The sequence below is a fragment of the Xenopus laevis genome, chromosome 1L (assembly GCF_017654675.1).
Source record: "Xenopus laevis strain J_2021 chromosome 1L, Xenopus_laevis_v10.1, whole genome shotgun sequence".
NCBI lineage: Eukaryota > Metazoa > Chordata > Amphibia > Anura > Pipidae > Xenopus > Xenopus laevis.
The window spans coordinates 176,029,693-176,318,050 of NC_054371.1; the positions used below are offsets into that span (position 1 = coordinate 176,029,693).

A 288,358-nucleotide genomic window follows, 5' to 3' on the forward strand; every position below is an offset into this window, starting at 1 on the left:
GATAAACTTCAGTCACTTTTTACTGCTGTACTGCAAGTTCAAGTGATATCAACCCCTTCCTTCTCCCCCCCACCAGCAGCCTAACAACAGAACAATGGGAAGGTAACCAGATAGCAGCTACCTGACACAAGATCAACAACAGCTGCCTGGTAGATCCAAGTAAAGCACTCAATAGTAAAATCCAAGTCCCACTGAAACACATTCAGTGGCATTAAGTAGGAGAAACAACAGCCTGCCAGAAAGTAGTTCCATCCTAAAGAGCTGAAAGCACATGAACAGGCAAAATTGTTATAATCAGTCAGACATGAACCCACTATATGTGCTTGTTTTTGCATGATTCACACAGCAATATTACAACTAAAAAAATACACTTGCTGGATCAGAAATTAAATTTTATATTTTGGAGTGAATTATTTGTAGTGTTAACAGCATAATGTAGAAATAAAAAATACATCCTAAAAATCATGACAGAATCCCTTTAAAAGAAACTACAAGTTGATAAAAGGAAGTGTTTATATTCAGTTATTTATTCACTTTTATTTTGATTATATTTATGTGTATGAACTGACATTCTCTTTCCATATACATATATATATATATATATATATATATATATATATATATATATATATATATATATATATATATATATATATATATATTAGGGATACACTGGGTGCTCAGTAGTGATCACTATCCATTGGTGTGTGCAGTTGCTGGGCTAGAAATGTACATCATTTATTGACAAATGTACTTTGCTGTACAACTGGTAGGTTACTGACATACTGGCCAGTTACATCTTCAACTTCTGGTCTCACTGCCATAGAACATTCCCCATGTGGTTGTGTGGGGTAATTGAAACTCATGCCCTGTCTTGGGATGTTAAACCCCTTAATTAATGGGAGTATAACATTCCAGTGTATATTTAATACATGCATACTTCCAGGTTAATTTAACTTGCTGCTGTGAGACCCATAAAAGAAAGTTGTATGGACACTCCTGCTGAGGATGGCAATATTAAATGGGGTAGGATGGTTTTCCATGCCATTATCCAGTGCTTTTAACCTGCCCTGTGTGGGTGGATTGCCACAACTAACGCTGCTTGTTATAATCAGTCAGACATGAACCCACTATATGTGCTTGTTTTTGCATGATTCACAGTAAACACATGCATATGGTCCCTGTCATCTAAAATAATTATTACATGTGTTATTGCAGTGAAGCTGGCCTGCTGCAGGAATGTTATATTACCAGTCATATCATAGATAACAGACCTAGGGGCAAACCTGCAAAAAAAAAAGAAAGCTTAAAACTTGTTTTTATTTTGTTTCTTTCTCTAGTAAAATGTTGAGATGAATGCATTTCTGGATACCTTTTTGTATATCTGCACGTAACTGCTTTGTCTTCAGTGCTGTATCAAGGGCATACCATTTCAAGTAATTAGAAACAAACACTTTTAGACTTGTATGAAAATGATAAATGTGTTTTGTTGAAAATATTTAACAACTATTTTTAACTTAGCTTCACAAAATAATAATCTGTGCAGGTAGGAAGCTTCTATTCTTCATTTAAAGAGGTTGGCCAAGGCTGGTCCCAATAGAATAGCACTGATCATCATAAACGGGCAGGCAGGCTCTGGTCTCTATGGACGCCTATACATGTCTTTAAAGTGCTGCATATTTACATCTTCAGTTCCTGAGAACAGAGGGTTCATTATGTAAATCCAGATATAAAGTGTGAATAAGGGAAGCAATTTTAGCACCACACTATCAAAACAAGTCAGACTGTATCTAATCAGTCCGTTTTACAGATGGCCATAGACGCACAGATATCATCGTAAGAAACTAATATTCGTACGATATTTGGTGCATGTATGGTGGGAGACGAGCCAACCGCTACCGGCAGAAGGCTTGGATATCAGTCGGCTCCTTGTGGAGAATTTCCGGCCCAGGTGGAAAATTTTGTTAGTGCTGAATCATCAGATGCAGGTAGAATTCTATTGTTTCTACCTGTATATCTGAAGATTTAGCTCTAAACGTGTGTATTGAAACTAGCGATCTTTCTTGGAAACATATTTTCCAAGAAAGAGCGTAATTGTTACATCTATGGCCACCGTTACTCTTTAAAATTAGACCAGGAGCCTTCTCTTTTATTAAAGGAAGTGTTTTCAGGCATGCACATTGCATGTATTACATTTCATGAATATTAGCAGTCTTTTATTTAAAAAAACTAAAGCTTTTTCAGCTTCATTTCACCTATTAGATTAGACAGCACAGCTAATGGGAACACATTTGTTTGAGGGCCCATTCTGATCACTGATCATTATATAATACACAAAAGCCATGAATATCTTGTAAATGATATCCTTATAAACGATGACTAGTGATGTCATCAGTTATAAAGCTGAGTAGTGATGTCATTTTTGTCACATAACTCACTAAAACATGTGTATTATAATAAATAAAGTACCCCTTGTTGGAAAATATGAGGATATCAGAAGTAACCTCGGAGTTCCATGACCTGCATAAAAGCACAAGGCCTCAGTGACTTATAATATCCTTATATATTACAATAGGGGTTACTTTATTCACTATATAAATGTTTTATTTTTCATTGTTGCCCAGTCATTTGCTCTAAAGCCTATGGCACACAGGGTGTTGACAAGTGAATTCCATTAAACTGAATGCCAATGTGAACAACCAGGACTAATAATTTCCACTAGCAGAGGATATGCCCCATGTGCCATATACCTCAAAACAAATTAGTTGCACGTGCCTTTTCAGTGTACACTTGTATAGCAGGATACTTACTCCTTTATTATTATTGGCACAGAAAGCTAACCTTTCTACATACACTCCAATGTCATCTGATTTTTTGTTTGCCCTTGTAGCACAGATGACGTCCATATACATCTTTTCTGAGCTCTAGAAACTAGTAAAAACAAAACAATAAGCATAATTTGTTGTTCCATCCAGTGTAACTGGGCCATATGATGTGTTGTCCCCATGTGCTTTAATATTGGGTTGCCACTTGCTTCTCTGGGGAACCTGAACCAGTTGCATTGCTTGTTCACCTTTAAATTAACTTTTAGTTTGATGTAGAGAGTGATATTCTGAGACAATTTGCAATTGTTTTTCAATGTGGTTTCTGAGATATTTAGCTTTTTTTCAGCAGCTCTCCAGTTTGCAATCTGGTTGCTAGGGTCAAAACTGCCCTAGAAAACCATGCATTGATTTGAATATGAGACTGGAATATGAATAGGGGAGGCCTGCTCAGAAAGATGAATAATAAAAAAAGTAGCAATAACAATACATTTGTAGCCTTACAGAGCATTTGTTTTTTTAGATGGGGTGTAATGATACACCCGCCCGTCGCGTGCTGCCTGCTCCCTTCAGTTCTGCTATAGCGCGTGGCCGCGTGCTTCCAGGTTTATGCGCCGGCATGATGACGTTGTCGTGCAACGGCGCGAAATTCAAACTATTTAAAGGGGCTTTGTGATTTAACACATTGCCCATTGTTAGGTTCAATTAGTTTGTTCCTGGTGATTTTGCTACATGTGTTCTATTGATCTTCTGTTTATGACCCTTGCCTCACTATTCTGAACTCTGTATCCTGACCCTTGCCTGCCTGTTTATTCTGACCTCTCCAAGCTGATCCTTGCCTGTTTGACTATTCTGTGCTCTCCAATCCTGATTCCGGCTTGTCTGACTATTCTAACTCTGCTTGTGCTGGCCCAGCCTACCTGTTCTACAGTGTGTTGTCTGTTCTGCCTTCCTAGTTGTGTTCTTCCATTCAGTATCCTTGGTGAGACAATCGTGCCCCTTTGCTGGTCCAGAACCTGTAGCTTTGCTCCTCTCTTAATAAGACCTGGCGGCATCCAATTACCCAAGGGCTCCTCCCGAGGTGAAAGGCGGCTGTTATAGGCGGAAGCAAGAGCCGAGACCAAGGAGCCTAGCACTGCTTCTAAATTTAGGGTGCCGTTCGTGACATGGGGTCAGTGAAAGTGTCAGAGGAAGAAGGCAAATAATAAAAATAAATAAATAATTGAAGATCAATTGAAAATTTGCTTATAATTGGCCATTCTATAACATACTAAAAGTTAACTTAAAGGTGTACCACCCTTTAAGCTACAGACTGTCTGTTTACTACAACATACATGGGCTTGCAGGAAGCAGACTTTGATTATGGTTATAAATTCTTAAGGATTATTTTCAGGGAAACATACATTCCAGTAAAATAAAAAAACTCTACCCTGTTATTACATGAGGATTGGCAGGAACTTCAGTTATGTAGACCTGTGATAAATACTGTAAAGTATGCTATTGACTTTTTACAATTCTGTGAAAGTACTTAGACATTCGTAGGTGTTCGAAGCAGGCGACTCCTCATCGTTTATTACCCTAATGATTTATCGATCAATTGTGTTGTCTGTTTTATGTGCCTTTATGTACCAGAGCCACAGAAATGATACCTACTGTTAAATTTCCAAGTTTTCCTTTTAACATTTCCATAATAGAAACATTAGTATGAAATATATTTGGAGAACCACATTAAATAAGATGCTGCATTGTATTGTATAGTTGTAATAATAAATAAAAACCAGTGTTAATATAATATTACTATTATACCAAAAAGGCATACTGTATTTTGGGGGAATGTTTATTGAAAACCCCCCTTTATGTGTCTATACAAATCGAGGGAGGAGCCCATGACTAAGCACCCTGAAGGGTGTGAAACGCGTAGGGTGGATGGAGATGGAGCTATAATTTTAATTTTCCAACCAATACATTTATTTTTTAACTGAATATCTCTGGTCTTGTGGATCCGTTTGAGTGCCGGTCAGCCCTGCTTCTTTATATTCTTCTGTACCGCTCCCTGAAGCTGGGGGTCTGGGGCTGGTGCACCCGGACCACTTTAACTGTTTGGTGAGTTACTTTAGAACTAATTCTGGAGCACCTAACCATTTGTATACAAATCGAGGGAACATGTTAACATCATCACAGGTTAACGCTCTATTTTTCTTATGTTATGTTAGCCTGGAATGTATGACTAAATGATAAGGCATAGTGGGTCTTATTTATTAACACTGGGCAAATTAGCACCTGGACGGTAACCTAAAGCAACCAATGAAATGTTAGATTTCAGTTTTCAACCTGCAGCTGGATGAAAAAAGCCAGTCACCCATTAGTTGCCATAGATTAATCTTATTAATAGGTGTGGGGGGGCTCCCCACTGTCATTTCACAGTATGATTGTTTCCCTGCAAAGCAGTTAGGGACCGTCTGAAGTTTCCTATCCACAGCAGTCAGAGCAAGTATAACAAAGGGGGAATTTCACTGCATACAGTTAGGTTTCTTATAAAGATGGTACACATGTTTTAAATAAAGTATATTGGAGATTGATTTCTTTTTCATTAAAGAAAGTAAAAATGGGATTACATTTTTGTTGCCTTTACATCCCCTTTAACTCAAGAAACTGAATTCTGGATGGCACTAGCCAGCAGCTCTTATACCGCAGTGTTCAGCAACAAGGCTTCCTGCCATTTCACAGAACACGAGAAACCTGTGGTATAAGTGATGAGAGCGGAAACGCTTTGCAAACTGTTGCCTGCATTGCATCAAGTGACTTATGTATGCACTTAACCCCTTTGTGGAATGAAAAAAGAAGAATACAAAGAGATTCCTGTTTGTCCCTTCCCTGCCTGCCAAGCTCATCTAGGAGCAGTGCAGACACTCTTCCTCAAGCCCTAAGTAGAATAAAAAAAAATGTTGTTGGGTTTTTGTAGGCAAGACAAGGTCTGTCCAGCTGAAGGTGGCCTTCCAAGATATTTATTACAGCCCCACGACTGCCTCCGTGATACACAAGCTACTGTGTATGTTATTATTGTTTTATCTGACAGACCATAGGAAGTAGAAAGTAATGGCATGTTTGGTACTGCTGCCCCAAATCATAAAATTTGATATCTATACTATACCTATACTCATGTTTCATGGCCAACAAATCTACACATCCAAACACATGGTTGTACGTAACTATCTGCTACTTGGCATTCTAACATGAGTATTTTATAAAAGTTTGTCCCTTAAACAAGGTTACATCTTGTAGGACTGCACTGTTTTGGGCTATGTGTGACACCTACTTTGTCTGCAACCTCAACATCTAGGGGCAGATTTATCAAGGGTCGATTCCAAGTTTTTTTTTATGGTTTTATGGACTAGGGAGTTGTTCCAATTCAATTTGAGTTTTTTAAAAAAAATTTGATTTTTGAGATTTATCATACTCTGGCCCTTTAACAACTCAAATTCAACTACTCGCCACCTAAAACCTGCCGAATTGCTATTTAAGTCAATGGGAGACGTCCTGGGATCAGTTTGCAGTTGTTTGCAGCCTTCCTGACATTCAAGTTTTTTCAATTCAAATTCGAGTCGAGCCTATTCACCCGAGTTAAAATAAAAAATCTATTTTTGTAATGAATATCAACTGGTCGAATTTTGAGTTCATGGGAGATTATGGGAGTTTAAAAAAAAAAAACAAAAAACCTCACATGAATTCAAAATTCGACCCCGGTCAATTTTATTTATGGGTGCAGACATTGCAGCCGTCGGTTATGTGTGTGAAGGTTTTCATTCACCCAGGTCACGAGGTACAGTATCTACAGTAATAAATCCAAAGCAACTGGTACTTGCTGACTAGTTTATAGTGATGGCAGAATGGGCAATTTATTACCCACAGGAAATATTCTCTGCCATGGGCGATAAAGCATCTGAATATACCTTTGTCTCCAGATTACATTGCTACGTGTAAAATATCTTACATGCAAACACAATTGCATAATTATGGGAAAATGTAGAAAGGGGCATTTTTGCATGATGATCACCCTCATTAACCAATAAATAATAGTTAAAATGTGCTGCAAGGATCCATTCTGTTCTTGCTAAGCTCCAGGATGTGAGGCTCACAGGAAATAAATAGGTGCTACTTGCAGCAGGCGATAACCAATATCTTTCTCACACAAAATATAAAGCTGTAAAATGATTTAGTCAGTCCGGTAGGATGATGACAAATGCGTCTCAAAACGTTCTAAAATGGGTGGTCTTAATTTTGCCACTTTTGTTTGTTGTCACAGGTCAAGAGGATTATGACAGGCTACGTCCCCTGTCGTATCAAGATGTCAATTTGGTTTTAATATGTTACGATGTTACAAACCCCACCAGTTTTGATAATGTGCTAATAAAGGTAAGAGAACAGATATACATTTCAACTTTCCCGTCTTCTGTAATGTTAAACATAGGTAGTGAGCCTAAGCTGGAGTTTCAGGAGTAGCACAGGATAGTCAGGCTTATAGATTTGGGTAGCCTGAGCTACAGCAAAGAGTAATAGGGAACCTATGTGCTGTAGATATACTGTTGGAGGTTATTGACAGGGCAGAAAAAACAAGTGCAAGCCAACACTTTTTTTTTGGTATGGTAAGAATAGCAGTGCATTCCACATACAGTACAACTTGCACTGGATTCAGAACAAGGTTCCATGAGCAGGCTGTGCATATATTCCCTGCTGCAAGTGATCTGTGGACACTTTTCTACCCCTTTAGTGCCCTGTCACCTGCAGGAGGTGATTTTGTAAATTACCTTAGCCATTTTTCTAAAATTAAAGCTTAAAGTTTGCTGTGCCTCTTTCTGGTGTTTTTGAGTCCAGCAGCTCTGTAATCCAGATGCCATCAGGCCCAGATTTGTGGTGAGGCCACAAAGGCCCGGGCAGGCCCGGACTGGCAATCTGTGGGTTCTGGCAAATGCCAGAGGGTCCCATAGAAAGTCAATATTTAGTGGGCTGTTTGGGCCTCTGTGGGGGCTGATTGGACCTCTGTGTACCTGAAATGCCAGGGCCTATTTTAATTCTCAGTCCGGACCTGGGCCTAGGATGGCAAAGTATTAGGAGCTGCATGCCACTCAGGCCGCTTTTTCTGCAGAACTGGGGACGCGCAGCTCCTCCTCTGCGCGCGGGTCGAGGTAGGGCGCTAGGACACCTAGGGGCACCCGCCCGTGAAATCTGGCCCTGAAAGCCATCTTGAACTGTTACAATTTGCTATATTAGTTGATACATTTCTCAGCTGCATCTGTGGAATATTAGCAACTATTGTATAAGACGTGAAAAGGTAAAAAAAATGCAACATTACACTTCAATATTAGGAAAAATATATAGCAATAAAAAATTTGAAAATGCATATTGAAAAGTTGCTTAGAACTAAATTGTATTACATTATGCAAAAAAAAAAAAAAACCTCATTTAAACTCCAGAGCACTGAAAAGAAATGCAGTGATTATAGAGGGTAATCGAATTGTGCAGTTACTTCCCTGAAAACATGGCATAGATGTATATAAGCAATGAGAAAACCAGGTCATGTTCCAGGTATTTTCATCATCCAGATAAGACTGTTAAAAATAGAGCAGATGACCAGGGGTTGAATGGGGTATTTGTCATACTAAGCAAATGAGTGTGTCTGTGAGTCACATAGTTCTTATCTGTCCTTCAACATGTTCATAATTCAGTCATTCAGTGTATATACTTTGTTTATACTTTGTTTATCAGTGGTATCCAGAGGTTAATCACTTTTGTCGAGGGGTTCCCATAGTGCTTATTGGGTGTAAAACAGACCTCCGAAAAGACAGAGAACGACTACGCAAGCTTAGGACCTTACAGCAGGAACCAGTTACTTATTTTCAGGTAAATATATTTCCATTTTTTCCTCCCCTTTAGAAATGCAGATTTTGTATCTTATTTAGAGGGGAACGATGGCAAAAATTCTAATTAAACATAAGCCTCGGCATACTGAAATAACTAACTTTGTAAATACAATCAATTAAATATTGTGCATCGTTTCTGAAATCAAGTATATGTTCTTTATGCCCCTCTCAGCATCTGTTTCTCTTCTTTCTGTCTTCATGCAGCAGTTGGGTGTCAGATATTCATTGACCTTTAGATCCAATATATCTTATAGGGGGATTTTCTTTCCTAGCAGATGAATAACTCAATCAAATAACTGATTACAATACAAGCCTTTTGCACAAATCCTGCATGTAGAGAGACATGATGTCTAGTGATTTTAATAGAGTGAGCTCTAATATACTGTATCTTCTAGGCAAAAGAAGCCCCCTATAAGATGTTGTATCTCCCACCCTTTCTGCTATAGTCAGGTGATCCCACTGGTGGCCAATAAAAGGGCAACCACGTTTGGGAGTTTTACTTTGAAAGCAGCTAGTAAGTTGAGGGTAAAACTTAGTCCCGTTATAAAATGTATAATGAAGCAATTGAATTCTTAATGAATCGGATGCAAGTTGAGTGTAGGAACTGGCCACACCGGGGATGACTTTGATGTATTTGGCCATCTTAAATATATTGCAATCGCAATCCCTGTTTTGTTTAAAGGGTAAGGCATTTTAAGTAGCTTAAGGCACAAAATGATTTAATGTCCTTAATATATTGATAATGGGTTGAGTGCAGAGGACCTCTTGTATTTGTCTATAAGTTATATTGGATCTAACTGTCCATGAATATCTGACACCCAACTGCTGCATGAAGAGAGAATGAAGAACAGATGCTGAGAGAGGGATAGTGAAAGATCAACTTGATTATTTCAGAACAATACAGAATTTTTAATTGATTGTATTTAGAAAACATATTTTAATACGCTGAAGCTTATATTAATTTTTCATATTTTCAATATTTTCCCTTTAAGAGATCATGCCATACAGTCAGAAGAGCTGTTGGTGATTATTAAGGGGCATGAAAAATCCATGCCCCCTTATTCTGAACAGACCTTTATGGTGGAGGGGGGCTCTTTAGCATGTATGACTGTTGGCATCCCAATCAGTGGCCTTGCAATTCTCTTTGGAAGGAGGGCCACTATTTAGTCATCTGGGTTATTAAGAATCTAAAAATGGATTCTAACTCATGAATAAAAATCCCATAATGTTTATGTTTCATGTTACCTAAATAATTGAAATAGAATGAAGAAAAGCTACATATCTACATTTTTTTTTTTTGTCCACAACATGGGAACTGTATTGTTTGAACACTGCATGGCTTTTCTCATGGTAACCGGTTCTTTTGCTACAGGGTGAAGACACGTGTAAAAGTATACAGGCTGTAGAATATCTAGAATGCTCTGCCAAGTACCAGGAGAACATAGACAATGTTTTTAAAGAGGCCACTTTAATTGCATTAAATGGTATGAAAAAAGAACAGAAGCTGAAGAGGAAACAGAAGAATTGCTCGGTTCTCTGAGTCAGACTCTTTGTACCAGCTCAGTTCCACACCATCTCCCATCACTGGCACTTCAATTTAACGGTCAGGACTGTCTCGGCTGTAAATATATCTTATCATTTTAATATGAACATTTTCCAATATTTTATTCACAACGACATGTTTTTCATTTAAGATGGGACTGTTACAACTCTGCTTGGCCATTCATGCCTTTTACGGGATTGCAAGTGTGGTGGATGCACGTCGAATTCCATAAGGATTTTTATTTTAGTACTTAAAGGAATAGTAACATCAAAAAATTAAAGTGTTTTAAAGTAATAAAAATATAAAACAGTGTTGCCCTGCACTGGTAAAACTGCTGTGTTTGCTTAAAAAACACTACTATTGTTTATATAAATGAGCTGCTGTGTAGCAATGGGGGCAGCCAATCAAAGGAGAAAAGGCTCAGGTTACACAGCAGATAAGCTCTGTAGAACATAATGTTATCAGTTATCCACTATTTAACTTGTGCCATTTAGCCTTTTTTCAATTTCCACCATTGCTACACAGCAGCTTGTTTATATGAACTATAGTAGTAGTGTTTCTGAAGCAAACAGGTCAGTTTTACCAGTACAGGGCAACACTACATTACATTTTCATTATCTTAAAACAATTACATTTTTAGGTGTTACCGTTCCTTTAAGTGCCTAGCAGCAAACTGCCTGTATTTATGTTTTAAATACCAGAAAAAAAGATAATGAAGAGTCTTTTTAGTTCTTCAGCCTGAGAAGAATGAGCTATTGGGAGTGTCATACCTGGAGACAGCAATCTGTTTAGCTACAGATGTTCCAGAGACGTTGACAGACATAAGCTTTGATGTGGTTTAAGACTGAGATAGGCTGCAACGGACTACTTGGTCTGGCCCTGTCAAAAATTCCACAACACATCTAGAATTACTGATGTTTTTTTTTCATTTAAAAATTATGTGTAGTTTTTCTTGTAGTGAACCATTCATAAATATGTAATATGTATGTGAAGTCCTAGTCACTATAAGAGACCGGGTGGGGCTTCAGTTAGACAGATAAAAGATGAAACATCAGAAGCGTTAAATACAAATAATAACTAAAAAAAAAAAAAAAGCTAGATGGGTCTTTTGTGTATCCAGGTGTTTCTGTGACCCTGACTCGGGTCAAATAAAAAAAGACTGAGAGTGTCCGTCATTAATCCACCCCTGCCTGCCTGCACTATAAAAGGGGTTTCAAAGGCTGTAAAGGTCCACCCCATATTTAACTTAAACCTCCAGACCAGGATAGCACCTTGCTGGGCGGAGCTTGTGAAAAATGTAGCCTAGGGGCTCACGCTCATTAATCTGCCACTAACCCCACTGGCCAAATGACCCAAGAATATAGCTCAATGCAAGCCTGAATTTCCCAATAATACCTTCTGATTTCAGAAGGCTTCACTTTACATGTCATTGCTTGTGAAGTCCTTCTCACCGTAACCAGGTTCAGTTTCCCATTTTGCTACTCTCCAAGTCCTACCCCTCAGAAGCCATGTTCCAATATCTTGCACTGATGAGATCTAACAAGATTGAAACTGGCTGTCCGCAAGTTTGAATATATGGTTTTGAACTATTAGGCTGTATCTTTGCTATAAACCAGTGGTTCTGGATAGGGATGCACTGAATCCAGGATTTGGTTTGGGAATCGGCCAGGATTCTGCCTTTTTCAGCTGGATTCCGTTTCGGCCGAATCCTTCTGCCCGGCCGAAAAGTTGCTTAGAATTGGCCATTCTATAACATACTAAATGTAAAAATGTAAATGTGAACCACCCCTTTAAAAGTGAACTACTCTTTTAAAGACAAGGGCTTATAAACAGCCCCTGCAACCCTCTGGCACAGACAAGGTAAGCATTGGGGGGGGGCATTGTAAAAGCAGCCTCAGGGCAGCACAGGGGCTAGAAATTGCATTCAATTGGCTCATATCAGACTGTAATAATTTACATTCATGTGAAGTGGATCTAAAGTCACTGACTGGTTTATGGCAGGTCAGACTATACAAGTCAGCTCATACTTATGCAGTTTACAGTATAATGCACAGTCAGGATTAGGGGAGTGCTAATAAGAGAGGCTGGTAAGTCAACTTTACTCTGTAGTATGGCAGTTTAGATGTCTGGTTTGGCCTGATTGTAAATAAAACTTTTATACAAGTTACATATTAATATGGAATCTTGTTTTAACCCTTAGCTTGCTATTTAGTACTAAATGCATAAATGTGGATAATATGCACCTTCCTGGTAAACAGAGCCCTGTACATAGGGTAAGTGTGGGAGCTGCATTACATATAAGGCAAGGGGAAGTCCTACTGTGACAATGTAGGTGAGGGAGCAAGAGACTGGTTGGGGAACATTATGGACACACTGGTAATTTACATTCCATCAAATCTGCCTTCTGTCCTGTGAAGGGACGACAAATGCATTAACTCCCAGAATCCTTCACCATATTATCAAGGCAAAAGAAACTGGGAGTCTTATTCCCAAATGTATTTTATACTAATCTCTCAATGTGATCCAATGATGTGGGCAGAAAATAATAACTGATGCAGATGAGCAGGTCTAGACAGGATGTGTTTTAGTACATAAGCAATAATTATTAGCTCCTGTGTGTAGAATCACTCACAACTCAACCACTTATTTTCCTGCCTACCTTCTCTCTGCGAGACACAAACTAGATGGGGGGAGGTGGACAGTTTAGAAGTGGCCTAGATACTCATCTATATGCGGCTCAATGCTGCTACAGTGCCTCTTCAGGATCACTCTCACATCAATTGGCTGTAGGTAGTAATACGGTTGTAGGTGTTGTTACCAAGCCCGGATTTGTGGAAAGGCCACCTAGGCCCGGGCCTAGGGCGGCAGGATTTTAGGGGGGCGGCATGCTGCCCAACCACAACTTTAAACTCATTTTTAACCTTCCCATGCACCAATCCCCATTGATGAAAATTTGCACGAATAAAGGGAAGGCGACAGGGGCGACAAACGGCAGTGGGCCTAGGGGCTCCCATTATGTAAATCCGGCCCCGGTTGTTACATAGACTTGTGATTAAAATAAAGGGCTGATGGGAGTTGGCTTGTGCCCACTGGGAGATGCTCTAGGATTCTGGCAGGCAAGTCCAACAATGATTATCTTTCTGTAGCCCAATTCCCCATTGTTAAACAGTATGGCTGCCATGTCATGTACAATTCTATGTTTCTGTGTTCCATTGCTGCCTAGCAGGAAACAAATGATTGTCACACACAGGCCAGTAAGTGCTGGGGCACAACTTGCAGTTCTAATGAGTCTCTCTGCTGGACTTTCCCACAGACTTTAAACAAAGGGAAACATTAGCATTAAATGAGGTTCTTTTTTTTTGGGGGGGGGGTGGATTTTTATGATTACTTTAGATGCTAACTCTCTCTTACATGGAAATTAAAATGCAAGGTTTGGCAAACTAAAAAGTGATTTATTCTGAGCTAAGCTTTTGTTGTTATTATTTGCTATTCTGTTCAGGCCTGCCAGAGTACTGGTGGGCCCCTGCCAAGAACAATTCCAATCAAACCTGTTTATTATTTTTGCTATAAAACATCTGGAACAGTTAACACCATGCAATTGTTGTGAAAGTGGGTCCATGATAAATGCAGCAAAGAATAAAGACCGATTGCAGTTTACTATTGCCTAAATGATATTAGTTGCATGTAAGGGAAATGTCCCTTTAAGAAGGTTGGCGAGAGTTTGAAAAGAGGAAGTGGGTTCCACTGCTGACATGTAGCCCAAGATAAATACTACATTTATATTTTCTCATTTATCTGTACCAGGGCTTAATGGGAAAAAAAACAATAATTAAAATTAAATTTTTCTACTGTCATTTCCAGCAGTCATTTCTATTGATTGATATGCAGTGTGGTCTGCTTGGTACAACAGAGACTACAGGCCTGAAGGATTAATCAGAGGGATACATAGTAACATAGTAAGTAAGGTTGAAAAAAAACAAACGTCCATCAAGTTCAACCTCTTTTTTTTTTTTAATTATTATTTCTGCCTAACTGCCAGTTGATCCAGATACAGGAACCTCATGGCATTTGTGCTAAGCTTAACATCCACTTGCTGCAGTCAGGGCTGCCATTAGAAATCACGGGGCCCACCCCTGCCCCGAAGCCACCCAGATCCCACCCCACAGTTAAAAGACCACATAGACATCAGCGATAGAAACAGTAAACCCCCCACACAAGCTATAAAAAGCCATTGATGGTCAGGTACAAGTTAAATGTAAAAAATTGTGGCGCCAGGGCCCCTATAAAAGTTTTTTGAAAAAACATTGGTGGTCAGGGTAACCCCTACAAGTTAAAAGGACAATTGGTGACCAGGTCCCCCCTATAGGTGAAAAAAACACATTGGTGCCAGCCCCCCCCCCTTACAAGTTAAAAAGAAACATTGGGGCCCCAGAGAATAAAAAAAAAAACCACTGGTGGCAGGGGTCTATAAAGTATTACAATAATACATTGGTGGCCAGAGGTTTGATGAAATTAAAAAAACAAACAAAAAGCATTGGTGTTAAGTAGAACTGAACTCGTGGCTTCAGGTCTTCAACTTTGGCTCCATTCGTGGCTTCAGCAATTCAACTTCGGCTCCTTTCATGGCTTTGGGTCATTTCGTAGCTTCAGGACTTCAACTTAGGCTCCTTTCATGGCTTCAGGTCTTTTTGTGGCTTCTTTGGGTTCGGCATGGATTTGGCACTGTCAAGAAGGGCCCGGCTATTTAGAAAAGTGCAGCACAGCCAGGCCCCCCTTTAGGCCCGGTACAACAGTACCCCCTGTGCCCCCTGATGGTTGCTCTACTTGCAGTGTGGTCAGTACTATAACCTCAGTGCTTGGTGGAAGCGACCAGTTATGTAAAGATTCTCCTTTACATTAAATGTTAGTATGATATAGAGAGTGATATGCCAAGACAGTTTGCAATTGGTTTTGATTTTATTATTATTTGTGATTATTTAGTTTATATTCAGCTGCAATTTCAGCAGTCTGGTTGCTATGGTCCAAAGTACCCTAGCAACCAGGCACTGATTTTAATGGGACATTGGAATATGAATAGGAGAGGGTCTGAATGGAAACATGAGTAATAAAAAGTAGCAATAACAGTTAATATGTAGCCTTGCAAAGCATCTGTTTTTATATGGGGTCAGTGACCCCCCATTTGAAAGCTGGAAATAATTTGAAATAATTCAAAAACTTAAAAATGAAGACCAGTTGCTTAGAATTGGCCATTCTATAACATACTAAAAGTTAACTTTGAGATGAGCCTCCCCTTTAAGCTGTGTTTTGGGGGTTTCCTTTTAGATATGAAACCCTGGACTTTCTTTTTGGGTAAGATGTCTGAACCAAACGTGGAACTATTGTGGTCCTGGGCATATAACATTTGCGATCATATAACATTTGAGATCATATAACATTGAGATCCCCAGCAACTTGCAAGGGGGGTTAATGACTTTTTCTCCAGCCGCCATAGGTCCTATGTTGTGTCCTATCTTATTGGCGAGGAACACTAACATTGCCCAGTGACTCTTGTAGAGACTGTCAGTCACACAGGATTCCAGCAACAACATAAAAAATACTATAATGCTTTCTACACTGGCCATAGGCAAATATATATACAGTATTGAATACTGTTGAGTATTTGAAAAGTTATGTTTTCAGGTCCAATTGATTTGCATGTCAGGGAATGTGAAGGCCATCAACCTATTCATCCTACTCTTAATTCCATGTTGGGCTAATGTTACTATGGTAACTGCCCTGTAGTTTGCCACTGACACAATGGATCACGTTTATGCACACTGATAAGCTTATATAGACGGTGCTGGCACACTTCTCAATTAAAACATACATACAGTAGACAAAAAAATAATGAACTGATGGGTGCACCACGCCTAATTCACAGGCCCGGATTTGTGGAAAGGCCACCAAGGCCCAGACCTAGGGCAGCAGGATTTTAGGGGGCGGCATGAAGCCCAACCACACTCACATTAGTTCAAAAACACTGGGGATGCGCAGGAGATACGATTTTTTACATTTTCTGTGCACCAATCCCCATTGCTCCAATCCCGATGATGAAAATTTGATTGAATAAAAGGGAGGGGACTGGGGTGATGAACAACGGAGGGCCTAGGGGCACCTGCTAAGTAAATCCGGCCCTGCTAATTCAACACAATGACTAATTGGTGAGTTATCACTGCTATAGGCGCCTGCATGTTAACATTGTCCAACTTAGTCATGGTGGAAAACACATTTGCTTGCTGTGATTTGTATTCACTTCCCCTTCAGAGAAATACACACTTCTCACGGCAGAATGCTTCCCATTTCAAGGGACCGTGCTGCCTGTTATTATGTAAGTATTTGTGTGGGAATTTCCACATGGGCAGATTTGTATCTAATTGTACATCAAGTAGCAGTTCTAATCTAATGGCACTTCCAGTGTCAGGCGATTTATTTGTAACTGCTGATAAGAAGCCAGAGAATGATAAATCTCGAAATTAAACTTAAAACTCGAATCGAGTTTGAATAATCCACAATTCCAATATGAGAGTTTGACTTGGGCTTTGAGCAGCTTTGGAGCATAATAAATATAGAAAAATTCGACTTTATATTTCCCCCCGAAAAATTTGAGTTTTTTAGAAAACACAACTCGACCTTTAAAGGAACAGTTCAGTGTAAAAATAAAAACTGTGTAAATAGATAGGCTGTGCAAAATAAAAAAATGATTCTAATATAGTTAGTTAGCCAAAAATGTAATCTATAAAGGCTGGAGTGACTGGATGTGTAACATAATAGCCAGAATCCCTCTTACTGCTTTTCAGCTCTCTAACTCTGAGTTAATCAGCAACTTGAAGGGGGTTATGGCCCATGTGCCCCCCCCCTCAAGTCTCTGATTGGTTACTGCCTGGTAACCAATCAAGAGAGCTGCAGGAAGTAGTGTTCTGGCTATTATGTTACACATCCAGTCACTCCAGCCTTTATACATTAAATTGTTGACTAACTATATTAGAAACATTTTTTATTTTGCACAGCCAATTTACCCAGTTTTTATTTTTATACTGAACATTTCCTTTAATAAATAACCCCCTTAATGAATTTTGCTAACATTAAGATGCTGAATAATCCAAATTTAGTGCAAGATGTTCATGTTGGGTGGGTTTCTGCTCTTTGAAATGAATTTGCTTTATGAATGTGCATTTATCTCACAGTAGTGCAGGCGGACTCACAGGGAAGGGAAGGTTTGGTTTTTTAGAATGCTGTTGATTCTGGCTTTTTTTATACTTTTCAAACAAAGTAGCCCTTCAACAAGCCTCAAGCAAACAATCAACACTCATTAAATCCACGGGACAGCCTTTAGCATCATTTAGGGGCAAATGGGGCCGCACCTTGTATAGAGGAGTAAGGCTTAAGGCCAGGGATGGGTGATTAAATGTGCTATAGTTGCTGATCAAACAACTTGCTTAAGGCTGGACACAGGACCAGTCTATGGAGCTAATGGGGTAACTCACATTCTTGCATAAATACACATCTATTACAGTTAGCTCACACAGGCCCAGTATGTGCTACAGACTTTCCTCATGCCTCAAGAGAAATAAAGGAAGTTGAGCCAGTTTTTGCCTTTATCAATAAAAAATGAAGGTTTTATCAGTCCATATGTTTTGGTCGAATTTGAGCTGAAGCCAAATCCTAATTTGCATATTTAAATTTCAGTTAAATCCAAGCCTTGTCATCTTCAACTGTCCAGAGATTAAGTGATTCTGATTCAGTAAAGTATCCAGTAAAAGCACCGCTATTTGGTCAAACTGTAACCCAAAGCCTGGATGCAGTGCATTGTTACTGCCGATATTCCCGGTATCAACCGTGAGCAGCATGGTGTACCAGACCCCAGTGTATAGGAAGAAAAGAAGCCTGCCTAAACAAACGAGTCAACCATTTACAAACAAAGATGAGTTAGTGTTGGGTGCCTGAACACTGAAGAAACTTTTCTTGTTGCACAATAGTATTATTGCATGTAAACCTTGCACCACCATTACGTACTAGTAGCAGCTCTCTAATCTAAGTGATATGTGGGACAGAATCCCTCCAGTTGAAGTGGGGAATCTAGACTCTGCTCTGTGCAACATCCCATTATGAAATCAAGAATAATATGAAGTCAGTCCTCACTTTGCTGCTACAGCAGCCTCTGCTCTTCTGTGAAGACTTTTCACTTGATGTTTGAACATGAATTGCTTCCCTTCAGCCAAAGCAGGATCAGCAAGGTTGGGCAATCAGGCCTGGCTTGTCAGTCAAGTTCTTTCCCTCCCAGCTTTGTGCAAGAATCTCAGTGTATGCGGTGCTTTCCTGGGCTTTGCTTGCTCTGGTCCATAGCCCAAATCATGGAAAACATCACAAGACCATTATTCTTACTCCATTCCAGTTGGAATTATCTATGTAGACAAGTAGTGTTTTATTTGCACCTGACAAATCCAACCTCTTGCCAACATTCCAGACACAATTTGGTACCAAGTGACAAGTGTTCCAGCGGAGAATTAGATTTTAGAAGGGTTGTTTGGACTCTCATGTGAATATTGTTTTACCTTACAGGCCATTTGCCAACACAGCAAGTTGTCGCTGATACAATGAGTTGCATTTAGCACCCAGTTTGGCAGACCAAGCACCAAAATGAATTAGATCCCACTTTGTACCACTACACCATAGTGACCTATAGTATGGGAGATTATAACACAATAAGAGGCTATGGAATTGATAACACAGGTACACATAACATAATCAGAACAGAGTTTTAAAGGGATTAGGTCATACTTTTTATATCACTCCAACTTGCAGTAAAGAATGACTGAAGTTTATCAGAACACAAGTCACATGACTTGGGGCACCTGGGAAACGGACAATGTGTGTAGCCCCATGTCAGATTTCAAAAATAAATATTAAAAAATCTGTTTGCTCTTTTGAAAAATGGATGGAGCAGCACTATTAACTGATGTATTTTGAAAAAAAAAAAAACATGTTTCCCCATGGTTGTATCCCTTTAAGGATTCCATTGACATCGGGAATCTGATACTAATGTGCCCAGAAGTATCCAAGGGCACTACATGGGCAGATATTGGCTTGTAATGGCTTTATGTAAGGTTTAATGATACTTTTAAAGGGATCCTGTCATCGGAAAACATGTTTTTTTCAAAACACATCAGTTAATAGTGCTACTCCAGCAGAATTCTGCACTGAAATCCATTTCTCAAAAGAGCAAACAGATTTTTTTATATTAAATTTTGAAATCTGACATGGGGCTAGACATATTGTCATTTTCCCAGCTGCCCCTGGTCATGTGACTTGTGCCTGCACTTTAGGAGAGAAATGCTTTCTGGCAGGCTGCTGTTTTTCCTTCTCAATGTAACTGAATGTGTCTCAGTGGGACATGGGTTTTTACTATTGAGTGCTGTTCTTAGATCTACCAGGCAGCTGTTATCTTGTGTTAGGGAGCTGCTATCTGGTTACCTTCCCATTGTTCTTTTGTTTGGCTGCTGGGGGGAAAAGGGAGGGGGTGATATCTCTCCAACTGGCAGTACAGCAGTAAAGAGTGATTGAAGTTTATCAGAGCACAAGTCACATGACTTTGGGCAGCTGGGAAATTGACAAAATGTCTAGCCCCATGTCAGATTTCAAAACTGAATATAAAAAAATCTGTTTGCTCTTTTGAGAAATGAATTTCAGTGCAGAATTCTGCTGGAGCAGCACTATTAACTGATTCATTTTGAAAATTCTTTTTTTTCCCATGACAGTATCCCTTTAATATTATGACTAAGGTGTAATGACATAGCTGTGTGTATATTATGATATAGGTTAGGTCTGACACTGGTTATGCAGAGTTCATATTTTGATATTTTACATTTTTTTGGCCTCATATTTGGAGTTCCCTCTGTCAATAAGGTATTACTTCAGACTGTATGGAGCCGGTACAGGGCCCTTACAAGTATTTCTCATCATTTATTAACACAGTGCTGACATTTTTTGCACTGCTTTACAAAGAGTGTTCATCAGTTGTATCAGTTCCTGCCCAAATGACGCTTACAAGGTCCTTATCCCATATGTGAAACATACACATTTGTCAAAATGATCAGGAGCCAGTTAGCCAATAAGATTTCCATGCTTTGGAGTAGGGATGCACTGAATCCATGTGTCTGGCCGACCCGAATCCAAAAGATTACATGACTTTTCGACACACAAACAAGGAAGTAATACATTTCTTTAGCTCTTTCCCCATCGTTTCTCTAATTTAAATATGCAAATTAGGGTTCCGATTCGGCTTGAATCTTTCACAAAGGCTTCGGGATTTGGCTGAATCCTACAATAGTGGATTTGGTACATCCCTTCCTCCCATACCTGTCAGAGAATGCTACTATATAAATGTAACTTAGACAAAGGACCACAGAACACTCAGTGTGCCATTACCAGTGCAGTGCCATACTGCTCAATCCATTTCCATCGGTGGGAAATACCATTCTAAAGCAGGAAATTCACAGTAGTAAACATTTATTTTTAATTCCCTTCTAACATATAAAGTGAGCTCATCCTGTGCCGTTATTGTATTCCCATGTAAACATTGTACCAACCATAACATACTCTTTTAGGTTACCACTCTTTGCATGTGTGATTCTGAATGCAATGTGGCAGAAATCAATTAACAGAGATTAGTACTAGAGTCAGAAATTCCATCAGCAGCCACAGAACACAGTGGTCTGAAACACAGGCCTGACGTTTCCTTTCCACTGTGGGGAGAATAAAGCAGCTTAAAATGGCAAGTACAAAAGTCTCTCCCAGAGGGAAACTGGACGGCGTCTTTACATCCATCTTCCAATCTATCATACCAACTCCATTGTAATAGCCCAGGCAGGGTTCCAAAGTGTGGCCCTGCACTTTACAGTACACCCTCATGCTGCAGTCCATGATGGGGTGATGGAGGGGGACAAATGTTCCATTCAGTATAAATCTGCCCCCAGTTTAAACCAGGTTCAAGGCTTCTTTAGCTTATTCTTCTGAAATTTTGTGTGAACCACTTTTAGCGTTGTCAGGAAGTTTCCCAGGAAGAGCAGGAGAAATGTGAGAGCCAACACAAACACCTGCAACAGATCCATCAAGAATTAGTAGAAAAAGAACATTTTAAAATTTAAAAAGTTGAAATTAGTTTGGCTGATTTCGACCATATTTTACAAAAGTTTAGTTCCTGATGTTTCTATAAACTGTGGGTTTATTTCCATCCCATTCTATTGCCTCTGTTTTAGCTGCAGAGTGCTTAGCAGATAGGTTAGATGTCTGAGGAGTCACGTCTCCTCTTCCTACTGTGATAACCTGGCCCACCACACCCACATGCTTTGTTGATACAATAACATAACAGTTCAATGACAAAATGTGAGATTATTGTCGGTTTATATCGCAATAAACTATTTTACAATTTTTTTGTAATTGTACTCAGTCTGTGATATCATTGAGTCCCCAATGGGTAGCGCTCCACGAGCGTTTTTTGCTGGATCAACGCCCACACCAAGATATAATTGGACTGAAGGAAAAGTTGGAGGTAACAACTACATTACATTTGACAGTCTTTTCGCGCTGGGACGCAGAAAGCAGCACTTTTCATTCAGTCCAACTATATCTTAACGCGTGCGACTCCATCAGACTTGTTGCAGGTGTTTTTTCGGTGGGCAACAATCCAACAAAAAACGCTTGTGGAGCTCTACCCCAATTACTGTTCTCCTTTAATCTAAGGCTAAAGCCACACACAGCCTGCATATAAATGCAAGTGCAGACACAGGAGCGGGTGGAGGCCAGCGGATTGGCTGATTCTTGGCCTGTGCATATATCAGCCCAGTGTGCCACTAGACAAAATAGGAAAGTTGATTTCATTAAATGTTGCAATTTCAAGAAGTACAATACAAGTAATGAATACTTTGCTTCCCTATTTCCTACTGCTATTAAAATTCAAATCGTATTTTCCTTCCCCTCGTTTGACACATAGCTCAGGAGTATCAGAGAAATGAGAGCAACTAAAAAAAGCGAGTCTTAACCCATGAGCTGTGTCCCAATTAACCCTCACTGTGCCACTTTATTTTTAATCATGTTGCCTGTGAGAGAGGTGAACACCTTGTTACCAAAGCACCATCAGTATAAGTTTCTTTTAAGAGTTGATCCTCAATCCACAGTGCCATTGAATCATTCCACCACCTCCATGTTTGCCTGAGAACAGCTGGCATCCCTTCACCCGCCAAACTGTGGGGCTGGCCCCAGCAAGAAGGCTCATGGTAGTGGTTGGGGGGCTAGGCTGAAGGCCAGTTAAGGAATATGTAGAATATAGGTGTTTGCTCCCAAGATACTCCCGAGCATAAAGACTTATTTCCTGATAAGATATGACAAAAATACATTACCTGCCATTCTTTGCATGCGTCATGTCTTGACAGCCCGAAGAGAGTAATTGCATTGTACAGCTGCCAAAACTAAAAATATAATTGCGGTCAGAATTTTAGAGAATGAAGAAAATAGAAAGGACTTCAGTAGTGTTATTAAGCAATTATGTGGTGCCCTCTACTGTTCAACTGATAGTAATGACACAACAACCAAATGGAAACAACTATATATGACACTAAGATATATAATACACAAAAGCTATGAATATCTTGTACATTATACTCTTATAAACTGTGAGATCTGATGTCATTTCTGTCACATGACACACTAAATTTGTGTATTATAATAAATAAAGTACCCCCAGTTGCAAAATATGAGGATATATGAGTTCCATGGCCTTCGGCCTCGTGTTTTTATATGGTCATGGAACTCCTCGGTAACTTATAATATCCTTATATTTTACAAGAGGGGGTACTTTATTCACTATATAATACACAAGAGCGATGGATATCCTGTAAATGATATCCTTATAAACGGTGCTTAATGATGTCATCGGTTATAATCGGGGGTTAGTGATGTCATTTCTGTCACATGATGGAGATACAGGCAGTCAGAATTATAACCACATCATCAAACATACGTGGTCCTCGCTCTGACGGGATTTATAAACCTGACTATTGGGCAGATATCAGTTGGGGAAAGCCAGTCAGAGGGCTCCATACATGGACAGTCTATCAGCAGCTTTTATCGGCCTGTGCATGACCACCTTTAGTCTTCAGGGACTTCAGACTTTAGAAAGGTAACTCTTGCTGATAGAAACGGGTGAATTTCAATTAAATATAGATTATTTGAAGAGTGCAGCACTTTGTACTCCGTAAATATCAATATTATTTACTGGCAGCCAGGCACCTGATCAGAAAGAAGGTCAGAAAACATTTTGGGACTTCTAACCTCCCTTTCATCAGGTTCAGTGAAATGTACCACATTTCCTGTTGAATTATTACAAGACAAAGAGACAAAATATTTGTGTGAAACAAATGCTGTTGACCATGAAACATGCAATGTTTTGATCACGCTGCTTCTTGTGGTGGCCTTAGGGATGAGCAAAATACTTCACCTCGTTTTGCTGAGAAAAACACCCATAGACTCAAATATTTGTTAAATAAAATATTGCATGGTTTGAAAAATGTTGCACAAAAACTCCCATTGACTTAAATGTGTTTGGAAAATATTTAGCGGTTTTGCCCACTAGTAAACTGTGGCAGGTCACTCAATGATCTTTATAGGGACACAGGAAGGTAATAGTTAGTGGCTCAGTAGTATCTTATAAGATGTAACATTGCAAGACATAAGTTATAGGCATAACCCCTAAAAAAGGCTCAACTGCAAATATAAGTAGGTATGAAATAAATTCAGCAACAAATATCCTGTGCTACATATGAAGGGCGATATATATGGTTAGTGTGGGACAACAATAAGACATGCAGCTGTAAAAAAACTTGTAAAACAGTTTACAGCTGAAGAAAAAGCAAACTGTAAAAGCATAAAATTCATTTTATACATTTAAATACATTACTTTGTCACAAAATACACAAATCACAAATGTACACACTTACATGGCCAAAAAAGAGGAAAGGAAGAAGAAAAGTGAGGCCTCTCCACATCCATGATTGGAATCCCTCTAGAAATGAAATGAGAACATCTTACAAAGAGTAACAAAATAAGTCAATGAAAAAAAAAAAATGCTGAACGCATATATTAGATATTGGAGCTCTACTTCACAGTAGAGGCTATAGAAAACAACAATAGAAATGCATTTCTGGTTTTATTCGCTTGTCATCTTCCACTTTGGTTAAATCTCTAAGGAAAAAAGGGGAACGAGTTACCTACCAACAGTGAGGTCTAAATGATTTCTCTCTCCTAAAGCACGCAATCTGTATAAACAGCCGCTCTGATAATAATATTGAAGAAACTGTACACAACCTAGAACAAAAGAAAAACTAAATCTGTTACAAATATAAAAACTGAACAAGATCTGTAGCAAAAGTTAAAACAAACATCAAGTACTGCAGCTGTATTCTTTACTGACCACATCCCCATGGTGGCTTACAGTGGATGCAACACACTATTGCACAACAAGGGAAGCAGCAAGTTATTGAACCTTGGGACATTTTATGTCATGTTATTGTACATTGGCTACTAGGTCTAAGGAGCAGCAGGTATTTATACATTTATAATATATTATTTTACACTAGGCATAAAGTTAGGGAAGCCCTGTGATTACTAAATACATCCCTGTGTTACTGTACAGTGGAGTCACCATGGTATTGTACAGCATGGGCTGAGGGAGCAACATGGCTTTGTACAGCAGATGTCACTTTAGGGTGCCCCATGTTATTGTAAAGCAGAAGCCTGTACTACTACTAAGGGCACCAAGTTACTTTGTATGAAAAAAAAACAGGTCAGGGGAGCACAATGCTATTGTACATGGAGTACGGGTATAGAAGAGCAGCATGTTGTAGTTTATTGAGAGGCAGTTCACAGGCTTATTATATTGTACATTAGGAGCCTGGTATGGGTAGCACAGTGTTTATGCAAGTCTAAAAGTGAGTAAAGGACAATGTCATTGCAAGAGACCCGAGACAAAGAAGCACTTTGCTAATGTACATTAAGAGCTAGCTAGGGAGATTCATGCTTCTTCAAAACTGACCAGCACTAAGGCACACCCTTAATAAATAATTTATTGCGATGCAGAGGTGTCCTGGATGCAAATAAGAAGTGCAAGCACAAGTGTGTCTGCACAGTTCCTATTTACACCACTGTAGAGCATATTTCCCAAGCACATTAATTTTGAACATTGGCTACCAGGAAAGTGACATACTACTCGTACAACAGTAGGCAACCTAGGCGAATACTACACAGGGTTGAAAATCAGCCTGCTGAAATATGCAGCCCAAGAATCAGCCCCTGCGCTAGCATTAGTGTCCTGTCCTGCCTGCACCTGGAAACATTATGTAGGCCCGGGTGCAGGCATAAGAACATAAGAATGTTTATGTGATATGGCTTTGGGGAGCTCTAAAGCATTTGACTAATATAGACACAGTGTACTGCAGTTTGCCTTGTAGCAGTTCATATTTTATTTCTCACCAATTACTTACTTTGAAATATGGAAAACGCCAGAAACTGATTTCGAAAGATTTGATACATGAGTCCATCTGGCCTATATGGGATATAGAGGGGGAAAAAAAAAAAAAAAAAGAGACAAAACAAATATTTAATCGCATCTTCAACCGTTTCAGGAGTCTATCCCAAGTGCAAATAATCTGAACATCAATTTAACAAGGAAAGACATTAGTTTAAAACTATTGACTCCTGGTTTGTTTATAATAAAACAAACTAGCTCTCGCCACATAAAGCAGTCATGCATCTAGTAAACATGCAGCAGTGGTATTTGCTGGATGGACTTACCATGTTAACATCACCCCCGAAAGAAAGGTGGAGACGTAATGATGGGATACCCACCATCCCTTTATCCTGCAGAGAATATATATTGTCAATAATGCAACATACTGCATTACCTTTCTACACTTTCTAATAAATCATTTGATTGACTGCTTTTACATGATACAATATTGCCTGCAAAGAGTAAAAAGTGTCTAACACATAACAATGGATTTATCGTTTATGGATTTATTTGATACCCATCCAGTGTTTGCTCAAAGAGCAAATTAAAAATTTAACAGGTTAATATTCTACATTTGCTGGCAATAATAGCTGGATCTACTTTACATTAAACTATGCAAAAATAGAAAGCAGTTTGTGTATTTAATCTGAAAACTGTTGAATCGCTATGGCATATCTGCATGAATTCTTAAAAAGACTCATGCAAGATGTAATCATTGTATTATTCATATTATATCAATCAATATAATGGGAAGATGGGTTCAGTTTTTGTTTGATCAGCATGATTAATTGTATAGGCAGCTAGCCAATTCGGTGTAAAATACATGCTACATGAAAGAAAATAGACACTCAAACTTCAACTAATAAGCACTTTTGTTAAATTATCTGGAGTGTGATAGAAGTCTATCAGTGCTGTCCAACATATGCTATCCAGTGAGACCATTATGTAATAGATCACACACACATCTGTATAGTACAATAGCTATACTGTTATAACCTGTGTGCAGGGAGGGGGCATCAAAAAGACAGTGTAAGGCCATACCCTGTCTGAAGGCCTCCAGTCGGAAAGCCTTGATCTAGTTAACAGAAAGGTGCACATATAGAATGGTTTTCCTGGTCTGCAAATGCAGCATAAATATTATAGAAATCACACAAAACAAAGGCCACATGTGGGAGCACTTACCTTGAGCCATTGCTAATGAGGATACTTTCCCTAATGGTCAGTGTGCAGTAGTACCAGACTAGTAAGAAATTAAATACTTCATCTGTAACCCTGAAAAGAAGTAGTAGTAGTGTTTAATCAGTTTTAAAAAAGAATTTTCAACAAGCGAGTTCATGGACTCTCTCTGTTACAGTTTCATACATTTGATATATTTTTCAGTGGCTTAAAGGAGAACTAAACCCCCTTGCTAATAAAAACTGTTACCCGTCATAGTCCCCCCTCCCCCCGCACAGGTGTTCACACAAATAAATGCCCCTAACTGTTAATTACCCCTCTTTGCAGAGTCAGCTCACGGGGGCGCAATCTTGCGGCGCTTAGAGAATCATTGGGTCCCTTAGGCAATTTCTGTGGCTTGCAGTTGTTCCGAACCGGAATACTGCTACAACTGCGCATGCGCCGGTACGGCACTTACTTTCTGAATATTCCTGAAGCGCTGAAGATGGCTTTGCTGCACTGACTTTGCAATGAAGTGTAATTACCAGTTAGGGGCATTTACTTGTGTGAACTCCTGTGCGGGGGGGGGAGCATGGGTTTTTTTTATTAGCAAATGGTTTTAGTCCTCCTTTAAAGGAACAGTAACATCAAAAAATAAGTGTTTTAAAGTAATAAAAATATAATGCAGTGTTGCCCTGGTAAAACTGGTGTGTTTGCTTCAGAAACACTACTATTGTTTATCTAAATAAGCTGCTGTGTAGCAATGGGGGCAGCTATTCAAATGAGAAAAGGCTCAGGTTACACAGCAGATTTTGGCCAGATATTAATCAGGGAAGCCAGTCGGAGGGCCCCTTACACGGACCAATAAGCTGCCGACTGTCTATCGGCAGCTTTTATCAGCCCGTGTATGGCCAGCTTTGGGGTAAGGTCACACTGTGAGATTCGGGGAGATTTAGTCACCCGGCAACTAATAGCCTCTTCTTTGGGGCTCTTCTTTAATCTCCCTGAACTGCTTCCCCCTGCTTGAATTAAAAAACACCTGCAGCATTGAAACTTGCGGCGCTTCGTTTTCCGAAGTCCCCGAAGTTACCTCACGAGCAAACTTCGGGCGACTTCAGAAATTGAAGGGCCGCGAGTGCATCGGCACTGGCATTTTGTCATTAAAGGAGGCGCCAGGCACGGGGAAGGCAGTTCGGGGAGATTGTCGTCCCGCAGAAGAGGCGATTAGTTGCCAGGCGATTAAATCTCCCCAAATCTGCCCGTGTGCTTAAACCCTAAAGGAGCACAGTGAAAAAGAACAGTGGAATCTGCTAGTAAAGGGATAATTAGCTTCACAAGAAAAACAAAGCTACAGCTCACCTGTAATTTAGCACAAATCTACAAGTGATAGCTCCCAGTAACAATATAATGGTCAAGTAAAGCTTGAATTTTTCATATTCATCCTTGTAGGCAAATCTGAAAACACAGAAATAACAATGCTGGAAACCTGCTAATAAATATCCCCACAAACTGGATATGGGACAAAAATAATTTAAAAAAAAGTTTAGATAGAAATATATTCAACCAATTGATAGCGATCATTAAATGTAATATTGTGGATCCCCACGGATATGAACATTACTAGCATTCTGCCATTGACACTAGGGAGAGGGGTGAAGAACTAAAGTGAATCACTGAACATAAAATCCACCATATGCACATACTTTATTAAAATAATTCTTATAGAGTAGTGTTTCTAGTGAAAAGCTTGAGCGGACTTCTTACCCACATATGTGATAGTAGCTGCTATCTTAACAGAAAGAATATAAAGGGTACGAAAACAATGTATAATCTCAATAAAGCTCTACAAATACATCAGTGCTATGTAAAGGATAATGAATTACTAAAAATGTATAGAACAGCAATATTTAAAGACATCTTGAACTGTAACAGTAATAGTGATAATTATCCCTTTATGTGCCAGGGAATGTAAAATGTACAGAGCCAACACCAAATTACAGTTTTGTCTGTGTCATAGTGTTAAACATTTTTTTTTTTTTTTTTTTTAAATCTATGCCCCTCTGACTGTATACTAGCTACATGTGGTGCAGCTAAATAAAAAGGAAGCAGCACTTTACAAGGGTTTAAAATGTGTAAAGTCTGTGGGTATGGAGATTTCACTCAGTGTTAAAATATATTAGGCCAAAAACATACAATAAGAATAACCAGAGAATAGAATACAATAAGAATATACATATTGTACAAATACAATTATTGTACATATACAATAAGAATAACTTACTTTGCTTGTGTACTAAGAAGAGTGACATTCACATTTCCAAGCACCAGGTTTAAGTACAAACTGAAGGGAAAAAATAAATGAGATCACCAATTAGACCAAATGAAATTAAAAGTTTTTTTGCTTATTAATGCATTTAGCTTACCCTTGAAAAATGTGTGAATCATCCTTACATAAGGGTAGGTAAATATTAAAGAGGAGCCTGTTATCTGGAGCCTGAAGAACACAAGCCACAATAAAGAGTGTCTGATGACTGTAGCTGTAACACATGGACTTTCACCCTATTTAACACTATAAGGCTAATGGCAAACAATCTTCTATACACCAGCTGAAAAAGCCATTCAGCAGCCTTCAGTTACATGTACGTTTGTGTGCACTGAGAGGCCGATTCTGTGCCAGTCTAGCGTTTACATTCCAGGTACAAAAGAAATAAAATTGAAAGTTGAACTATTTAGATGCACAAAATAAATAAATAATAAAAAAACACAAACATTTTTGGGTGAATTTAGAGATTATGCAAACAAAGAACGAATGATCAGAATAGCAGGCAGCGAGGCTAATGCACCATACACTGGCAGATACTGTATAAGGCATTAGCAGAACAGATTTTCATACATGGCAGATCCACAAGCTGACTGACTTTCAAAGAACATGGGTATTGGCCAGGATCATAAACCTGCTAAATGTATTGAAAGGGTTATTGATATACATACATGCAGGTATGGGAACCGTTACCCAGAATGCTTGGGACCTGGTGTTTTCCGGATAACGGATCTTTCTGTAATTTGGATCTTCATGCCCTAAGTCTACTAGAAAATCATGTAAACATTAAATAAACCCAATAGGCTCGTTTTGCTTCCAATAAGGATTAATTATATTTTAGTTTAGATCATGTACAAGGTACTGTTTAATTATTACATAGAAAAAGGACATTTTTTTTAAAAAACATTTTTTGATTATTTGGAGCTTTTCTGGATAACGGATCCTAACCCTGTACATGTATGGTTAGCTCAAACTGAGCAGTGCATTCAGTGGCATCTATAATCCAAGTTATGTTTTATATTTATTAACCCCTCATTAATTCAAGTTTTATTTCCAGATCTAAATTACAAATGCTTGCAATAGAGACTTGTGCACTTTGTTTTGTTTGCAAAATTCTATGTTTTATGCAATTAACCCATTACAGCCCTGCAAAACCATCAGCAGCTGCAACAAGACGATCGATAGATAGATAGATAGATAGATAGACAGACAGACTATGGCTCCATTAAGATAGTGTTTTGCAACAGTCACAGTCAGTGCTATGACAAGCCAATCCTAATTTACCCATTTTTCTTTGGCAAATAGGCTTCCATGTCAAAAAACGCATTGCGCCTCTCTTTAATTGTGCCGTCTATTTGCTGTACGAGTTCCTTTTCTTCTAGATTAGAGGTACGTTTTAATCTGAAATGAATAAACAGATTAAGTGAGATTAAGTGACAATCAGTGACCACATTACAGAACCTGGTTCAGTGCGTGACCGAAATACCAAAAAAGAAAATCTGGTTTCTCCCAAATTTTTCAAGCTGTGAATGACCTCACTTCTATTGTGCATCTATATGTGTGTGTGTGTGTGCTGGGGAGCATGCCGACTTCCTTATACCTGAAAATCTTTTAAATGTTTCTAAATTACAAAAACTGGTAGAAAAATATTTAAAAATAATTAAAAGCATAAAAATAAGTCTGTGTATCACCATCTCAGTCAACAGAATCGGATTTATTTATAAAGCTACACGTTTACATAACATGACACAGCTTTATAAATGCTCTGATGGTAAACACTCCTTACCAGTATAAGAGTTTCAGTGACATAGGTGCTGTATGTCAGGACAAGCATTAGACATGATTCTGCAATAGAATAGGTTAGATCACTAAGATACCCAAGCAAACGTAAACAACCTGATCTGCCAGGGTCTTTAGCAGGTGTGCAAAATTATAGGTCTCCCTTGCATACAGCTCATGGTGAGCGTAGGAAATTACTCTCCCTAGTTATTATATTACCTTTGCTGCAGGTATGTACATGTAGTGCTATTCCCTAGAGGGAAAGGGTGAGCAGTATAAAGCAAGTTTCAGCTTCAGATGGATTAAATGTATACACTACATAAAATGTGTTTATATTATTCCAAAACTGGTAGATCTTTCACATACACCTTGTGGGACAGACTGGTGTTTATCGGTGTTTCTAAAAGAGTATGTGCAAGTAGTATCAAGGCTGTACTGCACAGCACTTCCACCAGGCAAAGTTTTTCTTATTTCTCCGTGCTTTAGCCCCATAGACCGAGCAGTGATCTCACCCATGAAGGTTGCCTTTAAACTCAGTCAGACGCCTCTTATGCTTATTAATACAACTGCTGCATAGGTTCTGAAGGCTGTTCAGTTCTTCCAGCTTCTGTTTGTATACTTTATGCGTTTCCTGCATTACAATAGAGAGAGATTTTACAGAATAATAAACAGACTACAAATTGGGTTTCATAACATTTTCGCTAATGAACAAAATGTTGAATGATTTAAATCTGTCCCCTGCTATTCTCTGCAATAATGAGGACTACTGAAATTTTGTAGCAGAATCCCGTTCTCATAAAGTAAAAATTTCATATCCCACATTGCCTTGTATTCTTCTTCACAGGTCTTCTGATACATTGTTTGCCAAGGGAAAGATGCGGCTTTAAATTAACTTTAAATGAAATAAATTGCATCTGAAGCTTAGGCTTACAAACATTTTCTGATCTGACTGCCTACAAAGTGCGGTCAGTACTAGTAGGGATACCTGGGAAAGGTAAGTAAATGGTGATCTTCCTTAGATCAGTGATGTGAATATCAGGAATGCCTCATTTCTAAACAAAATTTTAAAGGAATGCTTAACCTTCAATATAACTTTCAGTGTGTTATAGAATGGTCAGTTCTTAGCAACTTTTCAATTGGTCTTTTAAATTATTTTTTTTTTTAATAGTTTGTAAATGATTTGCCTTCTTCTTCTTGTGACTCTTTCCAGCTTTCAAATGGGGGTCACTATGGGCCCTGGTAGTCCCAAAAAAGTAGTGGCAGTAGTTTTATTGTTATTCTGGGGTTTTTTTGTTACTTATCTTTCAGTTCAAGTTCTCTACTATTCCATTCATGCATTCAATGGTTACTAAGGTGATTTGGACCTTGGCAACTAGATAGTTGATGAGCAGGTGAACAAAGAGCTAAATAATTCAAAAGCCAGAAATAAAAAATGAAGATCAATTGCAAATAGTTGCATTATAAAAGTTAATTTATAGGTGAACAACCCCTTTGTGGGAGATAGAAATCTGAACATTAATAAATGTGCCCCTACTTACGAGTCATGAAGTATGTGTGTTAATTTAGATTAGTACAATAAACTGAATAAAACAGTGTTACTCAAATAGCGAGAAGCAATGACTGGTCAAGAAGTTCTGGTAAATTAACTCCAGCCTTCAGGGTCTCCCATTGAGAGCAGTGCAATCTGAAAAGGGACATTCTATGGATAAGCAAAGGTCACAAGCCCTTTTGCGATCAGGCACACTAAAAAGCCAAATGGGATCCAAAACCCATTGACAAAGATGTGTTCCGCAAAAGCCCTGTTCACTGAATACAAGTAGAACAAGGGGGTATGCTGGCCCTTTAATATTTTGGTGCCTGAACAAAGTAGCATGTCCTAGTTCCGGATATTAAGGGCTGTTAGGAACAACTATTCTGCACACAACTTTATATCTGTAACCTTGATCTTTTCCCTCTGTGTTTTTCAATCGTATGTAGAGATAAGCTTTAGTGGCACTGCAAGCTTTTTCAGTATTACATTTAATCTAATTATTTTGCTCTATGGAAAACATATTGTCTATTAGGATGATGTAAAACCCCTACAAACAAAGTAGACTAAATCAGATGTATTAGGGGCTATGTGCTATAACAAATGTGAGAATTCATTAAAATGTGGATATTTAGTAATCAGTATTGCAGAGATATCCTATTTTCTATTCTAGGGGCTTGCATGTATATGGCACAGCTGCAATATACTTCGGTTCAAGAGTACTAAATAATTTCCCAGAGGGCTCCCAGCCAATAACAAACCCATTAAAAAAAATAATAATAATATATATAAATTGTTGCAAGAGTGCTTCCTAGATGTCAGATTGCCTGGTGTGTCCTAGGGGGGGGCAATTCAACACTGATTATATAACAAAAACACATGATGGCACAGCTCTTCACTTTCTCATTTGCTGATGAACTATGCGCTGGTCAACACGGTCCACCAGCAGATTAAATTTTCTTACCTGCCTGATCCTGAAACTGACTAATATCCACTAAATCATAATGAAACGATTTGGGAGTAAAATCAAAAACAGACAAAAACCGGTATAATGAAGACAGTCTCTTTATTTGTCAGAATTTAAAAATAAATAAATAAAATACACAAGTTCCCTGCTGGGTTCAGTTGCTAGCCATAAGCTACACCAAAAACTGGTCACACAAGTCCCATAGGCTCATCTGCCAGCACACTCCCAACCAGTTTAAGGACTACTTTTAGATAGTATGTAGCAAGCTGAATGAATAGGGCATCGTTTTTGCAGATTGTTTTCATTAAGAAATAGCTTAAGGTTTTTGTCATTTTTGACACTAAACAAAAATATGAAGCCAGTTTTAATTTAATACTTCCAGTCACTTCCTGTTCCACAGAAGGAGCAGCGAATAAAACGAATTTACCAGTTCACTGAGAAGACCCCTGATAATAAACTGCTCAAAGGCTGCTTTATAGAGAGGTGAGGGTTGTTTATTAAAAGGTAGAGCTCTGAACAAATTGCCCTGTTTATAAAGAAAGAGGTAACTATGTTAAGTTAAAATAGCCCAAATTTTAAATTATTACTTTATAACTGAAAAAAGGAGATATTTTGCACTCCATTTCACTAAAGTGGTGTTCCAGAATAACAAAGTGTACAATACACACATGATCATAAATACTAAAAGGCTTTTGCACATTTGATGCTCTTTTAACTTAAATTTCTATCCAATATCATTTCTTACTCCAATTTCTGTTTACTCCACCTCTATGAATTCCTCCTCCCTTTGTGTCTAATCCAGACAGAATTTCTGAATGTATTTTATTGCCCAATTATTTTTTGTGTGTGTGTGTGTGTGTTTGTTTTTGCTTTACAGATCTTTTAGACTGGCGTGTCTACTACCTGCAGGATACAGATCAGTACAAACACGAAAAGGCATTGTTAGAAATCTATGATTTGTATTCCAGGGTTAATATAGTTCAGCTACATAGAACTGGATCTGTTCCAGAGTTTCCTGTAAGGAAGGAGAGGCTAGACAGATTTGCTAAAAGGATTTAAAGAGAAACTGCCAGCCTGAGAAATTCACTTGTGGTAAATGCATACATAAAGATAGAAACGAGGCTGCTCAAAGGTAAAGCTATAGCACCAGGCACTGAACTGTTCAAGGTCCCTTAATAGTGCATTATGTGAATATCTCCAATCTAGATAGAACACTGATGTAATCTAAGGCAAAGGCAAGATAAGCAACTTTCTTACAAATATTGCTGACTAAAGCCCTATCTGGATGCCATATACAAGCAGCAGATCAGCAAAGATATCCATTAACCCTCACTGAACAATTGGCAGAGCACTATTCCTCAGGCTCCCTGATATAGGCAGCACATAACATAGGGTTTATCTTGATGTGTCGTGGGTTTTACGTAGCTCTATCGCTGAAAGCTTCCGAGCACATCACAATTCCCCTGATGTAATGGGGGGGTCCTGATAATGCCATGCTAACAACCTCTGGGCTCAGAAGGCATTTTGATTCTCTGCGTGCACAGACAAGCGGAAATTATTGAAGTCAGTTACTGCACATACGGGGGGGGAGAAGCTGCCCGAATAGGAGTGTTATCTGCCTGTGGATAAACATGTGGCATACAGACCTTAAAGGAGATCTCACCTGTGGGGGAAAAACCCTGTACCACATAAGAGGCATTCTGGCTCAGTTGTTAGCACATCTGCCTTTGCAGCCCCCAGTTCTTCTCAAAAAGTATACTAGGATGTGTAGCACACCTAGTCAGCACTATGTTTTATGCTCTCTGCCAAGGAGTTACTCGAAACACCCAGCAAACTCCTCAGACAAAACACATTGGTTGAAACACATTGGGTTAAATATTGCTTAAATTAACTTCTGAAATACAAGTGCCTTGCTACACTCATTTTTCTGAGTTCCTGAACAGAAGGTATTCAAGTGCTCACCATTGCCTTAAAGGGGTTGTTCACTTTCCAAACACTTTTTTCAGTTCAATTGTTTTCAGATTGTTCCCCAGAAATAAAGACTTTTTTTAATTACTTTCCATTTTTTACCATTTCTTTTTAAGTTTAAAGTTGTATGTCCCTGTTTCTGGTGTTTCAGTCTGGCAGCTCAGTAATTCAGGTGCAGATTCTGAACGGTTACAATTATGCTACATTAACTGATACATTTCTCAGCAGGATATCTGGATTATTAGCAACTACTATTGTATCAATTCTAACAGCTGCCTTTAGGGTAAGGTCACACTGGGAGAATCGGGGAGATTTAGTCACCCAGCAACTAATCTCCCCGAACTGCTTCCCCCTGTCTTCTGCCTGCTAGAATGAAAATTCGCCTGCGGCATAGCACTAGCTGCTCTTCGTTTTCCAAAGTCACCTCGCGAGGAAACTTCGGGCGACTTTGGATAACGAAGTGCTGCGAGTGCCATGCTGTAGTATGACTGTCTGCAATAGGAGCTCCATCCCGGTGGTGAGGAATATCACTTGCAGGGGAGTTTTGTTGAAAAAAATTTCTATTGATGTCCCCCAACGTGAGCTTGAGCTCTGTTAGCCACCACCTCCGGTGGTGGGAAAATGTTGATATGACAGATGCCCTTTAAAACAAACCCTGTGTTATTGATAAGGTAGATGTGTGCCTAAGACACCATATTCATTTACTTAACTAACCCCTAGATGAAAATTGCTAAGAACAATACTTCTCCCCATACCCCTAATACCATTTTTACAGAGTATTATATAAAATGTTTGTGCTGTACTCAAGGGTTAGAAATGAAATTTATGGTAGGCTCTACAAATCACATCCAACGTATACAATTGCTACAAATGGCAGAGGGCTGGGGTCTGGAAGAGGTTCCAAAACTGATGCTGGATGTCACAGTGGACAGAGAGAAAGCCTTTAAATGTGGCAGCAGAACTATACCTTGATGCTGTACAATGAAGACTAGCGTAGTAGCTTACATCTTTGCATTAGCCAGAGAGGGGCATGTGATATATTACAAAGCTGTATACAGAAGACAGACTGCATAACCTGCTCAGTAACCAGGAAGGTATCAACCTTTGCCTTATTGATCCCCATTAAGATGCTCATATGCTTTATGCGGAGTGTGTATTCCAGATGGACAGAGGCTCATTGTATGGCAGCAGCAGCAAGGTCACCATCTGGACTGGAATAAAGACAGATGGGTCGGTGTGTGGCACATTAGTTGAATGGCTCCAGCTAGTTGCATGAAGGCAAGGGGAAGAAGGGCACACTATCAGCTCACAGGAGAAACCAGGCACATATGGAGGCACCCGGGCTCTAGTCCTCCTCAGGTACATGATATGCTGTATATAGATATAGCCCGCCTCACAGGTGAGCGTATCCCTCTAGAACACACCAGGCTTGGGTTACAATTAGTCTCTGCCCTCTGTTCTGTGTCCAACCGTCGCTTACCTGTAGCTGCTGGAATTCTTTCTCAATCTCGCTCCATTCCTCCTGGCACTTCTGTAAGGACATGTTAGCAGAAGCCGCTGTGAGCCCGGCCGCAGGAGCCACGCTCACACCTTACGTTACCTCCCTAACTCCATGACCCAGGCCGTCCAGGCTCGAGGTAGGCGGGTTCTGCGCACTACGCATGCGCGAACGGCTTCCCATTCGGCTGCTCCTTGTGTCACGGCATCAGGCCTATCCTTGTAGAGGGCCTTCCCTAGGCTATGGGCGGAGCTTTGTGTAGTGACAGCAGAGCAGCCAACCCCTGGACTGTCACCTCGTATTTCTTCTCCTACCTTTCATATCTACCGTGGGTTTTGTTTGTGAATTAGCCAGTGGGTCCAGTTCTTATCGAAGGGCAACTTCCCCCTTCCCTTTAATATTTCTAACGCCTATTTAACCCCTGTAACATTTAGTATTATCGACATTTAACTGCAGTGATTGTGATTGTCAGAAGCACACGTGGGTCAGGCGATTATCGCAGAAAAGCAATAAATTCTGCCAATCCCAGCAATAATCGTCGGAGGAGGAGGTTACACTGCAAAAGATCAGCAATCAGCAAAAACTGTCAATCACCCCAAGTGCAAAAAATCTGACATGCCACTTTTTTTTAAAGTCGTCATTCGCCTTTAAATTAACGTTTAGTATGATGTAGAGATTGATATTCTCAGATAATTTGCATTTGGTTTTAATTTTTTATTATTTGTGGTTTTTGAGTTATTTAGCTTTTTATTCAGAATTTATTTAGTTTGCAATTTAAGCCATTTGGTTGCTAGGGTCCGAATTACCCCAGCAACCATGCATTGATTTGAATACGAAACTGCAATATAAATAGGAGAGGCCTGCATAGAAAGATGAGTAATAAAAAGTAGCAATAATAATTCATATGTAGCCTTACAGAGCACTTGTTTTTAGATGGGGTCAGTGACCCCCATTTGAAAGCTGGAAAAAGTTTTAAGAAGAATGCAAATTATTTAAAAACTATAAAAAAAAAATAATGACAACCAATTTAAAAGTTGCTAAGAATAAGCCACTCTGTAGCATACTTAAAGTGAACTTCAATATGAACCACCCCTTAGGAGGACGTAATTTCGTTACTTTGCCGATTTACTAACGGGTGCAGCCGTAACTTCACTAGCAAAGGAGATAGACTCTAGCGGTAATTCGCTCCCTTACGCCTGGCGAAGTTGCACTCTGGCGAAGGGACGTAACTACGGAAATTCACTAAGATGCGGATTTTACTGAACGTTACCTCTTGCACCAGAATTGCATTTGCCATCTCAGACCAGGCGAAGTGCAATAGAGTAGATAGGAGTAGCCAATGCTAGCGCAACTTCGCTTCGCTTGCCGCAGTAACGCTAGCAATACTTCTCCAGTGTTCGGCGCTCTGGACGCAACTTCGGATTTTAGTGAATTAGCATTGTCCTGGCTATTTTACGCCTGGCGAAGTGTTGCAATGTAAGCAAAGCAGCCCCTTAGTAAGTAGAATTTCCAAACCTTTGCTCTATGACAATGCACCTGTTTACCCATGTACTGCACTGGAGTGCGTGGCGCTGCCATATTGTTTTTCGACTCCAGCTGTCACCTGCAAGGACTTAGATGGGGATGCCTGCATACCTGCATACTGGTTTAACTGATTGTTCTGTGCATCTGCCCAGACAGAACACCCATAGAAACCACTTATACTTATACATAGTGGGTACGTGCACCCCCACAAAGCACATTGGTTTTATTAATAGAACAGGTTCATTATTAAGAAATGTAATATTTTTTTGCTCACTGTGGGAGCCAAACAAATCAGCACTTCAAACTGAGTTTCACTTTTCTTGTCCTACCTAAATGAACAAAAGAACCAAATTTACCCAGTGCTAGTCTAACCCCCACTAAAATGCTTTTTTGTTAGACCTTCAGTTCTCCCTCCAATCTATCAACTGTGTGCAAAAATGATTTTTCATGCACACTTTAAAGAACTGGGCAGAGGGGTTGGTCAGTGATCAGCTGGCCCAAACTAGTAAACATTTTAGTTTTGTATGGTTTTTGGACCGTGTGTCCAACATCCTGACATTTTTCGTACCATGACATGATTTCTGTCAGATAATATCTTTGCATGTGTTGCTTATCCAATGATATCCATGATTATAAACACTGACCTCAGGCCCAGTGCTCCTCTTTGCTAAACACTACACCGCCCTGTTCCCAGTTGCTTCATTACTGTATCAAATACAAAGTTTAATTCCTACCTTGCACAAATACTTTTTTGTTTTAAGCGCCTTTAGTTTTGAAACTTCTATGAAAATGATTACTTGCAACTTGTATTTGACTTGCAATGCTTGCTGCGCAGCCTGTGACTTTCAGCTCTGGTGAGATATCAGAAACATTTTCCTAGAGTTCAGATTACCACCTTTTTTCAGCCCTCTTTACAGGGAGAGTCAAAGTAACAAGCCGAGAATAATGTGTTCCAATCCTGAAAGATCACATCCCAATATAATCTTGCAAGAGGACACCAGTAGGAGGACTCATTGACAAGAAGTATGTGTGAGGGACAAATTCTAACCTTAGTAAAAAAGCAGTTCCATGCTTCTGTCTAACTTACCTTTTGCAAACATCCCTTGGCAGACTTGGAGTTGTGCATTTTTTAAGCGCATTTTTGGATTTTCACAAAACTGAATGTGTGTCTGTGAAAGTAAGTAAGATGGTGGTGCTGCACTGCATTATTTTCTTCCACAGACTTGTGACTTTTTTCCTTTATTAACCACTGACATAGAGAAAAAACGTAGTAATTGAATTAACTGAATTAACATATTGGCAACATTAAGCGAATAAAGCTTTTCTTGTCCTCCCTAAAGGGGAGCTACCATTGATATAAAATAACTGTAGTAGATATTTCATAAATCAGTTTCACTATTTTATTGTCTTATAGTTTTTAAAACATTTCAAGATATCACATATTTCTTGCAGATAGTCCCAGACTGATTGCAGGAGCAATTGGTTGTGCCAGGTGAATGTTGAGCTGAGAGAATTCAAGATTTACTTAATGTATAAACTGATCAAATCTTAAAAGACCCAAAAAACAACATAAAGCTATTTGATAATGCACACATGTCCCTACTGAAGTGCAACATGCTACACAGTAACAAAGTTAAGTTTGGTTTAAAAAAAGGCCAGAGTCCAAGTACAACCCCTCCAAATGAAACCCAGTACACATATATACACATATTTATACAGATCCTCATATCTATATGCTCACATATATAATGTATGTATGTATGTATATTTTTATTTGTATAGCGCTCCTTGAGAGCACTGAAGCATTGTACAGCAAAACAATAAATTTGTAGTAACAACCAAGGGGTCATTGAAATAAAAAGTAACAATAAGTGCATTATTTGAAATACAATTCACATAAATATGAAATATAATTACAATACAGATTAAGTGCTCAGTGTCAAGGAGACAAAGGCTAGAGGACCCTACCCCATGGCAGGGTAACATACAGACACAATTCGGAGGGGTTGTAGGTTACAGTTTGTTACAATGTCAGTTCAGGTTTTATCCAGGTGCTCCCAGAGGTAGTCTTTGAGTTTTGTTTTAAAAACACTGTAGGAGGATTCTCTCCAGAGAGTTTCAGGAATGTCATTCCAAATATAAGGAGTCGCAAGAAAGAAGGGTTTGATAAGAGAAACAGCAGTAGTAGTGAGAGGTGCAACCAAGTGGTTGCTCTGAGAGGAGCGGAGGTTTCGGCCAGGAACATGTAGAGAAACAAGAGATGAGATGTAGTTAGGTGCAGAGGAATGAAGGGCTTTGAAGGTTCTGAGTTGGAGTTTATAAGATATTTTTTATTGGAAGCCATGATAAGGACTTCAGCAGGGGAGGGGCCTGTACTCTTTTGGATGAGAGGAGGATATATAAATATATATAAATAAAAATAAAAATAAAAAAAGTAAAAAAAAAAAAACTTTGGTGACCAGAGTCCCCCATAAAAAAAAAAGAGTTTCCAAAATAACACACATTGTATACTATTTGGTGAACGGGTATCACAATTTCCATAGCTGACACCGTTGGGTATAAAATGACAGCGTTACAATGAAACACTGTTCAGGCAAGTTTAATGTAAGTCTATTGGGGGCTGTTTCAGGCCCTTTGTATCATTGACTTTAGACTGTAAACAACTGCTTATTTTTTCCTCAGGACATTTTATTCTACATGAGTCCCTTTATACATACAGTATAATGAGGAACTGCCAAATTACATACCTTATCTTTTTGGAGGTATTTTCCGCAGCCATGCACAGGACATCTCTATTTTATCAACATGGCACTTCCCACTCTCATGTTCAATACCATACAAATATCTAGAAAATGTATTTTTGCAAGTGCACATTTAACACGCAGACAAATGGGTGTAGTACACCTTCAATTTGCAAATTAGCAGGAGGTGCCTTTATCAGTGCTACAGGGGCAGATCCTCTTTGTATACTTAGCAGTGATATCACCACATGGACTGAAATGGAAATCAAAGCTGTTGTATTTTGCCCCTTTTCTAGAAACCTAGGGAATATATATTGTGTAGCCTACAGCTTACAGTGTACAACTTCCATCTTCCAGCAGGATTAATTACCTGCTGTTCAGATCTGCTGCAGATGCAGAAACTGCAGGTCTAACAGTAAAAGAAAACACTGCCTCTTATTTTATTCCCAAACAGGCATACCAGAACTTTTGTGGGTTACAAAACAGTGCAGCTACTATGTTAGTTGCTTTATTAAAAACAAAAAAAGCCGTCTATATTTTTTAGAAAAACTATTTCAGTAAATGGACTGCAGTCGAGCTGTTGAGTTTTACAGGGATAGATAAAGTACAAAGTGTTCAGCACAAAGTTTTTGGAAGTTCTCCAAGGAATCATATGGCCTAAGCTTTAGGACATGCAGAAATAACAGGCAGGGTGGAATCAGTGAAAAGGAAAAGTTGGTCAGGGATGGTCTTTAGGGAAATGAACTCAGGAAGTCAAACATGATGCCTAGCACAATTTTACAACTCTATAGTCACTTGTAATAACAGCTTTCATAGTAAAATGAATATTGTTATATACATGGCCTCATTGCCCATAGTTTCAGTACTCTCAGGTCACAGGAATATAACACCTCTGGTAACCCGAGTTAAATCTTACCACCAACTTGTCATCAGCACAGTGAGTAGTAAAATGGATGGTGGTGGGAAAGAAATGGGATCCAGCAGGGGTCTTTGTGCAATATCTTGGTGAGCTGGTGTCAGAGAAGAAAATATGAAAAGCTGGAGCACCAGGTAAAATAGCAATATAGTTTTAACCTACAGCAGGGTTTAATTTTTCTGCTGCAAGTGTATTTAACCTCTACATTCTGTCAAAAATTATTATTACGAACAAAGCTATATAAAAGTGTTTTTCAATTAAATATGAATGCACATTTTTTATTAAACTATTTAAAAAAATCTCTGCTGTCAATCATATTTTGTCTTCCTCAGGCACAACAATTACTTTCACTTTCCCCTCTATACTCATTGCCCATAATTGTGTAGCCTTTGCATGGACATCTGCATCAGGTCCTGCTTTCTGGCACATTAGATTTTGGCATGACACGAAGCTTAGTTTGATATCAGTTTCCACATAATGGCTCCTGACTGTATGTTCTAATTGTGGATTTCAAAATAGTAAAGGAAACAATATTTAAATAATTTTTATAATTCATATAGTGCACAAATGGTAAGTAAAGTTAATTTTATATTATATTTGGATTTGGTGTGTATAAATATGTTTTATTTGGGGTGCTTGTAATCTGGTATTAGCAAAAGTGGCCAACCCTATGACAAAAATTAGGAGTGATGCTTCTATTTTTTAATTAGAGTAGTACTTTTTGCATCAGTCGAATCAGCAAAGGGTTAATGAAAAGCCCTGATTGTGTTCACATCTGTGTGGGAGCATTCTTTCTAATGCAGACATCTAGCAACACATTTACACCACTGGAATGTGCTACAAGAGGAACAAAAATTCCAACAAAATAATTACAAATTGATTCAACTCATCACTATTCTCTTGATAGGCAACAGAAGTAAAGGGGCAATGTTGGAACCACGTGACCAAAAGATTCACATTTTGTTGCTATGGAAACTGCAGACAGTTTTTTTTGTTTGGTTCTGTAGAACTGAAAAATATTTTTTAAATTGTCAATGAAAAGACTAGTCTGTAATTTAGAATAGATAAAGTACAGAGGGCTCAAGATCCTATTATTTACATACATTATTTTATTTATTTGTGTAATTACTATGTGAATTGGGCTATTTTGGCTGGTTTAGAGAATTATACCACCACCCTGGCAGCAGGGTGGGGACAGAAACTTGACATAAGAGCAGGGTAAATCAGGGAAACTGAGTGGCTTAAGGGGTTAATAGGAGTCCAACAAACTTGTTTCCCTCTTTGTGTTACAGACCGCTGAACCATGTGACTGTTAGAAAAGCGTCCTGTTGCTGTGGAGACCAGAACCAGCTTTTCTTTTTTGGTCTCTGCACAACTAGCAGCAGTTTGAGCCTGTCCTGTTTGATTACCTACAACACAGGTCTGTATGCCTTTACATTGTACCTGGACTAAACTATTTCATGTGATTTATATTATATATCCCAAAGTGTATCTTTAATTTGATATCTTTCATCTGTAGGGTTGCCATCTGTACAGTATTTTACCAGTCTAGCCAGTAAAAATAATGCTTGATACCATTTTTTATCCAGAAAATGTGACAAGCCTATCCCCATTTAGTCAGCACAGTGTAGAGCAGGCATAAATCAAATTATTTTTTAAAGCTATCAGTATTTTTGGCGGTCCTTTATAGTTCAACCACAGCTCTGATTTGTACTGTAAGATTAAAAAGTCCTTAAAGGGGTTGTTCACCTTCAATGTACAAATCTTATGAAACCACTAACAATGCTCTCAATGTGTTAGAAAAACCATTTTCCATAACAAAAAGTAAAAATGCCATTGTAAAAGCTAATTTTTTACCTATTAACTCAGTCCTTCTCCTGTCTCTCTGACCAGTTTTCTGAAGTGATGGGAGTGGCCTATTTTGAACCTGACACCAAGAACTTCCTATATGATGACATCATCATGCCCAGGCTTTGCCCTTACTTGTTTCCTATTGGATGTTGATACTGCCCTCCTCCTAGTAATTTATTGGTTGCTTGTGAACTGTAACCGGTCACATAATTTGAATGGTCATTGGTTGATTACTCAATTGTAATGGCAGAGGTTAACAGACGCAGCATATAAACAAACCTGTCTTGTAACAAACAATCACACGGCCATGCAGACAAATACTGCAGAAAAGGAAGGAGCAACATTGTTTGGCAACCTTTAGCATTAGGCATAATGTCAGTTATTTACAAAATTGCAACAAAACCAGCACTGACTTGCTGAGAAACGTATGTAACTTACACATCTAGCAGGGACAGTAGGGCTGCACCTCACCCTTTTAAAACCAAACACATATGAAATCCACAGGCTGCATGGCTAATTATCAACTCATTTAGATGCTGCAGATTGAACTGATTTCTGTGCAGCCATGTATCATGCATCTAAATGAATTGCTAATTAGCCATGCAGGCTGTGGATTTCATATGTGTTTGGTTTTAAAAGGGTGAGGTGGCAGCCCTAAGTGACAGGCAGAGCAGTGATGAGGGCAGGTACATTTTTTGAACATTTTGTGCGCTCTCCCGGGTGGGGGGGGCGGTAATTTACCTAGGAAAACGATACCTTTTTTAAGTGTTCCACTTCTGGAACAAGATTTAGAGCTCTAAATACCAAAAAATTAAAAAGTTATATTTTTCATGATATAGGGATCTATACCAGAAAAATATTTTACCTTTTTTATGAGGTAAATACACAAAATAATACATGGACCCCCCCCCCCCCCAAAAAAATAATAATATATTTCTGGAAAGTACAAGTGTCATCTCCCATAGTAGCCATTATAATCCAATAATTCAAATTTTTAAAAATGATTTATTTTTCCTGTGTAATAATAAAACAGTCGCTTGTACTTGATCCCAACTAAGATATAATTAATCCTTATTGGAAGCAAAACCAGCCTATTGTCTTTATTTAGTGTTTACACCATTTTCTAGTACTAAGATCCAAATTACAGAAAGATCTGCTATCCGGAAGACCCCAGGTCGCAAGCATTCTGTATAACAGATGCCATACCTGTACCTTGTACTTGATCCCAACTAAGATATAATTAATCCTTATTGGAAGCAAAACCAGCCTATTGGGTTTATTTAATGTTTACATGATTTTCTAGTAGACTTAAGGTATGATGATCCAAATTATGGAAAGATCCATTATCCAGAAAACTCCAGGTCCCGAGCACCTTGATCCCCCCATCTGCACAGTTGAAGTCTCTGCAGTACAAGCCCACACTCCCCCTCCCTCTCACAAACTTGTAACAGTTTCTCTTCAGTACCTGAATGCTGCTCAAATTCCCCAGCACAGCCCAGCACAGGAAGCAGTGGCAGATTGACAGCAGACATAGCCAATAGGAGTTAAGTTAGCTGCCAGTACAATGTGTGATGTCATATAAGGAAGAGGAAGTGAACACTGTAGTGTTTTTGGGGGTCAGTGACCCCCTCCCAGCACAGGGTCTGTGTGGAACTGAAGGATTAGTACAGGGACACTTCTGAGGTGAATATCTCTTGAACTGTACTTTTTCTGTTAACTATTTCTATGGAAAAGTTTGTTCTATTCATGTGAACTGTTAGATTTGTCAATTTGTTACAAAGGTGAACAACCCCTTTAATTATGCCTCAATTATTTTCTGCAATGCAGCATTTTTTTCTAGAAAATTTTTAGCATAAGAGCTCTTATACTGCATTAGCTTGCTTTCTAGCTGAATTCAGCACAAGATGCCTTATTTATAATGCAATTGGCCATTTTTCTGCACACTGTGGGGCTCATTTATAAACACTGGCAAACTTGCACATTGGCCGAAACCCATAGCAACCAATCAGTGATTATCTTTTATCAGCTAGCTGCAGGTTGAACACTGAAAGCAATCATCTGATTGGCTGCCATGGGTTAAGCTCCCCATAGACGTGACGATTCTTATTGCCGAACGACCGATTTTAGGGAAATCCGACCAATCCTTCGAAATTATCGTGCAGTTAGTGGGATTCAAGCGATCGTACATCTTACGTTTTTTCGGCCAGGTCAAAAAATCTTTGTCGGTCCCAGTGCAATCTTTACAGGGATGTTTGCAGGGACAAGCAGGCAGCTCCCCTTTGTTTTCCTGGCAAATTTGTCTTTTTAGTTGATGGTAAATTCGTACGATCGCACGATCGTTCTGAGAAAATCGTGGTCTCACGTTGAGGATCTGATCTTTTAAAAATCTCAACATCTATGGCCAGCTTCACTGCCCAGGTGCAAATTTACCTAGTGTTTATAACTAACCTCCTGTGTGGGGCAAGTAAAAAAAAGACTGCGGGAATGTTATGCCCCATGGATTGAACATTCACATGCGTTAGTGAGCTTTTGTGTCATTCACACACACAAATTAGGGGGCATCCGGAAATGCAGCCCGCATTATGGCCCTATCCATGCTGCCAGCTCTAAGCCAGGTAGCAAAGACAATGCTGAGTTGCACTTCCTGAAGCTGCTCTCTGCATTGAGTGCCATATTTTTGATCCAGCTCTTGTCCAGCAACCCTGGGGCACAAGTTGGGATCAGCCAAATATTTCTCTGCATTCGGTGTCGGACTGGCCCACTGGGATACCAGGGAAACTCCCGGCGGGCCCAATTGTCAGTGGGCTTCTAACCATTTAGCCTATTTCAGGGCCATTCCCTATTTCTTTTTGGGGAAAAAAGGTTTAATAATGGAAGAATATAGTAATTAGATATAAAAGACTAAGAGAATAAAGAGGTTGAGTAAGGAGAGAAGGAATACTAGTTTGGAAAGTGGGCCCACGTTCTAAGGTTTTCTGGGGACCCATGCTCTAATGTATAGTGAAAAATGTTGTAAAATCGTACATCGACATTGAATTTTGGAAATTTTTTTGCAGTTGCATGAATTTTTGGTGAAGTGAAACAGGTCAGATTTGCCCATCACTAGACACAAGTGCTTATATATGACCCTTGGTCAGTACAAAACTGGCCTTCGTTAACTCATGCATTCCTTTGCATGAGCCATGCAAATGCCCTTACTGTGCTAATTTGTAAATAGTCCACAAGCTGCATTTGAATTTTTTTTTTAATTTTTAGGCATCACATGGGGACTTTGCCTTCAGTTGTGTGCAGTACAGTAGATGTGAATAAAGAGCACTCAAAAGTCCAGGGCACAAGGGCAACTGTGTTACTGGCAGGTGTGAAATACCCTGGGTGCTGTACCTTTAGAAAGCCTGCTCCGATGGAAAGAATGTTGCTTTATTGGTTTTCAGTTTTTGCAAGTTCATATTCTACTGTGGCACATTATGTACTTGTTTATAGATTGGGACCATCACTGAGAAATGGGAGACTCTCTCATTATGTGCTGTGTATAGCAAGGATTTCAGGGTGCAGTCACTAGTGGCATCAGTGTTGGGGGGGGTTCTTTTAATGTTTCTGTGTTTGGAAAACAAGAAAATGTAAAGAACACAAACGTCCATAATTTTCATATTTGACTGTGGAAGCATCTGTAAGTTTTATGACTCCAGCAGGTGGAGCCACTGTCTGTCTGTATGTTCCTACATGTTGTTATGCATCTTTCTCATAACCCATTTCCATTGTTAGTATTTTTGCCCCTGTGTTTTTTTATGACTGGAATTTTATTAGGGTATAGAGATAGACAGAGACAAGAGAGTACCTATAAATGGGATAAATTTCATAGTAAAAAATAGCCAAGGAAAAGGCAGTGAATCTTGTACGCTGTATAAACATACCAAAGAAGCAATTTATACAACTTTATTACCATTGCCATATGGATAGAGAGAGAGAAAGAAAGAAAGAAAGAACAATTTGGGGGCATGTATGTGAGGTCTAGGGTCATTTAGACAGACGATCCTGTTTAATCATGTCCATTTTTTAGCCACACCCTCCAAATACCATGACCAAAAAAATTAAAACCAAAAAAAAATCACAAAACCCATACATGCAAGCAAGATCACTGCAAAAATTACCAACGAGCACTCCATTTCACTGCATAAGTGTGTACGGATCCATAGGGTTAATGTGCCCCTATGGCTTTAAATCCCTACACTTCCTGATCTCACTAGTTGCTGGGCAGATGCCCATGTAGTTAATTGTAATTTACATATCACAGTTATTGACCAAGAGGTGCTGTGACCACATCCTGTCACACTTTGGTATAGTGAGTGAGAAGGGATGGAGCTTCCTCTTTGGCTTCTGGTGTCTGGCCCATCCTGATGTCTCCAACAAGGCCCAGTAAAGCCAGTTTGCCCTAGAGGGACCTGAACCTCTAGTGTGGAAGTCAGGGAGCAGGGACCCGTGAATGAGGCTAGCTAGAGATAGGATACTACTTGTAATAGTACTCTCTAAGAGAGTTAAATAGTGAGGGAAGAGAGAAAGAGCAGCTGTGTGCTCTACCAAGCAGGTGTAGCAGGGAGTAGATTCCCAGGCTGTAAGATTTGCCTACAATGAAGGGACCACAGTGGATAGGGTGTCAGGCTTTAGGTTCTCCTCCCTGACCACTCCATTGGGTGAGATCCAGACCACGTATGAGGCATTTCTGCGTAGAGGGAAGTTGTACTGCCTTGACTACATCCTCAGGGAATGCACCTGCATCTGCCTCTGATATACTCTCTGAGCTGTGTGCCTATATATTCTACAAATGCCTCTTTATTGATGTACAGTAAGTAACCTATGGATCATTTGTCTCTGACAAAATTTGTTCTGTTTGACTACAAGAACCTCCTGGCGCCAATTATGTTATTGGTTAAAGCACAGTAGCCTGTGGGAGTTGTAGTTGCACTACACCACATCTTCAATACTTCCCTTTTGCAAAGGCCCTGCCTTAAGTGATAGAGTCCAATATAACCCATGCTCTAGTATACTAGCTGGTTGTTTACCCTGTTGGTATAAATGGCCCAAACAGTGGCGTAAATAGATATTACTGGGCCCCACAGCAAATTATTTTTCAGGCCCCCAAAATGTTTAGAGGTTGACTTGTTTCTCCAATATTTATTGAAATTGTATATGAATTAGGGCCTCATGGGGCCCCTATACCTCCTGGGCCCCCGCAGGGTCTGCTTCCTCTATAGTTACGCCCCTGGGCCCAAAATAGTGTTTCAAGCGGATAGATTGAAAATGTTACCTAAACTTGAACGAGCACAATACCACTAACTTGTTTGTTTTTCCCAGTGCTCCCATATTGCTGGTCTCTCTCTGCCTCCCTTTGCCCAGCTGAAACTCCTGTAAACAATGAACAAAACAGCTTACTGGTAAAATGGATGGTGTTGTTCTGCTGAAGTCAATGCAAAATGCCCTAGGCATGCTAATGTGTATGTCAGCTCCCACTCATAAGAGAAAATCATAACAGAAGTTAACCCCTTACACAATATAAGGTATATTTCCTCTTAAATAAAATTAATTTAACACCTTTTATTTACATTAAGATTAATGATAAACAATACCAAAGACATTTATAGCCAGCATCCGTTGTCTTTACTACATCAATAACATTAGTTGTAAGTGAGGACTGCAGATGTGGCAGCCAATGTTGGTCTAACCCTGTGATCCCCAACCAGTAGCTCGTGAGCAACCCCTTGGATGTTGCTCCCAGTGGCCTCAAAGCAGGAGCTTATTTTTGATTTCTTGGCTTGGAGGCAAGTTTTGGGTGCATAAAAACCAGGTGTTCTACCAAACAGAACCTCCTGTAGGCTGCCAGTCCACATAGTGGCTACCAACAGACAATCACAGCCCTTATTTGGCACCCCAGGAACATTTTTCATGCTTGTGTTTCTCCCCAACTCTTTTTACATCTGAAGGTTGGGGACCCCTGCAATAGTGCCCAAAATACACACAGACTTCCTACCTTTTGTTATACCAAATAAAGCCAAATAAAGATATTTAATTTTTGCTCCTGGACATTCTGAAGCAGATTCCCGAGTCCTGAATTTGTTCCTGAATATCCTTTCTAGAGAATCTAAAAATAGTATTGGTACTGCACATAATGTACAATAGGTATATGGTGTTCAGATCACTTGCTTTTGTGCTTGGTGTAAAATCTGCATTTGTTTTTTCCTTATGAAGAACTGCCAGTTAACATGCATATTACAGCTCATATCTGTTGGACACACTATAACATCCCCTAACCAACCCCATATTGCATGACTAAAGCTGGCCTTAGACGCAAAGATAAAGTTGTACGAATCTTTGTTTCATACAATTTTCGGACCGTGTGTGGAACGTGCCATTTTTGTGCCATAGCAATTGGTAATTTATTAGACAGGTTAGAGATTTCTGTTGGCTCAGGATAATATCTCTGCATGTATTGCCTGTATCTAAAAAATATCAGTGGGTGACTGTCACTACTATTTGTTGGACATAACTTTCATACGATTGCTGTCTTTGAATTAATGGGCAGCACATTGTCTGATTTGTTCTTTTTACTAGTTTATTTAATCTGTTTGGTTAGTGGTAGGTCGGAAGATTGCCACGAACGAGCAGAGTTTTCCACTGTCACCTGTCCTAAATCTGACATTATTCCACATGTAGGAACTTTGCACAAAATAAATTAATCCTGAGTTAGATGTTATGGAACAGACCATGTTACTGCACCACTATAGGGATTAGAAATATGATTAAAATTTAGACACATTATTAGAAGTCACTGGGTCCTTCAGCAAAATGTGTCTAGATCCCATGCCCTAAGCCTTAGAACAGAGATCATTCAGGACCCCTCTGGTTGTTTCATCTGCTATTTATTGTTTTCCACCCAATTCAGATCCCTTCTTATGTCAGAAGCGTAGAAGTGAGGAAATAAGGGTAGTGTCAGAAAAATGGCAGAATGCTTTTACCAATCAATAATGTTTTAAACAAGCATCCCTTTGCCAGACAATAACTGCTTAATATAATGTAATATATAGATATATATTAACCTGTAAAACTTATTTAAGCCATTGACAGAACTGCAAATTATATACATATTTTTTATTATTGTTATAGCTGCTCATGACATGCCTTTAGTTAAAGCTCCAAAGAAGTTAGAGCCTATGTGGAAGGAATGGGATGCCAAAGCACAGAAGGCAGGTCTGAGACACTCCGTTTACAGTGTAAATGGAGATGAGTACACAGGAGAGTGGCTGAATAACCTCAGACATGGTAAGGCTTACTAGAATGTCTACTCTTGTTTTTATTTTTATGTTCTATTAAATAGGCATCCGTAGCACATTGCATGTTGTGCATAGAGAGCCAAGAGAGCTGCCATGTTGTTTTATTGTTTATCAAAAATAGCAAATTCATCATATTTATTGCTAGTACGGGTGCTAATAACACTGAGCTCTATGGGGATCCCATACCAACATATACAAAAACATCTTAACGTGAAAGCATTTCTAAGGCTAAGTGAGACTACCATATCATCAGTGTGACTGACCATTTGTGCCCCGGGTTTACGATTGGTCTAGGATTATATATAAATGGAGCAATCATCCATACCTGACTGCTGCAAAATATGTATTGAACTGAACAGCAAATCCGAAGGTCTTTTAGTGAGCATACTTGCAACAGTTTTAAAAACAATGTAATGAATAGAGCACACAGTACAGAAATATAGCCAGCATATCCTTCCTTCACTAGTCCTAAAGGCCATAGCACTCACATTTCTTTGAAAGACTTTATCAGATTCCCTGTGTGTATTTTATAACACATTAGCCCCCTCCCATGAGTTCTGACTCAGAACTTCCTGCCAGTCCAGTATTTCTGCAAATTTGCTTGCTCTATACCACACTGTAACCTGTACATGTTATACTGTATATAACATCAAGTATTTATAAAATATCAACATATCCCCGTGTGCAATACAAAGGTGTACACATCAAACATGCAGATTACATACAAATACTGGCCAATACCAGAAGTTAAAGTTAGACACCAAATAAGTTTTCAGACAAACTGTTCCGTAGAAAAACTTAAGCTACAGCCCTAATTTGGCTGTGATAAAAGATAAATGATAAAATCTACAACTTATCAGCACTAATAATAATACTTTATTATATCTTACTTCTGCTACCCATGAAGCAAAATGTTTTAACTCAAATATTCCTCCGTCTTTGATTTTATGGATCTATGCCAGGACATAACCATTACTGCCAGCACTGCAATCTAAAGGGACATAGTGAGGTTAAAGAATACTGGGAGATAAAGAAAGAATGATTTAGAATAGACAGTGTGGGTGCTTAGACAGCAAAGAGAAGGGCCCAAGCCCAGTTTTTTGGTCCAGTTTTTATGGTTGCATCACTGATGAATGAACTTCACTCCTGTACTGTACTTGCATATAAAAGTGTACATTTATTGTTTATTAACTTACATTTATAATTAATTTTAATTCTGCTTTAGGCAAAGGCACATACATGTGTAAAATAAGGAAATCTATTTATGAAGGTGATTGGAAATGTGGGAAAAGAAGTGGATTTGGAACATACAGCGTGCTAGATACTAATACTGAAGAATACATTAAGGTTTATTCAGGCCACTGGGATAATGACAAAAAACATGTAAGTATTTATGTAATGGGGATTCCAAATGACTTATGAAGAAGAATCAAGGCACTATTTGTCTACAACTACATTTGGGGCAAATAGATTGAATTCGGTTAGACTGTTCGATCACTATGCTTCTGTCCAATGAAGCCAATAACACATGGGAAAAGGAGTGATGAATTCCAGTCAAACGCAGTGGGTTGCTGCAAAAACAGTGCTTTTATTTAACACATAGGCATTTGGGGGTAGTTTGTGTATGTATGCTCATATCTTCTTGAGCAAATTGCAGGTCAGAATCCAGTTTTAGATCAAAACACTTACATTGGTACCAGATTAGTCCAGTCTTTTGAATTCTGGAAGGCCATTCTTAGGTGCAGTTGGTGACCCAGGATAGGCAAAATAACTTACAGATTTAAACATAAACCCCAGACAATCCACCTAAGAAACACTTCTCAAAATAACAATGATCCATTCCTTTAGTACGAATGCAAAAGTTCTGCTGTTCCTTTATCTTCGCTAGACTACATTTTGGGTTCTACCTGCTCTGGATCAATTTTTTTCTGCATTCTGAGTAAGCACCTGTGCTTATGCTTCCCAATGTGAATGCCTGAATAGGAATAGGAGGGCCTAGGGCCTGGGGCTGCTAGTATTCTGCCTTTCAGGTCTTTGTTATATATAAATTATGTTGCAGCAAATGTCCATGTTCATTTTCTTCCCTTAGAGAACTTACTTGTGCTTAGTTTGCGATGTCACATGGTTGGGCCATTCCTCTTCGCCAGTATCTGTGGATGCTGTCCCACTGGGCCTGGAGGTGTGGATATGGAAACTCTATTGCAGCTGGCTCACATTAGCATTATCTAGCACTTGTAGTCCATATATAGATGAATGGGTAATATATACTGTAGCCATGAAGGCCTGACAGGAACCCCGAACACGATGGCTAAAGTGGAGCGAAGACTGTGCGGAGTTGCTGGTCTCCCATCAGAAGCCTCGTTGGGTGGCGGATCAAGGAATGCTAGCTAGATATAGCAAGTACTGGTGTAACCAGGGTCGACCAAAACTAGCACCACTGCCTTGCGGTGGAAGTGGAATTCCAAAGGCTAAGGGAAGAACCTCGACAGAAAATCAGTGTGCCTGGAAGCTTTAGGTGGCAGCCCCACCACCAGGATCGGGTGCTGAAGGCTAATAACCTACACTCCTTAAATCAAATTATTATGGAAACTGAAGTGAAGGATAGGCCACACACTCAGGAAGGGTGAGGAATCTATAGAAAGAAGAGCCTAGAATGGAATCCACAAGGATCAAGAAGAAGGGGACGGCTTTGAATAACATGAAGAAGAAATTATAAAGATGGGAAAAACATGGAATGAGATCAAGAGAATTGCAACAAATAGATCTGAATGGAGAGTCTTCACGGATGCCCTATACTCCACTGGGAGTCGAAGGAGCAGATGATGATGTTTGCATGTGTATTTTTTGAATATAACCCTACTTGAACAACATTTATGCAGCACTGTTCATTACATTAATACAGAATGAATTACATAATACAAAATTAATACATTATAAGAGCAGACAGTTATTCTACAGTGGTAGACAGTATTGCATTTGTCACTGGGGAATTAAAAAATTCTCTCTTGTGTGTGTAAACTGTAATGTGTAATTATTGCATGTATTGCGTGGTGTATAGTTTATAGGCTGTTAGTATCAGTAACTTTCCCAGGGTTAAATAATGACATATTTCCTATTGGAATAGTCATCACTGGCTTATGTAAAAGTTGCCAAAACATTATACCAAATAGAAATAGAGCAGGAGAACAGTTTTCCCTTAATATTCGCCTTATTTTAAAAAGCCAGGATGGGTGGGTGGCAGTTGACATTTATAGAGTATGAGTTCATTGCCCCAAAGGAATCCTCAAGGCATGATAGGGTGCTGTATCAACCATGGGAATTGTGTCTCCCCCACAGGGGTATAACTATAGAGGAAACCGACCCTGCGACTGCAGGGGGCACAGGAGGTATAGGGGCCCCATGAGGCCTTAATTCATATACAGTTTCAATAAATATTGCTAAAACAAGTCAACCACTAAACATTTTGGGGGCCTGAGAAATTATTTGCTGTGGGGCCCAATAATATCTAGTTACACCACTGCTTCCCCACTTACATTACACTTTACATGTAGTAATCCAGTGTAATCTTGCAATATTGGCTTTTGCATTTTTACACGATTACACATAATAACGACATTCAAGTATTTTACATGTTGGATGGCAAGTTATGTGTGTCATGTCTGACAAATGCAAATGGTGCCTATAGCTTTTTGTTTTTGACAGTGGTCAATGACAAACACACAAGGGCCTATTTACTTACCGGTAGTTTGAGTGAAGGAACAGAGGAAAAATAGTTTGAATTTCGAATGGTTGAATATGGCTACTTCAACCATCGAATAGGCTACTTCGACCTTCGACTTTCGACTCGAACGATTCGCACTAAAAATCGTTCGACTATTCGACCATTCGATAGTTGAAATATTGTCTCTTTAAAAAAAATTTCGACCCCCCTAGTTCGCCATCTAAAACCTACCGAGGCCAATGTTAGCCTATGGGGAAGGTCCCCATAGGCTTCCTAACAATTTCCTGATCGAAGAAATATCCTTCGATCGATGGATTAAAATCCTTTGAATCGATCGAACGATTATTCCTTCGATCGTTCGATCATAGGAATATCGGTAAATCATTCGACTTCGATATTCGAAGTCAAAGGATTTTACTTTGACGGTCGAATATCGAGGGTTAATTAACCCTCGATATTCGACCCTAGGTAAATGTGCCCCACAGTGTAACTCATTTATATACACTGGGCAAATTTGCTCCTGGGCAGTAACCCATGGCAAACAATCAGATGATTGCTTTTATTGTTCACACTGCAGCTGGCTGAAAAAAGCTAGTCAGTGATTAGTTGCTATGGGTTACTGCCCATGGGCAAAATTGCCCAGTGTTCAGACATTTTGTCACCCACCAGTAGAGTGACTAAATGCTAAGAATCACAGTGTGCTTAGTTACCCTAAATTAAATAAACAGAATTAAATGAATGTCTGTTAACATTTCATATCTATATTACATTCTGTATCCTGCTTCTATTCTTTACAGGGATATGGGACTCATTTCTACTCAGCCAAGGAGTATTATGAAGGGGAGTGGAAGTGTGGAAAGAGATGTGGCTGGGGCAGAATGTACTTTGGAAATGGAGATATTTATGAAGGGGAATGGCTGGAAGACAAACAAAGTGGTCAGGGAATGCTATGCCTAGGTATGGTGTGTCTCTTTGTATTTCAGAAAGAAAAAAGATTAAAGTCACATAATAATAATAATAATAATAACCACTGACCCTAGCAGATTAGTGTTTTAAGTAATAGTCTGTAAGGGATGTAGGAGTAGTGGGCCTGAATGGAGAGATTCATACAAAATAATAATTACAATCTTGCCATGGCTGGGGTCATTGACCCTAGTAATCACTGAATTTTCAAATGCTGAACTGAGTAAAGACAGAATAAAAAGTAAACAACACAAATGTAAAAAAGGACTTGTTGCTAAACCTGCTAGAATTACTTAATTCTCCAAGATTGTAAAATATGGTTTCTTGGGGAACTTACCCTATAATATCATGTGACTGCAGTAGATTTGGATACATACATTGATGCATTACATGCCAACTACTGCCTTCATGGAGAAAAGATACATACATTTTTGCATGTGAGAAATTCACAAAGGTTTTATAAGGGTAAGGCCAGACGAGGAGATTCAGAGAGATTTTGTCGTCTGGCGACTTATCGCCACGTCTTTTGGGCGACTATCTCCCCGAACTGCCTCAGCGTCTTTTCCCCATAGGCTACAGCGCAAAATCGCCTGCGCTAATGCACATGTGGCGATGCGTTTTCAATAGTCGCCCAAAGTTGCCTCAGAGGCAGTTCGGGGAGATAGTCGCGCAAAAGACGTGGCGATAAGTCGCCAGGCGACAAAATCTCCTCGTCTGGCCTTACCCTAAGCTCATCCTGGCTTGTGTCACATGGTTTATTCTCTGCCAGCAGACAACCCTTTCCTGCCAGACTCTCATGGCTCCAATTCACTTTCAAGGGAGCTACAGGTGTGATTGCTATTCAGAACAGAATGCTTATAGCTGTTAATGGCATTTTTAAGTAATGGCATTTTTAAGTAAACCCACAACATTTATGATATTATCTGTGTTCCCTACAGCATGGCAGCATTTATTTTTGGTGACAGTTCCCCTTTAAATTGAAAATATTATTTAAGTCCATGGCTTGGACAAAAACCCTTATTATTTGTTAGCTTGTTTCCTTGGTTTGAATCTACGTTGCACATTTGTCTCTGTATGTTTAAGCTAAAGTATCCTGGGTGTATAAATAGAATTAGTTAAATCTGACTGCTCTGAGATGATGAGTCTCATTTGGTCTCCTAGTGTTGGGTTACAGTGATCTTGTAGCACACATGTAGGTGGGGGAATTCATAGCTGCTGTTCTAATGGCTTTAAAATGGAACCCTTTTCTTCCATCGTTTAAGGGATTTTATACTTTCCTTGATTAATTTGTTTTGCTTGGTAAAAGTTAGCTAGTAGTGTAAGTAACTGTACAGCGGAACCAAAAGAAATGCTAGAAGAGGTTATGTCCGGAAATTGTTGGGCAGCATGACCAGAGGAAATATGATCACACTGTGTTATAAGGAGCAGAGCCAGACTGTTATTGTAGCCATCACTACATTTATCAGGAAGTGTATGTGGCCAGAGAATTCACATGAACTCTCAACAGAGCACAATGAGCAGCACATAGTATGTGCAAGAATGGAAGGACACACACACACATGAACAAGATGAAACAGAGTTTTCGAAACTGCGGGATGATACTAGGTTGTTAGTTCCCTAACATCTTAAGAATATCCCACTAGTGTAACTAGATATTACTGGGCCCCACAGCAAACTATTTTTCAGGCCCCCGAAATGTCTAGAAGTTGAAGTTTCACTAATATTTATTGAAATTGTACATGTATGTAGCCCCTATATCTCCCCTATACCCCCAGCCACAGGGTCTTATTTCTCTGTAGTTTTGCCACTGGATCATCCTATTTAAAGCATCCTCTTTAATCATAAGAGCAAGCAGGTAAAGCTAGCCACACATGGGGCAGTTTCCTTGCAATTCACTTGTTTGACTCATGTTCTATAAAGTAAATCTAATTTGACCACATACAGTACTTACATAAACAATGTGTACTGATCCAGCATAACAGGGAGGTACAGTCAATTTAGTTTCCAGATTTTTTGGCCCATACACACAAGGTACAGGCTGCACAGCTTTTCTTAAAGACAGTCCTGTTATGGTACAAAGGAAGTACATAACAGGCTGTTGAAATTAACGACAATAATATACATATTGAGAGGGGCGCCTTGCAGGTAAACCTGTGGTAATGCTTTATTTACTGTATTTCTAGTTGAGGACTTGTATGTGTTGTGGCCACAATCCAGTGTTTCCACAAATTAGTGGATCCACCCATAATGCATACAGTCATTGTGAAAAACCTACTGATGTCTGGTAGTTTTCACTATAAACCAGCAACTGATAGAACACAGAGAGCCAGAATCATCAAGGGGGTCTACTTTTGGCAATGTCATCAGATCAATATCTACAATGGCAACTGCATTGCTTAGTGTTTTTAAATTTGCTACTGAAAATGATAGTTAATTGAATAACATAATGCTATATTTATCCAAGAATCACCTATTATTCAGGTCATATTTACGGTACCATTTTAGGCCCCAGTGAACTCATACTTCTAAGGTAAAGTTTTTGCAGATGAGGTGCAGCAAACAAGTTCAGAGCGAGGGCTGAGCATGGAAAAATATTTGCACAACTGTAAATGCAACGATGCACTTGTAGCTTTGTTGCTTTCATTTAGCAGCCGGCCCATAGGGAGTAATGCTCATTGTTTCCAGCAACTTTTTGCATCAATAATACCACTACAGTTTGTAGTGGTCTCACACACTGGTGGAAGCCTTCTGACAGGAGACATATTGCCCATCTGGGCAGGGAAATCTAGTTCCAACCCACTTCAGAAAGTTTTTTTTATAAAATAATTGTAATATTTAATTTAATATTATATAACTTTCATTTAAATATACATTTAAAAAAAAGGGTAACCGCAATGGGTAAACCTAACACAGTATTTAATTTCCATGTACATCATGTTTAGCCCCTGAACAAGTTATTTGTATTGGGACTGAGATATCTGAGGTATAAGCACCACAGTCAAATGTATTTAAGGGTGAACAGACAGTTATATATAACAAGTGATGGGGTAAGGTAACGCCTTGTGCCATTCTTAGCTAACGAGAATCGATACGAGGGTTCCTGGAAGGATGGGAAGAAGCATGGACTGGGGAAATTTTACTACCTTGATAAGGGTCAGCTATATGAAGGAGCATGGATAGAAGATATCCCAAAATGCGGAACTATGGTTGACTTTGGACGAACAGAAGCACCATATCCAACAAAGTATCCTTTACCTGAGGTAAGAATATAATAACTTGTGTTTGAGTTCCTCTAATCTCTTTACAACAAACTAGAAAGTGATAAAGTTTAGCAGCCATGGAGGCATGGTCACATTGGGCGGTTGACTAACCCCATCGGTACTCTCTATAGTAGAGACAGCACCTGTTGTGGACTGAATCCAGGGCTCTGTTTAGGACTTGGTAGAATGACAAAGTGCTATGATTTGGCTGAATACTATTTATTTAGGCACTGTAATTCAGTGGGTAGCAATTCTGCCTTGCATTGCTGGGGTTCTGAATTTGATTCCAGCCTGGGCACTATCTGCAATCTGTACTATCTGTAGGCTTCCTCCCACACTCCATAAACATACAAGCCTCCTGATTAAATCACCCATAGTCTGCATGAATGTGATTGGGATCTTAAAGGGATTCTTTCATGATTTTAGTTTTTACATTAGAGTTTACACTGCAAAATAATTCACTCTACAATATAAAATATTATTCCAGCAAGTGTATTTTTTTTAGTTGTAATATTGCTGTGTAGGAAGCCATCTCAGGTTATTTTGCCTGATGATGTGCTTTCAGAAAGAGCCAGCACTTTAGGATGGAACTGCTTTCTGGCAGGCTGTTTCTCCTACTCAATGTAACTGAATGTGTCGCAGTGGGACCTGGATTTTACTATTGAGTGCTGTTCTTATCATCCTAAAATCATGTAGACAAATACAAGAGGTCCTCTGCAATCAACCCATTATCAATGTATTAAAGAAATTGTTCAGTGTTAAAATAAAAACTGGGTGAATACTATGTGCAAAATATAAGATGTTTCTAATATAGTTAGTTAGCCAAAAAATGTATAAAGTATGTATAAAGGCTGGAATGACTAAGATCCAGCTCTCTTGGTTTCCACTGATTGGTTACCATGTTATGTTAAAGTCATCTGGCCAGTCCTACACTCACAAAATGTCTCAATGTCCTTAAAGGAGAAGGAAAGCTACAGAGGCATTTTATTGCCAATAGATTACCTGCAATAGTGCAAGCTAGAATGCTATATTTATTCTGTAGAATGTTTTACCATACCTGAGTAAAAGCTCTAGAAGCTCTCTGTTTGTTTAGGATAGGAGCTGCAGTATTAATGTGGTGTGACATCACTTCCTGCCTGAGTCTCTCCCTGCTCTGGGCTCAGATTACAGTAGAGAAGGGGGGGGGGGAAGAGGAGCAAACTGAGCATGCTCTTGCCCAGGGCAATGAGTTTAAGATGAAGGCAGGAAGTCTGATACAGAAGCCCATGAGTACACAATAGAAGGAAAGAAATGCAGTGTTTCTTTTGACAGGGGACTCAGAGCAACACTACTTTGGGGGTTTACTGGTATATTTAGATGGACCTTTCTGATAAGGCTTACTTAGTTTTTACCTTTCCTTCTCCTTTAATACATTGATAAAGGGTTGATTGCAGAGGACCTCTTGTATTTGTCTGTATGAATTTTGTGGTCACAGGCTCACTGCACCCCAACTTAATGGTTTAAAAATTAGTGGTGAGCACAACTTGAACTTACTCCATTTTTGTCCTTGTGAGTTAGTTAATTAGATAAGTGTATAGACAAGCAGAATTCCATTATGCAGGGGTATTGTCTGTGGGAATCTTATCTGCCGCACAAGGACCAAACATGTAGTAGCTTTCATGACCCTGTTTAGCTGAAGAAATAACAGAAAACATAGTTTTTTCTTGATTAAAACAAGACAAAAAGTAAAGCCTATTCACTGAACTCATGTATACTGCCCCTTTAGGGTGGTGGCAGACGAGGCTACTGGAGGAGTAGCCCAGCAACAAAAGACCTCATCTTCAGGCGACTAATCTCCCCTAAATGCCTTCCCGCGGCTAGAATGTAAATCACTCAGCTTTCCAAAGTTACCCGAAGTTTCCTTGTGAGGCAACTTCAGACGACGTTGCGTTCTGAGTGCCACCCCCCTGACGATTTACATTCTAGCCGGCGGGAAGGCATTTAGGGGAGATAAGTCGCCTGAAGAAGTGATTTGTTGCTGGGCGATTAATCTCCACCAGTAGCCTCGTATGTCACCATCCTTAATGATATTTCCCACCCAAAAGGCCCTGTGGTGCTCAGAAGCATGGTTAGATGCTGTCTCTTCCCCACTTTAAAAATATTAGAACTTTCCTAAAGCTTTTCAGTGGTATCATTTATTTTGAGAGCTGCCATCTGTTTCCTTAAATCTGCTGTGTGTTTCCTCTTTCCTTCCTTGCTTACTTATTCAGATGGAGGATATTAAACTTAAAAAATAGTTTAACACTGATTAACACATTGCAGGGTTTCCCCCATGAAACTGCAGTTCTCCTAGGGTTGATGAACAGCAACACCCAGAATTCCTTGAGAGCCTTGGCTTGTTCTAAGATGTATGGAATTGTAGCTTTAAAATAATATAAGGGATTCAAAAGTTAAAGGACACCTAAAGCACCCCCAGTTAAAATAATCTTCAACCTTGTGCTCATCTTTAGTGAAATATGCACTCTACTGTGATTTTTTTTTTAAAAGGTAGCGATAGCCTTGGCTTGCCCCTTATATTTAAAAGGAGCAGCTTTGATGTTGTTACTTATCAATACACTCTAGCTCTAGGGTTTTGCCATTCCAGTTTGACATGATTTACTGGTCTAAATGCAGTTCATAACCTACCAGAATGTGAAGATAGATGGGTTACTGTTCACTTATTTCATGCTATGCAAAAAGGCAGGAGACCTTTGTCCCGTTATTGAAATTAAGACTATTGAAGGTGAAATCCATTTTCTTGTAGTACCAGAGATCAAACTAGGCTAACGGTTTCAATAGCCAGAATTCATCAGAGATCTCTCAGCTTCTCTGTATGGTATGGTAGTGCATGCAGGCACATGGTGGAACAGAGCAGAGGTCGGCCCAAAAATATATATTTTGTTTTTGGCCCAACTGCCATGCAAGTGGAAGATGTGGGAAAGGAGACAGGAGATCACAGAAGATCAGTGGAGCTGGGGAAAGGAGTGGGGAAGAAAACCACAGAAGATTAACGGAGCTGTGGAATGGAGTGGGGAAGAAAACTGCAGAAGATCAATGGAGCTGGGGAAAGGAGTGAGGAAGAAAACCAAAGGCTGAGAGCAGCTGAGCCAATGCTTCATGTGCTCTCAGCCTAAGGGGCACTATTTTCTCCCCTTAGTGCTCTAGCACTTGAATTTGTGGCATTTAGAGTAAGGCTTTGGGAGGGAATGCTCTATAGAGTTCTGATGTAACTGTAGGAAAAAAATAATACACACAATATTTGTGAAATATATTTCTGAAAATTGTGAAATTACAGTTACTCCATGATTGGTCCTTGCGTGGATTTTTTAACTATACACAACAGTTCCCCCTAAGTATAGACACATTGAAAATATTCCCTTTTCTCTGAGGTTTCATGAGAACGTCAGTTTCAAAAGTAAATTAACTGAACAGTTATGTCTTATATGGCCCCCCTTTAAGTCACTGTTTGGTTACTGACAGCTAATACTCCATTCTTTATAGATTCAACTATGTTGATAACATTTCTATCTTTTCACCCACTTATTTTTACATTGAACTGCTCCTTTAAAGGACACCTGATGCAGTTGAGGTGGGGGTATTAAAACCCAAAGCAATATGGTTTGTTTGTCCTTTAATTACCAAGATGCAGTGTAATATATGGGAGTTTGATGGAACTTTGCCTGCATCTACTTTAGTTCCCTCTAACCCCCCCCCCCCCCAGGAGGGATGGAAAGAACCTGATGGGGCAGGTTCTTTTCTTGTTTAACTGCTTCAACTGGCTACAGTTTGCATGCTGGGTGGTAGCAGGTGACAGGTTAACAAGTTTTTGCATATTTTTGTTCCCATGACTTGTATTAATGTACATTTAGGGGAGTATTTATTAACAATGTTGCCCATAGAAACCAATTAGCAATTAGATTAAAACAGTCAACTACAAGTTAGAAAACAAAAGCAAATAACTAGGTAAATAGATAAGCTGTGCAAAATAAAAAATGTTTCTAATATAGTTAGTTAACCATAAATGTATAAAGGCTGGAGTGACTGGATGTCTAACATAATAGCTAGAACACTACTTCCTGTATTTCAGCTCTCTTGGTTTACACTGACTGGTTACCAAGCAGTAACCAATCAGAGACTTGAGCAGGGGCCACATGGGTCATACATGCTGTTGAATCTGAGCTGAATGCTAAGGATCAATTACAAACTCACTGAACAGTTTTGTCCCATGTGCCCCCCCTTCAAGTCGCTGACTAACTCAGAGCTAGAGAGCTGCAAAGCAGAAAGTAGTGTTCTGGCTATTATGTTACATATCCAGTCACTCCAGCCTTTATACATTACATTTTGTGGCTAACTATATTAGAAACTTTATTTATTTTGCACAGCCTATTTATCCAGTTTTTATTTTTACACTGAACTGTTCCTTTAACAACAGAACAATGGGAAGGTAACCAGATAGCAGCTTCCTGACAAGATTACAGCTACCTGGTACATCTAAGAACAGCACTCAGTAGTAAAATCCAGGTCCCACTGCAACTCCTTCAGTTACATTGAGTACGAGAAACAATAGCCTGCCAGAAAGCAGTTCCATCCTGAAGTGCTGGCGTACCGGTATTCTGAAAGCACATGACCAGGCAAAATGACCTGAGATGGTGCCTACACGCCAATATTACAACTAAAAAAAATACACTTGCTGGTTCAGGAAGGAAATTTTATATTATAGAGTGAATTATTTGCAGTGTAAACAGTGTTATTTAGAAATAAAAACCTCATAAAAATCATGACCGAATCCCTTTAACAGATATGTTTTCAGACCTAGAGATCAGATAAACAAATAGTGCTTTCAACTGCAATAACATTTTAAAAACTGTTAAAACCCCCAGAAAATGTTCAAGTATGTGTGTCCATTGGTGCCCCGTTAAATCTCAGGGCCTGTAGTCACAACCTGAGCAACCAGGTAGATATTTCCTTAAAATCCAATAAATGTGCCTCTTTTCCTTGCACAGGGCTGAATTTTAGGAATTGAAATGGGTGGGTCTTGGCAAGAGATAGATGTGTTTCCGCCAGTTCATGGCAGTTAGTATAGCTTGGACTGGCGGTCTGACAAAATCAGGGATATTGCCAAAATCTGCTCAGTTATAATTTTTTGATTGTAATGGTAGACTTTTTCTAGATGTAACCTTTCTAAAGTGGAAAGAGTAGAGAACGTATACGTTTCTTTTTGTCTAGGTAAAAGTCGCAGATCCTGGAGGCGTTTTGAAAGAGGAACAGGAATACTTGCTTGGAGAACAAGAATGAATCATCATTGCCGGGAGTCTGCAAGATATTCATTCAGAACAAGAGGGTACAATGCACTGTGGGAATGTCATTTTTTCATATTAATGTTGCGGTAACTGGGAATCTTCAATTGGTTTAATTGCTATAAACAAGTGTGTTCTTGAGCCCTGTGTTGAGTAACAAAAAACAGCTAGGTTCTAATGCCTTCATTACGCAAGGCCAACATTCACAGTGGCTTCCTGTTCACACTTTTAATTCAACTCCAGAATTCACACACCACTCCAAAATCCATTAGGGTACTGGCACATGGAGATTGTCCCTCCATATTTAGATCTTTGCTACAGCCAGGGCCGGATTTGTGGAAAGGCCACCAAGGCCCGGGCCTAGTGTGGCAGGATTTTAGGGGGCGGCCCTGATCGGATCTAAACATGGGTGACAAATCTCCGTGTGCCAGTACCTTTAGGGAGGGTTTGGACCCTTATGATATATTTAATGGCTTATGGCCATCAATCTTGGTTTTCTGTTCCAACAGCCTCAGTGAGAACCCTAGTCTTTAATAGTGAACATCATTGACTGTGGGGGGTTCAGAAATTGGTGTAAGTGTTTGTTAAAATTATTAAATGACTAAAAAAAATTTTTTCCCCCCAAAACGTTGTTTTAAAGAAATTTTACCAGTTCAATACCAGCTTTCTGAATTAACTCCAGCAAAATGTATTTAATAACACACAAAAAAAAAATTAAAGAAATGTACACTTAACTTGTATTTGTCCAGTGGTGTCCTGAAATGACAGTTTAACTCCAAAGTGTACAAAACTTCCCTATTTACAAAATGAATTAAGGCCTTTGTGAATTGGACACTTAATTTCAATAATATTTCTTACCCCAGTTTCACTTTACTGCACTTTTGTGAATTCTCCCTGATGATCCTTTATTAATTACAGTTAATAAAGTAGAAGCCAGGGTAGGCAGTTTGCCTTGATTCACAATAGACCTAAGATAATTGATGGATTTCTATGAGGAACTAAACTTATATGCAACCACAAAGTCACAAGTGTGAACAATGACTAGAACTAAACTATGTACTTCAGCAAATGTCTAAGCAGTTCCAGAAAGAACCTCAAGTTACCCAAGCCCGTTGTGGGCACAGAACAACAGACAGAGCTGGCTAATGCAAAGGCATTAATTAACCGTTGCAGAGGAAAGGGGGCAGGCTAAGATCCCTACATTGGACCCTAAATACAGACCTGTTAGCATATTAAGGTGGAATCTCTCACAACACTGCATAAGTTACAGCATATGTAGCAGGTTATTGAGTCAACCTGCCAATTCAATACAGCAAGTCTATATAAAGATTACATATTTGCAGCAGAGCCTGAAGTTAAGCTGTGTGAATAACAAACAGAGGAATTAACTTTGAAATGATTTCCTTGGAGACTAATCACAAGCAAAGTACTAACATTAGGGGCAAGCAAGGGACTAGCTATTAGCTAACAGCAGCTTTAAGGGACACTGTTGTTTTGGCAATGTTTACTGATTGAAAAAATATTATTATAGAATGGTTAGTTACTGTTACATTCTGTGAGTGGGTCCAGGGTTCCTCAGAAGGAATATATTTACCTTATTATAGTGATCAGGCACATATGATTGTTGCTGAAATAGTTTTATGCACTTTTTTCTACATACCCAAACTGAAGGAGCTCATGCCCTTATATTTTCCCTTTCAAGCAGAACAATATGACCGTTAATCCTCCAATATTTTTTTGTTAATCATCTGTATTTATACCCCTGCCTGAAGTGAACAAAGAGAGCATTGGGTACGATGTGGGCATGATTTTGTTCCTAGTAGGCATAATTTCCCATCTAATCAGACAGGTCCTCAGTTGAAACACTAATTTTCAAACGGTCTCCAGAAGCAATGTCATTACTTTTAATAGGAATCCTGGGTTTTTATGGATGATAAGAGTTCACTGCAATCAGACCTTGGAGCAGTGTAAACATGTCCTCTGGAGTGATAAATGGCATTTCACCATTTGACCGTTAGATGGAATAGTCTGGAAGTGTAGCAGGCAGTGTTTGGCCAGAACACTAGCTGCTATTGTCAAAGCTAAAGTTTGATGGAGGAGGAATAACAATCTGGGGCTGTCCTCAATGATTAAAGCTGGCCATAGATGCAAAGATCCGATCGTACGAATCATCGTACGATCAGACTTTCCCATCTCCCGACCCGCCACTAACCATTCAGATCAAAGTCTTACCAGTCAGATTAGTAAAAGAACAGATCAGCAATGTTCTGGCCCTGACAGCAATCGTACGATATCTATGTCCAACCAAAGCTAGTGACAGTCTCCCAATGAAAATCGTACGATCGGCAATACACGCAGAGATATTATCGGCAGCCGACAGAAATTTTCTAACCTGTCCGATCAACCAAACGACCGATCTCCGCCGGACGAAAAATGTCGGGACTCTCCACACATGTTCCGAAAATTGTACGAATCCTCGATTCGTACGATCAGATCTTTGCGTCTATGGCCAGCTTAAGGCAAGGGCCCCTGGTTTCAGAGAAAGGAAACCTTAAAGGAGAATTCAACCGTTAACTATAAAAAAACCCTACCCTATGTAGACCCCCCCCCTTCCCTTCCCCCCTTAGACTTGCTGCCTCTCCAGCACAATGCCCCTAACTTTTTACTTACCCCTCGGTGCAGATTCAGGCAGCCATCTTTCGGATCATTGGTATTCTGTGACTGAGACCAGTGAAGTGGCGCATGCCGGTTTGCGACAACTGCGCCGAAATGGACGGAAATTGCCGAAGCCCTGGAAGAAGACACGAAGACCTGGAAGATGGCTGCCGTGAACTGCGATCCCTGAATCTGCACTGAGGGGTAAGTTAAAAGTTAGGGGCATTTCCCGGGGGGGGGGGAAAGGGGTTCTACCCCCTCTATCTACGTAGGGTAGGGGTTGAATTCTCCTTTAAGGCTACAGCATGCAGTGATATTCTTGACAATTCCATGGATCCTAATTTTTGGCAAAAGTTTGCAGAAGGCTATTTTCTATTTCAGCAAGATATTGCCCCCATGAACAATGCAAGATCCATACAGAATGGGCTTGGTTATATGGTAATAAGAGAACTTGACTGGGCTGCACAGAGCCTTAACCTCATACTATGTCCGACAGGCAGGTGCAAGGATACTTTTGCCCAAATAGTATAATCAAACACAAAAATGTAACTTTTGATTTGATCATTGCCTTTCTAATGAATTCATTGCCTCAAAGCTGGCATTTTATACAAGTATTTCCAGAATGTTATATTCTGCAAAACCAATAGAATCCATCAACTTTCTACTTTGCAGAACAAATTAAAACTAAGGGTGATAATTAGATGGCAAATGAGGTTTAATTTAAATGCTAGTTATAGGCTAATGGAACTGTGCTGGTGGCCTCCTTAACGGAGAAAGATCTGGTGTTTATTGTGGATAATTGACTTTGCAGTGTCTGTTAATACTAAGAAAGTATATTCATGTTTAGTAAGAACTTGAGGGCGACAAGCACATATTTGCCTCTTTATAAACCGCTGTTTAAGACCTCTCCTTGAGTATGAAGTATTCATGAAGTTTTGGGGAGCAATTATTGGTTGATATCAAGCAAGAAAAAGCACTGGGAATGGGGAGGAAAAAACACTTTATGATAAAAAAAAAAAAAAAACATTGCCCCCTTAATAATAGGGAAAATATAGAGAGAAAGCCAATAACTCCAATCCGGACATGCAGGGGGTCATCAGAAAATTCATAAGCAACTGTAATTCCCTCAGCATCTGTGAACAACCACCAATTAGAGAATGACTGCTATTTGGCCAATCATGTGTATGGCTAAAGTTTACAATATCTAGCAATTTGGACTGGAGGCAACCTTCCAGATAATAAAGTTTTCAATACACATCTCTGTCAGTGTTATGGCAATCAGGTCTACTCCATAGATTTTAATCAGCTGCCTTTCAGCATTATTTCAGATGTCAGAATGAGATGTATTATATTTAAAGTACAAATGTGCAATTATTGTATATTGGAAAATTGGTGAGAATTACATTTTATAGTAGTCAAATGAGCATTTGCCCAATAAGAGGCAGTGAAAATGTAGGATTGCTTTATAATGTGAGATATACACAGTCACATTTTATATTTTACATACACTCCAATACATAGTCTGCAAAAAATAAATGTGTTTATTAATGACAGTGCTTGAACCCATCTGAACATAAAATATAGCAACACAACGTGTAAAAGCTTTTGCTCAAACCATAAAATACAGGAAGTGTTTTGGGAAAAGTTTAAAACAAATTAAAAAGTGATTGAAATGATAAAAAAAAAATACTAAGTAAAGGGTTTTATCTAAAGGGAAAAAATACTCAATGTATGCATGTATTTTTTTCACTATATTTCCCTTTAATATACTCGGGGTAGTTCAATGTATGCAAAAAAAATGCCTCTTGTTTATGAATGTGAAGAATGTGGATGTGAATGGGATGCAAGATATACATTACATTAAATGTGCATCCTAGATAATGCTTCTGATTGGGAGTTGAAACAAGGAACCTTCTGTTTTCAGTAAATTGGGCAATGATACACCTTCATCTAATGTAAAATAAATGGAAGATAAGGAATACTTTAAAAGGAAAACTATACCCCCCAAACAATGCAGGTCTCTATAAAAAGATATTGCATAAAACAGCTCATATGTAAAACCCTTCAAGTAAATAAACCATTTTCATAATAATATACTTCTCTAGTAGTATGTGCCATTGGGTAATCATAAATAGAAAATTGCCATTTTAAAAAATAAGGGCCGCCCCCTGGGATCATACGATTCACTGTGCACACATACAAACCACATGTAAGGTCACATGAGCCAATTAACAGACAGAGTTGTGTGTTTTGCTTCAACACTTCTTCCTGTTACAGATTTATCAAGGGTCGAATTTGAGGGTTAAAAATCCCTCGAATTCAACCCTCGAAGTAAAATCCTTTGAATTCGAATGATTTTAGCACAAACGGTTCGATCGAATAAACATCGTTCGATTGACGATAAAATCCTTTGAATCGAACGGTTTTAAGCGATCGATCAAATGATTTTTATTCAATCATAAAAAGTGCTCAAAACCTATCTACAATGTCCCCATAGGCTAACATTCAATTCGGTAGCTTTTATTTGGCAAAGTATTGAGTTGAAGTATTTTTTAAAGAGACAGTACTTCGATTATCGAATGATTTTTACTTCGAATCGTTCGACCATCGAATTGGTCAAATTCTATTGAATCGAAGTACCCAAAAAAATTACTTCGAAATTCGAATATTTTTGGATTCGAACTATTCACTCAAGCTTAGTAAATCTGCCCCTTAAGAGTTGTAGTATTTCTGGTCAGGTGATCTCTGAGGCGGCACACAGACCATCACAAAATGATGGCTCAAGGCAAGAGATATAAAAGGGCAATATTTACTTAAATATATAAGATTCTTTAATATGCCACTTAATATGATGTAAACTATCTGTTGCTTATGTGTTCATTTTGGGGGTATAGTTTTCCATTAACAGGGTATATTTTCCCTTTAAATGTACATATGCTCCCATCATCCGGTTTCAACGTACATTAATAACTTGCTTCACAGTAACATAAAACACACTTAACAGCAGCTTCTAGGGCAGACGCACAAGGAAAATGGCACATTTCATATGTGTAACATCACAGTTTTTCTTTTAATAAATGCAGTTCATTCTTAACATATATTATATATTTAAAAAAATACAAAATTGTCCTTTTGAATTGTTTGGCTAAGACCTTTTTGTTCCAAAATAACGTTACATTTTCCTACTAAAGTAATCCCTTAACAACAAGGAATTTTGAATACAGAACACATTATGAATATACAATGGACATTTTTGCAATCATTTTAAAATAAGTATGGGTCACAATTTATGCTGAACACTCCATACCTTCCTCACACACAGGGCTAGAATGCTGCTGCAAAAGGCCATTAAACCTGTGTTTGCAAGCAGTTTTTCCCTTGGCACCAATGAGATTTAATATATAAAATTGTATTAACGCAAGCAAGCAAAATGTAACCATTCTTGCAACGCACTAGCAAACGGTATACTGAAGGCACTTCCTGCAACAAAAGGACTTTTTCCTCTTTTAGAGTGTCATTCCGGAGCAAAACGGCCACTATGGCCAGCATTGAGCAATCCAGTGACTTAAGTAATTGCTGCATGCAGGAGAACAGTGCTTCCTGTAATTAGCTTCTCTGCATGCGACAGACTACAGTGTCATTCATGCAAAACAATTTGCTGCATATCCTTCAGGCAAACCGTAAATAAAGCAGCAGTGTTATTATTCTAATCAGTAACAAAACAAATGTGTTAAAGGGGTTGTTCACCTTTGTGTAAATTTTTAGTATGATGTAGAAAGTGATATTCGGAGACAATTTGCAATTGGTTTTCATTTATTTTTATTTGTGGCTTTTGAGTTATTTAGCTTTTTATTCAGCAGCTCTCCAGTTTGCAGTTTCAGTAATTGGTAGCTAGGGTCCAAATTACCCGAGCAACCATGCCTTGATTTGAATAATAGACTGGAATATGAATAGGAGAGGCCTGAATAGAAAGAGGATTAATAAAAAGTAGCAATAACAATACATTTGAAGCCTTACAGAACATTTGTTTGTTTTTTTTAGATGAGGTCAGTGACCCCCATTTGAAGCTGGAAAGAGTCAGAAGAAGGAAAATAATTAAAAAAAACTATACAAAATAAATAATGAAGACCAGTTTAAATATTGCTTAGAATTGGCCATTCTATAACATACTAAAAGTTAACTTAAAGGTAAACCACCCCTTTAAGTACAAAACAGAAGCATGCTGGAATTGAAACCATTAGCAGGAGGAGGTCTCTTGCTCGCTATAATTGAAACGCCTCCTGGTTCTAAAGAGGTTGAATGAATAGTGGGGCAAACCACCACCTCCAGGCAGTTTAAACAGTCTACATCATATGTATGGTCCCCAACCTTTGCTCTCTAACAGCAATGAGGGAGCACAAGTGTGTTTGGATATCCCTGCAGAAATATGCACATAGCCTGCAGGGTGTGCCTAGGCAAGGAACTACATAAAGAATAGAATCTTTGGTGGAGAGAGTATGTGGAGGTAATCACTCCAGTTGCAGGCTGATCGTGATCAGAGAAAATAGAAAGACCCCTGTAAATAGCTTCTGCCGCATATTGCACAGACACTCTTGTTACAAAGTCTTCATTCACAGCAGAGATATTTAACCACTGGACCTTGTGTTTTGAATATAGCCTAAGACAGAAAGGCTGGCCCATCCAATGACAATGCTATTTCATGCATAATGACCTGGGGACTGTATTGGGTCCCCCCTGTGATCCAACTGATCCTGAAGTTGAGCCAGCTCTGCTAATTCATTCAGCTCCTGGAACTGCCGGTCAGTTTTATGGCTGACTAATGATCTGTAGAAGTGAACAGCAAACACTATGAAAATTAATCCAAATGGGACCATGATAGCTGTGGAGGCAATGGCAGCTGCTTGGCCAGAGCTAACAGCAGACGTGTCATTGGAAGATAACTTTGGACTGTTCACTGGTAGAAATTTTACCCAACAAAGTAGAACAACCTCTGCTAGGAACAGGAGCGTCCCAATAACGGTGGAAAATGCCCAGGCCAGTTCGATGTGACGATGCATCCGTTCATGTGGCGACTCTTTCACAGAATTGAGATTATGTACGTTGCTTACTGCTTCAATGTTGGGGAGAATGCAGGTGCTTATCATGAGTGCAAATAGATGGACAGCAACCAGAACAGTGGTACAGGCACTGAATGCAATAAGAAGTCCAGGAGGGTAGGCGTGATCTGCATCTAGCTGAACTTCCACCATTGCAACCTATAAAAGGGGAAAGAAAATGAAATTTGGGGAACAAACACAATAAGAATGCCAGATAGACATGTAGCCTGGAAGCATCTGGCTAATGCGAACACTAAAAAATTATTATTCAAAATATTAATGTACATCAATAGTTACCTATAGCTCATATTGATCATTTTTTTTTACTGATAAGTAATTGTTTCTTGAAGTTCCTAAACCTGATTGTTTTGCCAACCTGTCTCAACATGTCAGTTAGAGTTTCTAATGCTAACAGACTACTGAAGCTCCAATATGGCAGCCCACTCATAGTGGAACATGGAGGATCAGATAGGTAATGTAAAAGCATCTGCAAATCTCAACAATTAGCAGTTACACGACAGTGTGCACTGTAATTCAATTATATAATGCATAAGTATATCAGAGATATACACTCCAGCTTGAGCTGCTAGCAATAAGCCAATAATATGTATCTACTGTAAAGGGATTGTTCACCTTTCAACACTTTTTTCAGCTCAGTTTATCTTGGAAATAGTTCACCAGAAATAAAGACTTTTTCCAATGACATTCTATTTTCTGCATGTTCGTTTTTCTAATATTGAAGCGTAAAGTTTCATTTTTCACCTTCTAAAGCAGCTGGGGGGGGGGGTCACCGACCCTGTAACCTGTTCTAAATTGATTCATTTAGTTGATACATTTCTTATCTTTGTCCTTGCTGAGCTGAATCCCTGAGTTTCAGGACAGGCAGCTGTTAGAATTGATACAATAGTTGCTAATACTCCAGAGATGCTGCTGACAAAATGTATCAACTAAATGTTGCAAAATTGTAACAGTTCAGAACCTGCACCTGAATTACTGAGCTGCCAGACTGAAAGGAACATTAGATTTTGAAAAAACTGCAAATTGGAAGGTAATTGAAAAAACTATTTTTGGGGAACAATCCAAAAAAGACTTAACTGAAAAGTGTCTTGAAGGTGAACAACCCCTTAAAGCCACAGCTTCTTTACATAAGGTTTACATGTCTAACAACTAATGCTCACTAAACCATGGTAACCAGTTGGTCTAGCTGGATTAACAATATTTACTTGCATTTGTAATAAAAAAAAGACCATCACTCAGACTGAATGGATCTAGAAACAGATGCCAGAAATTCAGTAGAAAAACCAGTGTCGTCTCAGAAAGTCACCATTAGGCCATACCATAATATTTAAAGTTTTATATCCCATAAATGCTTTTACAACAAGATGTAGTGATAAAGCACACTCTATGAAACATGGGGCTATTTGTCTGTATTGGAATTGCCACACATAAAACACTTTGTACAAGATTACATGGGATTGTCGCATGTAAAATGACAGCAGAGATCCCAATACTTATTTATGGAAAGGTGTTGCCGGGGAAAGGGGGGGGGGATGAGAGTTTGGAGAAATTTATTACGGGTAACAAAGCACCCCTTTTGTTATTGCCCTAGAATGGTTGAGATATTACTAGATAATGTCTAGTTTTAAAGTATCTCTGATAATATTATTTAGGGGTGCACCGAATCCACTATTTTGGATTTGGCCGAACCCCGAATCCTTCTGCTGAATCCTAATTTGCATATGCAAATTAGGGGTGGGAAGGGGAAAACATTTTTTACTTCCTTGTTTTGTGACAAAAAGTCACGCGATTTCCCTCCCTGCCCCTCATTTGCATATGCAAATTAGGATTCGGTTCGGCCGGGCAGAAGGATTTGGCCGAATCCCGAACCGAATCCTGGATTTGGTGCATCCCTAATCATTTTGAGGATAATATTGACTATCGCCCTCTTAGCTATCTTTAAACCGAATGGGCAATTAGGTTTAATACATTAATGGGTGGGTCCCTTTACTGTATTACAGCGAACACCATCAAAATAACGGACAAAAAGATAAATTATGAGAGACAGGATTTGGGTTGGAGACAGGTAGTGTGAATGCATCTACTAGCCAAAGCGACTGCAAGCTTTCATAAGAAGATTATTGGAAATTAGTGACTAACCTGTATACTTATTAAAAAGGGCACAAAGTTTGCCCAGGTGTTATAACCCATAGCAACTAAAAGGATGTAAAAAGGAACCAGCAGCACACTGTGTTTAAATTGCAAAAGTGCACCAAAAATTTATTAACCCCACATCATACAATTAGGCAACGTTTTGGGCCCACCTGGCCCTTTATCAAGCTTGATAAAGGGCCTTGATAAAGGGCCAGGTGGGCCCGAAACGTTGCCTAATTGTATGATGTGGGTTTAATAAATTTTTGGTGCACTTTTGCAACTTAAACACAGTGTGCAGCTGGTTCCTTTTTACATATTGTTATGACCCAGTGACAGGAGTGGGTCCTCCAGTTCAGCACCTGACACTACAAGAAGTGTGTATCAGTAAGGTGAGCGCTCCACGTTAACAGGTGTAAGCAACTAAAAGGATGTGACCAATGAATGCTTGTTGCGGATTGGTAAAGAGGAGTCAGGAGAGAAAGAGCTTCAACTGAATACATTGTATATAGGTAAATATTAGAGAAATAAAGAAAAATTCATGGGAAAAAACCCTTTACACAAAAGAAGTATTTTAACTGAAGAATTGCAATTAAACCCTGGAGCTAAACCTCGATATGGAACTGTCCTAATCTATTAATACTTGCATTTCATAATCCTAAAGTATGCAGAAGCTTAACACCGAGAGCTAGGTCTGGAACGTCCAGCAACACCAGAAAAAAAAAACTGCAGAAAGAACACAATGTAAGAAATGTAGCTCAAAACCCAATGAGCATCAAAGACTTACAGAAAGGAGGCAGCTTGTAATTAAACATGTAGGCACTTAACGGTCAGCCCATATCACGTACTTATTAACAGTTAGGAGCAAAGGCTGTCCAGCTAGAAGCCCACATGACAGATGTATCTCAAAGACATTTTTATGCTCTCTTGCCTACCTAGTCGCTCCACGGACTGCTGGGTATGATTTCTTTTGACATTCACATTTATGGGGGCTGGGTCACTATGATGAGATCAATGCACTACTAAAAGGGTTGTTCACTTTTAACTTAACTTTTAGTATGTTATAGAATTCTAAGCAACTGTTTCATTATTTATTTATTTTTTATAGTTTTTGAATTATTTGCCTTCTTCTGACTCTTTCCAGCTTTCAAATGGGTGTCACTGACCCCATCTAAAAAACAAATGCTCTGTAAGGCTACAAATGTATTGTTATTGCTACTGTTTATTACTCATCGTTCTATTCAGACCTCTCCTATTCATATTCGAGTCTCTTATTCAAATCAATGCATGGTTGCTAGGGTAATTTGGACCCTAGAATACAGACTGCTGAAATTGTAAACCAGAGAGCTGTTGAATAAAAAGCTAAAAGTGAAAACCCAATTACAAATTTTCTTCAGTTTAAACGTGAGTAACCCCTTTAAGCCTACTATAACTGCAATTCTGACACCTCCAATGTTGGATCACTTTTATACACACTATTAGACTGCATACTGCCAAAACATTAAATCTGGTACAGGTATAGGATCCGTTATCTGGAAACCCGTTTTCCGGAAAGGTTGTCTCCCATAGACTTTATTTTGTCCAAATAATCCAGATTTTTAAAAATGATTCCCTTTTTCTCAAAACAGAATCTTGTACTTGATCCCAACTAAGATATTATTAATCCTTATTGTAAGCAAAACCAGCCTATTCGGTTTATATAATGTTCACATGATTTTCTGGTAGATTTAGGGCATGAAGATCCAAATTACGGATCCGTTATCTGGAAAACCCTAGGTCCCGAGCATTCTAGATAACAGGTCCCATACCTGTACCTGCAAAAGAAGAACTGGGACAGAGCATGACACGACGATTGTCTGTGTCTCACATGTGTTATTTTTTGAGCTGGGGCTATATTCTTTCACTTACTGCCAATGCCTGTGCAGACCCCCTGCATCTTATCAAAACCCGCAAAAAAAAAAAGCCAAACAAATAAAACATTGTTGAAGTATATAATTAAATGTTGAATTTATTTAAAACATAGCTGTCCCAGATATCCAATGTTGAGGTGTGGTTCATCATACTAAAATGAAAATGCCATGTAATGTATTCTGGAAAGCCTTTAAAATATCTTGATCTCGGAAAGCTACATTCATCCAACAGTTCAGTCTAAAATTAACCCTTTGAATGCAGTCCAATTTGTCAGGCAACTCACAGTTCCTGTTAATCAGCTGAGCATACAGTTTCAGCAGTTGTGTACTTGAGAGACAGTGCTGAAGATGACTACAGCAGACAAATAGTTAAGCAATTATTTTCTGTACAATTATAATTAATTCAAACTGCTTTTGGCAAAATAGAAGCCAAGTATATAATTTACAGGATATTTATATCTCGTGTATTAATACACAAGAGTCACGAATATCCTGTAAATAAAGCTGGCCATAGATGCAAAGATCCGATCGTACGAATCATCGTACGATCCGACTTTCCCATCTCCCGACCCGCCACTAACCATTCAGATCAAAGTCTTACCAGTCAGATTAGTAAAAGAACAGATCAGCAATGTTCTGCCCCTGACAGCAATCGTACGATATCTATGTCCAACCAAAGCTAGTGACAGTCTCCCACTGAAGATCGTACGATCGGCAATACGCGCAGAGATATTATCGGCAGCCGACAGAAATTTTCTAACCTGTCCGATCGACCAAATGACCGATCTCCGCTGGACGAAAAATGTCGGGACTCTCCACACACGGTTCGAAAATCGTACGAATCCTCGATTCGTACGATCAGATCTTTGCGTCTATGGCCAACTTTAGATCCTTATAAACGGTGTTTAGTGATGTCATTGGTTATAATCAGAGCTTAGTGATGTCACAACGCACTCAAACGTGTGTATAATAATAAATAAAGTACCCCTGTTGCGAATTATGAGGATATAAGAAGTCACCTCAGCGTTCCATGACCTGTATAAAAACCACTCATCGTTCGGCACTGTGCTTTTATACGGTCATAGAACTCCTCTGCAACTTATAATATACATATAATACACAAAAGCCATGAATATCTTGTAAATTATATCCTTAAAAACGGTTCTAATGTCATCAGTTATAAACAGTGAGTTCTGATGTCATTTCTGTCATATGACTCACTGAAACTGTGAATAATAAAGTACGCCCAGTTGCAAAATATAAGGATATTAGAAATTACCTCGGTGTTCCATGACCTGTATAAAAACACAAGGTTGAAGACTCCTCTGTATCTTATAATATACTTATGATTTACTAGAGGGGGTACTTTATTCACTATATATTTACAAGAAGGGCTACTTCATTCACTATATAAACAGTACTTAGTGATGTAATTTCTGACACATGACTCGCTTAAACTTGTGTAATAATTTAACACTGTTGAATACATACGATACGTTTGCTGAAAAACCCTTTTTCAAGAAGAAAAGAAAATAACTTTCATTTGAAGCAACGTAGAGGGTTCTTCACAGTCAGGACAGTGAGGTTGTGGAATGCACTGCCGGGTGATGTTGTGATGGCTGATTCAGTTAATGGCTTATGAATGGCTTGGATGATTTTTTGGACAGACATAATATCAAAGGCTATTGTGATACTAAGCTCTATAGTTAGTATAGGTATGGGTATATAGAATTTTAATTAAAAGTGGGGAGGGGTGTTTGTGTGGATGCTGGGTTTTCATTTGGAGGGGTTGAACTTGATGGACTTTGTCTTTTTTCAACCCAATTTAACTATGTAACTATGTAAGTGTTACCATTTTTTTTTACCTGAAACATGCCGTGTGAATAAACGTATTGCCGTTTAAAGGAGAACTAAACCCCAAATAAGAAAAGTCCCTAACTATTACCATAGATAGTCCCCCTTCCCCTGCATAGTTCATTACTCCTAAAAGTGCCCCTAACAGCATGCTCAGGTAGCACAGGGGAGCTCATGGTCACCATCTTACGGATCTTTGGTCTTCTTCAGATCTTGTTCCTTCCCTTCAGCAATTCACAGCCCTTTTCGTGCATGTGCAGTTGATATGAATACTGGACTGCTCCAACTGCTCATGCACCAATATGGCGCTCCCTTGCAGGAAAAGACCAAAGATCCGGAATATGGCGCCCATGAGCTCCACCGTGCTACTCTGCACAGATATGTGAGCATGCTGTTAGATACACTTTCAGGAGAAATGAACTATGGGGGGGGGGGGGGCTGACTATCTATGTTAGTAGATGGGGCTGTTCTTATTGGGGGGTTTAGTTCTCCTTGAATCTGTGAGTGCCTGTCTCTACTATCCTCTATGTGACCTGTCTGTATGTGACTTTGCCTTCGTGCTTGCATTTTATATGGTCATGGAACTTCTCAGTAACTTAAAATATCCTTATTTTACTATAGGGGGCAATTATTATTTATATTGCATTGACATATGCTGCAGTGATGAGAGATTATACGTGACTCAAAGCAGTCTTTGCACCAAAGGAGCTTACAATCTAACCCCCATATTTAAAGGTAAACATTTGCCTAGGTGCAATAAGCTATTTGCTTTTAACTAGGCGCTGACCAGTAAATTCACACACACATAGAGCATTCTCCATGCTGGCATTTTCTGCCAATAACATTACAAATCACTTGTATTTGCAGTAAGTGACTTTCATGGCATCCAATTGTCACTGCACACCTGGGGCTGATTATGGACAGAAATCGCTCAAGCGGGAAATGTCTGCAATAGCAGGAGGTTAGAAGCAACACTGGAAATTCTGGCATGGTGGAGAAAATTGTACTACACAGGGGAATCCCTTGAAGACATGAGAACATATACAAACTTTGCAGATAGTTCCCATGTCTGGCTAGAATCTAAATCACAGGCGGGATGTCGCTCGGATCGCTTCGATTTCCGAAGTTGCCCGAACTTGCCTCACAAGGAAACTTCGGGTGATTTTGGAAAGCCAAAGCAATCCAGCTGCCATCCTACCGGCGATTTGTACACCAGCCAAAGTTTTTTTTTGCCCTAATGTGCCTAACGTGTTTTACTTTAACAATTTCCTGACTGCCAAGTTTAATGTAAGACTACAATACCCAGCATGCAATGAGACTGACATATGTAAAAGTCGGGAGTTACCAATTTTTGGGCTCTGTAACCCAGTCTCCCATCCCATTCTCCAGTGACTTTCCTCAATTTCAAACAATTGTGGGGCAAAAATCTGCTGGCTGCCAAAATGTCTAGAGGTTGACCTGTTTTACCAATATTTAATGAAATTGTATATGAATTAGGGCCTTATGGGGCCCCTATACCTCCTGGGCCCCCTCTGTAGTTACGCCCCAGGTGACGGGCAAATCTGTCCCATTTTGCTTCATGGAAAAATATGCGAATTTTTACATATATTCATTTATTTTTTTAGACTTTTTTTTTTCCCACAGCACATATTGTGCTATTTTTGGGCTACTTTGGTGCTGGTTTTGTAGCCGACTTTGGCTGGTTATGAAAATTAGACCTGGCAACCCTGACTGAAACTAGTGTCTAAAATGATTAGAAGTCATCTCATGGCCTGTATAAATATGGAAGGCTTATAATATCCTTATATGTTACAGTAGGGGGTACATTATTCACTATATATATATATATATATATATTTATATCAATAACTATAAATACAGACAGACAGTGGGCTAGTAATCCCAGCCCTGCACGTGTGTTGGTGGGGATAAGGAACAGGTCTGTGAGACAGGTCGCACATAACTAGGAGCGACAGCAGAATATAAATCGTATGGTAGCAAGAGTTGGACACACACAGAGCTGGCAGACATAAGAATGGGCTATTATTAGCTGGGATCAGAAGACACCATGTACAGGACATGTGAGGGGACAGCAACTCACCATGGCGAAGCCGGAAAGCAGCGCCGAGGTTCGGCTTGAGGCTTTGAGCTTGGCCCGGCTCAGGTAGAGCTTCCTCCAGGACAGCGCCTGCATTGAGTGCTCGTTCAGACTCATGAGCTCCACGTAACTCCGGCTAATCCACTCCGGGTAGGACACCTCCTCCTGTAGCTGTGGGGGGCACGGGCGGGATTTAGCTGCCACTCCGCACTCAGGGAACATTGGCCTGCCGCCTAATTAAGTAAATCTCCTTCGCCTCATTTCACGCTTAAAGACACCGCCTCCCCTGCGCCGCGCTAGCTCCGACCTCCCTGGAATAAAGAAGGCTGAGCGTCACAAGCCACAAAACCAAGGCCACTCCGAAGGGGCGAGGCTATTTTAATTAGAAATCAAGCCCTTCCCATCTATGAAACCAGATCTCGCTCTCTTCCGCCAACCTTCGCGCACTCTTTTCTTGTTCCGCCAACCAGTTGCCTGATTGGCTGGAAAGGCGCTTAACGGATATTTAATGACTGATTCTATTGGTGGCTGGAACAGGTGTCAACAGCTTCACGGGTTACTTTGAGCAATGGGCCGATCCAATAGTTGCCACGAAACTTGACCCTTTTCTTTTTTTAATATCACCGAGTCCCTGATAGGAGCGTAAAAAAGAGGGTGGGATTTATTGGTGTGAAAGGAAACATTCTCCGTACCACCCACTCTCCGATCAATGCTGTGGAAAGTACAGCTAAAAGTGCACGCTCCATGCAGCAGTCATAACAAATAAAGAAGCGAGCTTGCTTGGCGCCTGCGTACTAGGCTGTCCTCGTGACCGACCAAAATATCAATAGGAAAGGTTCCCGAATGTCAGGAAATGTCTGATTCACTGTAAGCAGCCAACCCACGCGTGTCCGCTGCAAAGTTCTAAGGCGAGCGGCCTCCGAGGCGCCCCGGATACAATGTTTACCTTCTGCGGGCCATGACGTCAGCGACCCTTTAACTCCACTGCCAGCGATGGTGCCTCTTGCACTTTGTGATGCCGAGCGAGAGATTCTTTGATAAACCTTAACTTTTTTGGGGGTCTTTTTTTATGTTGTATTTTCTATACGGATCTCCAGCACAATGCAAAGCAGCTGGCCGACTCCTTAACGGAGGAACCCTCCTTTCCAACAGCCATTAGCCCCATCTTTCCAACTCCCCTCCTCAAAAACAATGGAGGCAAAGAAAGACTCTGCGAGAAGATTGGTGTGTAGCTGTTTTTATTGTCTCTTGTGTAGACTTAGAGCGGAGCAGGGTATGTGACTTATTTAGAGGCCACATGAGTGTCTCGGTGGGCTATGGATGAGTGTCTCGGTGGGCTGGAGATGAGTGTCTGTGGGCTGGGGATGAGTGTCTCGGTGGGCTGGGGAAGAGTGTCTTGGTGGGCTGGGAATGAGTGTTTCTGTATGGCGGGGGGTTACAGCACTGCCTTTTGTTTCCATGGCTCACGAGTGTAGGGGTAGCTGCCTACAATGGGCTCCTCGCATGGCTTTGTTATGATTTCCTACTTGTGGTGTAGACGTGCAGCTCCCATGGTCCCTGCTGGCTGAACTGAGCAGCAATTCCAGCCTTTTCTTTTTGGCCCGGAAGCAGCAGTCACAACCAGCAAGTGATCAGCAGCTAGTGACACGGGCAGTGCGCTTTATTAGGCGAGACAACCTCGGCTTCATCGTTATCAGCCTCTTAATGTTGCGCCAAGTGCCCGAAGAATAGTGAAAGCTGACCGCCATGCTCTCCCTTAGAAAAGCGCATGAACGACGCTACCTTTGCCCATATGATCCCGAAACCATGACGGCATAGGTAGAAATGGGCCACCTTTACGCCTCCAGCTGTTGCACCACGACTGTTACAATGTAGTTGTGTTTGGAAGTGTGCTGTGGGAGTAAACACAGGGCTGAAGAGTATGCAAAAGTGCGTTCATGCTTAATAAATGTTCAGTAAACATAAAACTATGTATACACCGAAGCCTGGGCCTGTGAGACAACGCCCAATAGTGTATCATGAGTTGTCAGCAACACTCATTCCTCGGTGTGTGTCGTGTGTGGGAAGAGCACAAGTGACACGGCCTTCACTCAGCGTGGGTTTCTAAGCTTATCTGTAGCCAATAGTATGTAGAGTGGAGGACTGTACTATATCACGGGGGTGTACAATCCCTTTGTCCCCCTTAATTAGCTGCGTGACACAATAAAGCCACCCATTTTAACCTGACAAATGTGTGTGTCCCGTTCCCTAGCGCTCTATTGACCGCACCAGGTACGCAGAGCACGAAGACCTGTCAGACGTGGAGGACATGGTGAGCATCAGGGGCTTCAGCCTGGAGCAGAAGGTCAGCTGCAACGCCTACCGAGGGAACTTCGTGCGCTACATGGAAGGCAAAGGTAGCGGCAGCAGCTGTTAATACCGTTACCGAGTACCCTTGCCTGTGTATGCACTAGTCGTTAGTAACAAGGTGTAGTGTGGGGCCGGGTTGGGTGCACGTGCCAAACCATAGGGATTTGAATTTCCCGCCAGGTTCCTTGGCGATGAAGTGACGTAGCAGCGCTTGGCATCACCTGTAAGAAGGGCCGGTGCGCTGCTTGCGCTTCACTCTAGCCACATGCTGCTTTCCTCCGGCCTTCGGGTGGCAGTTTTATTCGCTTAACTGTTTATTCCCTTACCAAGAATGTATTTGTGCTTTAAATGACATGTTCGTCCCTAATATTGAGGCTCGTGCAATTATGCGCGTGTGGTGATGCGGGATATAAACATTGGTTATACCCGTGACGTGTTTTATATTCCTAAATTCCTTGTCTTCTCTAGCCTCTGTGTACGTCTAACGTTTTCTTTCACTACGAGATCACGTTGGCAACATGACTGGCATCCATTGATGTGTGTGAATGAGGGTGTGATTACTGAGTGTGAGCCGACATATCCAGCCTGAGCTCACTCAAATAGCTTGCCTTCATTCATCACTTCAACTATAGGGGACACTCCTTCACAGGGTTACCACGTCTAATTTTCAAAGTCAGCTGTAAAACCAGCCCAAAACTAGAAAAGAGGTGTTTTAAAAGTAGTACAATATGTGCAGTCAAAAAATAAATGAATATATGGGAAAATAAACCTTTTTCAGATTATTCCATGAAGCAGAATGGGACAGATTTGCACGTAACTACAAAGGGGGCCCAGGAGGTATAGGGGCCCCTTAAGGCCCTAATTCATATACAAACTCATTAAATATTGGTAAAACAGGTCAACCTCTAGACATTTTGTTGGCCAGCAGATTTTTGCCCCAAAATTGTCTGAATTGAGGAAAGTCACTGGAAAATGTGAGAATGCTTAAGAGTGACAGGAGACTGGGATACTCCGCCCAAAATCTGGTAACACCCAACTTCTACACAAGTCAGTCCACTCGACAGTCTGCAAATTGTTAAACAAAAACGACGTTACCCAACATGTATTGGGAGACACATGCCAAAAAGTAGGCCAAATCTGTACCTTGGCTAGTTTGTACTTTTAAAACCTGCCTGGGCTTTAAATTAGTAGCCCAATTTGGCTCGAAAACTGCCAACCTGGCAACCCTGCTCCTTCATATAAATCCACCTTTTATGTGCTGCAGTGATTGCACTAAAATGCAACTACCTAATGAGAGTATGCACTTAAAATTTAGGGATGCACCAAATCCAATATTTTGGATTCGGCCGAACCCCCGAATCCTTCACGAAAGATTCGACCGAATTCCAAACCGAATCCTAATTTGCATATGCAAATTAGGGTTGGGAAGGGGAAAACATTTTTTACTTCCTTGTTTTGTGACAAAAGTAACACGATTTCCCTCCCTGCCTTTAATTTGCATATGCAGATTCGGTTCGGCCGGGCAGATGGAATCGGCCGAATCCTGCTGAAAAAGGCCGAATCCTGGATTCGGTGCATCCCTGCTTAAATTCAATCACTTCTTACAATGAATATTTGCACATGCTCGAGTTTTTTCTTTATCTACCATTCTTACGTTATATCGTTCTGGATCCCTATCTCAGAACTGCAATCCAACTTCAACATATGTCAGTGGAAGCCAGTTCTTTATGGTATGACCAGTATTATAGCATACTGGATATACTATATAGTCTATTGCAGGGGATATGTTTGAAAGGAATGTTAGCAATACAGAAAAGGAATTACTTAATGAGAAGATGCATTTTATAATGCACAAGAGCCATGAATATCTTGTAAATTATATCCTTATTAACTAACGGTGCTTAGTGATGTAATCAGTTTTAATCAGAGCTTAGGGATGTCATTTCTGTCACATGACTTACTGAAACCTGTGCATTATAATAAATAAAGTACCCCATGTTGCAAAATATGAGGATATTAGAAGTCACCTCTGAGTTTCATGACCTGTATAAAAACACGGCCTTCAGACTCTTGCTTTTATATGGTAATGGAACTCCTTGGTAACTTATAATATCCTTATATTTCACAAGAGGGTTACTTCATTCACTATATATTAACGGTGCTTAGTGAAGTAATCGGTTATAATCAGAGCTTAGTGATGTCTTTTCTGTCACTGAAACGTTTGTATTATAGTAAATAATGTACCCCATGTTGCAAAATATAAGGATATTAGAAGTAACGTTGGAGTTTCATGATCCGTATAAAAACACTCAGCTTCATGCTTTTATAAAGTCGTGAAACGCCTCTCAGTAATGTAACTAGGGGGAGGCCCACCCCCCTCCGGAAGCAGTTTTTCCATGGCTGGAACTGCCGGCGGGCGGGCAGGGGGTGTAGGCCCTGGAACAATTGCACTCCTGCTCCCCTGGTAGTTCCGCCAGCGACGCCTCTGTAACTTATAATATCCTTATATATTACAATAGGGGGTACTTTATTCACAATATAATTCACTAATAAGGTCTAATCATTTGTGCAGTTGGCCTATTGCCCTGCTGTCTGTTGGAAATGTAATGAAGCTTAGTTTTGAGGTGACTCAAAAAAAAAATATGCCAAATAACGTGACTAAGCCAAGATAGTACAAAAGATGTACCTCAATAATAACAATTAACCCACACTAGTGGTGCAAGAGTAATGTAAAGGACACATGCACACTCCCAGTCTGAAATAAGAACCAATCTTTATTATATTAAGAACAAACAAAAACTTTGATGACTAAAAATCATTACAAATAAACTCACAGATGTCTCCCAAAACCCAGTGGGGCCCACACCACCCAAACCATAGTTTTATGTGTCGCTATATATATCTTGGGGTAGAACTAAAGGAGCGTTTTCGGTCTGATTCGTCGCGCTCCAACAAAATGCAGGCGTCAAGTCCGATGCGCAGGAAATAAGTTAAGAGAAAGGAATGTCGGGTGAAGTCGCAGCATGCATCCGACATGACTGCCGGATGCAGACACAGCATGCAGCATCTGCATCCGACAGTCGTATCGGTTGAACGCTGCGACTTCATCCGTCATTTATATCTCTTACCTTGTTTTCAGTGCATCCGACTTGACGCTTGCATTTTGTCGGAGCGCCTCGGATCGGACCGAAAACTATTTTTTAGTTCTACCTTTAAGGAAGGGATATCCGTGAAAGATCCACTTGTTGACCTTGGCAAACAAGTGGACTTCATAATTTATAGATAGCTTTAGAGCAGGAATGGGCATGTGTCCAGGTTTTTTTGGTTTGATTTAGAAATAAAAACTACACTATAAAAATCATGACAGAACCCCTAAATGTGACTACTGTCTCATCTCTTTGTTGCATTATTTCCCACCTTTCCTATAGTTTAGACAGCCTGATGCATATTAATCTTAAATGGTTGAAAAAATCTAAAAATACCTTTTGAACCAGTACAGGGATCCTCATATGTAAACACTTTACCTGTGAAGATCTGGTGTAATTGTAAAGATGCCAATTTCCTGTATAAAGTGTTTTGCATGCAGCTATCTTTAAAAGATAAAAACATAAGAATTTCCTTATTGGGGTGAAGAAAAAGGAGGAATCCTGAATCCCTAGTTTTGCTATCTTTGTATTGTGTCTGGGGGTAAAAGTTAGCAATATCATGCTATACATACATATATTTTATATATATATATATATATATATATATATATATATATATATATATATATATATATATATATATATATATATATATATAGTGAAAAAGGATTGCGGCACTCACAGGGTTTTAGTGAAAAAACAAAAAAATGTTTTATTATTAAGCCTCAACGTTTCGATCCCCCACAGGGATCTTCGCCAGGAGCAAAAAGCTTCTTCTGTCAGACCACTGTTTATCTGATTATTAAAAAAGTTAATTATTTTTAAAATTAAAAAGTTTCATTCCAGATTTTACTAAAAATTTTCTAATAATTTTTTTTCCTTTCCTCAAACAGACTTTACCTATGAATATGTTCAAAGAGAAGCACTTCAAACACCTCTCCTTTTCTCCACCAAGGAAGGACTGGGTATTAAGTAAGATTATTACTCTTTATTCTCAGATGAAGCTTCAGGCAGAGGTTCAGCAGGCTAATATAAGGGTTGTGTATTACATTATTAGCTTTTTTTTTTTATTCCCTCTTGCTTGTTTCCTATAGGTCCCACATACATTCCCAGATCTGGTTGAAAAATGTCAGCTATACTGTCTAAGGGTATGGGCATGTATATTGCTTCAGGCATAATGGACTGCATTGTGGACCCCATGCATAATGGATTTCTGGTTATTTCAGGGAGCTTCTCATGATTCTAACTATTGCTATTAATGAGAACCAGTCCTTGGCTTTTGTTGTTGTTGTAGTTGTTTATCTCACCACAACATGTTCATAGCCCTCAGTGAAGATCTTCTTCTCTATACTCAATTTATTTAATTCTTTATTTGTTCTTAATACAATATCTACAGTATGCATACACTTAAGATTCTTATTTGTGTTCCTATTATAGAATGCCAGAACAAGATTTCACTGTTCGAGATGTGAAGCTTTTAGTTGGTAAGTAATTGCCTTTTTTTAATGGGTTGTGAAAACATAGACTCTACATTGCTGGCTGTCAAAGTGTTAATGGAATTTTATAACTTGCTGCTAAATATTTGTTGCAAACAGTGGGGTAACTTGGTAGTGTTGGGCCGGTAACTTGGTAGTGTTGGGGCCCCCCCCCACCAAATACTCTACTGAGTGGGCTTGGCGCAAACAGTCCTCTTCCCCTGGCCCCCCCTCCAGACCCCCTCTCGGCGCATCTCCTGGACGGCACTGCAATGCTATTTTAAAGGTAAAAGATGGGTCGGTAAGGGAGACTATGAATCAGCAGACCCCCTGTCGCCTGGGCCCCCCGAGGCTGCGGGGTCTGCTGTATAGCTAGTTACACCATTGGTTGAAAAGGCATAAGTCAAAAAGCTGTGTTAATATAGCTATTTTACTATCTCAGACAGAAACAAGTTCTTTCGTAATTAAAATCCTTATATGACTATAATAAATGCTGCATATCTAAGAACAAATTAAGCACTATTTTTAACTCTTAAATCAGCCAGTGTGTCTTCCCTGGAACCTCGTGTTGTTTTATATAAATTGATCCTGGCAGCTCGAGATTTTATTGTGACAAAAATTCTAAATTCTTAGAAATGAAATGATGATGGGTTAAACTCTATCTGCAGTTATCCATGTCCATTTTAAAAGTACGGTATATATATATTTGGTTTATAATATTCTTTCATTATAAATAAAAGACGATGTTTTAAGCAGCTTTACATATTTTCTGTTTATATCAAGATAAAGTGTAAGTAATACAGTTAAATTATGAGCCAGTGAGCATTTTTGTTATAATCTCCTGTCAGGAAAGTACACCAGGCACTTTCAGATGATTTCTATGCAAATGAATGGATGGGTCATTTGGGGATATTTTGTCTCCTGTTTCCCTTCCCCACACCTAACTGAAGAAGTCATTCAGATGTGTGGTGAAACATTATCAAGGTTACTCAGCAAGTCTAGTTGATAGACTTATTATTACTATGTTCTGTATATCACGACCACATTTAATAAAAACCTTCATAAAGTTTGTGTTGGATCAGTCGGTCTATACTTTATTAACTGTTTTTTTTTTTGTTTTTTTTTTTTACGTTATAATTCACTGTTTGTAAATATTTATGCATCTTGTATATACAGCAATGTTTATTTTTTATAATGCATTAGTAATAAAGATGGAGGGGGTAAACATTGTAATAAAATAAAAATATATACAGTTACATAGATGAAATGCCATAGATAAGAAATATATGTGAGCAGGTCCCTGCACCATAGAACTTACAGTTTAAGTGATTTGGTAACTTACAGATACAAATAAGAGCCTAATAACTACTGTCATTTACAGTGGTTAAGGTATTAATTTCAAAAGGTCATTTATAATTACCAACAGTATTGGTACTGTACTTATGTTCCAAAAAGTCGGATTCAGGTTCAGTTTTGTCTGTGGGTCTCCTTGCAGTGACATTGAGTAGAGGTAGTAATCTGTTAATGAGGTTATTAGCAGGCTGGAGAAGTTTATACATTATAGTATAAAGGCTTGGATTGAAAGATGTTTAGGAGTCACTTGAGAAAGTCTTGGCTATATTGGGAAAAAAGTGACCGATTCTGACAATTGTCAAAATAAGAGTCTTAAACTGTCGGCTTCTGTTTCCTGAATTTATAGACTTTTGCCTGTCCCTTTCGTGACATCACCGAGGGGAAGGGCGCAGGTCTATGAATAGAGGGGATGGAGCGGACCAGGCTGGGTTCAGGTTGGGAGGGGGCAGGTAAGGGTCCGGTGCACATTTTTCACCTGTTCACACCTTATTCAAAATGGGAACCAGCACTGTGTCACTGTATGTAGTACATCTTAGAATGATAGCTTTCCCTGTCTCCTGCTCTGTTCTGCCTTCCCTCCCTGCAGGGCCGGAACTAGGGGCAGGCAGAATAGGCACCTGCCTAGGGCGCAATAATGGGGGGGGGGGGCACACTTTTAAGGGTAATTTCCTTTCTTTCTTTTTTAAACCCTGATTTGCTTGGCCTTTAATCGTTTTTCAACTTTATAAACCTACTGTTCCAGACAGTATCACTCCCCAGCTCCCTTTGGGCAGCTGCTGGCACAGGTACATATTTGTGGGCAATATCTTGGCTGCTACTTGCACAGGTAAATAGATGATATGATGGATATTTGGCTGCTGCTGGCACAAGTACATATATGGAGGCAATAGTGTGTATTTTTTGGCTGATGCTGGCACAGGTACAGATTGGTGGCAATATAAGGGATTGGCAGGTACATGGGGCAATATGGTGGCTGCTGGCACAGGTACACAGATGTTTGAGTAATATGATGGATTTTTGGCTACTGCTGGAACAGAACCAAATTGGGCAATATGATGGATTCTTTTGGTTGCAGCTGGCATATATACAGATTGGGGGTAAAAATATGATGGATCTTTTGTTTTATGTTGGCACAGGTACAGATTGGGGCCTGGGGTCAATCTGAGGGATTGACTGCCATTGGCATAGGTACAAATGGAGGCAATATGATAGGTGCTGGCACAGGTACAGGGGGCTATATGACTGGTAAGGTTGGAAATGGTAATGCAGGACTGGGTGGGGGGGGGCACTGATTGAAGCCCTTGCCTAGGGTGCAAAAATACCTTGGCCCGGTCCTGCCTCCATGTGTGTGTGCCATTCTCTGCTTGCCCAGTGCTGCTTGTGTGTGCCATTCTCTGCTTGCCCAATGCTGCTTGTGTGTGCCATTCTCTGCTTACTCAGTGCTGCTTGTGTGTGCCATTCTCTGCTTACTCAGTGCTGCTTGTGTGTGCCATTCTCAGTTTGCCCTATGCTACCTGTGGAATGTAAGCCTGTTAGGGGTTTGTTCTTGGGGTTATTCGCATTTGGAAATTGTTGTTAAGGGCCCCTAAGGTGTTTAATCATGTGTTGTATTATCCACAGGGGAGGATGAGGCATATGGATTTTTGGGTATGTTTTTAACATATGTGTTTGAGTGATGAGATATTTACCTGCAGTGAGCACCAACCATTTTTTTTTTTGGTGTGCTGCCACCGTTAATATGGATATGATCTTCAAGTTCTTGTGGTAATATGGGTGTGGTTTACAGTGGGTGTGGTTTAAAAGGGGGAGTGGCCAACACTGACTTCTATTATCGTCCCTCCACCACATAGGCCAGTAAAATTTTGGCCCTCTGTACCACAGAACTTGGACAGCACTGATCTAAATGATAAACAGAAAAATATACACACAAATTACAGTGCATTAATCTCTTAAAGGGGGCCCGTCACCCCAAAAAAATATTCAAAATCCTATTCTATCACATTAGCAAAATTAACTTTAATTACACTGTATAAATTATTTTAATCTTGTTTCCTTTGTTCTGGGAATTCATAATTATAGCAAGCAGGAAGGAGACATATTGTGTTATTAAGGCAAGCCATGCATCATCTCAGAATCTTGTTTGTGCACCAGAATGGGGGACCTGATGTCCATCCCCATGCACTGGTTACACAATTAAATAATGAAGAGAGTGGGGGAATGTGGGGAGAGCAGTGACATCTAGGAAGTGCTGAATGGAAAGTGAAAGTAATTGTCTGCCCCGCCTGTGTGCCTAAGGCATAGAGGAGTGGCAGACAATATTTTATTGACAGCTGAGCTGTTTGAATGAGTTTACAACAGCTATGAATGCTTTAATAAAAAATAGAAATTGGATTTCATGTTTAATTTGAAGGACTTTTATTATACAGCTTTTTATGTCTGGGTGACAGGTCCACTGCTGGTTGTTCACATCCCACAGTATGCTGCAAGACTTTGAAGAGCGGCAGCCCAAGGCACCTTGTTTAGAGGTCTGATTGTCCTAAGTGAAAAGTAATCATATCTATAGCTAGATGTATAGTATGGTATATAATATGTGTTGATATACACTATTATACACTATGGGGGTTATTTATCAAAGGTCGAATAAATTTGATTTTATTCTCTATTTGAATGGTATTTTATTTATGAAAAAATTTGAACGTCTAAAATTAGATTGAATAGTCCTGACCTGAAAACTCGAAACAAATTCTAATCGAGTTTTCGTCAGAATAAAAAATAGACTTTTGCTCGTAAAATTTGGGGTGTCTATGGTGTCTATGACTATGGGGTGTCATTTTCTAAGCGAAACTTTGGCTCATCACTACTATTAACATCTTTAAATAGTTTAAGGGACATCTGCCATTGACCTCTACATGAACTTGAGTTGGTGGTTTTAAATTCAAATTCGACACACAAAAAATCCAAATTTTCAAAATTCATACGGAATGGATTATAGAACATTCTTCTATTGCATTGTCATTTGATGACCTAATACACATGCAGATTGAGGCAATTTTTGTAAGTTTTTTGTTTGTCTTAGACTGATTTTTGGTGTGTTTACATTAAACTTATCATTGAGTTGTTGGGCAGAGGGTGATATTTTTGTTTGAGGAAGGTTTTCGACCTTTGTTTTTGGCCCTCAGCAGGTGCTGCCGGGCAGGTTTAAAAATCCTGTTGAATGAGGACCGCACCGGAGTGTTGATGCTGTCCTCTTTCTAAGATACTCTGTAGGCTACAATTATGATTGGTAGCCAAATCTGATAAAAATCTGCTTGCTTGGTGGTCATGCCAAACAAGATGAATGTACCATGTATGGATAGATAAACATCTGCTAGCTAGCTGTTAAAGAACACAAGTTATTATCACTACTGAACACATTTACAGGAATATGTGAACCTCTAGGCCAATTCTGTACCAGTTCAATGTTGCAAATAAGTTTATTAATGGTCACATTTTAGAGCAACATAATCATAATTCAATGATGAATCAATGATCTTATAAAGTTATCTATGGATATCTTGTGCATGCTGGGGGGCCATTCAAATCATTTTGAAAGCCACATCCAGTCTGTGGGCCATCAGTTGGACAGCCTTACTCAAGTGTAATGACTGTAAAAGCTTAATAGTGCAATGTGCCATTTGATTAGATGTGATTGCAGGTGTCCATGATTTAAGGCTGTTTTACTGTCTACAGGGTAGTAATCCATCATCTATTAATAGAATAGTAATAGAAGTTGGTTGGTGCAACAAGACAATAACCAAAATGCAGGAGTTCATTAACAACAGAGACTTTTGTTCTGGAATGGCAAAATCAAAGTATACACAGTGCAATTGAGATGACCCAATAGATCTCCATAGGCCCCCAACTGTATCACGTTGATTTCATCCAGCATGTGAGTGGCCAGTTCAGGCAAATATTAGCTTGTTTGCAAGGTTGTTGGGGGTTCCCAACATGCTGCAGGCTGACCAAATATCAGACAGGGCCCTAAAAACGTGGTTCTTGCCCAATGTGTAGGCCACAATTGGAACAGACTGATTTCCTCCAAAGCATGTGTAGTCAGATTGGGCAACTAACTGCTTGTTGGTGATCTCGCCAAACAAGTGGATCTTTAAATGTATGATCAGCTTTACTATGAAGGGAGAATGTAGATAACTGATTCACACAATAATAGGTAACACTATCTGCTTATCTTAGCTAACTCTGGTTCAAAAAATTGCTATAAAAATAGCCTCCACCATTGAATCATTAATATTACTGCCATATGTTTGTGTTGGGAGCTGCAGGATCAGTTCTCAACATTAGAATTCATTAACCCCCCACTTGGCGTAAAAAATGGATTACATCATGAGGATAGAGTAGTTACCTTCAAGAGTAAATGCTAAACATTAAAACTTTGTGTGGTTCTCCTGATTAATGCTCCTAGAATCAGACAAACATATAAAGTTGTGAGAGGATTGGGCTTAACCATGAGAAAGAGCTGCACTCCTGTTAGTATGAAATCACACTTATACCAACATGAATCTTGTTATGGAGTACAGATACATTTCTAATATTCTACATGGGTGCCCAAAAGGTAGATCTGGATCTACAAGTAGACCTTTAGCTGGTGATCAGTAGACACTGTCCACAAACAGCTTGTCTAAACCACCCTCTTATTTCATACTTGTCATTCAGATAATTATTATGTTAAGGTTACAGAAGAAATAGTTTGTTTAATAAAGCAACATACCTTTTCTCATAAATCAATATTTAAGTAAATAAATATTTTCCATGGAACAGAATGCTAACACTGTTTTTATGGATGTAGATCATTTGGTGAATGCTTATATTTTGCCCTAATTTTTCTTGAAACCCTATACTGAAGGTCACTGAAGGTGAAATTAGTAGTAATTCTATTTAGGTGTATTAAATGCTGTTGCAATGACATCAAAAAGAGTGATACACCAATACTTTAATTTATCTGTATTATTATAAGGTGAACCTGGACAAATGTTTAAACTTAAAATGTGTAAGAACCATTGCATTAATAAAAATCTGCCCTACTATTAATTGTATTCTCTGGTTTAGACCATTTAGTGGTATCACACACGATGCAGTTTCTCTTTAAATCAATGACACCACCCCTGTGTTCCATTAACTTTAGCTTACACTGGTGTAAATCAGTTGCCGTAAAAATGGTGTTTTGTTTGCCACATCGATGAGCAATAATTGCTGCTCTTTGTCTATACCTAGTGCTTCCCATTGGAAATCACTCTGCGGAGGTCCATAGTGATTAAATCGATGGTATGACATAGTTGTTAATGTTTGCTATCACCATAAAAGTTATATTTTTGGTAACCGTTAGGTTTTTTTAACATGAAGATTAGGACAGTGTTATACATTGTATACTGTTTCAAAATAATTTTTACAACAAATTGCTTTTGGTCTTTTAGGAAGCCGCCGAGTAGTTGATGTGATGGATGTCAACACTCAGAAGAGCATAGACATGAGCATGTCCCAGTTTGTTCGATACTATGAAACACCAGAAATGGAAAGGGAAAAACTGTACAATGTGATCAGTCTGGAATTTAGTCACACAAAGCTAGAGAGAGTGGTGAAGCGGCCTACTGTGGTATGGCGGTTTGACTTTAAATGAATTTGAAAATGCTTTAAATTAATTTGTCTTTGTTGTAGAATTGTAGGGCCTCTGTAATATATTTTAACTGAACAGCAGCATTCCTTATACAGTTCAAGTGAATCAAGAAAGAAAAAGTATGACCCCTGAAATTGCTCCCCCCGCACTAGATCAGTCATGGATTCCCACCATGTAGTTATAGTAAAACTTAACTTTTAATAATAAAAACAGTATGCCCAGATATATTAGAACATAAATTAAAAGTAGTTTAGGAGGGAGAGCCGTACCGACTCTAAGGTCCACAACTAACAGACAGATTAAGGAGGGGTAAATGAAGCTTCTACATTGAACTACTCTTGACAAACTCAGTTCATTAAGTGGTTGTGGGGATAATGGTGGGTGCTGGAATGTAGTCTAGTCTGGGGCAGAGGTCATATTGAATCTAAATATGCAGGAATAATGCCCTTCGTTTAACGCCCCCGGGAGTGTGAATGTTATTGCTGATATAGTAATCGTCTGGCTGCGAGCCTATAGAGACCTGCCTGTCCCACACATGCACAATACTCCCTTGGCAGGCTCGTGGTACACTGATGTATGCAGCACTAAATTTTTGTGCACTGCCTCTGGTGAATTAACATTGAATGCGGCGCAAGAACCACCCGCATCCACCTGCAAAAGCCGTGTGGCCCTTCTACCCTTCCACCTTTCCACCCTTCACTGAGATAGGTAACGCTTCCATCTCCCTGCCTAACAGATTAAAATGCTAAGCGCCTGATGCACGTTTCGCTTGCCATACGTGAGCTTTGTCAAATAACATCCACACTTCTGGAGTCTTTAGGCGAAGGGCATTATTCCTGCATATTTATAGATTCGATATCACCAAAATGCTCTTCCTCTTCAAATTTAGTTTTTTTATAGCACTGCTCTGTTTTACTAAACTTCATACATTTATCAATGGGTGAAAGTTATAACTTACCATCTGTTCAATAGACTTCTAAAAATCCCATAGTAATGAATAGAAAGTGGGTGAGTTTTTCTGTGGTGAACTCTTAATTTCACACTTGCCTACAAGTGCTTGGGGAAAGAAAATAAAGCAGAGATTGTTTCCACATAGGGAGTGGACAGGAATAATGAGGAGTTGGTGTAAACCTTAACATGAGAACAAGGAATATCACAAAATATCACAACATTTCTATGTCTTTTGTTATTTGTTGAGCTAAACAGAAAAAATGAAGCTGCTCCATGTTTGGAAGGTAATTAAATTATACAGTATATATGCCTCTCCATTCACCCCTAACTGTTTTGTTACCGGTGTGCTATTGATCTAATTATCTACTTCACAAGGACCAAACATTGAGTAATTTAATTTTTTTTGTTTAACTCAAGAAATAATAAAACCCATTTAGACTTTTTTTGTGATTAAAGCAATAGACAAAAAGTATCCTCAAAACAAGCCGTATTCATTGTGCTCATGTTAAATATGGGGTATCCCTTTAATAAACACATAGAAAATGCCCAAGAAAACTTGTTAAAACTATCATGAATTTGTAACTATTGAAATGCAGAAAACTTTCTTGCACTTTAGGAAATAATGGAACCAGTATGGCACGATTGATGTAACATTACATGTCAAGCCACAGGTGGCTATTGGAAATACCAGGGAAGTGAAGTCTAGTTGGCTTTCTCACTGTAAATGTCATTTTCTTCCTGGTAACAGCCATTAATCTGCTGACATAATCAGCCGTTAGGGCAGCTTTCAAGAGGCTTGACATACTCACAGCACAACACCTCCTAGAGCTGGGTGGGTAATCTTCTCGAAATATAACCACATTTGGAATTCAGGGGCAAGTGGCAAGTTCATCTTAAATAAACTTTTGAGGTTGTTTTTTACAATCATTGCCATTTAAATGAACAGTTCAATATGAAAATAAAAACTGGGTAAATAGATAGGCTGTGCAAAATAAATATGTTTCTAATATAGTTATTAAGCCAAAAATGTAATGTATAAAGGCTGGAGTGACTGGATGTGTAGCATAATAGCCAGAACACTACTTCCTGCTTTTCAGATCTCTAACTCTGAGTTAGTCAGTGACTTGAAGGGGGCCACGTGGGATGTAACTGTTCAGTGAGTTGGCTATTGATCCTTAGCATTCAGCTCAGATTCAAAAGCAACAATTATGACCCATGTGCCCCCCTCAAGTCACTACCAATCCGTAGAAAGCAAGAGAGCTGCAAAACAGGAAGTAGTGTTCTGGCTATTATATTAGACATCCAGTCACTCCAGACTTTATACATTACATTTTTGGCTAACCAGCTATATTAGAAACATTTTTTATTTTACACAGGCTATCTATTTATCCAGTTTTTATTTTTACACTGAACAATTCCTTTAATGCTAGCACCAGGTAGTAGGTACGCAAATTAGAAGCAGGTTGTCAGTCTTAGATCTGAGTCTCCAGCCAAATCAGGTGGGTTGACATGTATGGGATCTATATATGGGCTGATTTAGTTGAAATGAATACTCTTTAAGCGTAAGCGTAAAATATTTTACAATGCTAAATAAGCTCATGGAGAAAAACTAAGCATTTTCTTTTCATACATTGCTACCTCTAGGTTGATGCAGTTGACTGGGTGGATAACATGTGGCCACGGCATTTAAAGGAACAGCAAAAGGAATCAACAAATGTAATAGCTGAAATGAAGTATCCTAAAGTGAAAAAGTAGGTTTGCTCTTTTGGCTTGGTTAGATTCAAAAACAATTAATTTTTCTAAAGAGGTACTATAATTTGAAGAATTATATATCCCCACTTTTTAAGGTAGTATTTCTTTCTGTCAACTTCCAGTGATGGGATTTTCGCTGTGTATAGAGGCATGATTAGTGACCCTTATCTGTAATATTAGTTATATAATAAGATTTTATTTTTTCAATTTTGACGATCTCTACATTATTTACACTAATAGCACACGGAATATTGTGACCACCACTGCTACATGACGAGCATTGGTAGTCAATATGCCCATGTCCACCAGCCATCCACTTGTAATGTAATTGCATTCAATATCATTGCAAGCAGTGGCAGGCTGACCACGACTCTTATCGCTTCAGTTTCTGTTGAATCAAGGATATTTTTTCCTGTAGTTCACAGTAATTTTCAGAGTACCATAAGAAATTTCTTCAAAGCCAATTCAGCTCAGGTTTTAGCTCCAAGAGTTGGAAACAGATTATACTACATTGCTTATCTGGATTCAAAAAGCATCTTTCCTTTCCCTACCTTCATGGGTAAGTGGCTGGAGTCTTCTTTTTCAGGAATCAGAAGGCATTTGATATATGTAATGGATTGTTCCATTGATCTTGTAATCTAAATTAACCCACTTACTGTCTGAGTCTCTCTGGTCTGTAATTTAAAGGGCCTGATGCAAATATAATGAGCTGTAGGCACATTTCATATTTTGCTTTTTAATCCAAAGTATTACTGGTTGATCTTCATATTTTTCACCTGGAGTTCCCAAACTGTAGAACATAAGAATAATTTTGTGGTGGTATTTGTGGGAGATGATTAGTTATGTGGCAAATGCTCTTTTGGACACTAATTGTTATTTGCTGTTTTAAATATTCTTGAAACTTTAGCACTAAGACCTAGGGGCAGATTTATCAAGGGTCGAAGTGAATTCGAGGGAATTTTCAAAGTAAAAAAATTCAAAAATAAACCTGCAGAAGTGCTATGTTAGCCTATGGGGACCTTGTAGAGCATTTTTCTAAGTTTTTGGAAGTCGAAGTAAAATAATTTGATCGATCGCTGAAATCCTTTGAATCGTTCGATCGAACGATTTTACTTCGACCGAAGGATACCCAAATTCGATGAAAAAAACTTCGACTTTGATATTCAAAGACGAAGTATTCCAATTCGATGGGTGAATTTCGAAGTATTTTTAACTTCGAAATTGGACCCTTGATAAATCTGCCCCCTAGTGTATATTGGTAACTTTGTTAAGGGGTAATTTAAGGCCCTAACAAATGGACTACAAAGGGGAAAGCTGAAACCAAAATGTTGAAGGGTTACTTAGTTGTTATTCCCAGACTGTAGACTAGTCAAGAGCTTCTCATCTTCAACATGCACATAAAAAACCAGACCTAGAAGCTCAGGTGGTATGGCATGATGATATACAGTGGCATAAATGGCAACTCCTATGGCAAGGACAAGTGTCTTAAAGTTGTATAGAGAGCAGTCACAAGTCTAAGCCAGCATATGTATTCCACTTCGCTAAGCAGAATTTAGTGTGAAGGGAGAAGTGGGCCTGTAAACTCCAAAAAAAACAGTGTAAAGTTGCATTTTTATGGCTATTTTTGTATTTTATAGCTTACTTTTTTTTTTTTTGAAAATTGTTTTTATTAATTTTCATAGCATGTTGTACATTTCATGGACATTTTATACGTCCAATTACTAGTACAGTGATCATTGGTGTTATAAAACATGCATTAAATAGAAGAGAAACATGGAGTAAATAGAGAAAGAGAATTAAATTTAAACAAAGTTAACATAGTATTACGTTTTATAAAGCAAATGCTAAGATTAATTACAAATTTAACAGGCTGGAATTGTTTACCTTAGGTAAGATACCAAAAGCCTGTTGCCTCCTGGGGGGTGACCTTGAAGTTATTCCAATCCCTGGAAACGTGTTTTGGATATATTGGTTCGTTTCTTGTAACAATGAGTTACCCCTTAAAATTTCTATGTCATACCAAGTTTATAGCTTACTTTTAAATTAATTGTAACATCATAATATAAAAGCCATAGATTGCCACTGACTGCATCATACAAAAAGATATTTAAACATCAAAATGTCTTTGCATTGCATTTGATTTTTGCTAAATGAAACCACATAAAAATACTTGTGTACAAAACGAGCTTTTTCAATTTTTGCCCATGCTGGTAAATGCTGCAGCAGGAGGCGTGGAATGGAGTACTGATGCTTATAAACACTAATGAGTAATTTGAGACTTACTGCTCCAGTTTCTGTTTAAGCATCTGTGATGGGATCCCGCTGGGATACCGTGAATGAAAATCAGAAGCGATGCACTAGGTCCCATAAGGGTGGAGACTGCTGTGGAGATGGGTTTTTTTTTTTTTTTCAAAGCTCACAGATTGCAGATCTGACAGCATTGCGAATCATTTCGTCAACCTCAGCCTTGGATGCGGTTGCTAGGCAGCCTTGGCGGATGTACAAGAGTGTCTCTGATTTGCTTTAGCCTATCATTTTCAGAGACCACTGCACACCGTCTGCATATTGCTGACATCCTCTTGATCACGCTGTTTAGGAGAGGAGGGAGGGGGGTAAAGCCATGCTAAGTGAATTCTTTCAGAACCAGTTGTGACTGTTCGCTCCATCATCTTCAGTGCGGTAATGAAGATTTTAACAGGTTAATGTCATGCCACTTACATTATTTCAGCAGGGTATGTCGGAATTACAGCAATCTTGTTACACATTAAGACTGTTGGCAGGAGATGAAATGCTTTATCATCATTATCTGCATATAAGCAGTAGGGATATCTTTCCTAGCTTGATTCTGGGGAATTCTGTTGTTTATTGCTTGTGAGCTGCGGAGCGTTTCTATATTATGATTACTGTGGACAGGGTGACAGTAGAACATATATGTTTTTGGGAATTGATGTCAAAACCATCCAGAGTATCTAGAGCATCCAATGAATCTAGCAAAGGTCACAGCATTTGCAATGTGTTCATATTATATATATATATATATTCTGCAATGTAAATTTTTAATTTTCAGCTGATGTACCTAACGATTGAATTCTTTCATTGCATTTGCTTTCCATACTTGTTTTATTGAAAAACACTAACCTTAAATGGTCAGACATATCCAGTGGTTGCCCAACTAGTTTTCAGTGGCTGATGCAGTGTTACTACCAGTGTTTCTTAATAGGGATGCACCGAATCCACTTTTTGGGAAGATTTGGCCGAATACCGAACCAAATCCTAATTTGCATATGCAAATTAGGGCCAGGAAAGGAAAAAGTGGAGAAAATTCTTTTGTGACAAAAAGTCACATGATTTCCCTACCGCCCCTAATTTACATATGCAAATTAGGATTTGGGTTGGCCAGGCACAAGGATTTGGCCGATCCTGCTGAAAAAGACCGAATCCTGAACCGAATCCTGGATTCGGTGCATCCCTATTTCTTAACTCTGAGGACTGAGGCACAATTTGATCTTCATTTTAAAGCCTATATTATGTGTCAAAATATTGCATTCTCCCTTTCTCTAGTGAGTGGAACCAGTACAATAGGTACATAACTGTAATTCTGATAAATAGACCTCACTATCATTTCAGAATTGACTTTATCACGTTGGTGAAGCATGGATGTTGACTAAAGTTAGGGTGTTCTTTGATGCACATAGGTCAAGAAATGCTGGTTAACTTATATGATAACCTTGATGGAAAAGATCTAGGGGCCGATTCATCAATAGTCGAATATCGAGGGTTAATTAACCCTCGATATTCGACTGGGAACTAAAATCGTTCGACTTCGAATATCGAAGTCGAACGATTTTGCGCAAATCCTGCGTTCGATCGATCGAAGGATTTTTCGTTCGATCGAACGATTAAATCCTTCGAATCGAACGATTCGAAGGATTTTAATCCAACGATCGAAGGAAAATCCTTCGATCAAAAAATCACAGGCAAGCCTATGGGGACCTTCCCCATAGGCTAACATTGACTTCGGTAGGTTTTATCTACCGAAGTAGGTGGTCGAAGTATTTTTTAAAGAGACAGTACTTCGATCATCGAATGGTCGAATAGTCGAACGATTTTTACTTCGAATCGTTCGAATTCGATCGAATTTGATCGAATTTAACCAATTCGATGGTCGAAGTACCCAAAAAATACTTCGAAATTCGAATTTTTTTACATTCGAATTCTTCACTCGAATTTTGTAAATCTGCCCCCTAATGTCTGTGTGTGTGTGTGTGTGTGTGTGTGTGTGTGTGTGTGTGTGTGTGTGTGTGTGTGTGTGTGTGTGTGTGTGTGTGTGTGTGTATGTGTGTGTGTGTGTGTGTGTGTGTGTATATATATATATATATATATATATATATATATATATATATATATATATATATATATATATATATATATATATATATAGATATATAGATATATAGATTCAGCCTTTTTCAGCAGGATTCGGCCAAATCTTTCTGCCAGGCCAAACCGAATCCAAATCCGCATATTCAAATTAGAGGCGGAAGGGAAATCACGTGACTTTTTGTCACAAAACAAAGAAGTAGAAAATGTTTTCCCCTTCCCATCCCTATTTTGCATATGCAAATTTCGGTTCGGTATTCGGCTGAATCTTTTACAGGATTCGGGGGTATATATATGTATATATATCATTACAGGTATGGGATCCGTTATCTGGACCCTTTATCCACAAAGCTCTGAATTACGAAAAGGCTATCTCCCATAGATTCCATTTTCTCAAAGTTTTAAAAATTATTTCCTTTTTCTCTGTAATTATAAACCAGTACCTTGTACTTGTTCCAAACATCGATACCATTAATCCTTATTGAAGTCGAAACAATCCTACTGGGTTTCATTCATGTTTAAATCTTATTTTGATTTAAGCTATGAAGATCCAAATAACAGAAAGATCCGTTATCCGGAAAACTCCAGGTCCCTGAGCATTCTGGGTTACCAGTCCCATACCTGTATAATAATGAGGGTTTTACATTGACTGATGGGTTTGTGGTAATTATATGGCTTGCAAAACTTGTTGTCAGCTCCAGCTGAATGACTTTGCTGAGTCTAGAGAGCAAGCAGTATATCATGCATTAGACAGGTGTGAACCATATTATTACTGTGAATACTGTACTTTTCTATCTGAATAGATCGGAGCTATGTATTTTCAAAAAGTGTCCTTCTTACCAGGTTCTTGGTGCAAAGCAATGTTTGTAACTTGACTTTGGTCATTGCGGATATGAGGGATCATCTTTAATTCTTTACAGACCCGTCTACAATATATAACCAGTGGTACCCTGGTTACGTGATGTTACAGGAAGTCATTGACTTCCTGAAAGTAAGGACTGTAGTTGCAGTCTATGTACTGATATTAAATAGTATTGCAGGCGGAATGCCATGATGCAAAGATATCAATGTATTTGCACAAAAATTTGTTACTGGTGCCTTTCATGGTTGGAGGAGGGTCCCTAACAAGATTTCTGGAAATTGGTCATACCAAATCCAAACGTTTACAAACTTTTATATGTAAAAGATATATAAAGTTGAACAGAAAACTTTCAAGTTTAGAATGGTAAGCAGTAGCATCTTACCATAGCGTAAATCCTTGTTACTATAATAAATTGTATCTGTGTGCTCACAGGAAAATGACAAAGATCAACTTTTTAATTATATACTGGCATCTATGTCTGGAAAACAATGAAAGCAGAAACACAATTGTGCATCTTTAAAGACAGTGGCAAACTTTCAGCATGATATGGAGGACAACCATTCCCATACCCAGTAAATCTTAAAGATGATAAGGAAGGAGTAATCAGAGTTTACATACTTCATTATTTTTTTTTCTAGATGCAAGGCTGTCCTAGTGTTTATATTTGTAACATTTGTGTTGTTCATAATTCTAATGTATTTAGTGTCGTACCACAACATTTTAATGTGGTCTTTGTTTTTTTTCCACTCAGGTATTGTTTGATGAGTGTTAAGGGCTGCTACACAGATTTTCACATTGATTTTGGTGGGACATCTGTTTGGTACCATGTGTTCCGTGGTGGGAAAGTAAGTTGATTATACAGAACTATATCGGTTTAGAGTTTCTCTATGATCATTTATGAGTAATTTGGTTACTTTTAGATCTGTGTTTGTGTAACTTACGTTATACTTTACTAAAATTCCATAGCTAACTTAAAAGCTCATAGGTTTTACGTTATTTATAAATGTAATTGCAATTGCAAGCAGAATTTGTTTATCCCTTTCTGTGCTGTGGGGTGGCTTAAAAGATTGTAGCTCCAAGCCAATTTGGAGAAACTGCACACCTCACAAACCCAAGCAGAGTTTCCTGGTGCTCAGTAGTAGGGGAATCGGCAACCGCCCAGCCAAGGTACGTGGAAGGATAACCGGCACACAGGAGTTTGGTTAAGCAGGGCAAGCCCTTGCAATTTTATTAAATGCAATGCAACGTTTTGGGGCACGCCCCTTTGTCACGCCCCTTTGCTTGACAAAGTGGCGTGCCCCGAAACGTTGCACTGCATTTAATAAAATTGCAAGGGCTTGCCCTGCTTAACCAAACTCCTGTGTGCCGGTGATCCTTCCACGTACCTTAAAAGATTGTAGCCAAAATCTGTTCTTGTCCAGGTCTGTTAACTTACATTCTGCTAAATTGTTTTAGAGCCAGTAATTGTAAACAGCCAGACAAAATTTTTATGCTATGTATATTTGATAGGTTCTTAGAATTACATTTTCGTTTGTTCAGAAAAAAACAGTTTTTGGATGGAAGACCAGTTTATTTATTTATTTCAAACTATTTTGGTTTTTGAGTTATTTAGCTTTTTATTCCGCAGTTTAAGCAATCTGATTGCTATGGTCCAAATTACCTTAGCAACCATGTATTGATTTGAATCAGAGAGTAACATTTGCGTAGGAAAGGGCCTTAATAGAAAGATTAGTAATAAAAAGTAGCAATAACGATACATTTGTAGCCTTACAAAGCATTTGTTTATTTTTTTTTTTTGGTTGTGGTCATTGACCTCCATTTGAAAGCTGGAAAAAGTCAAAAGAAGCAAAAAAAAGCAAATTTTTAAAAACAAAAACTATAAAAAGAAGAAAAATGAAGGCCAATTGAAAGTTTAGAATTAGCCATTCTATAACATACTAAAAGTTAACTGAAACGTGAAACAACCCTTTAAGAAAGAGCTTTGGTAATGCTTTGTTTATAATGCTGTCCGTTTCCAGAGGTAGGTTGTCCCTTTCTCAAGTATCAAGCTGTACTGGCAAAATCCAATTAAAAAAAAAAAAGAAAACTATGATTCCATTAATTTGGCCACCATAATAAATTATGAGCACCTATACAACAAAATGCTCAGGGCCCTCATCTGTAGACCCCCCCTTGTACAGCATTCCTGGCTTTTCCCCCTGATGGCAGTGCCGACAGTGTTTTCAGACCAAACTTTGCAGTCAATGATTTGTAGGCCAACATCTATTTTGCCGGCTCTAATCCCCAAACCTCATGAGATTAAAGTGGACCTGTCACCCAGACATAAAAAGCTGTATAATAAAAGTCCTTTTCAAATTAAACATGAAATCCAATTTCTATTTTTTATTAAAGCATTCATAGCTGTTGTAAATTCATTTAAAAATCTCAGCTGTCAATCAAATATTGTCTGCCACTCCTCTATGCCAATTATGCATAGAGGCGGGGCAGACAATTACTTTCACTTTCCATTCAGCACTTCCTAGATGTCACTGCTCTCCACACATTCCCCCGTTCTCATCATCATTTATTTGTGAAGCAAGGGCATGGGGATGGACATCGGGTCCCCCATTCTGGTGCACAAACAAGATTCTGAGATGATGCAAGATTTGCCTTAATAACAGTGTGCACAAAATGGCTCCTGTCTGCTTGCTATAATTATTAATTCCCAGACTGAAGGAAACAAGATTCAAATAATTTATATAATGTAATTAAAGTTCATTTTGATTGACTAATGTGATAAAATACGATTTGGAATAATTTTATTGGGGGACGGGTCCCCTATAATAGCGCAGAACCATAAATGTCCGAGCTGTATAATTAGCCGCAAAAAATAAATGTAGAACTGCAGCTCACCTGATGGGAGTTGACCTTGGTAAAAAAAAAACCAGGTCCGACAACTTCGGATAAAATTTGCTCAAAATATGTGTTATTAACTATAAAGTCAGCTATTTTCGCACTCACCAAATTCGGCAAGTGGCCCGGGTGCTGTGCCCCGAACCCGTAGCTTGAGGTGAGAATACGACCAAATAATGAACATGCACTCCTGCCGCCAGCCGATAAAATATGGTAAAATCAAAGCTTTAGTCCATATTGCTAAAAGTTACACGTCCTTACGCGGTTCAAATCCAGCGATACGTAATCATAGTACCTATGATTATGTATCGCTGGATACGAAACGCGTTAGGACGTGTAATGATTTGTAGGGTTCAATAATCCTCTCACAAACGATAGGCTGAAATCCACACGCAACACAGTATAGGTAAGCACACTGATATTTAGATGAGAAATCCCTGCCTCTACCCTACTGCATATGACCCTGACAGTGCTCACATTACTGAGGAAAAATACACCAATACCTGAAAGTTCTCTGCAGACACATTTATTCATTAATTGGCAGTTCCTCTCAGATGAGTCAATATTTGGCGTTCCGTTACACAGTTTGTTCACTCTTTTTCCTTGCTTTCCAGTACCAAACTCTAGCAACATTACTTTTTCCCTTTTGCCACATTTTCACCACAAATTAAAATTTTACTAAAATGCAAACTGGGAGTTATTTACTACAATTCGAAATTATCTCATATTTTATTAAAAAAAAACCCAGGACCAAACTCCCATGCCCGATTTTATCTTATTTATTAATTAAAAAACTATAAGAAATCAGATTGCGTAAAAACTCAATAAAATTGAGCGAATCACTCAAATTTTTTAAGTTTTTGCCTGAAAACTCCCAAAAAGTCAGATTTTCGAGCTAAACCCAGCACAGACAATGATAACTTCAAATTGAGATAGGTGCCACTCCCATTGATTTATACAGGACCTTGACAAGTCTGAGATGGCGGATTTTCAGATTCGGGGTATAATACATTTTTTTCCTCTAAAAATTTGAGTTTTCTAGTGAACAAAAAAACTCTATTTTTTTAGATTTCACAACTCAACCTTTAATAAATAACCCTCTAAATCTTTTAGTTATAGTGCTCCAGTACTTAAAGGGATACTGTCATGGGGAAAAAAATTTTTTTCAAAATGAATCAGTTAATAGTGCTGCTCCAGAAGAATTCTGCACTGTAATCCATTTCTCAAAAGAGCAAACAGATTTTTTTTATATTCAATTTTGAAATCTGACATGGGGCTAGACATTTTGTCAATTTCCCAGCTGCCCCTGGTCATGTGACTTGTGCCTGCACGTTAGGAGAGAAATGCTTTCTGGCAGGCTGCTGTTTTTCCTTCTCAATGTAACTGAATGTGTCTCAGTGGGACATGGGTTTTTACTATTGAGTGTTGTTCTTAGATCTACCAGGCAGCTGTTATCTTGTGTTAGCGAGCTGTTATCTGATTACCTTCCCATTGTTCTTTTGTTTGGCTGCTGGGGGAGAAAAGGGAGGGGGATGATGTCACTCCAACTTGCAGTACAGCAGTAAAGAGTGATTGAAGTTTATCAGAGCACAAGTCACATGACTTGGGGCAGCTGGGAAATTGACAATATGTCTAGCCCCATGTCAGATTTCAAAATTGAATATAAAAAAATCAGTTTGCTCTTTTGAGAAATGGATTTCAGTGCAGAATTCTGCTGGAGCAACACTATTAACTGATTCATTTTGAAAAATTTTTTTTTTTTCCCATGACAGTATCCCTTTAATGAAGTTGTTACCCATTCACTAGTGTGACAGTTGGTCACAATAGAAGTTGATTTCACTGATGTGTCAGAAGGAGTCGCAACATGCTGAAGCTCTGGTCCAATCAGAGAAGATCTCCATTCATCTCTATGGAGTTCAATTAAAAAGGATGTTTGTTTATTATTTTATTCTACATTCCATGAAAATCACACACCACTGAAATTTCATTACACGTTTCTTGCCAAAATTCATTACAATCTGATTTTCATGCTGCTGGAATTAGTGAAATTGAATCTAATCACAGTTTGCAGTGTGAATAAAGCCTAAGCTGCATCGCAGAAAAGATCTTTTGATTAGTGATTCGCTGACACAACATGGAGTATTCTGTTCTTAACAACCTCATCCTATTATCTGTATGGTCACAGTCCATTTGTTAACTATCTGTTTTTTCCCTCACAAACCCAGTCATCTCTGTAGTTGGGTTGTTTAAAGGAGATTTGGTCTATAGACTATAACTGATCATTGTCATATCAGTGGCAGGGTTTCACAGTGATGATACACTTTGCATAGTTTTCATTGTCACAAGTAGCCTTGATCAAAATGCTCAGTGTGCCATTGTACAGTGCAATATAATATATTTACAAATTTAATTTACCGGTATACAGATTTAAGATGCAATTTAAAATCTATACATATCTATAAATGTATAAAGAGTGTAAGCTCTCTTTGTAGATTCATTGTATGCTCTTTTGGGCAGGCCCCTGTGTACTTTGTATCTGGTTAATAATATTAAAAGTGTAGATGTACATGCTATAATCTATAGTATAACACAACTTTTTTTTTTATATAGGTATTTTGGTTGATTCCTCCAACTGGGCACAATTTACAGTTATATGAGGAATGGCTTTTATCAGGGAAACAAACTGACATATTTTTGGGAGACCGATCAGAAGGGTGTCAGAGGATTGAGCTCAAGCAAGGGCAAACATTTTTCATTCCATCAGGTAGTAAGCAATATCAATGACCTGTGAATGCAGTATCGTTCTTGCTAATGTTTTGTTTTTCTTGTTTGTACTTCTGTGTTGTGTGTGTGTGTGTGTGTGTGTGTGTGTGTGTGTATGTATGTATATATATATATATATATATATGTATGTATATATATATATATATATATATATATATATATATATATATATATATATATATATATATATATATATATATAATATGCATTTTTACTTCATTGATTTATAATAGTCAAAATACGTAAATTAACACATTTTTGTACTTAAATAAATTAATGAAGTCTTAAGGCTGAATATTTAAATAAAATTAACATGTTTTATGATGAGTTGAAATAATTTAAAAGTTGTAGAAAATATATACAAAATATACAGAATTATTAATATCAAATATCAGTTCCTGCTGTTTTAGTATAGTAAGTACAGTCATTTATACAATTCTTTATAGACAGGCCCCAATAAGAAGGACAAATTAAATATCCTGCTTGAAGTTGTGCAGGACAGAGAACAGAGTGCGCAAGAGTAAGACTGTCCTTCCTAATGCAGGGTGTCTAGCCTACTGTTGCTGGTCAGGGAACGTACTGTGTTCATTGTAGGAGAGAATGAAAAACATGGTGTGTAACTGTGCAGTGCTGACATCTAGTGAAGTTCAAGCGATGCACATTGGAGGCTGCACAAGGCACTAAAACAGTTTTCAAATTTAATAGTTTTCTTCAAATAAAAGAGCATAAAAGTACATGCAGTGATACAAACATGCTCTTGGTCAGTTTTGCTAACTCCCCATATGGTGCTGCTTTACCAAAATGGAGTCCTAAATCTCCTGCCCCTTTTTTCTCACAGTAGCCCTAAACTGGTAGGCATAGAAAACATCACAAAGTACATCTACATCTACAGAATCCAGCATTAACTCAACAGAACATCATGGTAACTAGTTAGCAGTATTAGTTGGAGAGAAGGGAGGATAGAATTGTTAAACTGGAAAATACCTCTTCCAAGAGTTAGCTACTGAAGGCTTTGGTATAAAAATCCAGCCTAATGGGAATTAGATCAATGTATTTTTTTGATTGTTGGTAATATGAGACTTCTTGAAACAATTGGCACATGGCCATGAGTATAGCTCATAAGGGGCACTGTGCCCTATTTCACTGCAGGGAACTTTTAAGGGGCTCCAATGAAGGGGCATTCTTCATTGCATGAACTTTACACTGAATAAGAGTCTTTGGACACCTGCTGTTTGCAGATGTAAACATCACTGATGATGTGTCAGAGGGAAAATAAACTGTAGATTCTCTCCCCACCAATATGGGCAGTTTTTGTGATCAATCGTCTGGGCACTTTATTCAAAAAGTTAATGGACAGCCTAATATCCTCTTTGGTTTTAACTTTTTTCCTGGTAAGAAATGCACTTAACTCTGTGTTTATGTCAGGGAGCCTTAGTTTAACCACCTCTACTTTAGATCAGGACTGCAGCAAATTTGCTAATTTTTGGTTTTGGCAAAAGACAAAATCCTTTTGTACAACCCTGCACTGCAGTTCCCCAATAAGGACATTGGTTAAAAGGAATATTAAACCTTTTCCTACAGGATGTAATAATGCTTACATTTGAAATTGAAAGGTACACTCCTTGGGGAGAGATAAAAGGTAACTTTTCAAATTAGAACATAATTCTGATTTATAAATAATTGTAAAAAGTCTCAAACACACACACACAGTTCATAGTTTAATTTACCACCATTGATATCGGTAGTTATTGTTACAATTTGTACTTAACTATTACAATCTGCTATTTGTATCCTTTAGGAACTAACAAGGAATTGCTAATCTGCTTAACATGACTAAGTAGTTAGGTATTCTATACATATACAATGTGATACATACTTCAAGAAATCGATTCAGGGCTAATGTGTCTTGGAGCTGCTTTCTTATATCTCCACATCATACATATCGGTATTTATTGGTAGATGTCCACTGTTAATAGTGTTACTTATCCTTATTAACAAACTACTACCTGCTAGTGTCCCATTACAACTATAGGACCTGTGATTCACATTTCCTGCACTAATACAGTACACACTTATGACTTTTGTGATCTGCTTCACTTAACCTGACTACCTTGACTTTGTCAGTTTACCTAGGGGCACATTTACTTAGCTCGAGTGAATGAATAGAATAAAAAATCCTTCGAATTTCGAACGTTTTTTTTTTTGGCTACTTGGACCACTGAATTGGCTACTTCAACCTTCGACTACGACTTCGAATCGAACAATTCAAACTAAAAATCGTTCGAACATTCGACCATTCGATAGTCAAAGTATTGTTTCTTTAAAAAAAAATTCGACCCCCTACTTCGCAACTAAGACCTACCGAACATCAATGTTAGGCTATGGGGAAGGTCCCCATAGGCTTTCCTGTCAATTTGGGATCGAAGGAAAATCGTTCGATAAAAGGATTTTTCCTACGATCGATCGAACGAATGAATGAAATGCGGTAAATCCTTCGACTTCGATATTCGAAGTCGAAGGATTTTACTTTGACTGTCGAATATCGAGGGTTAATTAACCCTCGATATTCGACCCATAGTAAATGTGCCCCCTAATGTCAGCAGATGCAAATTAGCTACTTCTCTGCTAATCAAGACTTTGTCTGCTCATTTACCATTTTCTTTGGCACTATAGATGCTGTATTTATCACCCCACACAACTTACAGATCTGCTCAGTGTACCTGCTGCATTGATTTAAATCTGATCAGCCTGTGTGCGCTCACAAAGCGGAGCTGAAGCTGAGGCCAACCCAAATACGTGAAAGGAGGCATCTCTGGGCTGTCCTTAGCTTCAGTTCAACTGTGTGTGAGCCCACATAGGCTGATATTGACTAGAAAACCAAATCTACTCTAATTGCAAAATTCAGATATGAAGAATACAGTGAAACCTCAATTTTACATACACCGATTTCAAGTTTTTACACATTTTACACTTTTTTTGTGGTTCCCCCTTATTTATGATGCATTTAAATGGGTGCATTTCCCTGATTTTACATAACATTTTTCTGGATTTTACACCAACATTTTGTCCTCTGTGAATGTTATTATTGGTAAAATTAAAAGGTTTAAAATTCTAACCAGATGTATATTTTGTCATGGTTCTGTCTTTAAATAGTCGATTCCAATTAGTCTGCACCTCATACAGTCATGCACAGATCACTTGTGGCTTTAGGTTGTACATGTGACTGTCAGAGAAGCCTTGCATATGTCCCCATAGTGTAATACTGTCACAGTTGATATATAAAGCATCAACTGCTAATTTATAATTCTAAAGTTAATAAAAGCATGTTTGATGAATACCATAAAGAAGTGGTTGCATGAGCAGACTCAAGGTTGTAGACTGGGCAGGTCCTAACCAATGTTCCTTTTAATTCCTTCTTGGCAATGTGTGCAAAACAATTTTGTGTGCAAAACAATTTTGTGTGCACGTTTGAAACTTGTGTGCTCATTTTAAAAAACTGTGTGCTCAATTCAGAATGAATACAAAATTTTGTATTTTCACGCTTAATTCTTTGTGCACACCACAATTTGTTTGTCTTTGTGCACAGGCCTCAATTTGCGTCTGAGTAAACCTCTGTCTAATTACCTTAGGAAAGTAATCCAACAAGAGCAAATCTTGGCAGTTCACAATGAACATGTAGCCATCCAGAGATATGAATTCTTGTCCTATTATTGTTACTTTACCTTGTCCTTTGGTGGTGTCTGATACAGAAGCATTATGTTTCGACTTCCTGGACATTCACGTCTGCTTTTGGTTCCCCAGAGGTAATGGATAACTAGACAATATCTGGCCTCATTATTGTGCCAATAATCCAATTCAGAAGGGGTCATTTATAACCTCTAAAGCAGTGTGCAAAGTGCACCAATTTGCACAAGGGGGTATTTGATAAACAAAGGTGTTGCTGAACTATTATAGCTCATAATTTAATTTACCAGGTCATGTGTTGTAGAGATGTTAATGAAATAATATTTACACAGTCAAACTCAACCACAGTTACCATGTCACATGGATAACAACTGGACCTATGTAAAAAGAGCAACTCTGCACAAGAGAAACCCATACCAGTAGTTTTGGAAGTTATATGTTGCATATTCTTAATTCTGACACAATATCAGCATAAATTCACGTGTGTACAGGGCAGATGATTCAGTTATCCACCATGGTAGCAAAGTCTTAATTCATTAAAAAAAGAATGATCTAACTTCAGATATATAAAAAATTGACCAAGAGGAGGGGATCTGACTTCCGTCAGTATTTAATTTTGTATAGGAGAAAAGAAGAAAAGTATCCCCGTCTTCTTAATCAGAAAAGTTACAAAAGAATATGTATTATCACTGTGTGATCTGTTTTCAGTTAAACCATTAAAAATCTTGAAAAAAGTTGGTAGCCAGCAACAAATAACAACTATTAATCTGTCACGTGATCCAATATCTATGAATTCCCTCTTTTTATTTCATTAATTGATCCCACAAAGTGCTAGTGCTTAACCACAATAAGTTAACATTAAATAGACTAAAATACAATTAATTTTCCTTTTAATTATTGTGTATATTAGGTAAATTCTAACTCATGAATAATTCATTTAACATTAATTGATAATTTACTAACAACCCACTAAAACACCAATAAGGATGGTAAAGTGCCACCAAATGTGATCAATTCACATATAAATTACTTAAAGTGCAATTATGAACATCTCTGATTCCAAGAAAAGGTATGAAAAGGAAATTGGTAGAATGGTGGAGAAGTCCCGTATTGTCTAGCTGATTGTTTTACTAACTGCGGGACCCCACAAAGGAGGAGAAGTCAGTGCTTCTGGAACTGTGGTCTCAATTCTATTTTACCTGTCTAGGTAGAGAAGCTGTCTTGTCTAAAAAACACACAAATTCCAGAGCACTTATAGTGAAAACAGTAAACAAGAATACAGATGAGGAATCTCCTATAATCTGAGCAGAGAGAAGTGCCCAGATCACTATAAAAACGTTTTTGTAAAAAGAACCCCCCAAGCAGGCCCGGACTGGCAATCTGTGGGTTCTGGCAAATGCCAGAGGGGCTGCTATAAGGTCCCATTGAAAATCAGTATTTAGTGGGCTGGTGGGGCTGTTTGGGCCTCTATGTGGGCTGAATGGGCCTCTGTACCTGAAATTCCAGGGCCTATTTTAATTCTCAGTCCGGACCTGCCCCCAAGGTTTTATCTAAAATTGGTATAAACCAGTAAGAATGGCAAGCCAACGCGCGTTTCGCAAAATTGCTTTTTCAAGGCTGTGTGTGCTGCCACGGACGCCAAATATTTATAATCTTTCAAACATGCGCCGGAGTCTTTACGCATGCTTACGCTCAACGTAATGACGCTGCCATTTGCGCCCGCGTCTTTCCGCGTGCTTACGCTCAGCGCATTGACGCTGCCAAAATACGCCCGCGTCATTACGCATATCGCAATGACGTCTTGTGTGTAATGATGCGTTCAGTGACAGCCTTGCTATAATCATTATAGAAAAACTTAGCCTGACTTCTAGGGAATATTGTTATTAGTGGGAATTAATTCAACTAAACTGTTAAAATATATCTTTATTAATTGCATTACAAATGTTAAAAATTTAAAATGACCGTAATCTTAATTTGAACGAATTAACTCTCCGTTATTAAAGGAAATTCTTTTTATATACCCGTTGATTATGCAGTATAAGAATCGTTAGTAGTAGTATTAGTTTGTTCAACAAACTCCCTAACTGGTTAAAAATAATTAGCTAACTGTCTCAATATTAATGAACTTTTGTATTGAGACAGTTAGCTAATTATTTTTAATAAAGATATATTTTAACAGTTAAGTCGAATTAATTCCCACTAATAACAATATTCCCTAGAAGTCAGGCTAAGTTTTTCTATAATGATTATAGCAAGGCTGTCACTGAACGCATTATTACACACAAGACGTCATTGCGATATGCGTAATGACGCGGGCGTATTTTGGCAGCGTCATAGCGCTGAGCGTAAGCATGCGTAACGACCCGGCGCATGTTTGAAAGATTATAAATATTTGGCGTCCGTGGCAGCACACACAGCCTTGAAAAAGCAATTTTGCGAAACGCGCGTTGGCTTGCCATTCTTACTGGTTTATACCAATTTTAGATAAAACCTTGGGGGGTTCTTTGTACAAAAACGTTTTTTATAGTGATCTGGGCACTTCTCTCTGCTTAGATTATAGGAGATTCCTCATCTGTATTCTTGTTTACTGTTTTCACTATAAGGGTAGGGACACACTGGACGATTTGTCGCCAACGTTTTAAAAAAGTAAATCGCGGCGACAAGACGATCGTCTTTTTTGAACAGACGATTCACAGCGACTATTGGCACAGATCGATTTGTATCCCATTACTCTGTGCGGTACGTGCTCCACCCAAACCGGAAACGGTTTGTGCTTCCCACTGTAACCTGGCGTCTTTACGTGCTTGCGTTCTTGCGTCATTGCGTTCGCATTGTAATTTGAATACAATTGCTGCTACTTATCTGTATGTGTGTGCGTGTCTAGGAGATTTCAGTGCTTTTCTAAGTACATGCTATTTCTGATAAATCGCTCGGAAAAGGGTCTCAGTGCGTTTTGGAGCTACAGGCGATTCACAAACGCGCTGTGGGCACAGGAGCTGGCGTCTTTCATTTGGTTTTGTTCAGAGACAAAACGAGCGATATGTCGCCGCGATTTGCTTTTTAAAAACGTTGGCGACAAATCGTCCAGTGTGTCCTTACCCTAAGTGCTCTGGAATTTGTGTGTTTTTTAGACAAGACAGCTTCTCTATCTAGACAGTTAAAATAGAATTGAGACCACAGTTCCAGAAGCACTGACTTCTCCTCCTTTGTGGGGTCCCGCAGTTAGTAAAACAATCAGCTAGACAATACGGGACTTCTCCACCATTCTACCAATTTCCTTTTCCTACCTTTTCTTGGAATCAGAGATGTTCATAATTGCACTTTAAGTAATTTATATGTGAATTGAGCACATTTGGTGGCACTTTACCATCCTTATTGGTGTTTTAGTGGGTTGTTAGTAAATTATCAATTAATGTTAAATGAATTATTCATGAGTTAGAATTTACCTAATATACACAATAATTAAAAGGAAAATTAATTGTTTTTACTCTATATAATGTTAACTTATTGTGGTTAAGCACTAGCACTTTGTGGGATCAATTAATGAAATAAAAAGAGGGAATTCATAGATATTGGATCACGTGACAGATTAATAGTTATTTGTTGCTGGCTATCAACTTTTTTCAAGATTTTTAATGGTTTAACTGAAAACAGATCACACAGTGATAATACATATTCTTTTGTAACTTTTCTGATTAAGAAGACGGGGATACTTTTCTTCTTTTCTCCTATACAAAGTCTTAATTCATGCCGCCAGCTAAAATGTCTGACACTCTTCTATGCACTCGAGCAGTGCTCCACATTGGAATCTTATTGGTCAAGCCCCCCTACGTGTCCCCTCCATATTGCCACCTGTTATAGGACTGGGCACTGCTCCTCAGAAAATAGGCAATACACGCTTCTCTTCACCACCTGAAGCATATTTGCTGCTACATTGTTAGAGTTTGTACATATTTATTAATGTATATAGTTAAGGAGTATATACAAAGAGTAATGAATCTCTGACAATAAAATTACAGTGACCTACTGTCAAGGAAGAAACTGCAGAATTTGTGGCTGCTTAGGAAACCCCAGCAATACATTTGGTCAGCACTCACCAAACTACTTGAAAAACGAATAGATCGGTGCCCAGGAGTCACAGCACTGTCTAGTAATCTCATTTAAACAGCCTTTATTGATATCAAGGCTCAGATCTCTGAAAACAAATGAGTTTCAGGCCCAGGCACGGCCTGTTTTCAAGTTACTGATCTACACATGGTCATGCAGCTTTATACTATTGTATACAGCGCCACCTATAGACATATTCCTAAATCTTGTCTATCCAGCCTTTAAGCAGGAAATATTAAATAAAAATGTGATATAAGTTTCAACTAAAATTCTGTACTATTTTTTTTAAATAATAAAATTTTTCTTCACTTTCCCTCTCTCGTCAATCAGACTTTCTACATGCAGCTTTGCATTGAAGCTGGTTACTTTAATGCAGTTAGCTCTAATTCATTGTGTAGGCAAAGGGAACCACACCAATGCTTTCGACTTAGCTGTCCATTCAAATCTTACTCTGACTACTGCATGAAGAAATATTGCCGAGAAGGCCATAGACGAGTAACTTGATTATTTCAAAAATGTTAGAGAATTTTAATACATTTTTTATAAAGTTCCATGAGAGGAAACTCATAATAAAATGTCAGAAAAATGTGTACAATATACATAAAACTTTACAAAAGTTTGTGGGTGACTTGCCTCAAAATTGTTTTCTTTTGGACCCAGAAACTTCAAGCAGATTACACTGCAATCAGTATGCACAGCTTCTGCTTGTGATTATTAGAGACGTCTCAGTGGTTAATGTTAAGTAAAATGAAACCTTGGAGACATTCTTTATTGATCTTTTTTTAACTTCCTTTTTTTATTGAACTGCTGTGGAATTGCTTCCTCTGAGAGCACAGGGCCCAAGCTCCCTTATAACAGATACATTGCTTGGGGGTTTTGTTATGTGAGGCAAGAGGAATCCTTCCATTTCTTCATTCAGTCTGTGTCTGTGCTGCTTAGACAGTCTTTCTGCATTACAGATATTCTAAAGAAACCATCATTGACTGCTGCACCCAATAAAAGCATGTAGGAGAACAGAAAGCATTAGAATTGGTAATGAAGTAAAATGGACAGCTATCTTGGGGTCAAATTGTTAGGAGAAGCCAGCTTGATTTTGTTCAAGGCCAGCATTGCTCTACACCAGCATCATAACTGTTAAGCTGTCTCACACCTGGTTACTTATTATTTTGTAGGATGGATACATGCAGTGTATACACCAGCAGATTCCCTAGTGTTTGGTGGGAACATTCTTCACAGCTTCAATATTCCCATGCAGCTTCGTGTTTTTGAAATTGAAGACAGAACAAGGGTAAGATCTCTCCTGGCATCACTTATTGCGTCTTTCCTATTTAAGAGCACCTATCATAGGAAAATTATTTCTTGCACCCCTGGGAGCCACATATAGAGCTTATTTTTATGAATGCAGGATTCTGTTCGAAATTCAGACTAACCCTAGCATGTAAAATAAAAAAAAAAGTAGGGTCAAATTGTACTTTCATAATTTAAATTTACATTGATTTATTACCGATGAACGAATAACCACTTTGATTTTGTAAGTGCAATTTTACTTGTAGAATAAACACTTTTTAAGCTTGTTACACTAAGGGAGCATGCCCTTCTTTTTTTATATGACCGTATCTTTTTGGCATGACCAACCATTTGAAGTGGGAGTGCCAATTGAACAACAGCAGTTGATAATACTGTTGGACAATAAGACTGTTTATTTGGGACACCTGTGGTTCTCCTGAGCTGCGGGACTTTTGCTTAATTGTATGTTCTGAAAAATTTCTGTCTCCCTGGCATTTAATAATTGTTTTACCTGCAAACACCCCTATTATTATCATTGATCCTAGCAAGTGTCAAGCTAAACCAAATCAACAACTAAAACATCCCTACCTATCGTATGTATGTATAACTTTATTTACTCACAATAAAAACAAGCATAATAATAAATACTAAATAAGTAACAATCATAGTAATAAATAGTTATACAGAGATTTAGTGCCATGTTTACTTTGGCTGTTGGCTCATGAGCATGCTCCGTTCTTCTCAGCTCAGATTACTAAACACACCCTCCAGTCTAACAGCCAATGAAGAGATAGCATTGCTGGTTCCTATAGAAACTCTAGGGGGCAGATTTATCAAGGGTCGAATTTCGAGGGTTAAAAACCCTCGAATTCAACCCTCGAAGTAAAATCCATCGAATTCTAAGGATTTTAGCGCAAAAGGTTTGATCGAATAAAAATCGTTTGATCGAACGATAAAATCCTTCGAATCGAACGATTTGAACGATAAGAGATCGATCGAATGATTTTTATTCGATCAAAAAAAACGTAGAAAAGTGCTCTGGAAGGTCCCCATAGGCTAACATTGCACTTCAGTAGCTTTAATGTGGCGAAGTATGAAGTCGAAGTTTTTTTTAAAGAGACAGTACTTAGATTATCGAATAGTCGAAGAATTTTTACTTCGAATCGTTTGAATCATTCGATTTGCTCGAATTTGACCAATAAGATGGTCGAAGTACCCAAAAAAAGAAAAGAAATTAGAATATTTTTGCATTCGAACTATTCACTCGAGCTTAATAAATATGCCCCTAGGTGTCTGGTCCTATTTTTTTTTCCTCCTAACCACCTCCTGAGCTCAGCTTGACCATTACAGTGCTCAACCCCAGCAGAACTTTTTATGTTGTGCCTGAGTAAACCTGCATTTTGCATTGCATGAACTTTACAGCATACATGTTCTGTTTGCAGATGTCAGTGTTACTGATGATGTGTCAGAGGGAAAATGGCCGCCGGGTAAAAAAGTTGCTATTTGTTTTAGGAAAATGTGATGGCGATGGCAAATGGAGGGGGTATTTGCAATAGTGATGTGCATGCTGGCCGGAAACCCGCGGGTCGGGCGGGTTCGGGCCGACTCCTGCACCAAATATTCGGCGACCTAGCACTTCCGGGTTCCTGCAACTAAATTAATAGCCTCGAGCCAGGGTCTATAAATAAGGGGGCAATAGCGGGCTAGGAGAATTTCTTTAAACATTATATGATAGTTAAACAGTTTACCTTGCACACAGGCCAACTACAGGTACAAGTCACTGTTTCTATCTTTCATAGAAGCAAGTTTTCCATTTATCTTTAAATATTCTGATGTTCGTCTTTTATTTTGGACCTATGCCAAGCAACTTTTCATTTGGTCTTTTCTTATTTATTTTGTATGGTTTCTGATTATCAGTGTTCCTATTCTATTTCCAGCCTGCAACTGAATTTGCTATCTGAGGATCACTTACTTGTATTGCAAAAACAGATCAATGTGTGTTGGTTCAGTTTTAATGTTATCTTATTTTTTAATTGCAAGTCATCTTGCAATAATGCTGTCTACATTATACTATGTTACTTTTAAGGTGAACTACCCCTTTAAAATACCTTATCTCTATGCACTTACAGGTAAATGCCAAGTTCCGCTATCCCTTTTATTATGAGATGTGTTGGTATGTCCTAGAGAGATATGTCTGTACTTTGACCAAGCGGTCTCACCTAATTAAGGAATACCAGAGAGAGTCAATGATAACGGGTAAGGAGACATTTTAGTAATCTAAAGGTCCCCATAGATGCAAAGATTTTTCGTTGGTGAACGAACGATTTCAGTGCAATCCGATCAATCCGTCAGATTTTCCTGAGGTTAGTGGGAATCCATGCATTTTATGATTTTTCATCCGACGTGTCAGAAAATTGATCGGCCAGGTTAAAAAATGTTTATCCCAGTGCAATCTATTTATGTTTGCAGGGACAAGCAGGCAGCTCCCCTATGTTTTCCTGGCAATATCTTTACATCTATGGCCAGCTTTATTCTTCTGTTTTGGGGAGGGAGGGTGTTGCAAGGAATCTTACATTACCATTTAAGTGCCAGCAGAATTTCATTTGTACTCGGTAATTAAAAAAAAAAACATTTTGTGATCTCTTGTTTTAGTCGACATTTCCTTGGGGGGTAGCTTTTCATTTCTATTGTAAAATTATACATTTTTTTTTCAGTATAAAATATGCCTGTGGTTTTAAGTTATTCGATTTCTGTAACAAGATATAGGGTTCTAAATACCATGCCCAATATATTAGATATTCATAATGTATGTGTATGTAGATGTGCCAAAATGAACATTTTCCCAGGCAATAACAAACAATATCGAATGCAAATGACCAAAATGACCAAAATCCAATAAAATCAATTAAATCAAGAATTTAACATCCCTCCCAACTGTCCTATTCTTCACCGGACAGTCTCAATTTTGATAGCTCAGCCTGCAGTCCAGGGAACAGACAGGAAAAGATACTGAAGTTTCTGAAATTCAATTAAAAAGGAGAGCCCAGACCACTCAGCACCTGCACTTTGATACATTTGTAACAATTTAAGATAAGCAAAGATACAATTGTAACTATTAAAGATAGGCAAGTCTCTAGGGAGAACTGAGACTCATAGATTAAAGGGCAATTCATCTTCACTAGCAAAACTGTTATAACACATAAAACATTGCCAAAATGGACATGGTATTTAGGGGGTTTGACCATAAAATGGGAGGGATCAAAAAAATTTCACCGAGCTACGCATGGCAGATCTTTTTGTTCCTCTCTCCTTTTTTTAAATATATGGCATTATACAGGTTCATGTGCACTTGCGTGAACAATGCCCAGTCTCCTCAAAAAGTATGTTTTTTTGTTTGCAAAATAGGAGGCTAATAATAGATTAAACCGTGAAATTCCTCTCAATGGGGCAGATTTTTCTAAAGGACGAAGTGACGGTAGCTAGCGAAAATTCACCAGAAATCTCATCCGCAGGGACATCGCCAATTTATTAACAGGCATAGATGACAATTTGCTTGCGAGAGAGACTGTCGCTAGCGCAGTTTGGTGCCCTATCGCCAGGCGAATTTTCGCTCTGGCAACATCCTCCTCAAGAGTAGTAACGAAGTTTTGCTAGGCAGAATTGAACGCTAGCGAAAGATTGCTAAGAAGTGCTCGAGCTGACTAATTAACGCTGGCAAAACTTCGCCAGTGTTCAGCTGGTGAGACGCAACTTTACATTTTAGTGAATTTGCAAGGTGCTAACAAATTGACACCTGACGAAGTGTGGCAGAGGGTTCGCTGGCGGAAATTCGCCCTTTAGTGAATTTGCCCCAATGACAATTTAATTAAGAAATAACTTATCATTTAAAATGTTTACTGTACAGGTATTTGAAAGTGGCTTAGAATTGGTTCTCGTTTGTTTATCATGTTATTTTTTTTTTGTTGGATGTACTTAGGACAGTTATAGTGTGGTTGTTTAATACCAACTTAATACCTGTGCTGATGCAATTTATTGCACCTCTCTGTACAGACTATAAGCAAACTTGCAGCTACTTTAACATGTTAGGCCATATTTAGCTGGTCACACCCCCTGTGATATCCTAGGCTTTACCCCTTTTTACCTTTTGTAGGGGAATTATCCAACTATAATAGAAGGGCAAAAGAGGGGGTGACATATTGGCTTCATAAAATGCAATTAGGATCAGAAAGGACTAGCAAATAATTTCAAAAAAATTACAACTATTTGTTATTTCTTGATATATGTTGTGGCACTTGTGCCAATGCTAAATATTGAAATTTTTTTTTACTCTAGGTTATGTATTATATGTACATTATTACCTTTATTCGTGTTGTGTTTTTTTTTAAAAAAAAAAAGGCAGAATGTTTTGATATTATTTTTCATCTAGACAGGAAGCCTAGTTTGGACAGTCATTCCTCAGATTCTTGGTTAGAAATGGAGGAAGAATCCTGCGATATACATATTAAGGAGGAAAAAGGTAATCTTGTGGAAAAACCTTCTAAACAATCAGGAGATGAGTCGTCTACAACCAATAGCACACATTCTAATGGTAAGGATGCAGCTGAGAAAAAACAGAAGGCTACTTTGATGCAGCAATTGAAAAGGACTTTGTCCAACGACTCAGATGAAAGTAGCAAGTCCATTGTCCACAGTGATTTCCCCAAAACTCCAACAGGATCTCCTGCTACTGACATGCCCTGCAAATTGACTCATCTCACTGAATTTGAACTGAAAGGTTTGAAAGCCTTAGTGGAGAAACTTGAGTCCCTCCCTGAAAATAAGAAATGTGTCCCTGAGGGAATTGAGGATCCACAAGCACTACTTGAGGACATGAAGGTTGGTATAACATAATGATTTTTTTTTTCAATGTAGCTTTGCAGTATTTCAGGATTGCGTCCAACAGGTCACTTGTAATCTGCAAAATAATCTGCCAAATATTTCCCACCCTAGTTTTTAAACGGAGGCAGTTAAAAGCATTTATGTATTCTGACAAGTCCATCAGGACTTCAAGATTCTGAACAGGCATCTCCTTCATTACTTATTTATACCATGTAGGGATCATTTACAGTGCCCCATGCAGTGTGCAAAAAAAGGCTCCAATCTACCATTTTTTACACACTGCGGAGGGCATTGCGATGACCCCTATTGTCTTGTTCAGTAAGTTATTGTTATTTGAATCCCACACAAATACTAAAACCAGTTAAAAGCATTTATATTCTGACAAGAATAGTCCCGGTGTATAACAGCTTCAGGACTCCCAGATGCTAAAAATACACCCTCTCCTTTTATATAGTATACTATATATTTTTGATACAATTGTCTTTGTACCCATGTTTGGTTATTATTGAAACCATAAAAAAATGTGTTTTGGTTGCTGTTTTTGAAAAAAATACCTACACTTGCTATTCATATCTATAGAAATAAATCAAATCAACTGCACTTGCTGTGTTTTTTCCTTGAAGACGTTTCACCAGTCATCCAACTTGCTTTCTCAATTCAGAATAACTTGTAAATCTTCCTTCGAGAATATATATCCTCTGGAATGTTGCTCCAGTCAGGATAATCTGTTTATCATAATCCACAATGATGTCATTAATTTAGGTGTCGATTTTATTAGCAAGATTGGAGCTTTGATGTGTTATTAAACCTTCCAAGGAGAGGTGCCAAAACAGCATTGTATATGGCAGACAATAGATGTCTCACCCCCCGCCTCTATTCAGACTTGGTTTTTCAGTTTTTACATTTATGGCTTCTTTAATATCTCTTTTGAACCAGTCGCTCTCCCTGTCTAGAATCTGGACTTGGCAGTCTTCAAATGTGTGTCCTTTTTCTTTTAGATGTAGGTACACAACTGAGTTCTGACCAGAGGAGTTGGCTCTTCTGTGCTGCGCCATATGCTGGTGTAACAGTTGTTTGGTTCCCCCAGATACAAATCAGAGCATATCACACTGCACACAATGTTACTCTTCTTGTGCTTTGGGGTTGGGTCTTTTGGGTGAACTAGTTGCTGCCTCAGTGTGTTGCTGGGTTTAAAGCAGATAGGGATGTGGTGTTTATTAAAAATCCTTCTAAGTTTTTCAGACACCCCAGCTACATATGGGAGGACCAAGTACTTTCTCCTGTCCTGTTTTCCACCTTCACCGGTAGTCTTGGTGTTATTGCTTCTTTTTCCACCGGTTTTCACAAAAGCCCAATCTGGATACCCACATGTCTTCAGGGCCCCTCTGAGATGTTCCCTCTTTTCAACTTAGCCTCTGTGCTGGTGGGGATCTTGTCCGCTCAGTGATGTGGAGTTTTGATGACCCCCAGTTTGTGATCTAGTGGATGGTGGGAGTCAAACATCATGGTACTGGTCTGTATGGGTAGGTTTCCTGTAGACTTCTATTTCCAGCTTTCCACCCTCTCTGAGTCTTACCAAACAGTCCAAAAAAAACAGTGTGTTATCTTGCACATCTTCTCGTGTAAACTTGATGTTGTGGTCCACTGTGTTGATGTGTTCAGTGAAAGTCTGTACCTCCTGTATGTGTGTATTTTAACCCATGTATCATCCACATAACGGAACCAATGACTGGGAGTGATTCCTTTGAAGCTATCCAGGGCATTTTTTTTTCACTTCTTCCATGTACAGGTTTGCCACAATGGGCAAAACTGGCGATCCCATGGTGCAGTAATGCTTCTGCCTGTAGAACTTATCCTTGTACTTGAAATATGTGGTACTTGGGTATAGGTCCAGGAAGGAACATACTTGCTCTGGGTTAAAGGAGAATTTAACCCATAGTTTAAAAACCCGCCCCCCGGGCAAATGCCCCTAATTTTTTTACTCGTCCCTCCGTGCAGATTCTGGCCTCAGAGTTCATGGCAGCCATCTTTTTCTTCTCCAGTAATCTTCGTGCATTGATGGCATTTTCGGCGCAGTTGGAGTAAATTTCTGGTCCCGAACCACTGCACATGTGCCGAAAGCCAGGAAAATTTATGAAAATTTTAAACTATGGGTTGAATTTTCTGTTAAAGAAGAATTCAACCTGTAATAAAAAAAAACCTGTGTCTAAGTCGAACTTTTTTAAAGAGACAGTACTTCGATTTTCGAATGGTTGAATATTCAAAGTTTTTTTGAATTCGAATCGAATTTTGGCCTATTCGATGGTCGAAGTACCCGAAAATTACTTCGAAAATTCGAAGTTTATGAATTTCGAAAGTTCACTTCGACCCCTAGTAAATGGGCCCCTAAGATTACCAAAGAAGAAGATGGTTGCCGTGAACTCTGAGGCCAGAATCTGCACGGAGGGGCGAGTAAAAAAATTAGGGGCATTTGCCCGGGGGGGGGGGGCAGGTAGGCTGGGGGGAGGAGGGAGGGGGATCTACCCAGGGTAGGGGGAGGGTTTTTTTTTTATTACAGGTTGAATTCTCCTTTAAGCTTCATTCTGTTGTCAAGGGTGTTGTCTTATAGCAACCATTTTCTCACTGTTTTAACTGCCTCTGTGATGGGAATGCACGTAAAGCGAGAAGTAACATCATATGATAACATGGTTTCTTCTGTGCCCAGTACTAACCCTTTGATTTTGTCAATAAAATCCTGGGAGTTCTGTATGTGATGCTCTGTATTTCCAACCAACGGGGCTAGGATTTTGGCTAGTTATTTTGCTACGTTGTAGGTCACAGAGTTAATGCTGCTGACAATAGGTCTGAGAGTGGCCCCTTCCTTGTGTATCTTAGGGAGTCCATATATACATGAAGGGTTTTCCCCAAGGTAGAGGCGATGATATGTCGCCTGATCAATAGCTTTGTCTGTTTTAAAAGGTCTAAGACCTTTTTCTTGTATCTGTTGGTTGGGTCCCTTCTTAGGGCTTCATATGTGTTGTTGTCGCTCAGAAGTGTACCATGACCTGGATGAATGAGAATCTTCACAAACATCCTGCTATTCATATTGCTCTTTTGCATTAGGCGTGACTGGGAAACCAACATGTAGTTTTCTATTGTACGTTGCCTATATGGGATTACCATAAGAAGCATAAATATCATTATTGCTTATATAGCACTATAAATATTAGAGATACAAATATTTTGGCTAGTGCTACACTGGGGGTGATTATCAGCCGATCTGCTGGCATCTGCTTGTATCCGCACTCACAGACAACGTGTGGGCCAGGTACACACGGTGAAGATTTCCGCACAGAAACATGAGCATTCTCATGACAAAATCTGCTCTATGTGTCTGCTCACAGACACATGGAGTGGCTAGCGGATCAATTGATTCTCGGCCTGTGTTTATAAACGGTCTGAGAATCAGCCACACAAGCCTTCACCAGAATGGATGCACAATTGCATATTGTTAGAAGACAATAGGGGAAGGGCCCTGCTCACAAGAGCTTACATTCTAAGAGATGCTTATATTCAAGCAATATGTGTGCAATTGTTGTATGATGCTGTAATGGATAACTTGTACAATTCTAAAAAAATTAAATATTATTGTTTCATGGGTGCAGAAGCAACAATAACATTGCAAGACTACCTTGCAGAGCTTGTTGAAACCGGATTGCTTTTGCGACAGTCACATCTTATGTATCTTTCCATCCTCTGTATTGTGCAAGTCAGCTATCTTCTACTTTCTCTAGCATAATTCATTTCATTTTAATATAATGCAAAAGGAGAACACATTTGGAAATTACCTCCAACTTCCATAGTCTCTCTATTTAATTTCCAGTGGCCAGTTTTGGTTCACTGGCCATGTAAATAGACTCACACTGTATATGTCTGAATGTACTGATGAATACTCATACTATATATGCAAGCACTTGCCCAATGAAGGGGTTGTCAACCTTCCAAACAGTTGTCTTCAGGTGTTTTCAGATAGTACACCAGAAATAAAGACTTTTTTCAGTTGCTTTCAAATTTTTTATCTGGTGTGTCATTCTAGCAGCTCAGAAATACAGACAAATGCAGACTCTGAGCTTTTACAATTTAAAGGGATTGTTCATTCCAAACACTTTTTGCAGTTCAGTTGTTGTCAAATTGTTTGCCAGAAATAAAGACTTTTTTCCAATTGCTTTAAATTTTTCTATTTTTAAGCATCCCCCATCGAAGATTGAAGTTTTAACTAGAATGTTCCTGTCTCTGGTGTTTGTCGGCAGCTCAGTAATCCAGGTCCAGATTCTGAATTTACAATTTGCTACATTAGTTGATACACTTCTCAGCAGCATCTGTGGTATATTAGCAACTATTGTATCAATTAAAGATAATTAATGCATCAATTTAGAACAGTTTTACATAGTCTGTGACCCCCTCTCCCAGAGCTGCTTTAGAAAGACATAAGAAGGTGAAAAATGAATAAACTTCAATATTAGAAAAACAGTCAGAAATAGAAAGTTACTGAATAATTCTTTATATCTAAAAGCAACTAAACTGAATAAAGTGTTGGAAGGCCAACAACCCCTTCAATACATTTCTCAGCAACATCTGCAAAATGCAACTATTGTATCAATTATAACAGCTGACTCAGCTGACCTAATGAAACTCTGGGATTATGCGCCTGATGTAGCATATTAGAACAGGTTACATACTGTACGTCTGTGACCCCCATAAGTAATAAAAAAAAAACCACAAAGTATAACATATAAATACCAGCTGCAGATTGTTTTAGGGTAGCACTATCAGTATTTTTGCATTACACAAAGGTTATTTTAAGGTGAAGTAGAAGTCAATGATAGAAAGCTAACAGCACAACACATATGTAGCTTTCAAGAGGTATATAAGGGTGCAAAATGCTTGCAGATGGCTTTTCAACACTTTCATAGCAAGACATGCTGTTAAGCATATTTTAAGCATTTTGTGCTCTTTAACTATAAGGGCATTTTTTAGGGGCTAATTAGTATAGCTAGAAAAAATAGATCTTTTTTTAAACAGGATAATGTATAATTTTACTTTGTACCCCAGAAGTTTTGTGGGTTAATTTGCCTTCAAACCTATTTGATTTCGAATGTATAAGAATTGTAGCACTCCAATTATGCATTAAAACCGCCTTTATTCCAAATATAGCATAGCGACGTTTCGGACACAAGAGGTCCTTTTTCAAGCTAACAAAGCATCATTAGCACTTCCTTTTATACCCATATCAACTAGTGGCCATCACCTAGAATTACATCTATTTAAAACATCCAAATCTCATGCTTTACATATAGTTCATACATATTTGTAAAACAGTAGCAATAACATGTCATTTCATAAATTTCAGCATTACATTGTATCATAGTAGAGTAGTAATCATAAAGCAGTCTATTCTTTAATTCCTGTGTATTCAATGAGATGATGTTCTCTAGGAGATAAAGAGTACAATACAATTAAAACCAATTAAAAAAAAATAAAAAAGGTTAAAACAATTTGTGTCATGTCTTATATCACTGCATTAAGTTCATACACTTTGTTCATTCCTTTGGGAGCTAAAGTCTCCAATTTGCATATCCAGCCTACTTCACAATATAATAATAATTTTACTCTATCTCCCCCTCTCCTATATTTTGGGATCTGTTGTAGTACTTGAAAACGTAATTGAGCTACAGAGTGGCCAGTGTCAGCGAAATGGCTTGCTACAGGGCTTTGTTTCATTTTCCTTCTAATGTCAGATTTGTATTCCCCTATCCTGTCTTTAAGTTGCCTAGTGGTCTGACCCACATACATAATTTCACAAGGGCACTTAATGGCATACACTACATACGTTGATAAACAAGTATGATACCCCTTGATCTTTATTGCTGTCCTTCTGTGAGGGTGGTGAATTGTGTCCCCTTTTAAACAGCTATTGCAATGTTTGCAAGACAGACAGGGAAATGTACAATTTCTCCTTGCGCCTATAGTGTCTTGTCGCAGTATTTTCTCAGGACATACATTGCCCTAACCAACCTATCCTTATCCTCATAGAGGGACAGCAATAAAGATCAAGGGGTATCATACTTGTTTATCAACGTATGTAGTGTATACCATTAAGTGCCCCTGTGGACTTATGTATGAAGGAATGAACAAAGAGTACGAACTTAATGCAGTGATATAAGACATAATTTTTTGAAATTGGTTTTAATTGTATTGTACTCTTTATCACATAGAGAACATCATCTCATTGAATACACAGGAATTAAAGAATAGACTGCTTTATGATTACTCCTCTACTATGATACAATGTAATGCTGAAATGTATGAAAATTACATGTTATTGCTACTGTTATACAAATATGTATGAACTATATGTAAACCATGAGATATGGATGTTTTAAATATATGTAATTCTAGTTGATGGCCACTAGTTGATATGGGTATAAAAGGAAGTGCTAATGATGCTTTGTTAGCTTGAAAAAGGTCCTCTTGTGTCCGAAACGTCACTATGCTATATTTGGAATAAAGGAGGTTTTAACGCATAATTGGAGTGCTACAATTCCTATACATTTGCAATTGAACGTATGTGGAGGTAAACACATTTTATTGCGGGCACCCTATGAGAAAAAGGCTTTGAATGTACCAAGTGTGATGGATAATCGATGTGATTAAACCTAGTTAATTTCCCCAGCAATGTTGGGTATATGCATAAGCTACTCAGCAGTGCATTTGAAATATGAAAGGAATGAATGAATATTTGAAGCCAAATAGTTGTTATTAACTGAATGATGCAACAGGTGTCTTGCATCATTCAGTGAATAACAACTATTTGGCTTCATCTTCTTTCAATACCCTACAATACCCTTCTTTCAATTCCAATCCATAACAATCGATTAGAATATTGTTTTTATTAGTCACACTGCAAATGACTGATAAGAGCCAGTTGCTGATTGGTTGCTATGGATTTCAGATCTGAAGTAAAATTACTCCAGTGTTGTTCTCACCCCCTCCAATGTCTTCTGGACATTGCCAAGGAAACATGAATGCACACTGTTCTTATAAAAAAAGGCTCCTGAATTTCAAATGAGATAAGATTAAGATATGTCTGCTGAAATATCAGAGTGAGCTTGTTCTGCACCATTATACTTTACTGTCTAAGGTAAAATAGAAGGAATAGTCTTATAAACAGAATATATTTTCTCCTCATTGGCTTCAGCAGCTTATAAAAGACACTGATATAAACAGGCATGCAGAAATATCTTGTGTTATTGAACAAGAAGATATGCTAATAATAATAAATAATTTAGAGCTATGTACAACACTGCTTGATTAGGCTGGTCCCAGCTAACAAAACTCTCTCCGTTACACAGACAGTACTAAAAGAACATGCAGATGATGACAACAATCTGGCCATTTCTGGTGTACCAGTGGTGATGTGGCCCAAGAAACCCAGCAAGGTGAGTATGAAGTGCAAGTAGTAGTTTCCAGAAGGGCTAGAGGACCTAAGTCAGCAAGGGCCACTGAGCTCACCAGGCTTTTTCCTGGTGTCCCACTGGCCCAGTCATCACTGGACCCACGAAACAGCTAGAGCTATACCTGAAATTTCCAACAGTAGGGTAAGCAATACCTTTTCCCCTACATACTGTATATAGAACAATCTAGAGATATACATAAATGAGAAAAAAAACGCTAACATGCTGATGGGCAAGATTATCAGTTTCTCAGGTTATTTTATAAACCAGATATATTTTCCAAATTCTGCTGGTCTTATTTAGTACAGATAACATTCATTGTGGATCTTTAAAGAACTACTCTATCTGGCTTGCAGTGGTAGCCATGTCTAGAAATGGGGCTTCAGTAGAGGAAATAAACAAATGCTGAAAAAGAGAGGAGAATGAATAAAGGGGAAGGACTGACACACAAAATAAAACATACAGCCGCTATTCTAAGTTAAAAAATGTATTACATAGGTCACATACAGGATGTTTTTACCAGTGTTATGCTCAGATGTGGTGGCTTATGTTAGCATTTTTCAGAGGTGGTCCACCACTGCACCTGCTTAGGCATCATGTTCTCCATATATTTTTATTGGTAGTGGGTAGCAGTGTTGGACCAAACTGGGTGTTTTGGACACTGCTGGATTTGGTGTGGGCTGTATCCATTCTTTACACCACTGAGAGGCTTTATTTCCTTGGATTTCAGAAAGTGCATGTGTTATTTTCTGACCGCTTAGTCACAGGGTGGTGCAATGTGCTAATAATATATATAGTATTCCCTTCACAGGTGGTTTTTAATACATTATGGGGTCAGCATGATGGCTGAGTGGTTAGCATTGATTCCTTGCAGCACTGTGGACCTAGGTTTGATTCCAGCTGGTTATTTGCAAGTAGCCTAGCCAACTGGGTGGTATAATGGTCAATGCCAGTATTATAAATTTACTGGCAATAATTACAATACAATTACAGCACATTACAGAAACTTGGATTTATTTTATTCTCGTGTTTTATTTAAATTAATATCACACACAGTTGTGTGATTGTCATTTCAATAAAGATAAAGTTTGTACGCAACTTTCATGCTTCTGACAAAAAAGCATTACAACTCTTGTGAGTAGGGTCGCCACCTGGCCGTTATTTTACCGGCCTGGCCAGTATTTACCGGCCTGGCCGGTTAAAATGATGGTTGATCCCAATGTTATTAATAGGGCAAAAAGATAAAAATATAGGAAGGCCGGTATTTTTTTTTCAGAAAGGTGGCAACCCTAGTTGTGAGTTGCAACCATAAATATTTAGGGTGGCAAGATATTGCCTTATATAAAATAATACCAAGTCAGTATGGGCAAGCATATTCCCCCACCATCCTTTTTATAGCAGCCAGATCTACAGGAGGGTTTAAATAATATTGGCATAGTGTAATTGTACACTGTAATTAATGTTTTGACCCTTATTTTGTGTGCTGGGATTACACAATGTATGTGGCTTAGCAGAAATGTAACACTCATTTCTGATTGTGTTAAAGCCATGCGTTCAGTTTAATATTGGGTGGTAGATAATTTTATGGGCATTTTATAACTTTTTTTTTTTTTTTTCAAGCCTCAGGTCGTCCTTTGCTGTAGCTAGGGTGAGCCCAGTTATTCCCCAAACTCCCTGGCACAGAAGGGGTGAAGGGTCTTCAGACTCTCCTTCGCCTCACGGCTACGGAGAATCCCTTTTGTCCATGGGTTCTGCCAAAGCTTCCCCCAGGGCACCTGGGGCAGAGCCCAAAAGGACTACTGCTCCCCTGCAAAGAAGACTAAATGTATAGAACACACATAGAAAACATATAAAAGACATAAATAAATACTATAAATAAGTGCTGTAAAAAGGTGCTGTGGTATAGCTCTGGCCAATCGCGAATATACAAATTTTCTCACTGCCCAAAAGGCTAGAGCGTTGAATAAAAGCAAAATAAAACCTTTAAAGTGTACAGGACCCAGCACAATACCCAAGGCTTTCATAATGCTATGGGCCTTTTATACATTATTATATATTTATATATAAACAAAAGGAGTCCGCACTCAAAGGTCTTGTGAAGAAAAAAAGTGAGTTTAATCAACGTTGCGGCTCGTAAACGTGAGCCGTCTTCAGCTTCACGTTTACGAGCCGCAACGTTGATTAAACTCACTTTTTTTTCTTCACAAGACCTTTGAGTGCGGACTCCTTTTGTTTATTTATATGCATGACCCTGTTCCTGCACCAAGGCTTCAATCAGGTATTCTGAGTGCACGAATCCTTTTTGTTTTTTTATATATATATATATTATAAATATATTAAAAAACAAACTATACGAAAAATTATGTACAACAATTATGTAGAACAACAAAGCTTACGGGGGGGGGGAAGGGTGAGTGGATGTGGAAGGGGGAGCAGGTTGAGGATAGTGGTTGATATGACTTGATATGACTGAAGCTTTATTTTCTATTTAAACCAATGGGAGGTGAATGGGGAGGAGAGGGTATTACTGCACTTGATCTTAGCTAAAAGGCTCCTACATTTAATGAGAATGCAGTGAAGGTGTCTTCTGTTGTGAATGCTTGACATTTGTAGATGCCTATATTCTAGAAAAATACTGCTTAGCCCATGCCCTTGATTGTACAAGCGTACCTGCCCCTCCTCTCCTGCTTGCAGCTGAATTGCTAGGCTGAAGCTGACTATTGGGTGTGATCAGCTCTCCAACCCTTTCCTGGGCTGAGCTCATGAATAATCACTAGCATGACACCCCTCCTCCCCCTTTGTGTAAGTAGTGTGTTCCGTGGCCCTCCTCCTCCTCCAACACCAGTGCAGGCTCAGTCTGCAGCGTCCCTCAGCTCTATGTCATACTGGGCCCTGATGTGGAGACATGGCTCTCTCTCTGAGCAATGATGATGAAGAGTATGATTCTGAACAGGAGCAGGTCAGTATTTAAGGGGATGGGGGGGATTTCACAATCCAGGAAAAACAGATTGATCCACTGGCTGAGATGCAGGAAACAGGCTTTTAGCTCATACTGCACTAGGGAGAGGTGGGGGAGGGACTAAACAGGGAACATTAAATGGTGTGCTAAATGGAGTTCTCCTCCGTGCGGCTGCTACTTTCATTGCTTAACCTGTAAATATTCTTTTGTGGATAAGCGAGGGCCTTTCAATGAGAAAACAATGCTGATTTATACACTGTAGGCCATCTGGAAGCCAAATGGTTACGCGTGCGTGTGTTCTATACTGGCATCTTTAAAACAAGCTCATTTAACATAATGGAATTTAACTTTTTTTCAGGTGAATGATTTTTCCTCAGGTGAATGATTTTTCACTTTAGTTATAGAGTTTCTGCCAACACAGAATCGGTTAAATGGCACAAGCTGACCCTGTGCATGACTAGAGCCCTAGAACTGACCCCTTGTTCTCCTAAATGACATGCGGTGTGCTCTCTTATGACAATACAAGCGGCTCTGCTTAGCAGCCAAAAGTATTAGGAGGCAACATTACCTTGTAGTGTCCCTGTCTAAGCTTCCTAAACCTGTGTTTGTATAAGAATGTTATGCAAATGCCCACACATAGGCTTGCGTGCAAATGAGCGTGTGCAGAGGTGGGGGCTGAGCAGTAATTCTTTTGTTATTAGCGTTGAGACCTTACTTGCTGCAAAGAACATGTTTAACCTGCTTCAGTTGTGAATGGGTTAATTGAGTGAAAACACAGCATTATTGTATCAGTCACAAAACATTGCTCTGCAACACCTTAGAGACTAGGCAATTTGTTTTATTAAGGAGATGTACTACATTTTTGGGAGTGGAAATTTATTAAAAAAAAGACAAAGGTAAGAAATGAAAGGATACAGTTTTTTTTACACATAATAATGCATTAGAATATCAATCCATGAATTGGCAAGGGTTTTTACAATTCTCTGCTGTCACGTATTACTTGCACTAGCTGTCAAAGGTACACTGCATTATCTTATTGTTATTATTAATTGTATATTCAGTAGAGCTGCTGATAACCCATAACAATGCAGTACCCTGTGAATATGTTATAAGAATGTTATGTTACCATCATGCAGAGGCTCCCCAACATGTTTACATATAAAATGTGTTGTGATTCAGCAACCCCTTGTTATGTTGATATACAGAGTGTGCAATATGCTGTCTTGCAGAGACCCCCTAGGTATCAATAAGTGTTCTTACACACAGTTATTTAAAGGAGAATTTTTGTGAATGATATAATAAAAATATAGTTTAACTATCCACATTGATCTCCTGCAATCCTGCACTGTCTGTGTAGCACTTGCTTAGTAGAATGCTTAGTAGCTGGCATATTCCAATAACTGGTCTTATGTCCTTTGGTTCTCCTTGCCTTAAAGGAACAGTAACACCAAAAAATTAAAGTGCATCAAAATAATGACTTGATTGTGCTGCACTCGTACAACTGGTGTGTTTGCTGCATAAGGACTACAATATTTTTTAGAAACAAGCTGCTGTGTAGCCATGGGGACAGCCATTCAAAGCTGAAAAAGGAGAAAAGGCACAGGATACTAACAGCTAACAGATAATCTCTGTAATATGCAATGGGATTCTTCAGAACGTGTCTGCGATCCATTGTGTATTTTGTGCTTGAATGGCTGCCCCTATGGCTACACTGCAGCTTGTTTATATAAACTATAATAATGTTTCTGAAGCAAACACACAAGTTTTACCAGTGCAGGCCAACAGTACATTATATTGTCAATGTAAATGTAACAAAAAAAACAAAAGCATTATTCTGCCATCAATATGTATTAATGCAGCTTAGTTATGAAGTTATGAACATGCGAGATCAGCATGCATTTCTCTATTTTCACATTTTAAAAATGCACCAACTGCATAAATATGTAGTGAATTGCTTTTGACAAATTGGAATGGATTGCGACTGTACTAAAACACAGATTTGAATGCCACATGAAGGCACAGTAAAATTTAATCAGTCTGGCTAAGTTGGTGGACATGTATTTTTGGGACAATGCTGACTAACCGTCCTGCCATTCCATTGGACTGCATTCAGCCAGGGGCGTAACTGTAGAAGAAGCAGACCCTGCAGGGGGCCCAGGAGGTATAGGGGCCCTAATTCATGAACAGTTTCAATAAATATTGGTAAAACAAGTTAACTGCTAAACATTTTGGGGGTCTGAAAAATTATTTGCTGTTGGGCCCAGTAATATCACTGCCACTGCATTTAGCTGCTGTTTTTTCTTGGTGGCTGTAAAGGCAAATTAACTGGGGGGGGGGGGGAGAGATAAGTGTCCAGGTCATAGACCCTTAAGGTACAAAGCACTTATTGGTACACATTGTGATTTGTTGGTAGAGAGACTTCTGTTGTGCTGATAAAGTGTGTGTAATGCTGTGATGTGCATACTCCTCAACATATAAACACTAATATATGAAGATCTATAGAATCCAATGTACATCTCTACGTTAACCCCCCCCCCTATTGTCTCTTGAATTTTAGCCTCTCTCACAGGTCTACAGCAGTAACTGATCCATCTCCCGCTGTCAATATTTTCCCCTGAAACCTATCTTAACCCCTCCATTCAAATGCATAGAATTGTCACCCCAATTCCTCACCCACAGAATCGTAACAGACCGGGATGGAACAGGGACAGGGCCAGAGATGTGACTAAGATGCCCAGATTGATTTGGGTACAGTTTGGCATCTCTGGGCTTGTTCTAGAAACAACCCCAATATGCTGGTGTACAGACGCTCAATACAAAGTGGTAGCTTTGTCTATGGCAGTTTAAAGCAGCAATTCTGCCATTTGCCACCATATCCAGATTCCTATTCGGGACCTGCTGTTCTTTCATAAAGAGACATCTCATTTTGCTGTATGTTATATGCTGAAATGCCGAGCCAGTAATGTGCTATAATACAGAGGGCACATAATGCAGCAATACATCTCATAGGGTCCTGAGACAATTTGCACTTGGTTGTCAAGCACAGGACACACAGTAGATAACTGACCATTTCTGAAGAATCGCATTGTATACTACAGAGCTTATCTATTATCTGCTTGTAGCCTGTGCCTTTCTCCTTTTTCAGATTAAAATAGCCCCATGGCTGCACAGCAGGTTGTTTATATTAACTTTTGTAGTGTTTCTGAAGCAATCACACCAGTTTTACCAGTGCAGTGGAACAGTACATTATATTTTTATTTACTATAAAATACTTAAATTTTTTGGTGTTACTGTTCCTTTAATATCTATTATTTCTGCCAAGCAATTGCAAATGCTATCTGGTTTCTGTGGTGACTGATCCCCCAGAATATATATACGTCCACAGTCACCTGACCACCAGCTATCACATACAGATATACATGGCATCTTCGATTGATTATGACAGCTTTGCATTATTGCAGTTCTGCACTCAAACTGTATACATGGCTGTAGCATATCAAATGCCAAGCTACTAAGCCACCAACATGCCCATTTCTCCAGTAGAGTGAGATGCCCAAGACCTGCATTACCTTTACATTTATGGTACTAGATGTGTGCATTGCCAGCATCCCTCCTCATCTGGATAAGAGTCTGGGTGTTTAATATCAGTGAACATTGTATATCTTAAAACTGACATGCTTTCCATTTGTATTCAACACAATGTTTTCCTTGTTTTATGTCAGAACCGGGCAGTTGGAAGGCCCAAAGGGAAAATTGCCAGTTCACCTGCAGTGAAACTCTCTGCTAACAGAACTAGTGCAGGTGCACGTCGCCGGAGGACTCGATGCCGTAAATGTGAGGCATGTTTACGCACCGAGTGCGGGGAGTGTCACTTTTGCAAGGATATGAAGAAGTTTGGGGGTCCAGGAAGAATGAAGCAGTCGTGTATTATGCGCCAATGCATTGCAGTAAGTGTTTTCTTCTTAAAGTTGTTTTAATAAGCAGCTGTAGCCTCTATTTCTGTTATCTTTGTCAGATTTACTGTTTAACCTATTTTCTTCGATTATGAATTCTTTTGTTTCAGTCTCTGAATAAATGCCTGTACATGTTTATTTTTCCTTTAATTTTTTTTTCTTAGCCTGTTCTTCCTCATACTGCTGTTTGCCTGGTGTGTGGAGAAGCAGGGAAGGAGGATTGTGTAGAGGGACAAGAAGCTAAGTTTAATGTCATGCTGATGGAATGCTCCATCTGTAATGAAATAATCCACCCAGGATGCCTTAAGGTAAGCCCAGACAAAATTAAACTCTATGTTTTAGGCTCTTTTTTAAAAAAGATGGATCCATGAGGAATGGGGAGAAAGAGTAATCTTGGATTATCTTTTACCTTACAAATGTATACATTTGACGAAAACCAGAGGACCATTGCCATTGAATTCCATAAAATAATGGCCACAGCAGAGCATTTAGCACTTATGCACCTGAAGAAGCCGGTTCTCCGGTGAAACGCTTTGGGTGGCATAGGTGGACAGTGGGGGACCAGCTCCCATTTGCTCCCTACGTAGCTAGGCAGTCACACTCTGGGAAACAAACGGACGGGTGGTCTGGACGGGCTGGTTGCAGCTAATTAATGACAAGGTGACATACTTTGTAGCATAATTTTTGAGCCTACTTAGCTATTTGTTTGTGAAGTGTTAAGAAAATTCATTCGCTAAGTGGCAACGCCATTCATGAATGATGCATTCGAGATCACTATCAGAACTTAAACTGGGCACTGTACCACTTGTAAAATGATAAGAACAAGGGGTTAATTTACTTATACCATATTTTTGATCACACTCGTGTGGATAGTGGCTGAATGGTGATCAGTTCACTATTTCCCTACTTGTCCATCCTCTGTATTTTTAACTTTTTTGTATTTTTATGGACATGGTCCAGCATCATTGGGGTGTATCCCCAATGGTGAGTTTTATCAGCATGGACTTTTTTATGTGAGTTCAATAAAAGTTATTTTTTAATTGTTAAACTACCATAGCACCTGAACTAGTTAACTGGAGGACTGCACAGTGGATACAAAAGCCATGATGTATTCCACTTTGTAACTCCTCAATAGATACACATGTTTGTTACAATTGTTATAATTTGTTACTCTTAATAGTTAGCGGCCACAGCAGTGCATGAAAGAGACACCTGCATCATTGGTGTAAAACCACATTTAAAATGGTACTGGTTTCTGTGCACCTAGGCATTATATATTCATTAAAATGCCTGGAAACCTAGCTTTTTATTTGAATAAAGAAACAGCACTTCATAGGTTTCTATGCAACAATGCAAAGGCCAAGGGTCACACTTTAAAAGGGTTAGATAGCATAGATTTTAGTACATTGTGTTAATTATAAAAGTACATATTTTTACATCTTCAAGTGCCAAATGATTTTTCCCCCAAATGTTTACTTTTATGTCTGTTTAGAATCAATTTTTAAATCTTTTTTTGTAAGATGTTTGTGGTTAAAAAGGGAAGGGGAAGTAGTGTGGTGCTGATAGGTGTGATGTGTGATATCTCTCTATATTTCTACAGACAAAGGAGTCAGACGGTGTAGTAAATGATGAACTTCCAAACTGCTGGGAGTGCCCAAAATGCAATCATGCTGGGAAAACTGGGAAAGTGAGTCTAAAGTAACTGCTCTGATAAGAAGCCATGGTTGTCTAGCTTGTGACAAAGAAGCATTCCATATATGTAAAAGGGAGGATGTTTAATATAAATACTTTGCATTGGACAGCTCAATATTAGTGCATTTGATATTTATGCTTTAATGGTTTATAGTATAAATGGCCCCATTGCTGTTATCAGAATGATTTACATTATTCTTATTTAGCACATCTTTATGCTGCCATATCTGGTTAATAACAATTATTAAACTGTGTTTTAACACCATTCATATATACATATTAAAAATAACTCATTTGCACACCATATATAAATTTTCTATCCATAATTACAGTTTACCCACCATCTTTAGACATTAGATATAAAGTTGCTTTTTCTTTTGTCACTTTTTGGTCTACAAGCAAAAAAGAGGCCCGGGATTCAAATACGCTTCCAATCTGCCTGGGTCGCTTCTTAAGGAACAGAAGGTGAATCGAGACAATAAGGAGTTAACTGAGATTGTGAAAAAGAAAGTGGAGCGAGAGGAGACCCCCAAGCAGATCCCAGAAGAGCAGCCCAAAAAGAAGCCTACTGAGGGAATCATTAAAAAGAAGCCAGAAGATGGACATGTTAGGAAGAAACGAAAATTTGAGAAGCCTCCAGATCCCTCAGTGAGGAAACGGGTGAGAAAATCGAAAAGATGAGTGGTTTAGGGAAAGAGAAGGACTGCTGATAAAAATGGAAAAAAATTGGTTAAAGAGCCTAACAATTCTAATTTGTTTGTTTCAAGAAATGTTGATTTAGGTTTTGTGATAACATTGTCACATTTATATAATCAAAACACTTTGGGAATAATCACACTTGTACAAAACAGGTTCCCAGTTATTTCTAATGGGAAGTAAAGTAACATTCTAAAAGACACACACACACACACACCTGGCCTCTACTCTGAAGTCAACCCACACGGGTAGAATTCCTAACAGGGATTTACCCTGTGTTTAATTGTGCCAAACAACTACAATGTTTCTGGAGCGTGCCCCTTTGTTGGGTATTGTGTGCTGGCGTTTTCATTGCTTTCTAAATGCCCATGACTCCTCAGCTCAATCTTATTGGGTTTTGTTATGGTGGGGAAAGTGTAAAATTATTTATTTTCCCTTGACCACCTCCTTCCCCCCCCCATCCTTTAAAAAAAAAAAAGTAATGCCTACTTATGCCTGACCTAACAATGACCAAAGTTGTTAATGTTAGAAGGAAGCTTCTGAGAATACTGTGATTCTGTAACATTTTTCATAGAGGTCTCGCATAAGGCTCTTCTGAAAATGATATATATATAGTAGCCTTTCATTTTAGTTTTAAAGAGAATGAGGGAGGAAATTGGGGATGCAATTCCAGAGGTTAGACAGAAAGCCAGCATAAAGCAGAGAAAATAAGTGAGTAGGAGGTGGCTCTGGGAGAAATTGAAGAGTTGGGTAGGAATGTATGGAAGTTTTATCAATTACTATATATCATTAAAAGTGATTCATTCTATGTCTTATTTTTATAGTTAAAGCTTGTGAAAGAAGAGAAGCTCTTGAGGAAAAAGGTATGTTTTAGTTTGTGATTAGTTATTAAAGTAAATGCAGATGTACTGCTTAGTAATAGCTTGCAGGAAAAAGTCCAGGTATTTTTTACCACGAGAAAAGCTTGATTAAAATGATTTAGCATGATTTACCACAATTAAAAGCTTAATATGATCTGGACAATTGTAAAGAATTTACAAGGAAACAATCATGATATTTAATATGAGCTTCAGCTTATTAAAATAAGAAACTTTCTAAATACATTAGCCACATTTTCTAAAATAATAATAATAAAAGAATCCAGTTGCTCTTCTCTAACCCTTTGTGTTGATTCATTTAGCTCTAATATATACCATTGGTCTGTGCTCCCTATATATAGAAGAACACTAGGTATATGAGCCAATAGTAAACTCCGACATATACACATTACCTTCAGCAAAGGTAGCAGAAGACAGTAGGGAAAGAATGAGCTGGCACTAACAGAAACTCCAATTTATAGGCTGAGTGTAAACAATAAAATTAAAATGGTTATTATACCAATAATGTCTACAAAAAGTCATGAGCTTTTTGCACTACAAGGCTCTTACTGGGGTAGTGCTTATAGGCTTCATACTCATAGACGCAAGAAATTGTTCAAAAATATACTAGCCATTGGAAACAAAAGGAAATTTGTTTTATCATCCAGACGGATGCTGATACATTCAAATTTATATATGTTTTTTATTCCAGAGGAGATCATGGAAAACACCAGATGAACGCGCAATGATGGCAAAAACACTTAGGCGTATAAAACAAGAGCCAGATGATGATTTGACTGAAGCCGCGCCAAAAGCCAAGGAAAGTGACCAGTCAAGGTCTAGCTCTCCTACTGCAGGTCCAAGCACAGAGGGGTCAGAGCCTAAGGAAAAGAAGAAGATTAGGAGAAAGCGGCGTGTTTCCAATAAGGAACTTAGCAAGGAATTAAGCAAAGAGTTGAACCAGGAGATACAAAAAACTGAAAGTAGTTTGGCCAGTGAGAACCACCATCCTATTAAATCTGAGCCAGAAAGTGACAACGAAGAGTCAAAAAAATGCATATCTACCAATGGAGAAAGGATGCATCATTTTAGCAAAGGATTAAATGGCACTCCAAAGGAACTGAGGCATGAGCTGTTTCCCAGTCTGAAAACTACCCCAAGGGCTAACAATCGCCCACCACCATCCTTGTCACCTCCTAAATGCATGCAAATGGAGCGGCATGTAATAAGGCCACCCCCTATTAGTCCCCCCCCAGACTCCCTGCCTCTAGCAAATGGAGCAGCCCATGTGATGCAGAGAGAAGTCTGGATGGCCATTTTTAGCTACCTCAGCCACAGGGACTTGTGCATTTGTATGAGAATCTGCAGAACATGGAACAGATGGTAATCACATTTTTTTTAGTTTCTGTTTGCATAGGCAAATACTGATACAGACTGTGATCTGTTATTTCATACATTTTAAAGGGGTTGTTCACCTTTAAGTTAACTTTTAGTATGATGTAGAGAGTGATATTTTAATTTTTATTGTTGGTTTTTCAGTCATTTAGCTTAGTTAGAGGAGTAATAAAAACTACAGACAGTAGCTGAAGCTCTTTTACTTTCTGTCGTTCCAAGAATTTGGGTTGGCTCCAAACAAATGAGCAATCATATGTTTCCATACACATTTATGCCCACTCATAGGGTATCCATGGAGGATCAGGCACTATTTTAAGGGCAAGGGCACTGTCAGACAGACAGTTTCACATGCTTTCCCTTTTGCTTAAATCCCTGTGTGAGGGTCACCCATTCTCTCTCTCCTTTTTTTGGGGTGAAGGAGGAGGCACAGTTAGTGAGATATTTGTGCTCACAGGTTCAAAAGCAACTTCTTAAGCTTGTTTAAAATACATTTATTATTGCCAGAAAAAAAATCCTTGTTCCTAGAGGAACACGTATTAATGTATATTATCAGTGCACATTCAGACTTGTCTTATCTGGACCTAACCCTAAAATATCTTGGGATTCAGAATATTGCAGTTCTGTCATTCTTATATAATAATGTTATTAAAATAATGCTACCAACAATTGTATGTATTGCCTACCTCAGATCCCCTTCTATTATATGTAGTGGTTATTGTATGTAAATGCAAATATCTGTAATGTGGGGAGCTAATAATGCCCATGTGCCATAAGCTTTGCCGATTCTATTGTATATAACGTGGAGTCATTCATTGAGGATTCTTCTGTTTTATTTTGCACATTTTCTAAAGAGAAGCAAAGCACCATTACCAAACAAGCACACCGTTTATTCGAAGGGCTATGGCCGATGGGAAGATTTGTTGCCTGCTATAAACAGTACTTGTGATAACATCCCATGTATGACATACGTTGAAGAGTAATAATAAAATGTATTTTGTTTTCACAGGTGTTGTGATAAGAGGCTATGGACACAAATTGACTTAAACCGATGTAAATCAATCACTCCACTCATGCTAAGTGGCATTATTAGGAGACAGCCAGCATCACTTGACCTTAGCTGGACAAACATATCCAAAAAACAACTCAGTTGGCTTATAAACCGGCTTCCAGGTAGGATATGGAAAGTGCATTCATCTGCAGAATGTTTCTAGTTGGTAATATCTCCCTAACCCAAACTTACATTTAAATATGAAAATGTGTTGAGGGGGCATGATATGTCTGCAAATCACATGAATACTAGGAAATGCAAGCATATAGAGAACAGTAACCTTTTCTTAAAAATAATATAAAACTATTCATCAAATAAAATGCTTTACACATTATACGGTTGTTTTCAGGCATAAAAAGTCCTTTTATTCTGAAGGTAATATTCCTTTAACATATACAAGATCCTGTCTGTGCACTAGACAATCAGGATCTCTGAACAGATATTGTACAAAACAATGTTTTCCTTCACTGTCTCATCTGCCAAAGCACCATCAACAAGGTGCATTGGTAAATTACATTTTCAGATTAGATAGTTCCCACAGGAAGACCTGCCAAAACTGAGCCCAAAACTGATAAACCCGCCCAGCTGGTCAAGCTGTATGGTTGGAATCTGCCAAACTGCAAACTTGAGGCATTTTCACTAAACTTGGTGACATCTGCCAATTGTAGATGCTGATCAGACGTTTACGGTCAAAAAATGAGAGTATCTGCGCATTTATACAATTGTTAGCCAACTAGGGTTACCACCTGTACAAAAAATGATGCGATCCGCTCTGAGCTCACCCAGTGTTACTGTGTCCTCCTGGCCGCAGCCTGTGTGAGACGCCAGCCGCTTCCCGCCGGTATTCAATGTAAGACACTCGGTATTCTCATCACATTCGGCGCTAGTCCAGGACGCGGTATGTAGGCAACAGCATCGGTGCAAAAAAGGCTTTATTTCAACACACACATGAGTGAGGATTACAGCGGTGGGTATACAGGGCTGACTGACTTACGCGTTTCTTGCCGGATCTCCCGGAACTTCTTCAGAGTAAAAATCACATGACTCCAGACTTAAATAGCTAAAGTGATTTACATCCGTGTTAGAAATACAGGTGCATTTGGATTATATGTGTAATTAACACTCTTATCTTAAGTATCGTTACTTAAAATGTGCATATTGCTCTTGTATATTATATTATATCTTAAAACAAAGAGCAATTAAAATATAAAGCATTGCGTTCATATTTTAATACAAATAATTAAATAAGTGTGGTGAAACAAGTGAAAATAGGAAAACAATTATTTGTAAATAGGGTTACCACCTGGCTGGTATTTTACCGGCCTGGCCTGTAAAAATGATGCTTGATGCCAAAATTGTTAATAAAAAATGGCAAGAATATGCCTAGGAAGGCCTGTATTTTTCTCCAGAGAAGGTGGCAACCCTATAGCCAACCCTTTGATTTACCATTTATTATTTTTCCTCCCCCACAGCTCTCCGGGACCTTAACTTGTCTGGTTGTTCTTGGATTGCCGTTTCAGCTCTTTGTAGTTCCTGCTGCCCTTTACTTAGGACACTCAATGTCCAGTGGGTAGAAGGACTAAAGGATGCACAAATGAGGGATCTCTTATCTCCTCCAACAGATAATAGACCAGGTATGGCTAAGGTGGCTGTCTCCCCAAACTGTATAGGTAGGGTTTGTTTGGAAACTCTTGCTAAATACAAATGAAAAATGCTCGTATAATATAACATTGTCAAGTTCCCTACTGTAAATATCACTACCACCAAATAGTTGAGTGTCCAAGTGGGATTAGTCTGTTAAATGGACACTTTAAGGGGCAGTAAACCTTTTTTTTCCTATTGCTTTCTTCTGCTTACAATTTTTCTAAAATATAGCTTTTAAATGTTTTCTTACAATTTCTGTAATAGGGTTGTGTGGGCTGGCACTTGGACTGGTCTGGGCCAATGAAAACTTTTTTTAGGTGGGTGAGTGGAAGGTCAGACCTTGTCTACAGCTTCTCTCTGGTGTTGAGATCAGCCCAGCCCTTTGGCGATCTTCCTCCTGGCCACCTGCCTCTTTTATTCATTCATTTGCTTTTCCCTGCCCCCTCCAATGCAATTGCTTTGGTTGCCACCCAATCGGTAAAAATAACGGTTGATCCCAATGTTTTAAATAGGGAAAAAAGATAAACACATAGGAAGGCTGGTATTTTTTTCCAGAAAAGTTGGCAACCCTAATTCTAAATGATACAGGAGTTGATACATTTTTATCTTTGTCCCTGCTGAGAAGAATCTCTGAGTTTAAGTTGTAAGACTTGATACAATAGTTGCTAATATTACACCGCTGCTGCTGCTGAGAAATGTATCCACTAATGTAGTAAACTGTAAGGCTGGTGGCACACGGTAAGATTTGGGGGGGGGAGGGGTGCCACCAGATGGTGAGAGTTGCGGAAGAGAAGGAGAAAAGGAAGCTAAATATTTGTTATTCAGCTTTCTGCATACACCAAGCCTAGTGATTTCTACATAAAGTAATTCATGTTACGGTGTTAGTCCCCTATTGAAGGCTTTTGAGGTGCTGGGTCCACGGGTACCACTCCAACTCCCCCTCATATCCTCTGTCCAAAAGAGTGTCTGATTAATTCCATCGCCCTGATCCAATTCACTTTAGTGATTAATGTTTGCAGTCCTGGAAGTTGTGTTTTTTTCCAGTTTGCTGCTAGGAGAGATCGTGCTGCTGTTAGGATATGCATGACTAGCTTGCATGTGTTCTGGGAGTGTGGCTCTTTAATTCTCATGCCCAGAAGAAATGTGCATGGGCCAGTGTTTTAAATTGTAGTTAAGTGCATTAGCACATGTATGGGAGCCAAGATGGGGGTAGTGATCTGAATGTAGAATCTTGGATTGGTCAGTGCAACTTAGTTATGTACTTGTGCCATGGGACAGCGGGGAATTTAATATCTCCTGTCAGTCTGGGCTTTACAGGACCTTTAACAGGCAGAATACTTCATAGGAGGGCAACTTTGCTGCTGGCTTATCCCCTACCCCGCACTAGAAGCAACACTGCAGTTTTTTGATTGACTGGGCAATGGGATTTGCCTGGGCCATTTATCTGTCCACCCCGTATGAAGTTTATATATGAGGCTCTCGCCATCTTGCAGTACAAGAATTGATTGTAGAACCAACTGTTTTTTTCCATGCAGGTCAGATTGATAACCGCAGTAAGCTGAGAAATATCACAGAGCTCCGGCTGGCAGGCTTGGATATCACTGATGCCTCGCTTCGCCTTATGATTCGGCATATGCCTCTCCTTGCCAAATTAGACCTGAGCTACTGTAACCACGTCACGGATCAGTCAATCAACCTGCTCACAGCAGTGGGGACCTCCACCAGGGATACCTTATTAGAAATGAACTTGTCAGGTAAGCAGTGCCAGAAGCTTGCAATATATTTTCCTTTTGTTATTGTTTATAATGTTGAAAGTAAGTCTTGGATTATGCTTTCATTGTGCACCTCTTAACTAGGGATTCTCTCTAGTTATTTAGTGCATTTAATTAAACTGGTACTGACCATATGTCGTATATACATACTGACCAAGAATTCTTATAGATGTACACTAGGCAGAGAACTGTATTGCTACGGGCCATTACATTTCCAAGATTTTACATGTGATTAACAGCAGTAACGCCAATATGAATATATATAGATTTTATTAATATGGTAAGCATACGATAAAGCATAATATGTAAGCAAAGGTTCCTGTGTCACAAATCAAAATGGGCAGCACTCCAAAGGTTCCTGTGCACCGGAATTTTATTTAGATTAGTAGTCACTACTGCCCCTTTAAACAGTCCTATTTTAGTAACCTGCTCACTTGTACCCCAGTCTTGCTATTCTCTTTGAACTCTCTGCAGAGTCTGTTACATCTGTATTTTCCTTTATTTCTAGACTGCAATAATGTTACAGATCAGTGCCTGACTTTTTTCAAACGCTGTGGGAACATCTGCTTGATTGACCTCCGATTCTGTAAGCAGGTCAGCAAGGAAAGCTGTGAGCAGTTCATAGCAGAAATGTCTGTGATTGTACAGTTTGGCCAAACCGAAGAAAAGCTTCTTCAAAAGGTCAGCTAATGTGACTCCATCTGCAGTGGAAAGAGAATAGTGGCCTTATCAGTAATAAGGTTCCAGCGATGTACCAGTCCAAACGTATTCTACCCGTGAGCGACTTCTCCAGCACTCTGCATACCAGCTGCTTAAGGTTGAAATACTGAACCAATGTTTGACCTTCCCAGGACACTTAAATTTACAAGGGCATGTGCTTTGGTTGTGTTCATTTTATGGGCTCCAAACTGTTTCACTTTTCTAGTGTCTTTAGAAATGCAACCTCACCAAGCGTTTTATTAAGCCTTCCCAGATCCAGTGACCATCTTATGTTCTGCAGAAGTTATTTTTGTATAAAAGTATTGAAAAGGTATATTTAAAACCCATGGATGGAAAGCAGTATTTGTTCTTTTGGCTGGCTGTGTACAATAAGTTATCAGAAAGCATCAGCTGAGCCCAGATCATTGTGTAGTAGCCACTTATGAAGCATGACTTAAAGCTCTTTCTGCATATGCATGCATTGATGTCCATGTATTAATTTCAAGGCATTTTGGCAATCAGCTTTTCAGCATCTTAAGACTGCGCACAGCATGAACTCTTGTGGCCTGTCCAACCATTATAGAGCGATGCAGAGAAAGTCAGCCAAGACAAGTCCATCCCATCTCATGCAAAGCTTCCAGCACAGTAGGGCTCAGATTGTAACATACAGAAGTGCCATTGTTGTAGTTCTACTTGTTTTTCAAAGGCTCTCCTGGGCCAGTTTCAATTTTGAATTTATATTTATTGTTCAGAGGACAGAGGAGAAATTTGAACCAATTTCCTGGTTACAGGTTATTCTTATTCAGTTAAAAAAAAAAAAAAAAAAAAAGGCCAGGTACCATGAAGAGTTTTTCTTCAGAGACCACTAGTGCATCTCTTTTTTGTAAAATAGATGCTCCTTTGCACTGGAAATGTAAGAATCCACAAGCGGAGACTCAGATGCAAGTCTATCCCACTCCTAGGCCTTGGAGTCAGATGTATACTTTTTTTATTGTAAGTAACGTTGTTGGATTTAAAGTGTATCATGTTTATTTATGGACACGTTTATTAAAATATTTTACAAGATGGTCTGTGTCATGCCTTTATTTTTTTTTCCACCCTACAAAGCAGGTAAATTGACCAATGATGTACCTGATCTGGGAGGTTATCTGATTTCACTCACACCAAATTCCCCCGAGATTAGGACTCACATCCACTTACTTGCAATGAACCTGGAGGTGAGACTTCTGACAATGTTTCACTGCAGTTTTATTGACCTCCGTTGTATCACATTGTCAGTATTCCCATCTGACTTCAATGCAGGTCCTTCTAAGCTGATTCAGTTCCAGGTAACCCCCTAAAATCATAGCAAACACTGTAAGCAGCTTGGGATGCGCAGAATCCAGAATTCAGTTTGGCCAAATCTCTTTTTGCTGGATCCGTTTCAACCAAATCTTAAAAGGATTCTGTCATGTCTATAGTGTCGTTTCTATTACTAAATTATACTGTGTTCAGTGCAAATAATTCACTCTGCCATTAAAAATGTTATACTTAATCCAATAAATGTATTCTTTTTATCTGTTATATTGGTTTGTAGGCAGCCTCTCAGTGCACTGGGCCTGATCCTGTGCTTTCAGGAAGAGATGAAATATTTTCTTACTACTCAGTGTAACTGAAGGAGTCACTGTTGGGCAATTTACTATTGGGTACTGTTCTCATTTCTACCACTAGGTGGGGCATGGGAGCATTTTTAGCAATGCAGGTATCCAGTAGCTGTTATCTTGTTATAATACACAAGAATCAAGAATATCCTGTAAATGATATCCTTATAAACGATGCTAAGTGATTTAATCAGTTATAACCAAAGATTAGTGATGTCATTTCTGTCACATGACTCACTGAAACCTGTGTATTATCATATATAAAGTACACCCTGTTCCCTCTCTCCCCCTTGCTATTTGCTCTGGCCATTGAGCCCTTAGCAATCCAATTTAGGCAAGCTCCCACATTAGAGGGATGGTGTTTGGGACCAGCGGAAGAAAGGATATCACTCCGGACGATCTGCTGGTATATCTGGCAGACGCAGGACATTCACTAGCTACCTTAGCCACCATTATGACACAATTAGGGAGGTTGTCTGGACTGCGGGTCAGCTGGGACAAATCCGCCTTACTACAAGTAGACCCAACACCCCTTCCTGCTTTACCACGGGAGATCCCAATCATAGTGATGGGGGAATTTAAATATCTCTGAATTAATATTAACCCAGACTTATGCACCTCTATACCACGCAACCTGGAACCAGTCGAAGCTTCCACTGACATTGTAGGGGAAAATTAACATATTTAAAATGGTGTATCTGCCACGATTTATATAGATATATAGATATATATAGAAAATAAAGGTTTCCTCGATCAGTAGAATCAATGGAAATTGTAGAGATCACACTCGCAGGTCTTAAGTATAGTAAGAAGATTTTTATTGTCCACAATAAAAATCTTCTAACTATACTTAAGACCTGCGAGTGTGATCTCTACAATTTCCATTGATTCTACTGATCGAGGAAACCTTTATTTTCTGTACTAAAGCTGTAGATTTGAGTACCCATGTCATTATATATCTGGGCCCTTGGTTTGTACATACATATTCACTGTAAGATTCATCACTTGCAGTGTAATAAAAATGTTTCCATATGTAACAACATCCAATGATATTTTATCACATGTAATTATTCAGCCATTTGGAGTATGAAATAAATCCAACAAATAAGAATATTGAGCCAGACAAAAGCTAATGCACATGGATGTGTATACACATATACCCCCAAACATTATTGGACTGCCCACCCAGAACTTTCTAAACTAACACAGCTGTGTCACCATGTTTATTACCTATTCTCCCTATACATCACCCTGACTGAAAGCTTAAGACACTTACATTTTCTATAAACAATTGGTGTGCTCGTTTAGCCAATATGTAATAAAGTAATGGTCTAAATTTATACTGCACCAATCATTTGCCATCCTGGTCAGCAACTGGATCACATGGGGACATGTTTAGATTCCTCATAAGAGAACCATACTGTATACCTGTACATGACCTGACCCAACTGTCAGGAGCGCTCTTCTGCCTGTTCTCCCTCGTCGATGTTGCATCCAAGATGGCAGAGCCCATAGCTACCACGTGGGTAGCGCCGGCGTCCTGAGGCCAGCACGATGTCGTCACGTGCCTGGCGCGAAAATTGAAGATAAAAAAACCCTTCAAGGTTTAATGCCCGATTGTAGCATTTGTTTTGTGCATTCCTGGGTGCATGATACTTTGTCTGATATTGATTCCTGACCCTGCTTGAACCTTGACCATGCTACTATCTGCCTGCATTTTGAACTTCTGTCTGGATATTGACTTTTATTACCCCTATTTGTACCACAAACTTGGACTCTGACTCCTGGGCTTTATCCTTGGTCCGGACTACTCCCGTTGGGAGCCGATAGGCCCCCAGACACCAACAGTATTTTGGGATCAATATCTGCCTGTGCCAAGATACAAGCTGGGTGCCGTGGTTTAAGCCCCCATACATGGTCTAATGAGCTGAAAACCAGCTTGAATGGTACTTGGCAGCCAACACTGGCCCATGCATTGCCAGTTTAAGATGGAAACGTTTAATTGGTCATATAAAAAAAAATTTGTTCTTATATCCGTGGGATTTTACTATTGAGTGTTGTTCTTAGACCCAGGAGCGATCCTGGCCCCTCTGCCGCCTGAGGCAGTAGCAGTTGCTACTGCCCCCCCTCCCCTGGAAATTCACTCTTAAAGTACCAGGAGCAGCATTTTTGCTGCCCCCTGGTACCTAGTGGGGCACTGCCGCCTGAGGCGACAGCCTCAACTCGCCTCATTGGAGAAGCACCCCTGCTTAGACCTACCGGGCAGCTGTTATCTTGTGTTAAGGAGCTGCTATCTTCCCATTGTTCTGTTGTTAGACTGCTGGGGGGGGGGTGATACCACTCCAACTGGGGCCAGCTAGGAAACTGACAATATTGGTTTGCCACCCAGCCGGTATTTTACCGGCCTAGCCAGTAAATCACCTGCCAAGGCCGGGGCTGGTATTACAAATTTACCGGCAATATAGCTGCCAGTAAATTTGTAATACCCTTCAAAAAGGCTCTTCGGCCTACCCCCAATCCCTTGTAAACTTATCTTTTGTCCTCCTTTTTGATATCTTCCATGCCGTGGCCACGCCCCCTTTTACGAAAAGGTGGCAACCGTAGTCTAGCCCCATGTCAGATTTCAAAATTAAATATAAAAAATCTGTTTGCTCTTTTGAGAAACTGATTTCAGTGCAGAATTCTGCTGGAGCGGCACTATTAACTGATGCATTTTGAAAACTTTCAGAATCTACAATAGCTAGTCCTGGGATGACTGAAGCTTGCAGGACAGCACCTGATTCATTGGCCATTTACTTGATCCTCTAGGTCTAAGGTACTAGATAAAGTAAGTGATGGTCACATGCCAAAGAACCCCAGCACACCATGCATGTTCTAATATGTGCAAATATCCCAGAGAGGCTGAAGTCTGCAGCACATGTACTGGTTCTCCATCAACATATTTCAGCAGAGGGATCCCCCTTTCCCTGCTTGTGGCAGGCTATTCATCATGCAGCCCTTCAGCTGTTGTTGAACTGCAGATCGAAGCAGCTACTTCATGGCTAAAGGCTTGTATAAACAGTTCTCCAAAATATATCCTCTGTTAGTCACATCAATAGAAACTGTAAGTTACAGGCAGTATTTATCTTGAAAAGCTCAAATGTACATTTGTTGGCACCTAAATGGCAGGAGGTTTCCATTAATGCAAATAGCAGGCAGCATATAGGGTTATGGATTACAAATGGGAGGTGTTAAATGTCAGGGGCTGAAGTTAAACAGATGCAGGGGGGACAGCTCTGTACGAATTGCAAAATAAAAAATATTTAAAAATTTCTAATTGTGGTAATATTCACACATAATTTTGGGAGTGTAACGACTACCACAAGCCCTCCCTCCAGGTGTGTGTATGTATGTATGTATATATATATATATATATATATATATATATATATATATATATATATATATATATATAAATAGTTTCACACAAGCAGCCGCACTCTGATCCGGATCTGTTCGTCTAATTGTGGGTGCTGGATGAAAAGTTTGTATTCATAGACTCTCAAATAGAACCACACTCGTTTAGATGAATAAAGTCACATTTATTTTGTGTCCAACATTTCGGCCCTCCTTAGGTCCAACCCAGGACCCCAGAACTGCAAAGCACAATCTGTACTGCCATCCATGGCCCTTTATTTTCAAATGTTTTTTTTAAAAAGGCTACAATTTGTCATAGTATTGTATACATGATTCTATATTTTAATTTTAGAAGCGAGCATCTCCTTTAGACTTAACTTTAAAGGAGAAGATAGCATTACTGGGGGATGTCAGCCCAGGGTATCAGGTAGGCTATTATAAACACTGGGACATACCCAATATTGGCACCCTCCAGTGATTAGAACATTACTTTTCCTTTAAAGGGGAACTAAAGCACCTCAAATCAAAAGACCATTTAGTTTGTATGAATGCATGAAACGCCAATACTGTTTCCAACCACAGTTTTCTGAAAGGTGTGGAGGTGTTTAAAAACTCCCTGGTTCACCCCCTGCAAGCTGCCATCAGCATGTTCCATAGAAAACGAATGATAGGATTTTATGGCATCTTACCAAAACTGGCACACACGTGTACTAGGGTAAAAGCCTGTGCCGAGAGACTCAAACTGTGATGCGGTTATGGGGCCTATTATTCAGAATACGTAGGACCTGGTATAAGGGATATTTCCATAATATGGATCTCCATTCATTGTCTGCTTAATATTAAAATATACATTAATTAAACCCAATAGGATTGTTTTGCCTCCATTTTTTTTCCAAAACGCATCAGTTAATAGTGCTGCTCCAGCAGAATTCTGCACTGAAATCCATTTCTCAAAAGAGCAAACAGATTTTTTTATATTCAATTTTGAAATCTGACATGGGGCTAGACATATTGTCAATTTCCCAGCTGCCCTTGGTCATGTGATTTGGGCCTGCACTTTAGGAGAGAAATGCTTTCTGGCAGGCTGCTGTTTTTCCTTCTCAATGTAACCGGAGTCTCAGTGGGACATGGGTTTTTACTATCGAGTGTTGTTCTTAGATCTACCAGGCAGCTGTTATATTGTATTAGGGAGTGGTTATCTGGTTACCTTCCCATTGTTCTTTTGTTTGGCTGCTGGGGGTAAAAGGGAGGGGGTGATATCACTCAAACTTGCAGTACAGCAGTAAAGAGTGATTGAAGTTTATCAGAGCACAAGTCACATGACTTGGGGCAGCTGGGAAATTGACAATATGTCTAGCCCAATGTCAGATTTCAAAATTGAATATAAAAAAAAATCTGTTTGCTCTTTTGAGAAATGAATTTCAGTGTAGAATTCTGCTGGAACAGCACTATTGACTGATTCATTTTGAAAAAAAAACTTTTTTCCCCATGACATTATCCCTTTAATTTTGCAAATAATCAAAAAAAAAAAATTGCAATTTATAAAGAGGCTCTTCATGCGGCAGCAAATGGGGTCGGTGCTGGCAAACAATGGTGCCTGTTCGGTCTTCACAATAAGCGCTTCATTTTCTCCAAGAGAATCGTTTAGGCTTTAATTGCAGTGGCATAAGGGGTGACTCCAAGCATCGTGTCCCTGCAGTGAGCAATAACCATATGAGCAGGGAACTTGTACTACTGCAACTGCTGGCAGTCTCTAAATAGTAGGTGTATTTTCACTTGCAGCAACTGCTGTACAAGTGAATAGGGTGTGATTTCAAATGATTTGTCTCCTGCCCACAAAGCTACTGATCATTGTGGGGCATAACATTAAAACTCACCCGATGTACTGTTGCCCAACAGGCTATGGCACACTGGGAGTTTTCAGAAGTGCTTTGGATAACACCCCCCCCTACAAATTGGTAACTGTGTGCGATTACATTGTGAAGAATGGAGAGCGTTGCCTGAAAAAGGGGGGGTTTAATGGCTCTCCAGCAGCATTGCTATGTAACCAGGAGTGTGTGCAAACACAGATCCAGAATAGTGTTCAACAATTGTATTTTTGTTCTGTACAGATACTGGCTGCTATTTTATTTTTTTTTTATAAATAAAGTACCCTCAGAAGTGATTACTCACACCCCTTCATGCTGCTCCACAAGCAGATGTTTGCAGAACTCTTTCAGCACATTCCCTTGCCTAATAGAAGATTCAAATACAGTACATAATAATTCACTTTTTTATTGTACTCTATCACTCATGTAACACACACCTAGAGACATACATATGTTTTTGGTCTGGTTGCTTAAAGGGGTTGTTCACCTTCAAACAACTAGTTGGTTTCAGATAGATCACCAGAAATAACGACTTTTTCCAATGACTTTCTATTTTCTATGTGTGACGGTTTTTCTAATATTGAAGTGTAAATTGTCATTTCTCTCCTTCTGAAGCAGCTCTGGGAGGGGGGGTCACCGACCCTGTAAACTGTTCTAAATGGATACATTTAATTGATACATTTTTTATCTTTGTCTCTGCTGAGCAGAATCTCTGGGTTTCATTACAGTCAGCTGTTAGAATTGATACAATTGTTGCTAATACTCCAGAGATGCTGCTGAGAAATGGATCAACCCAATGTTGCAAAATTGTAACAGTTTAGAGTCTGCACCTGAATTACTGAGCTGCCAGACTGAAACACCACAGACACAAACATTCAACTTTACACTTATTAATATGTCTAAATAACATAAGTACCTAAATGTTCTATGAGTGCTGCTTTACCATATTTTAAATCCTTCTGGATTCCTAGTTCAATCTCTAGTAAATCTGTCTGATAATAAAGGGCACATTCCCATTAATGATGTATTATACATACAGTAATGTCATTCCCTGTACTGATACCCATAATAATGAATGAATCCCCTCTGATGATATAGTATAGAGCACATACAGTAATGGTGCAATTATCATTATTGATATATTTCAAATGCTGTACAAATATCTGGGCCATTCTCTATACCTGTGTGCTACTTATGTATTATACCTCCATACTTTATACCAGTATATTATACATTCATATATTTACACTGTCTACATAAAAATAAAAGGGTCAAAAAATAAACAAACAGTATTTTAACCATAATCCTCTTTGAAATAATTGTAGAACTATGTGCAGTTTTTATGCTCATTTTGTATCCTCTGATCAGCAGCTAGTCATGTGACATATCATTGTGATGTCATAATGGACATTATCACAGCTGTTCATAACCAGCCCAGACTGTCTCATTCTTGATCAGGAGACTGAGGTGAGTGTAGCTCATGACACGCTGGGGAAAATTTTAAAATAACAATATTACTATAAATATAAAGGTAGCTGCTGGATAGGCCTAATTAGTGTCTGCTAGTGGGGTAAATGCAGGGGGGGGTTGCTTGGCCCAACAAACAACAATGGTGGCATCGCCTGTACTAATAGCCTATATATAATATTAGCACATTCCTTATTTTCATTTAACATACATATAGCAATGCAATAGAGTTATTATAATATCATAGCGCCGCCAACAAAAGACATATTTCATTTTAAACACAATCTCAATACAGTCTTTCTATTTGCATTCATTTCTAACTGTCCTTAAAAGAGCAGATTATCTGCTAAGTCTGAATTTGCTGACCATAGTTTGCAGGTGTGATGTCATAATGTGACATAATACATTGTGATGTCACAGTGCAGACAGAGTTAATGTTTGAAAACAAGCTCTAACTATCTCATTCTTGATCAGGAGACTGAGGTGAGTGGAGCTCATGACACGCTGGGGAAATTTTTAAAATAACAATATTACTATAAATATAAAGGTAGCTGCTGGATAGGCCTAATTAGTGTCTGCTAGTGGGGTAAATGCAGGGGGGGTTGCTTGGCCCAACAAACAACAATGGTGGCATTGCCTGTTCTAATAGCCTATATATAATATTAGCACATTCCTTATTTTCATTTAACATACATATAGCAATGCAATAGAGTTATTATAATATCATAGCGCCGCCAACAAAAGACATATTTCATTTTAAACACAATCTCAATACAGTCTTTCTATTTGCATTAATTTCTAACTGTCCTTAAAAGAGCAGATTATCTGCTAAGTCTGAATTTGCTGACCATAGTTTGCAGGTGTGATGTCATAATGTGACATAATACATTGTGATGTCACAGTGCACACAGAGTTAATGTTTGAAAACAAGCTCTAACTATCTCATTCTTGATCAGGAGACTGAGGTGAGTGGAGCTCATGACACGCTGGGGAAATTTTTAAAATAACAATATTACTATAAATATAAAGGTAGCTGCTGGATAGGCCTAATTAGTGTCTGCTAGTGGGGTAAATGCAGGGGGGGTTGCTTGGCCCAACAAACAACAATGGTGGCATTGCCTGTTCTAATAGCCTATATATAATATTAGCACATTCCTTATTTTCATTTAACATACATATAGCAATGCAATAGAGTTATTATAATATCATAGCGCCGCCAACAAAAGACATATTTCATTTTAAACACAATCTCAATACAGTCTTTCTATTTGCATTCATTTCTAACTGTCCTTAAAAGAGCAGATTATCTGCTAAGTCTGAATTTGCTGACCATAGTTTGCAGGTGTGATGTCATAATGTGACATAATACATTGTGATGTCACAGTGCAGACAGAGTTAATGTTTGAAAACAAGCTCTAACTATCTCATTCTTGATCAGGAGACTGAGGTGAGTGGAGCTCATGACACGCTGGGGAAATTTTTAAAATAACAATATTACTATAAATATAAAGGTAGCTGCTGGATAGGCCTAATTAGTGTCTGCTAGTGGGGTAAATGCAGGGGGGGTTGCTTGGCCCAACAAACAACAATGGTGGCATTGCCTGTTCTAATAGCCTATATATAATATTAGCACATTCCTTATTTTCATTTAACATACATATAGCAATGCAATAGAGTTATTATAATATCATAGCGCCGCCAACAAAAGACATATTTCATTTTAAACACAATCTCAATACAGTCTTTCTATTTGCATTAATTTCTAACTGTCCTTAAAAGAGCAGATTATCTGCTAAGTCTGAATTTGCTGACCATAGTTTGCAGGTGTGATGTCATAATGTGACATAATACATTGTGATGTCACAGTGCACACAGAGTTAATGTTTGAAAACAAGCTCTAACTATCTCATTCTTGATCAGGAGACTGAGGTGAGTGGAGCTCATGACACGCTGGGGAAATTTTTAAAATAACAATATTACTATAAATATAAAGGTAGCTGCTGGATAGACCTTATTAGTGTCTGCTAGTGGGGTAAATGCAGGGGGGGTTGCTTGGCCCAACAAACAACAATGGTGGCATTGCCTGTTCTAATAGCCTATATATAATATTAGCACATTCCTTATTTTCATTTAACATACATATAGCAATGCAGTAGAGTTATTATAATATCATAGCGCCGCCAACAAACAACATATCTCAATACAGTCTTTCTATTAATTTATAACTGTCATTAAAAGAGCAGATTATCTGCTAAGCCTGAATTTGCTGACCATAGTTTGCAGGTGTGATGTCATAATGTGACACATGATACATTGTGATGTCACAGTGCACACAGAGTTAATGTTTGAAAACAAGCTCTAACTGCCTCATTCTGTATCATGCAACTGAGGTGAGTGGAGCTCATCATCATACACTGGGGAAAATGTTAGAAAAATTAATATTCATATTGCTGCTGAGTAGGGCTTAGTTAGTAGCTGTTAGTGGGGTAATTGCAAAACATTTGAGTTTGAAGGGGATGAAGTGCTTGGCCCTACAGACAATAATGGTCGCATTCCCTTTACTAATGGTATACATATGTACATATATTATACATTCCCTATTTTCATCTACATATAGCAATATAGCTGCATATAGTTGTTGTGTAGGCCTAAGTATCTGCTAGTGGAGTAATTATGAGGATCTGAAAAGATATTAGTGTGCTTCAAAGTGCTAGTCATTAATTGTCACTCTAATGTTACTTTAATGTTACTGCCCATTCATTTTCAGTTACCTTATTTATAACCAATTCATAGGATTATTACATAATATGTAACCAATGATTTTTCTCTCTCCACAGAAAGAATATTCGACATACAAATCAACAAAATTTTCGACATACAAATCAACAGAATTTTTGACATATAAATCAAGAGAAAGAATTTTTGACATATAAATCAACAGAAAGAGTATTTGATATATAAATCAACAGAAAGACTTATCGACATACAAAAAACCATCATGTTTCGACGCATATGCAGTATTTTCAAATGTTTTACGAAAGTAAGGGTTTTTTTTTTATACTCATAGCCTAGATTTTTAGTTTGTATGGAAAAACTGTGTAAACTGTTAATGACAAACTAAAATGCATGTGATGAAAATTAAAATTTCATCAAATGTACCTTTGAAAACGAAAGTGCTATAAATTTTATTTTCCTGTTAACTCAGGGGTCCCCAACCACGGGCCACGAACAGTCCTGAACATGACCGCTGAATAATTAACACATCGCTCATAAATTGGACTCCGACCCCTCCATAGCCCATCCCCGATCCCTCCTGACCCCCTCCCTGACCCCCCCCCCCCCGGTCCTTGGAAAAAAAATTGGCTCTTTTTTGACCAAAAAAGGTTGGGGACCCCTGTGTTAACTGATTCAAATTTGAGTTCACTGGCATAACTACAGAGGAAGCAGACTCCACAGTCGTGATGGGTGGCCCAATAAACAAGGGGGCCTTGACTATGGGGTCCTCTTTCTCTATAGCTGTTTAAGGCTGAAGAAGCCCCCCAGCCGCTCTCCTACCTCCAGCCAGGGAGCAGGGGAAGCAGATGGATGGGGGACATCAATGGTAGCAGGAAATGTCAGCCAGGAGTGGTGAGTGGGTGGGCGGATAGTTCTGGGAAGGTATAGCTCTGCGCTGGTCCCTCCAAAGATTTATTTATTGGGGGGCCCAGAGCCAGCAAGTTATTGCACTCTTTGAGTGATTTAGTGAATTTGTTTCTCAATGTTATAATAACAAATAAAAAAACAAACAAATACAAAAAGTATTGCATAAGTGATACCTATGTTAAAGCTATAACAGCTGCATGGTGGGATGTAGCTTTACTTTATGATAATTTTGCATATATAATAAGAAAAATGCACTGAATCCAGGATTTAGTTCGGGATTCGTGCAGGATTCTGACTTTTTCAGCAGGATATTCTGCCCGGCCAACCAAATCTGAATTTGCATGTGCAAATTAGGGGAGGGGAAGGAAATTGCATGACTTTTTGTTACAAAACAAGGAAGTAAAAAATGTTTTCCAATTCCCACCCCTATATATATATATATATATATATATATATATATATATATACTGTATATATATATATATATATATATATATATATATATATATATATATATATATATATATATATATATATATATATGCATGTGCAAATTAGGATTCGGATTAGGTCCGCTATTCAGCCGAATCTTTCAAAAAGGATTCAGGGGTTCGGCCGAATCCAAAATAGTGGATTCGGTGCATCTCCGATTACAAATTTCATATATCTTTGGTTCTGGGTAGATCTAAACCAAATCCTTTCATTACTCACTGTAAGAAACAGCTTATAATAGCCTTATATTTTGTACACTTTCTGCATATCTAATATTAAATAATACCTTGTTTTCTGTATTGCTTTATAAGGAAAATGGTCTTAGAGGTTGGGAACTGCTATGTTTCCTAATTCTAACTTCTAATGGACCTATTCATTTAGTTACACCTTGATCATTGCCTCTAATATTCAAACCTATTTTCTTTTGCCAGGTTAAAAAAGTTAAAGAAGAGAAAAATGAAGTCATTTTGGTAAGCAGAGAAACTTGTCATACATAAACGTTTTGTTAAAGATGTAGGATAATGTAACAATGTCGTAAAATATAATAAAACTTAAAACACTCCAAACCTTCTAGCAGATATAACACTCTTCTTGAACTATGATGCATAGCCTAGCATATGTTACTCCCAAGGGGCCACATTTGTTCAGTTTGTTAATTAGATTTTGTTAAATTACAAGTCGGATTTATCTGTGGATCAGTAGCCTTAGACACCAACTCTACACAAATGTATCTAACATTTCAGTTGATTTACAGATTTGACCATTGCCACTTACATACCAACATTGACCTGATTGCTAAGAACCCATTTCATTGCTAATGTCTAATTATCCTTTTCTTTTCCAGCAAGGGGCAGTCCAGTAACCCCTTGCATTTTTATGAGAAAATAGATGCCAACCCTCCATTCATTTATACTCAAAACTATATCTCATAGTATAATGTGTCTTTTATTTATCTTGATCAATAATCTCTTACCCTCCTTTTTTTATTTAAAAAACAGGTACTGCCGAAGATGTACACAGAAATGCCCTGTTTGGTAAGCAAATAATAGTTTATTATTAGTTATATTTAAATAATATTAAATTAAATAAAGCAACATTACATATATGAACTGTTCTACTTTGCTGTCTTAAGGTGGCCATACACGGATAGATCCGCTCGTTTGGCGATGTCGCCAAACGAGCGGATCTCCCTCCGATATGCCCACCTTGAGGTGGGCAATATCGGGCTGATCCGATCGTGGGCCCTAGGGCCCAACGATCGGATCCTTCACGTTCGCAAACGGGCGGTCGGATCGCGGGACCGCATCAACGAACAGATGCGTCCGCGATCCGACGGGATTTTTAACCCCATGCGATCAAGATCTGGCCGACTTTCGGCCAGATCTCGATCGGGGAAGCCCGTCGGGGGCCCCCATACACGGGCCAATAAGCTGCCGACTCGGTCTGTCGGCAGCTTTTATCGGCCCGTGTATGGTCACCTTTAAACAGGTGCAACCGACTGGATATGGCAATCTTCTCTGCCAGGTAAATATTTTAAAGAGGCTAACACAATTAAAACAAAACAAACCCATAATATCATGGGAAGTATATTTTTGCATTTTCCAACAAATAATTGATTTCATTTTTTTTTCTTTCAACTAGGAACCAGTAGCAACCAATGTTAATATCAGTGAGGTAAGTAGGAAAACATGAAACTTTGAAAATACTTTGTCACATTGCCATATGCAATAGATATTAGTATAGCAACAAATGGATTAATTGTATGTTTTTATTCTTAAACAGAAACAACCTGAGGAAATCATTGCCCATGACATTTGCCAGGAGACAAATATTGGCCATAACAGCTACCAAGAAGAACCTGATGAAAACAATGGTCATGACATCTGCCAGGAAGAACCTGAAGACAATATTAGCCATCACAGCTATCAGGTAAGTAGTTTTAAATGAATTAAAAAAAACACAACAACATGCCTCTTCCCCAACAATACATGGCTTTTTGCTTAATATATTTTAAAGCCTTCTTTATAAAGCCTTCATTCTTTGTAGAGCTCAATTTATTATCTTACATTTGCTTAACAGAATCAATCATGTGATCCATGTGATCAATAAACTTCTATCTCTTTTCCAGGAGCAACCTGAGGAGCCTGGCACAGAGATTGGCCAGGGTAATGCCTCAGAGGAGGAAGAAAATCTAGAAGAAGAAAGTCTAGAAGAAGAAAGTCTAGAAAAAGAAAGTCTAGAAGAAATAAGTCTAGAAGAAGAAAGTCTAGAAGAAGAAAGTCTAGAAAAAGAAAGTCTAGAAGAACAAAATTTAGAAGAGGAAGAAGAAAGCAGTAATGATAATCTGTTTCCATTTCTTGAGGTATGGCTTTTTGCTAAATATAATTCAAAGCCTTCTTTGTAGAGCTCAATTAATTATCTCACATTTACTTAACAGAATCAATCATGTGATCAATAATCTTCTATCTCTCTTTTCCAGGAGCAACCTGAGGAGCCTGGCACAGAGATCAGCCAGGGTAATGCCTCAGAGGAAGAAGAAATTCTAGAAGAACAAGAGGAAGAAGAAAACAATAGTGATGACATGCTTATATCTAGTGGGGAAGAAGAAAGCAATTGTGATGATCTGTTTCCATCACTTGAGGTATGATTTACTATCAAGGACATTAAGACATTTTGTCCATTGAACTGATTGATTTATTGGGACATGTTTAGCGTAACGTTTATTTAGTATGGCTTTGTTTAGGCCCACTAATGTCTGGGAACCTAAAAACCAAACTGCAGTTTAAATCACCAGTCCAGCTCTCATGCTAAAACACTTTAAGAACTATATATTTTTGGAGTGTCCACATAAACTGCAGTGCCCAGAGGGAAGCCATCAATGCTTATCACTACAACACCATGCTGCACACATTACATGGGGAAACCCACAAACAGGTCATTTTTTTTCTTTGCAGCTCTGGAATACATTGAAAACTTTGAAAATACATTTTACTTTTATTAAAGTTGTATTTGAGTTAGAACTCCTGTTATATCTCTCTCTTACCCAGGGGAAACCAGAGCAGAATGTAGAAATTGCCACAGACAACTGCCGCGTAATTGAATAATGGGAATTATAAAAAACATTTACCTTGTCATAAATGCATGTTTTTGCACCTTCTCTATAAATCAGAATTGATCTTTGTTATTCACTCTCTCTCTTATGCATCACCAACCAGATAATCACAGTATTGATGCTTGAGAGGAAAACATACGGTAGAGATGAGCGAATTTTTGACGCCCATAGACTTTAATATATTTTGGCCAATTTCCACTGCCGGCAATTTTTGGCAAAGTGAAATGGGTAAAATTCGCCCATCCCTACAATCAAGATATTCACATAACACATTACCAACTTTATTTTCCAATACTGTGTCACATTGCCATATGCAATAGATATTAGTATAGCAACAAAAGGATTAATTGTATGTTTTTATTCTTAAACAGAAACAACTTGAGGAAATCATTGCCCATGACATCTGCCAGGAGGAACCTGAGACAAATATTGGCCATTTCCAGGAGCAACCTGAGGAGCCTGGCACAGAGATCAGCCAGGGTAATGCCCCAGAGGAAGAAAAGCTAGAAGAACAAGCAGAAAAAGAAAACAATAGTGATGACATGGTTATATGTAGTGATGAAGAAGAAAGCATTATTGATTATCTGTTTCCATCACTTGAGGTATGATTTTCTATCAAGGACATTAAGACATTTTGTCCATTGAACTTATTGATTTATTGGGACATGTTTAGAATAAAGTTTATTTAGTATGGCTTTGTTTGGGCCCACTAATGTCTGGGAACCTAAAAACCAAACTGCAGTTTAAATCACCAGTCCAGCTCATGCTAAAACACTTTAAGAACTATATATTTTTGGAGTGTCCACATAAACTGCAGTGCCCAGAGGGAAGCCATCAATGCTTATCACTACAACATCATGCTGCACACATTACATGGGACATTGTAGGGATGAGCACATTTTTGAAGCCCTAGACTTGTATGTATTTTGACAAATTTTCACTGACGGTGAATTTTTGGCTAACGAAATGGGTCAAATTTGCCCACCCCTACAAACAAGATATTCACATAACAGATTACTAACTTTATTTTCCAATACATTGTCAAATTGCCATATGTAATATATATATTAGTATAGCAACAAATGGATTAATTGTATGTTTTTATTCTTAAACAGAAACAACCTGAGGAAATCATTGCCCATGACAATTGCCAGGAAAATCCTGAGACAAATATTGGCCATTTCCAGGAGCAACCTGAGGAGCCTGGCACAGAGATCAGCCAGGGTAATGCCTCAGAGGAAGAAGATAATCTAGAAGAACAAGAGGAAGAAGAAAACAATAGTGATGACATGGTTATATATAGTGGGGAAGAAGAAAGCATTTGTGATGATCTGTTTCCATCACTTGAGGTATAATTTACTATCAAGGACACTAAGACATTTTGTGCATTGAACGGAATGATTTATTGGGACATGTTTAGCATAGTGTTTATTTAGTATGGCTTCATTTAGGCCCACTAATGTCTGGGAACCTAATAACCAAACTGCAGTTTAAATCACCAGTCCAGGTTATGCTAAAACACTTTGGGGTAAATTTATCAAAGAGTGAAATTCCGCAGCTCTCAATTCATTTCTATGGGATTTTGAAAGGCGTATTTATCAATGGGTGAAGTGAAAGAAAGAAATGAATGGAGAGTGGCGGAACTTTACTATTAACTTCACTCTTTGATAAATTACCCCTTTAAGAACTATATGTTTTTGGAGTATACACATAAACTGCAGTGCCCAGAGGGAAGCCATCAATGCTTATCACTACAACACCATGCTGCACACATTACATGGGGAAACCCACAAACGGGTCATTTTTTTCTTTGCAGCTCTGGAATACATTGCCCAAAGTTTAAAGATGTTATTTACTAAACTCGAGTTTTTTTGGGCAAAAATGTTAATGTTTAGAGGAGAAAAAAACGCTCACAATTTCAAACCTGTCACTGTTGTGTATAGGTCAATGGGAGATGTCCTTTTTACAATTTGAAGGTATCGTGGTCTGCATTGGATTTTGTCTGGTAAACCAAAAAAATTGGGGTTTTCAGGCAATAACCTGAAAAAATTAAGCAATTCAGGATTCAAATCCAAATAATTTGGGGTTTTCCCCGTTTTCGCAATTTTTTCCCTGACCTGACTGTTTCAAGTTATTTTATTGATAAATAAGATAAAATTGTGGATGGGAGTTTAGTCAAGCTTAGTTTAATACAAATATGAGAAATTGGAGTTTTAGTAAATAACCCCCTAAAAGTCTCACACACATTAGTTCTATTAGGACAAACCATAACCCATATACATAAGATAATAATAATCTTTGTAATAGTTATGTCCACCATTAACAACACTGTTTGGGCACAAGGCCTCTTTGCTATACTAAGTATAAATTAAAAAACTGCTTAACAAGGAACACAGTGAGGAATCTTATGGGGATGCCTCTCAACCTGAACAAACTAAATGAGCAACAAACTAAAAAGAAAAGCTTGCAATATTTATTCTTTTTGTCTATTTACTGAGTTAATCTAAAATAATGTTTTCCTTTACCAGGTCTGCAATGAACATGGATTTGATAAACTATGCCCGGTATGCAAAAACATTTTTTACATTATTATCCCTGTTTTCAGCCTTCTCCCTCTATTCTCCCCCCCACCACCTGGCATTATATTGTCTTATTTTCAAATTTTGCATTTTACTTTTTTTTAGGACCCAACTGGCTGGATAGACCTCGAACAATGTGTTGGATCAGGAGGATTTGGAGTAATCCATAAGGTCAGATATGAGATTTTAAGATTGTAAGGGTTGGGAATGACCAGGGCCGGCCTTAGGCCTATTGGACCAATTGGGCCCAATAGGGCCCCGCACCACAGGGCAGCACAGATAATATTTCCCTCAGCACATGATGCTGCCTGGCCTGCCCCCAACTTTGAGAGTCCAGCCCATCCCCAAATCCATAGGTCCAGCCCACCCCCAACTCTGATAAACCAGCCTATCCCCCAACTCCATAGTTCTAGCCTGCCCCCAACTCTCATAGGCCCAGCTTTCCTCCAACCTTGATAGGCCCTGCCTGCCCCAATCCAACCAAGCCTGCTCCCAAGCTGAATCGGCCCAGCCTGCCCCAAACTAATTGGCCCAGTCCACTCTCCTATTTCCTCCCTCTCTCTCTTACCCTGTGTGCCCCTATTATGTGCCCCTATTTCATCCCTCTCACTCTCTTACCTTGTCTGCCCCTTTCCTTTCTATTTTGTGCCTGTATGCCCTTATTTTCCTAAATACTTGGTGTGTCAGTAGCCAGCAACACTTTGTCTAGGGGCCCCGCCAACATGTTCCCAATTGGGCCCCACATTTGATAGGATCAGCCCTGGGAATGACCTACCTTTTGTGGCCCTTAACATCTCAATGTAATTCTATATATTGTATATATTTATCTATCTAGTATATAAATATTCATACATATGTCATGTATCACTAAATTGCCACATATGCCACATTTTAAGCAGGATTCATATTTCCTTTTGGAGTTTGTTTTTTGTTTCTGAGACTGCAAAGACCCATGTCGTTATACCCAGGTACTTTATCAAATTCAAGTCAAAATTCACCACAAATCTGTTTTCTTTCAGGCATGGCATTTTAAGGAAAAGAAAGAAGTGGCCATAAAAGTGATAAAAGACCTTAGGGTAATATATATATTTTTACTATTTAATTTATTATAATGAGAATATTGCAGAAAGTGTTGTGTTACACATACAAATCAACTGCCAGTAAAAAGAGACTTTATAAACCATGATTAGCAAGTCGTCCCCTTATATAATGGATAGTCATAATGCAAAATGGAATTTGTAATGATTAGAAGTGGACTTCTTTAAATGCCCCAAGCTCTGCTCAGCCCGGTGAAATATTCACTGGAGGTTTAATTATTTAAAAAATGCAAAACTAACTATATCACTGTAATATATATTGTAATATTTGCAGCTTATAAAAGGCAAATGTGTGACTTATATTCATTAATCTCTATGTAACAATACTATAAAGTAACCACCCCTAACAGAAGGGGATTTAAATCACACCAAATCATAACAAAAAAATCATAACAAAAAAATCATAACTCAGTTCAACACATTGCAAGTAAACACATGGAGCGGCATAGAGGGGGAAGTTAGATTCTATGATTGAGAGTGGACGCCATTACAGCACATCACAGAGAGACTTGAGAGAACAGATAACCTTTACTAGCTTTACGCATTCAGAAGCTTCTGATGAAGTGACTCCAGTCACGAAATGCGTAAAGCTAGTTCCCCTGCCCGCTTACACTTTTGTATTCTTAACATGGATTAATAAAGTTAACTGGCTCTATCCAAGTTTGGTTTCCTCGAGTTCTGATCCGGTGAGGTCATCCCTACTATCAAGTTTGTTTGGGAAGTTAGTATCTGTGGTGTTGGCACTGTGGTACACTGATGGCAAACAAATGAATTCTATGTTTTACAACAAGGATTAAATAGTTATCAAGACTAATTTAATGATCATTATTTCTGTATCTAGGATAATGAAGAGATCCTTGCTGAACTGTACGTACTTGAACGCGTTTCTGGCCACGACAATTTCCCTGCCTTTTATGGAGCCTTTTATCTACGGCCCAGCATTTCAAATGAAGAGGCGCTATGGGTAAGGATATACTTCTTAAATAAAAGCACACAATGGTCTTGCATTGCACATGCCAAGAAGGAGAAAATCTCAATCAAAGTTAATAAATATAACACTGATTATTTCAGACCCGTTACTGCTACTGATTACTAGGAATGTTACACAGACACACAGACAGAAAGATAGATTTTAGGCAACATATATATATACACTATAATATTTATATACACTATAAATAAAAACTATTTCTATTCTAGATTGCTATGACAATGTGTGCTGGTGGCTCCGTAGACGCCTTAATTAGGAGCACGCCCAATAGATCCTTGGATGAGACCTGGATTTCATACATATGCAAGAAAGTTTTACAGGTAAGACAGATATTAACCCCTTCATTGCTTTTCATAATCTCTGCTCACCGACTTTGCATCCTATTTATTCTAGAATATAAAAATATATACATGTTCATCATGTTTGCTTTATTCATCTTTCTAGGGCCTGGATTACTTACAGGAACTGAACGTGATACATCATGATCTCAAGGGCGCCAATATAATGTTAACTTCTACGGCCCGTGTGAAGATAAGTAAGTGACGTTTATTATCTATAGGAAGAATGGGTGCCACAAAAGCAAAGGGTACATTTATTGCTCATCTCAATGCCTAGCTTTTCTTAGGTATCATAAAACTTTAAAGGGGATCTCTACCCACAAATTGCACCTTTGCATAATGCAAAAATATCATTGTAAGCATCGTTCCAATATACAGTCATTAAGAATGTTCAGTGTTTTATTTGTCTCTGTCTTTACACTCTCTTTGCACCTGGTTCAAACCAATAGTCAGCACCAGACAAAAGAAAATACTACTTCAAAAATATATTTCCATTTGTAATAACTGTAGCACCTTTCTGTATTGTCATAGATGTTATTACTGTGTTGTAGAAAGTAAATTCATGTTTGTTTCTTTCAATTTCAGTTGATTTTGGCCTTGCCACAATAGGGCCCATCAGTACAAGTAATGCAGGAACCCGCTGTTGGATGGCACCTGAAGTCCATGCATGTTTTACAAGAAGTGTACATTATAACTACAAGGTATAATTAATAAAATAGTTGTCATTTAGTTCAGTTTTCATTAAAGTGATTAAACAAATTGCACTCTTAAGGCAGGAATAACAAATCCATGCCAAATGTAATTTGTAGAGCTTTTTTCTCCCAGTAGAGACTCTTGAAAATGTAAAATCATAAATGTTTATAGTTGAAGTCGGCTACTGGAAATATTTCATAGTAATACAACGTAGCTTGGTTCTAAAGTATTAGTCATTTAACATCCCATATTGACCCTGAGACAGGATGAGGAGGGATAGTCAGTAGAAGTATCTTTATCTTCTGTAACAATGATTATAATTTGTTTGCTAAATGGGTGTTGCTTTTTGTTTTTATTTTCTAGGTGGATGTGTGGTCTTTAGGAATCACAGCCATAGAAATGGCAGAATACAATCCTCGTAAGTAATCTTAAATAACATTTTGCGTGCGTTTATGTTCATTTATGGAGGAGTGTTTTTAGGAAGGTCAGGGGGTATCACCTATTCTATAACAATGAAACATGTAAATCGGCCATGAATCAGAGACTCTTTTCTGTGCTTTTATTATAATGGTGTCTTCTGTAATTTGCATTAGTTACTTTTCTTTTTAGTGATACACTGGAAAGCAAGATATAACTTCTTGTTTCAGAGACAGGAGCAATCAGATAAAAGATATAGACTGTGTCTTTCCTGTATCCCCTTAGGCTAATGGCAAGTAATGTGTTTTCTGTGCTGCTGAGAAAATGCAGATACAACCATATACTGCCCTATATGTCCAATATCTGTCTGTCACTGTGCACACGCTACAATTATTCCAACCAGACTGCATTTATTTATTTGTTATGTATGAAGGTAAGGCCACACTGGGAATTTTGGGAAGATTTGGTTGCCTAGCGACTAATCGCCTCGTCTTTGCGGTGACCAATCTCCCCAAATGCCTTCCCTCACTCTGCGCCGGCGTGTGGTTAGCGCCGGTGTTTATTATTTCAGCCGGCGCAGAATGAGGGAAGGCGTTTGGGGAGATTGGTCACTGCAAAAACGAGGCGATTAGTCGCCAGGCGAACAAATCTCCCCAAAATGACCAGTGTGGCCTTACCCTTAAAGAAGGAAATTATTATCTCAAAAAGTTTAAATAAATCATCCATTGGTTCTGATAATAGAAACTCATCAGAATATTTGATGTAGTCACCCTCTACTGTACAATGCTGCAAAATATGTTGGCCCCTTGTAAATTTGTAAGAATAACAATAATAATATTGTGTTCTCTTACACTTACAGCACACATTAAACTCCGTGGTGCTGAGCTTTCCGAAAGGATTATGAATGGTCCAGCTCCAGCTCTAAAAGAGGACATATGGTGAGTCATTTTTTTTTTTTTTTACAGAAATAGGACTTAAGGTGGCCATAGACGTTACAATTACAATCTTTCCTGGAAAAAATCTTTTTGATCGATAAGCCAACCCATATCCAAGTCTTCTGCCAATATCGGTTGGCTCGTTTCCCACCATACACGCACCGAATATGGTACCAGAATTTTTTTTGTACAATATTATTGATGCGTCTATGGCCACCTTAAGCAGTGAGGGTGGGGGAATGGGGAAAGAGACACTGAAGCATAAGGCCGGGGAAGGTGTTAAAGTGGGAAAGAGATAAGTTCAATATGTCACTACTGTATCCACTCTATCCATTGCTGTGATGATGGGCTGTGTTCAAGTTATTAGTATTCTTTAAGAGACATCACCCTTTTTATAAATTCAAGAGCTTACACTTTGTTGGCCCAAATTATTCAATGAAAAGAAACATCTCCCATTTTAATTCCCTAGCACCCCACAGACTTCAGTGTCCTTTTTGAATAATTCTGGCTCTGTGTTTTATTACATCATCAGTAACACTTCTGCCTTGTTTCTTTCCCCCCAGGAGTAATAAATTCCAGAGATTTATTTATAAATGCCTTCAGAAGGATCCAGCCAAAAGACCATTCGCAAAGGAACTCCTATTAAACCGATTCATCACATATAATCGAGATGAAGACGAGGTGCAATATAGCATAGCAGAGCATATACATAAAGGTAATGCAAATGACTCATATTCTCTACAATCAAAAAGCAATTACTGGGAAATCTTTAATGTCTATGTGGTTATTCAAGGCTTTAGGTATTTAAGGATTCCTATTTTGATCACTATCCAAAAAATTAGGGATTTTAGGGAATTTTCATTTTCAGGTGTAATTAGTTTTTTTTAATTACTAATGGTTTTAGCTCCAACCAGTTCTGCTTTAAATTGTGAAAGTTTCTATCAATTACTAACTTAGCTAGCCAGTTAAGGAATCAAATTATGACCATTTTTACAGTGCCCTATCATTTGCATAGATATAAAACACAGATCTTCTTGTCTAACATTAAAAACATTTTCTCCTAGGAGCAAAGAAATAAGACATTCAAGTTAAAGATTCTCTCGCAACACCTCATTAAGAAGACTTTGTCAAGACTTAGGAAGGAAATGGAAGAACAATATATAAATCCCAAAATGGATTCTACCCTTGCAAGATCTGAAATGTGGCTCCTTCATTATGTTCCCAAAAGGGAAAGGGTTGGGAACACAATGTAGGAGCCACAGTACATCTACTTTGAATACTTTACCAAATGTTTATTTTTATATAATCTATTTAAATGTATACTTATTTTTATATATTAATAAAATAATAAAAAACAAGCTGATGTTTGACATTTGAATAATTAATATATAGTGTAAGAAAATGGGCTGTTGAAGAGTTGCATTAACTGTAAAGGAGAGGGAAATGTTTTAGAAAATATCAACTGGGAAAAAATCAATTAGGAGAATATTATTGTGGATATAAACAACTGCTAGTACTTGTTTCATAATCTTTGGGAAAATGTTGTACTTTCAACAGCTTATGATGATAGTTATGGATTTTGTACACCTTCTGTAAATTATATAGTAAATTAACTTTTTGTCAATTGGCGCAAGTGCAACAATTTTTGTGCAAGCACATATCATGGTTGTGCTTGGAAATAAGCCCTAATGTTTTATAATTGTTGGGGTAAGAATGATAGCTCTTTGGGTGTAACTCACTGAGCCAAAAAAGTCTAACATTAATGCATACACATGTAACACTAGAAGTAAATTAAGTGTCACGATTCTCTAACTATGAGCTTTACCCCAATACTTTGCTCTGGATGAGACCTCAATTCTCAGGAGTTAAGACCTCACAACAGTGTGGAGTCAGGGTGTAGTACAACTGTAAATAGGTGCAGTGCACAATAATAGGGCACCAATGGTTTTTGCAACTTAACCAGAGAACATATTTATTGAACAGGATAGTCCACAAAGAAGTGTACATAACCAAGCAGGAACATAGAGCAACAGTTGATAAGCATATACTCACAACACCAATGGTCAGTATTAGTCCCTGCAGGGAAGAGAACATACACAGTAGCAATGAAGGTACACCTAGCTTTCAGACTTTTCTCTAAGTGGAACCCAGGGGAATCACTACATCCCTAAGTCTGTATACTTAGTTAGTGTTGGACTAGGGGGCAAGGGGCCCCCCACCACGCCTCTGGTCCTCCACCCCAGGTGTAAAGCACCCTCTGGCTCCCCTCCTTGAGCCGCAACCTGCCCCCTCGCGCATACTGTCTTTTTAGTATAGCCATGCTGAGAATCAAGGAAGACAGAAGCCGCTTCTGGCTTCCTCCAAGGATCGAGTCTGGACCAGCAGGGCCCACGAGAGCTGGAGCCCACTGGAGTTTTTTCTTGGTGTCCTGCTGGCCCAGTCCGGCACTGCACTCAGTACTTACACTGGGCAATTGGTACCCAGGATCTTAATCCCACTTACACTTCTCGTCTGAGCCTCAGGCTGCTCAGCTAAATAGCCTAACTATCTGTCACTCATAGAGTGACCTCTTAAGGTGAGTAGCCTATCCTTACTAGATCTGACCTTTCTAGGTTCCACTTCTCCTTTCCTGCCTGCTCAGGCAAGGGATTAACAAAGTGGACCCTGATGAGGGGGCTGCCATGTTTGTGCTGCAGTGGTCCATTAGCATCAGAAACTCTGACAGATTGAGAAGGGACAGTAAGGTTGTCAGACCTATCAGCAAAAAAACAAGCAACATGACTTTTATTTTAATTAATATTGTGAAGTGTAGTTTTTTATTGTCAGTATAATTTTAAAGAATCAGTCAGACAAATAAATGTTATGAAAGTACCCAATGAATGAATGAAAGAAACACATGTTGATGGCACTGGTATACAGGTAAAATAGGTAGATGACAAATAGGTAGATAAAGTGTTGATACAACACTTTTATGTGCAAAGTGGCAGCTCCTCTTAATACAATGACTGAAACCATACAGGATGGCATAATTTATCATGGAAAAACTACAAATAAGATTTTATGGGGCATAATTACTTGTATATACCAGGTCTCACTTCCCACACTGGGAGGCAGCCAGCAGCATTTCAGGGGCTGAGATGCCACCCCCCCTGACCTAGCAAAGCCGAATGTCTGTGTTAAAAAACAAAAATTTGGCTCTTAAATTTACCAGAGGTGGCTTTTTGCCGCCCCTGGTATTTGGCCATTCCATGCAGCCTGAGGCAAGTTTCTCACCTTGCCTCATTGCAGGAGCGGCCCTGGAGGCAGCAAGCAAAAAACAAGTAACAAAAAACATAAACTTAATTTATGTTTTCTCATAACAGACTTAGTTGCTACACTTGAAGCTCTAAAGATCAAACTGTAGTACTGCGCAAAACATGTAAATTAGTCCCTGATCAAGAGATACCAATAGTCTCTCTGTACAAAAGGTCGCATGTGCAATGAGCCCTTACAAACATGGAGAAGTTGTTTCGGATGAAAAGAGGATAGCCCGTGTTGGCTCAATGAGTAGCACTGTTGCCTTGCAGTAATGGGGTCCTAAATTCCAACCAGGGCAATTTGTGCAAGATGTCTATATGTTCTCCCAGTCCTCATGTCTCCGTGGCTTTCCTCCCCATACAGGTTAATTGACTCCTGATAAACTTGTCCCTATTGTGTGTGAATGTGATAGGGGCCTTAGATTGTTGGGGCAGGGACTGACGTGAAGGGCGTACATTTGTCACCCATGTTTACACCTGACACATTTCCTTGAATGCTACTGACAATAAAGTAAGTTGCTGATTGGAAAACATATGCTGCATTTCAATTTCCAAAGTAGCCCAAACTTTCCTTGCAAGTTTATTTGACTGAAACAGACACGGTACAGTCATTGGACACACTTATGTTCCTACAGTTGTGAAAAACACCAAGGGCTCTAATTTACTAATATGTCTTATAAGATGCTACCATTAGCTAGTCCTCATTCAGCGGGTTCTGATTTCCATGGCTTTCACTTAGGTCTGGTTTTACCCCAGGGTTCTATGTTCACTGTAGCCTGCCCTATACCAGGCTTGACCATATCTACCCCCTACAGTAATGAGAGCAACGAGACCCTGCCCTGTATTTAATGAGGCAGATGGACAAGGCAGGTATTAGGTGTAAGATTTCAATGAGCCGGAGCACATTGTGCCTCGCTCTTTACAATACAATGTACACAGCCTAAGTACATTTTGATGAGAGCACTATTGTAATGCTGTGGACAGTGAGAGTAACTAAAAACCAATGTTTTTACCATCCCTCGATTGAGGTGAATTATCTGTGACAGTGAAACATTTGCTTTTAGGTTATCCAAAAATCAGAAAAAGATTGCTGAAGTGGATTCTTGAACCAATTTACATAATCCACATTTCCAAAGCCCTGGTTGAAGCTTTTTTGTCCTATAAAATATTTAAGCCAGGATAAAATGAGAACAGATGTGTCTGGAAAGGACATTTGCTCTCCACCCAAGCAATTGCATTTAGACATTTACACGTTTAGCTGTAAAGTCAACTCCGGCAAGAGACAGGTCACCGTGTACAGTTTTTCCTGTAGAATAAATTTTAGGTGGCAGTAAATTTTAAAAGGACCAACAAAATGGTTCTTAAGTGAAACAAGTGCACTAAAAAAGAGTAATTTACAACAGTTGATCCAGGATCCTATGAACTGTAATCAGTAACAGTTGGAGAGGCATAGCACAGTAACCCCTGAGCTACAGAAAACATAAATGAAGATGTGTAAATGGAAATATTATGGTCCAAAAAGCAGGATTCTTAATTTGTCGTAAACTTTAAGGCAAAACATCAAGTAAATTTCTGTGCCATATTGGTGGCTGACAATGTAGACTCCCAAGCCTCCAATATAATGATTGGATATCAACTTCTACTCCAAGTTCATCTTCTCCATCTTGATCCTCAGTCATATCATTTGCAAGTTGCAAGACTTAGGGTGAGACAAGGGTTCAATGAGTAGGTTATTTTGACTCTCTGAGCTACAAAGTGAACTTCTAGAAATACATGCTACAGAATTTGGAACAAATTGGTGGAATGGTTTTCGGGAAGAAATTAATTTTAGTGAGAAACCATAGGATTTATAGACTTTGTACAATCTGGTCGGGATGGAGGTCTTATTACAGGTGCCTTTAGAGTAGAGACTATAAATTTTTGCCAAAACAGACAAAAGTCTGTTGACCGCCGAACGTATTAAAAAATCTGGCATGACAATGGAAAAGCTAAAGCCTCCATGGGACTTGATAACAATATTTAGATTATTACCAGAACTTCGACTATACAATTACAAGATGTTCACACTAAGTTACCAAGGGACATAACTTTCTACATCGTTATTGTGTCAGCTAGACTAATCAGATGTAAGGGCACAATTAATAGTCAGTGCTATGTCTACTTCTTGGGTAGTTAAAGGGGAGGAGGGTTCCTTTGAGGTGGTAGTAGAGCTGCAACATGGTCCTGAACAGACACATTCATCTCTATCTCTATAAACAACGTTAATAATACTCTGTCTAATACTCTGTCCCTTAGTATAATCCCAAACGAAGAAAAGACATAACCACACTGACTTCTTGTGGTTTAAGGCCGGCAGCACTTAGCATTTATCTGGGTGCAGGGAACTGTTGGCGTCTCAGGCCGCACAAAATAGAGGAAGGAAAAAGGGTGAAGTTCTGCACGCCAGATTATTGGTAAAAAGCTGAAATCTTTATTAATCCATATTAAGAACACGCTGCAGGTTTGCTTGACACGTTTTGCCCTCAATCATAAGCACAAAAAAGCAAAGGTAAGAACATCAGTTTAAATCGTTAGACCTCACAGTGACCTCCAATGGCAGAATTAGGTATTACATTACAAAATGTATCTACCTGCTCTAAAAGGAAATGTGTCACTGTACAACCATATTATCAATAAAACAATGAAACATGATTAGTTACACACACACATATTATCAATAAAACAATGAAACATGATTAGTTACACACACATTAGAAATTCTCGGAAATCAAATGCAAAAAAGTAATTCATATGAAATGAATTTATACATGGGTTGGTGGGAACGGATCCAGGTCATTAGAGATGAAAATCCCAGTAGCGACTGTATCATTTGGTACGGTCGCTACATTGATGACCTCATATTTATATGTCGTGGATCACAGGCTAAACTGGATATGTTTTTGGAATACACTAATAATTGTGCTTATGATTAAGGGCAGCTGTGCCCGAAACACGTCAAGCTAACCATGCAGCGTGTTCTTAATATGGATTAATAAAGATTTCAGATTTTAACCAATAATCTGGCGTGTGCGGAACTTCACCCCTTTTCCAATCCCAAGCTAATTTTGGTCATTTCTATGGTGCATGCTGTTTATGCATAGCAGGAATGAGGGAAAGGAAGGCAGCCTGTTCTATTTGAAACTGTGAAGATTGAAAGTGGAGATCAGCCCATTGTGTCTGCCCTTTCTCCAGAATCCCGGAAAGAGAAATTACACAACATACAAAAAGTATGATCGAATTTTCCTAGTTAAAGGAATACTGTCATGGGAAAGAATGTTTTTTTCCCCCTAAAATGGATCAGTTAATAGTGCTGCTCCAGCAGAATTCTGCGCTGAAATCCATTTCTCAAAAGAGCAAACAAATGTTTTTATATTTAATTTTGAAATCTGACATGGGTTTAGACATATTGCCAGTTTCCCAGCTGCCCCCAGTCATGCGACTTGTACTCTGATAAACTTCAGTCACTCTTTACAGCAAGCCCCCCCTCAGCCTAACAGAGCAATGGGAAGGTAACCATATAGCAGCTCCCTAACTCATGACAGAATTCATTTAAAGGAAAGACAAAGGGTCCCCTGCACTGCCCCCTCTCCACCAATATGGCTCTACCCCCTGTAATAATGTTGCCGCTTAACTTCTGGTCCCCTGCTCTCGGGTGGTGGTTGCACTGTATATATTAATATACATACATGAAAAACTGGGGCATTGTTGAGTTTGCAATGATGAAAGAATTCAAAAACTTTATTGACCTACAACCTGATTATAATATGCCAGATGAGAACCGATATTGTACAGAAAGTTGTACAGAATTTTTACATAGAAAACTTTACAGGTCGGTACCATAAACATTTGTCCAGTAATTCTACATCCACTGCAATAAGGAATGCTTGTCAGCTGCAACCATTACCTCCTTCCCGCCGGAGCACCATTTAGAGTAGCGGGATTTCCCAATCAATTTCCCTTTCCTTAGGCAAAACGAGGCCGATCCGTGACTTTAATGTAACACTAATATCTGTACAGAGTAAAATCTACATCAAACAAAAGAACGTAACTTTAACAGCAAACGAGAGCAGGGCTTGCCCAGTGATTCCAGCCCCAGGCCACCAGAGAAGATATACTTATATTTATTTATATATTTCATTGCTCTTGGTTTACTCCAAGCCCTGCCATTATTATTTGTACAAATAATTTATTCCAATATAATGTCATCATCCTCTGCTTGGGAAAGTCAGCAGCAGTTACATTAGGGCTAAAATAGAATCACAGAAAAAAAACTAAAAAAATATATCTTAAATATCAACCAAAAAAAACCTAGTGCATTCCATGGACAATAAAATAACGGGATTTGAACAACCCAACAAACCCACGATGGGAGAATTACAGAATAAGATTGTGGAAGTAAAGCGTATGGAGTACCTTTCGGCACTCAGTAATACTTCAATGCCCACATATACAGAGACATGGAGTTCCTGGGTCTCCTGCTTCCCTGTAAATTGACCCACACTGTATCTGACACATCAGTTAACACCTGCCCCTTCTTTTAGATAGGATATTGGAATATCGTCCTAAGCCTGCATTTATGATTTTCTTTGTCTTTTTTTTTTTTTTTCTTTTTCTTTCTTCTATTTCTCTTTATGTTATATCAGTTTGTATACAGCACTCGACAAGGTTATAACTGTATTATGCGCAATATTCTCATGATTGTACCTTGTGATTTTTATTACCTGCAATTTTATCACTGAGAAATATTGTCATGGATACTTGCTGATATCTGTTGTTCAAAACATTGAAAATAAAGTGTTTAAAAAAAAAAAAATAACGGGATTTGCAGGAAATCAGTGAGAAATTAGGAAATAAAATATTGCAGGAAGATCTTAATGTAGTGTTTTAAGACGGTTTCCGTTACGGAGGCGGACTCCTGCCAGACGTAGAGTGCAACACAAACGACCAATCATGATTCCTAATGGATCTTCCCACAATAAAGAGTTAATTTGCTCTATTGAAAACATTAATTGGGACCACAAAACCGTTACATCTTTTCCCCCACACAAATAAGCCTTATTATATACTGCTCCCCCCACCACTTCATGGTGCCAAAGCCTTTCACGGTGAAACCCCAGCTCTGTGCTGGAAGTGATCCTGTTGAAAGGCAGAGAGACAGAGAAAGAGAGACAGAAATTGAGAGAGAGAGAAAGATAAAGACAGAGAATAAATACCCATAACACAGAGACGCAGAGAAAGAGAGAGAGGCAAAGACAGAGAGACAGAGAATAAATACCCCTAACACAGAGAGGCAGAGAAAGAGAGACAAAAAGAGAGGAAGAGAGAGAGAAAGACAGAGAGAGAGAGAGACAGAGAATAAATACGCCTAACACAGAGAGGCAGAGAAAGAGAGAGAGAGACAGAGAGAGAGAGACAGCTAAAGACAGAGAATAAATACCCATAACACAGAGATGCGGAGAAAGAGAGAGACAGAGGGGGTCATTTATCAACACTGGGCAATTCAGTAACCCATGGCAACCAATCAAATTGCTGCATTGATTGTTCTACTTGCAGCTGGTTCAAAAAGCTAATCACTGATTGGTTGCTATAGGTAACTGCCCATGAGCAAATTTGCCCAGTGTTGATAAATGAGCCCCAGAGAGAGAGAGAGCGAGAGAGAGAGATAAAGACAGAGAGACAGAGAATAAATACCACTTACACAGAGAGGCAGAGAAAGCGAGAGACAAAAAGAGAGACAGAGAGAGAGAGACAGAGAGACGGAGAGAGAGACAGAGATTAAATACCGCTAACACAGAGAGGCTGAGAAAGAGAGAGACAGAGGGGCAAATTCACTAAGCACGAAGCGCCGAACGCTAGCGTTAATTCGCTAGCGTTTGGCATTTTTGTTACTGCGCAAATTCACTAATGAACACTGGCGTAGTTTCGCTAGTGTTACTTCGCACCCTTACGCCAGGCAAATTTTCGCTAGCGACGTAACTACGCAAATTCACTGACTTGCGCAGTGTACTGAACGCTACCTTTTACGCTAGACTTCCTTTGCCACCTCAGACCTAGCGAAGCGCAATAGAGTAGATAGGGATTGTTTCAAAAAAAGTCAAAATCTTTTCTAAGTCCCAAAAAACGCTGGCATGTTTTCTACATTATGGGTGATAGGCTGAAAAAGATCGAAATTTTTTTTGGGGCTCCCCTCCTTCCCCCCTACATTTCCTGACTCATGGCAACTTACCTAGACAGTGGGCACATATGTAGGGCAAAAGAAAATTTTTATTTGATGATTTGAAGGTTTTCTTGGCATTTGTAGTGCTGATACGTATTCCTCCATTGAAATTTGAATTTGGCGCCGTACGCAAATTAGCCTTCGCTAGCGTAACTTCGCTTTACATAGCGAATCAACGCTAGCGCAACTTCGCAACCTTACGCTACCCCTGACCGCAACTTCGCATCTTAGTGAATTTGCCCCAGAGAGAGAGATAAAGACAGAGAGACATAGATAGAGACAGAGAAAAAGAGAGACGGAGAAAAAGAGAGACGGAGAAAGAGAGAATAAATACTACAAATAGCCAATCACAGCACTTATTTGGGACTTTTTCATGCTTGTTGCTCCCAAAATCTTTTTACATTTGAATGTGGTTCCCAGGTATAAAAGGTTGGCGACTCCTGGTCTAAAGCAATCATGTCAGTGTGTCTGTGTGTGTTTTGTTTTATCACAACCCACATTTTGCTCAGATGATGGCTACCTACAACCCATCTCTTTCAGCTGATTTGAACTTGGAAGCTAAAAGATTTTGCTCCACACAAGCAGTTATTGGCCAGACATGATTCAAGTTGTGGACTGGTTTTTAATCAAAATGAGCAGGGACTCTGAAACTTTGGCACAGCAACCAAACATGAGTCTCCAAGATCCCTTTCTTCCTAGAAAACATGCTGCATTTATGGTTCTAACCATTTTTTGGTCCCTAAAATGATTTACAAACTTAATCTGTAAAGGTTATGTATTTGGAAACCGTTACTGGCCTTGCGAGAGTATTGGAGATCTCCCAGTGTGTCCCACCCAAGGACAATTCCCATCAGCTTTTTCTTATTCCCACCATAGGTCAATATGGCCCCTACGTGCCCCAGTGTGACTGTAGTAAAGTATGAATGGGAGAACAGTCGAGTGAGTACCCGCACACCCTGGCCCAACGAGTATAAGAGATCCCTGGTGCACAGCGAAAATGAGGAAACGGCAACCTCACGAATCAATGGCAGCGGGAATTCACCAGCACACAGGTAATACAAGCAGGATATACCTTGCTTGTAGTAAAGTATGACACATAAGTAACCAGACTTAACCTAGTTAAGTTATAGTGTAAATTAAGATTGGTGCTATCTACAGTATGAGGCAGCAAACCTGGGCACTAAAGCAGCACCTGTCCTGTTTGTGTCAGTAGCAGTATCATGTCACGTTACCATTTTGTGATGTGCTTATCTGTTATGAAATACAGGTATGGGTAATATTATCCAGAATGCTTGGGAACTGACATTTTTTTTGATAATGGATCTTTCAGTAATGCTGATCACCGTACCATCACTCTACTAAAAAAATGTAAAATGAATCACAGACAGGTAAGAAGCAAATGAGAAACTTTGATTCCTCCACTAGACACAGATAATGAGACAATGTTGTGGTTTGAACTCTAGTCTGTACCACCCTTAACACTAAAAGCGATGGTGCATAAGCCAAATATCAATGGCTCCAAATGCCAAAACCAGTATTTACAATTACATTGCGCTGTCTCCAGTGACGTAACTAGATATTACTGGGCCCCACAGCAAATTATGTTTTAGGCCCCTAAAACGTCTAGAGGTTGACTTGTTTATGTATTAGGGCCTTATGGGGCCCCTATCCCTCCTGGGCCCCCCTGCAGCCGTGGGATCTGCTTCCTCTGTAGTTCCTCTGGCTGTCTCAGTAATGTCCCTGTGGTGTGTTTACTGGGATTGGTGATGACTAAAGATGTCAGTGTTTTATGCCAAAAAACTAGTAGCCATGAAATGGATGAGTCTGCTAGCCCCAGCACAACAGTAGCTTAAATATAGTACAGGTATGGGACCTGTTATCCAGAATGCTCGGGACCTGGGGTTTTCCGGATAACTGATCTTTCTGTAATTTGGGTCTTCATGCCTTAAGTATACTAGAAATTCATTTAAACATTAAATAAACCCAATAGGCTGGTTTTGCTTCCAATAAGGATTAATTATATCTTAGTTGGGATCAAATACAAGCTACTGTTTTATTATTACACAGAAAAAGGAAATCATTTTTAAAAATGTAGAATATTTGGATAAGATGGAGTCTATGAGAGATAGCCATTCCGTAATTCGGAGCTTTCTGGATATCGGGTTTCCGGATAAAGGATTCTATACCTGTAGTAAGAAGCTCCCTCTGATCAGAGCCGGATTTACACAGTGGGCGCCCCTAGGCCCACTGTCGTTTGTCGCCCCTATCCACTCCCCTTTTTTCGTGCAAATTTTCATCATCTGGACCAATGTGGGTGTGGTTGGACAGCATGCCGCCCCCCTAAAATCCTGCCACCCTAGGCCCAGACCTAGGTTGCCTTTCCACAAATCCGGGCCTGCCTCTGATCAACGTAACATGTAGTAAGGGGAATCCATGCAGCTTTTATAAAAACCGGGTTGTCCAGGTCAAAACCAAGTACCAATTCTACACCTAAATATTAATGGCTGCTAGCGGCTTCATCTTGACCTTCCAAGGGGTCGCTGTTACCTACATGTCATCATGACTACTCACTACTGTTTCTTGGATATGCCAGTTGTTGCTAACTTGCATTCCCGTCCTTAATTGACCCAGAGAATTGTTGTCTCTGTTCTGTAAAAAAAAAAAAGAATAATCAAGAACCTCTGATACTTCCCAAATCCAGCACATACCTCCCCACATTTGAAAAATGGAAAGAGGGACAAAAAGATCTGTGGCCACACCCCCTAAATACCATGGCCATTTTATAAAATGTGGCAGGTTATACAAAGTTTGAACAAATGTCTCTGGATTTTAGGTACATGTTTTATGTGTTATAACAGTTAATGTAGGTGAGAGTCCCCTTAAAGCTGCAAGTCACTTTTCTCCCAAAAGACCTGCTTATCTTAAATAGTTACAATTGTATCTAAATACAGGTGCTGCGTATTCTGTGCTCTCTGCCAAAAGCTTCTTATTTAATTACGTTTCAGAAACATTGTAATTTTTTCTGGCTGTTCAATGCACGAGATCAAAGGGAAATGTAGGACATTTCAGTAACAAACCTGGACTGTGTGCTGATATGTTAAAATCGGAACAGTTAGAAGATATGCCAGCAGACCAAATCCACAGGAAGTTGTTGGTTTATGGCTTAAGAGTGAGTGCCTTCCCTTCCTTGGGCCTAAAAGACTAGTGTCCTCTCCCCCATGAAATCCCACTGTTGACAACACGGTGCCATGCCTACTCCTGTGCTCCTTCAGTGCCCCTTCTGCCAACTCCTCTACAACCTGCCAGAAGGCTCAATTAGTTCTTGTTTGCTGGCCTGTCCTGTCCTGTTTCTGTCTGAGCACAAAGGTGAAAAGTGCTTTTGTGCCTTTAAAAAAACAAACTTTCTTCTACCCCAGGCCACCATCAGTGGAGTACAGGCGATACTGCAGTCAGGGGTCAGTCAAACAGAGGCCCAAAGGTAAAAAGCACAATGGGAAGGGTTTGGGCGGTGCAGGGGTGGAGTTTTGTCATACTTCAGGGGTGACCAAAGTAGATCTAGGCATAGCCATATATATGAGGGGAATCCTATGTTTTATTGAGGCCCCATTTTGCATGTATATATTGGAAATTCAGATCATCCAGGGGGCCTAGGATGTGGTCCCTACTACATTATTAGTATGTGGCCCAATGATTACTGATGGTGGCCCCACTTTTACCCCCTACACCCCCTGTTCTTTGCAACTTCTTCTCCTAATATTGTATCTCTCTCTCTCTTGTGAGCAAATTCATAATGTAAGGGAATCAAAACACATTTTTTGTATGATTTTTTTGTAAGATTAGGACCTTGCAGGAGGGGTGCAGAGGCGTTTCTAATCTAAATGTACAAGGAGTAATTTTACTGGCAAGGTGTATAAGGAGCTGAAGTAAACATTAATGAATAAATGACATAAATGCAGGTAATTGGTATACAGTCGGAGGTAAGAATTCGAAAAAAACTTCGACTTAATTTCGTTAACTGAGATTAAAAATCAAAGTCATAATTATGAGATTAAAAGTCATAATTATGAGTTTTAAAAGTCATAATTCATTAGATTTTTTTTTTGCTGGCCCCAGTGGTCTTCCGTAGAAATGAGAATTCATCCATTACTAAACAAATAAAAATCAAATGCTAGTGCTAGTGCCTTCATTTTCCTGCATTCCAACGCAGGACAAAACACAGTCTAGTCTTTCCTATGGGCCTGTACTAACAAAGGTGCATTCAAGCCCCAAATGCAGGTGGAATGGAACACAATGCAATGCGTCCACTTTATATTGGCAGTCTTTCCATCAAGTATTGGGTATATTTTTATACATATGCTCCTTGTTCTCTAAGGAGGGAAATAGTGTTCAATACCACAGTGAAATAAGGCCCAGATTTGTGGCGAGGTTACAAAGGCTCGGGCCTAGGGCGGTAAATATTTCAGGGGCGGCATAGCATCCAGCCGCATTCTGAGGAGCTCCAGTGACCCACCACATGTGCGCACGCCTGCGTGGTGGTGGGGTATCGGGTGCACGTAAAAGAGGGCGGGCGCTAGGACCTGGCAGCCTAGGAGCGCCGAAAAAGGAAATCTGGGCCTGAGTGAAATGCCACCTTGAAGATACTGATAAAAGACACTTTTAGGAAGATGCATCTGCTGTTGAAGATCACAGAAGGACTGTAGTACCCCCTTTATACAGACATTGAAATGGTACATGTCTATGAGAACCCCATCGAAAAAGCTTTAAATGCAAATTTAATCACTCAAACATTGAAATGGGGTCACAGGAGATTTAATGGGGGTACTTCAGGCGCTTTTAGTTGCTATGCTATCAATACATGGGATGCTATAGGTGGGACATGGTTTACATTCACATGCTTAAATGGGTGCTAGAGAACCCATTATTTGGGGGATTGTCACAGGATAGAGATAACCTTGTTCAATTTATACCCAACATTTACCTATATCAAGTGTGTAACAAGATTTAACTTGTCCCAAAGCAGCGGCATTGTAATAGTTAATTATGATTGGGAAGTTTATTCCCCTTAAAGGGGTTGTTCACCTTCAAACAACTAGTTGGTCTCAGATAGATCACCAGAAATAACGACTTTTTCCAATGACTTTCTATTTTCTATGTGTGACGGTTTTTCTAATATTGAAGTGTAAATTGTCATTTCTCTCCTTCTGAAGCAGCTCTGGGAGGGGGGGTCGCCGATCCTGTAAACTGTTCTAAATGGATACATTTAATTGATACATTTCTTATCTTTGTCCCTGCTGAGCAGAATCTCTGGGTTTCATTACAGGCAGCTGTTAGACTTGATACAATTGTTGCTAATACTCCAGAGATGCTGCTGAGAAATGGATCAACTCAATGTTGCAAAATTGTAACAGTTCAGAGTCTGCATCTGAATTACTGAGCTGCCAGACTCAAACACCACAGACACAAACAAACATTCACATAGATTTTGGAAAAAACATAAAAGATAAATAATGGAAAGTATATGAAAAAAGTTTATTTCTGGGGAACAATCTAAAAACAACTGAATTGAAAAAAGTGTTTGGAAGGTGAACAACCCCTTTAAGATTTAAATACATGGACAGCGCGCACCACATACTGGCGGCAGATTGGACACTCGCTCATTCTCTTCCCGCATTTAGTGCACGTCACCATGTGACCACACTCCAGGAGCACACAGTCGATAACTGCATCCATGCAAATTCTGCAGAGGTTGTCCTCACTACCAGTCAATGAGCGCCGTACTTTCTCTGGAAGACAAAATTCAGTCCAAAACATAAAGTTAAATGTTTGGTTAGTTATAAAGCCAATACTGGACTAGGAAAAGGGGTCAAAACCACTGCAGTTGTTACTGAAGGCTGAATAACTATTGCTGTTGTACAACTCACTCATTGCTTTATGCAGTCTCCCCCCCCCCTCACTATTACCATTCCCCCGTCAGTCACTTTAGCTGCTCTGAACTGCAATATTCCCTGTAGTGGCCAATGGAATGCAGAAACATAGATTCTACACTAAAAGTAAGTAGGCTGTTAACCCCCTTGCTGACATCAGTGTGTACGTGCTTAGCAGGGAAACAGTTAAAGGGTCTGAGTATCCGTGTTCAACTTTAACCCAATAAACAGGGTTTGTGGTTGGAAAATGTTGCTTATTTTGGTTTGTTATTTTGACAATTCATTTTTTGTTATTAAGTAGAGCTATTGTTATTAACTGGGTCCCCAGATGTTTTCCCCAATGCACAATAAATATGCTGTTTGAAGGAGAATGCGAATGTCCTGTAGAACAGTTGTTGATGCTTGGGGTACACCTCTGAGTCTTGCTCTTGTTTATTTTGTAACAAAAGGGGTTATTTCATTTTAAACTCTAGGGCCTGCCTCACAGTTTCCCAACACTGCATATGTTCTGTAGATCCTCACAGCAGCACAGACATGTCAGTAAGTTATTCGGACATTCTGGCAGCTGTACCTGTGCTACTTCCGGAGCCTCTTATTATGTTGGCTGCCTATCCAGATATACAACCTAACTCTACACTGCAGTAGCCCTTTAAAAGTTGACAAAATAAAAAGAACGGTGTTTAAAAAAAAAGGGGGCAGCAACAGGGAACCTCAGAACAATATCTGGCCACATTTACGAATGGCTACATGTAAACAGGGCCATCTGGCATTGTACTAGAAGCTTGTAAGATTCACACAGGCAAGGCCACTTTTCCTAGCTTGGACTTACTTTAATATAATCATTGTAATGCTGTTTGTCTTTCAATCAAAGAGGAAATATGAAATGAAAATGTAATCAGTTTCAAGAACATCTTGCTGCATATGGTGTATCTGTACATCATTCTACAATTCAGCACACAAAGAACATCTGTATGGCAGGGTGATGAGGAAAAAAAGCCTTTTCTGCACTCACGCCACAAACTGAGTCGCTTGTTGTATGCAAAAGCTCATTTAGACAAGCCACAGTCATTTTGGAACAAAGTGCTTTGGACCGATGAGACAAAAAAAAAAAAAAAAAAAAAGGGATTTATGTACTAACCATTAAATCCGTTTCTCTGTAGTCGACAGGGGGACACAGGAACCAGTGGGGTAAACCTGCATCCCTCCAGGAGGCAGGACACTTGATTGACAGATGAAAAGCGGGCGTGCCAGTATTACCTCAGCTTTACCCCAATGACTGAACCAGGTCGCCGCTCTGCAGATCTGTTCTGCCGAGACAGAATTGCGCCATGTCCATGATGCTCCCATCGATCTTGTAGAGTGCGCTTTAATTCGGAATGGTGGTGATCTGCCTTTAGCCACATAGGCTCTTCGAATCGCCTCTCAGATCCATCTCGACATAGTGGCCTTGGACGCTGGTAAGCCTACTCGGTGTCCTGATGGAATAATCAACAATGTCTCGAACTGTCAAATTGGTCTCGTACGCTTAATGTAAATCTTTAGAGCTCTGACAACGTCAAGCCCATGTAGTTTTTTCTCTTTTGCATTCTTTGGATCTGGACACAAAGACGGTACTATAACCTCTTGGTTGAGATTAAATGATGATACCACTTTAGTTAGAAATGACGGATTGGTCCGCAGTACTGCCTTGTCCTTTGAAATACTAGTAGTGTGGGATCGCAGGACAATGCTCCTAGTTCGGATACTCTTCTTGCTGAAGAGATAGCCATGAGAAATGTTTCCTTCCAGGTCAGCCACTCCAGATTTACGGATGCCAGTGGTTCAAATGGGGGTTCCATGAGAACCTCTAGAACTACATTTAGGTCCCAGTTTGGTGTTGAGGGCCGCCTAGGTGGGACAACATGAGCAACTCCTCAAAGAAAACGTTTTACGGTCTCTTCCAACTCTAGTCTATGCTGACAAAGTATTGAGAGAGCCGAAATTGAACTTTAAAAGAAATGAGCTGAAGTCCGAGGTTTAGACCCTTCTGTAGAAAGGATAGTATATTTGGTATGGAAAGAGTTTCAAATGGAATTCCCTGTCTTGACACCAATTCCAATAAGTCTCCCAGATGATGGTGATAAATCTTTGACAAAACTGGTTTCCTGGCATTTAGTAAGATCGCTATTACCTCTGGTGAGAATCCCGGTCTTCTCCAGATGACAACCTCAACCGCCACGCCATTAAATTGAACAGTCCTGGGTTGGGGTGGTGTATGGGTCCCTGACAAAGGATATCTGATCTGCAAGGTAGCGGTAAGGGTGCTGTTGTTGACAACTCTTGTAGATCGTGGTACCATGTTCTTCTTGGCCAGAATGGTGCCATGACTATCACTAGCAGATTTGACTGTCTTATTCTCTTGAGTACCCTGGGTAGTGACGGGAAGACGTACGCCAACTTGAATGTCCATATTTGCGTCATTGCATCTATTCCCTCTGCCAGAGGGTCCCGGCACCAGGCAAAGAATCTGGGAACTTTTCGATTGATCCTGGATACCATGAGATCAACCCCAATGTTGAACTAGATCCTGGAATACCTCATGGTGAAGTTCCCATTACCCTGGATCTATTTCGTGCCTGCTTAGAAAGTCTGCTTGTACATTGGAGATTCCTGGTATGTGAATTGCTGACAGTAACACTTCGTTCTTCTCTGCCCAGTCTACAATTCTTTCTGCTTCCGTTAGTGCGCCTCTGCTCCGAGTTCCCTCTTGGCGATTTATGTATGTCACAGCGGTCGTGTTGTCGCACTGTACTCTAACTGCTCTTGACTTGAGTAGTGCTGACCAGTGGAGGAGAGCTAGTTGGATGGCTCTCAATTCTATTACGTTTATTGGCAGGTGTGTCTCCTGGTGATGCCAAACACCTTGTGCTGTTCTGCCTTGCCAAGTTGCACCCCATCCGGTGAGGCTGGCATCTGTTGCCATCACCATCCATTCCAGTGTGGCCCATGATTGTCCTTTGGAAGTGTTCCCTGGGATAACCACCACCAGAGAATGGAAAGGTTTGTTGAAGAGATCCCCTCTTCCACCATCTGAGAATGTTGACTTAGAGAGGACAAGGTGAATTTGAGAGAAGGGTACTGCCTCCATAGTCGAAACCATGGAGCCCAATACCCTCATTGCTTGGTGAAAGGTTGGTCTGTGGGCTACTCCGAGGTTCCATACTTGCTTCCTCAGCTTGATTTATTTTCTGATGGGAGGAAAACTCTGTACTTTGTGTGTGTCGACCTCCAGTCCCAAGAAGATCATCCTTTTGGTTGGCCGAAGCCGAGACTTGGCCCAATTGATCTTCAAATTGTTGAATTAGAGACACTGCCCTTTCTAGACTGGTTAGCACTTGTTGCTCTAACCTTGCCTTGATTAGAAGATCATCTAGATAAGGCATCATGGGTATTCCTTGGAGTCTCAGGGCTTCTGCTGTAACTGCAATCAATTTTGTGTGGGCAGAAGACAGTCCAAATGGGAGTGCTACGAATTGGAAGTGTTGGTTCGCAAAGGCAAACCTCAGGTATTGGTGATGGTTTGGCCATATTGGTACGTGCAGGTAGGCATCTTTGATATCCAGAGACATCAACAGCTGATCCACCTCCATGCCGCAAATGACTGAACATAGAGTCTACATCTTGAACTTCACAGACTTGATGTACTTGTTCAACCTTTTGAGGTCCAGTACTGGACGGAAAGACCCCTCTTTCTTTGGAACAATGAATAGATTGGAGTAATAGCCGTAAAATCTTTGTTGCTGCGGTACTGGAACAATCACTCCTGTCTGTTGTAGTGTCGTAAAGCAATCTCGAAATGCCCGAGCCTTCGTTGGATCGGTGGGAATTGAAGACATGAAGAACCTCCGAGGTGGGTTTGAATTGAAAACCAGATGGTAACTTTCGGTTACAATTTCTTTCACCCAGACGTCGGAAGAGTGTTGGAGCCATACCTTCCAGAACCGCAGAAGTCTGCCCCCCTATTGCTAACTGCAATCCCGGAGGGGGTGTCATGATGAGGTGGGCTTGTCCTGGCCAGTCTTGCCCTGGGGCTTATTTGGCCTCCAGTTTGCTCTAGATTTGTCATTGGGCCTATTACGAAAGAATATTCTTTTAGGCGAATTCGAACATCTCGTGGATCTGTTGCTGTGGTCTCGGAAAAAAAATCTTCCCCGCCGAAATGTATTTGCAGAGCGGGACTTTTTGATTTCTTCGAATTCTTCTCCAAAGAGGCATGAGCCCTTAAAAGGCAATGCGGTCAGTGATTTCTTTGGCTAAACAATTGGTTTGTGGACCTCAGTTCAGAGTGTGCAACGTGCGGCCACCGCTAATGTGCGAGCCGCTAACTGTGCTGTATCAAGTACTGCCTTGCAGAGATAGGCATTAGCTTCTGCAATGTAGTTTGCTGCTTGAATTCTGGGAGTGCTTTCCTGGATTCCAGAAATTAGAGATTCTGAATATGCCTCTATAGCCCTACTGACCCATGCCGATGCCAAGGTTGGGCGTAATGCTGCCCCTGCAAATGTGGAATTAGAAGAGTTTCTAAACGTTTATCTGTTGCATCTTTGAACGCAGCTGCATCTGTGACTGGTATTGTTGTATTTTTTGGACAACCTCGAAACTGGCGCATCTATGACTGGTGGAACACTCCATTTGTCAACTAATTCTTTTGGGAATGGATAAGACTTCGAAAACTTTAGTGAGGCCTGGAATTTCCTTTCAGGTGTGTTCCACTCATCCTGAACCACTGCCAGTAACTGATTATGGGCTGGAAAATAAGTTGTTGACTTACGTTGCCATTTAAAAAGCCCTTTAGCCTTGGGTTGATCATTGGCTGAATCTAACTTCAGGACCTTGTAATTGCCCTAATGACACCCTCCACATCGTGGTGAGTGTCTTTGTCTCTCTCCTCCTCCTCTTCCTATCCTGAATTCGGGGGGTGAGGAAATAACTTATCCTTTGGATTCTGAAGCGTCTAACACATCAGATGGTAATGGTGTAGAATTTGGTGACACTGCTCTTTTAGTAGCTGTGCGTCTACGCTTCTCTGTTGAAGCTTCGCCCATCTTGGACATAGCCTTGCCAATCAATTCTGCAATGGTCCCTGCAATAGTATCGGCTATTGGGGCATTTGTTGAAGAGATGCCAGTGACTGGGATAATTGAATTGCCCACAGTGGCGCTGGGGGTTCTCCTGAAGTAATGGAGGCAGAACTGTGAGAAACTCCTTCCTCAGGTGAGACTGACTGCCTGGAGCCCTCTGCCAGTAGTAGACGGGGACAACCATAGTCTACCCAGGAGAACAGGTCTGACAGAGAGGATCCGTCTGGCCACTAATAAATTTTGCACTACATTTTTTTGTACAAGCCAAATATGTAATTTGACCTTTTGTCTTTGAGGCGTGGCCCCCCCCTGAGGGAATAATGCCCCTTCCTTAACTTCTGCCATGGTCTCAGGGAAGTACTGGGGGTGAAGTGGAAGGCGCCTGCTGTTTACTTGCCCCCTTTGTTGTGGACAGCGTCTCCCCTGCTTGCCGTTTGAAAGAAAATGGGCGCTGGCGCCAATTATCCCTCTCGCGATAGCCGGTGACGTCACTACACCACTTGCTTTCAGATGTACGCAGGCATGGCTTTCCCCGGCTCCCTTGAGTAGGGCTGCGATATTCCGTCTACTCCAGGCATGGCTTTAGACAGCCTGGGAGCATGCAGCAGCCGCAGCCCCTCCTGTCCTTTTGCCAGTAATGGTAGTGGACTGCTCCTAGGCTTGCAGGCGGGGTGTGCATTGGTGTGTGGGAGGTTGTGCATGTAGCCCCATACCTGCTCCGCAGATTTCCTGGCCAGAATCCCTTGTCTCCAGGGTGAGACAGGATACATTCTGGGTGGCTATTTTCCCCCTAAGGGGATGTATACCGGAATTTCTCTTTCCTGTGTTGGGGGTTAACTCTTTGGGTACAACTATTCGTGTCCCAAGTTTTTCCCCGGGTGTCAGTGCTAAACACTGACTGAAGATCTTCCTTTAGTTGGTTGGGTCTCTCTTGAGACCATATAGCCCATCCTCCTGAGGCAGGACACTTGAAAAACTGAAGTACATAGAGGACGTACTAGGGGTAAAGCGGAGGTAATACTGGCACGTCCCCTTTTCATCTGTCAATCAAGTGTCCTGCCTCCTGGAGGGATGGAGCTTTACCCCACTGGTTCCTGTGTCCCCATGGAGACTGCAGAGAAATTTAGTTATTTGGTCATAACAAAAAACTTTTGCATGGCGGAAGAAAAACACAACATTCCAAGAAAAAAACCTGCTACCTACTGTAAAATTTGGTGGAGGTTCCATCATGCTGTGGGGCTGTGTGACTAGTTCAGGGACTGGGGCCCTTGTTAAAGTCGAGGGTGGGATGAATTCAACCCAATATCAACAAATTCTTCAGGATAATGTTCAAGAATCAGTCACAAAGTTGAAGTTACGCAGGGGTTGGATATTCCAACAAGACAATGACCCTAAACACACTGTGAAATCTACAAAGGCATTTATGCAGAGGGAGAAGTACAATATTCTGGAATGGACGTCAACATTCCCCCAACTTGAATATCATTAAAAATCTATGGGATGATATGAAGCAGGCTGTCCATGCTTGGCAGCCATCAAATTTAACTAAACTGGAGAGATTTTGTATGGACGAATGGTCAAAACTACCATCCAGAATCCAGACACTCATCAAAGGCTATAGGAGGAGTCTTGAGGCTGTTACATTTGCAAAAGGAGGCTCAAGTAAGTATTGATGTAATATCTCTGTTGGGGTGCTCAAATGTATGCACCTGTCTAATTTTGTTATGATGCATATTGCATATTTTCTGTTAATCCATTAATCTTTATGTCACTGCTGAAATACTAATGTTTCCATAAGGCATGTTATATATTAAAAGGAAGTTGCTACTTTGAAAGCTCAGCCAATGATAAACAAAACTACAAAAAATGAAGAGGAGTTCCCAAACTTTTTCATACGACTGTATATGAGGGGAGGGGGCTCTCTTTGCTTAATAGGTGTTTTATAATTAATACAAACCAACTCTGGCACAAACCTTGCATGTAGATGGATATAGAGAGATTTGTGTCAGTAATTATGATTTCAGTCAGTAATTTTGAAAGTGTGCCCTCTAACAAATCTTCTAGGAAAAGAGAGCATCCCCATCCACTGATGTATATACCTAACTGCCAATCAAAATCTGACTGAAACTTGATTATATTAGAAACAGTAAATAAAGTAAACATTGTAAACATATTCAATTAAACATTCTGTACTCTTAAATTAAATTCTTTGTGAAGGCATTATGATCTAGATTAACCCCAATTCAGATTTAGGTGCCAGGGTTATCTCAAGTCTACAAATTGTTATATATGTTTTCTGCTCAAGGTGGCACTATATTTCAGTCACATGATCCTACTAATATAAATTACAATATAACCTATAATATTAATGGAGGTAATCACAAAGCATATCCCCAAGTATAATACCTGGGTGTCTAGGATAACAGTACCCAAGACTAAACTCTGATCAAACCAAGCTTGTGAATACACATATGTTAATCAAGCAGCTAAACTGAAAAAAAGAAAAAGACAAACCTGGATCTGCTTTACTTTCTGAATTCTGCACTGTAAGAAAGAAAAAAAAAAAAAAAAAAAAAAAAAAACATGAAGGGAACAATACAGAGACAGATTGGAACCATTATAAATGACTTAATAAATAGCACAGCACACTAATAATGCCAATATGTAGAAAATAACTGAATCAAACTAATACAGATTCTTAAAGTTTAGAAATAGAGACATTGCAACAGTAAATTTCTGGCGTTTGTGAGGGTTGTGAAGGGCTTGTTTCGGAGATAGATAGTCGGAGATATTTAACACACTGACTGTGCAATATGGTATTGGAATTTCAGTTATGCAAAGAAATGGGGTTGTCATTTTGCCATAAATCTCCCAGGGTATGGACACCATGGGGCGGATTTATCAAAATGTGAGTTTAGAGCTTAATAAATAAAAATTCACCCACGCTCTATTCATTCCTATAGGATTTTTAGAACCATATTTAACAAATGGCGAGTTCTAACTTTCACCCACTGATTAGAAGTGAACAGAACGTGGGCGAGTTTTTATTTATCAAGCTCTAAATTCACATATATCTGCCCCTATATATCACCCAAGTATAAATATTCTCCAGTTTGGATATGAGGGGGTAAGCAGAGTTATGCCACAATGGGGTTAGTGGGTTGATAACTTGTAATGAGATAAGAATATGAGCTATTTGCCAAAACCTAAAAAGAGGAGAGATAAGAGGTTGTGAGTGCGGCAGCATTATTTTACCCAAAACCCAGATTATTGTCAAAACCAGTTAAATGAGCCCAGAGAGAGTGCAAGACTGTATGATGTGCACCTTCCACCCAGATAGTCAATTGTGCCAGTTGGGAACATCCAGGGGAGTTTCAGCCAGAGGCGGCTCCTTCAATGCTGCCCCCCAGCGCTTACCTTTCTTGCACTGGAGGGGGTCCGAGGAGGGCCCAAACACGAATGCGGAGAGCGAATTGCGTTCTCTCACACTAGAAGACAAGTTTCCAGCTTAAAAAAAAAAAAAGCGAATTTGGCTCTTAGGGTAAGGCCAGACGGGGAGATTTTGTCGCCTGGCGACTTATCGCCACGTCTTTTGCGCCACTATCTTCCCGAACTGCCTCAGCGTTTTTTCGCCATAGGCTACAGCGCAAAATTGCATGCGCTAATGCACACGCGGCGATGCGTTTTCAATAGTCGCCCGAAGTTGCCTCACTTTGCCTCACTGAGGCAACTTTGGGCGACTATTGAAAACGCATCGCCGCGTGTGCATTAGCGCATGCAATTTTGCGCTGTAGCCTATGGCGAAAAAACGCTGAGGCAGTTCGGGAAGATAGTGGCGCAAAAGACGCTGAGGCAGTTCGGGGAGATAGTCGCGCAAAAGACGTGGCGATAAGTCGCCAGGCGATAAAGTCTCCCCGAATCTCCTCGTCTGGCCTTACCCTTAATGGTAACCTGAGGGGTGCTGCTGCCCGAGGCGAGTTTCACACTTCTGTGCTTGCTTCTGCCTCTCTTCTGACAGGCACAAGGAGCAATTCACCATGAAAAGGCATACTTTTGCATTTCCATGCTGAAATCTTCTCCATGTATCTGCATGCAGAGCTGGAACCAGGCAGCCTGTTAGCCCTCTGGGAGGTAATCAACCCAGAGAGACCTAGGGGCAAATTTACTCAACGGTTGACTTTGCCAGGCGAAGTTTCGCCAGGGCGCCGCTAATTCACTAAAATCCGAAGTTGCGCTCATGGAAGCGAAAGGTAGCGAAGTTGGGCTAGCGATGCCTAATTTGCATATGGCGGCAAGTTAAAGTACAATGAACGTTTATGTAGCAGCAAATACACTACACAAGCCTGGGAAAGCTTCATAAAATAAAATAGAGTTGTTATTTTGCCCTATACATGTGCCCACTGTATAGTTTAGGTGCCATATGTTAGGAAATGTGGGGGGGAAGGAGGGTACCCCCAAAAAAATTTTACGATCTTTTTCAGCCTATCACCCTTAAAAAAGTAAAAGACGCCAGCGTTTTTTTGAAGCAAGCACCATCTACTCTATTGCACTTTGCCTGGTCTGAGGTGGCGAAGGCAAGTCTGGCACAAGAGGTAATGTTCAGTAAAATGCGCAAGTTAGTGAATTAGCGTAGTTACGTCCTTTCGCCATAGCGCAACTTCATCTGGCATAAGGGTCCAAAGTAGCGCTAGAGTAGGTCCACTTCACTAGCGAATTTACGCCAGCATCCGTTAGTAACTAAATGACGTCACACGGGCGAATTTTCGCTAGCGTTAGCCACTTCGACCTTTAGTAAATTAGCCCCCTAGAGTGAATAAATTGAAACTGTGGAAAGGAAAAAGAGCAGTAGTGCATTTTCCTGAAGATGTTCAGACAAAAGTGCAGTGCTGTAAGTGCAGGAGCATAAAGTCTAAAAAAAAAAAAAGAAGAAGAAGTGCAAAATTAGTGTGTGTGTATTTGGGAAAATGGCACTGGGTCTTGGTAGGACAGCAATTACAGATGCTGAAATATGAGATAATGCATAGAAAGTTATTAGAAACAATATGGCATTTCATTTGTCATTCATACTAAACCTTTAATACTGCACTTACAAGCTTTTCTGTTCTCTTCATTCTCTCTGTATAAGCGACTGACTTTTTCTACCAGTTCCCATTTCTCACAGCATCCTGAGTAGTTGACAAAATTCCGAGCTAGGATTTCCTTTAGCTGTCGGATTGTGAGCGCATCAATATCCTCCAGCACTGAAAGATCTGACAGGGACACTCTTGCTCGCTTTCGAGACAGTTCAGCTGTCTGTAATAAACCACAGTGTTAGTGAAGATCCCCATAGGGTGAACGGGTTACTTTCAAGTTAACTCAATATTATAAAAACTGTGATCTCTTAGCAAGGTTTTCATTTTTATGTTCTTTTTATTTATTTTTTGCCTCCTTTCGATTTTAAATGCTATCTGGATGACTGGGTCAAATGCTCTGTGAGACGGCTTTATATTATTTATCTTTCTATCCAGGTTCTCTTATATTAGTTTTTTAATCGGTCATTCAAACCACTGCGTAGTTGCTGGGTTGAATGGAACCCTAGCAACAAATAACCTTAATTCCAATACTTAACTCCAAACCAAAGTAAAAATGTAAAAGAAAAATAAAGACCTATTACTAATAGCCTTAGAATATCACTCTCTATATTATGTAATAAGTTAATGTTACAGTGAACCTCTTCTTCAAATATGAACAGTGCAGAAATCTGAGAAACTGTTCTGTTTACACACTAACCTAGGGCAGCCAGGGGATACCAGGAAGGCTAAGACAGGCTAAGTTTTTAAAGTGCAGACTAGGAATCATCTGTGTATAAGAATATAAGGTACACTCGTTTTTTAACGGTTAATGCAGAGAAATGTTACTAGTCCTATATAATAAAATCCAAGTGTCTCTGCGTCCAGTCCGTCCCTGTGTCCGTGGAAATGCGCTACTGCGCATGTGCCCCACGGACCGTCTCTGGCGCATACCTCCCAACTGCGCATATGCTGCATATATGTAGCCAATGAGCACGCCGTACGCTCCCAGCCAATGAGCGCGCAGCACATAGACGTACGTGTAAAGACTGGCGAATGTAGAACCGAGGGAGAGTCAGCACCGGGTGTGATGGGACGTTCAACTATAGACTCCAGGGATTCAGATGTGAGAGCTGCTAATTTACTTAATACAGCCCACAGTGCCGGATCGCTGCTGGAACTTACCGCAACGCCGTTAACGTCCAGCTCCTTGGCTCATCTCGCGTCACTACGGCGTCACTGGCATGCGTATAAAAGCGCAGTGACGCGACACGTACAGTAGCCGCCTTTGAAGGGGGGAAGTGACGCGTGAGGTCGGAGTGGCTGGGAAGTGCACTGGCTGGGCTGACAGCAGAGGGGAAAAGAGAGCGGAGCTGACAGCAGAGGAGTATCACCACAGTTACAAGTAGTGCTGATGCCTCAATCTCGCGTGATGAGATTTGTGACGTCGGGCTTGGCTGTCAGACTGGAGGCAAGGAGCTGGATAATAACGGCGTTGCGGTACTGCGGTAAGTAGCGCTCCGGGACTGCGGGCTGTGTGAGTAAAAACAGGACAGCTCACAGATAGCGGGACTGTTGGGCAGCGGGACAATTGCTGGGCAGTGACACAATTGCTGGGAACATGGCAGAGAGCTGGGAATGCGAGAAGAAAGGAGGGAGCTGAACCACAGTTATACAGGGACTGCTTTTGTTGAGCTCCTGTATTTCACGGCACTCACAGCAGCAACTGCCTCACCTTTACTTTCCCATGGACTTTCTGGCGAATGAGTGACTGACTGTGTCAATGAGTGACTGACTGTGTCAATGAGTGACTGACTGTGTCAATGAGTGACTGACTGTGTCAATGAGTGACTGACTGTGTCAATGAGTGACTGACTGTGTCAATGAGTGACTGACTGTGTCAATGAGTGACTGACTGTGTCAATGAGTGACTGACTGTGTCAATGAGTGACTGACTGTGTCAATGAGTGACTGACTGTGTCAATGAGTGACTGACTGATGACTGACTGATGACTGACTGATGACTGACTGATGACTGACTGATGACTGACTGATGACTGACTGATGACTGACTGATGACTGACTGATGACTGACTGATGACTGACTGATGACTGAGTGATGACTGAGTGATGACTGAGTGATGACTGAGTGATGACTGAGTGATGACTGAGTGATGACTGAGTGATGACTGAGTGAGTGAGTGAGTGAGTGAGAGTGACTGAATGAATGAGTTAATGAGTGAGTGACTGAGTGAATGAGTGGCTGAATGAGAGCTGGGCTGACAGCAGAGGGGAAGGGAGGAAGGGCGGGCTCACAGCAACAAGCATGTATGTTCTAGCGCCCGTTAATTTAACGGGCTTAATGTCTAGTATTATATATTCTACATCATTTGAAGAATCGCTTGGATAAGTAGTTTTCAAGACTACTCTACAGGTCCAGTTAATTTACGCTTACCACTAATAGATATACATTGGTAACATTGCTTATATACAATTTACATCTTCATTTTATTTATCTTTTCTGTGTTTAGTCATCCATAAAGGCTACAGAACACACAGATTTGTGATTGCTTGTATCAGGTCCAGACTGGGATTCAAAATAGGCCCTGGCATTTACACAGGGAACCAAACAGACCCCACCCCACTCTTTTCTGTGTTTAGTCATCCATAAAGGCTACAGAACACACAGATTTGTGATTGCTTGTATCAGGTCCAGACTGGGATTCAAAATAGGCCCTGGCATTTACACAGGGAACCAAACAGACCCCACCCCACTAAATAGCGACTGTCTATAGAATCTTACAGCGTCTCCACTGGCATTTGCTGGAAACCGGGCCTGGCTGGTATGCATATTTGGGTGACAGTTTTGACAAAATGTGGCAATCCTTCTGGTGTTTGATTGCTGCTACATGGAGAGGCAATCTAAAGTGTAATATTGGGCTTCACAAGGAAAAATTAACACTCATTTTAGCTATTAGTAGTTTCATAGTACAAGTAAAGTATCATCCAGAATGATCGAGACCTGGGGTTTGCTGGAGAAGGGTCTTTCCTTCATTTAGATCTCCATAATTTGTCGGCTAAAAATCCTTTAAATTTTAATCCATTAGGATTGTTTTGCCACCAATATGGATGTATGCAGCTTAGTTAGGATCAAGTACCATTTCATTGTTACAGAGAAAAACTAAATCACTTATAAAATTGAAATTACTTTCTTAAAATGAACTCTATGGAAGATGGCCTTAATTCAGAGCTTGTGTGTGCAAGAGCAAACAGTTCAGAAGGCAAATCACTATGAGTTAATCAAGAGTTGTACTTACCTGTGGTTCTTGGGGTTCTGTATCAGATGCTGAGATTGCTTCAGTTGTACCCTAGACAAACAGCAACAAATAGTGTAAATGATACCCCAGACTTACATGTCAGTTTATGGGGATGTTCAGCTTGGGACAAATGTCCCAATATGAACAGCCAGTGCCAATACAAATATGTTTCTAACTGATCTTTATATCAAAAAGTTAAGCACTTCCAAGATGTCTGTAACTGCTCTTTGCTGGTCCTGCACTTTCTTTATTTTGCGGTCTTGCTGAGCTTTCTAAGCCCTGACTGACACACCCCTTCTGTAGGTCTTTGATACCATTAGCTCATACGATTCAGCCAATCTGATTTTGGCCAGAGAAGACACTTGTTTAAAAGAAGCTTGAAGAGGCAATTCACATCAAAATGAAACCACCAATCATAAAAACAGAGCACACCAATTGTTCAACACGAATTCAATGAATAGGACATAGGACTTCAGCACATGAAATATACTGCCTATTTACAGAGTGGGGGTATCTATCACAGTCTTTTAACCACAAGCAATGCAATTCCAACATTTTTACCCTGGTGGTTTTACATCACAAAACCTGCTGTCATGGACATTTAACTTCTGCCCCAATAAGTTTCATGCCACCATGATTACTGGAATATTCAACAAAAAGGCAAATGCGATAAAGAACTTGGATCAAACGCAGAACATTGCTGCAATGGTTGTGCTTTTTATTCACTACTTGTTTCAAGCAGAGTTCTTTATCAAGTTCTGCTTGAAACGTGTAGTGATTAAATAAAAAGCACAACCATTGCAGCAATGTTCTGCGTTTGATCCAAGTTCTGTATCACATTGCCTTTTTGTTGAATATTCCAGTAATCATGGTGGCATGAAACTTATTGGGGCAGAAGTTAAATGTCCATGACAGCAGGTTTTGTGATGTAAAACCACCAGGGTAAAAATGTTGGAATTGCATTAGCTTTATTGGATGGAAACGGCAGTGATTGGACTAAGAATAATTTGAGACTACAGGAATATGCGGATGTTGCAACTATTTCACACTTCTATTCATTTTAGCGTCTACCTTAATAAATTTCATAGCACCATGCAGATTCGATTATGGCAAATGTGGGTAAGAGTTACCTTTCATTTGATTTACCTGGGATGTGGCTGTGCTACCACTTCTTTCAGATAGTTCTCCCTCAGATGAGGACACAGATGGTGAAGGCACAGGAGGTGAAGAGAAAATTGAATGTGGTAAGAAGCTAGAGGACTGAGATCTTGCAGAGCTGTCCATACTAATGTCCATGTCTTCTGTTGGACAGGGGCCATGATGGCACAGTACCATATCTACTAAATCTTCCTTTTCTCTGCAACTGACAGTTGGGATGTTTCTAAGGGATAGATACTGCCGCAGATCCTTTACTTTAAGCTTCATAAGCCGAGGCCTTTGAAAGTCTGTCTCCTGTAGCAAATGGCAGGTACTGCAACGTCTTAAGTTCTCCTGAGGTGTAGAGCACACAGAGCAGAAATCCTTCTTGCAATCACAGCACACATGCTAAAAAAGAATGAATGGGTCATGGATATGCAGAAAACATGCTTAACCTTCCCATTCTAATCTGTCATATAATGGGCACAATACATATACATAATTACTGAAACTATAAGAAGAAACAAAGCATTGCAATTGTTCTGGTTAAGACTTCTTTACAAGCAATGCAACAAAGTACAGCAATTTCATCAGCCACCTTCAACCCTAAATGTAATTTTAGTAGTGACAAATGGGTGAGGCCTAGATGTTGACATGATATGTATGGGGAATCCCCTCTGTATGATAATTATGTGATACCTGTACCAAGGTGAAGATATTTTGGCAACCCTGATCTAAAGTAATCTCTATCAATAGCAGTGTTACGATATTAGAAATGCATGTGCCAACCAGAGGTTTATTAGACCGCCCCAGGTTATCTTTAATATCAATATCATAGTTTTAATTATTTAGTTCAGGGGGCCCAACCTTTTTTTACCCGTGAGCAACATTCAGATGTAAAAAGAGTTGGGGAGTAACGCAAGCATGAAAAATATTCCTGTTTGGTGCAAAATAAGTGCTGTGATTGGCCATTTTGTAGCCCTATGTAGACTGTCAGCATACAGGAGGCTCTGTTAGAAATACACCTGGTTTTAATGAAATCAAAACTTGCCTCCAAACCAGGAATTCAAAAATAGGGACCTGCTTTGAGGCCACTGGGAACAACATGCAAGGGGTTAGTGAGCTTCATATTGCTCACAAGCCACTGGTTGGGGATCACTGCCTTAAACTATATAAATGTTACGGATTATAAATGTTATGATGGCCACACATTTATGGGTTTCCATGACACAATACTTTTCGATTTATTAACATTTTCCAATCTCAAAAAGGTATATACACAAGATAAATCCCAATGGCAAGAAAAAGACTACCACAATACAATCATTTCATTTTCCTTTGCAGCTGTGCATACTAGTTTTATTTTTGACTCTCACCTTCTTCCTGAAGACAGAAAATGCTAGCCCACAGGCTTTACACACAATGTTGCTAGAAGACGAGGCAGGATATGGAGAAAAATCAGTATTTGATGCAAATCGAAAAGGGCCAGTTCCTCCTGCGAAACCTGTCTGTTGACCTCGCACTGCTCCAGTACCCATGACTTCATTCAGCAAGCCACAGCAAGAAGCCCACATGGAGCTGGCCCCCGACTACAGAATGAAAAAAAAAAATACATATTGAAAACAATAAGCGTGTAAAGTAATTGGGTGCTACAGAATTACTAGAGAGCCCCAGCTCCTGTAGTCTCAACTTTCTTTAGTTGTGGAGTGCACAGCTTTATAATGACTTGATATGTAACAGAAGTTGGTTAACCTTCAACCTGCCTTATGACTATGCTCATTTATATATCTGCGTTCGCCCTAATGTCAAAGGAGGGATGGGGCATGTCCATAGTGAGTATGTAAGAGTGTGCTCGGAGGTGGAAATGGGGCAGTAGAAAAGTGCTGGTGGGGTGGACATAGGATAATGTTTAGCCGGGACCCCGAAGACATTGTGTTCAAATCGGCCCTAACCCACGGGTCCTGGGGGGCTTCGGGCCAGCCCGCACCTCATGACTATGCTGATGATGCAGTGATTTCAGGACGCTTTCAGGTAAACAGGTTCAGGATCAGGCAAAGTTACTGGTACACCCAAGGCAGCACACCCCGCCCCCTCCTCACAGCAGCCATGGAGAAGAGGTACATGCTTGGAGCCCCTTCATCTTTGCACTCTAAGCACAGCTAGTTCCAGCCCTGCATATGTGCATAAAGGGTGTGAGATACTTAGCTTTACTTCTTTACCAAAAAAGAGAAGATAAATCTGTACACATTGACACATTTGTCACGCCCAATTTTTGAACAATTTTGCCTAAAGTCTGGAGGGCAAAGGACCTAATGCAGTGTAGTAGACCAAGTACTAACACATATGTTGATGATCTTATATTGGATATCCTAAACAAATCAATTAAAATGTGATCCATACCGGTATTGTGTCAGGAAAAATTATCATTTTGAGCCCACACGTGGAGAGATACAATGCCAAATTGTCAAACTAGATCTGCCCATGTGTGGCCAGCATCCTTTAAATATAACATATTGTTGGAGTACATTTACCTTTATTTAATACATCTTATGGTGCAATGTCACTCTATAGAATACTACAGCAGCACTTTGAAATAATGAGATGATGAGAGATGTTCATTACCCTGTGGGAGAAGAGGGAGTGGTTGGGGTGCAGGAGGGTAGGGTGAAGAGATAAGGAGGGAGAAGAGAACAATGCATGTTGGAAGCAGAGGGTAAGCAGGAGAAATACCACAGGGCAGTTCTATTGAATAAGAGAAAGGAAGGTTGGGGGGGGTGGGGTGGAGGGAAAGCAGAGAAAGGAGAAGAAGTTTAAAAAAGCGATACATTGTTTGTTCTTTAATAATAAAGATTTACATAATATGTTACCCAATATATAACTATATTTATTTCATGTTTATTTAAATATTTTCTTCTTTTTTTATTCTTCAACTCCCCTTCAAAGCAACTGTGGGAGGAGAAGAATAAGGGGAACTACCATCGGGATCTCCCCCCAAAAACATAAGCACATTATGCAGATAAAATTAAAATGCAACTCTAAGCAACTTTCCAATAGATGAACTTTGGGGCAGGCAGAATACATTTTAAAGATTAGAGTAGAATTGCAAACCAAAAAACAGAGGCTTATATGTATCACATAATCTATATTATTAACATTGTTGCTACAGAATGAAAACGGGTCTCCGTCTGAGCATCATATTATGGTTAATTCACTAGTTTTTTTTATTGATACAGAATAGTTTTTTATTGATACAGGTGGTACTAACAAGAAAATATTCCTCCTTTATTACCAAGGTTACGTGAGAGTGAGGTTCCATACTGCATGTCACCTCGATAATAATAAAATGCTCTCCTATCGCAGAGTAGATAAGAAGACAAGAATAGTTGGTAATTCTGATAACCTCAGCCCCACTTACATTAAGAATTAAACCAAATTTCAGTGTGTGGCTGAATGAGCCACAGATGTTACTAGAAAGCTTACCTTCACTGCACACAATCTGAACTCACTTGCAAGATTGCATCTAAATCTTCCTCAACTATTAAGTAGAACTAGAAACATGAACATTTCTGCCTGGTGTTTTTGTATGTACAAATTCAGTCGTACAAACTAGCCAGATTAGACATTTAGGGGAGCATATCAGAATGGATAAGGATTCCGAATATATGCCCCCCAAAATAGTTTACCGTAGCATTTAACCCACTGTAACCAATCAAGGTTTGTTTTCATTATCCATGCACTAGACCAGTAAATGCCAACTTCTGATTGGTTGCTATGGGTTACAGAGCTAATGCAAATGTTACCAGTAAGGTGAATGGCATAGCAAGGGGCTAAAATGTACCGTGTGGTAACCAATAGCAACCAATCCGCAATTAGCCTTCATTGTCTGAGTTTCAGTGTGCTAATTGTCATCAGAAAGTGACTTGAAAATGAAATATGTATGTGCTGTTCTGCTGTGACACCTAACCTTCACCTGTATGAATGTCTCTAGGCTATTCTGCAGAGACCATGGGCAGTATAAATGATGGGCAGTATGGCGCCATGGATATCTGGAACACTGTCTTACACAGACCTAGCAAAGATCTACTCACAATAAAACCAAACTGCATGCTTACAGCATCAATGCACTCATCAGCACAACACCAGAGCATGGAAGCTGCTGACAACAACAAGATTAAATACTATGGTACCCTAAAAAAAGACAGAACCCGGAGTCCCTAAATCATGAATATCATTTGTCAGTGACAACTCACTTTGGTAACAAGGTCTTAGGACTGCAGGGGGCAAAAATAGCGCAGGGTACATTATTAAAGGGATACTTTCCTGCAAATTTTTTTTTTTTTTAAATCTCCTCAGTCACTTGCACCAGTGGTAGAGATGGGGAACCACTCTCCTGCACCATCAGTGCTTGTGCAAAGCTTGTACTGTGCATGAGCCAGGGACAGACAGGGTACCTGGCCTAGGGTGCGTCTTAAAATTTAAATTTTAAATTAGGGTTCAGACTTGTATAAAACAAGAAGGGTGGGGGGGGAAGCACCCAGGGTATAAAATTGCATAAACCTCTTATTTAAATATTACGGTTACACTACTTGGGAGATACACTTGCAGCACAAATTTGCCCTACACAGACTATATTGACACAACTTGATATATTTGTGGTAGAATTTATGACATTCTTTTGACTCTCTTTATGAACTATTAGTACAGGTATGGGATCTATTATTCAGAATGCTTGGGACCTGTAGTTTTCTGGATGAGTCTATTAAAATAATTTCAACGTGAAATAAACCCAGTGGCATTGTTTGGCACCCAAATGGATTTATGTACAAGGTACAGTTTTATTATTACAAATAAAAAGGAAATAATTTTTAAAAAACTAGGACTATATATGCATAAAATGGACTCTTTGGAAGATGGACTAATTTGTAGATGTTTGAATATCAGGTTTCTGGAAATCAGAACCCATACCTGTATTATATCCCTCCCTCCAATCCCTTTTTTATTTTTTTTATTTTTTGTTATAACCCATTGTGTTTGCATTGCCCCTTTCTTTTGTTTTTCGTTTTGTTAGGGCTCAGTTTTGGAACAGAATTCGGTCAACTGCTGTGTGGAATATTCAGTCTTCGGATGAATAGGGAAACTATGAAATTGGTGCATCCCTACCTTAGGCAAATTTCTAATTTAAAAAAAAAGCATCTTATCAACCAAAGGGGGAAAAAAAGCAATAAATACAATTAAATTACATTAATAAAAATTGATCTGTGAGGTTTTATGTGTTTACAAAGCCAAAAAAACCTCAGCGTCTACTGCCAGGTTTTAGTCAATGAATGATTTAAAGATCCATCAATGAGCTGCTGAAGCTGTAAGCATACACTGTTTCAACATCAAGCCAAGCCAGGGATGTGCAAGCAACTGCTCTGTGAGTAAATAAAACCTGGCACTGCGGTTTGTTACACGGCACTTACTTGACTTGTTTGCCAACCATGGGGCATGGATCTCACAAATGTTTAGGGATATAAAGGACACAATCATATGTTCAACTGTTATAATGCTACAAAACTAGCGATACACCAAACAGGGCCACGGAAGATGATTTTCGAGCAGGTTTCGCCACCATGGAAAAACGTTTCTCCAGTGGCATAACTAGAGGATACTGGGCCCACAACATATCCAGAGGTTGACCTGTTTTAATATGTTGAAATTGCAGATTTATTAGGGCCTCAACTGGCCTCTTGTACCCGCAGAGTCTGCTTCCACTGTAACTACACCTCCCGCCTGGCCTGCCCACACTTACTTCCGGAACTGGAAATTCAGGGAGGCAGGGTGGATGGGCATCTGATGCACATATCACCAAATCCATTTTTTTTTGGTAATTTGGCTGAATGCCAAATTTTTCACAAGGAATTCAGCCAATCTGGAATCCTAATTTGCATATGTAAATGTAAATTACGGTAAGTAAGGAGAGAAAAATTGCAGTATGTTTAATCTCGTGACCTTAAGTCATCTGATTTTAGGGTTTAGATTGAATTTGGCTACATTTAAATTGTGCGAAAAAAAGCCTAAAATTCGATGCATCCCTATACAAAACTGATTCAGATGGATGACAACAGGACAAGCCGAGTAGCTCATAGGATTTGCTGTATCTTGTGTGAAGCAACTCAGAGAAAGGTAAAATATCCATCTGCTGCATATCTTTCTGGAATCCCCATTGCAAATCAGCCCCTAAGATAATGCTAATAATGCTCATTTAAAAAGGTTACTACAGTGGCTGTACTGACAGATATATATTAGATAACTGGATGGCTTTTTAGCAAGGCAGAAAATAATTAAATAGTTTTTAGTAGATAGTTGATCCAGGGACCAGTCCAATTTCCATCTTGGCCTCAGGAAAGATTCCCCCCCCCCCCGAGTCAAATTGGAGAGGCTTCAAATGTTTTTTTGCCTTCTGCCTCTGGGTCAACTAGCAGTTAGGCAGGTTTCAATTAGCCTGCTACAACTTTCTGTTCACCCTCATTTCTACTCCAAACACAGGACACAAAACCCAAAAATCTTCAAGGCTAATGTTGCACACTTGGCATTGTCTCTACCAAAGGAAAAAAAGCAATACTTTACTGCCCGACAGGCCCAGGTCTGGACTGAGATTCAAAATAGGCCCTGGAATTTCAGGTACACAGGAGGCCCAAACAGGCCACACAGCAGCCCAATATATAGTGACTGTCTATGACAATTTACAGCAGCCCCTCTGGCATTTGCCAGAAACCACAGATTGCCAGTCTGGGCCTGGACAGGCGCTAATCCTGTAGGGAGAAACATCAATGCTTTTGGCCTCTAAATATTAAATCAAGGTGCATGCAACAAGCACAATGCTTTCATATGGTTCCATTCAATAAAATCAATAGGTTTTGGTAGGCCCTAGAGCTGTGAACATCAAATGTAACAATGGGCAATGTCTCTGAAATCAGTAGGAAGTTGATGTGTGTGTTAAGCTAAGCATGAATTGGAACTGCCATTACTGCCCAATGGGACATGTGAAGATATCTGCTCCACAAACAAACATGAATTTAAGTAGAAATGCTTCATGGTGAGAGGAATGGGGGAAAAAGGGGGTCTGTACAATTGTGCCTGTATTTATCAAATACAATTAATTTTCCAAAAATAGCCCAAAGGTCTGTACAGGTGAATGTTAGAGAATTTTGCTGGGAAACCTTTATGGCCCACAAAGCTGCCACTGGAGGAACAAGATAGCATGGGATTGCAATGGGGAAAAATATAGGAACAATTATTTCATTATGGGGAAAACAATGTTACCCGATGTTATTGCAACACAGAGCTCATGTGAGAAGCGTTGTACAGGGCATTTTGCATTGTCTAAACCTAAAAGAAAGCCCTTTTGTGTTATTTATGAGAGCAGAATGTGGCGCATCGATGTGCAATACTAAACTACAATCACTCGCCGCGTCAGCATGAGAAAGATGGGGAACCCCCGGTTGAAGCGCACAAATACCCGGATGTAGCAGGCGGAGCGGAGGTCAAGAGAGATGAAGATAGAGACAGTCGTTCGGCTTCAGTTGTCATCCCCTCCTGCTTAGTGTTAACATGAAGGAATGTGCGAAAGCTCATTAGGTACCACAGCAAAGATGTCCCTCAGCTGAACACGCCTATAAATGAGCAATAGCTCACGGAAACAAGAGCGAATGTAGTTACCTTCATGACACAGCGCTCCACACTGACCAGCTCCCTGACAACCAACCATCAGCTTTTCCTGTCGTACAATTTATAAATATGAATATGCTCTCCCGGTTCAGTTACTCACTTTCACTTATCCGCTACTTCCACCTAGAGGTCAGTCCAGGAAGCGCAAATCATTTTCCGTACGATGCTTTTCCTGGTCAGCGTATTATTATATTAATTATTAGCAACGAACATTTGTTTTGTATGGATGCTGTACAGCTGGTTTCTAACAGACATGCAAATTGCCGTCACCCGGTAATCATTTATGTCCGGGCTTTCCATAATACACAGCACGGAACCTTGCTTTTAAGGTCGCAGGCGGAGTATTTAGCGAGCTGGACCACTCACGTGACCATCAGCTAATTGTTCCGATTGGTCGACTTCCTGACGCGAGTTGCTGTTGAGTCTGGCGAGTGGCTTTTGAGGCAGTTCTCGTGTGAGCCATGGCCAGCGTTCATGAAAGCCTGTATTTTAACCCCATGATGACCAACGGGGTAGTTCACGCCAATGTGTTCGGTATAAAGGACTGGGTGACGCCGTACAAGATCTCAGTGCTAGTGTTGCTGAGCGAGATGAGTAAGAATACGAAAATCAGCTTGGTGGAGAAGAGGCGCTTAAACAAGCAAATCCTTCCCCTCCTGCAGGTTAGTCGAGCGCACAGCTTGGCACTGGCTGTTTTACAATGTTGGTAGATAATAAATGTTTTATATGTAGGGAATCTGTTATAGGGAACGTTTGGAAACTGGGTATCCCAGATAAGAAGTGTTTTTCAATCATTTGGAACCCCTATACCCCATATACACTTAGGGGCAGATTTATCAAGGGTTGAAGTGAATTCTAGGGAATTTTCTAAGTAAAAAAAAATTCGAAATTCAAAGTAATTTTTTGGATATCTTCAACCATCGAAGTAAAATTGCTCGAATATTCGACCATTCGATAATCAAAGTACTGTCTCTTTAAAAAAAAACTTTGAGTAAAAAATACTTTGCCAAATTAAACCTGCCGAAGTGCAATGTTAGCCTATGGGGACCTTCTAGAGCAGTTTTCTAAGTCTTTGGAAGTAGAAGAAAAATCGCTCGATTGATGGATGAAATCCTTCGAATCGTTCCATTCAAAGGATTTCATCGTTCGATCGAACGATTTTACTTCGACCGCAAATGGCCAAGTTCGATGTAAAAAAACTTCGATATTTGAAGTCGAAGTATTACAATTCGATGGTCGAATTTCGAAGCTTTTTCTACTTCAAAATTCGAACCTTGATAAATCTGCCCCTTAGAGACAACTCATAAGACACTTACTCTGATGGTCCTTCTGGCCCCTCTACTAGCCCCCCCCACCCCAGAAAAAATAGATTTTTGAGATTTATCACACTCTGGCCCTTTAAGAACTTGAATTAGACTATTCTCTACTTAAAAATTGCGGAATAGCTGTTCAAGTCAATGGATCAATTTGGAGTTGTTTGCAGCCTGCCTTTTCAGAGTAAAAAACTAGAATCGAGTTTTTATAATTTATATCGAATTTGATTCTAATTAGATTCAAGTTTTCGGGTTGATCCTATTCACCCGAGTTTAAAAAAATTAGATTTCTATAATAAATCTCGATTGGTTGAATTCCGAATTCATAGGAGTTTTATAAAAGGTTTTATTACAATAAAAAAGGAAATCATTTTTAAAAATGTGAATTATTTCACTAAAATGAAGTTGGCCTTCCTGCAATTCCAAGTTTTCTAGATAACTGATCCAATACCTGTATTTGCTTGGCATATCTGTATATTATTCATATACAAATAATAAAAAGTTCATATGAAAATAATAAAAAGTTCATATAAAGTAACTGACTTCTTTTTTGATAGGGACCAGATATGACTCTTTCTAAACTAATTAAGATTGTTGAAGAGTGCTGTCCAAATGTGTCAAGCTCTGTCCATATCAGGTAAGTTATTTTTAATTTTTTCTCCATTTTCTGGACTGGGTGTAAATGTTTTCAGTGAATTGCTGCAGAGCGCTCATTAAAGCATATCCAGAAGTCCAGCATCTTTAATAACAACTCGGCTTGTAAATTTTTCAACAGTATTTGCTTTCCCTATTCAGAATAAAGTTGATGGCTGAAGGAGAACTAAAGGACATGGAGCAATTCTTTGATGATCTTGCTGATTCCTTTACAGGAACTGAACCCGAAGTGCACAAAACAAGTGTTGTTGGTATGTGAACCTAAATATTTAGCATTGATACACCTCTATTAATTCAGAATAACCGCTCACTCTTATTCTCTCTCTTTCTCGTCATTTAATCTTAACACATTCTGCCGTGAACAATGACTGATTCTCTTTTCTTTTAAAACTGTGCCTTGTACTGCTCTGCAAATGTGTTTACTGATGTAAAAATGTTTATTCAATAGGACTTTTCCTTCGACACATGATCTTGGCATACAACAAACTTTCCTTCAGTCAAGTATACAAGCTGTACACTTCGTTGCAGCAATATTTTCAGAGTGAGAAAAGCAAGGCCACTTCAAAGACAGATAGTGATGAGGCAGATATGGATCTTACTAACAATGACGAGGAAGAAGGAAAACTGGAGAAAGAAGATCTGGATTTCCCTATTGGGTAACTTGTCTGAATGGTACAATAGAGTCCAGTTTAATAGTTTTAATCTTCATCATCATTTCAATGAAAGCTGCCATAACTCTTTTTTTTCTTTTGTAATATCCATAGTCCATAGGTGAATGCAGCAAATAATGCCTTGTTTGATGATGATTTCCTCTCATAATTATAGTGGAAGTATACATAAAATTATGCATGGAGTCTTGCAGTCAGTAACAAGTAGGGATGCACGAATCCACTATTTTGAATTCGGCCGAACGCCCGAATCCTTTGTGAAAGATTCGGCCGAATACCGAATCCGAACCCTAATTTGCATATGCAAATTAGGGGTGGGAAAACATTTTTTACTTCCTTGTTTTCTGACAAAAAGTCATGTGATTTCCCTCCAGCCCCTCGGATTCGGTTCGGTCGGGCAGAAGGATTCGGCAGAATACTGCTGAAAAAGGCCGAATCCTGGATTCGGTGCATCCCTAGTAACAAGGAAAAAACATATCAAAAGGAATATGATTGAGCATTAACCTTGTTGATAGACAAGTTAATAGACATATCAATATAGAAAGGACAAATTAGTGCTATCCTGCTAAGAAATATGTAGTAAACCTTTGGGTTTATAATTTGCTTTTGTGCAGAGACCCGTAGTGCAGAGACCCGTAGTGCAGAGACCCGTAGTGCAGAGACCCGTAGTGCAGAGACCCGTAGTATGAAACTAGTTCTCCCCTATAAACCAAGTAAGTAAACCTTATTTCTTATATAATCCATATTATAGGGAGGACGACTTGGCTTGCAGTGGCCCATTATCCCAGAAACAAGCAGAATATTTCCTCTCTCAACAGGTATTGAAATTTCTCTTCTACCCTAGATAATAATTCTGTCTTTAAGGTTGTCTTCATTTTCCTAGTTCAAAGAGTTTGTTTTCATTCACTACTCCATTCTTAACCTGGCAAAACTGATCTTTATTTTCTTTTTTTAACCAGTTAAAAAAAATATCTTCTCCTTAAATACTGGTGACTGCCCCTGTAGTAAATTTCCATTTTTTTCTGTTATGTTTATTATCTCATGGAGAAATTCACTATGGTGGATTTCAGATATGAAAATGTTTTCTAGGGGGTTAAAGATCGGATTAATAAGAGGAGCTTGTGTTGGACCTCAGGATTTGTTTAGAAAAAAAATATTTTGTTTAAAAATTCTAGTAAATGAGAAGTTGTAAATATGATTCCTTGTTTTTTTTGTGAAAGTGAACTGTCCCTTTTAATATCTACTTATTTTTTTTGTATAAAAGATTTATTAAAGGTTTTAAAAACAAAACTTGTGAAAACGCCATATACATGAAGGCAAAATGTCGTATTCTAACAGAATTTATTCACTATGCATATGTTTCAGGCCTCTTTAATGAAGAGTGATGAGAACAAGGCCCTGACCCCAGTCTTACTGCAAAAGGAACTAAATAATCTGTTGAAGTTCAACCCTGATTTCGCAGAAGCTGTAAGTCTTTATATCAGACACTTTGCCTCTGTGTGTATTTGTTATTACATTTCTTTTGATTATATGATCTTAGTTTAATCTGTGAAAGAAGTAAGAGTAGGTAACCTTTATAATTTCAGGAGAATTTATCATGTAGATAAAACATTGTTTACTCTGAATGAAACCTATATCCACAAAGTAAATCTTCTTATTTTCAATTTCTGATGTAGTCCAATATAAGTGAAGTTTAACAAGTGTACTAGCTTTTGTGAAGAAGACCTAGAACTGTGGCTTTGTACTAAATATGTTAGCTATACACATACTTAAGAGGGTAATACCCTAATTGAAAGCACACTTTATTAGTATGCTTTGAAACTGTTAAATGTCAAGTTCTGTAGGATGCAAAGGGGAGGATTTGACTAGGTAGGGCACTTAGGGGATCCTGTGTGCAAAAAGAAAGAAAAGTTTGAGTTATGTAGCTAATGCATTATATTGATATCCCAGCTTAATGTAAACATAAGATCTATTCTAAAAGCTAAGGCCTGGTGCTTTCTAGATGAAGGAATCTGTAATGTGGAGTACCATGAAAAATATCCAATCAGAAACATACCAAAATTTTGTTTTACTAGCAACATTGACTTATACTAGCTTTTTCATTACTAGATAGTACAAGATTCTGCAGTAGCCAAACTGCATTCAGGGCTTGCATGAAGCAATCCGTTCTTTTATTAGGTGTTTCATCTGATTGACTAGTTCATCAAACTCTGTTGCAAAAACTGCAACATTTTTTATAGTAATTTTCCCGTTTAACGTATCTCTTAATCATAATGTCTCATAACCATGTAGAGTGGGAAACTAAACTGAAATACTGTATTAAACCTTGTTTTTATTCCATGTTTATTGCAGCATTACTTAAGCTATTTAAACAGTCTGCGTGTTCAAGATGTGTTCAGTTCAACACATAGCCTATTGCATTACTTTGACCGCTTGATTCTCACTGGTGCAGAGAGTAAAAGTAATGGAGATGAAGGATATGGGCGGAGTTTGCGATATGCTGCATTGAATCTTGCTGCCCTGCACTGCCGCTTTGGACACTAGTATGTTTGGGTTATGTTATATGTGTACAAGCCAAAACAGAGCAAGATACAGTCTAGCTAATAGAGTATATATCTGGTCATAAATAATAAAATTAATAAAAATCATCATTTTTTTGAAGTTGAGCTGCAGAGATAGCATGAGACTGCTGCTTAAAGCTCTCTCTCTCTCTCTCTCTCTCTATATATATATATATATATATATATATATATACAATTAGCAAACAAACCGCACAACCAGGTCTTGCATAAAGTGTCAAAAACTTATTTTAATATCGACGTTTCGGCTCCAAACTTAAGCCGTCTTCAGGAAGACGGCTTAAGTTTGGAGCCGAAACGTCGATATTAAAATAAGTTTTTGACACTTTATGCAAGACCTGGTTGTGCGGTTTGTTTGCTAATTGAATATTGATTCTTTAACCAGCACCTAGGCATTGTCCAATTCTTGGGAGTGCTCCAGATCGTGTACTTATATATATATATATATATATATATATAAAGCCAAATTACTTAAAGGTTAAAACATACTTTATTGAAAAATTTTTAAAAACAGGCCAACGTTTCGGTCTCCTTCTCAGACCATTATCAAGACCCGAATAATCATAGGGAAACAGCTTAATATAGATAAAATGCATAGGCACTCACCCAATCACGTGTATGGAGACAAGTCATGTGACAGAACCCAATCACCAGAATAGACCAAACATGTGAAAACGAAAAAAAAAAAAAAAAATATATATATATATATACTGGAGCACTCATACAAACAGAGGCCAACTGCCTGGGTGCAGGTTTAAGAAAAATGTGTATAAGGATTGGAAAAACCGCACACACAGGACTTGTATGAATGAAAGAAAAACAAAATTTTATTGCGACGTTTCGGCTCTGATACTAGAGCCTTCCTCCGGTGAAAAACTGACCTTCACCTGAGGAAGGCTCTAGTATCAGAGCCGAAACGTCGCAATAAAATTTTGTTTTTCTTTCATTCATACAAGTCCTGTGTGTGCGGTTTTTCCAATCCTTATACACATTTTTCTTAAACCTGCACCCAGGCAGTTGGCCTCTGTTTGTATGAGTGCTCCAGTCCGAGGACGAATATATATATATATATATATATATAACAACCAAGGGGTCGGTGCACACAGAACACAAAATGGATGCCTAGGTGCTGGAGCAATTAAACATAGTATGGAGGTAACAAGAAAAGCCCGCACACACAGGACTTGAGTGAAGAAAAAAAATTTTGTTTATTCAACGTTTCGGCCCAGTCACATGAGCCGTCTTCAGGACTTCCTGAAGACGGCTCATGTGACTGGGCCGAAACGAAAGGTCCCCAGGAGGGACCTATATCTATATCTATAATTATTTTGTAATGTCTGTTGTTATTGACTTTGTTTCCTCTAGTCACCAAGCAGAGCTTGCCCTGCAGGAAGCAATCAGGATAGCACAGGAGTCCAGTGACCATGTGTGTTTGCAGCACTGCCTGGTGAGTACTGGTGGGAAATGAGCTACTCTGTAACCTACAGTCTGTGTCTATCCATATTTTTCCCTTTATATTAAGGGCAGCTGAAAAGTATTGTCTCTAAAACCTTACTTAGATTTCTTATTGTTATGCCAGTATGCGAGACTATTCACTTTAAATTTTAATAACCTTTTTTATATAAACATTTTCAGAGTTGGCTGTACATCCTGAAACAAAAGAAAGGTGTAGACAGCAGTGTTTTATTAGAACATTCTGTGAAGAAAGCCTTACACTTTGGGCTACCAGTAAGTATTTCTGTATTCATAGGACATTTTTTTGCTGCAGTAATATGGGGATGTTAACCTTCAAACCTTCAGATAGATCACCAGAAATAACTTTTTCCAATTACTTTCAATTCTCTTGTGTGTCACAGTTTTTCTAATATTGAAGTGTAAAGTGTAATTTTTCACCTTCTAAAGCAGCTCTGGGAGGGGGGATGCTGACCCTGTAAACTGTTCTAAATTGATACATTTGTTATATTTGTCCCTGCTGAGCAGAATCTCTGGGTTTCATTACAGGCAGCTGTTAGAATTGATACAATAGTTGCTAATACTACAGAGATGCTGCTAAGAAATGTATCAACTAAAGCTGGACATAGATGTTGAGATTTTTAAAAGATCAGATCCTGATCGTGAGACCACGATCTTCTCAGAACGATCGTACGATCGTACGAATTTACCATCAACTAAAAAGACCAATTTGTCAGGAAAACAAAGGGGAGCTGCCTGCTTGGCCCTGCAAACATAGATAGATTGCACTGGGACCGACAAAGATTTTTTGACCTGGCCGATCAATTTCCTGACAGATGTCGGCCGAAAAATCATAAGATGTACGATCGTTCGAATACCACTAACCGCACGATAATTTAGAAGGATTGGTCGGACTTCCCTAAAATCGGTCGTTCGGCAAGAAGAATCGTCGCGTCTATGGGGAGCTTAAATGTTGAAAAATCAGTTTATCAGTTTAGAGTCTGCACCTGAATTACTGAGCTGCCAGACTGAAACACCAGACAGGAACATTCAACTTTAAAAACAGTAAAAAATAAACAATTGAAGGTAATTTAAAAAAAAGTCTCTTTTTCTGGAGAACAATCTGAAAACAACTGAACTGAAAAAATTGTTTGGAAGGTGAACAACTCCTTCAATGATGGTGATTTGTCAACTTAAAGGGGAACTCCACAAAAGTAAACATGATTTCAAGCAACTTTGCAATATACATTTACTTTGTATCAACAGCCATCTGTCCTTAGCCTGCTGATTACAATGAATGGAACATCGCAGTGCAATGCATTGTGGGTTATGTATTTCCTGCATGCTGTCTGTAAGCTGTGGAGAAGTTGTTACAATTTGTAACATCAGTGTTTAGTCCCTCCTTCCCTGCCAGGATTTCAAATGATGCAGAAAGAGAACTGTTAACCTTCTGGATTTCAGAATAGAAAATGGCAATTATTCATTTGAAGAAACTGTGATGGATATATTAGGAGTTTCTGTGGTATGTGGGCCTCTTTATCAAATTTTGGTTTGGAAGCCAGAGTTCCCCTTTGAAATATATAGCGCTGAATGGTTTAGGGTGCTATTTTACCATTTACTGTTAATTTGCAACCATAACATCCCTGCTTTATAAATTTTTCTATTTAATGTTGAAATATTTTGTCATATCATGCACTGATGGCGCTGATTGAGATCCAGCCTTAATTGAGAATTAACAGGGCGAAGAGATTCCTAGGCTTAACCCCTCTATTTGTCAAGTTAAGTTGGGTCCAAGAAAAAAAATTGCCGATACCTGTGTTGGCTTTCAACGGGGTGCTCCCACATTTATTCAAGGTGCTTCCAGACACTTTACAATTGATCAATTGTAAAGTGTCTGGAAGCACCTTGAATAAATGTGGGAGCACCCCGTTGAAAGCAAACACAGGTATCGGCAATTTTTTTTCTTGGATTTACTACTGGCGAGTGGCTAGGCCAGGGCCATATATACCTGTATCCCCTGCATCGTTGTTTCATAAGTTAAGTTGGGTCACATCCTCGCTGAATATGACTTTGATTAACAAGTACATGTACCATATGTGGTTTGCTGTATTACCCTGACTAAAGGGTATCTGTAGGAAAACATACTTCCCTGTAAGGGCATCTCTGTCTCCTGGCTAAGAGCATATTTTTATCATTTAACTACCATTTTATTGACTTTGTAATTTTGTAACAATTTTTTTGTTTTTGAGGTGCAGGGCAGTCGCCAAACCCTGCAGAGATTTAATTAGGGGTAATTAGCATTTGTTGGGGGCAAATTTCAGAGTGCAGGAAGAATAGTAAAAAGGGTGGGGGTCATAGTTGTACCTTATGCTGTGCTAATTAAGAGGTCAGTTCAGTGATTTAGTACCAAAGTTTTGTTTTAGAAACCAAAAAAAAATGTAATTGGCCACTGAATTAATTATTTTATCTTGGATTTGTTAAAATCAAGTTTTCTGACCAAGTGTTTAAATACTGTTAATAGTTAGGTGTAATTAGCCAGATAACCTGACTATTGAATGCTTAATGGTCAGTACTATGCTTGCATGTTTAATGTTGCATTATTAGGTATACAAATACTGCTGTTCTTACAGACTTTTCTTTTCATTGGGGAAGGGTTGATGAATGACCACAGGGTACATTTTCAGATGTATAAAAAATGGGTCTGGCTAGTGATATTCAGAATTTGTTGTTCATTTATTTTTATTTTTTTAGTAACTGAACTTGTACATTATAGCTTATTCTTATTTCATTTTATATTGGTCTTCTAAAATATTTGTAAGTGCTCTGGGTTATTATAATTGCTGATATCTCAAGTTGACAATATGTAACTTTCTCGTCCAGTATTTGGCCTCCCTTGGCATACAGTCCTTGGTTCAGCAAAGAGCTTTGGTGGGAAAGACAGCTGACAAACTCATGGATGCCCTGAAAGACTCTGACCTTCTCCACTGGAAACACAGCCTGTCAGAACTCATTGACATAAGTACAGCCCAAAAGACAGCCATTTGGAGACTGTATGGGCAGAGGTAATTCATTACTTTTACTCTACTTTAGCTCAGATTATAAAAATATAATCTTCATGCAGCATATCCCAAGCAATAAAAGATAAAATATATCCATACATGATTCTCTCAATCTGTGTGGCCTATACTCAGTAAGCAGCACCAGTTGCACCTAACACAGTGCTGTAATGTGTCAGGCAATTGCTCGGGTCTGTTACTATGGGCAGGCAGGAGAGGCAGCTGCCCAAAGCACAAACTGGGGAAGGCCCAATGAAAGAATTACTGCATTATACACTCCTGCCAGCCTGGCATACTCTACGTTTTTGAAAGGGATATTGGGAGCAGCTTGCACGTAAGTGAGAAAGTGTGTAAGGGTAGTGAGCCGAAGGAGGAGCTGTTGTGGCAAGCTAGCCGTGGGCAAACGACAGGGATAGTATTTGGCCCGTCTCTACATTTACTTCAGAGAACCAGCTTTGAATTCCAGCTGTAACTGATAAAAGAGCTCATTTAACATTGATTTCCTTTCAGTGTCTTGGAATTGTGGGACAATGTGATTATGTGCTCCATTTTAATATCTATATTATATATACAGTTTTTAAGATGTTGTCATAATGTAAAGTTTTTGTTTGTTTTCTCCACCCAAAAACTATTATTTTTTTGTCAAAATAAAAGAAAATGTAATTGTAAGCAACTTTCAAAAATGTACAGTGGTTTTTAAGTTATTTGTAATTGCGGTTAAAAATGTTATCCGATGAAATTAATCAGGCTTAGTCCATGTAATATGTAATTCAATACCCTGAACTTTTTTGAGAGAAGTTTTGTTTTGTTGGATGGATACCACTTATGTGGTTTTGTGTTTAAAAGCCTCAAACCTAGTCTACAATTTCCAGTTACATAGTTAAATCGGGTTGAAAAAAGTCCATCAAGTTCAACCCCTCGAAATGAAAACCCAGCATCCATACACACACCCCTCCATACTTTCACATAAATTATATACCTATACTAAACTAAAAGTTAGATTTCCAAAGAGTGCTGTATGAACCTTGCCTTATGCCACCCCATACTAAAATCCTCCCTCTTACCCTCCTCTCACTTTTCTTTTTGCATTTTATCAAAATCCAGTAAAGCTGTTGTCCCAAAAGCATGATGTATTAGAAATTAACATTGTTTTTATGTATTGTAGTACCATGGCACTTCAGCAAGCCCAGATGCTCCTAAGTATGAACAGCTTGGATGCTGGGAATGTGGGGGCTCACCAGAACAACACAGAATCTTTTGGTGTGGTTCTCTGCAATCTTGCTGAGCTTCATGCAGAGCAGGTGAGCCATATATTGATCTGTACTGCATATGTGTTTGGAGCACATTTAAGAGCTAGAGTTTGGACATACTGCTTAATACACACATTTTGCATAATATGTCCCTTGAAGATCAGATTTTTAAAAAAATCCATTGTATGCATGTCAAAGTAAATTAACTTCTAATGGCAATCCATCTTTGTTCAGGGTTGTTTTGCAGCGGCTTCGGAAATCCTGAAGCATTTAAAAGAGAGGTTCCCTCCTAATTCCCAGCATGCAAAGGTACATATTTAATCTCCAATTTATTACACACCTGTTGTCATTCAAGTGTTTGTTTGTATGTACCTGTATTGATATTCTTTCATGTAATGCTGACCTTTAAGTCATGTAATTTGACCAAAATGTTTTATTTCTTCAATAAACTCATTGTGAAACTTAAAGGAAGAGTAACACCAAAAACATTAAAATATTATAAAGCATTTAAAATTTACTGTAGCCTTGCACTTGGTCATCAACTGATCTGTTCAAACTATTTGCTTCAGAAACACTATTTTTGATGAAGTATACATTTATGCCTATGTGTCCTCCATTTATCCATCTATTATCTATCTATAAAAGGCTACAGACGCTCTGCTACTCAGGTTACATCTCTGAATGAAATTCGATTGTGTATTTTATTTAATTTAAACACACTTAATTTAATTGTTTAAATTAAATAAAATACACTGAATCGAATTTGGTTCTCCAGAGTGAACTTTACTTTTACCTTGGACATTTTGTGGCTTGGACGGTGCCACTTACTCTGTTGGATAGAACCCTGATACCTCTGGAGTGAGGGACCACCCGACAATCAATAGAATTACCTGTACATCTCTGAATGCCCTTTGATGGAAGTTCAAAATGCGCAATACACGTTTCTCAAAACCATCCATAGAAAGTGGGATACTTGAAACACTCCTGCTCTAATTTTTACTTTTAGAAAAATCGAAAATATATTGTGCTTGTTACATAAATCCTGTAATTAAAGGAGAACTAAACCCTTAAAATGAATGTGGCTAAAACTGCCATATTTTATATACTGAACTTATAGCACCAGCCTAAAGTTTCAGCATCTCAATAGCAGCAATGATCCAGGACTTCAAACTTGTCACAGGAGGTCACCATCTTGGAAAGTGTCTGTGACACTCCATGCTCAGTGGACTCTGATCAGCTGTTGAGAAGCTAAGCTTTGTTGAGAAGCTAAGAGTAAATTAGCAAGCAGAAAATGAGGTTGGCCTGTAATATAAGCTGATACTACAGGGCTGATAAATTCTGATTCTAGTTGCACTGGTTTCTGTGCTGCCATGTAGTAATTATCTGTATTAATTACTAATCTGCCTTATATTGTGACATTTCTATTCTATATGTACTAAATATTGTGAGTGGGTCCCTAAGCTTAGTAAGTGACAGCAGCACAGAGCATGTGCAATGAATCAGCAGAAAAGAAGATGGGGAGCTACTGGGGCATCTTTGGAGGCTCAAATATTCTCTGCTAAAGGCTTGCAGTTGCCTTGGATTGGTACAGAAGCCCAAAACCTAATGTACAACCTTTCTAGCCTACTTCCTTAGTTAAGCTTTAGTTCTCTTTTAAAGGAGAACATGCAGAGTATGGAGTTTCAGGTCTTGCTTGCTATTATAGGCTATATTTGCTTCTAATTCCCATACCAATGTATGTGTGATCTAGCCTATGGGCATCAGTCAAAAAGGTCATTTTATATAGGAACCCAGGTTACACATTTTTGATTTGAACAATTGACAAATTTGTCCAGTGATTCTGGAAGTGACCTGCAATAGCTTCAGGAATGCAATCTACATGTTCCTGTTGTTTTTATTTGTGAGAGATTCACACCTTAAGAGATGCATTCATGGATGTAATCGTAATTCATTTAGATCTAAATTAGTTATTATCTATGTAAGATGTGGATTTAATGTCTATCTAGTGAGGGGACAGGGATAGTATACACGGAACTAGACAAACTGACATTCTGGGTGGCAGATGAGATTCAGTGCTGATAAATGTACCGTTATCTATCTGCAATTTAAAAATATGCAAGTACTTTTATCCTTTATGGGACTAAATTAGGCAAAAGTCATGGGGTACTTGTGGAAGGAATGGCCAGCAAGATTTCAAGCTGGATTGAAAGGGGTATGCAGCTTTCTCACTACACTTTTTTGGGATAATGGCGCACAGGTTATCTTCCTCACTAGTGCATATATCAAGGTGGGGTAAAATATATATATAATTAACAATGCACCTCAAAGCCTTCCCCAGCCAGGGATTGGGCTGGTTGCCATTTTTGAGTCAGGAAGGAATTTGGGATTTTTGAGTCTGGAATAACTAGCAGTTAAGCAGGCCTCATTTAGAAAAAAAGGTTTAACTTAATGCATTTGTGCCATTTTTCATCCTCATTACTGTGTATGATAATTGTATGCATGATTTTCTAGGACTATAGGAAAACCTCTCTTCTTATGTACGAACTGTGCTTCTGGGCCTTAACCCTTTAAGTGCCAAGAACGTAGCTCCTACGTTCTTTTAAAAAAGGCTTTAAGTGCCAAGAACGTAGGAGCTACGTTCTTTACTAAGTCAGCGCTCCCTCTGCACGCGCAGCAAAAACAGCGTGCAGAGAGGAGCGATCAGCGCCACAACCCCCTAGGCAACGAGCTTACTTGCAGCAGATCGCTGATCCTCGCCGACACCCTTCTCCAGGAGCGACACAGACGCAGCAACAGCTTCCTTGTCGCAGGACCCGGACCTCACGTGTTCCAGCGCCGCCCACGCACTTCCTGCTGCTCTGACTCATTGATCCTGGACTCTACAGCTCTGAAAAGGACCCCCTTCATCTAGATTCGGTAAGTGCCCCTTTTTTTTTACTTATTTAGTACATTTACAAGCATTTACATGTACACAATGCACATATTAGTAAAAGTAGTTTTTTTTTTTTTTTGCTTTTCTGACTTTTCTGATTTTTTTGATTTTTCACACTTTGGCACTTATTTACACACTCACATACACATATGCACAAATGTATACACTTTTTAGAGCTGTACATCCATGCATACACAAACACACACTTATAGGGGTTTTTTGTACTTTTTTTTTTTTTTTTTTTTTTTTTTTAAGCTCTTCATTTTCAAGTTTCCCTCGTGTTATTTCCCCAAAAAACGTTAGATTTCATAGTGTGACTACTGGATCAAGCATTCTGACCACTAACCACGCTGTCAGAAAAGTTATTTTGTTATTTCGTTGATTTTCCTAATTGTATTTGATTTTTTGTGATTTTTATTGCAGTTTTATGCTTGCATTGTTTTTCATTGTGTCATTTTTTTAGCATCGTTTACACTTTGATCATTTGGGGTAGAAACACATTTTTAGCAATTCTGTGTTCGTCAGAATGTGTACTTTACAAAAATATATGGTTTTGGGGGGTCTTTGTACTGTTAGGGGGTCTTACGGCACATTATATGCAGTCAGTGTGCTATGTTCACAGAAGGCGAATTGACAGCCGAGAAAATTCTTATGCACTATTTTCATTTGGGGTCCGCACGTGCCCACCTGCTTTGGTATATCTATGCATATTGGGCATCATACTGTTCAGTAGACCCTTGGCGTCAATATTTATGGTGTTTTCTAATTGTATGTAAGAAATTGGGTGAGCTAAATGCGACCAACTGCAATATTTTTAGGCGATTTTCAGAAATATCATAAAAACTGCTGCCTTTAGCGTTGCTTTGCAGTATGTACGTTTGGAGTAGAAACACAGTTTTAGCTAATTTTTATTCGGCAGAATGTGTACTTTCCAAAAATATATGGTTTTGGGGGGTCTTTGTACTGTTAGGGGGTCTTACCGCACATTATATGCAGTCAGTGTGCTATGTTCACAGAAGGCGAATTGACAGCCGAGAAAATTCTTATGCACTGTTTTCATTTGGGGTCCGCACGTGCCCACCTGCTTTGGTATATCTATGCATATTGGGCATCATACTGTTCAGTAGACCCTTGACGTCAATATTTAGGGTGTTTTCCATTTGTATGTAAGAAATTGGGTGAGATAAGTGCGACCAACTGCAATATTTATAGGCGATTTTCAGAAATATCATAAAAACCGCTGCCTTTAGCGTTGCTTTGCAGTATGTACGTTTGGAGTAGAAAGACAGTTTTAGCAAATTTTTATCCGGCAGGATGTGTACTTTCCAAAAATATATTGTTTTGGGGGTTTTTGTACTGTAGGGGGGTCTTACAGCACATTATATGCAGTCAGGGATGCTGTGTTCACAGAAGGCGAATTGACAGCCGAGAAAATTCTTATGCACTGTTTTCATTTGGGGTCCGCAAGTGCCCACCTGCTTTGGTATATCTATGCATATTGGGCATCATACTGTTCAGTAGACCCTTGGTGTCAATATTTAGGGTGTTTTCTAATTGTATGTAAGAAATTGGGTGAGATAAATGCAACCAACTGCAATATTTTTAGGCAATTTTCAGAAATATAATAAAAACCGCTGCCTTTAGCGTTGCTTTGCAGTATGTACGTTTGGAGTAGAAAGACAGTTTTAGCAAATTTTTATTCGGCAGAATGTGTACTTTCCAAAAATATATGGTTTTGGAGGGGTCTTTGTACTGTTAGGGGGTCTTACCGCACATTATATGCAGTCAGTGTGCTATGTTCACAGAAGGCGAATTGACAGCCGAGAAAATTCTTATGCACTGTTTTCATTTGGGGTCCGCACGTGCCCCTCTGCTTTGGTATATCTATGCATATTGGGCATCAAACTGTTCAGCAGACTCTTGAAGTCAATATTTAGGGTGTTTTCCATTTGTATGTAAGAAATTGGGTTGGATAAGTGCGACCAACTGCAATATTTTTAGGCGATTTTCAGAAATATCATAAAAACCACTGCATTTAGCATTGCTTTGCAGTATGTACGTTTGGAGTAGAAAGACAGTTTTAGCAAATTTTTATTCGGTAGAATGTGTACTTTCCAAAAATATATGGTTTTCTGGGGTGAACGTAATTTTTTGTACCTTTGTCACAAAATGCTGTATATGTGCTGATTTTGCAGTATCTGGAATTACAGAACTCGTATGGGGTGTCTTCTTTCTGGGGCCCCTATATGCCACATACTTAGGTGTACCTATGCATATTGGGTATCATACTGTTCAGCGGACCCAGACTTTCAAGTTTAGGGAGTTTTATCTTGGTATATAATGATATGTAGGAGATACAATGCTTTAGAGTTGGAGTATTGAGGAGATTTTTGTATATGTCATAAAAACTGCGAAATGTAGGAAAGCTTTGCTGCTTGGTAATTTGGAGTAGAAAGACATGCATACCCATTTTAGATTCGTCAGAATGTGTACTTTCCAAAAGTATATGGTTTTCTGGGGTGAACATGCATTTTTGTACTTTTGCCCCTCATAAAATGCTGTAAATGTGCTGATTTTGCAGTATTTGGAATTACAGAACTGTCTTCGTTCTGGGACCCCTATACGCTACATACTTAGGTGTACTTATGCATATTGGGCATCAAACTGTTCAGCGAACCCTGGGCTTTCATATTTAGTGTGTTTTATTTTGGTATATAATGATATGTGGGAGATACGATGCTTCAGATTTGCAATATTGAGATGATTTTCGGTAATGTCATAAAAATTGCCAAATGTAGGAACGCTTTACGGCTTGGTACTTTGGAGTAGAAAGACATGCATACCCATATTAGATTCGTCAGAATGTGTACTTTCCAAAAATATATGGTTTTCTGGGGTGAACATGCATTTTTGTACTTTTGCCCCTTGAGAAATGCTGTAAATGTGCTGATTTTGCAGTATTTGGAAATCCAGAACTGATAACTCATATGGGGTGTCTTCGTTTTGGGGCCCCGATACGCCACATACTTAGGCATACCTATGCATATTGAGCATCAAACTGTTCAGCAGACCCTGGGCTTTCATATTTAGGGCGTTGTATCTTGGTATATAATGATATGTGGGAGATACGATGCTGTAGACTGGCCACTTTGAGGTAATTTTTCAAAAATATTTTTATAAAAACTGCTAACTTTAGGAAAGAATTACAACTAGGTAGTTTGGAGTACAAATATATATTTACCCATTTTGAACTCGTTAGAATCTGTTCTTTCCAATAAGGTGTAGTTTTTTTAGGGTAAACCTACTGTTAGTGGAATGTTTGGTCTTGAAATCAGATGTATGCAGTTTTGTAGAGCAGTGCTTTGGAAATTTGGTAGTTTACTGCTTCGAAGTTTTTGATCTATAGAAGTAAGAAATCTCCATAAAACTATATATATTTGGTATTGGCGCGTTCAGGAGACCCAGAACTTTCCAAATCTTCCATGTTCTCATGCATAAAATAAATTATGCTTCTGATATATGTGTTTTTATCATGTGAAACTGTTTTTTTTTTTTTTGTTTTTTTTTATACATTTAGAAGCCCATATCTTTTTACTGGAGTGGAATGACAACAAAATACTAGCATATTTTGAAAGCTTAGGTTGTCCTGAGAAAACGATACCTTGTTTTCGTGGGTAAACTAAAAGACCCCCCCCAGGCAAGTCCCCTAAAGTGAAAGAGCAAAAAATGTTCAAAAACGGTCTGGCAATAGAAGTTTCAACTTGGCCAAATTGGCTGGCAGCGAAAGGGTTAAAGAGATACTAGATATTAAACTTTTTTTTTTTACATGTATCATAATATTGCCTTTGAAAGCTACTTATAATTTTGCCATAAAGTATATGCAGGATGCTTTTACATTACTTGTCTGATGCCCCATGTTCCTGTATGAGGGGGCTGCCGTATTTGTGCAGCAGGAGTCTGTTAGCATTAGAAACTTTAACTGACCGGCTGAGATGGGACAGTCAGGTTGGCAAACTTCAACTAACCATAACTTGCAAAAAAAACATGACCTATAGGTAACTTTTAATGTACATTCAAATTTCAAAATGTAGTTTTTTAGTGTCCGTATCACTTTAAATGCTCACAAAGTCTAACTGGCAATTTTGTTTTTTAGCTTTGGATGCTGTTTGACCAGAAAATTCAGTTTGACAGAGCAATGAATGATGGCAAATATCATATGACGGAGTCCCTGGTAACTGGCATTACTGCACTAAACAGTGTGGAGGGATTGTACAGGTACAACAAACTACTCATGCCATGCTGATCTGTGTGTATCTTAAAAGTTTATATATGTGTGAGAAGCAATCCAACCCCTTCTTAAAGCTATCTAATGTATCGGCCTGTACTACTGATTCAGGGAGAGAATTCCACATCTTCACAGCTCTCACTGTAAAAAACCCCTTCCGAATATTTAGGCGGAACCTCTTTTCTTCTAATCGGAATGGGTGACCTCGTGTCAGCTGGAAAGACCTACTGGTAAATAAAGCATTAGAGAGATTGTTATATGATCCCCTTATATATTTATACATAGTTATCATATCACCCCTTAAGCGCCTCTTCTCCAGTGTGAACATCCCCAACTTAGCCAGTCTTTCCTCATAGCTAAGATTTTCAATACCTTTTTACCAGCTTAGTTGCCCTTCTCTGTACCCTCTCTAATACAATAATGTCCTGTTTGAGTGATGGAGACAGCTCAAAACCTTATTTGCCCTTGATGCTGCTGACAGGCATTGCTTGCTACAGCCAAGTTTATCATCTGGGTGGGTGGGTGGGTGGGTGTGTATAGGCAAACCAGGATTTGACTGTATACAAGCGGTAAAGAAGGTCCTGCTTGTTAGAGCTTACGATTCAAATAATTAATTTTTCCTTTGTTGCTCCTATTTTATTTTTTTTTTTATAAGACTGAAGTTCATCACCTTCTAATGTTTTCAAGGGACAGCTTAGTTAGTTGAAGTTGCCAACTCATTAAACTATTAAATATGTTACATTACTTGATACATTTCTTTAGCCATACTGAGCTGCTGCTTTATTTAAATTGGCTATTGTCATTGATACATTAATTGCTGACAAGCTGTCTGATGCCACTGAAACATGTATCAACTAATGTAGCAAATGGTAACCAGTTAGAGACTGCACGCTAATAAAAAATCATGTTTTTTCCTCTAGTTTTTAATACTGTATGTTTAACAATTTATTTTGTGAGTTTCTCACTGTCAAATTAACCCACTGCAAATGGCTGATTTTCATGAGGCAGTAACTGACAATACACTACTGACATACAGCATGGTTGAGTTGTTTGCAGTTGGGAAACATTAGATTGAGGAAGCCCACTAAGAAATTATTTACAGAAAATATATTTTTTACAGATAGCTAACAGCTTAATAATAAACTTTGCATGTAATTAAAAAAGCAATTCCAATACTGGTTTTACCCAAGAAGAATCTTATGTAGCTTTGTTCACAGACTAGCTACTGTTAACAAGAAATTACATGGATACTTGGTTGGTTATACATTTTAAATGGAAAGCTGTGTAACGTAACACTGGTATATACATTTCTCAAGCTAATATCTATTTTTAAACCTGACCTATACAGTAAGCTGCACACTCCCCAATATTTATTATAAAGATTTGATAACACTTGAATTTGGACAGTGTAACTTTGTGTTTAAGGGTGATGCATTTTAACACCATTTTTTTAAAAAACATATAATTATGTCCCATAGAGTACAATAGGGGCTTATGTTTATGAACATACATGCAGTTGCCAATAGCAACCAGTCAGTAATTAGATTTGAACAGTCTGTTACAAAAATTAAGCAAATACTCGTTGCTACTGGCAAGTGCAGTTTAGGGTAGACAAAAAATTTACCCTGACCCAGCCTTTCCAAATTTGAAACCAACCCAAACTGGCACACCCTTGCTTCATATATACCTACGCCTGTCTCTGTCCTTCCTAATTTTACAGAAGAGGGGTAATGTGGGGCAGGTGCAAATATATAAATAAACAATGGGCAAGAGAATGTGGAGGAATCAGAGTGCACTAATGTGTGGGTGGGGCTAGGGACAGAGTTTGACACCCACATTTATGGGATTCAGAGTGGTCTGTGTAAAGGTGGCCATACACGGATAGATCCGCTCGTTTGGCGATGTCGCCAAACGAGCGGATCTCCCTCCGATATGCCCACCTTGAGGTGGGCAATATCGGGCTGATCCGATCGTGGGCCCTAGGGCCCAACAATCGGATCCTAGCGTTCGCCAAACGGGCGGTCGGATCGCGGGACCGCATCAACGAACAGATGCGGCCGCGATCCGACGGGATTTTTAACCCCATCCGATCGAGATCTGGCCGACTTTCGGCCAGATCTCGATCGGGGAAGCCCGTCGGGGGCCCCCATACACGGGCCAATAAGCTGCCGACTTGGTCTGTCGGCAGCTTTTATCGGCCCGTGTATGGCCACCTTTACACTAAAGGTTGCCTGTAGATGGTGCTAAAGTGGCATCATCTTTGGCTCATAGTCTGTGAATGAAAATGTGAAGAACCTGTGTGTTTATTTACAGGAAGGCCATTGTCTTAAAAGCTCAAAATCAAACTGCAGAAGCCCATAAAATTCTACAGGTGCTGCTTAATCACTGCCAGAAGACAAAGAACATTGAAATGGTCATTCGGTATGTACTAAGGTGGTTTCTTAAGTCTTAACCTGGCTGCAAGCTGTATTCTTGCATCAAAGCTCACATTAAAGAGATACTGACACCATAAAATATTTTATTTTTTTATATCTATCATAACATTGTCTTTGAATTATATTTATAATTTTGCCATAAAAGTATTTGCCTGATGCTTTTACATTATCTTTCTTACCCCCATGTTCCTCTATGAGGGGCCTGCCATATTTGTGGCAGGAGTCTGTTAGCATTAGAAACTCTAACTGACATGTTGAGAAGGAACAGTCAGGTTGGCAAAACAGTCAGGTTTAGGAACTTCAAGTAACAAATACTTATAAAAGCAGAACTATCAGCGAAAAATGATCAACATGACCTATAGGTATAGTTTAATGTAGATTAATGTTTTGAAAAGAAACTTTTTAGTGCCAGTATCACATCCAGTATCTGCTTTTTTGCCTTAAATTAAATCTGACTTATTTTACTGGCATAATTCTTTGCACATTGTGGTTTCTAGCAAACGCCTGTTTTTTTTTTGTTTTTTTTTAATATTTGAAGCAGATTTTAAGTTTTATATAGACAAATACAAGAGTCCTCTGCACTCAACCCATTATCAATATATTTAAGACAGAGACATTTTGTGCATACTGCTACTGAAAAATGCCTTACCCTTTAAACAAAACATTGATTGTTTGTCCATATATTGAAATATATTTTAGCTGGCCAACTACATCAAAGTCATCCCATATCTGGCCAGTCCTACGCTTAATTTTCATCTGATTCATTAAGAATTCAATTCCTTAATTATACATTTTACAAAGGGACTAAGTTTTACCTGCAACTTACTTGCTGCTTTCAAGTAAAACTCCCAAATTTGGCTGCCCTTTTATTAGACACCAGTGGGATCACCTGACTACAGCTGGGAAGGGTGGGAGCTACAACATGGAGCTGGTCACTGCTCCTGTATAACTATAACAAACAAGGGAAAGTTGTGCTCACCACTAATTTTTAAAAACATTAAGCGGGGGTGCAATGAGGCTGTGACCACAAAATACATATAGACAAATACAAGAGTCCTCTGCACTCAACCCATTTAAGACAGAGACATTTTGTGCATACTGCTACTTAAAAATGCCTTACCCTTTGAACAAAACAGGGATTGTTTGTCCATATATTGCAATATATTTAAGCTGGCCAACTACGTCAAAGTCATCCCATATCTGGCCAGTCCTATGCTCAATTTTCATCTGATTCATTAAGAATTCAATTGCTTACATATATTGTAATATATGGACAAACAATACCTGTTTTGTTTAAAGGGTAAGGCGCTCCTCTCTCTCTCTCTCTCTCTCTCTCTCTCTCTCTCTCTCTCTCTCTCTCTCTCTCTCTCTCTCTCTCTCTCTCTCTCTCTCTCTCTCTCTCTCTCTCTCTCTCTCTCTCTCTCTCTCTCTCTCTCTCTCTCTCTCTTCCCCCCCCCCGGTAAGTTAAGGCTACTACCTATAGTGATCACTATAGTATGTATAAAAGTGAGTATTTTCATCCATTTATTGAAAGGCAAGTGAATAGTAAGATGTAACTGTTATTCCTTTCTTTCTTTCCCCAGTGTCCTCCTGTCCTTAGCAGAACTATACTGGAGGTCTTCCTGTCATCCTGTAGCATTGCCAGTGTTACTTAAGGCCTTGGCTCTGTCACGAGAATATAGACTCCAGTATCTAGCCTCAGAAACTATGCTCAACTTGGCTTTCTCTCAGGTAAACATATTGCTGTCACAAGCTAATTAACACTTGCCATACTCATGCTGTGCCTATGAATGCTGAAATACATATTGCAAGATTTGGCAGCTGACCAGGTTCAAGAGACAAGACACCCAGAAATATGTCTGTTTTGCAATATCTGCTGTGAGTAATGTGATCAGTGTCGGCTTTCACTTCTTTAAACCTAATTATTTTTAGCAGCCTTTCTTTCCAAAACTATACACTCGCATATATAACCTATATATACCGATAACTAAAAATGTGTTCGCTATTTGGAGCATTTCGTTTAGTTGGTAAAACACACATAATATCCAATTGGAACCTTTAGTTAAATTTAAAAAAAAACACACAAAAACTGTATCTCTGTAGCACCTTGGCTGCAGAGATCAATGTAACTTATCACATTAGCACTGGTTTATAAAAACAGTCAGTGGGATAAAGGGATTTATAGGATGTGGATTAGTGAACTAGAGCAAATAAATGAATTTGGTTGTTGCTAAGGAGCTTGCAGTGTCATGCAGTTGGCTACTAATAAGATAACTTTACACACTAAAAAAACTCACTTTAACTTTTGGTCTGCAGCTCATGCTTGGAATTCCAGAACAAGCATTAAACATCCTACATATGGCGATTGAGCCCATTCTGGCTCATGGGGCTGTTCTGGATAAAGGTCGGGCCATGTTTCTGGTTGCCAAATGTCAAGTAGCTTCAGCTTCATCCTATAACCTGCAAAAGAAAACAGAAGGTTTGTTCTTTCTAAACAAATGTGTTTTATTTCCAGTTGTCCCCCTACTAAATAACATTATTACCTTGATTGTAAAAGTCATAGAGCTGATGTACATCCACAGAAATGTCTCTTCCCTTCAAGAACTATGACAGGCTAAGGACAGAGATACACACTGCGATTCGGGGAGATTAGTCGCCCGGCGACAAATCTTCTCTTCTTCAGAGCGACTAATCTCCCCGAACTGCCTTCTCGCCGGCTAGAATGTAAATTGCCAATGAGACGGCACTCTAAACACTTTGTTTTCCGAAGTAGCCCGAAGTTACCTCGTGCGTCGACTTTGGAAAACACTCCGAGTGCCATCCTGCCTGCGTTTTAGATTCTATCCAGTAGGAAGGCAGTTCGGGGAGATTAGTCACACTGAAGAAGAGGAGATTTGTCGCTGGGCGACTAATCTCCCCGAATTGCAGCGTGTGTCTCTGCCCTTAGAGGGAAGGAATACACCAGTTGCTTCTATTGCTTTTCCCACTAACAATTCTTCTGAAACCTCCAAAATGGGATGTTCTATATCAAGGATGTTTTTGAACCTTAAGTAATGTTTTGAAAGGATTGCAAAGGCAAAAGATTAGGATGGTTCATATGTCGACACTGGGCAAATTTGCTCATGAGCAGTAAACCACGGCAACCAATCAGATTGTTGCATTCACTGTAGTACCTGCAGGTGGCAGAAAAAAAAGCCAATTAGTGCTATGGTTTACTGCCCAGTGTTGATAAATGAGCTCCAAGGGCTATCCTGGAAGTAAGCAGAATGAGACCGAAAAGCAGATTAATACTTTACTAGCTAATGAGACAACCAAGCAAGCATAATGATCATCCACAACCCAAAGCACAAACAGGCTAAAGGTGGCCATACACGGAGAGATCCGCTCGTTAGGTGATGTCGCCAACGAGCGGATCTCTCTCCGATATGCCCACCTTTAGGTGGGCAATATCGGATCCTAGCGAACGGGAACGGGCGGTCGGATCGCGGGACTGCATCAACGAACAGATGCGGCCGCGATCCAACTGGATTTTTAGTCCCATCCGATCGAGATCTGGCCGATTTTTTTTTTTCTCGCTCTGGGAAGCCCGTCGGGGGCCCCCATACACTGGACAATAAGCTGCCGACTCGGCCTGTCACAGCTTTTATCGGCCTGTGTATGGCCACCTTAACTTGTGCTTACTTCATTTATTTTGCTTAACTTTGATTTTGAATACCATTTTAGTAGTAAAAAGATAGCAAAGCCAGTATATTCCTGATCCAGGTGTCCATGTTACAGAGGGCTGTTATCCACGATTCCTTGCTGGGAACTGCTATAGTGCTACCATGTTACCATTTTTGTTGCATTAGTTGTGTGACTGCTTTACTATTTAGGTAACCAAAGGGGATGAATAGAAAGATGTCATGCTTTACATTTTACAATGTAGAAATCCTTTAATGTAACAGTATGGACTATTAACGGGAAACACCGGATTTGTAAACTGGCATGGTTTCCTATGTAAGAACAATGTTTTTTGTTTTTTTTTCCTTATAGCTTTGGAGTCGGCCATTTTAAACCTTAATGAAGCGAAAGCATACTTTGCTATGGTGGATTGCAAAGAACAGATCCGGGACATCCTGTACTTGCAAGCTAGGTTGTACAACACCTTGGGGAACATACAAGAGAGGAACAAATGCTCAATGCTTTTCCGCCAGATGCATCAGGAGCTTCCTTCTCACGGGGTATCATTAGTTATTCGCCTGTAGGAGCTGAGGTGTCGGCAATCACTGACAACACACTTATGTTGCTGTCATTTAACTCAACACTGTGGCTGCTCCTGTCATCCAGTTAATTGCTCTGTTTGAGGGTAAATTACCCTGGACCATACAATTGAGGAACTTTTGTCTCAAGGCAAGACCTCCTGGAATAACACATAAAAGGTGAGGCTCTAATGCATAAAGATGCCTTCTTGGAAGCTGCTTCTTGCACAAGCCAATAATGATTTTCAGAACAAGTTTATTTCAGAACCTGCTGGCTGAAAGTATATAGCCGAATGTGGCATATTGTCTACATCCTACTTGAGAGCTTTGCAACCGTTATTTGACAAAATCAGCTTTGCTGGATCCTGTAATGGTTGGGCATACAGATCGAGAATGTAGTGGAACATAGTGTTCTCAAAAGCAAGTACTTGTTTATAATTGTATGGTATGTACTGTCTGAGGTGTTTCAATTAAATTAATCTTTGTAATGACTGTGCTTTCACCATTTGAAGAAAGAGAATGTGCAGTATAGTGGCTGGTGTCTCAAAATAACCTTACAATGCCTTGGAGCTGGATTATTAACAAACTAAAAGGGGGTTACTTATATATAGTTACAATATAACTGCACACTTGGGTTCTTTATTGGGATGTACCAAATCCAGGATTCAGTTTGAAAGTCATCTGACTCTTAGCAACTATTTGCCAGATTTTCTTTCAGCCTAATTTTCAGCTGAACCTTCGAAGGTTTAAGTCATAAGATTTTAAAGCCCTGGACAGAGGAGGTAACTTCTTTTTTTTTTTTGTGAGAGATTTTGCTAAAATTTGAATACGTGGATTTAGCTTTGATTTTGTTTCACTATTCACAGAAATTTTGTGGAGGATTCTGTAGTTGGATACCAAGCATCTCTTGCATTTTACTTCAATTAATTAAATTTGCAGTGTCTGTAAAGGGATTCTGTCACGGGAAACCATTTCATTTAATCAGAATGCACCAGTTAATAGTGCTACTCTAGAACAATTCTGCACTGAAATCAATTTTTCAAAAGAGCAAAGAGATTTTTTTTAATTTTAAAATCTGGCATGGGACTAGACATGTCAGTTTCCTGCTGCACTGCAGGTTGGAGTAATATCACCTCCCTCCCTCCCCCCCAGCAGCTTATCAGCAGAACAATGAGTAACCAAATAGCTCCCTGACACAAGATAACAGCTCCCTGGTAGAAATGAGTACAAATCTCACTGCGACTCCTTCATGGGCGCAAAGATTTCTCTTGCTGAACGACCGATTTTAGCGAAGTCCGACCAATCCTTTGAAATTATCGTGCGGTTAGTGGGATTCGAACGATCGAACGTCTTACGATTTTTCGGCCGACATCTGGCAAATTGGTCTTTTTAGTTGATAGACAATTTGTACGATCGTTCCAAGATAATCGTGGTCTCACGATGACGATCGGATCTTTTAAAAAATCTCAACATCTATGGCCAGCTTTACATTGAGTAGGAGAAACAATAGTTTATCTGAAAGCAGTTCCATTGGAAAGTGCTGGCTCTTTCTGAAAGCACATGACCAGGCACAATAACCTGTCTACACACCAATATTACAACTAAAAATAATTCACTTGTTGGGATAAAAGAATACAATTTTATATGGTAGAGTGAATTATTGGAACTGGAAAAAAAGTGTTGACAGGTGAACAAGCCCTTGTTGGCATGAGTGCTGCAGGGATGGAGTTGTTTAGGAACACTTCTAACACAAAAAACTGGCACATTCTTCATAGATAAAGGAAAGTGCCTGTATCACTTTAAGAAAATAGATGTGTTTATTCAGCAGGACCATATGGTGTCACCTGTTTGCAAGGCAAAGTTCATACTCTCCTCTTCCTCCACCCAGAGATGATATACTGCATGGAGCTTGCAATTTATGCTTTGGTGCCCTAACTACAAGGCATCTCCATCACTGCAAAATATGCCCTGTATTAATCGGCACTCCTCACAGTATTAAGTGATGTGTCTGTGTCCAATATATCATTAAGCTTCTCCAGGAAATAAAATGTAAGTATAAAAATAGTTTTTTACTTATAAAAAATTTTATAGGCAACTTCACACTCTTACTGTAATTAAGAAGGTTGGCAAAAGTCTAGTAATGAATTGTAATTATCCATTTGGTGCACAGCCCAAAGCCATAATTTAGTTCATAGTCACTAAGGATCATGTGGGTTGCTATTTTAACATTATCAGAGCTCATGAGAGTTATGGGACTTTTAAAGGGATGCGATTACGTTGCATTATTTATAATTGTAACATTTTACAGAGGCAAAAGTGTTCTTCTGTAGCTTTCTATTTGTACATAATCATTTATTTATGCAATATCATTTTGCCTGGAAATGTTGAGCTTTGCTCCATTTACATTTGCTTCAGTCACAGTCCTGTTGGTGACTACAGATTTGTTTTGTTGCCTTTATTGTCTGGCAAGTTGTGCATAAAACATTGGGAGCTGTGGCTGATAGACTTCTGTGGGTACTAATGTTTCACTAGATTCAATCTTGTTTTAGGGATTAAAAATCCCCATTTTTTTTTTTTTTTCTCTCCAGTACATTGGTGTCCTGGTGTACTTCCATACAAATGGACACAGCTATATTTATACCAAAAACTACTTTGTCTGTAATGATCATAATCAAGTGATGTTCTGGACTCGTGGGAAAATGAATGAGACTCCACATTGCTATATGATGGCCATCTTGAGAGGCTGTGCCTGCACAATATTTACTAATGGACCTTTAGCTTCTTTACATTGCTGATATAGAGCAGGGCACCTACTGCCTATGCGAAGGGGGTTATTTATCAAAGGTCGACTCGTAGAGTTATGTGAGCCTCGACTTGAATGGTTTCTAATTTAAGAAAAACTCTAACAGAAAAAACTCAAATCAGCGAGTTCAGGATTAACAAACCGAACACTTAAATTGATAGTTTTCGGCGGCAAAAACTATTGCTCGAATTGATCGAGTTTCTGGGCAAAACCCTCCGAAAAAACTCCATGAAGGCTATTTAAAGCTTCAAATGGTTCAAGGGACTTCTGCCATTGACTCATCACCTCGACAGGTTTTGGTGTAGTTTCGGATTTGAGTTATTTCCAGGGTCAAGGAATATATATATATAGATAGATAGATATATATATATATTTTTTTTAAATAACCTCGGAAACTGAAATCTCTGTGGAAAACACATATTGATCGTTCTTAAATCTGCCCCTAAGTGTACAAATTCTAGTGGGATGTTTGATCACCCAGTCAGAATCATTCACGTCATGAACCTGTCAGCTCTACCTCTTTTTAGCAGAAAAGGAGCATAGAAGGCAGCTCAGATACAGGTCACAACTACCTTTGAATTAAAAAGTACATTTCATGCTCAGGATCTCATGTATCGGTAAATAACCCAGGAGTTAGAGGCATAATAGTCGGCATAATAGCTGGAATAGGAGGTATTTGCAGGATGGCATACAGATTGTGTATTTTGGCAAAGGGGAGCTGACACTTAGGGCTGAACTACACGGTGCGCTTACATCGGACACGTCACCAAGCGATGACACACATGCGACGTGTCCGATGTGCAGAAGAGAATGGCACTTGATGTAAAAAAAAAAAAAACTACATGTATCCGACAGTCAGATGAAAACGCTGCATGTATCGAGAGCAAGACCTAGGGCAGTTTCATGTCCTGTACAATGAGCTGCGTAACAATCTTGAAAAGTTCCAAAACTGCTTCAGAATGTCAATAAGTACATTTGATAAGCTTATTCTTTATAAGAAAAGTGCTGTTGTTCTATTCTAGCAATCACATATACACCAATGGGAAGTGGACATTGGAGGAACCTGCACCACACAAAATATGTAAATTGTTGTGCCGACACAGAGTTTGATGAGACATCCTATTTCACCGAAGGAAAGATTGGCTGGTACTTTAAGGCTGGTATGTTATGATTAGGTTAATGATAATGGCATATGATTTGTTGCCCACGGTTAAATCTGAGCTACTGTGGATGACAAATCTCCAAAAATTACCTGCTATTGAATAATATTAGGATAACCACACGTAAAACTTGTACTTGTTGCGTTTCAGCTTTATCACAGAAAAATGCAAAGGGAGGCAATGTCCTGCAATTAAGCTGGATCGGTGCAAGTACAAGTTTTACTTTTGGTTATTATAATGTTATTCAGTGGCAAGTCATTTTCGGTAGGTTAGTGGCATGTGGTAGCTCAGATTTAACCCGAAGGAAAGAAATAATACCATATGCTCATTACCCTAAGGGGACTTAAGTTTAGACATTTTTTTAAAAAAAGTTGGGGTTACCTTTTGGGAGATACATGACTCATGACCTCCTTCTCTCGTGACATTACTACTTCACTTTTCACGTGTTGCACCCATCCTCTGGAGTAGCAACATGCAAGTCGACAAATTGTCAACCCACACATGACAATATCCCGACCCTTCTCTATGCGCATCAGGCCCCTTCTGTGGGTGCGCACCTACTTGTATACCCGCCTGAGGAAGTGGGGTGGGGCCAGCGCATGTCTATAAATAGACATAGGTCAAAGGAAGTAGTGATGTGGGAGCCGACCTGATACCCACGAGCCGGGCAGGTTTGGGTCCACCTTGCACGCTTCATTGCCGATGAGGGTTGAGCTCTTCTCCTGCTCTTCCCCGCCCACCACCGTCAAATGCTGACTTCGTCTTTTAAAGACACTGCGCCTGCTTGCTCCGCCCCTTTTGTGATTTCATTGGAGGGGCGGGTCTATAAAAGCAACCTGGAAGCGCGGGCTAAGGGAGGGCGGGTTAGGGTCAGGTGCGGGTCGGGGGAAATCCATCACTCCATCAAGCATGAAGAGCTTGGCCAGAATCCACCCACAGCAAAAAAATCCACATGCCCCATGGGCTTCAGGCCAGGCTGAACATCACTACTCTGGAGCTCTCACCAGTCCCATTACCATTACACACTTTCAGAACCTCCAGTCATTTAAACAATCATTTAAAATCTTTTTCATGCAAGCCTATAACCTAAGCCAGTGATCCCCAACCAGTAGCTCGTGAGCAACATGTTGCTCTCCAACCCCTTGGATGTTGCTCCCAGTGGCCTCAAAGCAGGAGCTTATTTTTGAATTTCAGGCTAGGAGGCACGTTTTGGTTGTATAAAAACAGGTGTACTGCCAAACAGAGCCTCAATGTAGGTTGAGAATCCACATAGGGGCTATCCAATGGCCAATCACAGCACTTATTTGGCACCCCAGGAACATTTTTCATTCTAGTGTTGCTCCCCAACTCCTTTTACTTCTGAATGTTGCTCACGAGTTCTAAAGGTTGGGGATCCCTGACCTAAGCCCTCAGTGACTTGACCACCTTCCTAACTCCCTTATTCTTCACAAACTTTAAAAAAATAGAAATTGTTACGTAAGATAACAAGATACGTAAAATTGTATTAAAGAATACACCATAAAAATCATGACAGTATTCCTTTAAAAACTGCATCTGCTACTTTGTTTTTGCATGTTATATAGCATGCAGCATAGAGGCGGGTGTCTAAGATGATAAGGTGCTGATACCACTGGGTTATAAATAGCTTGCACCACACCTGTATTATCAACCAACACTCTCACTTTATAATCAAGTTTCCCCAAAGTGGTGATAACAGTTGGGAAAGGTACTGGTGAATAGTTTGGTTTCCTGGTTTGAGTTAAAGGGGTTGTTCACCTTCCAAACACTTTTTCAGTTCATTTGTTTTCAGATTGTTCACCAGAAATTAAGATTTTTCTCAGTTACTTTCAATCTTTTATTTTTTACCGTTTTTCCAAAATTAAAGAATTCCTGTCTCTGGTGTTTCAGTCTGGCGGCTTAGTAATTCAGGTGCAGATTCTGAACTGCTACAATAGTTGATACATTTCTTATCAACTGATGTAGCCAAAGATAAGAAATGTATCAACTAAATGTACCAATTTGCCCCCCCCCCCAGCTACTTTATAAAGATATTAGAAGGTGAAAAATTAAACTTTACACTTTAATATTAGAAAAATGGTGACAAATAGAAAGTAATTGGAAAAAAAGTCTTTGGGGTATATTTATCAAAGAGTGAAGTTAGTAGTGAAATTCCGCCACTTTCCATTCATTTCTATGGGATTTTTAAAGGCGTATTTATCAAAGGGTGAACTTTCACCCATTGATAAATATGCCTTTCAAAATCCCATAGAAATGAATTGTGAGCTGCGGAATTTCACTCTAGTGGCGGAACTTCACTCTTTGATAAATTTACCCCTTTATTTCTGGTCAACTTTCCGAAAAAACAACTTAACTGAAAAAAAGTATTTAAAGGTAAACAGCCCCTTAAACCATGTCCTGTAATATTTCTGACCCATTATAATCCAACAAAAAATTATAGCCAAAATTTAGGCCCATGGCACACCAGTAGGGATGGGCGAATTTTTTCGCCTTGTTTTGCTGCAAAAATGACGCCCATAGACTTGTATGGCGTTGTGCGTCAATACAAAAAAAAAAAGGCGTGCATCAAAAAAATTTTGGCCATCAAATTTTTTTGACGCCCACAGACTTTCATGGGCGTCGGCCACATTTTGCCGGCGGCGAATTTTTGGCGAAAAGAAACGGGTCAAATTTGCCCATCCCTACACACCAGGTATTTGTTCTGCAGCAGAAACCTATATTTGTATAAGCTTCCTTTCATAGAGGTAACTTTCTATACACAATTAACTAAAAATTCTGTACCATCTCTAGTATCAAGTTAGTCTTCACTGTCCCCCCTCTCAGCATCTATCTCTCCACGTGCAGGGGCGATAGTCAGATTTGATTAACAATATGGTGTTATACAGAAGAAAGTGCCTAGAAGCTGTATTAGGATTCACTTTTTCAAAATAACTCCAGTTCAAATATATCTTCTAGGCAAAGGGACCCCCCAAAAGACCTCACTGTCTATTATATTCTCATTCTGACTCCTGTTTAAAGAAAAAAGGTTGCTGAGAGTGGGCTTAGTGCAGAATGACTTGATTATAGGGATGCATAGAATCCAGGATTCAGTTCGGGATTTGGCCTTTTTCAGCAGGATTTGGATTCGGCCGAATCCTTCTGCCCAGCCGAATCCTAATTTGCATATGCAAATTAGGGGCAGGGAGGAAAATCGTGTGACTTTTTGTCACAACACAAGGAAGTAAAAAAAGTTTTCCCCTTCCCACCCCTAATTTGCATATGTGGATTCGGTGCATCCCTACTTGATTATTTAAGAAACAGTACATCATTTCTGAAAAGTTTGTTTTTACATTTCTATGAGATGAAGCTTATATTAAATTTGCATTTTTGTGGTAATTTTCCCTTAAGGTTTTCCTACATTTCTTTTTATAATCTGATCTTGTTTTTTTTGATCCCTGAGATGGATCTTTCTACCCTAAGATTACATGCCCTGCCCATGTTAAACATTCTGCATGTAAAGTTTAAAAGCAGAGTTACTGTATACAGCGAGGGGGATTCTGCTTTTGCCACCTCTGGTTATGTGTAGGGGCACTGCCACTTAAAGGAAGTTTCTCACCTTGGCGTGGTCGGGGTGCCCCTACATACAAACCCTTGGCTAATTTGGCCACCCACACGCTGTACCCAATCAGGTGCTATTGGAAGTGCCAGTTCATGGTGGTCCTGGGGCCCTTGCTCTACTGGGGATCATTTATCAACACTGGGAAAATTTGTCCATGGGGAGTTACCTATAGCAACCTATTAGTGATTAGCTTTTTAAAGCCATCTGCAAATAAAATAATGAATGCAGCAATTTGATTGGTTGTCATGGGTTACTGCCCATGGGCAAATTTGCCTAGTGTTGATAAATGACCCTGTGCTGCCCTGAGATAGAAGGGTGAGCAGGGCCTTTCCATTTCCCCACAGATGCCTGCAGCTATCTGTATTCTACAATGTTTGGGGCAGAGCTGGTGTAGCTGGGGAGCTTAAAGCTCCCCATAGACGCAACGATTCTTCTTGCTGAACGACCGATTTTAGCGAAGTCCGACCAATCCTTCGAAATTATCGTGTGGTTAGTGGGATTCGAAGGATCGAACATCTTACAATTTTTCGGCCAACATCTGTCAGGAAATTGATCGGCCAGGTTAAAAAAATCTTTGTCGGTCCCAGTGCAATCTATCTATGTTTACAGGGCCAAGCAGGCAGCTCCCCTTTGTTTTCCTACCAAATTGGTCTTTTTAGTTGATGGTCAATTTGTACGATCTTTCCGAAAAAATCGTGGTCTCACGATGAGGATTGGATCTTTTAAAAATCTCAACAGCTATGGCCAGCTTTACCCTTTGCTCCCTGAGGTTTAGGCCTCGCATATTCCTGCTCTGAAACAAAACAAAAACACAATCAGTAGCAATGCAATTCCCAAGCATTCTGCAGCTTCTACCCTCCCAGTTCTACCCTATTGTTCCGTTCTTTGCCCCCACTCCTTGCTGGCAGCCGGCACAGCCTGAGCTTGTCCTATTTTAAGTGTATATATAATATATATATATATATATATATATATATATATATATATATATATATATATATATATATATATAAAGAGTGAGCGGTACATTTCTCCAGCTCCAACCGCTGGATGGTTAAATCATCATCCTCCACTTAAAGGGGGAACTATCATGAAAATAAAAATTCTTAAAATGATACATTGCATAAAGTTATTTAATTCTCTAAATATAATGTATTACAAATTTTAGATAGTTATAAAGATATTTCATTTATTATACTGCTCTTGCTACAGCTGCTTCTCTCCTACCCAGCCTCAGGCCAGCTCTGCGTCGGAGTCGAATAAATTGATTGACAGGTCTGCTCTAACTCTGATTGGCTGTAAGCGCTGTCAATCCTCAGCCGTTTCTAACATCTCCCTGCCACAAAGGCACTTCACCTTCCTTGTCTGTTCCTTGCTTGAGAGTGAAGCATACAAATCTCCTGCTCTTTCCTTCAACAGCCCCTTGTGGAAAGCCAGCCGTAGTAAAGTTTAAAAGGTACCTTCTCCAGTTAACTGCTGCTCGTGTAACCCCTGCTCTCTCCTTCATCAAACCCTCCCCCTGCACATCCAATACGTGCAAGCCTGTGAGTGTAAACACAAGAGCATGCGCGGCAGGACAAAGTGCAGGAAGGTACCAAGCTCCTGATTTTGCCTTTTGTCGTGTCTTTCTGGGTCATGGGGGAGAGGAGAAGTTATGTGCGGGTCAGTAAGGGAACTGATAAGGAAGCTTTTGAAGTTACTTCACTGCCGAAAGGGCTGTCTTTCCAATTGCCTTTCTGGGAGGGGGGGTCAAGCAGGGAGAGAGTAGGAGATTTGTGTGTGTGTAGGATGGGAGAATAAAGTCTTTATAGCCACTGAACTAACAACCAGCAAAGTGGAGATAGAAAAGAAAACTATATAGTGAAGTAATAATGATGATCGAGGACAAATAAAAAATATATATATATATATATATATATATATATATATATATATATATATATATATATTTTATGTTTAAATTTTATTGAAAGTATAAGTGTACTTCATAAAGGTGCAGAGAGTTATAGTTCTGTGTTAGTTCAAGTTCAAGAATGTGTTCACAGCAATAAGTAGTGATGTGAACACAAATTCTGTTGTGGAAGCACTTGGACTGTTGTTTTCCACAGAACTATAACTCTCTGCATTGAAGAATACATTATATAATGTTTTCTCTACTATCTCCTCCTTGTTCATATCAGTGGCTATTTTTTTGTGCATCTCAATTGTGGAGTTAACCCTTTAAGTGCCACCAAATGTAGAATCTGCTCTCTACAGAACAGAGGGGTGGCTTTTAAACTTTAAACAACCAAAAAAATGATTCTCAGGCCCTTGTGGGTGATCGTGCAGGGGCCTCATCGACACTTAGCATCTACACCTGCACTTCCTGTGGCCTCTATCATTGCCTCCTCCGGAGCCTTAACATTGATGGGGATCAGCATTGGGCCAAGCCGATTGTGCGACCTGGCCAGTCACCGCGCCACCCCCGACTGAGACTGTGTGTGCATGCGCATATCGCCGGAAGGGAGGGAGGCAGGAAAGAGTGATGGAGGGGAGGATGTAGGCAGGAGAGAGCGAAAGAGGGGGGGGGGGAGGCAGGAGAGATCGCAGGATGGGGGGGAGGCAGAGGAGAGAAGCGAACAAGGACTAGAGGTTAGGCAGAAGACAGGTACCTGCCCAGTGCCCCCCTTTCGTTGCGTCTTCTGCCTACTACTAGTTCTGACTGATGGGGACTTCCTCCTGCTGCTGTGGCTCACCTGCCTTGTTTTACACATTCACACTGACAAACACATCCACCTTTTATACTAACACACACAATTTTCACTTACACACATACATTTTTGGGGGATTGTGATTAGTCTGACACATTCACAGCGTTCACACATACATAACACGCAATTTGCCACACATACCACATATAATATATTTATTTTTTGTGGAGTTTTTTTCTGCATCATTTTTTTTTTGCACAAAAAGAAAATGTATTTTTATCTTTGCAAATACTATATTTGCAAATCACACTTTTGTATGTTATTTTGGTAATTGCATTTGTTTGCTTGTTTGTGCCTATAAAACTTATTTGGCTGAGTGAAACTATAAAACTGTGATTCCGACTGCTGAAACTAGGCAAAAAATTGCATTGATTTGATTGGTTTTATTGGATTTTATTTCATTCTGCATTGGTCTTAGTTGTTTTTGCCTATGAAAATTATTCATGCTATATTTTCATTTTGGTGCCACTGCACACCACACTTTGGTAAAATTATCCATATTGTTCATATTTGGGATTTTTATCTTGGTACCTAATATGAGGGAGATAAGATGCTGGAAGCTTTGAGGCAATTTTCAGGTATCTCATCAAAACCGACAAATTTGGGAAAGCATTTCGACCATTTTAGATTCGGCTGAATCTGTACTTTCCAAAAATATATGGTTTCGGGGGGGCACTTTGTGCTGTTAGGAGGGTCTTGTGGCACATAATATGCAGTCGGTTCACAGAAGGCAAATCAGCAGCGGAGAAAATACATATGCACTATTTTTATTTGGGGTCTGCACATGCCATCTGCTTTGGTTTATCTATGCATACTGGGCATCAAACTGTTCCGTAGACCCTTGGCGTAAATATTTAGGGTGTTTCCCAGTTGTATGTTAGAAATTGTGTGAGATAAATGTGGCCAATTGCAATATTTTTAGACGATTTTCTGAAATATAAAAACAGCTCCCTTTATCACCAAATTTAGGAAATGTTTGCGGGTTGGTGCTTTGGATTAGTATGACATGCATACCCAATTTGGATTCGGGGGAATGTGTACTTTCAGAAAATATATGGTTTTCTGGGGTGAACGTACTATTTTCTACCTTTGCCCCCCCACAACTATGTAAATGTGTTGATTTTGCAGTATCCGAAATAACAGACCATATGGGGGTCATCGTTTTGGGGCCCCTATATGCCACGTGCTTAGGTAAACCTATACATATTAGGCATAAAACTGTTCAAAGGACCACAGGCTTTCAAATTTGGGGTAATTTATCTTGATACCTAAAAGTGTGGAAATACAATGCTGCAGGTGGAAATTTGGAAATGTCACCAAAATCACCAATTCCAACAGAAGTGGAATTACACCAAAATTCTAGCATATTTTGAAAGCTAAGGTTCGGGGAGATTAGTCGTCCACGGTAGGGTAGATTTGTCGCTGGGTTACTAATCTCCCTGTCTGCCACCAGCCTAAGAAGTTGTGGGAGATAATGATGTGAGCCCATCCTTGCTTATGGAGAGTGGACTCTACTGTCTACTGTCTTGAGGGAATACAGTCTATTATTGATGGTACAATGGAGTGCAAAAAGTAAACCCCCCATCTATACTTAAAGGAACAGTAACACCAAAAACTGAAAGTGTTTTAAAGTAATGAAAATATCATGTAGTTTTGCCCTGCACTGGTAAAACTGATCTGTTTGCTTCAGAAACACTACTATAGTTCAAATAAACAAGCTGCTGTGTAGCAATGGCGGAAATTGAAAAACAGCTATATGGCACAGGTTGAATAGTTGATAACAGATAGCATTACGTTCTACAGAGCTTATCTGCTATCTGCTGTGTAACTTGAGCCTTTTCTCCTTTGAATGTCTGCCCCCATTGCTACACAGCAGCTTATTTATAAAAACAATAGTCGTGTTTCTGAAACAAACACAGCAGTTTTACCAGTGCAGGGCAACACTGTATTATATTTTTATTACTTTACGTTTTCCCTCAGTTGATTACGTATCTTTTTTTAGTTCCTCAACACAAAGGGGCTGATTTATCAAGGGTCGAATTTCGAGGGTTAAAAAACCCTCTAATTCGACTCTCAAAGTAAAATCCTTCGAATTCGAATATCGAATTTGAAGGATTTTAGCGCAAAAGCTTCGATCGAACAAAAATCGTTAGATCGAACTATGAAATCGTTCGAATCGAATGATTTGACGATCAAAGGATTTTTATTCGACCAAAATAGGCTAACATTGGACTTTGGTAGCTTTAATTTGGCGAAGTATGAAGTCGAAGTTTTTTTTTTTAAGAGACAGTACTTCGATTATCGAATGGTCGAACGATTTTTACTTCTAATCGTTTGAATCATTCAATTCGATCGAATTTGACCAATTCGATGGTCGAAGTACCCAAAAAATTACTTTGAAATTCGAATATTTTTTAATTCAAACTATTCACTCAAGCTTAGTAAATCTGCCCCATAAAATCTGCAGATCTTTCTTAACACATGAAGATCCCCCTTTCTTCAGCTTAGATTGAGATTGTGACATGGCACTATCTTTCTTACCTGTGAATGACATAAACCAGTAGCTATAGCAATACCTTGCGCTTGGCAAGGACACAGCTGGAACTGCATGTAGGTAACTGCAATAAACGCAATGGGACAACTTTAGATAACTCACATGCTGCAGCATGCACACTCTGCATTCAGAAGGAACTGCAGCCACAGCTTAGGGACACAAGGGTCTAAACTAGGGGAAAGCGTCAAAGAGGTACGTGCCTGGTGCCCCTCTGCCTTTGCGTCTTAGGCACGTGCCTCTTCTGCCTACCCCTAGTTCCGGCCCTGCCTGACACACCCAGGTCCGGAAGGCCCTGGCCTAGAGTGACAGAAATTCAGGGGCGGCATGCCGCTCAGCCGCATTCAAGTAAATTGTTTCCCTTCCACGTCATCTCTGCGTCGTCCTCCCCGTCTCCTTGCGCCTGCATGTATATGCGCATGCACACATCTTGAAAATGCGCATATACGCGCAGACGCAAGGAGACTGGGAGAATGACGCGAAAGGGGAGTACGACACTGAGGGGAAGGAGAGGACGATGCGGGAGGGGAAGACAGAGAGTGCGATGCATACGGGTCGATGAATGGAGACAGCCTTGGGGTGCCCCATTTGTAAATTCAGGCCTGGACACACCTACATCACGCAAGAGTGTGGGGAAACATCTATGCTGTGCTAACCTCTCTCACTGGAGCACTGACACAATCCAACTTCAGGAGTGCTGGCAACATTCAAGGTCAGGAGAGCTAGCAGAATTGATAACTTGGGGGAGCTGAAAGAATAGCTAAATTATGGTGGGGTGACATTATGAGAAACTCAATTTTTTTCATGACGGCTATATTTTGGAGCACAATGTGATTTCTAACTCTAAGGATTGTCAACATGGCCCTAGCAACCAGACAGCTGAAATTACAAACTGGAGAGCTGCCAAATAATAACTTAAAAAATAAAAAAAAATAATAAAAAATGAAAACCAATTGCAAATTGTCTCAGAATATCCCTCTCTACATGATACTAACAGTTAACTCAAAGGTGAACAGCCCCTTTAATAGGGGTGTGTGTGAAAGCTAGGGTTGCTAACTTTTCTCCCGGTGGAGACCGTGCAGGGGGTGGGGCTGTGATGTCGGGGGGCTGGGCTATGACACGGTGATCGGTTGATCGCTGTGTCAATCATGGTAAATCCTGCACGGTTTTCCTAATTTTGAAAACTGGGCAAGAAGTTTTGACCCGGGCTGTCCAGGTCAAAAGACAGGTGGCAACCCTAGTGAAAGCGCTTTGAAGTGTTTGAAGTGCAACTGCCAATGCTAGTGTATTCAAAAGCCAGTACTAATGACAGTGTGTATGAAAGTGCCAGTATATAGAAGTGCCAGTGCTACTGCCAGTGCATGAGGTTGCAGTACCAATGTGTGTGTGAAGGTACCAGTGGCAATTCCAGTGTATGGAAGTGTCCGTACCAATTATAGCGTGTGTGTAGTGGTGCCAGTGCCAATGTATGGAATTTTCTGTGTATACAAGTGCCAGTGCTAATGACACGGTATGGAGGTTCTAGTATCAATGCCAGTGTGTGTGTGAAGGGATCAGTACCAATGCTAGTATATGTAGGTCACAGTACCTATTCCAGTGTGTATGGAAGTGCATGCCAGTGTAAATAGGTACTAATCAGACCATATATAGCCATACAAGAATGGTACTGGATTTAGAAGGGGGGGTGAGAGCTAGGTGGGGGAGGAGGCAGAACATCCCTATGGAGCAAAACAGTTCCTTCCCAGCCCCGGCAGGAGGAGTACATTCAGGAAGCTTCAGTGACCATAAGAGTCCTGGGCCTCATGCAGAGGGGAGATCCCTAGGAGCCCATAGGCTGGCATGGTGAGGTGGGACAACCAGGCTCCCAGCAACTGAGTGCAGAGCCTCAGACAGCACTGTAGGTCCACAGGCAGGACTAAAGGGCTGTCTCCTCTTCCCGCAGGTAGTACTCCAGACTCTAGGGTTGCACATGGCCTGGGCATTGAGTTCATGCAGGAAGGCCTTCCAAGTCCAGCAGCACCTGTTTCCAGACACAGCAGCACAGCTGGACGGTGGGGGTCACTTCTTGGGCCACTTCCCTGGGCAACCCATCCCGTAGCATCTTCCCACAGTGCCTGAGCCCCAATGTGCCTAAACAGTATCCATGTCTGCAGGGATGGACTGGGGGCCCACTGGGGCTGCTGCCTCAGGGGCCCCCTCCGGCCATCCGCCCCTGTTGGAAAGTCTCCTTTGTGCCCCCCTCCCTTGCGCATACCTGTCTTCTTCTAGAGTCCGGGGCAGGAGAGGGAAGTCCGGCAGCAGTGGCAGATTTGGGCAGGGAGCAGGTCTAGGTGGCAGGGCCGACTAGAGCTGGGGCCCACTGGGTTTTCTCCCAGTGTCCCGCTGGCCCAGTCAGACCCTGCATGTCCTGCAGCCTGGACTGGAATTGCTACCAGTGAATACTCCATGTGCATGCATACAATTTTACAGAATGCTCAGATCTTTCATACAGGGCATATGCACAAGCGTGTATTAAGAATGAACTCTTGTCTGGTCCCTGGTAAAACTGGAGTGTTTGCCTCAGAAACACTTCTATTGTTTACAAAATAAAAATAAGCTGCTTGCTAGCCATGGAGGCAGATAAGCAGGTAACAGATAAATGAATACAATAGGTTTAGATACCTGTAAAATAACTAAATCCATTGTATTTGGCTTTGTGCCTTTTAGCCCTATTTCAACTTGAATGCTTGTCCCATGGCTATGTTCCTGAAGCAAGCGCTCCAGATTTATCAGGGCAACAGTACATTTTATTTTAATTGATTTAAAACTTCATATTTTGATGTTGCTGTTCCTCTAAAACACATTGACACCACAAAAAAAACATGGGAACACACAAAGACACACATTTATACACTTAAAGTTACTGGGAGACTAAATCACACACAAACGCACTGTCACACACATTTATTTATAGAGAGAAAGAGGATGATTTCAAACAAAGGTGCTAATTTGTACCAGTTCAATTACTCATATTTTGCACCTTGTAGTGAGTAGACTGTTCAAAGTGAATTGCTGGCTGGTTGTTATTGACCTACAGAGACATGTGCAAAATGTGAGTTGAGGTGCAATGTGAAAAAAATAGGTGCATAATACCCTGTTTATTTTTATATCTGTACAATATTTACCAAGCTCTGTCCTGCCCTTGATCTGGGAAAGTGTGAAAACCTTATTCTGCCAATAAAATCAGCATTTGCACACTATAAAAGAATAACAGCCTTACTGTTCTCAGAATGAGATTCCAGAGAATGCAGTTGGTGTGTGGATGCTTTGAATTCAGCATGAAGAGGGTGGGACTTTGCTAGTTGCTACGTGACATCACAGTGGGGGTATAGCCACTCCCATTCAGCAATTGCTTGAACTGGCTCTCAGAGAAAGCATTCTGACTGACTGTAATATTATTGAATGCCTTTCAAAAAGTAAGCATTTCTGTTTAAGGAATATATTTGAGAATATTATTATTTTCATCCTATCTATCCACTGAGAAAATTCGATTTTCGCAATAGTTCCCCTTTAACCATCAAAACAGACGGTTAGCCAATGGCAGCGCGCCTTACATCCTGTCACATGTGGGCCATTCAGAGCAGAGCTGCATGTGCGGGAGAAGGGCTGCCTCATAATAATGGGAAAGTCCCACGCGTCCAATCATTAGACGACTTTCATGAACCGCTAGAGCTGCTCTCTAGTCTTGGCACAGGCTGGAGCTGCCCTTGACCGTATAGCAGTTACCCAGGAGGCAGGTAAGAGAACTAATGGCCGTATGTTCTATCACTGCTGCTGTTAGTGCTGGGTGGGTGCAGGCACATAGTGTGCGCATTTAAGCGTGTGACTGGAAGCGGGCGGGAGTGACAGGGCACGGGGGCAGCATTAGCCCATGATCTTTAACCTGAGCTCGTCCAGATGTTTCTAAACTACAGCTCCCAGCAGCATCTGACTCTATTGGGACGTTGGGATTTGTAGGCGAACAGCTCGGGAGTGGCAGGGTAACTATCTTTCTAATAACATTTCTAATAACTGGCTTGTTTCTAAAATTTCTGTTTATTTCCGTAAATACAAGATTATCCATGAGTTTTATATGAGATTATATGTGCTTGAAGGAAATCCGTCCCTTCATGGAGCCTTTGGACTTTATTTCCTATTGTAGTGATAGAGGAAGAGCCCTGTGTGTACAGAGATCTGATAACCAGCAGCAGAGCAGTGTGTATTGCTAGGGGCATCTGATACCAGCTGCAGAGTAGTGTGTATTGCTACAGAGATCTGATACCAGCAGCAGAGCAGTGTGTATTGCTAGGGGATCTGATACCAGCAGCAGAGCAGTGTGTAATACTAGGGGGATCTAATACAAACAGCAGAGCAGTGTGTATTGCTACAGAGATCTGATACCAGCTGCAGAGCAGTGTGTATTGCTAGGGGCATCTGATACCAGCAGCAGAGCAGTGTGTATTGCTAGGGGCATCTGATACCAGCTGCAGAGCAGTGTGTATTGGTACAGAGATCTGATACCAGCAGCAGAGCAGTGTGTATTGCTAGGGGCATCTGATACCAGCAGCAGAGCAGTGTGTATTGCTACAGAGATCTGATACCAGCAGCAGAGCAGTGTGTATTGCTACAGAGATCTGATACCAGCAGCAGAGCAGTGTGTATTGCTACAGAGATCTGATACCAGCAGCAGAGCAGTATGTATTGCTACAGAGATCTGATACCAGCAGCAGAGCAGTGTGTATTGCTAGGGGCATCTGATACCAGCTGCAGAGCAGTGTGTATTGCTAGGGGCATCTGATACCAGCAGCAGAGCAGTGTGTACTGCTACAGAGATCTGATACCAGCAGCAGAGCAGTGTGTATTGCTAGGGGGATCTAATACCAGCAGCAGAGCAGTGTGTATTACTAGGGGGATCTAATACAAACAGCAGAGCAGTGTGTATTGCTACAGAGATCTGATACCAGCTGCAGAGCAGTGTGTATTGCTAGGGGCATCTGATACCAGCAGCAGAGCAGTGTGTATTGCTAGGGGCATCTGATACCAGCTGCAGAGCAGTGTGTATTGGTACAGAGATCTGATACCAGCAGCAGAGCAGTGTGTATTGCTACAGAGATCTGATACCAGCAGCAGAGCAGTGTGTATTGCTAGGGGCATCTGATACCAGCAGCAGAGCAGTGTGTATTGCTACAGAGATCTGATACCAGCAGCAGAGCAGTGTGTATTGCTACAGAGATCTGATACCAGCAGCAGAGCAGTGTGTATTGCTACAGAGATCTGATACCAGCAGCAGAGCAGTATGTATTGCTACAGAGATCTGATACCAGCAGCAGAGCAGTGTTTATTGCTAGGGGCATCTGATACCAGCAGCAGAGCAGTGTGTACTGCTACAGAGATCTGATACCAGCAGCAGAGCAGTGTGTATTGCTAGGGGGATCTAATACCAGCAGCAGAGCAGTGTGTATTACTAGGGGGATCTAATACAAACAGCAGAGCAGTGTGTATTGCTACAGAGATCTGATACCAGCTGCAGAGCAGTGTGTATTGCTAGGGGCATCTGATACCAGCAGCAGAGCGGTGTGTATTGCTAGGGGCATCTGATACCAGCTGCAGAGCAGTGTGTATTGGTACAGAGATCTGATACCAGCAGCAGAGCAGTGTGTATTGCTACAGAGATCTGATACCAGCAGCAGAGCAGTGTGTATTGCTAGGGGCATCTGATACCAGCAGCAGAGCAGTGTGTATTGCTACAGAGATCTGATACCAGCAGCAGAGCAGTGTGTATTGCTACAGAGATCTGATACCAGCAGCAGAGCAGTGTGTATTGCTACAGAGATCTGATACCAGCAGCAGAGCAGTATGTATTGCTACAGAGATCTGATACCAGCAGCAGAGCAGTGTGTATTGCTAGGGGCATCTGATACCAGCTGCAGAGCAGTGTGTATTGCTAGGGGCATCTGATACCAGCAGCAGAGCAGTGTGTACTGCTACAGAGATCTGATACCAGCAGCAGAGCAGTGTGTATTGCTAGGGGGATCTAATACCAGCAGCAGAGCAGTGTGTATTACTAGGGGGATCTAATACAAACAGCAGAGCAGTGTGTATTGCTACAGAGATCTGATATAAGTAGAAGAGCAGTGTGTATTGCTACAGAGATCTGATAACCAACAGCAGAGCAGTGTGTATTGCTAGGGGGAACTGATTCCAGCAGCAGAGCAGTGTGTATTGCTAGGGGGATCTGATACCAGCAGCAGAGCAGTGTGTATTACTAGGGGGATCTAATACAAACAGCAGAGCAGTGTGTATTGCTACAGGGATCTGATAACTAGCAGCAGAGCAGTGTGTATTACTAGGGAGATCTGATGCCAGCAGCAGAGCAGTGTGTATTTGCATTACAAATTTGAATCCTGTGTGCTTGCTGAGACCTGATGCTGTGTTGGGAGTGGGTGCCAGTGAAGGGCTAGGGTGCTAGTGATTGTTTTTGAGCAATAAACAGTATCTAAATAATGTGGCAAAATCTTCCTCTTATAAAGTAGCTGAAACAATATCACTCAATACCACAGTCACTAATGCATAGAGCCCCATAGATGACCACTGTGAAGCCTGAGGCCTGTAGTTACTCTTTCTGTCTAAATCACTCAGGCACAATCTCTATTGTGGTGAAGCCCTAAGGGTTAATGTGCATCTGACTGCAGATGCGTCTTCTCAGCTCTGCCAAAATCCATGTCATACTTGTGTGTTTGTTTGGGGGGCGGTGCAATAAAGATTATTCAGCTCACAGGAAACTATAAGCATGGGATTTGGGAATAGATCCAGTATGAAAGAAATAGGAAGACCCTCTGAACTAAGAAGCTGTGGGAATCTTTGCCGGACATGGTCTGTATCATGTACCAAAGCAGATAATCTACTGGGAAGGAACAAATCATGGGGGAGGGAAGAATGGCATGTGCCATTTGTGTCTCCTGTCCAGATTTTTCTGTTTTTTCTTATACATTGAGTACTATTATTATTATTTATTATTAACATCTATTTATATAGCGGTACAAAAGGTGAGGAAGGCCCTGTGCAAAGGAGCTTACAATCTAAAGGGAAGGGAATAAGACACAAGGTGTGGGAGTGGGCAGGATCAGAATTGAGTGAGTGAGAGATGTGGTACTGTATGTGCTGTTGCAGTTAAGCAGAGTGAGGGTAGGCTTCTCTAAAGAAGTGCGTTTTAAGAGATCTTTTGAAAGCAGAAAGTGTCCTTTATCTTAAACCTAGCCATATGTATACTAATAAAACTGTAGGAAGCAAAAGTTTCATGTGCTTTTTGTATGGTGCCCCAATGAGTTCCAACCAACTTTTAAATACTGTGGATACTGGTCAGTTTGTCAAGCCAGATAGGTTTCATAATAATATGAAGCTGCAATACTGTTTATGGCCCCTCATCCTGTATCCATATGGCTTTAGTCCAAGTACATTCTCCTTAAGGGAGTGGAATGAGTACATGTAATCACTAATAAATTGAGCACTGGGAGTGTTAGCGGCCCCAATTTGTAATACATCTGCGATAATGCTTGGACATCTACCCTTTGAACCTAATAAAATGTGCTCAATCATTATACTCTGTTTTGTGTAGTTTAATAAATTGTAGCCACAAAATATGCAAACAAAGCTATTGTGATTCCTGATGTACCAAACATCCCAGAGGCAAAACTGAACTTTTTCCTTTTTTTTACACAGCCTTTTTTTCTTTTTTAAAGGGGAATGTAAGTCTAGAGCTACAGAAGAAAAAAAGAAAACTAAATGCAAATATCTGAGGGTTTACCTGTTTAAAATGGTTAATTCAAACAAGGATGTCTGCCCCTTTTTTTCACCTTTGGTCCGCAGATGTTGCTGGACTTTGGTAGTTGCCCATCATCATCTAGGGACCCAAAGTTAAGAAATAGGTTCAGGATCCCTCCTGATGCTAAACTAATTATCATTGCCTCCCAAAATTCTTTTAGAGCAGGAGCAATGGTGTATCCCGCAGTTACAGGGGGTGTCTGGGAGACAGGGGGACCTGAACTGCTTCCTCTAGAATAGAAATCCCCCCCTCTCCAGTCACTTTTCTTCTATAAATATACACAGGGAGGGTTGGGGGAGAAGAAGAGCTGGAGATCTTTTATATTCCTTTATTGCGACCCTTAACATGACCTATAAACAATTCAATACTGCCAACCATCATACATGTTTCGTTTATAATAATACAAAATGCCCCATCTGTGGGACATAGTCTCACTTACTACTTCATTTAGCTTCATTTAGTTAGACGATTTCTCCTCAAGTGACCACCATTGTAATATGTAAATACTTCATTTTATTTTAGTGGTTAGTCTGTTATCATTTTAACTTTAATTACTATGCCATAAGTGTATAAAGTGTGAGACATTTGTTATGCCTACTGCTTTTTATGGTCAGATTTATGGAAAGTAAAATTTCACATCTTACAAGCGTTTGTGACCTGCTGATTTACATGGGCTGTAATGCATAAGTTAAAAAAATAAAGAATTTATAAAGATTCTTTAGAGAACTAATAGGTTGCTCATTTTACCTTCAAACTTATGGTTTTGAGCATGGTATTCACAATTAATAATTGGGCCACCTTTCCGATGTTACCAGCCTGCAGAAGGGTGGTCCTGATCAGTAACATAATGGGGGGTGAAGAATGGTAACATATATGAAATTATGGATGGAATGGACGGCCTGTGATGTCATAGAGCGTAGAATGGAGGAGAGGATAGAAAGAGACCTTAAAAGGCAGGGTCTGGCTGCAAAAAAATTTAGAGAGGGAGGAAAGGACAGACAATAATACATTTGTAATAACGACCCTGGATGTAGCTGATGATTTAGACTGGTGGCAACTCTACCCCCGGCATATAAACCAACAGAGAAAAGCTGATCTACTGCCGACACGACAGCCTCTGAGTGGCGGGGAGCCATGAAACGCATGATACGGGCAGCCTACATGATGTCTGAGGCATGCTGATGCGATTTTTTAATCATTGCTTAAAGGGGTGGTTCACCTTTAAGGTAACTTTTATTATGTTATAGAACGGCCAATTCTAAGCAACTTTTCAATTGGTTTTCTTCCTCTATTTATTTTTTAACGTTTTTATAGTTTTTAGCCTTTTTCTTCTGACTCTTTGCAGCTTTCAAATGGGCGTCACTGACTTTCTAAAAAAAACAAATGCTCGGTAAGGCTACAAATGTGTTGTTATTGTTACTTTTTATTACTGATCCTTCTATCCAGGCCTCTCCTATTCATATTCCAGTTTCTTATTTAAATCAAAGCATGGTTGCCAGGGTAATTTGGACCCTAGTTACCAGATTGCTTAAGATGCAAATTGAAGAGCAGCTGAATAAAAAGCTAAATAACTCAAAAACCACAAATAATAAAAAATGAAAACAAATTGCAAATTCTCTCAGAATATCACTCTCTATGTCATACTAAAAGTTATCTCAAAGGTGAACAACCCCTTTAATAAACTTACATTTTTTTAATCTATGTGTACTGGCTTCCTTGCTGCTCCGTGGTTTGCAAAATATCTACTGACTTTTGAAAGGCACAGAAACGGATCCGTGTGCTGTTAGCCTTACATTCTGTGGATGCTGTCATTAAAGTAACTTTCACATTGCACTTGCAAAAGAAAGGCTGATTGTGGCCATTTTGGAGCAGAGCCAAAAACCATGGCTGACTTAGCACACCACATCTTCCATGGCATACCTCCCAACTTTCCCGTTTTATGCAGGACAGTCAAGATTTTGACTGCTCAGCCCACAGTCCTTGGTTTCTTACTGAAATGTCCCAACTTTCTCTTTGATTTCCTGTACTGACTGGAGAAAAAGATACAAAGTTTCTGAAACTAAATTAAAATAAGAGCCTTTTTTTGGCAGAGAGCCCAGAACAGCCAGCAGTTGTACTTGAATACTTTTGTAACAATTTAAGATAAGCAAAGAAACAATTGTAACTATTTAAGATAAGAAGATTAAAGGGCAATTCACTTTCATTAGCAAAACTGTTATTAAATATTGCACTAAAACTCCCAGAAATGTGTTCAAACTTTCATAACTTGGCAAATTTCGTAAACTGGACTTGGTAATTAGGGTGTGTGGCCAAAAAAATGTCGGCGCGATTCATGCAGCACAATTTCTTTCATTTTTCAAATGTTGGGAGGTTTGCATTGTGCCACAGGTCTCAGAGCTGATAAACTTAACAGAAACTATAATATGATGTTATGTTTATAAAAATAAGCTATGGAGCATTGCATACAATACATGTACTGTATTTAATCTGTATCTGTACAATAAATTATATTTCTGCATGGTATTTGTTGTTTGGAGCCATTTTACCTTTGTCGTATTCAGGGTAAATTCATTAAACAGAAGTACGTCTATCTGCCGCCATGGCTAGATATACTGCACATGTCAATCACAGAAGCCCATAGTTGCCGTGGCCACTGACAGGAAGTGGGTATTTGACAGGAAGTGTCAAGTGATGGTTAAAACTGATTTTCTTTTTCTACTTGAAACAAATTGTTAATTAGAAAAAAATGAAGAAATGCTTCTACAGTCATATCCTATTATGATATGTCACATTAGAGTAGCCCTTAGGCAATTATACAGGTGCAGGTGTATTTTGCTGGAGTGGAGGTTAAGGTGATTCCCCCCTGGGCTGTGACATTCATTCCATCTCTGTCTGTACTTTCCGCTGTCTAGGGAAAATCCAGTTATATATTAGTGGAAGATTATCTGTGTGTTTATCTCTATTTAACCACACCTAATGAGAAATAACACACTGACTGACCCTTAGCAGAACATTTGTTGGATTAATTCAGGGATTACAGTAGTAAATCTGTCAGCAATTCATTACTTGTGCTTATGTCAAACATGGAGTCTAGTATTGTGTGTAGAGAGAGTAGAAACAAATCATCTGCTGCTTCAATCAATTCACATAGAAATTATATTATGCTTGAGACGCATTTCCTTGCATACATAATTTATAACTGTATATTTTTGTAGATTTACAGCAAGTATGCACACGTACCAATTGCTGTAGCATTTTATATCTGGGATAAGTTTATATCTATAATATAAAGCTTTATTATTGCTCATCTAGTTGGTGGTCAGCTGCAACCCAAGTCATGCGTATTATAAAGAACAAAAACACAGCCATTAAAATATTTTGTCATATTTTACTTCTATATGATATCCAGTAGCAGGTTAAAATGTATTTCCAACCAAATACTGACTGATGAATGCAACTAAACAGTTTCAATAGGTTTATTTGTAAATTTAATTTTATCCCTTTCTGTTCTCTGACTCTGATACTGTAGAAGTTGTCAGTCTTCAAGTCTGCTATTCAGCTAGCTTCTGCTATATGGTTTCAGGAGCCAGAACCAGAAGTGCAGAGAATATAAACAGGTAGATACAGCACTTACATAATTTACTGAAAAATCACTTACATAATTAACTGAAATCTTTCATGTACATTGGAAATTTGATTATATTTACCCTTCATCTCATAAACAGATATTCATAAGTCATGCAGACTGGATATAATGTGGAAACCCCATAGAAAAAGTATGTATTTCTTTATTGAATCATACATTCTTTATGCCAGTGTATGAATTTAGCTGATAGAAGCCTTTAGAAGACTTTATTCAGATTGTATTATTGAGAATAAAATTAAAGCCATGTTGGGGGAAACATTCAAAGATTGTTAACTACAAAAGAATAAGGCTATTGCCACACGGGGCTGAGTAACAGTCCATCTGCTCATATGTGCCTCTGTGCTGACAGGCACTGAACGGATATCTGCTAAGTATTCATTTGCACGCCAAAATTTCTCTCACTGTGTCTTCACCCAGGCCTACGCAGTGCCTGTCTGTGAGATGAAGGGTTGTTCCTCAGTCTGTGCTTATATGCAGGCCAAGAAACAGCCTACTGTGGCACTAGCCTAACTTCAGTCTATGCTCCATATGGTTTTCGTTAATGCATTATTTTGCTCTGGTTTTCATTCTTCCCTTTTCTGCCATTTCTCCATGCTACCCCTCTCCCTGACTTTCTTTTCCACTTACACATTGTTACTCTGTCTCTGCTCTGTCCTTTTTTGCCACTCTATCCATCATGTGTGCCCATTTACGCTATGTTCCCATTTTCACATCTTTTATACATGCATGAAGCCTTGTGGGTGAAATACCCTCTGTTCTACCCCCTTTACTCACATCAAACCCCTTCCTTTCTCCCACTATCCGACACCCACTCCGAGACACAATAAAGGCATCCAGTTCTGGGATTGAAAAGGCCACAGTTTTAATAACAGTTAAAAATACAGATACAAACACTATAGATTTCAACAGATCCTTCATTTCGTGTCTAGACTGATGGGACTGATGTTTCCTCATTTGAGTATTTGTGCAACAATTCTTTGCGCAAACACAAAATCAGTATGTTGTACTCTGGCCTAGCGGAAGCCACATGTCCCCAGAGGAAAACAACAAGTATGCTCAAATGGGAGCAAAGATTAGGAGAACCCCTAGAAGTGGAGGACTGGGAGCATATCCACAGAACAATGGCAAAAGTATCAATAAATACTTATATTAACGAAAATGCATATAAGGTGTATCATGACTGGTATTATACACCCAAGAAGTTACACAAATGGTTTTAATCTTCTGATTTGTGCCCTTAGGGGATGTGGGGAGACAGCAGATGAAATGCACATGTGGTGGTCATGCCCCTTGATACACAGATTGTGGGTGAAAGTGTTTAAAACCATAAATGAAACTTTGGCAACATCATTACCACCTGACCCATGGTTAGCTTTGTTATTACGTAAACCTGAACAACTGACATCCAACGAACATAAACTGTGTGTCCAATTGTGCCTGACCACGAGAGGTTTGATAGCTAAGAGATGGAAGGGCCCCCCTCCAACGATGCAGGAAATCAGAAATAGGCTTTGGTGGACTGTTGAAATGGAGAAGCTTACTGCTTTATTGAACAATAGGCTAAGTAACTTTGAGGATGTGTGGAATATTTGGCTCTATAGAGAAGGATTATTACTAAGTAGAACGTAATTTCTCAACCACCGAAAGGTTACTCAATCCCTCCCCCCACCCCCCTTCCCCCCTCTTTTTCCCCTTTTAAACAGTAAAGAAAAAAATGGTTAACACACAAAAAAGTTTCTACACGTGATATAATGAGATTGACGAGATTGTATTTCAGTAACGACTTTTATTGTTGTATGTATGAACAAAACGCAATATTACAGTCTGTTAAACTTTTGTGTTAACTTTAATAAACAGAAAGTTGAAAAAAAAAATACAGATACAATAATGATAACTTATAATACAAAAGTCTTCTTAACTTAAACATACAGAAAAAATATCAAAATCAAGAAATGCTTGCCATCACCACAATCCATTTTACTGGGCTGTCTGATATGCCAGCTGCCCAACCACTAGGGGTCAGTTGGGCAAGTGAAACCAGCCAACTAGTTGTCCCCATTCTTCCGGGACCTGTGTCAGCTGCCTACATGACACTGGCCATAGGCCCCCAAGACCAGCATTCCATCACCAGCTGTGACATGCACCACCACCATGAACTACCCAGATCCCTGGATAGGTAAGTGGGACACTGCTCTGGAAAGTCATCTAATAAATATATGTTTGCCTGATTGGCTAGAAAATTTTGATTTGATCATTTGGCTCCTGGGCCAACAAACGTATTATGTGGAGGCAGTTCATACCAGTCACTGTACACCTCATCCATGTCCAGATGTGGTTGTTGACCAGTTTTATTTTCTAGTTTATCAGTTTATCTGAACAAACCTCAGAATCAGATATTCTTCCTACTGATAGCTCAGTGGGAAGCTGCTAAACAAACAAATGTACTTAGGGCTGGGACACACTGGGCGATTTGGGGAGATTTAGTCGCCTGGCGACTTTCCACGACCAATCTTCCCCGAATGCTTCCCCTCTCTCTGCGCCTGGCTAAAATGAAAAATCGCCTGCGCTAATCACACGCGGCGATTCGTTTTCCGAAATCGCCCGAAGTTTCCTCGTGAGGCAACTTCGGGCGACTTCGGAAAACGAATCGCTGCGTGTGATTAGCGCAGGCGATTTTTCATTTTAGCCAGGCGCAGAGAGAGGGCAAGCATTCGGGGAGAAAAGTCGCTGCGATTAGTCGCCAGGCGACTAAATCTCCCCAAATCGCCCAGTGTGTCCCTACCCTTAGAGATGTGGGTGTTTATACATATCATATGTCTGGCTTTACATCCCACTTTGCAGGGTATAACCATTTCACTAGTTAATGTATTGCAGAGATTTAATCCAGTATTGTGACATCTACTTGAGTATGTTCTGCAAACATCGTCCATCCTCCTCACTACATTAGAAACTTTAAAAAAATGTTTTCCACAAAAATCACTAAAGAAAGATATTAACTGCGAGCATTACATTCCCATTGTTCAATAATAACTGCTAGCAGGATCTGCTGAAGGTCACATAATGTACCTGCCGATGCCGTGCCTACATAATCCCTGTCCAATTGAAAGGATGAATGTAGGAGGCTGTTTACACTGTGTGGGCTGCTGCTGCAGCTCTACCTTATAATATCCTGCTTGTACAGACACATTGCCATATGCTGGATTTAATCAGTTTATTAGAGTTGTGAGCAGGTCCTCACTCTGTTCCAAAGAAAAGTGTGGGACTGACTAATCAACTCTGTGATACTGCCCTAATCATATTAACTGATGAATAAGTGTTGCCCAGGCACTCAGTAGCAGTTAAACTTTGCTTTAGATCAGAGATTTCTAATGCAATTCTTCTATCACTGTTAAAGGGAAGTGTGAACATACAGTTAGATAATGCTGTGTTTTCCCACTGTTAATGAAATTCTGAAACACTAGGGGTTTTCTGCAAATGATCTTGTGGTCTTCCAGCTCACCTAAACTAAATTTCCCACCATCATCAGCTTTACTGTTATTTGTTATCTGACAAAACTGCACACTGCCAGTTTTGGTATCACTGGTGTGTATATACATTTATATACATATATAATACTTTGATTTCGGACAGCATGCATGGTATTACAGAGCATTGCTGTCTCTCAGTGCTGGGGTTTTGGCTTCAGTTCTTTAAAGGGTTGTTCACCTTTGAATTAACTTTTGTATGATGTAGAGAGGATATTCTGAGACAGTGTGCAATTGGTTTTCATTTTCTTTATTTGTGGCTTTTGAGTTATTATAGCTTTTTATTTAGCAGCTCTCCAGTTTGCAATTTCAGCAATCTGGTTGTTAAATTAACCCAGCAACCATGCATTTGAACAGATTGAAAAATGGATATGAGATGGTTTGAATAGAAAGATGAGTAATAAAAAGTAGCAATAACAATACATTTGTAACCTTACAGAGCATTGTTTTTTTAGATGGGGTCAGTGACCTCCATTTGAAAGTTAGAAAGAAAAAGGCAGCAAATAATTAAAAAAACTATAAGAAATAAATAATGAAGACCAGTTAAAAAGTTTCTTAGAATTAATCATTCTATAACATATTTACAGTTAACTTAAAAGTGAACCACCCGGTTAACACGGCACTATTTGCTTAGTTTGTATTTTCTCCAGGTGCTTGCATAGCTTTTGTCCCCCAAAATGCTTTTTTTAATAATTTCCTTTTTCTCTGTAAAACAATAACTTCTACTTGGTGGTAAATAAAAGCTCAATGAACATCTAGTGGCAAAACAGTTTTCAATGAGTGCTTTGTAAGTTAAAAAAATTAGAAAATATGTTTTTTCTTAAATTAAAAGAATAGGCAAAATGTATTTTAAAGGAACAGCAACACCAACAAATTAGCGTTTTGTAGTAATTAAAATATAATATACGGTTTCTCTGCAGTTTTGCTCAAGAGTAATAATCAACTTAAATATTCATTTAAGTTGATTATTACTCTTCATTTTTTATGGCCGAACGATCGAATTACGATGCGCCAAGCGGCTCCGACGGGTCGGTCGGGTAAAAATCCAACCTTCCCGATCGATATCGTGGCCAGATATCGATCGGGAAGACTCTTTGGAAGCCCCCATACACGGGCAGATAAGCTGTCAAATCGGTCCAAACGACCGATATCGGCAGCTTTATCTGCCCGTGTATGGCCACCTTAAGTGCCTCTTCTCCAGCGTGAACGTCCCCAATTTGACCAGTTTTTTTCATAGCTAAGATTTTCCATACCTTTAACCAGCTTAGTTGCCCTTCTCTGGACCTTCTCTACTACAATAATGTCCTGTTTGAGAGATGGAGACCAAACAGCTCAGCACCTGATTTGCTTTTGATGCTGCTGACTGGCATTGCTTGCTACAGCCAAGTTTATCATCTACAAGGACGCCAAGGTCCTTTTCCATAATGGTTTTGCCTAGTGGAGTCCCATTAAGGGTATAAGTGGTTTGGATATTTTTACATCCCATGCGCATGACCTTACATTTATCAACATTGAATCTCATTTGCCACTTAGCTGCCCAGATTGCCAGTTTGTCAAGATCCTGTTGCAAGGATGCCACATCCTGGATGGAATTAATTGGGCTGGATAGTTTTGTATCATCTGTAAACACTGATACATTACTTACAATACCCTCCCCTAAGTCATTACAAGTTAAATAAAAGTGGATCCAATACCGAGCCCTGAGGGACTCCACTAAGAACCTTACTCCAAGTAGAGAATGTACCATTAACAACCACCCTCTGTACCCGATCCTGTAGCCAGTTTCCTATCCATGTGCAAACGACTTCATTAAGCCCAACAGACCTTAGTTTAGAAAGCAGTCGTTTGTGGGGCACGGTATTAAACGCTTTGGCAAAATCCAAATAGATCACATCTACTGCCTCCCCACTCTCCAGCATCTTACTTACCTCATCATAAAAAGCAATCAAATTTGTCTGACATGGCCTATCCTTCATAAAGCCATGCTGATTGCTGCTCATAATGTCATTAACTAGGACAAAATTTTGAATGTGATCCCTTAACAAGCCTTCAAATAATTTGATGTCAAACTTACTGGCCTATAATTGCCAGACTGAGATCATAATCCCTTTTTAAATATTGGAATGCCATCAGCTTTTCTCCAATCCATAGGCACCATACCAGATAAAAGTGAATCTGAGAAAATCAGAAATGAATCAATAAATGTTTTTATTTTTAGTTGTAATATTGGTGTGTAGGCAGCAATTTCAGGCCATTTTGCCATCATGTGCTTTCAGAAAGAGCCATTACTTTACAATGGAACTGTTTTCAGCCATGCTATTGTTTCTCCTACTTGATGTAACTGAAAGAGTTGCGACTTGGGTTAGCCTGACTTACTGTTCTCACATCTACCACTAGGTCATGGGAGCATATTTAGCAATGCAGGTGTCCTGGTTCTTTTTTTCTTTTACCTGTCATTGTTCTGATGATTAGCTTCTAGGGGGAAAGGGAAGGGGGTTGATATCAGTCCAACTTTATACCTCCCAACTGTCCTGTGCCGAGTTTCTCTTTGATCTCCTGCACTGAACAGCCAGAAAAAGATACAGTGTTTCTGAAATGTAATTAAATAAGAGGCTTTTGACAGAGAGCCTGGAATACTCGTCAGCTGCACTTAGATAGATTTGTAACAAATTAAGATAAGCAAAGATACAATTGTAACTATTTAAGATATGCAAGTCTCTTGTGGAAACTGTGACTTGCAGTTTAAAGGGCAATTCACCTTCATTCGCAAAACTGTAATACCACATAAAACCTGTTCCTAAAACCCCCAGAAATGCATTCAAATAACCTGCCAAATTTTATAAAATAAATGTGGTATTTAGGGGGTGTGACCATAAAATGGGAATGGTTAAAAACTGTTTGACATGTTAAGCACAGCAGATCTTTTTGCCTATTTATTAAATGTTGGGAGCTATGCAACTTGCAGTGCAGCAGTAAAGAGTGACTGAAGTTTATCAGAACACAAATCACATGACTGGGGGCACCTGGGAAACTGACGACATGTCTAGCCTCCTGTCAGATTTCAAAATTAAATATAAAAAAATCTGGTTGCACTTTTGAGAAATGGATTTCAATGCAGGATTCTGCTGGAGGAATGCTATTAACTGATGCATTTTGTAAAGATAAAAACATGATTCCCCATGACAGAATCCCTTTAACTAAACATGACCAGATTTTCAAAGTGAAATCTTACGCTGCAGTGTGTAAAGCATGCTATATACATTTTTACATCTGCCAAGCCTACCTTGTGACTGCTCCGCTCCCCCTTTTACCACAGCCACGTAAGGTCAAAGACACGTTTTTACTGTTAATTAAAAAAATTAATTATGGGCAACTCTAAACTATGAGACTTGGGGAAGTATAAAATCCCTGCTAGGCAAGTGGGTACTTGCTAAACAATTAAGAAGATGGGCAAACCAGTGAAATTAGTGAAAGTCAAATAAATATATGTGGTTTAAACACTTTGTTAACAAAAATCCATCAATTTAATGGCATGTGTCTTGTCGTATGTTCTATGTTATTTGCTATAATAAACAATAAAAAAATTATACTTTTAAAAAAATTATATATATAGCAATATATTGCAATGTGAAGTTTGCAACATGTTTAATACCCCAAAAACCAGAGAAGTATAAAGGTAGTGTCACTTTATATTTAATGCCCCTAGAAGACATAACAGAGACTAAAAACAGTGCCAGCTTCTTGCTTAATGCTCCTTGAACACATTGTAAAATCAGTGCCATGTCAGCTTCATGTTTAATGCCCCAGAACATATAGCAGAATAAATACAATGCCAACTTTGTGTTTAATGCTTTGGCCAATGAGGTGCTGTTTTATTCAGTTCATATGGCACATGTATGACAGACAATAGTGTGTGTTGAGGCTGGATTAAGTATTGGCAGGAGCTAAACATTCTGTTGCAACCAGCCCTGTCTACCTCTGGCATTTGTAAAGTACAGAGACCCACCAGTGTTCCCCAAATCTAAATCTGCAGAAGAACTTACTGTAATAGTCAGACATATCTGTGGAAGAAATCCAGTGCCATTACTCTCAGCCCCTCTCTTGCTTTGTAACCTCTTTTTTCCCATGGGAGCAATGTTTATTCTTTAACATTCTTCATCTCCCAAAAGAGAATATTTATCTTAGACATTATATATGTTCTGGCTGATTTGTTCCAGCTGTAATGTATAGGAATCTGGGAGAAGCTAGACTATTTGCTGTGTTCTATAACCAGAGGTACATGTTTTTTGGAGTGCTGTTATTTAATGCTACCTCTCTTTACGAGGCAATGTTTAGAGTTTTGTATATCTCTGCCTGAGCTTTGTGTGAACATTTTTCCTCTATGTGAGCTTTTTGCATCTGAGACTCTGTTTCTCTGCTTTCTCTGGGTAATATAAAACAATGCATCCGTATTAGATATCTTGCATCTCTTCAAGAGAATTCTGGCTTCTAGCTGCGCTCAACATATGCAGGTGCAAGGCTTCCATTTCATTTTGTACCCATAGTATCTGGACATTATGCTCTTGCCAGTGCCGTAGTAGTGCTTTTACAATATATAAATAGTAGTGTTTCTGAAGCAAACACAGCCGTTTTACCAGGGCAGGGCAACCCTGCATTCTATTTTTACTTTAAAACAATAATATATACCATATACCAAGAATGGCATGCCACCACTGGGAAAAAATATTATTGTTTGCTATTGATTAGGAATAGGGATTGCTCTTGACATTCTAATTCTTTATGGCTTTGTAGGTAACCAAAATGTGTTAAATATTATTGGGAGCTTCTCTGTGCTTACAAGAGAGCCTATTGTGACGCATTAATGAAAGTATTTATAGACTGGAATCACAGCTTTCTGGAGCAAGTACCAAACAGTTGTTGTTGGTGTGAAGTGACTGTAATATTCATGCTCCTCAAGAACATGATGAGAGAACAGAGTCACAGATTTGACTGCTATTGGAAGGGGATCCTCAAAACCAGTCTGTGCCAGCAATGAAAATAATTTTATATTATTCTTGCATCTTCATACTTTTATTAAAGCAATTATGAAAAAAAGGATAACTATTACACGTTTATGGAATTTATGTAGCAGTGGTTTCCAAACTGGTTTCCAAACATTATTTTTTCACCCCCATTTGTGTTCTAGTGCAGCTAGAATATCATCCATAAACATACCACCTGAATTTGGAGTTATTTAATATACTGTATTATTGGTGGGCCCCCAGCCTTATACTCCCAAGCATGTCAACTTGAATATATAATAGGGCTGACAATATAGGAGGCAACCTAGAGATCTTCACATCTTATCTTCAAAGCTGAAAAACAAACAAGCAGAAGCTCATAACCCACTTCCATATGGGACACCAGGTAATATACCAGATTTACATTTTCTCTAACCAAACATTTAAATAGAAACATAAATGACCATTTTGTAAAGCGCTTCCAGCTGATTGAAATTAGGATTCGGTCATGTTTTGGGGAAGCTTAATGGAAACATTATAGTAGATATAGTAGAAAGGTGATATAGTGAACCCCTAACCTGGTGGACCCGAATGCCCTGTCCTTAACCATTTTATTGTGCAGTTCTGCTACAAAAAAAAATACTGCAATAATATGCAACATAGAGGGACATGGTACATACAGTTTCTGGTGTAAATTATTGGTCTGCTTTGTGTATTATTGTTATGTTATACATGCACAGTTTTAATGAAAACGTTTTGCTGGGCGTCACTGGATGTTCCTGTTGAAGTTTGTTTTGTTGAAGGGGAATTCTCATGAATATAACTATGTATATAAGTTACATCTCATGCAAAAAATAAACTTTTTAAAATAATCATCTAAAAATTCTGTACTCTTTCTGAAATAAAGTTACTGCAAGATTTTACCCTCCCAGCAATCTGTCTTTCTATGTGCAGCTTTGTGTCAGTTATTTTTTTTAATGGGTTAATAAACCATCAGCAAATAGTTAACAGTCCATTTTTGAGAGTGCAACCAAATATTATGGTGCTGCAAAATATATTTATGTAAAGCTATCGGAACCTGTTAAACAGAATGATCAGGACCTGGTGTTTTCCACATAAGGGGTCTTTCCGCGATTTGGTACTTGAGTCTACTAAAAAATCAATTAAACATTAAATAAACCCAATAGGTTTTGTTTTGCCCTAATTACATCTTAGTTGGGATCAAGTACAAGGTATTGTTTTATTATTACAGAGAAAAAATAAATTGTAAAAATGTTATGACTTTATTCTATATGTATGGGAAATGTCAGCAGTATACTCTTACTTTGTATTTTTTTATTTCACAATGAAAGGTAAATGTGAACAAATTAAAGGGAGTAGCACCTTACATTTTCAACAAAGATTACATATTCTGCAAACTGAAAGGCCATGGGCAAGTTGTCCTTTCATCAAGAAATCTCTACATAAGACTACTGTTTGGGCAATAGTGATATACAGCTTGTAGGAAATTCACTGTAACATTTACGTGTTTGCACATGGAATCAGGCACCTTGTTGCAAAGGAGGACTATCTGTTCTGCTTCCCCGCCAGCAGAATAGCACGTGTAGCTATTGATCTGTTTCTAATCAATTGAGAGCTCAACACCTTGGGGCTGCCTATTGCAAGTGAATTGCTTTTTGTGTGCTTTGCTATCCCTATTCAGCATGCTCTAGTAAGGCCTATATGGACCAAGAGAATGATAGATATTGTTTGTAAACCTTATGAAAAAAGAAAAACTTTTCTGAGCTGGACTGAGTGTATCCTGGAGTTGGTTAGTAAAACTTTGTTAAAAATGAGCTGCCAGTTTTGAGGTAACCATTTCTGTGAGAGCAGGCACTCAATGAGCACTCAAGAGCCTTACGTGTTTTGTGTTATATTCCCCTTTCCTTGTCTAATTGGAATTACAGTTACAGCCATGGTTCATCATCCGTCTACTATCTGGGTTCCTTCCAGTGCAGCCCTCCTCCCCCTTTTTCTAAGCCTAGAGCATTATGTATGAGCAGAGTGCAGCAGTAGCTTGCAGGGTACATGAAGCACATGTTTGCAATGTGCCATTCTATGAGTAGGATAAGGGAAGACACAAGGAGCTATAACTTATAAGGCGCAGAATGCAAGCCCCATGAACTGTAAGAGCAGCTCAAATAGCAATTTAAAAATGTTATATGTAATTTGGGTTTTTAGTAAAGTTGATATTTGCAGTTAAAGGTGAATTATCATGAAAACAACAATCTAATCTGATCATCCGATGGATTTTTTTTATATTATCACTTATTATGTACAATGTATCACTCTCTCAGAAATCTGTTTTTATAATGGACAGTGCATATCACCTAGACAAGGGAACAAGTTTGATACTACTGTTCTTTAAAAAAAAATCATACATTTAGAGACAGATTGCTAATAGGGGGTACACAAAATTTGATTAATTGTGGCTAAGGGGGTTTAGCTCTGCAATAGTATATGCATGGCCCTATCTTGTTAGAGAAGCTCTTTTTTTCACTATGCTAAAACTGTTCTTCATAGAAAACATGGCTCCCATGTTGCCAATTTCTTCCCATTTCTCTCACCACTTAGATAGACACCAGGAGGGCTCCTATTCTATTAGTTGATGTGGAAGGCGAAGGGCTGATAATGTTTGCATTTTTTTTTAACTATATCTGTAAGATGTGTATATAAAGACAGGGTGAAGAAAGTAAAAATATTGTAAGGCTGCAGTTTGTTCCAGTTAGGGATACAAGTTTGCCTTTAGGGATGAGCACATTTTTTTGCCTAATTCAGATTGAATATCGCCCTGTGTTTTGTTTTGCCAGGGAAAAACACATCAGAAATAATACCAATGTAATAACTCCAATGCATTTGAAAATAATCCCCCTTAATGTATTTGACAGGAGGGAAAACTGAGGGGAACAAATGTTTTCAGTAAAGCCAAACAATGCAGGTTCACTCATCACTAGTGACCTAAGCTTACGGGCAAACACAGCTGAGGTATCTTATTCTTAAATATTCTCTGGAGATATCACATTTGTATGTTTATTTTTACCTTAACTTGTGAGTGGTGTGTTTTAAACATAAGCTTTTCTTGTTCAGACTCACTGCTTGTGAGGCACACTACACAACTCACACCTCGCACATTCCTGTTTCTATGGTACCAATTAACACCTCCTAGCTCTTAAGTGAAGTCAGCTTTTCACTTTTGCCGTAGAATAATTTAAATAAATTGTTGTTCAGGCATTTAAAAAAAAATAAAAAAATCAAAAGCAAAACATAACTGTATTTTTGTTAAAAAATCACTAGCCCACTAGAATGACATTTATTATATTGTAAGCCTAGATATTTAATACTTTAAAATGAACCTATTGTTATTATTCTTACTAACACATATTTATAATGTGTCAACATATCACGTAGTGACATTCAACAGAGGGTTGAATACATTAAACATACAAATTACACGCAAATACGGTTCGATTCAGGGATCATTTTTCAAACTTTTTTTTTTTTTTGGGATAGGGTAAGGAAACAAAAGACAAAATGGTAAGGAGATACTATATAACATATTTATATATCACAATACTTTGCACATATGTGAGCTGTACTTCATATAATACACATAATGTACCCAAAGTGACACATCATTTCTTAGTACAGGTATGGGATCTGTTATCCGGAAAACCATTATCTAGAAAGTTCCGAATTACAGAAAGACCATCTCCCATAGACTCCATTCTATAGAAATAAGTCAAATTTTTAAATTGTTTTTTAAAATTGTTTGCAATAATAGAACAGTACCTTGTACTTGATCCAAACTAAGGTATAGTTATAAGTGATGGGCGAATAAATTCACCAGACCCGAATTTGTGGCGAATTTGCACGTTTCACCGCAAGCGAATCAATTTGCAAAATTTGCCAGCGAATAATCCGTCACCTCAAAATAAAATTGTTGTGCATCAAAATTGGTGCTCGTCAAAATTATTAAGACACCCATTGACTTTAATGTAGTTGGACCAAATAGTCGCATGTATAAAAATAGAAATTTGTGTCAAAATGGTCGCACATCAAAAATACAGCAAATTTTGCGGTAAATTCGCAAAATCTTTTGGCAATCGAAACGGCACAGATTCACCCATCACTAATAGTTAATCCTTACTAGAAGCAAAACCAGCCTATTGGGTTTATTTAAAGCTTACATGATATTCTAGTAGATTTAGGAGGTTGTTTATAAAAGTCCGATTTTATCTCAACATTTTCAGCTACAATCTCCGATGAAATCTCGCTTATTTATTATTACATTTTCCAGAAAATTTGCTTTGCAGGAAAAAAATCTGATTTTCACGATTTTTTTTAGATTTTTCACCCGAAAACTCTGATTACTTATGATTTTTTGCCTGAAAATTTTGGAGTATTGCACGAAACCCAGCGCACATCAAAAAATCATTGGGACTTCTCCCATTGATTTATATGCAACCTCGACAGGTCTGAGATGCTGGATTTTCTAAATTCAGACTTTTCCATTCTCTGGGCTTAATATATTCCGAAAAATTCGTGATTTTTAAAAGTCAGATTTTATACAAAAAAAATCACACATTTTTCGGGATTTTTGCATTCGGGATTTTTGCATTCGGAATTTAGTAAATAACCCCTTTAACGTATGAAAATCCGAATTATGGAAAGATCCATTATCCGGAAAACCTAAGGTCCTGAGCATTCTGGATAACAGGTCCCATACCTGTACTATCAATAAGCGTAAATCTGTGCCAATGGAAAGACTTAATAAAATCAATTTAAAGAATAGTATGTATGTATGTATATTTTTATTTATATAGCGATACTTAAAAAAGAAACACTGTACAGCAGAATAATAAATTAACAGAACAAATAGGGTCATTACAATAATGAATACGCATAAACACAAAGTACAATAATAAATACAAAGTACAGTTATAATAAAGATTAAGAGCTAAACCTCGAATTTGGACTTGGTAGCTTTTTGCCACCCTGGTAACCTGCAGTTCTATGTGAAACAATGTGGTTATTGTTTTCTGTAAGCTATTGGTTAAGGTTGTTCTTATGGGAAATATTGTTTGTATCTTGTTTGTTTATGGGAGTTTAGTTAAATATTTTGGAAGAACTTTCAAAGTTTTCTCCAGCCAGTTCAATTTACTTTTAATAATGACCAAAAATTTTATTTGTGTGCTATCATTTTGCCTTGAGAAACCTTCAAAAGCCATGTTTGTTTTTATAGGTTCCAATGGAAGCAGACTAAGTTAGTGTATGCAGCTGCATCGTACACCATGTCATCATGCGTGTCCAAAAGGGCTTCTTCTGAGAGGTCCATCCTACAAGATGATCATGAGACTACAATTCAACCTCACATAGTCTGTAACTTTTCAACCCTGAGCATTGACCTAGGCATGGAATCAGTTATAGTGGTAACAGAATATGATCCAACTATCACTGAGTCTGAGCAGAATGGGCAGTCCAGACATCAAGATGATGAATTCAAGGAGTATAGTGGAGTGGAGCATGACCTGCATAGAATGAATGAAAGTGGAGGCAAGATTGATGAGCATAACGTGCTTCCAGTATCCCATAATGATTGTAAAGGCAAACTCAACATGACCAATAGAAAACTCTCCCTTCAAGAACGATCTCAGTCTACTCCTACTTCTAGTAATAGCCTAGGAATGAATGGACGATATATTTATCCTTCACTGCCCTACTCTCCAGTTACATCCCCACAGTCCTCTCCTCGTCTGCCACGAAGACCAACCGTAGAGTCTCACCGGGTTTCCATCACAGGTTGTCAGGTAAGAATAAAACATTTCTTCTTTTTAATTGCTAGTCTATGGAAATCTATTTTATTTTCAGTAGATGACCTTAAATTACCTTACCTATTAAACTATTATTAGTTATTTAGAAGTAATTGTCAGTCACAAACAATACATGAATAGTTACACTTTTGATAAGGAATTTTTTGATAAGGCATTTTATACTTGGGGGTGCCGAAAGTTAGGCACCCCCAAGTGACTACTTTTACTTCTTCTAGCGACCACCATGGAGTGATCCTCTTCCTGCTTCCCCGGGTCTTCTCGCACGAGCGAAAAGCCGAACTTTACCAAAAAAGCCAGATATTTTGCTCTATTGCGCATACGTCTGCCTGGGAAATTTGAAAACCATTGAAGCAGGAAGAGGATCTCTCCGTGGTGCTCACTAGAAAAAACCTGGGCTGGTGTGGTTTTCCGCTGATTGGAGCACTGGCCCAAGGTGTCGAGTAAGTAAAAATTGTCACTTGGGTGTGCCTAACTTTCGGCACCCCAATCGTAAAATGCTATTTCTTCTCCTAATTTATGGCTGTATTTTTGTATTGTGTTACACAGCTTTACATGCTTAAGGTAACACTTTTGGTACAGACAACTGAATAGTTACTGATAACAGGTGTACATTTAGGACTGAGATGGACTAAGTACTCACTAAAATCTGATAGGATAAAAGAAAACTTTGGATTGGATTAATAAACTAAAGAGATTAAAATATTTTAAAAGCTCACAGTGGCAAATGAATATGATTTCAGACTGGGTAGTTTTCTTGATCTCCATAGTACAGGTGCCAACCTAGTTTTATCCTGAAAATAGCAGAATAATATAAAGGTCAAAGATTATCATCTCACATTTGCTGCAGTGATGCATAATAGATTGGCGTATACATACATATTGCTTTAAAAAATACAACCAGTAGCTGATACAAGAGGTAAAGAAGGTCCGGTTTAAAAGAGCTTACAATCTAAGAGATCCACAGAAGCTAGTGCCTATTTATTATCAAACTATTGCTAAACATGGGAGAGGTAAGTTCTATAGTGAAGCCAGTATTGCTTTTTTTATTACTGCTATCTAGGAAAAGCTGTAAGCAGATCATAACACTAAGCTTCCTCTTGAACCTCTTGAAAGATTAGTCCGAAAAATTATACAAATCTTCGTTTCATACTGCCAGCCAGCTTTACTTTTGTGTGGATAGGGGTATGACAATAATCTGCAGGCTTGTAAAGTTTTATATCAAAATAAAGAATATTTATTGCTGTGCTCAATTAACAAGATACAGCATATATGATAATACAATTAGATTTAATAAAGGGAACCAGCACAAGATGTTAAACACTGTCCCTCAATCCTATTCCCCTTATACTACTCTCTAAAATCTATATTTGTATATATTCACAATTGCCTGGGAAAATCACTCCTCCAGGTGACACAGCGGGGTGGAGCCAGTGGAGGACTCCATTATAATTAGCTAATTCAAATTTTTTAAAATATTTTCCTTTTTCTCCTTTTCTTCCTTTGTAATAATAAAACACCCTTTACCAATAAAACACCTTGTAATAATAAAAAGGACTTTGTACTTTAGATAAGATATAATTAATTCTTATTGGAAGGAAACCCAGCCTATTGAGTTTATTTAATGTTTAAATGATTATCTTAATAGACCCAGGGGTGGTTCGCCAATGAGGCAAGTTGAGGCTGTCGCCTCAGGCGGCAGTGCCCCACTAGGTACCAGGGGCAGCAAAAACGCTGCTCCTTGTACTTTAAGAGTGAATTTCCGGGGAAGGGGGGGCAGCAGCAACTGCTGCTGCCTCAGGCGGCGGAGGGGCCAGGATCGCCCCTGAATAGACCCAAAGTATGGTTAACCAGATTCCAGAAAGTACCCTTATTCAGCAAACCCCAGATCCTGAGCATTCTGGATTACTGGTCCCATAACTGTACTGTTCTGTTTTGCTTTGTTTTTTTTAAACTACTTAATTGTACTTCATTTTTAGGATTGTGTCCAACTGAACCAATACCAGTTAAAAGATGAAATTGGGAAGGTGAGTCTACTTGTTTTTTAGCATTTAACCTCTATAGTATCAGAAGGCCAAAAGGTTTTATATTGTCATAATAGGTTGGTTTAAAACACGGTGCTGTTTATGAGGTTGGTCACAATTATCTGGTTCATGGGCATTTGCCTATCAATTGTGTATCTGTGAACAAAATAGCAGAGTTATAACAGAAAAGCAGAATAAAATGACTGAGGATCTGGGAAAAAATAAATAGATAGATAAAATGATTTTTGATATGACCTTTTTTCTTCACCTCTGTCCCTTAATATCTACATATTATCTACAAACATCATTGAGCAATTATGTACCTCCACTATCCTCCAGTATATTAGATTTCAATGAATTGTCTATAAGTCACCCACCATAGATCCCTTCACATACATTGCCAGAATCCCAATATGCCAAGATCCATGCTATTAACAATATGTCCCTGCAATCCTTGCAGTTTAAATCCCACTTCTCTGTATTAACTCTGCACACTTCTCTTACAGTATTTCTGTAGTTGTTTTTCATTGTAATCATTGTTCCCTCTAAACTGTGTGCATGTGCACAAATCTTAATCCAACACACACAACAAATCTTGGTGTGCTCGAGAACATAATTTTTGTATTTGTTCTGTCCCACCAACTTGTCTGTGCACACAGCTTGTTAGTTTTTTACTGATCTGGCAAATAATTCTGTTTCTGCCGTTTTACTGTAATTCAGATGAGACAATGATACTGCCATTACTTTCCTTCAGTAATCAGACCATAGGAATGATGATTATGGGTTCCATAGAACATATATTCACTTACCCAGCAGGATAAAGATTCCTATTGGTGTATGAATAATCTCTGTCTCCTTTCTTAGGGCTCCTATGGGGTGGTAAAACTGGCCTATAATGAAGATGATAACATGTACTATGTAAGTAAGGGATGTGTTCTTTTGATTACAAACAGAAAAGAACAGCAGATGAATGACTTCAAAACATCTTATTCTCTCTTCCCTTTTTCTTTTTTTTTTTGCTTAGCATGTGATAAAGTGAAACTGCTGCACAGATATATTTGTTATCGCTTTCAGTTATTTCTAAGTTGATGATAGCTAGACGTGTTCACAAGTGGTTAATAATGTGTGTCTCAACAAAACAATCATCTTAAATTTGTCACTGACTTTCCATTTTCCAAAATAATATTTTGTTTCAATCCAGATTAAAATCTGTTGGAATTGGTTTAGCCCCATTAGTTCTCCTACTAACAGAATGTGTTTCCTTAGTATACTGCACTCTCCCTCTCTCTCTCTCTCTCTCTCTCTCTCTCTCTCTCTCTCTCTCTCTCTCTCTCTCTCTCTCTCTCTCTCTCACATATATATTATATATATATAATATATATATTCACTGTATTGTGTAATTCTTATTCCTGTCTATTTTATTATATCTCAGGCAATGAAGGTTCTTTCAAAGAAAAAGCTTATGAGACAAGCAGGATTTCCACGTGAGTAACTAACTGGTTGGGTGGTTCACAAGGCGGGAGGGGAGGTGTGGCAAACATATGGCTTTCAGTTCATAGGCATGGTGTGAGCCACATGATGGTTTTCTCTTGATGAGCAGGATTATTAAATGCAGTGAAATCACACTGGTGGCTTGCTCCATGAGTAATCTTTGCTTTAAAGGGAAAAAACAAGGCAGTGAGTGCAGGGTTTCTCCATGCCTTGCAGACTTAGGTCAGCTAAATGCTATGGGGCATTCCAGATGATGCAAAAGTGCTGTCCCTCCAACCAAGACCCTCTGTATGCAGCACTGCTGAATGTAGACAACACTACATACAAAGTGAGGTGCAAGTTTTCCTTCATTCTAAAAGCTGAAAGATCAATTTATGGCGCAATGTTGGGTACAAGATGTAAAATGCAAAAAAAAAAAAAAAAAAAAGAGACTTTGCCTGAGGTTTATTAAAGGAAAACTATACCCCCAAAATGAATACTTAAGCAACAGATAGTTTATATCAAATTGAATGACATATTAAATAATCTTACCAAACTGGAATATATATTTACATAAATATTGCCCTTTTACATCTCTTGCCTTGAACCACCATTTCATGACTCTATCTGTGCTGTCTCAGAGATCACCTGACCAGAAATACTACAACACTAACTGTAACAGGAAGAAGTGAGGAAGCAAAAGGCAGAACTCTGTCTGTTAATTGGCTCATGTGACCTTACATGTGGTTTGTATGTGTACACAGTGAATCCTACGATCTCAGGGGGCGGCCCTTATTTTTTAAAATGGCAATTTTCTATTTATGATTACCCAATGGCACATACTACTAAAAAAGTATATTATTATGATAATGGTTCATTTACATGAAGCAGGGTTTTACACATGGGCTGTTTTACTCAGTATCTTTTAATAGAGACCTACATTGTTTGGGGGGTATAGTTTTCCTTTAAAGGACTCTTTGTTGTCATTTTGCCATTGATATTCTCTTTTCTTACACCAAAACATATAAAGATGCTCAAGAGAAATGCCCAGCAAAACCCACTGCTTGTGCATTACAAATAAACATAGGATTTATTACTGGCATATACTCTATATATATATATATATATATATATTTATATATATATATATATATATATATATATATATATTCATATTTCACCAATTTATTTCTAGATTGCTCCCGTAGTAAATGTAAATGTAAATCTCGAACTGGCTTTATTTTTCTTAGTATTGACCAGACTCCTTTCTACACAGGCCGCCCCCCTCCCAGAGGTGCCAAAACAGCTACTGAAGGTGGTATTCAGGCCATGGGGCCCATTGAAAGAGTCTACCAGGAAATTGCTATTCTCAGGAAGCTGGATCATCAAAATGTAGTCAAGCTGATTGAGGTGATGGCAGGCCAAGTAATTTACGGATCTCTATAGAGAGAGCGCGCTATGCATATGCGTTTTTGTATCAAAGGTTCAAAGAAGCTCTCAGGAAGCTTCAGATAGAATACATACCTATATAATGGTGCAGGGTTCTTCAGAAACCAGTTGTAAACTTACAGGGTGCAGAAAATAACCACAAGTTATACAACTGATACGCTGCTGCTCCCAGGAGCAAGCCTGATGTCCTGATGTTACATCTCTCCTTCCAAACTGTGGATTACATTATCCATGAAAGGGAATCTTACCTTATTAATACATATTCTCTGGGGCTGCTTACGGCAGTTAGTCTGTACGTTTCCATGGTAATATGGTAGCTGCAGGATAGGTATGCTCAGTCTGAATTGTCTTCAGTCTTTAAATAAAACCAAAGCCCCATGTTCCCAACCCTGCATTAATATCGAGGTCACAGAAAGCTCAAGCCAACTCCTTGTGATGTTGCAAAGAGAAAATTCATTAGTTTCCATTCATTTCCAGGTTCCTATTAAAGCAAAAGCGTTCTGTGGATTTATAGCTTCTATACTTATATGTAAACCACATGTTTTGGCTTGTAAATGTGTCTCACAGGTCCTGTTATCATTATTAAATAATTATTTGTACTTTTATATAGAAGATCTTTTATATATTGTATAAATGCAGTTAGATGTGCTGCACTATTTGCAATGTGACTTAAAGGCAAACTAAAGGATTGAGCTATCATTCTTTGTATCGTGCACTTGTGCCATTTATGCTGAAGTGTGAATGCATGCTTTGTGGTGTAACAGACTTGCTGGCAGCTGTCTCGGAATAACAAGATCCTACATTTTTACATCCTACATGCATAATTTCATTGCTTAATATGTGTCAAATATTTGAAATCAACCTCTGAGTCTGACAAATAAGCCTATTCACTTATCAGGTTTGAGTGCTTTGCAGATATTGTTGCATTCATAGCCCTAATCACTGCCTTGAAAATACCACAGTTCTGGCTTTTCATCCAGTCTCTGATTTGGTAGGATCATTAACCCAAATTTTGCTATATTAAGTTCATTAACCCAAATTGTGCTATATCTCTTCTGTTTTTTTCTGAACTAAATTGATAAAATATAATTTAGGCCAACTGCAAACTTCCATGTTAATTCTGTTCCTATATCAGACTGAAACCTACTGGTAGTTGTAAAAAAAGACTTTTCACACAATGTTGTGCAGATGTTTGGATCCAGCAGCGTAAGTAAAAGTTATTGAGCCCCACAGTAAAATCACTTTAGGGCCCTCTTAACAGACATATTTTAATAAACAGAAACTAGTCATCAGTCAGCCCCTAGGTCGGAATCCCTTGTTGCCGCACTTTGCACCTCCCCCCTTCATATGTGTGTGCATGCATGCTGAAGTCTTCTCATTGGGTCCAGAGCACAGGGATTGGCGTGTGGGAGATTTCAAGATCTAGCAAATATCCTGCACGTCCACAGTGCTTCCAAACCCATTTGGATGTGGCTGGGTGCTATGCCACCCTTAAAATTCTGCTGCCATAGAGAGATCAGATTTTGTTGGACCCTACAAATCTCATGGTGTTGCACACATGTTGTAACAAACATGTTTGGTCAGGGTTGGACTGGGCCAGCTGGACACCGGGGAAAACCCTGGTGGGCCGCCGGCCCAGACCTGCTCCCTCGGCAGACCAGCTGTTTTTCGTGCATACGCGCGACACTTTGTTTTTTTTGTGCATGCTCGCGCCGTTTAGAGTTGGGAGAAGGGCCCTGGGGACTGCAAGGAGGGGCCTTCGTTTTGCAGCCCCGGTGGCCCCCCAAGGCTCCAGTGTGACCCTGTTTTTGGTTGAAGAAACTGTGTTATAATGTCTTACTGTCAATTGCAGCACTTGTGTTTGCCTCTACATATAACAAGGCATAATCTATTTAATCAAACTTACCTCCTCATTGTCTCGAGAGAGATACTTGGACTTGAGTGTTTTTTCAGTCTATGATTAATCCCTAAGCATTTTCCTTTTTGTACAGTGGCATTTACATTTCCTATGTACAAGAGATGTCAGCCAGTGCGTTAATCAGAGAAGGATGAGTGAAAAAAATCAGATAAGTGTAGACCTGCTGTTTCAACACACACCATCCATCATGTGATAAGCATTCGATTTATAGAAATCAGAAACAGACCAGGAACCGGCAGTACTTAGTCTGCAATCACCCTTTATTGGTGTATTCTCACTCACAACATGTTTTGGGAGCTAGTCCCTTTTTCAAGCCAGTGCTCATGTTTTTTAAATGATGTAAGATAAGTCAATGTCTCACAGTAACCCTTTAATAAATAGGCTGCCCGCTTGGCAGTTTGTATGGAAAAACCTGAGCATGGAAATATAAAATAAGATCTGCGTGCCCACTATTAAATTATCCCGAATGGTTTCTGTGCACCAGCAGTGCTCATAACATATATCACTGCTGATGTATGGTCAATGCCAAGACTGCTTTTAAATAACTCAGAGATATTTTTCCAGTAGCAAGTGGTTCCACAGTCTGCCAAGACACTTGCCAGATCTACATTCTCTGTTCCTTTATTAAGCTTTCAATGATTTGCTTTGTGTTTTAACAGATGAATCCAAGTGACTTCTTTCCATGTTTAGAGCAGAACCCTTTATGGTGATTGTTCCTCACATTATATTTATTGTACAGACAACAGTAGTTTATTCTTGTGTCTGAAAATACTGTGGAGAGGTCAGGAGTCAACAAAGCTATTGTTAGACATGTTCAAATGTTTGTTGAATATCCAGAAGGCCACAGACATTGTCTGGTTTAGCTTTTTATTTAGCACAACTGTAGCGCTTACCTGTTTCTTTCTGTGTCCGTAGGTGCTGGATGACCCTAGCGAGGACCATCTGTACATGGGTATGTTGATCTTTTTTTTTTTAATTGTCCATGTAATTACCCAGCTGGCTGTCGTCGGGTACTTAGAATTGCTTTTAAAGAGCAGATGAAACTGAAACATGTTCCCCCCGGTAAGAGATTTGTATCTACCAAGTCTCACATTTCCTATCTCGCCATTTTCAACTCCCATATATTGTATCTTTTTTTTTTTTTTTAAACAAAAACACTTATGTGACCAGTTTGGCCCCTTATTTTTATGAAAGTCACACTATGGAAATAAAGGCATATTCTATATATGAGGCTCATTTATCAACATTGGGCAAATTTACCCATAGTAACCCAGCAGTTATTGGCTTTTTTCAGCCTGCTGCAGGATGAACAATGAATGCAATAATTTGGTTGTTTACCAACGGTTACTGCTCAAAGGCAAATTTATAACTGTGAAGTTGCTGGTATGCACCTTGCCAGCCACCCAGAGTTGTATTTCAGAACCAGCTGAGCTAAACAATATGTGGCCGTTCTGATCTATAACTCCCAGCATCCTTGCCCGTCACAGAGTTCTGGTTGCTGTGTAGTCCAACATCTTTCTGGGGGTAACAGGTTGCAGTTCCAGGTATAAACTTGAGCTGAGCATTTTAAGCTGTATAGTGTTCACCCAAGAGAATTTACTGAGATTTCTGTTCTTATTTTTCAGTGTTTGAGCTGGTGAAGCGTGGGTAAGTTTCAGTAACAAAAAGAACAATTACAGAACGGTTGGCTATTTCTCCCACATCTACATGTAGTGAACTGCCAAGATAATTCTTTGAGACTAGCAATAAATGGAGAGGAAATTTTACAGCAATTGGATTTGCTGGATAATAACATTTACCTTCCTGTTCCTTCTTTCAAAGCAGAAATCACATTGCTGCACCACAGGAGTGTACCTTGTCCCTTGTTCCCACTGCAATGTGCTGCCACGGGGCTTCTAACTAAATAAAGAGATTATACACTATATATGTACATTAAGCATTTCTAAAGCTTAAAAAAACACATATTGCTTAAAAGTGGTAAATGGTTTAGCAGTAAAGGAATGTTTTTTGCACACTGTATGTGATCCCTCATTACTTTACTTTCCACTTAAAGGAAAAGTTCAGGGTAAAAATAAAAACTGGGTAAATAGATAGGCTGTGCAAATTAATAAATGTTTCTGATATAGTTAGTTAGCCAAAAACGTAATGTATAGCGCTGTGCAGCTCTTTTGATTTCCACTGATTCCACTGACCAGCCAGTAACCAATCAGTAACTTGAGGGGGGGGGGGCTTTTGAATCTGAGCTGAATGCTGAGGATCAATTGCAAACTCACTGAACAGTTATGTCCCATGTGGCCCCCTTCAAGTCGCTGACTAACTCAGAGTTAGAGAGCTGAAAAGCAGGAAGATGGATTCTGGCTATTATGTTACACATCCAGTCACTCCAGCCTTTATTTATACATTACATTTTTGGCTAACTAACTATATTAGAATCATGTTTTATTTTGCACAGCCTATCTATCTATTTACCCAGTTTTTATTTTTACACTGAACTGTTCCTTTAAGGCAAATAAAATAGAAGACAATAACTATTTATATACTTATTTATATTGTTATTGTTATTTTCTCTTTAAGAATAAAACATTGACCAATATATCATATTAATTCTAACTTTCTCATGTTTCTTGTCGTATAGCTACCCTTTTTTTCACAAGGACATCTGAGCTCTACCCACACACTGCAAAATAATGCCGTATTTATTATACAGTATTCTCTTTAGATGTGATGGGGTTATGCAGTTTATTCATAAATATCTACAGGATATACCAAATTCTATCATGATAACCCTTTACACATACAGGGTGAATAGAAATCACTGTTGCATGTGCATAGGAAACTCTAATTGTTTATACATGTTGAGACAAGATCAGTGCCTGTTTACTTAATAATGCACAGTGGCTCCATATAGGGCCTTCCATGTCCATATTGATGGCAGGTGTGTGTCAAGGACAGTGCACCCAAGTAGAAGCTAATGTGTGCCCACAGAGCCAGTAGCTGCCCGCCGTGCTCCATCTGTACTTTGATAGATTAAGTGGTTTCTCCATCTGTACTTTGACAGATTAAGCGTATTCTGTATGTTATTCAGCTGTTTGAGGCTAAATATATTATCTGAGCCAAAAAATGTGACATGCAGCAATTTATTTTAAACTATGAAATGTGTTTTTCCTTAGGTATAAATATTAGCCTCATACCTGTATTATGTTTTAGTAATGTTTTAATGTAACAACAAAGTGATATGGAGAAAATAATATAATAGGGATGCACCAAATCCACAAAATTGGGATTTGTCTGAATCGAAAATTTTTCATCAAGGATTTGGCCAAATCCCAAACCGAATTAAAACTATAATAATTTTAAGAATTCAGATTTGGTTCGGCATATTGGGATTCACCTATGAATAAGATAGATTTGATTAAACCCATCCAAAGGGTTCAATGTATTGTGAACAAGACCTGCTCTAGTGAAAACATGCACAGACACAGGCCAATGACATCTCCACTGATTACAATATTTTGCTTGTTTCAGACCAGTGATGGACATTCCAACAACCAAACCATTAACTGAAGACCAAGCTCGCTTCTACTTCCAGGATCTGATTAAAGGAATAGAATATTGTGGGTCTTTATCCTGCTAAAACACCCACGAGTTTGATTTAATTAAAATGGAAAGGCTAGAAAATTCTTAGTATTTAGATACATTTAAACAGTAATAATAAGTTCTTCAATAGCAACATGGCTTCATATGTATGGTCTTTTCTGTGCAAAATGTCTTCTAGAGCTAAACTATTGTTACTTGCATGGACTGGCACAAAATTCAATTCCATTTATGTACAATTCAAGCAAGATTAGACACTTCACTGATGATTATTGTGTCTTTTGTTCGAGGGGCACAGTAACAATATATACAGTTTTGCTGGTAGGAGCAGCACACTCTAGACAAGTAAAAATTGTTTATTTACATACCATTTGTGTCCAACGTTTCAGTCCTCATTAGGACCCTTATCGAGATCCTCAATCAAAATATAAAATTGTGTCCAAAGAGTGTGCAAAATGTGGTGCCTGCTACTTTGAGATCAAAAGTCAATACGTGAGTCTGCCATAGTCCATTGGTCAATATATGGCAAGCAGGATAAAGATCGCCATCCAGATTTAAACACTTTTAAAGCCTTTATTGCGGAAAGGGCTATTAACCCAGATAACTGCATGTGTTTATGGACACATTTGATTATGCTGGAATTCTGAAAAATAACACTGCATTGCGAGTAAAAAATAAAACATGCTTTGTGTAATTTTGCACAACTTTGCACCTTGCATTTTGTACTCCATAAATGAGCCCTATAGTGTATCAAATGCAAATGTACAAACTATTAATGGCTCTTCTGATGCTGGTAAACTACTATTCCCATTATTCCGCTGTTCATGGAGTAGCAACATTGAAGGATCATAGATTGTGCATCCTCCTTAAAAAAGCAATAAGCATGCCATTCTGTAAATAATGTTATTAGAAGAAGATAATCTCAACTTCTGAATATTTCTCAGCAGTTAATCGAGACATGTGTTAACCCCACAGTGCATTATCAGAAGATTATACACCGTGACATCAAGCCGTCTAACCTCTTGCTGGGAGATGATGGGCACATTAAGATCGCCGACTTTGGTGTCAGTAATACATTCGAAGGGAATGATGCCTTTCTGTCCAACACAGTGGGGACACCTGCATTCATGGCTCCTGAAACCCTGTCTGAGACCCGCAAAATATTCTCAGGAAAGGTAATGACCCCTGCCTGGTTATTTTTCCTTAATAAGAAATGTCAATCTACTGTATTGTCAAGCAATTTTATTAGTTTACTAAGCAAGCTTTTTAAAATGAGGGCTCACTGGGTTACTTGCTTGCTGTTTTGATAACCTGTGGTTAATCACTGAAGCTTCATTGCTAAGATACAGCTTGCTGTTAACACAACTGTTACAGATATAGATGTAAAGAAAGACACTATGGCTTAACAAATGGTGTTTGCATGCTGCCCTCTTTCTGCAGTGAAGGCATGAAATATATGTACTGATCTGTGAGGGTTCTGATTATTTCAGATACAAGCATCTAGCCATTAATGTTTCTTTCATAAAGGTTTATCACTATATAAAAGAGATATGTTTATTCACTCTGAAAATTAATGTGCCCCCACCCAAACTTATGCAATAACCTACAGACTGAGTAAATTTTAATGGTGCATCTGGCGCACAGTTTGGAAAAGGGTGTGGCTATGAATGCCAAAACTCCAGTGGAACCATCCTCATCTCTCCCTGTATTCTACATGCAAGGCTTCAACCAGGTTCAATAGAAGCCCATACAACTTAATACATTGGACTTTTATTTAACATAATGGAGAACAAGTACAGGTATGGGATCCATTATCCAGAAATCCGTTATCTGGAAAGCTCAGATGGAAAGGCCATCTCCCATAGACTCCATTTTAATCAAACAATGACAATTAAACAATTAAAAATAATTTCTTATTTCTCTGTTATAATAAAATAGTATCTTGTATGATCCAAACTAAGACATAATTAATCCTTTTTGGAAGCAAAATCAGCCTATTGGGTTTATTTAATGTTTACATGATTTTTTTAGTAGACTTAAGGTATGAAGATCCAAACTACAGAAATATCTGTTATCCGGAAAACCCCGGAAAACCCCAGGTCCCGAGCATTCCGGATAACAGGTCCCATATCTGTACCTTGTTTTCCATTCTCCATTGATCTACTTCTCTCTGACAGTCACTCAGTAGATCTCTTTCCAGGCTGTCCCAAGGAGCATGGGCTCTTTACCCTATTCTCTACTTTCAGAGACAGCTTTCACTACAGCAGTATTTCTTAACCTTTTCTCAGGGGAGCCAAGTTAAGTCAGTGAATCCTCTTTTAGACCCATATCTCACTAATTAGGATCAGTGATGCACCTTATTATAATAAATACTTTCTGTAGGTAGAAACATATAATTATTATTAGGGATGCACCGAATCCACTATTTTGGATTCGACCGAACCCCCGAATCCTTCATGAAAGATTCTGCTGAATACCGAACCGAATCTGAATCCTAATTTGCATAAGCAAATTAGGGGTGGGAAGGCGAAAACATTTTTTACTTCCTTGTTTTGTGACAAAAAGTCACGCAATTTTCCCTCCCGACCCTAATTTGCATATGCAAATTAGGATTTGGATTAGGTTCGGCCTGGCAGAAGAATTCAGCCGAATCCGAACTCCTGGAACAAATGTTTTCCTAGAATCTGGGTCGAACTATGGTTTGGTTTCAAGGACCTAGTTTCCAGTATTTTCTTACTATTACCCTCCAATCAGTTTTTTTTGTAAGCCTCTTTTCTCAGCATTACACAGCTTCCTTACTGTGCCCACAAGGATTTTTTCCAGTGTCCTATGTACCAATTGACCCTGCCTCATATACATTATTTCCACTGATGGCACAGAAACATGGCTACCATAGCTTTCAGTCATTGCTCTGCGTATGGTGGTTATCATTTTGAAGGCATAAGCCTTTAAAAACAAAGCAAATAGATTTTCTGTGTATTAGTTATGTACCATCAGCTCAGCCAACTGCTACCTAAGTGTTAAATATGTGCAGAGAGTTTATATGTAGGCAGCGAGTAGGGACGTTACCATGGATACCAGATTCTCTCATATCAGCCCTGTGTGTGACAGATGTACAGTTCCACACCGCAGACTCATTAACATCGTCTTTTTTTTTTTCTTTTTAGGCACTGGATGTTTGGGCAATGGGTGTGACTCTACACTGTTTTGTGTTTGGTCAGGTAATTTACACTCTGCCGAATCCATACATGCACAATACATTGCTTACAAATGAACACTGTTATGTATCTCTTGAATATTATGATACCTCTATAAACATATGTTTGAAATGTACACAGAACATTTAAATATTTAGGTCGGAAATATATGTCCTGTGCCGGACTGAGCATTACACTGCATGCATCACTTGGCTGGTGCAGGTCTCATGTTTATACCTTGCCTGGCATTCCAGCCATAACGTTAACTAATATTGTGTAAAAATCAAGAATGTGCCAGTGCATTATACTCTTTTAAATATAGAAGGATTGTGCAAGTAGGGATGCACCGAATCCGCTATTTGGGATTCGGCCGATTACCGAAGCAAATTTGACACCTAATTTGCACATGCATATTAAGGGCAGGAAAGGAAAAAGTGGGAAAAAAAATTCTACTTCCTTCTGTTATGAAAAGTCATATGATTTACCTTCCTGCATATGCAAATTAGGATTCGGTTCGGCAAAGCAAAAGTATTCGGTCGAATCCCGAACTGAATCCTGGATTCGATGCATCCCTATAAAAAAGTAGCGTTTGCAAATGTTTGCAAAAACTATACTAGTCCCACCCATCTGTTCAACTTCCACTCATTCTTCTAACTGCCTTTCCCAGGCCATGTAGAGGCGCCAGCAGCACTCAGCACACTGCAGCTATCCTAACCTGAAAGGGAACTGAAGCTTGTCTTTGCTTGTGATTGGCTGTTCCCCTCCTGCTGTGCTTCTGGCATAGACTGTTAGGACACACCCACCCCTCATTTGAAACACAGACAGGGACCATAGCAAATCTATAGGGAGCTCCAACAAAGGGGCAATTTTAAAAAGGGAAATCATTTTTGGCCAAAAGTAAAACCAGTACCATATATTATTTATTATTGCCTTCAAGAGGGTTTTTTTGTTATGTGTCTCCTTTACGTATGCCTTGCCATATATGCCAGCCACTGACTACAATTTAGTGGGTGGCTATTTCAAGGTATAATAAGGGTGAAGTTGAGCCTTGCAGACCCTGTTATCAGGTGGCAAGGGCCATTCCATTTAAATAGTACTTTTGTTCTCAGTATTAACAGGTTATCACAGTACAGTGCTTTGCCCTCAAGGAGCGCTATACAAATAAAAATATACGTACATACATACATAAAACTAGTCGGGTTTAGTACACAGTAACTGACAAATCCCAACATGCCCCTACTCTACTCTGACATGAGATACCATGTATTTAAAGGAACATTAACAACAAAAAATGAAAATATAATGTACTGTCCTTCTGCACTGGTAAATCTAGTGTGCTTGCTTCATAATGACTACTATAGTTTATATAAACAAGCTGATGTGGGGGCAGCCTTTCAAAACCATTCAAAGCTGAAAAAGGAGAAAAGGCACAGGATACACAGCAGATAACAGATTAAGCTCTGTAGTATACAATGGGATTCTTCCGAACTCATCTGTTATCTACTGTGCATCCTGTGCTTGAATGGCTGCCCTTATGGCTACACAGCAGCTTGTTTATATAAACTATAGTAGTATTTTTGAAGCAAACACAGCAGTTTTACCAGTGCAGAGCAACAGTGCATCATATTGTCATTCTTTTAAAACACTTTCATTTTTTGGTGTTACTGTTACTTTAATCATCATCTCTCTACTGTACAAAGAGAATCAAGGGGGTAATTGTTTCTATAAATACCTATAATATTTCTATAAATACATATTTCTAAGTAACTCTATCTTCCTTGTAAATGACAGCGGCTTTTGTCTCATTTGTATTTTTTTTTTTTTAGTGCCCATTTATGGATGAAAGCATTCTAACCCTACACAGCAAAATAAAGAATCAGCCACTGGAGTTTCCTGACCAGTAAGTCTGTTTTGCAGATTGAGATTTTGCATTAAATCATACTTTTGTGTAAAACCAGATATTTATTGTTCGTTTACATACTGGCGGTTTTTATACCAGAACTGAATGATCAGATCTCATCTGTTTTATTGGCAGGCATGACATCTCAGAAGATCTAAAAGACCTAATGTTGCACATGCTTGACAAGAATCCAGAATCTAGGATTTCTGTCCCTGAATTAAAGGTAAAACCAGTTTCAGTTTATCAGTTATATAATTCTTTGTACCTGAATATTAAAGGGCATCAGAAGAAGAAAAAACATTGTCCTTCTGATTCAAGGGTTACCCAGCTCTGAATGGCCCTTATTTGCTTTTCTCTTTATTCAAATATGTGAATGATTAAGTGGGTTATTTATTAAGTAAAGACTGGACTAGGTTATTTACAAATTCAGACTGCATGCAACTTCAGTGTAAGAGCAATAGAAGAATGAAGCTCAATGCCTCTCTCTTTTTATTGTTTCAAATAATTTTTTTTAATAGAAGGCACCTTTAAAAAAGTTTTGCAGGGATTTATTCAAAACAGTGCTGCCCTGAAGGATGCATTATTTATGTTTCCATCAGGGCCCTGGAGTTTGCAGTGGGGGGGGGCCAGGGGCCCACACACACCCGCCCAGGGCCCCTGGCCCCCCCACTGCAAACTCCAGGGCCCCCTGAATCAGACGCAACCATCCTCCATCCCACCCCCTAACAGCACATAACTGCAAACCTTGGACGGGGAGAGGTCAGGGAGTGCAGAACTTCAGGCAGGCAGTGAGGAACGGGTCTGTGCCGATAGCCCAGTCTGACCCTGGTTTCCATTGTTTAAAAGAATTATCAGGCCATTAGTTTAGGCAAGGCATGTCAACCTCATTTGAGACTGATAACTGAATTAAGCACAGTGAGTGCTACAATGGCTTAGAGAAGCATTTGATCTGAAGAACGGGATGGTTTACCACTTTGATTTAACTTGCTATCCAGATTATTAAAGAAAATGTGCAAAACTTTAGTGATTTGAAAATGTATTTGGTTCATCATAATGCGCCTTATGCATAGAGAAAACACAGAAAACAAGCATAGACAAGCAGTTGCACTTGCATGTAATTCATTAGAGCAAGCTGAAGGAGCGCATTGGTTTTTGCTGCAAGTTGCAAAGTATGGGGCAAATTCACTAAGCGCCGAACGCTAGCGTTAATTCGCTAGCGTTTGGCATTTTCGTTACTGCGCAAATTCACTAACGAACGCTGGCGTAGTTTCACTAGTGTTACTTCGCACCCTTACGCCTGGCGAAGTTTCGCTAGCGACGTAACTACGCAAATTCACTAGTGTACTGAACGCTACCTTTTACGCTAGACTTCCTTCGCCACCTCAGACCAGGCGAAGCGCAATAGAGTAGATAGGGATTGCTTCAAAAAAGTCAAAATTTTTTATAAGTCCCAAAAAACGCTGGCGTGTTTTCTACATTATGGGTGATAGGCTGAAAAAGATCGAAAAAATTTTTTGGGGCTCCCCTCCTTCCCCCCTACATTTCCTGACTCATGGCAACTTACCTAGACAGTGGGCACATGTGTAGGGCAAAATAAAATTTTTATTTGATGTTTTGAAGGTTTTCTAGCCATTTGTAGTGCTGATACGTATTCCTCCATTGAAATTTGAATTTGGCGCCGTATGCAAATTGCGAATCAACGCTAGCGCAACTTCGCAATCTTACGCTACCCCTGTGCGCAACTTTGGATTTTAGTTAATTTGCAGAGCGCTGGCGAAACTACGCCTGGCGAAGCGCGGCGAAGTTGCGCCTGGCGAAACTACGAATGTTAGTGAATTTGCCCCATATATTTGTGTATATAAAGTCTGAATAGTGTCAAATCATGCTCAATTTTATGGCTATGTTAGTGTATTGCTTTTCATTCTACAACTCTACAGTTTGAAATTTCTATGGTTGTATTGTTGCCAATATCTAGGTTACAATAAGAATGAGGGATACATTTGGGAGTCAAAATGGAAATCAAAGATGAGCAAATCATATAGTATAGTGTAGTCTTGCATACTGGAAAAATGCAGATTTGGAAGGCAGTAATATAAAAAAAGATCAGTTGAAAAGTTGCAGAGAATGGGCTGAGATGTAACATACTAAATGTTCATTTAAAGGTTGTTTAACAGTCAGTATTTCACAAAAAGTTATTACTAAAATCTGTTAGTGGCAGTTTCATTATCAGATTGCAGTTTCCTTATGGGCTGGATGCTTTATCAACAGGATCTATGTCATTTAAAAGTACCGTACAAACTGTTTTTTGTAGAATAGATAATTTGTGTTTAGTTCCTCTTTGGTGCCGAGCTGTAAATATTTGCATATATTGCAGTCAAATGAAACAGAGACAATTTCTGCATGGGGAAAAAATATTATAATAAAGGTAAATTTTACTTTTGAACATTGCATGTCTCTTTAAAAATA

At 39.2% G+C, this 288,358-nt stretch overlaps 9 protein-coding genes across 16 annotated transcripts in view; 6 read left to right on the forward strand and 3 right to left on the reverse strand.

Moving 5' to 3' along the window:
* The window catches only part of rhof.L (ras homolog family member F (in filopodia) L homeolog), a 25,502-nt gene extending 14,125 nt beyond the window's left edge, over window positions 1-11,377 (forward strand). Inside the window, 3 exon segments of the mRNA NM_001093711.1 lie at window positions 7,126-7,235; window positions 8,586-8,720; window positions 10,113-11,377. Of these exon segments, the coding sequence (NP_001087180.1) occupies window positions 7,126-7,235; window positions 8,586-8,720; window positions 10,113-10,280 (413 nt within the window). The 3' untranslated portion in view covers window positions 10,281-11,377.
* Window positions 11,378-20,815: 9,438 nt separating this feature from the next.
* Window positions 20,816-37,202, reverse strand: tmem120b.L (transmembrane protein 120B L homeolog; the record flags this gene model as incomplete). The annotated part of the gene is given in 12 exon segments (NM_001095807.1): window positions 20,816-21,415; window positions 22,718-22,786; window positions 24,314-24,378; window positions 24,588-24,680; window positions 25,856-25,917; window positions 26,166-26,231; window positions 27,064-27,153; window positions 28,396-28,491; window positions 29,318-29,377; window positions 30,641-30,757; window positions 31,648-31,766; window positions 37,079-37,202. Coding segments are annotated over 12 exon segments (1,008 nt in total). The 3' UTR covers window positions 20,816-21,307.
* A 6,396-nt stretch (window positions 37,203-43,598) lies between these two features.
* On the forward strand, window positions 43,599-65,572 carry morn3.L (MORN repeat containing 3 L homeolog). Of its 2 annotated transcripts, none has more exons than XM_018263286.2 (6): window positions 43,599-43,697; window positions 51,284-51,439; window positions 52,676-52,833; window positions 55,969-56,128; window positions 59,210-59,394; window positions 64,639-65,572. In XM_018263286.2, exons 2-6 carry the CDS (start codon window positions 51,295-51,297, stop codon window positions 64,705-64,707), a joined length of 717 nt encoding a protein of 238 aa, XP_018118775.1. In that variant the 5' UTR covers window positions 43,599-43,697; window positions 51,284-51,294; the 3' UTR covers window positions 64,708-65,572. The 2 variants fall into 2 exon arrangements, with proteins under 2 accessions (XP_018118775.1, XP_041423623.1); XM_041567689.1 differs by lacking the exon at window positions 43,599-43,697 and adding an exon at window positions 45,750-45,811.
* Window positions 65,573-71,446: 5,874 nt separating this feature from the next.
* Window positions 71,447-81,031, reverse strand: orai2.L (ORAI calcium release-activated calcium modulator 2 L homeolog). The gene is made up of 2 exons (XM_018263276.2): window positions 80,474-81,031; window positions 71,447-72,619 (listed from the first exon to the last, which is right to left on the reverse strand). Exons 1-2 carry the CDS (start codon window positions 80,690-80,692, stop codon window positions 72,062-72,064), a joined length of 777 nt encoding a protein of 258 aa, XP_018118765.1. The 5' UTR covers window positions 80,693-81,031; the 3' UTR covers window positions 71,447-72,061.
* Window positions 81,032-81,196: 165 nt separating this feature from the next.
* kdm2b.L (lysine (K)-specific demethylase 2B L homeolog) lies at window positions 81,197-147,311 on the forward strand. 3 transcript variants are annotated; one of them, XM_018263257.2, is made up of 22 exons: window positions 81,197-81,694; window positions 82,722-82,866; window positions 86,859-86,937; window positions 87,403-87,449; window positions 94,262-94,440; window positions 97,057-97,163; window positions 103,158-103,251; window positions 107,909-108,062; window positions 117,046-117,161; window positions 119,290-119,416; window positions 121,587-122,035; window positions 129,430-129,516; window positions 136,213-136,437; window positions 136,608-136,751; window positions 138,044-138,130; window positions 138,535-138,795; window positions 139,656-139,694; window positions 140,401-141,071; window positions 142,090-142,253; window positions 143,604-143,765; window positions 145,311-145,529; window positions 146,056-147,311. In XM_018263257.2, the coding sequence occupies exons 1-22, from the start codon at window positions 81,662-81,664 to the stop codon at window positions 146,235-146,237; spliced, it is 3,771 nt and encodes a 1,256-aa protein (XP_018118746.1). In that variant the 5' UTR covers window positions 81,197-81,661; the 3' UTR covers window positions 146,238-147,311. The 3 variants fall into 3 exon arrangements, with proteins under 3 accessions (XP_018118746.1, XP_018118737.1, XP_041423620.1); XM_018263248.2 differs by having other exon boundaries at window positions 81,198-81,694; window positions 138,526-138,795; XM_041567686.1 differs by lacking the exons at window positions 81,197-81,694; window positions 82,722-82,866; window positions 86,859-86,937; ... (1 more) ...; window positions 94,262-94,440; window positions 97,057-97,163 and adding an exon at window positions 99,844-99,862 and having other exon boundaries at window positions 138,526-138,795.
* An 18,695-nt stretch (window positions 147,312-166,006) lies between these two features.
* On the forward strand, window positions 166,007-168,957 carry LOC108719688 (traf2 and NCK-interacting protein kinase-like). Its single transcript, XM_041585024.1, has 7 exons — window positions 166,007-166,123; window positions 166,381-166,503; window positions 166,740-166,850; window positions 166,975-167,065; window positions 167,454-167,569; window positions 167,925-167,979; window positions 168,838-168,957. The coding sequence occupies exons 1-7, from the start codon at window positions 166,007-166,009 to the stop codon at window positions 168,918-168,920; spliced, it is 696 nt and encodes a 231-aa protein (XP_041440958.1). The 3' UTR covers window positions 168,921-168,957.
* Window positions 168,958-183,975: 15,018 nt separating this feature from the next.
* Window positions 183,976-207,034, reverse strand: rnf34.L (ring finger protein 34, E3 ubiquitin protein ligase L homeolog). 3 transcript variants are annotated; one of them, NM_001091824.1, is given in 7 exon segments: window positions 183,976-184,248; window positions 192,024-192,053; window positions 194,600-194,801; window positions 197,875-197,925; window positions 199,021-199,419; window positions 200,388-200,600; window positions 206,822-207,034. In NM_001091824.1, coding segments are annotated over 6 exon segments (1,068 nt in total). In that variant the 5' UTR covers window positions 200,586-200,600; window positions 206,822-207,034; the 3' UTR covers window positions 183,976-184,060.
* An 89-nt stretch (window positions 207,035-207,123) lies between these two features.
* anapc5.L (anaphase promoting complex subunit 5 L homeolog) lies at window positions 207,124-212,004 on the forward strand. The gene is given in 7 exon segments (NM_001096944.1): window positions 207,124-207,383; window positions 208,592-208,671; window positions 208,830-208,939; window positions 209,137-209,344; window positions 210,108-210,174; window positions 210,722-210,823; window positions 211,709-212,004. Coding segments are annotated over 7 exon segments (960 nt in total). The 5' UTR covers window positions 207,124-207,182; the 3' UTR covers window positions 211,901-212,004.
* Window positions 212,005-247,528: 35,524 nt separating this feature from the next.
* camkk2.L (calcium/calmodulin-dependent protein kinase kinase 2, beta L homeolog) overlaps window positions 247,529-288,358 on the forward strand; it is a 49,881-nt gene continuing 9,051 nt past the window's right edge. For 2 of the 3 annotated variants that reach the window (XM_018263322.2, XM_018263312.2), the window contains exons 1-13: window positions 247,529-248,239; window positions 269,755-270,319; window positions 272,320-272,367; window positions 273,229-273,282; window positions 273,797-273,848; window positions 275,111-275,244; window positions 278,117-278,153; window positions 278,827-278,848; window positions 280,727-280,815; window positions 281,771-281,970; window positions 283,963-284,016; window positions 285,819-285,892; window positions 286,028-286,115. In XM_018263322.2, coding sequence (XP_018118811.1) covers window positions 269,804-270,319; window positions 272,320-272,367; window positions 273,229-273,282; window positions 273,797-273,848; window positions 275,111-275,244; window positions 278,117-278,153; window positions 278,827-278,848; window positions 280,727-280,815; window positions 281,771-281,970; window positions 283,963-284,016; window positions 285,819-285,892; window positions 286,028-286,115 — 1,368 coding nt within the window. In that variant the 5' untranslated portion in view covers window positions 247,529-248,239; window positions 269,755-269,803. Of the gene's footprint in view, window positions 248,240-248,311; window positions 248,483-269,754; window positions 270,320-272,319; window positions 272,368-273,228; window positions 273,283-273,796; window positions 273,849-275,110; window positions 275,245-278,116; window positions 278,154-278,826; window positions 278,849-280,726; window positions 280,816-281,770; window positions 281,971-283,962; window positions 284,017-285,818; window positions 285,893-286,027; window positions 286,116-288,358 lie in introns of those variants that run through there. The other variant, XM_041567691.1, reaches the window with a different exon arrangement.

Bases quoted from the DNA above. Each gene is read 5' to 3' on its own strand.
- orai2.L (XM_018263276.2), bottom strand. From the start codon at position 80,692: ATGTTCCCTGAGTGCGGAGTGGCAGCTAAATCCCGCCCGTGCCCCCCA. The intron at 72,620-80,473 runs GTGAGTTGCTGT...CCCCTTTTATAG, and splicing joins TGCTTTCCGGCTTCGCCATG to GTTGCAATGGTGGAAGTTCA.
- rnf34.L (XM_018244826.2), bottom strand. The intron at 192,054-194,599 runs GTAAGTGCAGTA...TCTTTCTTACAG, and splicing joins TGAAGAGAACAGAAAAGCTT to TGCAGAATTCAGAAAGTAAA. The intron at 184,249-192,023 runs GTTTGTCTTTTT...TTTGTCTTCCAG, and splicing joins AGAAAGTAAAGCAGATCCAG to AGAAAGTACGGCGCTCATTG.
- kdm2b.L (XM_018263248.2), top strand. From the start codon at position 81,662: ATGGAGGCAAAGAAAGACTCTGCGAGAAGATTG. The intron at 81,695-82,721 runs GTGTGTAGCTGT...CCCGTTCCCTAG, and splicing joins AAGACTCTGCGAGAAGATTG to CGCTCTATTGACCGCACCAG. The intron at 138,796-139,655 runs GTGAGAAAATCG...TTATTTTTATAG, and splicing joins ATCCCTCAGTGAGGAAACGG to TTAAAGCTTGTGAAAGAAGA.
- morn3.L (XM_018263286.2), top strand. From the start codon at position 51,295: ATGCCTTTAGTTAAAGCTCCAAAGAAGTTAGAGCCTATGTGGAAGGAA. The intron at 56,129-59,209 runs GTATGGTGTGTC...TGCCATTCTTAG, and splicing joins TCAGGGAATGCTATGCCTAG to CTAACGAGAATCGATACGAG. The intron at 59,395-64,638 runs GTAAGAATATAA...CTTTTTGTCTAG, and splicing joins CAAAGTATCCTTTACCTGAG to GTAAAAGTCGCAGATCCTGG.
- LOC108719688 (XM_041585024.1), top strand. From the start codon at position 166,007: ATGATTGAGAGTGGACGCCATTACAGCACATCACAGAGAGACTTGAGA. The intron at 166,504-166,739 runs GTAAGGATATAC...TTTCTATTCTAG, and splicing joins CAAATGAAGAGGCGCTATGG to ATTGCTATGACAATGTGTGC. The intron at 167,066-167,453 runs GTAAGTGACGTT...TTTCAATTTCAG, and splicing joins TACGGCCCGTGTGAAGATAA to TTGATTTTGGCCTTGCCACA.